The 280,646-nt window shown below is 45.0% G+C and overlaps 16 protein-coding genes, 1 long non-coding RNA gene and 2 other non-coding genes across 38 annotated transcripts; 10 read left to right on the forward strand and 9 right to left on the reverse strand.

The window, feature by feature from the left end:
- The first annotated feature begins 5,042 nt into the window (after positions 1-5,042).
- Mmp19 (matrix metallopeptidase 19) lies at positions 5,043-14,021 on the forward strand. Of its 2 annotated transcripts, none has more exons than XM_041672969.1 (9): positions 5,043-5,180; positions 5,803-5,888; positions 8,991-9,121; positions 9,302-9,517; positions 10,238-10,483; positions 11,041-11,166; positions 12,445-12,609; positions 12,755-12,882; positions 13,035-14,021. In XM_041672969.1, the coding sequence occupies exons 3-9, from the start codon at positions 9,031-9,033 to the stop codon at positions 13,431-13,433; spliced, it is 1,371 nt and encodes a 456-aa protein (XP_041528903.1). In that variant the 5' UTR covers positions 5,043-5,180; positions 5,803-5,888; positions 8,991-9,030; the 3' UTR covers positions 13,434-14,021. The 2 variants fall into 2 exon arrangements, with proteins under 2 accessions (XP_041528903.1, XP_041528893.1); XM_041672959.1 differs by having other exon boundaries at positions 5,125-5,366.
- Positions 14,022-14,957: 936 nt separating this feature from the next.
- LOC121460737 (transmembrane protein 198-like) lies at positions 14,958-19,935 on the reverse strand. 6 transcript variants are annotated; one of them, XM_041671296.1, is made up of 6 exons: positions 19,540-19,935; positions 19,124-19,432; positions 18,836-18,961; positions 17,707-17,960; positions 16,652-17,233; positions 14,958-16,271 (listed from the first exon to the last, which is right to left on the reverse strand). In XM_041671296.1, the coding sequence occupies exons 4-6, from the start codon at positions 17,879-17,881 to the stop codon at positions 16,060-16,062; spliced, it is 969 nt and encodes a 322-aa protein (XP_041527230.1). In that variant the 5' UTR covers positions 17,882-17,960; positions 18,836-18,961; positions 19,124-19,432; positions 19,540-19,935; the 3' UTR covers positions 14,958-16,059. The 6 variants fall into 6 exon arrangements, with proteins under 6 accessions (XP_041527230.1, XP_041527181.1, XP_041527192.1 ...); XM_041671247.1 differs by having other exon boundaries at positions 14,958-16,274; positions 19,540-19,931; XM_041671258.1 differs by having other exon boundaries at positions 14,958-16,274; positions 18,836-18,988; positions 19,540-19,931.
- A 122-nt stretch (positions 19,936-20,057) lies between these two features.
- Positions 20,058-32,101, forward strand: Dnajc14 (DnaJ heat shock protein family (Hsp40) member C14). 3 transcript variants are annotated; one of them, XM_041671214.1, is made up of 7 exons: positions 20,060-20,199; positions 20,669-22,131; positions 26,322-26,428; positions 27,165-27,284; positions 30,328-30,488; positions 30,581-30,683; positions 30,826-32,101. In XM_041671214.1, the coding sequence occupies exons 2-7, from the start codon at positions 20,725-20,727 to the stop codon at positions 31,034-31,036; spliced, it is 2,109 nt and encodes a 702-aa protein (XP_041527148.1). In that variant the 5' UTR covers positions 20,060-20,199; positions 20,669-20,724; the 3' UTR covers positions 31,037-32,101. The 3 variants fall into 3 exon arrangements, with proteins under 3 accessions (XP_041527168.1, XP_041527148.1, XP_041527158.1); XM_041671224.1 differs by having other exon boundaries at positions 20,125-20,229; XM_041671234.1 differs by lacking the exon at positions 30,581-30,683 and having other exon boundaries at positions 20,058-20,199; positions 30,826-31,015.
- A 20-nt stretch (positions 32,102-32,121) lies between these two features.
- On the reverse strand, positions 32,122-35,460 carry Ormdl2 (ORMDL sphingolipid biosynthesis regulator 2). 3 transcript variants are annotated; one of them, XM_041671341.1, is made up of 4 exons: positions 35,380-35,429; positions 34,095-34,394; positions 33,780-33,931; positions 32,122-32,599 (listed from the first exon to the last, which is right to left on the reverse strand). In XM_041671341.1, exons 2-4 carry the CDS (start codon positions 34,266-34,268, stop codon positions 32,464-32,466), a joined length of 462 nt encoding a protein of 153 aa, XP_041527275.1. In that variant the 5' UTR covers positions 34,269-34,394; positions 35,380-35,429; the 3' UTR covers positions 32,122-32,463. The 3 variants fall into 3 exon arrangements, with proteins under 3 accessions (XP_041527275.1, XP_041527258.1, XP_041527268.1); XM_041671324.1 differs by having other exon boundaries at positions 32,126-32,599; positions 34,095-34,348; positions 35,380-35,460; XM_041671334.1 differs by having other exon boundaries at positions 32,127-32,599; positions 34,095-34,269; positions 35,380-35,454.
- Positions 35,461-35,661: 201 nt separating this feature from the next.
- On the forward strand, positions 35,662-93,971 carry LOC121460756 (SAP domain containing ribonucleoprotein). 2 transcript variants are annotated; one of them, XM_041671301.1, is made up of 11 exons: positions 35,664-35,807; positions 44,716-44,815; positions 49,764-49,810; positions 52,255-52,322; positions 60,156-60,207; positions 62,198-62,271; positions 62,736-62,764; positions 66,491-66,516; positions 71,288-71,356; positions 91,256-91,345; positions 93,699-93,971. In XM_041671301.1, the coding sequence occupies exons 1-11, from the start codon at positions 35,709-35,711 to the stop codon at positions 93,738-93,740; spliced, it is 696 nt and encodes a 231-aa protein (XP_041527235.1). In that variant the 5' UTR covers positions 35,664-35,708; the 3' UTR covers positions 93,741-93,971. The 2 variants fall into 2 exon arrangements, with proteins under 2 accessions (XP_041527243.1, XP_041527235.1); XM_041671309.1 differs by lacking the exon at positions 71,288-71,356 and having other exon boundaries at positions 35,662-35,807.
- On the reverse strand, positions 76,505-76,561 carry LOC121465044. The gene has a single exon (XR_005976607.1). It is a non-coding gene; the product is annotated as a U7 small nuclear RNA (small nuclear RNA).
- A 3,812-nt stretch (positions 93,972-97,783) lies between the features above and the next one.
- On the reverse strand, positions 97,784-108,794 carry Gdf11 (growth differentiation factor 11). Of its 3 annotated transcripts, none has more exons than XM_041674212.1 (4): positions 108,302-108,794; positions 103,319-103,380; positions 102,983-103,150; positions 97,784-102,374 (listed from the first exon to the last, which is right to left on the reverse strand). In XM_041674212.1, exons 1-4 carry the CDS (start codon positions 108,747-108,749, stop codon positions 101,994-101,996), a joined length of 1,059 nt encoding a protein of 352 aa, XP_041530146.1. In that variant the 5' UTR covers positions 108,750-108,794; the 3' UTR covers positions 97,784-101,993. The 3 variants fall into 3 exon arrangements, with proteins under 3 accessions (XP_041530146.1, XP_041530137.1, XP_041530133.1); XM_041674203.1 differs by having other exon boundaries at positions 103,304-103,380; XM_041674199.1 differs by having other exon boundaries at positions 102,983-103,380.
- Positions 108,795-111,920: 3,126 nt separating this feature from the next.
- Positions 111,921-118,202, reverse strand: LOC121456116. The gene is made up of 3 exons (XR_005975591.1): positions 118,144-118,202; positions 115,056-115,270; positions 111,921-112,207 (listed from the first exon to the last, which is right to left on the reverse strand). It is a non-coding gene; the product is annotated as an uncharacterized LOC121456116 (long non-coding RNA).
- A 4,700-nt stretch (positions 118,203-122,902) lies between these two features.
- Positions 122,903-126,234, forward strand: Cd63 (CD63 molecule). Of its 2 annotated transcripts, none has more exons than XM_041672163.1 (8): positions 122,903-122,925; positions 123,876-123,952; positions 124,881-125,069; positions 125,226-125,300; positions 125,389-125,484; positions 125,583-125,723; positions 125,896-125,979; positions 126,079-126,234. In XM_041672163.1, exons 2-8 carry the CDS (start codon positions 123,887-123,889, stop codon positions 126,142-126,144), a joined length of 717 nt encoding a protein of 238 aa, XP_041528097.1. In that variant the 5' UTR covers positions 122,903-122,925; positions 123,876-123,886; the 3' UTR covers positions 126,145-126,234. The 2 variants fall into 2 exon arrangements, with proteins under 2 accessions (XP_041528097.1, XP_041528087.1); XM_041672153.1 differs by lacking the exon at positions 122,903-122,925 and adding an exon at positions 123,230-123,327.
- A 990-nt stretch (positions 126,235-127,224) lies between these two features.
- Rdh5 (retinol dehydrogenase 5) lies at positions 127,225-133,270 on the reverse strand. 3 transcript variants are annotated; one of them, XM_041673749.1, is made up of 5 exons: positions 133,175-133,270; positions 132,269-132,608; positions 131,870-132,128; positions 128,085-128,248; positions 127,225-127,874 (listed from the first exon to the last, which is right to left on the reverse strand). In XM_041673749.1, the coding sequence occupies exons 2-5, from the start codon at positions 132,576-132,578 to the stop codon at positions 127,651-127,653; spliced, it is 957 nt and encodes a 318-aa protein (XP_041529683.1). In that variant the 5' UTR covers positions 132,579-132,608; positions 133,175-133,270; the 3' UTR covers positions 127,225-127,650. The 3 variants fall into 3 exon arrangements, with proteins under 3 accessions (XP_041529683.1, XP_041529663.1, XP_041529673.1); XM_041673729.1 differs by having other exon boundaries at positions 127,225-127,880; XM_041673739.1 differs by having other exon boundaries at positions 127,225-127,880; positions 132,269-132,613; positions 133,175-133,217.
- A 654-nt stretch (positions 133,271-133,924) lies between these two features.
- On the reverse strand, positions 133,925-138,123 carry Bloc1s1 (biogenesis of lysosomal organelles complex 1 subunit 1). Its single transcript, XM_041673182.1, has 5 exons — positions 138,006-138,123; positions 137,558-137,777; positions 136,839-136,911; positions 134,786-134,918; positions 133,925-134,145 (listed from the first exon to the last, which is right to left on the reverse strand). The coding sequence occupies exons 2-5, from the start codon at positions 137,616-137,618 to the stop codon at positions 134,035-134,037; spliced, it is 378 nt and encodes a 125-aa protein (XP_041529116.1). The 5' UTR covers positions 137,619-137,777; positions 138,006-138,123; the 3' UTR covers positions 133,925-134,034.
- Positions 138,124-146,196: 8,073 nt separating this feature from the next.
- Itga7 (integrin subunit alpha 7) lies at positions 146,197-166,735 on the forward strand. 4 transcript variants are annotated; one of them, XM_041668019.1, is made up of 26 exons: positions 146,197-146,570; positions 151,011-151,138; positions 151,238-151,317; positions 152,730-152,985; positions 153,486-153,617; positions 153,875-153,994; positions 154,804-155,011; positions 155,118-155,311; positions 155,539-155,627; positions 155,741-155,868; positions 155,995-156,090; positions 156,237-156,298; positions 156,392-156,561; positions 157,507-157,647; positions 158,168-158,283; positions 158,697-158,889; positions 159,624-159,704; positions 159,795-159,874; positions 159,973-160,047; positions 160,180-160,282; positions 160,767-160,943; positions 161,087-161,218; positions 163,509-163,622; positions 163,831-163,929; positions 164,025-164,150; positions 166,039-166,735. In XM_041668019.1, exons 1-26 carry the CDS (start codon positions 146,365-146,367, stop codon positions 166,255-166,257), a joined length of 3,525 nt encoding a protein of 1,174 aa, XP_041523953.1. In that variant the 5' UTR covers positions 146,197-146,364; the 3' UTR covers positions 166,258-166,735. The 4 variants fall into 4 exon arrangements, with proteins under 4 accessions (XP_041523953.1, XP_041523927.1, XP_041523938.1 ...); XM_041667993.1 differs by lacking the exon at positions 153,875-153,994; XM_041668004.1 differs by lacking the exon at positions 153,486-153,617.
- LOC121465008 lies at positions 156,931-157,032 on the forward strand. Its single transcript, XR_005976603.1, has one exon. It is a non-coding gene; the product is annotated as a U6 spliceosomal RNA (small nuclear RNA).
- Positions 166,727-169,344, reverse strand: Mettl7b (methyltransferase like 7B). Its single transcript, XM_041668028.1, has 2 exons — positions 168,780-169,344; positions 166,727-167,321 (listed from the first exon to the last, which is right to left on the reverse strand). The coding sequence occupies exons 1-2, from the start codon at positions 169,275-169,277 to the stop codon at positions 167,085-167,087; spliced, it is 735 nt and encodes a 244-aa protein (XP_041523962.1). The 5' UTR covers positions 169,278-169,344; the 3' UTR covers positions 166,727-167,084.
- A 30,224-nt stretch (positions 169,345-199,568) lies between these two features.
- On the forward strand, positions 199,569-200,507 carry LOC121455722 (olfactory receptor 9). The gene has a single exon (XM_041663361.1). The coding sequence runs from the start codon at positions 199,569-199,571 to the stop codon at positions 200,505-200,507; it is 939 nt and encodes a 312-aa protein (XP_041519295.1).
- A 14,300-nt stretch (positions 200,508-214,807) lies between these two features.
- Positions 214,808-215,743, reverse strand: LOC121463586 (olfactory receptor 6C4-like). Its single transcript, XM_041675842.1, has one exon. The coding sequence runs from the start codon at positions 215,741-215,743 to the stop codon at positions 214,808-214,810; it is 936 nt and encodes a 311-aa protein (XP_041531776.1).
- Positions 215,744-215,789: 46 nt separating this feature from the next.
- On the forward strand, positions 215,790-232,251 carry LOC121463594 (olfactory receptor 6C2-like). The gene is made up of 2 exons (XM_041675850.1): positions 215,790-215,795; positions 231,685-232,251. The coding sequence occupies exons 1-2, from the start codon at positions 215,790-215,792 to the stop codon at positions 232,249-232,251; spliced, it is 573 nt and encodes a 190-aa protein (XP_041531784.1).
- Positions 232,252-244,391: 12,140 nt separating this feature from the next.
- Positions 244,392-245,345, forward strand: LOC121461974 (olfactory receptor 6C2-like). Its single transcript, XM_041673369.1, has one exon. It carries the CDS (start codon positions 244,392-244,394, stop codon positions 245,343-245,345), a length of 954 nt encoding a protein of 317 aa, XP_041529303.1.
- A 10,217-nt stretch (positions 245,346-255,562) lies between these two features.
- Positions 255,563-256,507, forward strand: LOC121461811 (olfactory receptor 6C2-like; the record flags this gene model as incomplete). Its single annotated transcript, XM_041673132.1, has 1 exon — positions 255,563-256,507. A coding segment is annotated over exon 1 (945 nt), but the record flags the coding sequence as incomplete, so codon positions are not given.
- Positions 256,508-280,646: the final 24,139 nt, after the last annotated feature.

Genomic DNA, 280,646 nt, shown 5'->3' on the forward strand with positions numbered 1-280,646 from the left:
CCTGTGGTACTGGGACTCAAACCTGGGTCCTCTGAGAGAATAGTCAATGCTATTAACCACTGAGTCATCTCTACAGTTTCCTTCACTCTTTCTTTCTTTCCTTCCTTCCTTCCTTCCTTCCTCTCTCTCTTTCCTCCTTCACCTCCTTTAGAACAGACAGGGTCTCTCTACATAGCCCTGGCTGGCCTTGAACTTGCTCTGTAGACCAAGAGGCCTCAAACTCAAACAGATCCTCCCACTTCTGCCTCCTTAGTATTGGAATTAAAGGCATGTGCCACCATGTGCCCCCATACCCCAAAGACTGGAATAATTCTTACTTCACAGTAATAAGACATATAGCTTCTAATTATTTATTTAAAAAATTTGAGACACGCCGGGCGGTGAGTTCGAGGCCAGCCTGGTCTACAAGAGCTAGTTCCAGGACAGGAACCAAAAGCTACAGAGAAACCCTGTCTCGAAAATTTAAAAAAAAAAAAAATTGAGACAGGGTTTCATAGCCGAAGCTGGCCTAGAACTTCTTACATAATTAAGGATGGCCTTGACTTTTGATCTTCCTTTAACTCCTCTTCCTGGTGCCTCAGATTATTTCAGGACTCTCTGAGGGCAGCAGGGGGCCATTCTCTGTGCCTTTGTTACCCTCTTCCCGAGTCTAGTTTAATTAAATGCTCAGCATAAGCATCCCCTCACCCCAACCCTGAGAAAAGATTTCTCAGCATAGCCCTGGCCGTCCTGGAAACCTCTCTATAGACCAGGCTGGCCTCTAATTTAGAGATCCACCTGCCTCTACTTCCGGAGTGCTGGGATTAAGCACAAGCACCATCGTTACCTGCAGTAGTTCTTAAACTATATTTCACAACTCCCAGTCACACAAGTGGAAGCACAAGTCATTAAAAACTTAGCAACAGGAGAAAAACACAACACAACAAAACAAAAGAAACAAACAAAACAAAACAAAAGAACGTAGCAACAAAGGTCTCTGAACATACAATAACCCACCAAATCAAGCGTGTGATGGATTCAAAGCGTACTTCACTGCAGCCTTGGCTCTGAACAGACGGCACACACACTTCTGTGTGTTGTTACACCTGCAACGCCCCTGCATGCTGGTAGTAGCACTTGCCTTCTATCCCAGCACTTGGGAGGCAGAGGCAGACGGATCTCTGTGAGTTCGAGGCCAGCCTGGTCTACAGAACGAGTTCCAGAAAGGGTTACAAAGGTACACAGAGAATGTAACATGAGGACCTGCTTGTTGGGGTTTCTGTCCTGCCCAGGTCCCTCTGCCATTTAGCCCCAAAGAATCACACAGAGAGTCTGCATTAGCTGTAAACTGATTGGCCCATTAGCTCAGGCTTCTTATTAACTCTTACAATCCATATTAGCCTATTATCCTAATATATACTAGCCACATGGCTCGGTACCTTTTTCAGCAGGACAGGTCACATCTTGCTTCTTCGGTGTCTGGACAGGACTGTGAAAAGAGCTTCCTTCTTCCCAGAATACTCCTGTTCTCATTACCCCGCCTCTACTTCCTGTCTGGTTACTGGTCAATCAGCGTTTATTTAAAACATAATTGACAGAATACAGAATTGTCCTGCACCATTTCCCCCTCTTTTTTTTTAAACAAAGGAAAATATCCATATCTGTTTTTTGCGAATGTGGGTGTAGTCCCGCACCAAGAGAAACCTTGTCTCAAAAAAAAAACAAAATAAAATGAAGAGTGTTGTTTGTTCTTTCGGAGGACGTGGGGTGTCCCTGGTGGTCTAGTGGCTAGGATTTGGCACTTTCAGAGGACCTGGACACATGCCCCTTAAATCACAGGTGGTTTACAATCCTCCGTAACTCTAGTTCCTAGGAGATCCAGTGCCTTCTGTGGGCATTATATGCACATGGTGCATGACATACAATCAGACCAAACACCCACACACATAAAATAATATTAAAAGATTAAAAAACCCACATGGAAGAAAAATCCATCTATTGAAAAAGACTGAAGGTGCACTTACCAAACATCAGTGAAGACAATTACTTTTGCAAAAACAAATACATCTCTCTTATGAATATGTAAATTTGCTTTCATTCATGGCAGGATGTCATGGTGCATTCTCTTATATGAGGGGTTTATATCAGGTGTCTTCTATATATTTCCACTGTTTAGAGGGAATCGGTAGCCCTAGCTGTCCTGGAACTTGCAACATAGACTAGGCTGGCTTCTCAGAAATCCATGTGCTACTCTGCCTGGCTCACCTTAATTTTAAAAATTATATTTATTATTTAGTGTGTATGTGTGTAGAGGAGATAGTATTCATGCCATTGCACATGTGTGGAGGGGATAGTGTTCATGCCATCAAATGTGTGGAAGGGGATAGTGTTCATGTGTGGAGGGGATAGTGTTCATGCCATCACATGTGTATAGAGGAGATAGTGTTCATGCCATCACATGTGTGGAGGAGATAGTGTTCATGCCATCACATGTGTGGAGGAGATAGTGTTCATGCCATCACATGTGTATAGAGGAGATAGTGTTCATGCCATCACATGTGTGGAGGAGATAGTGTTCATGCCATCACATGTGTATAGAGGAGATAGTGTTCATGCCATCACATGTGTATAGAGGAGATAGTGTTCATGCCATCACATGTGTGGAGGAGATAGTGTTCATGCCATCACATGTGTGGAGGAGATAGTGTTCATGCCATCACATGTGTGGAGGAGATAGTGTTCATGCCATCACATGTGTGGAGGAGATAGTGTTCATGCCATCACATGTGTGGAGGAGATAGTGTTCATGCCATCACATGTGTGGATGAAATGGTGTTCATGCCATCACATGTGTGGAGGAGATAGTGTTCATGCCATCACATGTGTGGAGGAGATAGTGTTCATGCCATCACATGTGTGGAGGAGATAGTGTTCATGCCATCACATGTGTGGAGGAGATAGTGTTCATGCCATCACATGTGTGGAGGAGATAGTGTTCATGCCATCACATGTGTGGATGAAATGGTGTTCATGCCATCACATGTGTGGAGGAGATAGTGTTCATGCCATCACATGTGTGGAGGAGATAGTGTTCATGCCATCACATGTGTGGAGGGGATAGTGTTCATGCCATCACATGTGTGGAGGAGATAGTGTTCATGTGTGAAAGTCAAAGGACAATATCTAAGAATCAGTTTTCTCTCTAGGCCGTGGTGGCTCATGCCTTTAATCCCAGCACTTGGGAGACAGAGGCAGGCAGTTCTCTGTGAGTTCGAGGCCAGCCTGGTCTACAAAAGCTAGTTCCAGGACAGGCTCCAAAGCTACAGAGAAGCCCTGTCTCAAAAAAAAAAATCAGTTTTCTCCTTCCACCATGTGGACCTCAGGAACTGAACTCAGAGCATCAGGCGTGGCAGCAATGTCTTTGCTCACTGAGCCGTCTTGTTAGCTCTGTACCCTACTTTTGTTCTTTAAGGCAGGGTCTCACTAACCTGGAACTCCATATCTCTGTTGAACTGAATGTCCAGTGATCTCCAAGGGTTCATCTACCTCCACTGCCTCCCAGCACTGGGGTTACAGATTTGAACAGTCATGCCTGACTCTGAGGTGGGGACTAGGCTCCTAATTCAAGTTTTCTTTCTTTCTTTCTTTTTTTTTTTTGGTTTTTCGAGACAGAGTTTCTCTGTGGTTTTGGAGCCTGTCCTGGAACTAGCTCTTGTAGACCAGGCTGGTCTCGAACTCACAGAGATCCGCCTGCCTCTGCCTCCCGAGTGCTGGGATTAAAGGCGTGCGCCACCACCGCCCGGCCCTAATTCAAGTTTTCTACTTGTGTAGAAAGCATACCAGCTGAACCATCTTCCCAGTTCTGCTTTTGTCTTTAATAAATAGTAAACATTATATGCACACCAAATAATAAAATAGCTGTTCTAAAATAATAGTATTTATGATTTATTTTCAGTAAATGTTTTAGTTGTATACCTATTTTCAGATTTATTTATTTGGTTTTTTGAGACAGGGTTTCTTCGCATAGCCCTAGCTACCCTGGAACTTGCTCTGTGGACCAGGCTGTCCTTGAACTTACAGAGACTCCCCCTGCCTCCTCGGTGCTGGGGTTAAAGGAACATGACACCATCTCCCAGTTTAAGATTTATTTTTTGAACTGGGTGATGGTGGCTCACGCCTTTAATCCCAGTACTCGGGAGGCAGAGGCAGGGGAATCTCTGAATTTGAGTTAGAGGCCAGCCTGGTTTACAGAGTGAGTTTTGGGAAAGCCAGGCTACACAGGGAAACCCTGTCTTGAAAACAAATCAAAATAAAACAAAACAAAAAAAAAAACCAAAGAAAATTCATGTGTTTGTGCAATGCCATTTGTGTGCAGTCTTGTGGGGGTGGCCTTGGTGGTGGGAGCAGAACTTGGGGTCTCTCTGCAAGAGCAGCAAGCTCTCTTAACTGCTGAGCCAGGTCTTCAGTCCCTGTAATACCTATTTTACAACCAATATATCTGATAAAAGTTTTTTTTTTTATTTAACAAAAAGAGTCACAAATGGAAAATGTTTAAGAAGCTTTGTCATAGAGGTCAAGGTCAGAGGTCAAGGTCAGCCTGGACCACAAAGCTAGCTAGATTCTGGCTTAACTTGATTTTAGTCGCAAAGAAACAGATCTCAAAGTTGGCCAAGGTGGCTCCCTGAGTACCAGGCCAGCCTGGTCTGCATAGGGAGTTCCTGGACAGCCAGGGATAAGTAGAGAGATTGCTGTATTAAACAACAGCAAAACCAAAGAAGCAGATCTCACCTTTGACCCCTTCATCTGGAATTCATGCCACCTCTGTTGTCCCCTGCCTCTTCCTGCTTATTGATTTTTCCTTGCAAAGGGACACGTGAGACTGAGAGATTTGCTGGCTCCAAATCCCTGAGCCGGAATGTCCAACTCTAGGGGGCAGCCCTGGTCCTATCCTAGTCTCTCTAGAGACCTGGCTTTCACCACACCAGGAGACAGACCCAGTGACCAGAGAGGTACTGAAAGTCACGTGGTCTCCAGCAGAGGGCTCTGGGGGAGGCGATGTTAGGGGCTCTTTTGGCTTCTGTCCTTTGGTAGGGCAGGAGTTAAGGGAGTTGCAACATCTTTCTGGGCTGAGTCACCTCCCACTGCTCTCCCCAGTTGAAGGTTTATAAAGAGGACCAGAGGCTGACAGAGAAGACCTGGAGGTAAGAGTCCCCTGCCTAGCCCCCGCTCCTCCAGGCTCCCAGAAGTCTCAGGTCAGAGGGCCCAGGCAGCCTCTGGAGCTCTTGTCTGCTGGCACCATGGACTGGCAACAGTTGTGGCTGAGCTTTCTACTTGCCCTGACAGTCTCAGGCCGGGCTCTGGGGCCAACAGAGAAGGAGGCAGTCTTGGTGAGTCCTCTGGCCATGGGAATGACAGGGATTACCCATCTATAATCTTCTCTAGGTATCCCTCTTGCCCTACAAGTTACCTGCCTCTCCCCATGTGCTCTGTATCCTGATCTATGTTACCCACCTCCTGCTCTTTTCCCTGTTCCATCTGAGGCCCCTCAGCATTCTTTTAGTCCTTCCATATCTGTCCCCTTCTCTCCTGATGGGTCTGTTAGGTCATTTGAATTGTTTGTTTAAGAAAGATTCCACTAAGGAGCCCTGCCTGGACTGGAACTCACTATGTAGACCAGGCTGGCCTTGAACTCACAGACATCTGCTTGCTTCTGCTTCCCAAGTGCTGGCATTTAAGGCATGAGTCACCATGCTCAGCTTCTATTAGGTCACTTGGAAGATTTACCCTGAGACTAACCCTCTTTTAACCTTTATGCCATTATAGGATTATCTGTTGCAGTATGGATATCTACAGAAGCCTCTAGAAGGAGCTGATGACTTCAGTCTAGAAGATATCACAGAGGCCCTAAGGTGAGGCTCTAAGGTCACGAAGTGTGTCAAGTTTTCCCCTCTCCCCAGGCCCGCCTCTGCTGTACTCTAATCCACAGCATGGGTCTGCAGGATGGTAATGTTACACAGGATGGTGGAATGTGAGGTGAGGTGGAGAAGCGGTCAGGTGTGGTGGCACACAGCTCTGTTTTTTTTTTTTTTTTAAATTATTCTTTTTTTAATATTTATTTATTTATTATGTATACAATATTCTGTCTGTGTGTATGCCTGAAGGCCAGAAGAGGGCACCAGACCTCATTACAGATGGTTGTGAGCCACCATGTGGTTGCTGGGAATTGAACTCAGGACCTTTGGAAGAGCAGGCAATGCTCTTAACCTCTGAGCCATCTCTCCAGCCCCCTGGCACACAGCTCTGATCTCAGCCCCGGAGAGGCAAAGCATTAAAAGCTGGAGACTAGTTAGGTGTGATGGGCCATGCCTCTAGCCCCAGAATCCCAGCACTCGAGACAGAGGCAGGCAGATCTCTGCGAGTCTGAGGCTAGCCTGGACTACATAGAGAGTTCTAGGCAAACTAGGGCTACATGGTGAGACACTACCTTAAAAAGGGAGAAGGGAAGATGTCATCCTGGAAGGTGGCTCAGCAGTTAGGAGTGCTTGCTGCTCTTCCAGAGGACCACCACCAACATCAGGAAGCTCAGTCTCCTGTGACTCCAGTTCTAGGAGAGCTGATGCCCTCTCTGGCTTCCTTGGACACCTGAACATATGTAAACAACACTTACTCATATAGAAACATACAAAAGAATGAAATCTTTTTTTTCCTTCCCCCAGAGAGAGGATCCCTCTGGGTAGCCCCAGCTGTCCTGGAAGTGGCTGTATAGATCAGGCTGGCCTCAAACTCATAGAGATCTTCCTGCTTCTGCCTCCCGAGTGCTGGCATTAAAGGTGTGTGCCATCACCACCCAGTTAAGAACAATACATGTATATTTTGTTTTGGTTTGATTTTTGTTTGTTTGTTTGTTTTTTAAGACAGGATTTCTCTGTAGCTTTGGAGCCTGTTCTTAAACTTGCTCTGTAGACCACGCTGGCCTCCAACTCACAGAGATTCACCTGTGTCTGCCTCCCAAGTGCTGGGATTAAAGGCATGTGCCACCACTGCCTGGCCAAGAACAAACATTTTAGCCAAAGACTGGAGGCTAGCCTGGACCACACGATGAGTCTTTGTTTTTGATTTTTATTATTACTTTTTGAGCTGGGTCTCACACTGCAGTTCAGATTGACTTGGAGCTCCTGGTAATCTTGCTGCCTCAGCCTCTGTTATGATACAGTCACTCGTATGAGCTGAGCTAGGCGTCTTGTCCTTACATTTTAAAATGATTTTTGATAATTTCACGTATATATGCATGTATGCGTGCATGCATGTGTGTGTTCGTGTGTTCATGTGTTCATATGTTCACGTGCGCATATGCATGTGTGCATGTGTGTGTGTATTGTTTGTGTGCATTGGGCATTTTCAACCCATTACCCTCTCTCATTTCCCTTCCATTCCTCCTAAGTCTCTTCCTCCAACAAAGTTTCTTTGTAAACCACTGAGTTTAGTTAGGGTTGCTTGATTTAAAGTTTCTTATTGCATTTATTTATTTATTTATGGGTGGGTGTGTGCACATGTCCTATGGGACATATTTGGAGATCAGAAGAGAATTTGGAGTCAGCTCTCTCCTTCACTTGTGGATCCTAGGGATTGAGTTTATGCAGTCAGGCTTGGCGGTAAGCCCTTTACCCACTGAGCTATCACACTGGAACTGGCTCTTGTAGACCAGGCTGGCCTCGAACTCACAGAGATCCATCTGCCTCTGTGTCCCGAGTGCTGGATGTAATTCTTAAAGTTTAGTTATTTTATTTATGCAAGTATGTATGTGTGCTGTGTGCATGCTTGGTGCCCACGCTGGTCAGGAGAGGGTGCCAGACCTCCCCCCGCCACACCACCACCACCTGGAGTTAAGGATGGTTGGGAACCACCATGTTGGTGCTTGGAATTGAACCTGGATGCTCTGAACAAATTCTCTTAACTGCTGAGCCATCTCTCCAGCTCCCGGTTTTGATTTTTTGAGACAGGGTCTCACGTAGCCTAGTGAGGATGACCTTGACCTCCTGATCCTCCTGCTTCATCCTTGACAGTGCTGGGATCACAGGATGAGCCATCTTGCATACCTAGCCAGTCCTTGCCTCAAAAAACAAAGCAAAACAAGGCTGGAGAGATGGCTCAGTGGTTAAGGTCACTGGCTGCTCTCGTGGAGGACCCAGGTTTGGTTCCTAGCACCCACACCGCAGCTCACAACCATCTACTACTCCAAGGGGATCCAATGCTCTTTTCTGACTTCTGTAGGCAGTACACACATGTGGTATACTTACATACATGCAGGAAAAACACTGATGTTTAATTAATTATTTCTATTCTGTGTTTCTTTATATTCTGCTAATTTTTATTATGGTATTCTTTTTCTTTATGGTCCTATGCCAGGTCATAGGTGGATGAGGTTGCCCCGGTGCAGGCTACTGGCTACCCTGACCGGCTGAAGTGGGTAGGACCTCAGATGGCAGCACAGGGTGACTCCCAGAGGGTGGCCAGGGAGTGATCTGCTAGATCAGAGAGCGAGGAAAGAGGGAGGAAGGCTGTACTTCAGGCCAGTCTTCCTCAAAAGATCCTGAAAATGCAGAGAAGTTGGGGTGCCCCATTTCTACAGACTAGAAGACAAAGCCCCAGTTATGAGCACTAGAGACTGGAGTGCCCTTTCAGCTTTAAAGACTTTGTGTTAGTCTTTTCTTTATCACTACTTTGGGAACCAGGAGGCCAAAGATCTATCCCCAATTTCCAGCTATTCCAGATCCACCCACCTGCATGAATCTCTCTCTCTCTCTCTCTCTCTCTCTCTCTCTCTCTCTCTCTCTCTCTTTCTTTTTTTGTTGTTTTGAGACAGGGCTTCTCTGTAGCTTTGGAGCCTGTCCTGGAACTAGCTCTTCTAGACCAGGCTGGCCTCGAGCTCACAGAGATCCGCCTGCCTCTGCCTTCCGAGTGCTGGGATTAAAAGCCTTTGCCACCACCGCCAGCTCTCTCTCTCTTTCTAGAGCTTTCCAAGAAGCATCCGACCTGCCAGTTTCAGGCCGGATGGATGATGGCACAAGGGCCCGTATGAAGCAGCCCCGCTGTGGTCTGGAGGATCCCTTCAACCAGAAGACTCTTAAATACCTGCTTCTGGGTGAGGACTGAGCCTGGGAAGGGAAGGAGAAGGCGCCCTGGCTCTGAGTGTGGGTGGCATCGGGACAGCCTGGAGTGTTCGATACTTACTAAGTAACCTGCTAAGGAGTGCAGCGAGTACCCTCACCCTGAGTGGTTCTCCTGGCTGTGTCTCTAACTTACTTTCTGGTCCCTTAACCAGGTCGCTGGAGAAAGAAGCACTTAACATTCCGCATCTTGAACCTGCCTTCCACACTCTCACCCTCCAGAGCCCGGGCCGCCCTGCATCAAGCCTTTACGTACTGGAGCAACGTGGCCCCCCTGACCTTTAGGGAGGTGAAGGCTGGTTCGGCGGATATCCGCCTCTCCTTCCATGGCCGCCAAAGCCCATACTGCTCCAACACCTTTGATGGGCCTGGTAGGCACTGGTTCTTTTTTTTTTTTTGATTTTTTTAATTTTTTATTTATTAATCATACAATGTACTGCTGGCAAGGAAGGCACCAGGTCTCATTATTGATGGTTGTGAGCCACCATGTGGTTGCTGGGAATTGAACTCGGGACCTCTGGAAGAGCAACTAGTGCTCTTACCCTCTGAGCCATTTCTCCAGCCCCCTAGGCACTGGTTCTTAACTCTTAACAAACCTCACCAGTGAACCATCTCCTTGAGCCAGTGACTCTGAGATCTTAAGGTTCAGGTTATCAGTTCTGCCCAATGATGCCCTGTACTCTGACCACCCCAGAGAAGCTGGTTCTCACCCAGCCGGGCCCTTATTAAGTCTCCTCTTTCAATTTTACACCTGACTTTCATTCCCCTCTGAATCCTCACCCTGAGAGGGGACTGGGTCACTGAGGTGGAAATTTTGTATTGGGTTTCCCTGAGTAACGACTGGGAAATCCGAAAGAAGCACCTAAGCTCGCTATGGCGCTGTGTCCTGCATTTTGTGTAGACCAGATTGACATCAACCCCACTACGTAGCTGAGGCTGATCTTGAGCTTCTGATCCTCCCATGTCCACCTTCCAAGTGCTGTGATTACAGATGCATTGTCACACTTGAAAGTAGCTCAAGTAGATAGCCAGCAAACGGTGCTCTGTTGTCGTGGGCGCTCACATTACTGTCTGCCTTTACCGTTCTCCAGGAAAGGTCCTGGCCCATGCCGACATCCCAGAACTTGGCAGTGTACACTTTGACAAAGATGAATTCTGGACTGAGGGGACCTACCAAGGAGTGAACCTGCGCATCATCGCAGCCCATGAAGTGGGTCATGCCTTGGGTCTTGGGCACTCCCGATACACTCAGGCACTCATGGCTCCCGTCTATGCTGGCTACCAGCCCTACTTCAGGCTGCACCCAGATGATGTGGCAGGGATCCAGGCTCTCTATGGTGAGCATGAGAGTCAGTCTGACTAATGGCTCTCTAGGCTCAGGGAGACAATACTCGCTTTCACGGAGTGAAATGGCTTTATTTCCCTTCTCTTCCTCTGTCCAGTTCTTCAAGCTATTCGTCCTCAAATACTGTCTCTATTTTTGACTCTTTTGTCTGTTTTTCCTTCCTGGCCTTTCTCCCCGTCACATCCTAATTTGTTGCTGTTGTTGTTTGTTGTTTTGAGACAGGGTCTTGATTTTGTAGCTCTGGCTGTCCTGGGACTTGCTGTGTAGTCCAGGCTGGACTCAGACTCATGGAGACCCACCTGCCTCTAGTGCTGGGTTTAAAGGTGTGCGCCACCACCTGGCAACCCTATTCTCGAAGATGTATATTCCAGGGAACTTGCTTCTCTGGGGCTTCTCAAAACTAAGCTGTCTCCTGTATATTGCTGACCACTGAGGGAAACGCCTTAGAATTCCCCTTTCCCTCTCTCTGGGGTCATTGCGCAGAGCTTACGGTAGACTTGGGTGTTTGTTTGGACTTCTTTCCCTATGGTGCCTTACTTCACTTTGCAGGCAAGAAGAGTCCAGAGACAGAGGATGAGAAGGAAGAGATTGAGATTTCCACTGTGTCACCAGTGACCACAAAACCCAGTCCCATGCCAACCCCCTGCAGCACTGAACTGGATGCCACGATGCTGGGTGAGGCCCTTCCCGAACAGACTGTTGACAGGCAATGGGGGCAGTCGACTGACTCCAAGGCTTGGTCAGATGGGGATGACATGGGACCAAAGCAGGAACATTGGGGGTTGGACCCCAGGGAACGGTTGGTGACCAGGGAAGATGTCTAGCATGGAGTGGGAGCACTGGGAGTCAAAAGAGGGCTGGGTAGCTGCAGTGGTGGTCTGTGCCTTTAATCCCAGTACTCAGGAGGCAGGCAGGTGGATCTCGGAGTTTGAGGCCAGCCTGGTCTACAGAGCCAATCCCAGGATAGCCAGGACTACACAGAGAAACCTGTTTTGAACCCCCAAACAACACAAAAAATAAAAACAAACAAAAACATCCCCCTCCACAAAGAGGGCTGGATAAGCATTTACCATGGTTGCCGCCTTATAAAAATACATGTGGAGGTGGGCGGCGGTGGTGCATACCTTTAATCCCAGCACTCAGGAGGTAGAGGCAGGTGGATCTCTGGGAGTTTGAGGCCAGCCTGGTCTACAGAGGGAGTTTCAGGACAGCCAGGACTGTTACACAGAGAAACCCTGTCTCAAAAAACAAAACAAAACCCAAAACCATGTGGAAACATAGCAAGATGGAATCAGCTGCAATGCCTGTCAGAGAGGGCTTTGCACCTAGTGGTAAGATTTTCAGGCAACCTGGAATGGGGTACTAGGTACTAGGAAGAACTGGCTGACTGGAGGGCTGTGGCCAACAAAGGAGAGGCTCAGCACCGTGTCTTCCTTCTCTGCCCTTTTCAAGTTGAGTGAATTTTTGACGAGCCCATCGGGGGCCAGTAAGGAAGCACTGAGATGCTCCTGAGTCGTTCATTGTCTTTTATTTATTTATTTTTTTTTTTTTTTTTTTTTTTTTTTTAAATTTATTTATTTATTAAGGATTTCTGCCTCGTCCCCACAACCGCTTCCCATTTCCCTCCCCCTCCCCCGATCAATTCCCCCTCCCTCATCTGCTCGAAGAGCAATCAGGGTTCCCTGACCTGTGGGAAGCCCAAGGACTGCCCACCTCTATCCAGGTCTCGTAAGGTGAGCATCCAAACTGCCTAGGCTCCCACAAAGCCAGTACGTGCAGTAGGATCAAAAACCCACTGCAATTGTTCTTGAATTCTCAGTATTCCTCATTGTCCGCTATGTTCAGCTAGTCCGGATTTATCCCATGTTTTTTCAGACCTAGGCCAGCTGGCCTTGGTGAGATCCCAATAGAAGTTCATTGTCTTTTAAAGTGTCAAAATGTTTCTGCTCTTAGGACCTCGCGGGAAGACCTATGCTTTCAAGGGGGACTATGTGTGGACTGTAACAGATTCAGGGCCAGGCCCCTTGTTCCGCGTGTCTGCTCTTTGGGAGGGGCTCCCTGGAAACTTAGATGCTGCTGTCTACTCTCCTAGAACAGGATGGATTCATTTCTTCAAGGGTAAGTGGGGCACTTAGGTCTTTACCTGAGGGCCTGGGCGTTACAAAGCTACAAATGGAGGAGGTGTGGAGATGCTTTCGAGAGGGCGGGAGAGGGACCAAAATGACCTGATGACACAGCTTGTTCTTCCTTTGACCGTTCTCAGGAAACAAGGTGTGGCGATATGTGGGCTTCAAGATGTCTCCTGGCTTTCCCATGAAATTCAACAGGGTAGAACCCAACCTGGATGCAGCACTCTATTGGCCTGTTAATCAGAAGGTGTTCCTTTTTAAGGTAAAGTCAGGATAATCTCTTCTGAGGAGGGTCAGGCTACCTCATACTGAGGGGTGAAGTCTTACCCTTAAAGGGGCACCTTCTGAAGTTTGGATCAGCCTCTGGGGTCCCTAAGCTCTCTCATTCTCTTCCTCCCACCCACCCCAAATTAGGGCTCAGGTTACTGGCAATGGGACGAGCTGACCAGAACAGACTTCAGCCGCTACCCCAAACCAATCAAGGAATTGTTTACTGGAGTGCCAGACCAACCCTCGGCAGCGATGAGCTGGCAAGATGGCCAAGTGTACTTCTTCAAGGGCAAACAGTATTGGCGGCTTAACCAGCAGCTTCGTGTGGCAAAGGGTTATCCCAGAAACATCACACACTGGATGCACTGCAATCCTCAGACTCCGGACACGAGCTCGTTAACTGGGGATATTCCTCCCTCAACCACAGACACAATCTTGGATACCACTCCGTCAACCACGGACTCAATCTTGGACATGATTCCCTCAGCTACGGACTCTGTCACGCTTTCATCCCCCACTAACGTCACCCTGCAAGGGGCCTAGGACTAATCAGTATCTGCTCATTAGGACGGTGTGGATGTTACAGCATTGGCCCGGGCTATGGGCCGCATGGCCCAAATGTTCTAATTCTGGATACCACTTTCTTGTGCTCCTAGAGGGTGCCCCTGAATTCTGAGTCAGTCCCCAGTTCCCATTTCTCCTTGTCACATAGCTCTTTCAAATGTGTCATCTATTTTTTATTTTTTTTTATTTTTTGGATTTTTCGAGACAGGGTTTCTCCGTGGCTTTTGGTTCCTGTCCTGGAACTAGCTCTTGTAGACCAGGCTGGCCTCGAACTCACAGAGATCCACCTGCCTCTGCCTCCCGATTGCTGGGATTAAAGGCGTGCACCACCAACGCCCGGCTCTCAACTATTTTTTATTGGAAGGAAATTATCAACCAGGCACTTTTTTTTTTCTTTCGCTGTTGTTTTTGGACAGGGTCTCTCTCTACATAACACTGGCTATGGCTATCCTGAAACACTCTGTGTAGACCAGACTGGCCTTGAACTCACAGAGATTCACCTGCCTCTGCCTCTGGAGTGCTGGGATTAAAGGCATGTGCCACCATGCCTGGCTAGTGTTTTTTGTTTTGTCTTCTTTTAAAATTTGTTTTGTTTTGTGTGCACTGATGTTTTGCCTACATGTATTTCTGTGTGAAGGTGTCAGATCTTCTGGAACTGGGGTTACAGACAGTGGTGAACTGCCATGTGGGTGCGGGGAATTGAACCCCAGTCCTGTGGAAGAGCAGTCAGTGCTCTTAACCACTGAGCCATCTCTCCAGATTTAGGGCATGTGCTGCGATACCTGGCTGTTAGTTGGGTCTTTAGCTGACAGGAGGCAACAGCTGATCTACTGGACACCTGGGTTCCGTTCTGCCAACGTCAAGTGCAAGAAACGGCACAGTCAGTAAACTGAGCAAGGGCTCTGGGGTCCTCGAGCTACCTGTGACTTTCAGCAAGTTAATTAACCTTGGGAGGCTGGGCGGTGGTGGCGCATGTCTTTATTTTTTTATTTTATCTTTTTAAATTTGACCAGGCACACGCCTTTAATCTTAGCAATTGGGAGGTAGAGGCAGGCAGGTCTGTGAGTTCGAGGCCAGCCTGGTCTACAAGAGTTAGTTCCAGGACAGGCTCCAAAGCTACAGAAAAACCTTGTCTCGAAAGAAACAAACAAAAAAAAACCTTGGAAAACCTTGGATTCTCTATTAACAAAATAAGGTCAATCTCAATGTTATAGGGTTGTTATGTTAGATGAAATGTTATATGTGAAATGTTATATGTCATACTGATGGAGTCTGACACATTTGTATTTAATAAAGGCTAACTTCGTGTTCCTGAGAGCTGAGCTGTCTGGGTGCATATGTGTATCATGTGTATACGTACATCGTATACATAGTGTGACAGATGATAAAGGTGCCACAGCAGATCTTTAGGGACATCCTGATCACCTTTGCTTTGCCATGTAAAGAAAGTAAAAAGCTATGGGAGAGGTCCAGCTCCCCAGTTGAATTTTCAAAGCCATTTTATTCCCATGTTCCCTTGTTCTCCCCCCCCCCCATTACAGATTTGCTGCTGGGGGAGGGATGTGTCTTCCTTCATACTGTTTGGGAAACCAGGAAAGACCTTGCTCAGGAGACTCAGAGGAGGGAGCGTTAGGATGGGTAAGTGGAGGCAGAAGGCACTTGACTACCGCGCAGCCCTGAAGCCCAGGTTTCTCTGAGCAAAAAGGCAAGAATTAGGCATGCGAGCCAATGCTCTCTTCTTGGAGAAGGAGCCAGCTCTTGGAGAGGGGAGCTGAGGCAGATTCTGTGGTCTCCCCTCGTTGAAGAGAGAGGAGAAAGCACCATGGAGGATTGCATTCCCCTGAGGTAGAGGGGACTCAAGACTATGGGGTCCACTGAGAAAGGCCAACCAGAAGTCCGGGTACCCCTAAGGAACCCGGGAGCTGGGGGATCTTAGAGTACTTCTGTGCCATTTTCCCTACCAAAAAACTGTGACATGCCTCAGGGGCTCCTCGGTTTTCTACTGGTCCTACAACACAGCCCTGTATTTTACCACAGCAAGGCACACCGGGACGTTTAAATGGATATTTGGGAATGGTTGCAGTTCAGTGGTAGAATGCTCGTCTACTCTGAACAACACTCTAGGTTCTGTCTCAGCACTATAGGAATTTTTTTTTTAAAGCTGTTTTGGGTAAATCTCCTTGGTTTGGAGCCAGTGTCTCTAGGGACCAGGGCACCGTGACCACTGACAGAGGTAGGTGCTGTATTGCTCTCCCCCATCTTTGCAAGAATTCTCTCTGCCCGCTTTTAAAAGGGTTAGTCTGGGGATAGAGACTATCTCCAAGTCCAAGACGTAGGGAACTCTGTGTGGGTCCCGTGGGCACAGGCCTTATCCACGTAGCAATCTCCTGCCCTCACTCGGGTAGCGGCATCACCAGAGGCTTAGGCTCAGGTCTGGGCGGAATGAGAAGATGGACAGAGGACAGTGGGACTGCAGCCAGAACCCAGGTCCAGGACAGTGCGGGGACCCGTGGCCTCACGGAGACTCTGGAGATAACGCTGAGTGGACACAGGCCAGAGAGAGTAGAAGGGGGTTCTGGGTCAGACCCTAAGCTCACGCTGGCCATCACTGTATGCCCTCTGACCCATCTTCCCCAGGGTACCTCACCCTCCCACTCACTGGAGCCAGACTGTCACCAGGGCTCCGGATATTGGGGGAAAGTTGACTTCGATAGCTGCCTTCATACAGTCCCACTCCAGAAGGGTTCCGATGCCACTTAGCCTCTTGCTGATGGATCCGAAGGAGCTGGAGATGCCTTCTCTGGTGGCTCAAGACCACTGCTGGGGAGGAGGCAATACAGATTCAAGGGGGCTTTTTTACCAAGTCCAAACAGAATTACACTCCACAGAGGTCGACTTGGCCTTCCCTTTAGTCACTAAATTTCCTCTACACGTTCCTCCTCCCCTCTCTGGGTTCCTCTACCCTCTCGGAAGAGTCCTAACTTACTCTTCCTGCATCTCTTGGGGAGCTTTCTTCTTATTCTACCCAGACTTCCTTTGGCTGTTTCAACTCTAGCTTTCCTTTAGTGCCTGCCCTGTTTGACATGGGAATCCTCCCCCATCCTCATCTCTCCATCTTCTCCCTTCCCCTCATGTGTCGGAATCAGGGATAGCAGTAGGGGCACGTTGGCTGCTTTTGTACCACAGCACTAACTCACCATTGGTGTGGCTTCCGCGTTCCTCAGCCATGAGTTTCCACTGGGCCAGTGTCCCAAGAGCCCCCAAGATTGGCCAGGTCCCCAGTAAGACCCAGCTATACCAGCAAAGAGGAAGCAATTCTGGAAGCGCCTGCAGGCGTTCGCTCAGCCGAGTGCCCAGTGCCAGCCCTTCCAAGAAGTAGTCAGCACAGGCCACCAGCACAGCAGCGCCTAGGAGGGCGGTACCCAGCACCGTGAACGGGCGTGGCCACCGGAGTGTGAGCAGGGCTCCCAGCAGTGCCAGCCCCATTAGTCCACCGATCGGCACCCAGGCTGAATGTGGCTGGTAGATGGATTCTGTGCCCAACAAGGTTCCAGCACCTAGGGTCAGACCTAGCAGCAGACCAGTCAGAAAGAGCCCGACGCTGCGAACCAGCATGGTGACCAGGCCGCAGAGGAGTCCGATGCCCAGCGCGATGCCTGCGCTCACCTCCAGGCTCAACTGTGTCTCCAACACTCGCTCCTTGTGGCACAGGAGGAAGATCACCAGAGCTCCTGACAGCAGACCCGAGAGAAACATCACGGCCTTGAAGCAGCGGTAGCCTGGGAAGGGAGGCAGGAGGCGTTGAGAGGCAGAAAGGGGGTCCTACAGGGATGGGTCTGCTGTGTTGGGAAAGGAACAGCTAATCAAAGGCGTAGAAGCCAGAAACAGCATGCCATGGGGACCTCCAGGCAAGGGAAAGAGAAGGACAAGCCCAGCATTGAATAAGGACACTCAGAAGCGGAGGGGATAGGTGGAGAAAGCAGGAGGTGGAATGACATTGAGCAGAGAAGAAAGGACAATGTCAAATCACCACAGACTGACTCAGACTTTGAGGAAAGTTGAAATCTCTGGTGGGGAGGACAACTGGGAATGGGATTTTGCGGTAGGAGACAAAAGAAAGGCAGATAACAGAGACCAGAGGCAGTATGGAAAACTCTGACAGAGGAGGTGGAGTGGCCGGAACAGGGAAGAAAGTTGGCATTATTCTGGAGGACAACAGTCTCGGGGGCTGCCCCCCAGGCCCTGCCCTCACCGAAGCAGCAGTAGATGATCCCAAAGCAGCAGCAAAGCGCGCACACAAGAGCAGGCGCCAGTTCAAGGCCGTCCTGGGGTTCCAAGGCACATCTCAGGTCCGGAGGCTCGGGGAGTTGTTGATTGAAGGGTCTTGGGTCAGAAGTTATGGTCAGCGGCAACAAGGCTTTCTCCATGGTACAAGGGAAGATGGTCCCAGAGCGGAAGGTCAGCTTCTCTCATCCATCCATAACTATGGGGCGGGGGATGGAACACCTGGAAGAGAACACAAACCGTGACGTGAGGACTCTGTACCTCCATTTCTTTGGAAATGTGACCTGTCTAACTAAAAAGCAACTCCCCTCATCTGCACTTAGGATGCAATACCAAACCCCTGCTGCATCGGACAGGACAGGGTTACTAAAACAGGGAGAGGAAGGAAGAGGGAGAATGAGTCATCTTAGGGTCCCAGGATTACTACTGCTCACCACCCTCCAGGGCTGAGGAGAGCTGCTTAGACCCCAGCTTCATCCCAGCCCAGAGGTCCTAGACATGGGGTGTCCATTGGCTGCAGGCACCCCCCCCATCCCAGCCACTGTGCTTGTTGCTCCCTAAACTGTAAGTTGGAGCCCAAACCCTGTGATCTAAATGCAACCCTCAAGGAAGCAAGGGGATAGAGTTAAGAGTTTCAGATAAGGAATTAAGAGTCACCCAGTTACCCTGTCAAGATTTTGAAGTCTTGGCTTTAGGCAGAGATGGGGTTGGGGGAAAGCTGAATACAGCCAGTCCAAATCCCATGGCCCTACATGGAATAAGCAGGCGCCTGTCTCACCGACATCGCCCAACCTGGTATCCACTTGCTATTCGCCTCAGACACGCATGGGAATTGTTCCACCCACCCTCTCATCCTGGCATGCCCGGGGTGCCAATGGGATTTGAATTCTGATCCTGAGGGATCACTGAGGAGAGGCTGGCATTGGCAAGCTCCCCGTGGGAGCAGGGTGATGCAGATAAACTTTCCTTTTGCTGTCTTTTGGATACTGAAGTCCCAGGCTAAGGGCTGGACTGGAGAACTCGTGGGGCTCTTCTCAATCGCTTAAGAATATGGGACCCTAAACAAGGAGAGGTTAGGGAGGGGGTTCACTACTCACCACCCTCCAGGGTTGAGGAGAGCAAGGGGTGGGACTGCTTACACCTCCAGCTTCATCCCAGCCCCAGGTCCTAGGCGTAGGGGTGGCTGTTGGCCAGGTCCCCTGTGCTCGGTGCTCCTTAACCGCCTGCAAGTCCGAGCCAAATCCTGTGAGCTAAATGCAAGTAGCTTGGGGGTAGGGGTGTGTGTGGAGGAAGGAGACAGGGTGTGTGTTTTGGGGGGGGGAATGACATCACGGGGCGGGCCCCCTCAATCCTCCCCTGTGTGTGGGGGAACTCAGGCTACCTACCTTCCTAATCCAGGACCAGGGACGCCCCCCTAACCAAGCAACGGAGAGTTTTGGGACTCCCACCAAGACTAAGATAGAAGGTGTCTGAATGCTGAGGAGATTAATCGACAATTTGACGTTTTCAAAGTCCCAATGGAGTCCCATTCCACCCCCAAGTCCAGCTTGGTTTCTCCCACTTTCCAGAGAATTGGAGTATTGTCTTCAGGAGAACCGGGTGGTCGGATCCGGGGAAGGGTTTTTTGCCAGTGCTGGTGGTGGTGGTGGTGGGGGGTGTTCATGGGTAAAAAAAACTTGCGTAGCAAGACGGGCCTGGCAGGGACAATGACAGAACTGTAAGGCTTCAGGAGTGTGTGCAGAGGATCCACAAGGGTCTGCGTAGGGGTGGGGGCGCGTGCGGGCGTCAACCCAAACCTTACTATGTAAATGAGATGCAAAGCAGCATGCAGATGAGCGCGGGGTTCTAAGCCCCGCGGAGCCTCGCTCCGGAGTCCTGGTCCGGCCCGTGCGCCTCGTCCCCAGGGGGTGGATCAGCGGCAGGGGAGCTCGCCGGCCGTGTCCGGGAGAGGAGTGTCGCGTGTAGTCAAGGGGCGAGCCAGTCCGGAACGCACACTTCGCTTCCTCTCTGGCCGGGTCTGGGCTCGCAGAGGGAGCTGACTCCCCTGCGTACTCTGGCTGTCTGCAAGCCACAGACTATGTGTGCACCGGCGGCTGCCCTTCATCTTCCAGTTTCAGCAGGGACAAGGAACACAGCCGCAGGCCTCAGCGGACCTTGGCCGCTCACTCGCCGCCGCGCGACCCGTGTGGCCCGCAAGGCGGTCGAGGGCACTTTAAGAGGCGGGGCCAGGACGCTCTAGCGCCGCCCCCTCGATTGACTCCGCGCCGGCTCGCGCCTCCGCCAACCGCTCTTCTTTCCTTCCCGACTTTTCCCCGGGTGACCCCGGAAGTGGAAGTCGGCGGCCGCGGCGGGGACGGAAGGCGGAAGCGGAGCGGGAGGCGGAGCCGGGGGAGCTGCTCTCGTAGCTCCCCCTGGCCTCAGGCGCAGCTGCTCGAGGGGGAGGAGTTACCGCCGCGGTTCGGTACGTCGCCTTTGCCCCTGGACCCAGTCGGTGGGTTCTCGGGTGGTCTTTTGCTGGGGCACCTCTTAAGCTCCGCCCTGAGCTTTTCCTCCTAATCTGTACTGTCCCCACCCTTTTCTGACAGATTGCGGCCTCTCTCTTTAGGCAGTCTTTTTTCTAAGAGTAATCCCAACCCCCCGACCACACCCTTTGCGGTAACCCCCCACCCACCCCCCACACCCAGTTCCCAGATTGAAGAGTTTAGCTTCTTGAGGGGAAAGAAGAAAAATTAAAATTTCGGGGTAAGGGGGTTCCTGAGGTCGAGGTTTGGTGCAAGCAGGTTTGTGGTCAGCCTAATTCAGGTTTATTGTCAGGATTAGTAATGCCCCCAAAGAATTTGAATTTACGCGGTAGGGGGAGTGGGTACATTGTTTAACTTTGTCTCTTGCCTCTATTCTTGACCATTCCCAACTTGATAACTTTGTTGCAGGCAATAGAACTTTTCATGATGGCTGTGACCTAAAATCCTCAGGAAGCCACGGGGTCATGGCCCAGAAGCACCCCGGAGAAGGAGGGTTGTGTGGAGCCCATCACAGCGGTGGTACCTCCTTCAGGACATCAGGACCCTCTGTGGACCCTGAAATACTTTCATTCTCAGGACTCAGGAACTCAACAGAGACTGCGCCGAATGGTACACGCTGCTTCATAGAGCACTCTGGTCCTAAGTACACACAGCCCCCACACCCAGCCCACTGGTCGGATCCAAGCCATGGTCCTCCGAGGGGTCCAGGACCACCTGGGGAAGGCGGGTACCCCGATGACAGTGAGGCGTCTTCGGAAGAGTCAGGAGTGGACCAGGAGCTCTCAAGAGAGAACGAGACTGGGTACCAGGAGGATGGGAGCCCTTCCTTTCTTTCCATTCCACCTGCTTGTAACTGCCAGGGAAGCCCTGGAGTCCCTGAAGGGACCTTCTCTGAGGAAGGCGATGGCGCTTCTAGCAGCTTCTGCCACCACTGCACCTCTCCAGCCTTGGGGGAAGATGAAGAGTTAGAAGAGGATGACGAGGAGGAACCTCTTAAATTTTCCAGTGACTTTCCACGTGTGTCCAGTGGAAAGAAACCCCCGTCTCGGAAGCAGAGACACCGTCTTTTGACCAAGGAGGATACTCGGGATAGTGGACGCAGAGATCCCAGGTCCCCTGGTCGTCATCGGCTGGGCCGAAAACGAAATCAGGCAGATAAGCGCAGAGGTCTGGGGCTCTGGGGAGTGGAGGAACTATGTCAGCTTGGACAAGCGGGCTTCTGGTGGCTGATTGAACTTCTGGTGTTGGTGGGAGAGTACGTGGAAACTTGTGGCCATCTCATTTACGCCTGCAGACAGCTGAAAGGCAGTGACCTGGACCTTTTTCGAGTTTGGGTGGGAGCCTGGGCAGGGAGATTGAGGGACTGGGCCCAGGTGATGGTCCAGTTTCTAAGCCAGAGCTTTTACTGTGCAGCAGGGCTAGTCACCCGTTTTCTTAGGCTCGTGGGTGCTTTCCTACTCCTGGCTTTTGCCCTCTTTTTGGGTTGTCTACAGTTGGGCTGGCGGTTTTTGGTGGGACTGGGTGACCGGTTAGGCTGGAGGGATAAGACCTCACGGCTGTTCTCTTGGCTGGATTTTCCAGCCTTGCATCGTTGCCTGACTCTGCTGCGAGATAGCAGACTGTGGCAGCGGCTGGTAAGATTAGTTCAGTGGAACTGGCTGGAGTTGCCTTGGGTCAGGCAGAGGACTAACAAGCAAGGTAATGCGCCTGCCGCTAGAGGGCGCTGCTGCCAGCCAGAAGAGGAAGTAGCCAGACTTTTGACCATGGCTGGGGTTCCTGAGGATGAACTAAACCCTTTTCATGTGCTGGGGGTTGAAGCTACAGCGTCAGACATTGAACTAAAGAAGGCCTATAGACAGCTAGCAGTGATGGTGAGTATCCTTTGCTTCTTGTACCTCTTATGTATTTTCTGTTCCAGTTTTACTGAAGCTGAAGGATTGCATTCCTTTGTTTTGTTGTGAGGCCGAGTTTCACTATGTAGACAGACTCACCTAGACTCAAGATTCTCCTGCCTCCATTCTGAGTGCTGTGGTTTACAGGCGCTTGCCTCTACTCCTAGCTAAGTGAAGGGAGACATTCTTAGGAAGGAGTCATGGACGTCTCAAACTAGGGAGCTTACTTTCTTCCCATTTAAAGTCTCTTGTCTTGAGGTTTTTTTGGGGGGTGGGGTGGGGTCATATGACAGACAGAGTTGAACTCACTCACTTTGCAATAGCTAAATGAAATCCTTTACTTAGTATAACGAGGAGGCCCAGATAGGCAGTATCTCAGTTGCTCTCACCTGAACAAAGGAATTTTTGTTTTGTTGAAGTACTGGGATTATAAATGTGCATCACCATGAATGGTAAAGGAGGAAAAGGAGGAATTTAAAGATTTTTTTTTTTTTTTTTTTTTTTTGAGACAGGATTTCTTATGTAGCCTTGGCTGTCCTGGAACTAGCTCTGTAGATCTCAAACTCAGGCTGACTTCAAACACACAGAGATGCACCTGCTTCTGCCTCCTTAGGATTAAAGGCCTGTGCCACCAATACCTGGCAAGAACTTACCTTTTTAGATGTATTTTATGTGTATGAGCATTTGCCTCCATGTATGCACATGTACCATGTGTGAACTGGTACCCGAGGAGATGAAGAGTGTGGATCCCTGGAGCTGGAGTTGGTGATGGTTGTGAACTACCATGTGAGAACTGGGACTGAACCTGGGTCCTCTACAAGAATACCAAGTATTTTAGCCACTGAGCCGACTCTCCAGCCCCAACAGGAGGTTTTTTTTTTTTTTGGTTTTTCGAGACAGGGTTTCCAACAGGAGGTTTTAAACATGGAGAAAACCAGCCTCTCCCAGAGAGGCAGTGTGGACCTCGAGTGAGAGTATTCAGGTCGTGCATGCCAGTGGTTGTGCCAGGACCAGGAAAATGAAAACCGCTTCTTTTCTCTTGTGAGATGGAGGGTGGAGTCCAGGACCTGTGCATGCTGGGCAAGTGCTGTCCCTCTGATGTCCATGGAATTCTAAGACCCAGTGCAGCACGATTAGTAAAAATCCAGAGACAGAAATTGGGGTTTAGCCTGAAGGTCAGAAAAACAAAACAGCCAGCCTCTGACTCTTACCTCTACCTCAGTCCGGAGCGGCGATCCTGCCTCCAGGAATCTCAGAATGAGACTGTGTCTGAAAGCTGTTTCCTCCCATTTTATATTCCTCGCTAGTTCTGGGATTAAAGGTGTGTACCACTACCACTGATTTCTATGGCAAACTAACGTGGCTACTGGGATTAAAGGTGTATGTCACCACTGCCTGGTGTGTAAGGTTGATCAGAGCAGTTGTTTTAGTCTCTGAACTCCAGGCAAACTTTATTTATTAAAATACAAATGAAATATCACTACAACCCAGAATATGAAAGGGAAGAAAAAAAGGAGTATAAATCATAAGAGAGACATGATTGTCACATATGTGCATGAAGATATGTTGCTTTTGTTAACTAGGTAGGCGGGAGTTTTGATGTACTGTATACTTGAGAGAATGAGGTTTTTTTTTTTTTTTGCAGTGCTGGTGGTCAAACCCAGAATCTTGCTCATTCTAGCATGCACTCTGCATCTGAGCTGAAGCTCCGCCCTGCAATTGCTATTTCTTTTTTTTTTTAAATTTATTTATTATGTATACAATAATCTGTCTGCATGTATGTGTGCAGGCCAGAAGAGGGCACCAGACCTCATTACAGATGGTTGTGAGCCACCATGTGGTTGCTGGGAACTGAACTCAGGACCCCTGGAAGGGCAGGCTGAGCCAGCTCAGCAAGCTCTTGCTACTGCTCGAGCACCACGCCTACCCATCTGCTGCCCTTCTCCCTGCTATGATGGTCATGAACTCACTCTCTGAAACTGTAAGCAATCTCCTGTTAAATGTTTTCTTTTATAAGTTGCTTTGATCATGGTGTCTCATTGCAACAATAGAAAATTAACTATTCTTTTTGTTTTTTAAGATTTATTTATTATGTATACAACGTTCTGCCTCAATGTATGCCCGCATGCCAGAGAAGGGCGCCAGATCTCAGTACAGATGGTTGTGAGCCACCATGTGGTTGCTGGGAATTGAACTCAGAACCTCTGGAAGAGCAGCCAGTGCTCTTAACCTCTGAGCCATCTCTCCAGCCCCTGCGATTGCTATTTCTGTACAACTAAAACTATATTATGAATATAAGTAATGTGTGTAAAGCTGCACCTGAGGCTGACTTGACTGAATGGTCAGGGCTAGAATTTCTGTTGACTTGTCGTATATAGCCTAGTCCCCCATATGAATACCTTTAGAAGGCTGTTTTATCAGCTTGAGACTACGAAGTTTAAAAGCATTCTTTTTTTTTTTTTTTTAGCAGTGATGAGACTCATCTCTGTACTTTTGGGTAATGTAGATGGCTGTAGGAAGATAAAGGCTTCTTGTGGAGAAAGGCTGAAAATGTAAAAAACTTCTGAGATCTTAATTTCTGGGGCAGAAAGGCAGAGCAGTAGAAAGTTTTAGATATTAGGGTCTCCTAGTTAATTTTCTATTGTTGCAATGAGACACCATGATCAAAGGAACTTATAAAAGAAAGCATTTAACAGGAGCTTGCTTACAGTTTCAGAGAGTGAGTTCATGACCGTCATGGCAGGGAGAAGGGCAGCAGACGGGTAGGCGTGGTGCTCGAGCAGTAGCTAAGAGCTTGCTGAGAGGGGAGACTGGGCTTAAACTCAGGATCCAACTGCTTGGAGTTTAGCACTGTGCTATCACTTTCAACTTTGGATAAGTTTGTGTGTGTGTGGTTTTCCAGACAGGGTTTTTCTGTAACAGCCCTGGCTGTCCTAGAACTTGCTTTGTAGATCAGGCTAGTCTTGAACTCACAGAGATCTGCCTGTCTCTGCCTTGAGAGAGCTGGGATCAAAGATGTGTGCCACCACACTCTGCCAGATAGGAAAACATGAAATTGAAAAAGATGAGTTTGAAGTTGTAACATATTGGAAACTTTTATATTAAGAGTGCTAATCAAACTAAAATGCAAGGGCTTTAAATGTCAGGTAGGGTATTTCACCTGTCCCTGTTTGTCTGGGACTTTCAGAGCTGAGCTGGGATACTTCCAGACAAACTGGGATGGCAGATCACCCTAGAGCTAGATTCTGTGCCAGATATGGAAATTGTGTTTGTTGTTTGCGAATGAGGTTACATATGTGGGGTGGGGGCCAGGACACAACTTCAGGTATTGGGCCTTGCCTTCTACCTTGTCTAGACAGGGTCTCTTTATTGTTTTTCTACTGCTTATCCTAGACTAGCTGGCTTCTGAGGATTCTCTTGTCTCTGCTTTCCATCTCTTTGTAGGAATGGTAGGATTATAGACACTTGATCTCTGTATGGTCCACTTTTTTTTTTTTTTTTTGGTTTTTCGAGACAGGGTTTCTCTGTGGTTTTGGAGCCTGTCCTGGAACTAGCTCTTGTAGACCAGGCTGGTCTCGAACTCACAGAGATCTGCCTGCCTCTGCCTCCCGAGTGCTGGGATTAAAGGCGTGCGCCACCACCGCCCGGCTTGTATGGTCCACTTTTATGTGGGTTCTGGGGATTTGAACTCAGGTCCTAATGCCCACTGAACCATCTCCCATGTGTCTTCATATATATTCTTACCTAATCCTCTTAAAAATCTATAACAGCGGCCGGGCGATGGTGGCGCACGCCTTTAATCCCAGCACTCGGGAGGCAGAGACAGGCGGATCTCTGTGAGTTCGAGACCAGCCTGGTCTACAGAGCAAGTTCCAGGACAGGCTCCAAAGCCACAGAGAAACCCTGTCTCAAAAAAACCAAAAAAAAAAATAAAAAAATAAAAAAATAAAAAATCTATAACAGATAACAATATTCAAGGCCATACAGCTTGAAAGCCTAGGTGTAAACTCAGATCTCTCCACAAGCTATAGTATTGGACAGAAAATTTATATATAGATATGCTCTTAAACACGCAAACACACACACATACACACGCACACATTCAGGACCTGAAATGGGGGAGGGTTGGGATTGATTTCTGATGAATCAATTCTCTGTGTTTTGGGTAGGTTCATCCTGATAAAAATCATCATCCCAGGGCTGAAGAGGCCTTCAAAGTTTTGCGGGCAGCTTGGGACATTGTCAGCAACCCAGAGAGGCGGAAGGAGTATGAACTGTGAGTTTCAAATGGGAAAATTCAGGGGAAGTGGATGGGAAATTCTCAGTGGAAGACTCTGAACTTGTGGGTGGAGGCTCTGAGGCAGAAAGAACTTAAGTTGTCATTTTAGCTTACCAGCAGCCTCTAGAGCAGTGCAAATTCATTTCTTGGCTGCCCGGACTGAATGATAATCACACAGAAACTATATTAATTACAACACTCTTTGGCCAATAGCTTTGGTGTATTCCTAACTTGCTCTTACATCTTCAATTAACCCATTTCTATTAATCTGTGTATCACCACGAAGCTGTGGCCTACTGGTTAAGGTTCTGGCACCCTCCTCCTTTGACAGTGTGGCATGTGGCATCTCTCTGACTCCTCCTACTCTTTCTCTATATCTCTTCCAACCTGGCTATATTCTGCCCTGCTACAGGCCAAAGCAGCTTCTTTATTAACCAATAGTAATAAAACATATTCATAGCGTACAGAGAGGAATCCCACATCAGCAGTGGCTCTCAGTCTGTGCACTGTGACCCATCTGGGGGTCTGATGACTCTTTAGGTGGGTTGCATATCAGACATTAATCACAGTTACAAAGTAACATCAAAAATAACTATGGCTGGGGGTCTCCACAACATGTGGAATTGTATTAAAGGATCGTAACATCAGGAAGCTTGAGAACCACTGCTGAGGCATCCAGTCTGTCTGTCTTTGTACCTTAATCCGCTGACTTACAAAGCCTTTCTCCTTTTAGGAAACGAATGGCGGAGAATGAGCTGAGCCGGTCAGTGAATGAGTTTCTGTCAAAGCTACAAGATGACCTCAAAGAGGCAATGAATACTATGATGTGTAGCCGATGCCAAGGAAAGCATAGGTATGAAACAGGACGACAGGAGTATGACAGCTGCAGCTTAGTGATTGGGTAGCCAAAGACCTTCCTCTGAGTGTCGTTGATGACAGGAGCACAGAGGATGAGTGAAAGGACCCCAAGTCTGCCACGTTTGCCCTACTACTAAGACCGAGGATTTAGGGCTGGAGAGGTGGCTCATGGCTAAGAGCATTTGCTGTTTCCCAGCGGATCTGGTTTCTGCTACTAGCACCTCCAGCAGATGCTTCACTGCTGTCTGTAACTGCAGCTCTAGCCAGACTCTGGCTCTGAGGGCGTCAGCAGTCATGCACACGTACTTACATGCATACACACATATATTAAAACGTATACAAAAAAAATCTTTTATTTTTTTAATTTTTATTTTTGGAGACAGGGTTTCTCTGTGTAGTCCTGACTGTCCTGGAACTCATTCTGTAGACCTGGCTGGATCTCAAACTCACAGAGATCCACCTGCCTCTGCTTCCCTAGTGCTAGGATAAAGCGTGCATCACCATCGCCAGGCTGAAAACAAATCTTTAAAATAAAAAGATTGAGGATTTCAACCGCTGATGCCAAAATACAGCTCTCATAAAACAGGTGTGATGACACATGCCTAGGATGCCAGCATTCAGGAGGTACAGGTGGGAAGAGCTGAGGTTCACGATCATTCCCAGCGATATATCACAAGGCCAGGCTGGGCTATGTGAGCTCCTATCTCACCAAAAGGGAATAAAAGTTAATTCGGTAGCCACATAGGAATGCCTTGGCCTGGGAACATAGATTCTGGTTATATGCCTAACCTCGTTCAAACATGCTCACAGTTTCAGAAAGTTTTTATTTACTTATTTTTTACAATTTTTTTGTATTTTATGTGAGTTTGCCAGTATGTATGCATACTACCTGTGTGCCTGGTGCTGGGGGAGGTCAGAAGAGGGCACCGAGGGCTGGTGAGATGCGGTTAAGAGCACTAACTATTCTTTTTTTTTTTTTTTAAAGATTTATTTATATATTTATTATATATACAACATTCTGCCTCCATGTATGCCCGCATGCCAGAGGAGGGTACAAGATCTCATTACAGATGGTTGTGAGCCACCATGTGGTTGCTGGGAATTGAACTCAGGAAGAGCAGCCAGTGCTCTTAACCACTGAGCCATCTCTCCAGCCCCCAGCACTAACTATTCTTTCAGAGGACCCAGGTAATTCCCAGTAGCCACATGGTAGGTGGCTCACAACCATCCATAATTCCAGTCCCATAGAATCTGATACCCAGTGCCCTTTACTGACCTCCAAGGGCACCAGACATGCACATGATACACAGACATACACTTTATGCACATAAAAGAAATAAAATTTAAAAATCAAATAAAATATGATACTGATTCCATCCTTTTAAAAAATAGAAAGGTATCACAATCTCTAGACCTGGAGTTATGGATGGTTATGAACCACCACTTGGGTGCTGGGAATTAAACCCAGGTCCTCTGTAAGAGCCATCTCTCCAGCTCCTGAGGTTTTTTTCTTAATCTTTTAAATTACATTTATATATGTATATTTGCTTGCTTACAAGCATGACTGTATACACAGAGGTGTGGAAGTGGAAGTCTGAGACAACTTGATGGAGTTCTCTCCTTCCACCATGTGAACCCTGGTGATGAATAGAGGTCATCAGGCTTGGTGGCACATGCCTTTACCCACTGAGCCATCTTACTAATCATATTTTTATAGATAAAGAGCAAAATTTATAAATTAAGAACTTAAAATTTTTTTCTTTTAGATTTATTTATGTGTGTACAAGTGTTTTGATTGCATGTATATATATGCACCATGTGTGTCTGGTACCTGCAGAAATCAGAAATGGGAGTTGGGTCTTCTGCAACGTTACTGATGGTTGTGGGCCACCATGTAGGTGCTGGAAATTAAACCTGGGTCCTTGGCAAGAGCAACAGCACTCTTAACCCCTGAGCCATCTCTCCAACCTCAAGATACTTTTTAACTCCACTGATGGGAATATCAGGTAGGCCTCACATGTACCCTGCTGAGTTGGAAGTTAGTGGTCTGTTAGTGTACCCAAAGGATTTACCTAATGGTCACAAGGTGGTAAGGTAAAACACAGTGGACAGCGAATGGTGATTAAAAGGGCTAAAGATAGTCCAAGGTAATCTGCTATAGACATGCAAGTCCTACAGTCAGCATTAGTTCTAATCAATCACCTTTGTAAAAGTCTTTAGCATAAGTATGGCTTTTTGGGGTGTATATATATCATATAATCAGTAAAGGGTTCACAAGGCCTTACCTTTCTGAGGATTTATAGGCAGTTAAAAGTTATGGGAAGAATTTTTTTTCTAAATACTGATTTTATGTATATGAGTGACTTTGTGCACACCAGAAGAGGCTATCAGATCCTATTACATATGGTTGTGAGCTACCATATGGGTGCTGGGAATTGAACTCAGGACCTCTGGAAGAGCAGCCAGTGCTCTTAATCATTTAGCTGTTTCTCCAACCCCTGAGAGAAAATATTTTTAAGTTGTATAGCTACTGGTAAGGTGCCCATGCCCTGTAAGCAACCCTAATGAAACTGATTAAGTCACTACACTACCCCCAAACGAACAAAGGCCAGGACATGAGAGCAGATTGTTAGTTGGGAAGAGGAGGGTATCAGTGGGAGTAAGAGAGAGGGTAATAGGAGGTAAAGGACCAAAGTACCACTGTACACATGTGTGAAACAGAATTAAAGCCATCAGTGTCTGTGTTATATGCTAATAAGACATCAAAGAAAGAAAACATAGTTTAAATATAGAAATGTGAAAACAGAGTATGGAATATACTCCTGTAGTACCAGCACTAAGGAGTCTAAGGTAGAAGCATTATATGTTCAAGTCTAGCCTCGGCTACATACCATGACCCTGCCTCAAACTAAAAGAAAGTTGAAGGTAGAATATGGAGAGGCAGATATCATAGCTGAGTAAAGATAACTTATTGTATGGTCGTATTTGACAGTGCTGACCACTTGAAGAGCATTAAGGAATTATGTGTTGGGTTGCAGGAGGTTTGAAATGGATCGGGAACCTAAGAATGCCAGATACTGTGCTGAGTGTAATAGGCTGCATCCTGCTGAGGAGGGAGACTTTTGGGCAGAGTCAAGCATGCTGGGCCTCAAGATCACCTACTTTGCACTGATGGATGGAAAGGTCTATGATATCACAGGTACACACACTTCTGACCTCTAAATACAAGATCATATTTCTTTATCTCATTTGCTATGAATGGATGTTTTGGGTAATTATCTCTGTTTGCAGAGTGGGCTGGATGCCAGCGTGTGGGGATCTCTCCAGATACCCATAGAGTTCCTTACCATATCTCATTTGGTTCTCGGGTACCAGGTACCAGTGGTCGGCAGAGGTTGGTGATGCTTCTCTCATTTAACCACTATTTCATTTGTATGGTTTCAGAAGCCTAGCTCTCTAGGTTTGGGAACTGACCCAGTGTAGTTAATTTTGGTAGCTGTTATGGCTCCTGCCTCATTTTATCTTTTCTCCCTCAGGGCCACTCCAGAGGCCCCTCCTGCTGACCTGCAGGATTTCTTGAGCCGGATCTTTCAAGTACCCCCAGGGCAGATGTCCAATGGGAACTTCTTTGCTGCGCCTCAGCCTGGCCCTGGGGCCACTTCGACCTCCAAGCCCAACAGTACAGTACCCAAGGGAGAAGCCAAACCTAAACGGCGGAAGAAAGTGAGGCGGCCCTTCCAACGTTGACACCCTTCTCTTCCTTCTTCAAATCCATGTCAGGGAGTCAAAAGGGCTGTGTACAGCACAGGATGGAATTTGTTTATTTTTTAAATACTTTAAAAAGGGAAAAATTTAAATTTTTGACCTAGTCTCCCTCTTCTCCAACACCTAGGAACTGAATCTTGTCTTTTGACAATACCAAAGAAATAGGAGGTGGCCAGAGCAAAGAACTTAGGGTCGGACCTAGTCCAGTCAGCGCTGGACCTAGTCCAGTTAGTGCGTTCCTAAGGTGTGGGAACTGGTGACTTCTCTGGGCTCTGTATGCCTTTATTATTTGCTCTCAGAGCAAATGAAACACACCCCTTTTTAAATGAGTGTATCTTATTTCTTAACCCATTTCAGGGGTTCCTCCCCCTTTACTCTGATGTACTAGCTAAGAGAAAAAGCATGTAGTCCTAATTTTGGAGATACAGAATTCAGAGTGGAAACTGAATTTTTCCTCTGACTTTCGCTTTATGGGACACCACCTAACTTCAGGCTTGTTTTTTGCAAGGATGGCCAAAATTAATTAATTTTTAAAAAGCAGACTTATGCCCTGTGCCCTTGGGTGAGGGGGAAGAATGGAGGGGTTCCCAGAGGGCCCCTTGTGAGCCAAGGGTTTGTATTTTTTTAAGTTTGTTCATATTTGTATGTACATATCTATTTAAAGCCAGGGGATTATCTTTCTATAAATAATATAACTGGCAACTTATATCTTCCTTCTTTTCTTTGCTCATGTAGTTGTGAGTTCTTTTCTGTTTTCTTTGGAGACTGAGTCTTACTATGTGTAGACCAGGCTGGCCTCCAGCTTGCAGTGATTCTTCTGTCTCTGCCTCCTGAGGGCTGGGATTATAGGTGCGTGCTACCACACCTAGCTCAGGAGCACTTTTTTCTTATTTGAGAATTCTTTCCTTGTTGTTACCTGAGAGTGAAGGCTACCCTGTATTGGATCAAAGGAGTAGTGATAAAAATTTGCTTAAATCTTTTATAGTAAGTCAGGATTCTACATTTCCTCTCCAGCATTGAGAACATCTCTCTATTCTTCTGGCTTATCAAATTTCAGTCATAACTGAAAAGACTTTATTTTAAGGAAAATATACAGCAAAACAGAACTTGAAGGTGGTAGGTTTGGGAGACATGGAAACAGAATCATCAGACAAGCTGCCCAAGTGTAGATGGCTTCTTGCTGTACAGAGGAGAGTGGTGTGGCCCTTCACCTCATCCACCTTTCCTGATTCAGACAATCTTGACCCTATTAAGGCTGGGCTCAGGAACCCCAGTTTCCAATTTCTTCCTTCTTGGAGTTCAGAAAGGTTTATCTTGTCTCCCAGACTTCCAAGATACAGAAGAGCACCGAGAAGGGAAAGCCATTTTATCTCTTTGTTCCAGTGCCTGCACAACTGTCAACTCATCTTTCAGTATTTGTTGATTCCAAAGAGACGAACCCCATGGAATTGGGGTAGCTTAGGCAGCAGTACGCTGAGCAGCGAGGCAGTGTTGATGAGGAAATGAGCAGCATCATACTTGGTGTAGAAGCTGGCCAGTAGGTAGCTAGGGAGAAAAAAACCAGGGTGACAAACGTTGGCTTTCCATACCCACATTCATGACTTTCTAGTGATCATCTTTTCTGTTTTCAATCACTAGTTTTACTGCATAGTCTTTGTAGTCCAAAACTACTCCAGCTAAATTAACAGTATTTAAATGAGGTTTAGGATAGGATCAGAAGGTATCTGTAACTAGAGACTATACCTCGGTTTGTTTGCTAATTGTTGTCACCCCCCGCCCCCCAAGCTGAGGCCCAAACCCAGGGCCTTGTGCTTGTGCAGCAAGCGCTCTACTACCGAGCAAGACCCCAGCCCATTTGCTGGTTGTTAATGACAAACTGCAAACGACAGCCAAAGCTGTTTTGCCCTGTATTACTTTTGGAGCCTTTTGTTTCCTTTCCCCAAATCAGTTTTACTTTTTAATCAGTTCTGCCTTTATTTGTTTTTTGTTTGTTTGTTTTTTGAGACAAGGTTTCTTTCTCTGTGTAGTAGCCCTGGTTGTCCTGAAACTAGCTCTTGAAGACTAGGTGGCTGGCCTTGAACTCACAGAGATATGCCTGTCTCTGCCTCCCAAGTGCTGGGACTAAAGGTGTGTGCCACCACCGCCCGGCTACTTATTTGCTTCTTTTGGGACTGTAAAATAGTAAAATCACTTGGATTCATATAGGAGTTTGATTTATTTTCAGTCCCTCCTTCTTTTCCTTATTACCATGGAACCAGCAAGGAAAGCTTAACTACTATGTTCTACTTTATAATAATCTCTGTAGGCTTAGGACTAGTGTACTAGTCCTATACACATACAGTAGTGTGTGTGTGTGTGTAAGTGCAGGTACATGTTCATGTGTCGGTGTGCTTGGAGACGAGAGGGCAACATGAATCTTCTTTGATTGCTTTCCACTTTTTTTTTTTTTAAGCTGGGGTCTCTTTGAAGTGCAGTACTTTGGGTAGACTAGCTGGTCAGCAAGCCCTGGGGATCTTCCTGCCTCTAGCTCTTCAGTTCCGGAATTATAGGCACCCATGGTTGTGTGTGGCCATATTTGGCTTTTACATATATGCTGGGGATTGAACTCAAGTCCTTATGCTTGTGTGGGAAGAACCTGACTGACTAAGCCCCACTCTTAGTACACTTATTTTCCTTGGTTTGTAGAGCCACTGATGAGCCAGCATCTCCTCTACCCCAGACTCACAGTACAATGGGAGAGATGCTGAGGAACTTTCGGGAGGAGGTAAACTGTAGTCCATAGTCCATCTGTTCCCAATGTGTCAACAGCCGAGCCTTTCCTTGATCAGGGGTCTCAAAGGGCGTCCCTTTCACTGTGTGCAGGAAGATATACATTGCCTGGGAGGAGGGAAAGGGGCAGTGTGAGGGCTGGAAAGTAGTCGTTGGGGCAGGAGCAATGCCAAGATCCCAAAAGGAAGACATACATTCCCAAACAGTTGGTGACTTTGTTTTGTTTTGGGATAGACCTGGGTTGGGTACAAGGGTGTGGTTTAGTGCTCACCAAGTTATGGATGACGTTGGTCAGGGTCCAGACAACAGGAATGCTGAAGAAAGGGATGCTGAGTAGAACCACATGCAGCAGTCCTACCAAGATGATGTAGGCCAGCCAGATGCCCCGACTATTCATCACTCGAGTGTTGGGGTTCACTTCGCTGTGTGCCACCCCCACATTCATCCTACCACAATGAGGGATCAGGCAGGAGTCCAACTCAATTTCCTCTTAACCCCTGATTGAGCTTGTTCCCCAGTTGTCTCCTGAAAAGCCAAAATCCCCTGAACTCTTGGGAATGAAAGAATTTCCCTATCATGCAAAAACAAAACAAAACAAAAAACAAAGGAAAAACTGAAGACTTTGTTAAAACTTGAGAAGACGGAAGCAGCTGGGTGTGGTGGCTCATGCTTGTCATCCCTCTACTTGGGAGGTTGAGCCATGAGGACTGTCTTGAGTTTGATGCTATCCTGGGCTAGAGTGAGATCATTTCTCCAAAACAAAAGAGCAAGAGGGTCTTTGAAATGGCTAATCTGGAAAAGGCATCTGCCACCAAGTTTAAAGACCTGAGTTGGACCCCAGGATGCACACAGTGGAAGCAGACTCCTACAAGCTGTCCTGACTTCCATACCTGCCATCGTTAGTGTGCACACCCACCCACACAGTGGTTTATTTCGTTCACTTCCATCTCTGCGCTTCTGTGATAGCATGAAGCAGTAAGCTTAGGCTGTGACACTCACTCGAAGCATCAGGGCAGTCGGGAGTATTTTTTAATTTACTTTCTTGAAATCATAGGAGGTCACCCACACCCAGAGTTCTATAAGAAAGCTATACAGTTATGAAAGGACCAATAAGGTACCGAGAGTAAAGCCGCCTCTGGTCCTCATCTTTTTCTAGGGCTTGTCTTGTCTATTCTGTCTCTCACCCTCATGGCAGGTTATCAGCCAGTAGGTTCAGCCCTTCTGTGAATTGTGGGGCGCTGCAAGAACTTACCCAGTTGTTCAATTAATCTAGGAAGGGACCTGAGCTCAGTCCCTCAAGCAATGGAGCCGTCACCCTTCTAGAGGAGCTTTTGGCATTTAAACTTATGCTAACTCTAATGCCTATTTTTTACCTGCTCTTGCCTGTCCCCAAATTCCCCAAATCAGGTACCGAGTCCGCCCAGGCTCCTCCCAGAGTCCCACTTTCGCAAGTCGTTTAAGGCTTTCTTCACGGGAACTCGTATTCGCCGCCGCCCTTCCCAGTACTCCCATCAGCTTCGTTCGGTAACCTTTTCCAAGTTCCGCACAGCCCCTACCTGCGAGCTCCAGAAGCCGGTCCGGCTGGGGCACAGCGAGGGCTCTCACACTTGTGGTCTCCAGGAAGTGGCCGCCTTTCGTCCCGTCTGCGCTTTTCCTATTGGTGGAACAGAATCCGCGCTATCCCCAATCATTGGTTGGTTGTGCAGCGGGGACGTGCAATTGGTCAATTTTTCTATCGTTAGGTTATGCAAATCCCGCCCTTCCCTGGATCCAGCTTTTCAGTGAGTCCTGGAAAGTGGCCAAGAGGCGTGAGAGCGTCGCCGCCGTTGACCAATGGGAAGAACCGTTGGTGTGAGGTCGGAGTAAGAGCGACGGCGATTGGTTGATGGAGCCTAGACCCCTGGAGGCGGGGGCAGCGCTGGGTCTGGAGGAGTTAAGGCGCAGCAAGATGGCGACCGAGACGGTGGAGCTGCACAAGCTGAAGGTACCGTTACGCGGGGAAGGCTGAGGTGGGATTTTCTGGAGCCCGAATCCCGCACGGGATCCTGCGCCGCCTTCTACGTGTTTTTCTTTTATGCGCTTATACTTCTTTCCTGGCTTCCGTTGTAGTTTTGTGCCTCCTTTCTTAGGCCTGCCCTAAGCCCCGTTTCTCCTCAGGATTTTATTGCTGTCTTTACCTGTTGTTTCAGCCCTCTCCTCATTGCTGTATTATCTCCCATCCTTTCTCACCTTTCTCCTTTCTCATTAGATTTGCATTACGTCAGTGTCCTTCCCCCGGGGCCCATGCGGACCCCAAATTAGGTTTTCTTCTCAGATTGATGTGTTCCCCTCTCGTCCCACGGCTGAGATTGCTCAGTTAGCATATATCGGCGTTTTTGCATGTATGCCTGGACTTGTCGCAAACATAACCCAGAAGATGTCTCCATTCTCTTTTAACTAGGTGGGGTTACGCCCCCGTACTCGAATTTTGAAAGCAAGGAGAGGCCTTAAAATGGGTTTACCGGTGGAAGCGTGGGGCAGAGGCCGCTCAAGAGTTTGTAAAATGACGAACACATTAGCCCTTAAAGTTTTTTTTTTTTTTTTGAGTTTTCTCTGGAAAACTGCCCTCTCTTGAGACTGTTTCCCTCCCCCTACAGAGAACGGATAGCTGTAGGATTTTGGAAATATATGAAGTATGTTTGAAAACGTTAGGATTTTACTTTTGCTGTCTGTCATTGGGAAGGACCCCCCGGGTCTCTTGGTGTTATTTTTGTTTGTTCGTTTGTTTAAGATCTATTTTTGTTGTGTACATGTATGCGTCTGTGGGAATGTGTGGTGCATGCCCGGGGAGGTTAGAAGAGGATGTTGGATCCCCGGAGCTGGAGTTCCAGGCAGCTGTAAGCAGTCTGATGTGGGTGCTGGGAACAGAATTTGGTCCTCTACAAGAGCAATAAATGCTCTTAACCGCTGAGCTATCTCTCTGGCACTCCTTGGTGTCACTTCTTGCTGACATTCTGAACCACAGGACCTATTTTGAGTTGTAAATTTTGGTAATCATAGTACTTTTCTTATATGTAGACTTACACTTCTATAATTAATCTTTTTGGGAAGAATTAAGAAACTTTGTTGATTATTGTTTGTTTTCACAAGTATCTTTGCTGTTAAATGTTTTGGTCACCTTATCCTGGGAACCTGGTACAAATCAAACTTAGTAAAAATTAAAAATTTATATTTGTTTATTGAGACAGGATCTCAATATGTGGCTCTAGCTGGCCTGGAACTCACAGAGATCCTCCTACCTCTGTCTCTGATGTGCCATCATGCCTGTTTTTCTATTTTCTTGTTGTTGTTTTATTTGTTGCATTGAGATGATTTTTCAAAAATATTAGTTTATGAGTACGGGTGTTTTGTTTGTATGTATTTCTGTGTGCCTGAAGAATTGCAGCCAGTTGTTAGTCTCCACGTGTGCTGGGAACTGAACCTGACTCCTCTCAAAGAGCAGCCAGTGCTCCTAACTGTCGAGCCATTTCTCCAGCCCTGAAAACTTTCCCTTTTTTCTTAGAGCTTGATAATTGTGTCTGAAGAAATGGTTTAGTGGTTAAGAGCTCTTGCTCTCCTGGAGGACCTGAGTTTGGTTCCAGTCACCTGAACACCAGCTCGAAGGAATCTGATGCTCTCTTCAGGTGTCTTCAGACACCTGCTCCTGTCCCCCCCCAACATTTCTTTTTTTTTTTTTATTTATTATGTGTACAATATTCTGTCTATATGCCTGAAGGCCAGAAGAGGGCACCAGACCTCATTACAGATGGTTGTGAGCCACCATGTGGTTGCTGGGAATTGAACTCAGGACCTTTGGAAGAGCAGGCAATGCTCTTAACCACTGAGCCATCTCTCCAGCTCCCCCCGCAACATTTCTAATCTTGAAAAAGCCTTCATAATTTTTGAGTTTTTTTGTCTTTCTTTAAAAGATGTAAGTGAAGTGTGTGTAGAAAAAGTCCTTATAATTTAGTTTTTCCAGGGAACATCACCTTTTTTGACAGCAAATGTTTCTTAACTATTGGATCTCAACTTCATTAGTGGGTTTTTATGTTATTTTAGTTGCTGGAATGAATTTTCAGTGGTTTCCTAATGATTATCTGAACAAGTAAGAAAAAATGTAGCAACTACCTCATTTTAGTTATCTGTATGAGTTCTGTACTGTTGTACATGTTACAAAGTATACACAGAAAATTAATTTGTAGGTGAAAGAGATTAAAAATTAGTGAGCTATCTTGATATTTTCTTATTTGTACCCTTTTGAAATCCTGGAATAAGTCACTAGTTAGAACTAGTTATGACTTTCCTTTATGGATTTGCACTTGTTTAAGGAGTTCCTCCTTCCATCATATTGATAATTGCATTTGATTGAGTGAATCCCATCTGTGTCTTCCGACCTGATCTCAGTACTATGTAGATAGGAGCACATGAGGCGCTCCTGAGGGCCAGAGCAGGGCTTACTCTTTAATCACGGTTGCTTGTCTTTGCTTTCTCTCTAGAGCACTTCTTAAACTTTTGGAGGTCACAGATATCTTTGAAACTCTGATGAAAGGTATGGACCTTCTCCCCAGAAAAAGGCATGTACAATACTTTGCATGCGATTTAAGGGGCTCCATAAAATTACCTTTTAGCCCTGAGGAGTCCATAGACCTCTGGTTAAGAACCCATATAAATTCTAGCTTTGAAGACAATGTTAGGCTCTAATGTTCATCTTGATTTAATATTCTGACGTTTTGATTTGACTTAGACTTTTTACTTTATTTAATTTATCTTTGAGATAGTGCTTCTCTGTGTTGCTTTTGCTGGCCTGAAACTTGATACATAGACACTAGGCTGGCCTAGAACTCACTGAGATCTGCCTGCCTCCATATCCCAGTGCTGGGTTTAAAGGTAGGTACCATGTTACCCAGCTGATTTAGGGTTTTTTTTTTTTTTTTTTTTTTTGATTTTCGAGACTGGGTTTCTCCGTAGCCTTTGATTCCTGTCCTGGAACTAGCTCTTGTAGACCAGGCTGGCCTCGAGCTCACAGAAATCCACCTGCCTCTGCCTCCCAAGTGCTGGGATTAAAGGCGTGCGCCACCACCGCCCGGCTGATTTAGGGTTTTTAATACCTAAAAAAAAAACCCAAACAAACAACAACAACAACAAAAAAAAAACCCAGTTTCCACTTGGTGGTGGTGGTGCACACCTTTAATCCCAGTTTTTGGGAGGCAGAGACGCGCAGATCTCTGATTTCAAGGCCAGCCCGGTCTATAGAGTGAGTTCCAGGACAACCAGGGCTAAATCCTGTCTTGAAAAACCAGTCAACTAACCAAACCCCGAAAAACCCTCCAAGAACAAAACACAAACAAACAAAAAACCAAAACCAAAAAAACCCAAAACTACATAAGCCCAACTGTTTTTAAGCTGGGCTTAGTGGACCCAGTACTTGGGAAGCAGAGGCAGGTGGATCTCTATGAGTTCCAGGCTAACTTGGTCTACATAGTAAGTTCCAGAACACCCAGGGTGACAGGGAAAGACCCTGTCTCAAAAAGAAAAAGAAAAAAAGGCTCTTTTTATTTTTATAAAGAGAAATTGGTGACTTTAGTTCAGAAGAAAGGAACAAGGTTTAAAGCATGAAGGATAAAAATGTCTGCATTGATACATAGAGTCTATATCAAGTGCAAATTTCTGAAAATTTTGTGACAATATAGGCATTCTGACTCAGTTGGAAAGACTGACTTGTGGTTGAACTATAACAACCAAATTTATAATTAATCATGCTAAAAGGAACTCTACAGTGGAGGGAACCAGAGGTCAATAATAGTGTCTAATGTCATAGTATTTGTGTTATTGAAACTTGTAAATGTTGTTGCTAATGATTTGGAAGGTTAGTGAAGCTGACTATAAAAGTAAATTGGAATGTTGTTGTAGAGGGTGGGGTTCTTGTTATTGTTTTTTTTATCTTATGTGTTCCTTTGTATAAATGCGGACGTGCACATTTGTGAAAGTCAGAGAACAATCTCTAGTGTTATTTTCACCTACCACCTTGTTTGAGACAGGAGCTCTTGTTCCATTTTGCCTATGCCAGGCAGGTTGGCCTTCCAGCTTCTGAGGATTCTTCTGTGTCTGCCTCCTGTCTCAGTGTAGGAGTGCTAGGATTACATGCTACCTTATCTGATTGTATGGGCTCTGGGGATCCCAGCTTGGGTCCTGCTGAGCTGTTTCCAAACCGTCTTTTATTTTAGGTTGAGATGGGGCTTCTCTCTAACCCAGTCTAACCCTAGACTCAAGGTAATCCTTAATTCAGAAAGAGCCTTCTCTCTGTAACAACTCTGGCTGTCCTGGAACTCTGCAGACCAGGCTCACTTCAAACTCAAAAAAATCCGCCTGCCTCTGCCTCTGCCTCTTGAGTGCTGGGTTTAAAGATGTGCTCCACCACTGCCCGGCCTCACATTCTTTTTTTTTTTTAATTACATTTATTTGTGTGTGTGTGTGTGTGTGTGTGTGTGTGTGTGTTAGGGTGAGTTGTGCCATGTCATACATTTGGAGGTTAAAAGAAAACTGTCAGAATTTTCTCTTCTATGTGCCCCAGATCATCAGGTTACTTTGTGTAAACACTTTTAATCTCAGCACTTGGGAAGCAGAGGTAGGTGAATCTCTGAATTCGTTGTGGCCAACCTTCTCTATATAGTGAGAGTTCCAAGATAACGAAGGCATTATATAGAGAGACTCGGTCTCAATAAAAGAGACCATTTTTAAAAAACAAGACTTTTTTTTAAAAAAAATATAAAATAAGAACAGAAAATCAAAAGAAACAAACCAGGGTCAAGCCAGGCAGTGGTGGTTCATACCTTTAATCCTAGCCTTCAGGAGGCAGGAGTTGTAATAGCTATTCCGTTATAGTCAGAGGCAGGTGGAATTTCTATGAGTTCAAGGTCAGCCTGGTCTACAGAGTGAGTTCCAGGAAAGGCAGGGCTACGCAGAGAAACCCTGTCTTGAAAAGACAACAAAATACCAGAGTTGCTATGTAGCCTAGGCTGGATTGGGACTCTGTTGTTTAGGCTGCCTGCCTCTACCTATGAGTGCTAGGATTATAAACATGAGCTACTACACTTGGTTTACTACTTTAGATTTTCATTTTTCATAATTGTTTTATAAAATTGGTTCTGGTATTCCCTTTTTTTTTGTTTTGTTTTGTTTTGTTTTTTTCGAGACAGGGTTTCTTTGTGGTTTTTGGAGCCTGTCCTGGAACTAGCTCTGTAGACCAGGCTGGTCTCGAACTCCCAGAGATCCGCCTGCCTCTGCCTCCCGAGTGCTGGGATTAAAGGCGTGCGCCACCACCGCCCGTCCCATTTTAAAGATAAGAAAACTGAGGCACAGAAACTATAAATTACTTTTCAGTAATACATAGGTGTAGGTGGTAAAGGTAGAATTTAAACCTAGCTTGTTTTTAGTGTGGAGCTCAAGACTGAGCTCCATCTCTCCAACCCTCAACTAGTTTTTATGTTATTGGAGAGTTGATTCTTTTTTTTGTTTGTTTGTTTAGTTTGGTTTGGTTTTTGGTTTTTTGAGATAGGGTTTCTTTGTAATTTTGGAGCTTGTCCTGGAACTTGCTCTGTAGACCAGGCTGGCCACGAACTTACAGAGATTCGCCTGCCTCTGCCTCCCGAGTGCTGGGATTAAAGATGTGCACCACCACTCCCCGGCAAGAGTTGATTCTTAAATAGAAGATTTCACATATATACCTACTTATTTTTATTTTTTGAAATAAGGTCTCATAACTCAGGCTTATCTTAAGCTCATTATCTAGCTGAGGGTGCCTTGGTCTTTTCTGATTCTTCAGCTTCTATCCTCTGAGTCCTGGGGTTACAGACATGTATGTACCATCTCCTCCAGCTCATACATAGCAGGTGGTCACTTCTGCTGAGTTATACTCCTCTTTTTAAATTTAAAATATTTCTTTTAGTTTTTGAGATTTTAATATAATCACATCATTTACCCCCTCCTTTACCTCTTTCCAGACTCTTCCATATACCCCCTTTTTCAAATTCATGGCCTCTTTTTCATTAATTGTTGTTACATGTGTGTGTCTTTCTCTCTACATAAACACACCTAAATACATAAGTACAACCTGCTCAGTCTGTATAATATTCCTTATTTGTGTGTTTTTGGGGTTGTTATGCTCGTCTCTGGGGAAGACTGTTCTCCCACTCTCAGAACTCCTTAGTTGCCAGTAGTTCATTGTGAGCTGTTGAGGTTCCTGGACTTGCCCCTCCCTCCGTGTTAGTGTGTTTGTTGTCAGCTCTTGTTATGCAGTCATGTTGAGACGTTAATAGTGCAGCTCCTGACATTCCTAGGAGACATAACAGCACAACAAACTTTTAAAAATTGTTTTTTAATTAGTGTCTGTGTATGAGCATTGTGCATGTGATTCAGGTGCCCAAAGGGGTCCAAGGAGGAAAGAAGAGGTTGTTAAATTCCCAGTATAGCAGGAGTTACAGACAATTTTGAGACTTCTGATGTGGGTGTCTTCTCTCCTAGTTCTGTCAGTTACCCATCAGTATTCCTTCTGTAGTCTGTAAGGTTGGTAAGTATACATTTTTACTGATTGAAAAAGTGTGTGTCTGGTAGAAATGGAGACAGTTTGTTAAGAAAAAGGGAGACACGTCTGACAATGGAATGGGTGACAGAACTGGGATAGTCCACAGCTCAGAAACCCTGAATCCCCAGTTTGTGGCCCCTTATAAATCACTTATGTAGGAGGTACCTGCTCCTACATTTGTATGCTGTGTGCATTTTTCAGGCGTGCTCTGTTCCTTACAAGATAATCCTGATGAGCTAGGATTTCCAGTTTTTTTGCCATCTGGCATCTTTCATATGTTAATATTTTAAATTTTTTATTAGCATATATTGTTTATAAATGAAAAAATGAGTTTCATATGGTATCTTTATACATGTACATAATGTATTTTGATCATATTTAGGTACCCCCCCACCTTCTCTTGCCCTCTTCTCATTCCCACTAACCTACTTTCTCCTCCCAAGTAATCCCCCTTTTACTTATGTAGTTGGTTTTTTTCCCTATGATCCAGTGAGTTTTCATTATGGCAGGGGCACTTACTGTTGGTTACACCACTGAAGAAATCCCCCATAGGCCATTAACTGTAAACCCTAAGAGAGGATCCCCAGAATGCCCTTGCTTTTGCATGACAAGGAGTTGATGTGGTCTAATTTTGTGCAGCTCTGTCATGGGAAATCATAGCTACTGTGTGATTTAAAATGTGTAATAGGACTGTGGTATATATAGCTCTAGAGGTAGAGTAATTGCTCATCCTGCATAAGGTTCTGGACTTGATGTACAACATAGGAACAGCACAGTAAAAACCTAAATATTATAGACTATGGGAGGGTGTTGAATTTCTTTTTGTGGTGATATATTTAGCTAAAGGAGAGGTCCTTTAGTTAGTTCATTGTTGATATTAAGCCAGCTGAACTTCTAATTCTGAAATGATTATTTTTATACATGCATATATGGTATATGTAATAGCACTTTTGGGATAATAAGTGTTTATTAGTCAATTTTCTACCATTATGGCAAAATACCAGAGGTTGTACTTTCCTTATTTCCCAATCTTGGAAACTGAAAGCCCCAGCAGCATAATGTTGCTCTGGTAACAGCCTTGTAGTAGATGACGGAATGGTCACAGCAGTTTTGAGGAACTGAAAGCCAGAGGTGAGAGTTTAGGGCAGGGTCCCATGTAATGAATCCAAGCTGACCTGGGTTGGTGTTGAACTCCTGGTCTCTCTGCCTCCACATCCTGATTACAGGCCCATACCAGGCCACCTGGGATTACAAGCCCATACCAGGCCACTCTTACTCTTTTATATGAACTCATTGTTTGGAGAATTAGCCTAAAGAACTGTATTAATTCCTTCCTAGGATGAAGTTCCCAGTAAGCTCCACATTTGAGAGGGGGGGGTAGGGTGGATGTTTTTGCTGGCCTTAAAATCTTGATCCTCTTGCTCCCACCTCACAATTGGTAGGATTACTATGGTGTGCCACTTGATCAAGCTGCTCTGCCTTTTTTTGTTTGTTGTTTGGTTTTTTGAAACAGGGTTTCTCTGTAGCTTTGGATCCACCTGGAACTTGCTCTGTAGACCAGGCTGGTCTCAAATTCACAGAGATCCTCCTGTCTCTGCCTCCCAAGTGCTGGGATTAAAGATGTGCACTACTACTGCCTGGCAAAATGTCTTTTCAGTTTAATTTTTTTATATTTATTTTATGTATAATGGTGATCCATCTGCAGCACACCTGCATGCCAGAAGAAGGTATTAAATCCCATTATAAATGACTAGGAGCTGCTATGTGGTTGCTGGGAACTGAGCTCATGACCTCTGGAAGAGCTGCCAATGCTCTTAACTGCTGAACCATCTTTTTAGCTCCTGTTCTACTTTTTAATAGTCCCAGCACGACTACACTCAGGACCAAGCTTCTGACACAGAAACTGTGTTGGGAAGACCCGCTACTACCATACTGTAAAACCATAGCTGGATGGTAGGGAGAATCTGCCATTAGGACACTGGATTTTCTGATTGAAGATTGATTTTTTTTCCCTCCCTCCATGTTGCTGATAGAGTAATCTTTTAGAACTGTCTCCCCTTAATTATTAAAAAAACAATCATTCAAATAGATTACAATTTTATTTTAGTGTGTGTATGTGTGTGTGTTTTCCCAGTGTTGTTGAAGGGAAAGTAAGCTACTTTTGTGGATTTAGAATCTTGGTCAGGGATAGTACTTGCAATTGGGAGCTGACCTTCATCATCATCTTCTTCTCCTTGTGAGAACCATCTCTTTTCATTCATAGGAGTTAAAAAAGTTGTTTTTTTTTTCCCAGCTTGCTGAACTAAAGCAAGAATGTCTTGCTCGTGGTTTAGAGACCAAGGGAATAAAGCAAGATCTTATCAATCGGCTGCAGACGTATCTTGAAGAACATGGTGAGCACTTTGTGGAGGGAACATGATGTGGGTAAAGCAGTAAGTTTCAAGTTCTGACACTGAAAAGATTTCTTCCTTTCTTAGGTCTAAATTAACAACATCAAGAAAACTTTTAGAGCTGGCCATGGTCATGACTGCTCATGCCTCTAATCCTTGCACTTGGGAGGCAGAGGCAGGAAGATCGCCTCAAATTTAAGGCTAATCTGATTTACAAAGTAAAAGTCTATCTCAAAAAAAAAAATCAACAACAAAAAATACTATTGGGCTGATTTGGATGTGATAGTACATGTAATTCAGTACCCACTAGACTGAGGCCTGAAAATTAGGAGTTTGAGGCCAGCGTAGGTCATCTAGAGCTACATAGTGAGACCCTGTCTCAACAAAACAAAACTGTGTGTGTGAATTAAAATATTTTTGTTTTATACTAAAGTGATAAGAACTTGTCATGTTACCTACTTGGCTGTGATTATTTTAGCATGTTATTTAAAAATCAGCCTGTGAAAGGGAATGGAAAGGTGGCTCAGTGATTTAGTGTTCGTTGCTCTTGCAGAGGACTTGGGTTCAATTCCAAGCACCCATATGGTGGCCTTGTAACCATCAGTAACTCCAGTTCCAGGAGAATCTGGTGCACATGATGTATATTCATAACATGCAGGCAAAATACTCATAAAGTAAGTAATATTTTAAAAATTAGCCAGTCCTGTAAGCTAAGCTGCTTGAGAGGCTAAGGCAAGAGAATCAAAGTTTGAGGCACAATTAAACAACTTGGTGAGACCATACCTTAAGAAAACACACACACACACACACACACACACACACACACAAAATGCTATTATTAGTTAAGAGTTTGAAGGCTTTAATTTATTTTGTGCAAAAGTTCAGTAAATATGTTTGCACAGTTACTGTTTACATAGCCAAGTGTTTATCTTTTGCAATATCAAAGACAAGCATCTGGTCCCTTGAAATCCTTAAACTAGGTAATCCCTGGTTCCTCCTAGACCTCATGTCCCCCAATTCTACCTTGAAAATAAATAGCCCCACCTCGTGGAAGGTGCATATCATCATCCCATTTTGTACACATCTTTTATGATTTTTATTTATTCTCTTTTATTTCCAGTCCTCATTTCGCTTCCTTTCAATACTCTTAGACACCCATTCTTATGTATTTGATATAATCAAGATACATTTAGGGGCTGGAAAGATGGCTCAGTAGGTAAGAGCATTTGCTGTGCCAGCATGAGGCCCTGGATTTGAATCCCAACACCCATGTAAAAAGCTAGATTTAGTCTTAACAAGCCTATGGGTGCTGTGGGTAGTGAAGACAGGAGGATTCCTTAGGCTGCTGCACCAGACTAGCTCCAGGTTCAATGAGATCTCCCATCTCAAAGGAATAAGGTGGGAAGTAGTCGAGCAGAACACCTTACAGGGCCTCCACATCTGCTCTTGTACACATGCATCACATACATGCTCATACAAACACATAGACTCAGCATACAAAATAAGATATGTTGCTTAATATAATATTTTAATTTCTATCATTGGTAATGAGCTCATAACCTTTATGTCTCACTTTTTTCTTTGTTTTTATTTTTTTGAGGGTTGTATGTATGGGGGATCTGGGTAGATGATGTAGTGGGTAAGGGCTCTTGCTGGGTAAGCATGTGGACCCGAGTTTGGTTCCCTGATACCCAAGTGGGAGTTGTGTTGTAGTTTAAAAAGTGACATGTGAGAGAAAGATGCAGTGTGACAGAGCTCACCTGAGGGGTTTTCATTAAGGGAAAGGGAATGGAGAAAGGGGGAAGAAGGGGAAGACTCTGGGTGCAGGAGCTGCAGAAGAGAAGAGAGAGGCGAGGCGAGGGGGACAGGTGGGAGAGAGGGAGAGGAAGAGAATAGAGAGAAGTAGGCAGAGTTTCACCTTTTAAAGGGATGGAGTAACTGCCTGTCATGTGTGCAGGGGTGACGCACTCTGCCAGGTTCCCCAAAGTGCAGGGCCAGATGTACCTGGATATTAACATTTCTCCCTTTTTATTTATTAAAAAAAGGTGGGACTGGGTGGTGGCAGTGCACACTTTTAATCCCAGCACTTGGGAGACAGAGTCAGGGATCTCTGTGAGTTCGAGGCCAGCCTGGTCTATAGAGTGAGTTCTAGGACAGGCACCAAAGCTACACAGAGAAACCCTGTCTGGGGGGAGGAGGGACCCACAAATGAAACAAAACAAAAAAACCCAAAAACAAAAGATGAGAAGTTAGGCATGGTAGGTTAGGGAAATGAGGGCCCTGAGTTCTTGAGACTGCTTCCTGCTATTTGTGGGTATTGAAATCTTGGGGAGAAGGGACCTGAGAAAACTGGGAAGCTGGCCATGTCCTGGAGTAGCTGGTTGTCTTGCCACTGTCCAGGCTCCATGGAACTGTCCAGTGCCTTTTAGACTTGGTGAAGTGCTGACAGAAGAGAGGACAAGGTTAAGTGTAGGGAAAACGATTTTCTTAGGTTCTGGTAATTGAGGGGTACACATCTGACCTGTTTGAGGTAAATCCAAGTCAACTTCCTGGAACATACAAGAATTCTTTGGATTTGTGAAAAGGTAAGTTTTAAGCACATTAGAAATGGCAGTATGCGCACACCTGAAATGATTTGGGTTGGAAGCATTGACACTCTTCCTTCTATCCAGAAAACCGTGACATGTTTTTTTTTTTTTTTTTTGGTTTTTCGAGACAGGGTTTCTCTGTGGTTTTGGAGCCTGTCCTGGAACTAGCTCTTGTAGACCAGGCTGGTCTTGAACTCACAGAGATCCGCCTGCCTCTGCCTCCCGAGTGCTGGGATTAAAGGCGTGCGCCACCACCGCCCGGCCCGTGACATGTTTTTAGCACAATGAAAAGCACCTTTTAAGTCTATAGTGTTAGAAAACAGCCAAAGGGAATTTAAAATCCCAATCTTGTAGTTATGATCATATAGTGAGTGATAATATGATGTTTAGTATTTTGCCAGAGCTAGATTAAGCTTATCAGAATTCCATCAGTTAATGGGTTAAGTCTATGAATTTTGGAATCTTAAAATAACAGTAGCACAATGAGAGAAATCTGGCAATTGCTTCATTTTTTAAATGTCTCAAAGCACTTTCTCCTTATCAGTTAAGCTTATCTTTACATAAGTGAACCTTAAAGCACCTGTTCCTTTCCCATCATCATGGCATCACCTTAACACTCGGGAGACACAAGTGGTTGGTTACCGAAGGCAGTTGTGGTACCTCTGAGGTGCTGCTGGTTCTCACCATCCGAACATGTTTGGTAGGTAGTCTGGCGCCTCCAGCTCTGTGGCCAACAAACAGCTGGTAGTCCAGCAGCAACTAGCTCATTGGTTTGGTTAGAGGATTTGATATGTTATTGGGGATATATAGAAAGGGAATTGATGAAGCAAACTAATTAGTGTAAACAGAAGGCAGAGCAGCCTGGTGAGGGGGGAGTCGGGAAGGAAAGCATGTGGGGTTCCCAGTCCAGCATGGATTCTCATTCTTCTGAAATTGGAGACAGGGCACTTAACCACAGTGTCCTCTGAAACTTAAGGGAACAGGGTCTTGTTGGAATTGCCTACCTCTGCCTCCTAAGTGCTGGGATTAAAGGTGTGTGCCACCACCACCTGGCTAATTTGTTGGTCTTAATATACTTAATATACTTTTTTCCATGAAAAAGTTTAAATGTCTCTGTTTAGACTGTCTTTGCTCCTGATTCTGGTCTCCCCCCTCCACACACACAAGTGCTCAAATTACAGGCATGGGGCTACCTTGTTGGTTTTAAACAAATATCTTTGTTATTGATCTTTTATGTTTTTCCCCCTTGGTGTTCTTTAGTAGTGTGTAATTTGAAAATAATTTTTTCACCTATTTTGGTGTGTGTGTGCATGAGAACGCATGCGCATGTCCAAGGAATCCAGTAAAAGGTGTCAGATTCCTTGGTGCTGAGATTGCAGGTAGTGTGAGTTGCCTGATTTAGGTACTGGGATCTAATTAGCAATAAGTACTCTGAACTTCTGAGTCACCTCTCAGTACCACTGTGTTTGCTTGCTTAACTTTTAAAGAACTCCTTCCCCACTAAGTCCCTGGTGTTTTGCTTGTGAGCAACTAATGACCGAGGCATCTTTCAACCTTCTATCACTGTCAGAGATATTTTCTGTATTATTCTGTAACACACTCTTCATTTATGTGCCTGTCCTTCACTCTCCCTCTCACTAACTCACTAGAGGTCAGCCGTGAGAATTGCTGTTAGGAGCCATCCTCCTAGTCATTTTAGTCAGCCTCTGGCTCTGCCTGGCTACCAAGGTCTGGCATTACAAGGATCTACCACCACATGCTTGACATTTTTATGTGGGTTCTGGGACTTGGACTGAGTTATCTTTACATCATGCATACACACATCTTTTCTGTTGCGTATTTGAGACAGGGTGTTATATAACCTCAGTTGGCCTCTGTAACTGAGAATGACTTTGAATTTACTGATTATTTGCCTCTATCTCCCAAATGCTGGGATTCGAGGGCATGCACCACCAAACTCTGTCCAATTAGTTTTTTTTTTTTAATTTTTTTTTTTTTTGGTTTTGTTTTGTTTTTTGAGACAGGGTTTCTCTGTGGTTTTGGAGCCTGTCCTGGAACTAGCTCTTGTAGACCAGGCTGGTCTGTCCAGTTAGTTTTAAAATTAATACTATAGTGTGACTTAATTGCAACCCAATTGCTTTTAGTTATTCAGTTCAGATGGAATGCAATTTTATACTAACTTTAGATAGAGATCTGGTTTTATCTTCTCTAAATGTGACTTATTTTATAAGGATTGGTTTTGCCATCATTATTGAATATAATTTTGGGAAAGCAAAGAGGTTGTAATTTTACTCTTATCACAGTGATCAAGATGGTTTTATAGCAGGGCTTGACCTGAATATTTTAACTTTAATGTTCTTTAGCTGAAGAGGAGGCAAATGAAGAAGATGTACTGGGAGATGAGACTGAGGTGAGTTGATAATGTGACGCTGCTTTGGTTAAATTGTATATTATCAGTCCTTTGAGCTCCTAGGTGCCTAAGAGGAATCAAAGACTAGTTTATTTTGGAGTTCTTATGTTGTCTCTTGATGGATATTCCTTTATTTTTCTAATATTTAATTAATGTTTTTGAGCTAGGGTCTCAGCCCAGGCTGGCCTCAGATTCACTATGTAGCCAAGGATGACCTGAACTTCTGTTCTTTCTTTTTTTTTTTTTTTTTTTTTTTTTGGTTTTTCGAGGCAGGGTTTCTCTGTGGCTTTGGAGCCTGTCCTGGAATAGCTCTATAGACCAGGCTGGTCTCGAACTCACAGAGATCCACCTGCCTCTGCCTCCCGAGTGCTGGGATTAAAGGCGTGCGCCACCATCGCCCGGCTGTTCTTTCTTTTTTTACATTTCTTTTCCTTCCCTCCCCTCTCCTTTCCTCCCTTTCATTTCTTCTTTCCTCCCCTCTTCTCCCCTCCCCTCCTCTCCCCTTCCCTTCCTTCCCTTCTTTTGTATACCAGCCACAGTTTCTGCTTCCTTCTTTCTTCCTGTTCCCTCTGCCCACCTTCCTCCTTCCTTCAGAAAGGGGCAGGTGTCCTGTGGGAGTCAACAAAACATGGCACATCATGTTGAGGCAGGACTAAACTCTTTCCCCTGCATCAAGACTGGACAAGGCATCCCAGCATGGGGAATAGGTTCCAAAAAGCCAGCTCATGCGCCAGAGACAGGTCGTGATCCCACTGTTAGGGGTCTCACAAACAGACCAAGCTATGCAACTGTCACCCACATGTAGAGGGCCCAGGTTGGTTTCTGAGTCCATGAATTCTAGCTCAGGTCAGCTGTCTCTGTGGGTTCCCTTGATTACCTTGCTTTTCAGCTTTTTCTCTCTCTTTTCAACTGGACTCCCGGAGCTCAGCCCAGTGCTTGGCTATGGATCTCTGCATCTTTAATTTTTGTTCGTTCTATTCCTGTGTCTTGAGCACTGCCATGCTCAGTTTATCTTTTTAAAAAGTGAATATTTTTGTTGTTGGGATTTTTTGTTTGTTTGTTTGTTTGTTTCCTTTTTCCGTTTTGAGGGTTTCTCTGTATAGCGTTGGCTGTCCTGGAACTAGCTTTGTATACCAGACTGACCTTGAACTCACAGAGCTCTGCCTCCTGAGTGCTGGGATTAAAGGTGTATGTTACCATTGCCTGACTTAAAGTTATTATTTTTTTTTAAATGATACTTATTTATTTATTTATTATGTATACAATATTCTGTCTGTGTGTATGTCTGCAGGCCAGAAGAGGGCACCAGACCTCATTACAGATGGTTGTGAGCCACCATGTGGTTGCTGGGAATTGAACTCAGGACCTTTGGAAGAGCAGGCAGTGCTCTTAACCACTGAGCCATCTCTCCAGCCCCAAAGTTAATTATTATTATTACTATTTTTGTTGTTTCTTTGAGACAGGGTCTTACTATGTTGCCCTGGCTGTCCAGTAACTCACTACTGTAGCTTGAACTCATAGAGATCCGCCTGCCTCTGCCTCCCAAGTGCTGGGATAAAGGTGTGCACCTCTATGTCCAACTGTTCTTGTTTTTAATTAAAAAACAAATTATGTGTGTAAGCATGTAGAAAGGACAACTTTTCTGGAATTAGTTCTCTCTTCCATCTTGTTTGAGGCAGGATTTTCTCTTACTGCCTTTACTGAGGTGTGTAGGCTAGCTAACCCTTAAGCTCCCAGATACTTCTCTTGTTTCAGCCGTCCATCTTGCTGCAGAATTGATTCCTGGATTGAGGAAGGATTGAACTCAGGATTTCGAGCTGGTACTACCAGAGTCTCACCTGCTGCCCAGCCATCTTGCTGGCCCTAATGGGGACTCTGTTTAAAACTTTTTTTGAAGATTTTATTTTATTTTTATTGTGTGGGTATGTGATGTGCACATGGATGCAGAGGCCTCAGCTCCCCTGGAGCTGGAATCAGAGGCAGTTATGAGCTTCCTGAAATAGGTGCTGGGAATCAAATTCGGGTCCTTTGGAAGAGCAATATACTAATATAATTCTTTTTTTTTTTGAGGCAGGGTTTCTCTGTTTAAAAGCCCCGACTGTCCTGGAAGTCTTTTTGTAGACCAGGATGGCCTCAAACTCCCAGAGATCCACGTGCCTCTGCCTCCCGAGTGTTGGGATTAAAGGCGTGAGCTGCCTCCACCACAGACCTAATATTCTCTCTTAAACACTTAGTCATCTGTCCTTATGGATCTCCCCCCATCCCCGCCCCCTCCAGTAGCTCTGTCTGTCCTGGGATTTTCTGTGTAGACCAGGCTGACTTCAAACTCAGAGATCTGGCTGCCTCTGCCTCCCAAGTGCTGGGATCAAAGGTGTTGCACCATCACCTCCTCACTCTTAGTGGATATTGATTTATGTTAACCATGTTGTTTCATTTGGTTTTAGGAAGAAGAACCAAAGCCCATAGAACTGCCTGTTAAAGAGGAAGAACTTCCGGAAAAAACTGTTGATGTGTAATTATTCCTTTTTAATATCTCTGCCTGCCTTCCTTCCTTCCTTCCTTCCTTCCTTCCTTCCTTTCTTTTCCCAAGAGACAGGGTTTCTCTGTATACCGTTGTCTGTCCTGGAACTAGCATTGTAGACCTGGCTGTTCTGGAACTCACAGAGATCCACCTGCCTCTGCCTCCCAAGTGCCACCACAGCCAGCCAACCCTTTTTAATAATCTAAATAAGAGTGGATAGTTCTATTTTTGTTGTGCTAGTGTATATTATATATATGGAAGATGATGTCAGGTGTCTTCCTTAATTACTCTCCATCTTAGTGTGCCTGGCGCCCCCCCCCCCCCCCCCATAGGGTCTCACTATGTAGCCCTGGCTATCCTGGAGCTCATTATGTAGACCAGGCTGACCTTTGAATTCAGAGATCTTCCTTCCTCTGCCTCCTGAGTTTCAGGGATTAAAGGTGCGTGCCCGACTCCACCTAGTTTTTGAGATCTGGTCTCTTACTGGCGTGGAATACACCCATTTGAGCAGAGCGACTTGCTAGTAAGTCCCAAGGGTCTCTTGTCTCCTCCTTCTGGTGCTGAGCTCTTAGGCACCAGCTCAACACCTGTCTTTTTCACAGGGAGACAGTAACTTGAACTTAGTCCTTCCAGCCTGTATGGCAAGCATTTACCAACTAAACACCTAACCTTCCAGGTACTGCTTTAAAAAATACTGGTTTAAAGTTTCACTCTGTTTCCTTATTATATATTCCCCCTGACCTTTTCGTTTCTGATAAGGTCAGGTATTTTTAGAAAGTTTTGCCTGCTTTAGGTATGTTTCCAGTGAAGAAAATGAGTTTTTCTCTATGCTATGTATTAGGTAATTGAGTTAACTTCAGCGCGGGCACCGTTCAGTTCTCTTAGCCTTTGTTCTTTTGTGAGGCACCATAATAGATTATTTGATTAGAATCAGTGATTCCCTGTGCAGTATAAATTTTTATAAAACCTTTTACCACCAGCCTCTGCCTCCAGAGTGCTGGGATTAAAGGCATGCTCTTCCATGGACAGTCCTGCAAACCCTTATTCATAGAATTTTATACTTTTACAGAAAACTTTTTTTTTTTTTGTTTTTCAAGACAGGGTTTCTCTGTGGCTTTGGAGCCTGTCCTGGAACTAGCTCTTGTAGACCAGGCTGGTCTCGAACTCACAGAGATCCGCCTACCTCTGCCTCCCGAGTGCTGGGATTAAAGGTACAGAAAACTTTTTACTTCTGTAGAAAAGTATGAAACTGTGTATAAGGACTTTTGTAAGAGGGAGAAATTGGCAGAAGCTGTAGCTCATGTAAGTTTACCTCTGATTTATGATTTACAGTAGAGGAATAGAAGACAAAATACTGGAGTAGAAAGTAGGTTTTGATTTGTTTAACTTATCCTACAAGGTTAGTCATAAACATTTATTAGGGCTCCTTTTACAAATTTTTAGCCATTTTGAACTTTGGGACATTAGACATGGGGAGCCCTCCTACCACTTTTGTTCTTCAAAGTGGTGTCATCGGTTTTGAGACTGGACTTCCGTGTAGCTTAGCAGGCTGTAGAGCTCAGTTATCATGCCCTGCCCCCTGCGTGTTGGTGTTACAGGTGTATGCCTATAGTTTTGTTAGGCGCATTGTATGAACGTGGGAATATAGGTCAATGGTGCAGGGCACCTTGATATGTGTAAGACCTTGTGTTTAATAGACCAAAACCTTTAATATATAAAATATACCCATAGAGAGCGGCAGGGAGGAAAGGAGGGTGTTAAATAGATCATAGAAGAGTATAAAGTTGCAAACGAAGGGGCTGGGTATGTGGCTTAGTGGTGAAGCGCCTTGGATTTGATCCCTTAGCATGCACACGCACAAACCAAAGAAAAACTAAAATAGACAAGCGTATGCATCGACAAGGTGGTCAATGGTAAGAGTATGTGCTACTCTTCCAGAAGACCTGGGTGTGGTTCTCGGCACCCACATAGCAGCTCACAGCCTGGGTGAGTCCAGTTCCAGGGGATACAGCGCCCTCTTCTGCTCTTTGCAGGCACTATGTACATGTATATACACATGCAGGCAAAACATTCAAACACATACAATGAATCTTATTTAAGAAAAAGGAAATTGAGCACATTCCATGATACTTTACAAAGGTTTTTAGTAGTTTTTTTGGTGAGTTGTTTAAAATGGAGTGTGTGGGTGTCTGTATGTGAATGTGTGGGTGCATGCTTACATGCTTTGCTCATGTGTTTAACATGGAGTGTGTGGGTGTCTGTATAAGTGTGTGGATGCATGTTTAGGTGCTGTGCACATAGTTTAACATAGAGTGTGTGTCTATATGAATGTGTGGATGCATGTTTAGGTGCTGTGCACATAGTTTAACATAGAGTGTGTGTCTATATGAATGTGTGGATGCATGTTTAGGTGCTGTGCACATAGTTTAACATAGAGTGTGTGTCTATATGAATGTGTGGATTCATGTTTAGGTGCTGTGCACATAGTTTAACATAGAGTGTGTGTCTATATGAATGTGTGGATTCATGTTTAGGTGCTGTGCACATAGTTTAACATAGAGTGTGTGTCTATATGAATGTGTGGATTCATGTTTAGGTGCTGTGCACATAGTTTAACATAGAGTGTGTGTCTATATGAATGTGTGGATTCATGTTTAGGTGCTGTGCACATAGTTTCTTGATTTTTCTTTTCTATCTGGAGATTGTTTTATATTACATTGATAATTTAAATTTTATATGTTAGACATAATTGTAATATATTTTAATCAACCGTATGTTGTTGATTGTTCTAGCAAGTGGAAAGTTGTTTTTTTTTTTTAAGCTTATAGGAAAGTACAAGTAAATAATTTAGAAGTTAAGAGAATAATATAATGGACCCTCTTGTACTTATCATCCAGATATAATGACTATTAACTTTGAAACTTTATCCTTTCTAGTAATTATACCCTTCTCCTCTGGGTCTGATGTAATAGCTCAGGCTGGTGTGGAACTTGGCTATTTAGTCAAGAGTTACTTTGAACATTAAATCCTAAATGCTAGGATTATCTATGTTTGCAACCACATGTGACTACAATTGGTATATTATGTTTATTCTGTTCATTGGAGGAATAGTACTTTGTCAGTTGCCTGTTGATAAACATTTCTTTATTCATAAAAGCAATATGTCCTTATCTAACTATTCTTATAATTATGTAAGTCACATCCAGAAGATAAATTTGTACTGGAAGATTTACTGTTTTACACAGAATGTATACTTATTATTTTGTTAGATTTTTGTCAACTATTTGCAAAGCTATTAATTACTTTCTTAGTCAATGTTCTATTACTGTGAAGAGACGCCATGACCACAGTAACTCTTATAAAAGAAAACATTTAATTGTGGCTTGCTTATGTTCAGAGGTTTAGTTCATTATCATCATGGCAGGAAGCATGGCAGCATAAAGGTAGACTTTCTGCCAAACCTGCACCTGTAGCCTCATGGGGTGTATGTAGCCTAGGGCTGGGTTTACTGATGGTTCTGTACATTATGCAGGCCCCACCCAGAAGTGGACAGCTGCAGCATTACAACTCCTTTGTGGGACAACCCTGAAAGATACTGGCAAAAGGAAATGTTTACATTGGACAGAACTTTGGGCAATATACATGGTATTAGAGTTTGGAAGGAGAAATGGCCAGATGTGTGATTGTTCACTCTAGCCAATGGACTGGCTGAATGGTCAGGGACTTGGAAAGAGCATGATTTGAAAATTGGTAAGGAAAACATCTGGGGAAGAAGTATGGCTAGATCTCTCCAAATGGGCAAAGGATGTGAAGACGCTTGTGTCCCGTGTGAATGCTCATTAAAAGGTGACGTCAGCTGAGGAGGAGTTCAGTAATCACATAGATAGAATGACCCATTCTGTGGACAGTCAGCCTCTCTCTCTCCTCAGCCATTCCTTTATTGCCCAGTGGGCCCATGAACAAAGTGTTCATGGTGGCAGAGATGGGTCTATGCATGGGCTCAACAACATGGATTTCCATTCACCAAGGCTGTCCTGACTGCAGCTGCTGCTGAGTGCCAGATCTGCCAGCAGCAGAGACCAACACTGAGCCTCAGATACAGCACCATTTCCTGGGGAGGCCAGCCAGTGACCTCGTTGCAGGTTGACTGCATTGGACCACTTCCTCTGTAGAAGGGACAGTGCTTTGTCCTTACTGGAGTAGATACTTATTCTGGTTATGGATTTGCTTTTCTTGCACATAATGAAGCCAAAACCACCATCTATGAACTTAAAGAATGCTTTATCCACTGACATGGTATTCAATACAGCATTGCTTCTGACCAGGGAACTCAGTTCACACCAAAGAAGTGCCACAGTGGGCCCATGATCATGGAATCCACTGGTCTTTCCATGTTCCTCACCATCCTGAAGCAGCTGGCCTGACAGAAAGATGGAATGCCTTTTGAAGACGCAGTTATAGCACCAGTTAGGTAGCAGCAGCATGAAGGGCTGGGGCAGGGTTCTTTTGAAGGCAGTATGTGCTTTGAAACAATGTTCAACATATGGTATGGTTTCTCCTGTAGCCAAGAACCATGGGTCAAGGAATCAAGGGATGGAAAAGGGAACATTTCCACTCACTATACCCCTAGTGACCCACTAGGAATGCTTTTACTTTCTGTTCCCTAAATTCTGCTGGTCCATAAGTTTTAGTTTCCACATGGAGACACAACAAACATTCCTTTGAACTGGAAGCTCAGACTTCCTCCTGGTCACTTTGGGCTCTAACGCTCTTAAATCAACAGGCTAAGAAAGGAATAACAGTGTTAGATTATGGGGAAATTGGATTTCCTCTCCATGATGGAGGTAAGAATTATGTTTGGAGTGTAGGCGGTACTTTAGGGCATCTTTTGGTGCTACCATGCCCTTGATTAAAGTTAAAGGGAAGTTACAAAACAGCCTAATCTGGGCAGAATGACAAAGGGCACAGAGCTATCAAGAATGAAGGTGTGGGTCACTCCTACAGGACAAGAGCCAAGACCTGCTGAGGTACTTGCAGAGGGTGGAGGAAATACAGAATGGAGGCCGTGTGACCAGCCACAGAAATGAGGATTATAATGGACACGAGTGCTTCTGTTGTGTTTTGTTAAGAATGCATTTGTACAGATACTTGTGCTTTTAAGTTTGAGATACTAAAAGAATGTCTCTCAAGAGACATTGCCACCTATCCTAAGTTTATAATGCATTTGTGATTGCACATGGGATAGATATGTTTAGATGTTATTTTGACCTGGTTGTTTTCATTTGGGAAATTAATCATGACCATAACTTGACTTAAGGAGAACGATTGTGCGTCAAGTTGACAAGGGGTGGATTGTGATAGCTATTCTTGGTTGTCAACTTGACTATATCTGGAATGAACTATAATCCAGAGATGCAAGGCACACTTGTGATCTAGATCTTGAGGTTGGAAGAGACACACCTTTTAAATCAGATCTTGAGGTGGGAAGGCACACCTTCTGGAACCTTGGAAGAAGGGTTCATTAGTTCTCGCCTGCTTGTCCTCGCCTTGCCAGCACATCCATTCCTTTACTGGCATTGGAGCTACTTCAGAATTCCAGCATACAGAAGATACGCTGAGACACCCAGCCTAGTGGGACTGAGCAACAACTAGATTCTTGGACTTTGTGTTCAGAGCTAGCCACTGTTGGATTAGCTGGACTACAGCCTGTAAGTCATTCCAATAAATTCCTTGTATGTGCGTATAATGATAATGTTATTAATATTATAAAATATATACATATATTTGTATGAGAGAGAAATTTTCATCCCTTAAGTTCTGTAACTCTCGAGAACCCTGACTAACTCCTGAGGGGAATGCTTTTTGTATGTGACTAGATAGAGAAATAAGTCAGTGAAGAATGGAAATATCCCATGAATCCTATGAGAATATGATGTGTATTTATTGCCTGAGTTTAGTTGTGACCAAAGGAATTGGTATATAATATGAGGGTTCCCTTTCTCCTTTTAGGTCTACTGTAATGATTGTTTTTCAAGATGTGTACATGGAGGCTGAGATTGTAATTTAGATGTTAGAGTGTTTGTCTAGTATGTACAGAGCCCTGAACCCAGTCCCCAGCCCCTTGTAAAACTAGATGCAATGTTGGGTGTTTATAATCCCAAAATGAGAGAAGTGGAGGCCTGTGTCATCCTTGGTTACTTGAGATGCTGTCTCAAAAACAATAAAGAACAAAGTAGATGAGAATGTGGCAGTCATTTTCCTGAGGTTGACCTGTCTTCTCCTGCCTCCCAAGCCTTGGGATTTAAAAGGTGTCTGCCACCATACTTGGTTTTTGCTCCTTGTTTCCTTGTCTTAATCAGGAAAAATGTCACAGAAATTTGTTCTTACTTGCATGTCATTAAAAGAACAGTTCTGTTGGGTCTAGTTGCCCATGCCTTTTTTTGTTTGTTTTTTTGAGACAGGGTCTCTCTATGTAGACCTGATTGCCCTGGAATTTGATATATAAACCAATCTGGCCTTGACCTCACAGAGATTCTCTTGCCTCTGCCTCTCAAATGTAGACTTGTCTACAAATGCCGCCTTGTCTGGCTATGGCCATGCTTTTAATTCCAGCGCTCATGAAGCAGAGGGGAGCAGATCAAGGCCAGCCAGGGTTACAAGATGAGACTCTATCTTAGGAGAAAAGTAGGGGAGTGTGTGGTGTACATATGTAATGAGAGGTTGAAGATAGCTTTGGTCTCATGGGAGAAGCCACGTCTCAGACAGCAGCAACGAGAAGATGGTTGGTTGGTGAAATTTCTTAAACAGTCTGAATATTTCTGGGCTGATTTGAATCCCTTGTATATCCAAAAGGAAACCTCTTTACATCATCTTTGGTCTAAAGTTATATGTGAATACAGTTTTATATCTAGTTTTAAGCCCACCCCCAACTCCAGTTAAGGTAGCTAAATATTGTAGGACTTAGTTATGGTCAGTAGGGGGCATCTGTCGCTTGCCTGTTGGTCTGAGGACCTCCAACAAAAGGATGGAGGGCATAGTCAGCTCCTGTTCCAGAATTGCTTCCTCTGAAAATGTCGTTAAACCATTACTACCTTTCAGGACATCAAATGGGAAAAGTGTTTGGGATATTGGAACAAAAGCTGCCCATGTCTCTAAATCAGGGACTTTAATGAGACTGGTTATGACCCACAGTTTTATGGGAGTTGTTTGTTGGAGAGTTAATGCCCTTCCATTTATCCTGAGGACTTCCGAACTTTGTCTCCTGCCCCTGTGGTCCCCTTCTTTTGTTTTCTCTTAAACCTTTTGACCAGTAACTCACCATGTTTTCCTAACTCAACACCCCATCTCCTTAGCCTTTTTTCTTCCCACTTCCTGTGGCATTTTTATTTGTTCTGCTTTGAGTGTTTTAGCTGGGGCTAAAATCCCACGGGAGTAGTAGGGACTTACAAAAGAAGGAAATCAAGGTTTGTACATCACTGGTTAAATATTCTGGGGAAAAGTTGAGAGCTTCTGTTTAATTGAAGGTTGGAGAGAGAATTCTTAGTTCAGAAGTGGCTGTGAAGCTCCTAAAAGCAAATGGAATGATCCCTGACTTCTTGGCTTGATTACATTCTTACACTTCAGTTAAGTAACTTAGTTTTATTTTAATTTTTTCCTCGCAGTAGATGAGAGTTCAAGGAACCAGAGTTTTTATGAATTTGATGTTTCTTTATATTAAGGGGTGGTAGACACATACGGGGCAGAGGACATGACTCAGGTGACTTACCCAGTTCTAAGGTTTTGGTTTAAAATAGCAATTTTCAGGTTTTTAAAAATCTTTTGCAGGGCCTCAGAAAAGAAGGTGGTAAAAATTACATCTGGAATACCTCAGACTGAAGTAAGTATTCTTAGTAGTGATCCCTGTCTCATTCTTTTTTAAAATATTTATTGGGGTGCTGGTGGGGATGTGGATGCATGAATGCCGTGGTACACATGAGCAAGTCAGAAGACAATTCTCCGGAGTCATTTCTTGCAGTACGAGTCTCTCTATGTCTCTTAAAACATTTTTAAAAATTGCCTTTTATTTATCTATCTGTGGTGTGTGTGTGTGTGTGTGTGTGTGTGTGTGTGTGTATACGCATGTGTAGGTCAGAGAATAAGTTGGGGGAATTGGTTCTCTTCTTCTAGCATTGTGGGTTCCAGAGACCAAACTTTGTCATCCAGCTTGGCAGCAAACAACTTTATCCACTGAACTATCTTCCAGGGCTAACTGACCTGCTAACTGATCTGCTTCCAGCAGATCTCCACCATCTTGCAACAGGAGTGCTTGGTTACAGATGTGTACTAGTACATTTGGCTTTGTCCATGGCTCTGTGGTTCTGGGGTGTTCTAGCTCAGGTTATTAGACTTGCACAGCATGCTTTTTTATCTACTGAGTCCCCATTTCGATTGTTTTTGTGTTTTTGAAACATCTTATTCTGTAACCTAGGCTGGCCCCCAACATAATCCTTCTACTTCAGCTATTGTAATAGGTTGCTAGTTCCCAGCTGCTCAGCCCTGAAATAATCACCCAGAAAGCATATTATTTAAATCACTGCTTGGCCCATTAGCTCTAGCTTCTTATATGCTAACTATTGCATCTTAATTTAACCCATCTCCATTAATCTGTGCGTCATCATGAGTTTGTGGCCTACCAGCAAAGTTTCAGCGTGTCTGTCTCTGGAGGTGGCTCCATGGTTTCTCCCTGACTCTGCCTCCTTCCTCTCAGCATTCAGTTTAGTTTTCTCTGCCTACCTAAGTTCTGCCCTATCAACAGGCCAAGGCAGTTTCTTTATTAACCAGTGGTATTCACAACATACAGAGGGGAATCCCAGATCATTCAGCCTCCCAGATGCTGGGTTTCTAGGTACCCTTTCTTCTGTCTGCATCATTTAATAGTTTTCTTTTAGGGCTGCTAAGTTGGCTCTGTAAGTAAAGGTGCTTGGGGCTAAAGCTTGACAACCTGGAGTTTGATCCCCTGGAACCACACGTTAGAAGAGGAGCTGAGCTCTGTATGTTGTAGCATAGATGCATATGTCCATGTATGCACGCAAAATTAAAAATAAATACATGTAAAAAAATTGACTGATATTTTTTTCTCTACCTACTTGGAAAGATATTTGGGCTGGCATAGTGAGCAGTTAAAACTGTCATCTGTTACACATACCAGTGTGGTCTTCATAGGAACGTTACAGGCATGGGATTGAGTTTGAGAGGAAAAGTAGCAGTGGTCGATGTTCCCTGTAAATTGGTAGCTGGTGAGAATGAAATTTCTTTGGATTCTTATTTCAAGATGTATAAGAACAGGTTTCATTTGAAATCTTGTGTTCAGCTTTGTATTTCCAAAGTAGATGTTTTTTGTTTTGGTTTTTTGAGATAATGTTTCTCTGTGTAGCCCTAGCTGACCTGGAACGAAACTTACCCTGTAGACCAGGCTGGCCTTGAACTCAGAGATCCAGTTGCCTCTGCCTCCCAAGTGCCGGGATTAAAGACATGCATCATCACTGCCCTATACAAAGTAGAAATTTATTTAGTTATTTTATAATTCAGTGAAGTAGTGTTTTTTTTAATCTGTACTGGGACCTAGATGTTCTTTTGATCTTTTTCACAGGGCAACTAAATATAACTTTTGTGTTTTGGGGTTTGTATGGAATTATTCTTTTTGTTTTTGAGAATGTGAATGTAATAATAGTTTGTGTGTTTGCTTTCTGAAAATAGTTGTTGTGATAAACCTAAGAATACTACTGATGTAGTCATGTTTTCAGTTAGACCTTAAGAAATGACCCTAACCAACGTTTTCTTAAACAAGAAGTTACAGTTTCTCTTCATTTTCATTTATTATCATATAGAGAATGCAGAAGAGGGCTGAACGATTCAATGTACCTGTAAGCTTGGAGAGTAAGAAGGCTGCGCGGGCAGCTAGGTGAGTGTTTCTAGCCCTTTGGGCACAAGCTAGAGATGTTATAAACATCAGATCAGATGTTGTAAAGGCCAGATCTTTGTTTCTAGATATAATTGTTGGTTTAAGTGGAACAGTGTTCTCATTAAAATTACTGAACACAGTTTGGGCCATAGTCAGAACATTTCTGCTGATTTGAATATAGGAGCTGTGCATTAGGTTTTGTCATCATCGGCTAGGGTTTTTATAATAGGTAAACGTCAGGAACTGACAGCTGCTTCTGAGTCTGAGGACTTCTTTTAGTGTACTCTTGGACTGTTGGTGAGAAGGAGAGTAAACTGACCCTCTTTCATGGGGTTGTTAGAATTAGCTAATGATTGCAAAGTTTGAGATCACAAGGAAGAAGTGTCATGTACCCTTGACACGGACATAGACTACTAAGAGTGTGAACAGCTTCCTAAAATTTAGCTTGTCTTTTCTTCCTACAGGTTTGGAATTTCTTCTGTTCCAACAAAAGGTGAGAATGCAGAGGTTCTTCTGAGAACGTTTACTTTCTTTTCTGACAATAGATTTCTTTCCTCCAAATTAAATTTGTTAGGTCTAGAAGCCCTTAAGAGTTACAACATTTACATCCTTAAGAGCTCAGGAGTATAAGAGAAGGTTCTGAAATTATGAGCGAGATCTTACTATTTGTTTTCCTTTCTTAGAAGATCTGAGGAATTTCTAGTACCTTGTTTACTTTTGTGTCTTATTAGCCTAAAATTATTGTGTACTTTTTCAGACCTCTGAGCTAACCTAAGTACTGAAGTGAAGAAGACTATATTTAACGTCACAGTTTTACTTTGAAGAACGTAAGAAAGAAGTAATCTTTGATAGACTTAGCTGTGAGGCTTATATTGGCATCATATATATTGATTAATAATTGGAAAAATAGTAGACTATGTAGAATATTAAAATGGTATTTTAGGGGCTGAGGAGGTAGCTTAGGGGGTAAAGTGCTTGAGGAGAGTTTGAGCCCTAGAACTCAGATGTTAAAAAACAGGATATGGTGGTGTGTACTTATAATCCTAGGGCTGAGCAGGCAGAGGCAGGGGGACACTTGGGACCTTCTGGTCATCCAACCTGCCTAATTGAGAGACCTGTCTCAATAAAACAAAACAAAGTGAACAGAGCCTGAAGACCCATGCCAGAGACTGTCCTCTGGCCTCCCACATACATACAAAATATAATATTTTAAGATAGGGTGTAGCAGTGTAGTCCTCCAATCCTAGCACTGGGACTGATGCAAGAGAATGCTAGTTGAAATCCAGCCTTAGCTATGTAGTAAAAAACTGTCTTAAGCTGGGTGCAGTAGACCACTTTAATCCCAGGACTTGGGAGGCAGAGGCAGGCGAATCTCTTGAGTTCCAAAATAGCACTATGTAGAGAGACCCTGTCTCAAAATACCATGAAAACAAAGCAATGTAAAAAACAACTTTTCTCCAAGAAAGCTAAAATTAATTTGAAAAGGAAACCTGGTCAATAAAGTAATATATAAGTATCATTTGCAGTGTTATTTTTACATTCTGACATATTAGAACTACAAAATAAGCCAGGCAGTGGTGGTGGACACCTCTAATCCCAGTACTGGAGAGGGAGAGGCAGGCAAATCTCTGTAAATTTAGGCCAACCTGGTCTACAGAGCAAGTTCCATGACAGCCAGGGCTACACAGAGAAACCCTATCTCGAACAACAAACAAACTACAGAATAACTCTTAGAAGAACTTAGAAAATGTAAAAGGAAATACTATTTTTTGAATAAGACATTTAATAGTTCATATATATCTGAATGTCTACAGTGGGAATTAGAGAACCTCTTATGAGATAAAGGTTAGTTAAAATAAATTTTGAAATGTTTTGTTGTGGGGTAACCTGCAGAAAAGACAGCTCAGACATGGAGTTAAGCCAACAGAAAGTCCTTATTGGGCTGGAGAGATGGCTCAGTGGTTAATAGCACTGACTGCTCTTCCAGAGAATTCAGGTTCAATTCCTAGCACCATGTCAGGTTCCAGGGGACCATATACCCTCATACAGACACCAGGCAAAAACACCAGTGCACATAAAATTTAAAAAGTGAATAAATTTAAGAAAGAAAGAAAAAGTCTTTATTAGCTGGCCGTCAACTACACTTGGTATTTAGGATCCTGGTATAGCCTCAAGCCTTTCCCAGGGTGAGCTTTAATGCATAGAAACCGTGTTTTTGTTTGACATACCTAGTTAATAAGAACAGTTAGCCATGAGTAGAACTACGGAAGCCAAAAAGTAAGGTTAGTACATTTAGAGACTATGGAATTTGATGGATTAGACCTTTTTTTAGTTTTGGTGGGTGATGTGGTCTGTGTGGTGAGTTTTATAGCCTGAATGGTACTTCCATCATAGAACCAGTTGTGCTAAGGTCTAGGGCCCTGATGTAGTTTGTAACAAATAATTATCTCTGGGTATAGTGGTACCTACCTGTAATACCAGTTCTTGAGGGTGGAAAAGTGGATGAATGAGAATTTGGGGTTTAAAGTCATCCACTGCTTCATAAATAACATATTAATTCCTTTCCTGTTAATGCAGTAAAATATCATGATGAAAGGCAGCTTCAAGAATAGAATTTACCTTGGCTTATGGTTCCAGAGGATAGGAGTCCATGATGGTAGAGCAGAGGCGTGACAGCAGGCACAGAGGTGAACTACAAATAGGCTAGGCTTTTTTTTTTTCCCCCTCAAAACCCACCCCAGGGATACTTTTCAATAAGGCCACACTTCTGAACTCATTAAACACCACTACCATCTGGGGACCAGTTGTTCAAATGCCAAGTTTTTGGGTAACTTTTCTCGTTTAAATCACCATCTATCCAGGATGTAATTCATTGAGTTTTTTATTTTATTCAGAGGTCTGTGCAGCATTACAGTGAGTCTGATATTTACTACCCACAAAGGAAATTTGAAATATCAGTTATTCTTATTCCTTTTTCTACCTCAGTGCTTAATCAACTGCTAATGTTTATCTTCATTTATAAATTTACCTTCACACAAGTGGAAGCATGTATGATATGTGATCTTTGTAATTAACTTTTTCGCTTAGTATAATACTTTTTTGTTTTGTCTTGTTTTTTGGTTTTTTCGAGACAGAGTTTCTTTGTGTGACAGCCTTGGCTGTCCTGGAACTCACTCTGTACACCAGGCTGGCCTCAAACTCACAGAGATCCACTTGCTTCTGCCTCCTGAGTGCTAGGATTAAAGGCGTTCACCACCACAGTCTGGCTTTTTTATTGTTTTTAGACAATTTCACTTTGTACCCTAGGGTGGCCTTGGGGTTACTGTGTAACTTACTTAGGCTGGTCTCAGAATTATGATCTTTCTCCTTTAGCCTCACAAATGCTAAAATTATAGATATGCACCCCTGGGCCAACTCTGTATATCTGATTTTTGCTTTTCCTTTTGAAAAGTTTTCAAGATAGGATTTCTCTGTGTATCCCTGGCTGTTCTGAACTGTCTCTATAGACTAAAGTGGCCTCAAACCCAGAGATCCGCCTGCCTCTGCCTCCCAAATGCTGGGATTAAAGGTGTGAGCCACCACTGGGGCCTGAATATCTTATCTTGTGTGTATAAATAGTGCTTTGCCACTGAACATCATTCTCAGTCTAACATGTTTCCAAGGTTGATTTTAAAGTATTTTCTGTTCATTTCATTGTTTATAATATATTCCACTATATGGACATGCCCCATTTTATTTAATCAGTTTTAAGTTGATAGTTGCTTATTGTTTTCACTAATTGCTTGATATAATTAATGATGCTCTGAATATTTGGGGGTTTTTTTTGTGTGTGTGTGTGTGTGTATGTATGCTTTTCAATTTTTTGAACCTCTGTCTAGAAAATAACCTACATGGAGTTAGTTCTCTACTTCCACCTTTACTTGGACTCTGGGGATAAACAGCCAGGCTTGTGGAGCAAGCACCTTTACCTGTTGAGCCATTTAACCAACCCCCATGTCAAATTCTCAAAAACACAATAGGATTTGTCAAAGTAACTTATAAATTATGTTTGTAGGTATTGTTCTTTTTTGAATCAATTAATTTTTCGAGACAAGGTCTTATATATGCCTAAAGTATTTATCCTGTGTATTGTTTATGCTTTTAATTTGATTTGAGGATTTAATTTTATGAGTTTTAGCAATATTAGATAATTAATTTTGTTTAAATTTTTTTCCCTTAGGTCTGTCATCTGACACCAAACCTATGGTATGAAATCTTTTTAAATTTCTTACAAGCCAATTTTAATTCTGTGTAGTTTTAAGGATAGAAGTTCTTTGTCAAATTAGAGAAGACTGTCATGAGTTTGGTAACATTTTTCAGTATAGTATGCCTTGAATTTTAAGTGTTTGAAGTCTGGGGAAGATAGAAAAGTTGCCACATCTTCAAGTACCTACAGATAACCTTCTTTCCTACCAACCATCACCTTGTTTTATGGCCCCGAAGTTTTAGGCCTTACAACTTATGGTAATATAATTTTTCTAAAAACATTAATTAATTAATTTGTTGGTTTGTTTATGGTTTTTTTGAGGCAGGGTTTCTTTGTGTAGCCCTGACTGTCCTGGGGCTCACTCTGTAGACCAAACTGGACTTGAAACTCAGAAATCTACTGACTCTGCCTCCCAAGTGTTGGGATTAAAGGTGTGCTTCATCATGCCTGGCTTTTAAAAGAAACCTTTTTTTTTTTAAAAGATTTGTTTTTGGAGAGTGTCGTTCCACAGTGCGTGTGTGGTAATCAGAGGACAGCCTCGTGGAGCCGGTTCTCTCTTGCCTTCACTCAGGCTCTGGGGACAGACTACAGGTTTGTGCAGCAAACACCCTTCACCTGCTGTGCCATCCCATCTGCACCTGATGATTCTTAGTAATTACAAAGAATCCGTGGAAGCAACTTAATAAATTCTATCTATAGATATTGTTCTTTTTAAAATAAATCAATTAATCTAATTTTTTGAAGCAGGGTCTCCTGATTCCTGGGCTAACCTGGGTCTTATTTTCAGCTAAGGATGGCCTTGAACTTCTGATTCTCTTGCCTCTCCAGATTGCTGGGAGTGCATGCATTCCTCACTCTTGTCTGCCCCACTCCATTTGTTACTAGGGGTCACACCCAGGATGCATGCTAAGCCGACACTCCACCAGCTGAGCTACATTTAGCCCCAGCCTTTGGTCTCATAATATTGCTTATAAGTTTAAAAGAAGCCAGGCGTGGTGGCATATGCCTTTAATCCAATAAACACACAGATGTATTTGTGTGTATATAGATATATATGTATATATAACACATATGTATGAGAGTAAAAAATGGAGAATATATATTTATTATACATACATGAGAGTAAAAGTGGAGAATTAGAGTGGTATTTTTTTGGACCATTGTGACTTGTTAGCATGTTTTAAAAATAGAAACATGTTGTGGTAAAATATATTCAACTTTGAAATCTTGCTCCATTTAGTATTATAACTGAGTTGAGATAATTTATTACTGTTATTATTAGTTAACGTGTTCTAAATTATCATACCAAGGCTTCCAAGAAAATAAAGGGAGTTGAGTTGCATCATTTGTCTTCTACAGTTGAGAAATTTGTCTTTGATGGAAGTTACAAAATAGTCCCACACTAGTTTATAATTACATATAATAGAGGGTTATTTATTTAGGGGTGGACTCAACAGATCACAGTCCTAGATCACAGTAGATCACAGTCCTTTGCACTAATGGGGAACAGGAATCTATCTGGCAGCCAGAGTGAGAGAGCGAGCGAGCACACGTTTTACAGCTCCATTTATAGTATAAGAGACCATGCCTACGTGAGCTGGTATCTTAAAGGCTATTGGCTGAAGGAGCTCCCACAGCACCTCCTTTTGTTTAAATAAGAGAGTTCTAAACCCAATATAAAACTATGTACACTAGGAACAGATATCAAGTATAAAGTTAGAATTACAACCAGCATAAACAATATTAAGCAAGGAACATATCTTAATCTTTTAATAAACATTTTATCCTAAGGAGTCTAAGTCTTGTATTAGACATGGCTTCGCTAAATCATAAGAGGACGGTAACTACGACTATCTAATCTTTAACCCTATCGAAGGCCTGAGAAGGGAAATAATATTACTTGAGTAGGAAGTTCAACCAAGCAGTTTCCAAAATGTACAGTAGATGACAGAGACAGCTGTCTAGCTGAGCACTCACTTAAGTCTCATTTGCAATGTTGAAGCAACCAACTTTGGCTAAGGCCTAGAGTAACTGACAGACCATTTTTAGAGGCAGGAATAATTTGGCAAGGTTTAGCAGTCTTTTTTTCTTGTATCCTACTTGTCCAGTCTGGACATTGTGCGCTTTGTTAGTGATCGAGGCTGGGCAGTTCCTTGCCCAAAGGCCAGTTGTGCCAAGAAGAAAACAAACTCCAAGTAGAGTGTCTTTGTGCTCAGCACTCTCTCGGGGATAGATGGTTTTTGCCAGGAGCAATCGTGTCTCACTTCAACAGAATCCTAAATTATTTAAATGTTATGTTCTACAGATCTTTGAAGTGGTTGAAGGTTACCTGTCTATGCAGAATACAGTTTCTATTTATGTAAAGAACCTAATTAGTCTAAAAGTATAACAAACATGACTGATTATTGATTGATATTGATAAGTATATTATTATATACTTAATACCTATATAACTAAAATATTAAGATTTCATATCATAATATTAAGCAATCTTTAAACAACTGCAGTAAAGGAGGACAATGACCTCAAAATGTAATTAATATATAAATATCTTGATCAGAGGTAGAGATATATAATGCAATGTGATAAATATATCTTAAAATTGTATCGATATGCAAAATGTCTTAAACAGAAACATGCATGCATGCAATCTGACAAAATAACTTTATATAGATGTACACATATAAACAGAAATAGGAGCATATTCAATATAACAAATATAATTTGAACTCTATACCAAAAATCTATACCAATGTAAATTGTCCATAAAGAATAACTCACAAGTATTTACTCTATTACTCACTATTATTATTATTATCATTATTATTATTATTATAGTGTAAGTTGACACTAATCTACCTATTATCCCATTCAGTTTTTTCTTTTTTTCTTCTTGTTTTTGAGATCTCTGGGCCTACATAATTTCCATCCCAACCCTATATGAGTAATAATCAACCCCTAAATGGTATCCCTAACTGTGAGGACAAATTTTGTTGGGAGAGGAGATGTTGTCTTATAGTCCAGTGTTATGTTCTAATGTCCTCATTTAGGATTTTAAGGTATGAAACTTGTCCAGTAAAGAAAATGTCTTATCCTTAGACATAGTTTTGATAGTGTGCATATTACCTTCCTGGAGAGATAACTTATCCATTAATCAATCATAACTTTTTTTAAAGATTTATTTATTTATTTATTATGTATACAGTATTTTGCCTGCATGTCAGAAGAGGACACCAGATCTCATGGATGGCTGTGAGCCACCATATGGTTGCTGGGAATTGAACACAGAACCTCTGGAAGAGCAGCCAGTGCTCTTCACCATTGAGCCATCTCTCCAGCCTCTCTATCATAACTTTTTAACAGATTTTGATTGTTAAATTTAACAGCAGAAATTGTTATTGATGATTTTGTCAAATTATTGCTATTCCTCTCTGTCGTATTGATCTTCTCGTCTAGGTGTCCATTATTAGTCTATAAGGACTGTGTTATTTTTAAAAGTGCCTCATGCTTCATTTTTGGCTCTATTACCAAACCATTTTTAATGAGATAATATGAAAAACAAAACTAATTTCTAGAATCAAATAAATGGATGTAGAAAGAAAATCACATAAGCTTTGTAGAATACCATCTGTAGTATAAGCAAAATAATTATTGGAGTTCTGGATAGTTATGTTATCAGTCATTATTGTAGTTTTTTAAAATCTTACCTGTCCTAAAGCAATTATAATGAGTTGGGGTAGGTGTAATTGTTACCGGCCATCAGGTGTTGCAGTTGCAACCAAATGGTTGAGAGATGCTAGCAGCACTGTGCTTACTTAGGTATTGAAAAATATGCTTCGTTTAACAAATTAAGAGCAATTATTAAGGTGATCAAACGATTTTGAGAGTTGGAGCCCAGGATAAAGAGAAAACCCAAAGTCTTTCGTCAGTTGCGCTTGGGGATCACAGGCTGAAGCATTTGCGCCTGTGTAACATGCCAAGCTGCAGCTTATGGGTCGCAAGCTGAGCTATTGGCTAACGGAGCTCCCACAGCGTGTCTTTGTTTGAAGATTCAATTAGGAATCAATTTAGCTTGTGATAGTACATGCTTATAATCTCAGCATTCAGAAAGCTGAGGCAGGAGGACTGTTGCAAGTTTAAAGTCATGCTGGACTATATAGTGAGTTAAAGGCTTTCTTGGGGTTCATAGTGAGAGAGGCTTTCTCAAAAAACTAAAACCAATTAAATTATTTTGGGGGTTTGTGTTGTAGGAATTCATGAATTTGGATTGTGAGTGGTGGTCTTGTTTTTGGATACTTTATATATATTGATAGTTTTTTGGTTTTTTGTTGTTTTTTTTTTTTTTTTCCCTGAGACAGGGCTTTGCTGTAGTTTTAGAGCGTGTCCTGGAATTAGCTCTTCTAGACCAGGCTGGCCTCGAACTCACAGAGATCCGCCCCTCTGCCTCCTGAGTGCTGGGACTAAAGCCATGCACCACCACTGCCTGGCTATATGGTAGTTTTTTCAAGCAGTGTTTGACCTACTTTGGTCTTGAGCCCTCTTATGTCCTTGCCACCACTGATGAATAAAGTGTTAGAATGGAATCCTTCACTTTCACCTCCTTTCAGGAGGGCTTTTTAGTTATCACTGGGATGAGTAGGTGTCACGTGGTCCTGAGTTTGGCACATAGGGTATGTTTGATATCAGTAGCCCTATTTGAACTCAGTCTTGGAACATAGTTTCTGCCTTCTCCTTTTTCTTTTCTTTTTTAATGTATCTCTATTTTTGTAGGTTAACCTGGATAAACTAAAGGAAAGAGCACAAAGATTTGGTTTGAATGTCTCTTCCATCTCTAGAAAGGTAACATATGTTCCTGTAACTGCTGTTTCTAAAACATTAGAACAGCCTGGGAAGCTGTACATATTGGAAATGACTCTCATAAAGTTACTTTGTGAAGCTGCCTCTTTAGCACTTCATTTCTATAAGTCCCTTGAGTATCACCATCTCACTATAGATTATATCGTATGAACTGTTGACAAAATAATTTTGTCCTGTACTTTGTTTCATAGCTTATATCCAGACTACTAAAACACAGCCTGTGGTCTGTAGTAATGTTTTTTGTTTTTTTGTTTTTTTGTTTTTTTTTTGTTTTTTTTTTTTTTGGTTTTTCGAGACAGGGTTTCTCTGTGGCTTTGGAGCCTGTCCTGGAACTAGCTCTGTAGACCAGGCTGGTCTCGAACTCACAGAGATCCGCCTGTCTCTTCCTCCCTAGTGCTGGGATTAAAGGCCCGGCTGGTCTGTAGTAATGTTAAAACATGCTTTAACTATTCTGATACGGGTGTTATGAGAATTAAAGAGAAAACAGGTACCTAGAATAAAATGTGGGATTAATATAGAGCAAAAGTAAGGTATTTCATTTTTTTTTTTTCCTGCTCATCTGCTAACTGATACTGTTTTTTAAGTTGATACCATCTTGGGGTGACCACTTCTCCAAGGTATACTTGTCTTTGGAATTTTTATAGGTAGGTTCAAAAAAATGATAAAGATTCGCCTTTTTTCTTACTATACTTGTTCTTTTAATTTTAGTTTTGTGAGACTGGGAACACTTTCCTTAGTTTAAATGGTAGCAGGCTAGCTCAACCCAGAAAAAAAAAACAAACAACTTTTAGGGCTGGAAAGCTAGCTCTGCTGTTAAGAGCGCATTATTCCTTGCACCCACATCCACTGTCTCAGAACCATCTGTGCTATAGCACCAGAGGATTTAATACTCTGTTCTGACCTCCCTGGGTGTGTGTGTGTGTTATATGCAGGTGCTTACACCTGTGTGCGCATGTGCAGAAGCTAGAGAATGCCATCAGGTTTCCTCTGTTTATGAATCTCCTGAACCTGGAGCTCATATTTTTCATGTTGGCAGCCAGGAAGGCTTGGTAATCTTCCTGTCTCCATGCCCTAAGAGTACTGGATTTGCAGGTTTTGTTTTTCTTTTTCCTTCTGGACTATTGCCAGACTTTCCCACACTTGGAGCTCTACACATGGTTAACTATCCTACTAAGTTTCCTGCTCTCAAGTTTTTAATCTCTTGGGTTTTTTTGTTTTGTTTGTTTTTGTTTTTTGAGACAGGGTTTCTCTGTAGCTTTGGAGCCTGTCCTTGAACTCGCTCTGTAGACCAGGCTGGCCTTGAACTCACAGGGATCTGCCTGCCTCTGCCTCCCAAGTGCTGAGATTATGGGTGTGCACTACCACAGTCTGGTTAGTTTTTATTCTCATTGGTGGATGGTAGTGGGGCTAGTAGTGATCAGATCCAGGGCCTTGTGCACGCTTGTCAAGCATTCTACAGCTGGACTCCACAACTCTACTCTAGGTTTGGATATTCCTGTGTATTTTCATCGATTATTTTTTTATGAGCTTTATATGTGTATGTATATGATATATATATGCTTATTATTGTTAGTGGTGGGTTCCTTTAAAATGAGAAATGTAATAGACTGTTAATTTTGAGATTGTCTCTGAAATATGTTGAGATTCTAAAGAGTCAATTCCACTGAGTTTGTGTTGTCTCATCCTGTGACCCCAGCATTTCTGAAGATATGAGGCAGGAGGATAAGGAGCTCATGTTTACCAGCCTGTGCTACATAATTTGCTGTCTCCAAAATCAGAGAGGCAGTGTAGAGTCCTATATCCATTTTTCCTAATCTCTTCTACCCATTTAAGGCAAAAAATAAAACAATTATTCTCTCCACTGGCCCAGTGGAAAAAACTCTGAGGGAGAGCAAGGTGCTGCTTAAAGTGTGCTTCGTGGAGGGGCGCTCTCTGACTGCTGTCTTCAGACTGCACCTCCTCCCTCTCACTTCCCAGCCTTTCCTTCTCCCTGTTGGGCTTCCAGTGCAGACTGGATTGTTTTCTGCCCATGGTTCTTGAAAAGATAATCTTAATTTTAACTAAGTGGTTTCTTTGCTTCAGTGGTTCTTCTTTTCCCACTCTGCCTTAACCTTAGACACTACACACCTCTTTCTTTTCTTTACTCTTTTTGTTTTGTTTTTTTGTTTTGCTTGTTTAATGTTGTTGTTTTTGTGTTTTGACGTAGGTTTTCTCTGTGTAGCCCTGGCTGTCCAGGAACTTATTCTATAGACCAGGTTGGCTTTGAACTCAAGAGATCCACCTGCCTCTGCCTCCCAATTGCTAGGATTAAGGTATGCACCACTACCATCTGGCTTATAGATACATAGTTTTTTGTTTTGTTTTTGTTTTTCTAGCCAGAGTTTCTCTGTGTAGCAGCAGCTGACTGTCCTGGATAGACACACACTTTTAACTTAGCCATGTTTGAGGGGGATATTAGTTAAAGTATTACACACACCAATGTAAAAGTTATTTAAAAATTTGTTTAAGAGGAAATTGGGGGTGGTGCTTGATTTGAGGTGTGGGGCTATATAGTTTGTGTTAACTGGGGTTTTGTTTGTTTTGTGTGTGTTTGTGTGGTTTAATTTTATGGGATGAGTGGGCAGTATTGGCATTGAATGTAGAGACTCTAGCAACAAGCACTCTACTGTGGAACTACAGCTACAACTCTGTTAGGGGTTTTTTGATACGAAATTTTTCTGATCTATGGACTGTGGAAGCTTAGGAAAGTTTAAGATACTAACTAACACTCAAGAAGCTAATCCAAGTAATATTATCTGGAAGCATTGATAAAGAGGAGTCTACATACATGGGCACCATTAAAATAAAAGTTGTTTACCTGATAGTTTTTTTGTCCCCCACCCCTTGCTTTTTTTTTTTTTTTTTTAAAGCAAAGTTTCATTATGTAGACCTCATTGGCCGAGAGCTTGATACGTAGACCTGGCTGGCTTTGAACTTAAAGGAGATGGTGTCAGATTTCTAGAATGGGAATTATGGGTGATTTTGAGTTACCATGTAAGTATTGGAATCCAACTTGGGTCCTCTGCTGAGGAGGACCCTGTAGGTAGACACAACAGGCAGGGAAGTAAATGGCAAGAGGTGAGAATGAAAACTGTTGAGATTGACTTCATCAACTTGGATCAAGACTTGGAGTCTGATCCCAGGTGAGTTGTTCCCAACAAATTTAAACACAGCATAATTTGGAAAAAAGTTTCCTGCTGTAAAGTTTCCAGTGGGAAACGGAAGCGTAATTACAACAAAACCCAACTCAGAGTACGTGTAATTTCTTCAGTGAAGATGGGGGTCTAGAGATAGGCAGTCTATACTAGCTGAAGGGCCTAAGGAAGGGTCTGACCTGGTCTTGGTCAAGCAGATAGTGTAGAGGTCATTTGGGCTGTTAACCACCTCAGGTCCTGGTTGTGGGAGCTTCTAACTATACAGATAATGTTAGGGCCATTTAGACTATTAGGTATTAGGTCCTGACTGTGGGAGCTTGATACTGTCTAGGTCAACAGATAATGCAGATCATCAAGTTATTAATCACTTCCAGTTCCTGTCTTTCTCATTGGAAGAACATGTGTCTTACGTCTTTCCCACTGGAGAGACATCCGGTATTGCTTCATGTTCTTGGTTTCTCTGGAGATTTGTGGGCACAAGGACCTTCATGCTCTGCTTTCAACACTCTGTAAAAGCAACAGGTGCTCTTAATTTTTGAGTCATATTTCTTTGATATTATTTGAGCCTTACATGCGAGGTTGATATGCATGTCCCATTTAGGACTGAGCATTCTCATCAGCACATTAACCAGTTATGAGTCTGCATAACTGCTAAATACTGCAAAAAAAAAAAGAAGCTTTTCTTATAAGGTTGAGAGTAACAGTAAGCTATAGGTATAAATATAAATATTTAGAAGCTAGTTTGACAATGTGTCTATTTTGCAAATCGACAAATTATAGGTTTCTGTTGACCGTACTTTCTGTCCTACCCAGTCCCACAATCGTAAGAAATACACAGAGGTCTGCATTAATTAAAAACTGATTGGCCTATTAGCTCAGGCTTTTTATTAACTCTTATAGCTTATATTAGCTCATAATACTTGTCTGTGTTAGCCACGTGGCTTGGTGCCTTTTTCGGTGAGGCAGTCACATCTTGCTTGCTCTGTGTCTGGCTTCCTCTGTGGGTGACATCTGCAGACTGAAACTTTCCTCTTCCCAGAATTCTTGTTGCCCTGCCTCTACTTCCTGCCTGGTCACCCCCGCGTCTATTTTCTGCCTGACTACTGACCAATCAGTATTTTATTAAAAATAATACAAGTGACAGGATAAAAGATCATTGTCCCGCAGCAGATTTCCTATCTAGGGATTGTGTTCTCCCTTGCCATGTGCTTTTGATCAGGGTTAAAATACAAGGTACGAATTCCCACATGTAGGAGCAGATCTGAAGATAGTTGGTCATACCATCATTTCATTGGTAGGCATGTCTCGTTGGTATTCAAGCATGCAGGGTTCACTGCTAGAGAAATGTGTTGATGAATTTTACGTCCCATCCCCCTCTGCTCTACATAGTGGTACTGTGAAAACTAAGAGTAGTTTTGTAAATTTTAATTTCGTTATAGCTGAATAAAATTCCATTGTGTGAACCACATTTTCATTATCCGTTCATCCGTTGGTGGACATCTATGGTGACTCCACTCCTCGTCATTGTCAGCAGTGCAACCCTGAACATGGATGGAAAAGCATCTTTGTAGTAGGCAATGGACCACTTTAGGGATATGCCCAGGAGTAGTTTAGCTGGGTCATGTGATGCTCTAAACTTCCTCACTGACTTCTAATAGCTATCCCAGTTTGCAGGAGATAAGGGTTTTTCTTTTCTTCAGATCCTCCACAACGTTTGTTGCCTCTTGACTTTTTTGTTTGTTGTTTTCAAGATAGTGTCTCACTGTGTTCTTTGACTGTCCTGGAACTTACTGTTGTAGACCAGGCTGTCATCTAGCTCACAGAGATATACTTGCCTCTGCCTCCCTAATTGCTGGGATTAAAAGTGTGTGCCACTACACCAGTCCTAGCTCTTTTGTTTTCTTTTGGTGGGGGTGGGGTATGGGGTGGGTGACCAGTGGGATTTCTGACAAAAGTCAGAAAATCTGCTGGACAAACTCTAAAAGAGCTTTTAAGAAAACTACGTTTTGTTTTCTTGATGATGGCCATTCTAATTGGGATGAGATGGACTCTCAAAGATTTAATTTGTATTTTCCTGATAGCTAATGATTTTGAACACTTTTTAAAGTTTTTAAAATATTTATTAATTTTTCATTTGTAGATATCATATGCAGCCAGACCTGGTGGCACATGTCTTTAATCCCAGCACTTGGGATGCATGAGGCTGATGGTTCTCTGTAGGTTCAAGGCCAGCCTATCTACATAGAAAGTTTCAGGACAACTAGGAATACATAGAGCACTACCTTGCTCCATACCTCTCAAAAGGCACTGTGGTGCCCACAGAAGCCAGAAAAGAGCATTAGATCCTCTGGAGTTAGAGTTATAGTAAGTAAAGAGAAGCCTAGTGTGGGTGCTGGGAATTGAACCTGGGTCCTCTGTTGTAATTCTGTGTGTGTGTATGTGCACGTGTGAGTATAGGGGTTGGTGGAAGCCAGAGCCTCAGGTATCCCTGGAACTAGAGCTACAGGCAGTTTGAGCCACATGATGTGGGTGCTAGGAAGTGTACCTGATCCTCTGAAGTAGTATGTGCTCTTTACTGCTCAGCCATCACTACCAGCCTATTTTTTGATTGGTTTATTTCCTTTATGTTTAGCTTTTTAGTTCTTTGTATACTCTAGATACTGATGTTTTGTTGGATTAATTGCTGGCAAAAAGTTCCCATCTGTAGGCACATTCTTCATTTAATTGGCAGTTTCCTTTGCTGCACAGAAGCTTTTTAATTTCAAGAGATCCCATTTGTTAATTATTCCCGAGTGAGTGAAGTCCTGCTCAGAAAGTCCTTCTCTGTGTTTATATTGTTAAGTGTGTTCTTCTTTTTCCTCAAGCAGTGTCCTGTCTCTTTCATTGACACCTGTGGTTCTATTTGAAGTTGATTTTTGTTCCAATGTCATTTGCTAAAGATGCTGTCTTTAGTGTGTGTTTTGAGTACCTTTGTCAAAAGGGAAAAAGGGAAGTGGCTGTAGTTGCCTGGCCTTGTATCTTGATCCTCTTTTCCAGTCATTGATGTGTGAGTCTGGTTTTGGGCTAGTACCATGTTTTTGTCATTACTGTGAGTGTGATGTAACTTGAAGTCAGCATGGGAATACCTGTGGGTAGGGGATGTTTGTCTAGGGTTGCGTTGCCTATCTGGGGTCCTTTTTGCTTCCTATGAATTTTAACTTTATTGTTTCTGTGAAGTGTGTTAGAGGAATGTTTGCTGGAATTACTTGACTATATAGATTGTTTTTGGTAGGATGACCTAAAGTTTTCATTGTTTCTGTGCTTTCTTTTCTTTCTTTTTTTTTTGTATGTCATTTTTTTTTAATATTTATTTATTTATTTATTATGTATACAATATTCTGTTTGTGTGCATGTCTGTAGGCCAGAAGAGGGCACCAGACCTCTTTACAGATGGTTGTGAGCCACCATGTGGTTGCCGGGAATTGAACTCAGGACCTTTGGAAGAGCAGGCAATGCTCTTAACCACTGAGCCATCTCTCCAGCCCCTATGTCATTTTTTTTTAAAGGTTTATTTATTTATTATGTATACAACATTCTGCCTCGATATATGCCTGCACGCCAGATGAGGGCACCAGATCTCATTACAGATGGTTGTGAGCCACCATGTGGTTGCTGGGAATTGAACTCAGGACCTCTGGAAGAGCAGCCAGTGCTCTTAACCTCTGAGCCATCTCTCCAGCCCTGTATGTCATTATTTTATAGGAAGACTACTGAATTTTTTATTATAATTTTTTGAGATTATAATTCCTTTTCTACCCCACCCATGTGTCTTCCCTTTGTTCTTTCTTAAATTCATGGTCTTTTTAGCTTTTAAACTTGCATGATGTTTCTGAATATATAAATGCAACATGTTCAGTGTGTATAATGTCACATATGTGTATTTTTTTTAGGGCTGACTATTTGCTATTAGATAATCAATTGGGGTGCTCTGCTCTGGGAAGACTATTTCTCTTTCTCAGCATTCCTTAGTTGAATGTAGGTTTGTCAGCTGTAGCCTTTATTATGTTGAGGTACAGTTCTTCTCTTCTGTTCCTAGATTCCTCAAACTTATATTATTAAATATTTGCTTATTTTATCTGTGAGTGTTTTTCCTGCATGTATATATGTGTACTACATATATGCAGTGCCCACTGAGGATAAAAGAGAATGTCGGATCCCAGAACTGGGAGTTCCAGACTGTTGTGAACCAAGACCCTCTGCAAGAGTCACGGTTGCTCTTCAGCGACTGAGCCATCTCTGGACAAATTTTGCAAATGTTAAACATGAAGGGATATTGGATTTTGTCAAGAGTCTTTCCAGCCAGGCGGTGGTGGCGCATGCCTTTAATCCCAGCACTCGGGAGGCAGAGGCAGGCGGATCTCTGTGAGTTCGAGACCAGCCTGGTCTACAAGAGCTAGTGCCAGGACAGGCTCCAAAGCTACAGAGAAACCCTGTCTCGAAAAACTAAAAAAAAAAAAAAAAAAAAAAAAAAGAGTCTTTCCATGTCTATCAAGAAGACCATAGGATTTCTATCCTTGAGTCTGTTTTTTTTTGGGGGGGGTGGGGTGGGTCTTATTTACTGGTCTGGAACTTTTCTATGTAGTTCAAGACTGCTCTTGAACTCACACAAATCCTCCAGCATCTGCCTCAATTGCTGGAATTAAAGGCCTGGGTCCCCATGCCTAGCCCATTTATGTAAGATAAAACATTTACTGATTTAAGTATATTGAACCACCTCTGAATCTCTGAAATAAAGGCAACTTGATCATAGTCAATAATCTTTCCATTAGTTTTTTTTTTAAATTATTTAGATTCATTTTATGTGCATTGGTGTGAGGGTGTCAGATCCCCTGGAACTGGAGTGATAGACAGTTGTGAGCTGCCATGTGGGCGCTGGGAATTGAACCCAGGTCCTCCGGAAGAGCAGTCAGTGCTCTTAACCACTGAGCCATCTCTCCAGCCCCTCCATTAGTTTTAAAATTCTGTTTAGAAGTCTCTTGATGAGAACGTTCATTAGGAAAAAGAATTTGGTAATGTACTTTTTCTGTTTTACGGAGTGGTTTGAGAAGCATTGGTGGTGTTCTTTTTGAGAGAGAGAGAGACAGAGACCTTCTCTAGAGGGAGATGAAACTTATAAGCTCTAGGTCAGTCAGGACTACAGTGAGACCCTGTCTCAAAAAAAAAAAAAAAAAAGACAAAAAAAACCCCGAAAACACAGACAAACAAGTTGATGAGTGGAAGATGAAAATGTCTCTGAGCAGTGTCATATCGAGACTCTGGCAGTTAGAGTTATAAATATAGTCTGAGGTGTTCCTGTCAAAATTAGAACATGCTAATTTCCTTCCTCACCTCCATATTCTATGACTTTTGTGTTGTGTTGTGGTGTTTTTTTGTTTTTTTGGTTTTTGTTTTTTGTTTTTTGTTTTTTTTTTCGAGACAGGGTTTCTTGGAGCCTGTCCTGGAACTAGCTCTTGTTGACCAGGCTGGTCTCGATCTCACAGCCTCTGCCTCCCGAGTGCTGGGATTAAAGGCATGCGCCACCATCGCCCGGCTGTGTTGTGTTTTTTGAAGCAAGATTTCTTATAGCTCAGGCTGTCTTTGAACTTGCCATTACTTGAGGTCAACCTCCAGCTGTTTCTGCCTGCTGCCCCATCCAGATGCTAGTTTTCCTGGGTTTTTTTGTGTGGTGTTTTATTTTGTTCATTTCTAATTGGTATTTTATTCAGGTCTTAACCTTTCCAGAGCAGATTCTTAGGACAGAAATAGAAATATCTTTGCAGTGTTCAGCGTTTGAGGTTTATAAAATCTTGAATTTTCAAATCCCTAGCAGTGGAGATGTCTTTTATTTATACCTATTTATTTTTAGTTTCTTATATTTATTTCACAGAAACATATTGAAATTGTTTGAAATGCTTAGTGTGGACTTTAGAGACTATTTTGGTCCAGAATTAGCTAGGATATAACAAAAGCAGTTATAGAATTCTCACTGTCGTGCCATTGTGTAGAAGGGATTGTGTAGAAGAGCAGTTGAAAATAAACTGTTTTGAGAGGCCTAAGACGATTGGCCTCATTAGTGTTCTAGAATAGTATGTGTCTTCAGAGAAATCCATTTCTCTTACTTTATTGACACTCCGTTTCTCTGTTAGTTTAAAAGGATCTTTTCCTGGTTGAATCTAATTATCCTACTCTTGGCCCTGCACAAGTGTGTCCTGATCTTGTTGCCTTTTAAAAAATAGTTTATTAATTAATTTTTAGAGCTATAGTTTGCTATTTTGCTCAGGATGCTCTGTTTCCATATTCAAGCCTTTGATATGTTTTTGTTTGTTGAGTTGTTGAGTTATGCTTGTGAAGGATTCCCACTGCTTCTCTGTTTAAATTCTAGGAATGTAATAGGTATCTATGATTCTGTCCTAGATTTTCTTTTTTAAAAATTTGTTGTTATTGTATGTGTATGGGTATTTTGCCTGCATGTATGTCTTTGTGTGTCTCTGGTGCCCTTGCAGACCAAAGAGGGTATTAGATTCCCTAGAACTGGAGTTAGAAATGGTTGCATCATGTGGTGCTGGCAGTTGAACCTGGGTCATCTGGAGGAGCATCCAGTGCTCTTAACCACTGAGTCATCTCTTTAGCCTCTCAGCTCTTTCTCTTGACTTTTACAAAACTCTCTGAAGCTGAGATCTTTATTTGTAGTATTTGTGGGGAAAATAGAGTCAGGTAAAAAAAAAAAAAAGAAAGAAAATAGAGTCAGGTGACAGCCTTATTTGGATTTGATGAGATGTTTTTGAAATTTTATCAGTACTTTGTTAGATATAATTGAAGTTATTTCTAAGTATGGCTGTGCCTAAGTAAACACCAGGATCTTTTTAAGAAACAATTTCTGACAAGACATGGTAGTTCATGCTTTTCAACCCAGGAAGAAGCTAGTGAATAGCCATGAGTTTAAGGCCAGCCTACTCTACAAAGCAAGTTCCGGAGAGCCAGGTTTACACAGTAAGTCCCTGTCTTAAGAAACAAAGGTGAATATAGCTCCTAGTTCAGCAAGATGGCTCAGTAGATGAGAGTGCCGGCTATGCAAGCGTGGCAGCCTGAATTCAGTCCCAAGTCTGTAGTTGAAAGAGAAAACTGATTCTCAAAAATATTTCTCTGACCTTTAAGTGCATGCCATGAACTGTTCTAGGCACATCACACACAAAAGTCTGTATGTGCGTATATATAGTATTAGTAAATAATAACAACGTAGGCACTACACACGTGTGTGTATACATATACTATTAGTAAGTACATAATAGCAATACAGGTACCTCACACACGCGTGTGTCCATATATACAATAGTAGTAAATAATAGCAAAGAATACCTCCTACATGCACATCACACACACGTGTGTACATATATACAATGTTAGAAATAATAACAATGCAGGCACCTCACATTCACACGTGTGCATACATACAGTATTAATAAATAACAATATAAGCACATCACACACATATGTGTGCATATATACATTAGTAAATAATAACAATACAGCTCTCTAAACCTGTTCTTTTTAGATTATGTTGATATGACAGCAAGAATATGTGTTTTTTTAAGTAGTCCAAGTAAAAAGACCTTTCAACACTTCTGAGTGCTCGGGTATATCCATTTTTGCAGTTATTCTCTGAATAATTTGGCTATGAAAACATTCACTCTCTCTTAAAAGTTTCACTTTCCTTTATTGACTTCTTGACATTTTGACCAAGCTCTGCATCGCTTATCCTTAAAAGCAATCGCTTCCTGGCTTCTAAGGGAAGGAGGTGGGAACTTTTAATAGAAATTGGTTTCCTGGGGTCTCAAGTGTGAAGCCTTCATTTCCTCCACCTGCTTCTCTTTGTCCTATAATCAGCGAGAGCAAGGCTGAGACGACCTCCTCCAGAGAGTGTGTTTATGGTGAGGGGGTGGGGATTCCAGAAAAAGTGATAGGGCTTGTGAGAAGAGTATTTGGTGATGAGCGATGATGACTTTCGCTTAAAAATCCTAGAGATAGAAAACATGGGTCCTTGGTGCTCTCTGATTCTATTTGGCTTCACAGTTCTCACATTCTATTGGCCCTAGAAAAGATTCTAATGTCACAGAGACTGCAGAGTGCAGGAAAGGTAACTTTATTGTGTATGTGTTTAAGGAATGTTACTAGACCTCTTTACCATGGGTGTGCTAAGGTGGCATGCTTTCTGCTAGTGCAGTGTGTTTCACCATTAATTTGCCTAGGTGTGCACATTAGTTTTGGGAACCCCTTTTTGTTTTCTGCCCTGACTGGTGTAAAGACTCAAAAAAAAAAAAAAAAAACCAAGGTCAGATGGGTTTTAGGAACTGAAGCAGGGAGGTGACAGCTGTGTATTCAAGCATTGAAGTGTTTCTGAGAGAACCATCAGTGTTGTATTCAACCTGCAAGTATGAAATGGAAGCCCACTTACCATGGGATGTTTCATAAGGTTTACTTACCTCTGGGAATTCAAGGCCACATCGACATTAATTTCCCATCGTCCCCTAGGCTCTGCTCTTCATCTTGTCAGTCACAATGTGGTAGATTCAGGAAAGTGATCCAAAGGCCCTTTTGCTTTACAACCTTAAATTCACTTAGAAAATCACATTAGCCTGAGAACTGCTGACATCTTAATGCATATTATAATTCATTTACAGAAATCACCAGCTACTTGTTATTTTTGCAAAGTATAACTGGTTTGGGCCTGGGGTTAGAGCGCAGTAGTAGCACATTAACATATTCAACTTATACTGTGTGTGTGTAGAGGACCAAGAAGACAACTGTCGTAGCTCATGTCATACTTCTTTAATCACTCCAGAGGAAAGATTTTCTGAGGGAAAATTAGTTGTAGTGCCTTGGGTTTCTCCTTGTAGAGGTGTCTTGACTAGGTCTCCAGATTGGCATAGGAGAACTGATGGATGAATAATTTTGTTGCACTCACCAGTGAAAGGGTACCCAGCTTTGGTCTCTTAAGATAAAAATGAGGATTTTTCTTATTTGAGTCCAGTGACTACTTCTGTCTTCTTGGGAATTTCTGAGTTCAAAACTTTTAAATGTGCCTGACTACACTTCAGGTCCTCTTTTTTGTGGTCTCTTTGTAGGAGCGAGAGTGGTGCTGCTCAGATTGAAGGTGGTGACTGTTTTGAGTGCTTGAAGTTACTGCTCACAGGACACTCACTGTGTTTTTGGCAAAGTCTGTGAGCAGTACTTGTGTGTTCAAGATAAAATTAGTAAGTTTTGTAAAATGTTCTTTTCAATTTGAATCTTGAAGATAAAAGTTGAGTTTGGAAACCAACAAAAGTTTGAACTCATTTTTGGAGATATTAATGTTGGCATTCTGCTGGGAAAAAAAGAAAATCACTTTTTTAAAACTCTGTTTTTAGTTGCCAATTGCTGTAGCTAATTTTCAACTGTGTTCTTAATTTCTGGCTGCAGTGAAAATGGTTGCCACACAAGCTCTTGAGACAAAATATGTAGTTATAACCTAGGACCTCCTTTTTGCTCCCTTAGAATAGTTGCGATATTTTAAACATTCCTATTACATAGCGTGGAGTAAATTCGTGTTGTTGTTGTTGTTGAGGCAGAGTCTCACTGGGTAGCCCTGGCTGTCCTGGAACTCACTCTGTAGACCAGGCTGGCTTGAACATACAGATCTTGCCTACCTCTGCCTCTTAACTGCTGGGCTATCCCAGACTTGGAGGAAGTCAATTCTTAAGAGCTAGCAGCAGCGCTATAACTGTATCATTTTACTTTCTAAGCGTTTGCCTCTGATACTGATTTGGATCCCTCTGGATTTTGTATTTCTCTCTTCCATTTCAGTACTTCTGGCTCCTTTTTTTCTTTCTTCCTTCTTCTCCTTTCTTCAGTACCATGGATTAATAACATTAATAAGCCCAAGGCCCTGAAGAGGCTAGGCAAGTGTTCTTATCATTGAACAGCATTCCCAGCTCTTTCCAGAACCTGAAGATGCTTGTACTTCAGAAAACCTCAAAGTCCCATCTGGGCAGAATGCAGAGACACAAAAGACAGACAAGTGAACAAATTACAAATGAACTTCCTTGCACTTCTTGCCAAGAGAAAGACCCATTGGAGGAGAAAAAAAGTGCTAATTTAATTGGAAGTAGAAATTGCATTTACTTTTTGTGTTTCCTTAATCATACCCAAGATTATGTTAAAGCAAAATCTTTCTCTCCATTTTACCTCTGCTGTAAAACTGTCCAGTCTAAAGGGTATTTTCTTATATATTAAGTTATATGAAGGCATCCAGCTGGTATATTCTAGTGCATTTATATTTTGGAGAACTGAATAGTATGGATTAATTTAGATTGTGTAAAGCCACAAATATGTATTTTCCACATTATACCTGTATTGAAATGGTTTGTTTTTTTTTTAAATTTAGACTGATGTAAGCTAACAAAAGATAAAGTGACATCAAATTTATATAATAAAGCTTATACTGTATGAAAAAAATAAATAAAAATTTTGTTTTGAGACTGGATTTTATAACAGATTGACTTTAAAAATCATAATTCTCTAACTGCTCAGTAACTGGGAACTGACTCAGTAACTGTTGAACACTGGACTTGATCTGGACCCCTCTTTTCTAGTAATATTTTCAAAATCACTTCTCAAAGATAAAGGACACTCTTGGCTCTAGACTTTGTAGCAGTAGAGAGAAGTATAGTTGCATTGCTGTTCACATTGTATAAAGTTTACTGACAGGTTACTTATGAAAAGCACATTTTGATCTGGGATTAGAAAGAAAAATTGATGTCCCCCTCCCAGCAGCCTGATACGATAGATAATTTAGTAATGTAGAAGAATAACACACATCTTTACAGTAACTCTGAGGTAAACTTATCAGCATCATGAGGTTAATTTTATAAGATCTTTATTTTATTTGTATTTGGATTCCCAGGGCCTCAAGTGGTATTTGACCTAAAGGGATTCTATTGATAATTTGAATAACAAATGAATGAACTAATTTTATGATTGTGGTGCCATTGAAATTGTTGATTTGTGCCTAATATGGAATATATAATCCCAGCACTGAATATTGAAACAAGAGGCTATTGAGTTCATGGCTGTCCTGTGCTACATAGAAAAATCCTGTCAATAGCAAAGTAATTTCACATAAGTCCATGAAAGCATTTCTTCAGGGTCTAGAATTAGAATCTCTGCTCAGTACGAATCTTCACTCCTGTATGTATTTGTTTTTCCAGTTGTTAGTCATTATAGTTGATTAAAGACAGTCCAGTGTATGGTAGCCAAATTTTCAGAGACCTAGTAAGAATGGCAAGTTAATGGTGCTCAGTGGACAAGACTATATGCTGTCCTAAGTATTCTGCCACACCTCATTTGTGTGTGTGGTTTTTCCAGACAGGATTTCTCCATGTAGCAGCCTTGGCTATCCTGGAACTCACGCTGTAGACCAGGCTGGTCTTGAACTCACAGAGATCCACCTGCCTCTGCCTCCTGAGTGCTGGGATTAAAGGCGTGTGGCACCATGCTTGGCTCACCCATAAAATTTTAACTCTACATCTGATCACCTGTTCAGCTATCTGGAGTTTCCTTGGTAACTGATTCGTGCCACTCTGTTGTGATCCTGACTTGTGTGAAGAATGACTAGCATAGTAAGCTTCAAAAATTGTTGGTAGTCTCAGACTTCAAGGTACCAGAAGGAATGTGCTAATAAAAATACCTGAGGGTAGGGAGATGACTCACTGGATAAAGAAAGCACTAGCTGTTCAAGTTTGAGGTCCAGAGTTCAGATGCCTAGATCCCATTTAAAAGCAGTGGTAGCCATCCTGTAATATCAGCATATGGGAGGCAGAGGCAGCAAATTCCCGAAGCAAGCCAGTTATCCCAAACATGATCTGAGTTTGACAATTATCAGATACCCTGCTTAAATATATTAGGTGAAGAATGATTAATGACACCCACATTAACCTTAGGTCTACACACACACGTACCTGCACACATACAACTCGCATACCCCCCCCACACACACACACCTGAATTCTGTATGGTATATGTCTGTAATCCCAGAACATGGGAAGCTGAGGTGAGACAATTCAAGGGTTCAAGGGTAGCCTGGATTACCTGATTAAAACAAAACAGCAATAACAATAATCCATTATAATACCACCTTTATTTACCTTATATGATAGTTCCTATATGGTAAACACTTTTTTGTTTATGTGACTTTTATCTTAGAGCATTCTTTTTTAAAAAATATTTATTTATTTATTTATTATCTATGCAATATTCTGTCTGTGTGTATGCCTGCAGGCCAGCAGAGGGCACCAGACCCCATTACAGATGGTTGTGAGCCATCATGTGGTTGCTGGGAATTGAAGTCAGGACCTTTGGAAGAGCAGGCAATGCTCTTAACCTCTGAGCCATCTCTTTAGCCCCTCTTAGAGCATTTTTGAATGTCTTAGTAGTTCTTTCATTGCGTCTTTTTCTTAATATTCCTTGAGGACTTGGCATATATATAAAAGAACAAGGAGAGAAGCCAGTTTGGAAAAAATAAGAGTACCTTCTGAAGGGCCCAGTTTGCACTGCCTTTATAGCGGGAAGCACACTGATGGGTCTGCAGAGCACATAGCTTCTGTGGTAGAGCACCTGAGTTGGTTTCCAAACCCATGTGGGCAGCTCCAGGGAATTTGACACCCTCTTCTGGCCTTCTCAGGCATGTACACATACTCACATTTAAAAATAAAAATAAACCTTTAAATGAAAAATGTTTAGCAGGCTGACAGTGGTGGCATACACCCTTAATCACAGCACTCCGGAGGCAGAGGCAGGTGGGTCTCTGAGTTTGAGGCCACCCTGTCTATGGAGCTAGTTCCAGGACAGCCAGAGCTACACAGAGAAACCCTGTTTCAAAAACCAAAAATAACAAATAAATGTTAAATGAAAGCTTATTAAATGTAGATTATGCTTTCTGTCCTGCACACTTCCTCTTTTTTTTTTTTCTTTTTCTCCTTGTCCTTTTTTTAGATGGGGAGTGGATCTCTTTCTGGATCTCGGGCTGATCTTAAACTTGTAATGACCTCATTGTACTGAGTGCTTGGGTTATAGGCATGAGCTACCACATCCAGCCTATTCTGTTAATTTTTCTTTAATTTCTTTTTTCTCTTTCGTTTTTTGAGATAGTTTCTCAGTATAGCCCTGGCTGTTCTGGAACTCTCTTTGTAGACCAGGCTAATTTTGAACTTAAGACACCCTCCTATCTTTGCCTCCTGAGTGCTGGGAGAATGCTGAGATTAAAGACTTGTGGCCAGGTGGTGGTGGCGCACGCCTTTAATCCCAGCACTCGGGAGGCAGAGGCAGGCGGATCTCTGAGTTGGAGACCAGCTTGGTCTACAAGAGCTAGTTCCAGGACAGGCTCCAAAACCACAGAGAAACCCTGTCTCGAAAAACCAAAAAAAAAAAAAAAAAAAAAAAAAAAAGGACTTGTGTCAGCACCACCAGGCAATGTTTATTTTATTTTCTTTTCTTTTTTTTTTTAAAGATTTATTTATTTATTATGTATTTAGTGTTCTGAATGCATGTGTCCCTGCAGGCCAGAAGAGGGCACCAGACCCCATTACAGATGGTTGTAAGCCACCATGTGGTTGCTGGGAATTGAACTCAGGACCTTTGGAAGAGCAGGCAAAGCTCTTAACCACTGAGCCATCTCTCCAGCCCCCAGTGTTTATTTTTCTTGTGTGTGTTATTCTTCTCCCTCTACTAAGTGGGCACCAGAGATAAACTTGGGGCATCAGGCTTGACAAGTAATGGTCTTTACCTGCTGAGTTATCTTGCCATTCCCTGGTTTTTTTTGTTCTTATATGGGTGTCAATTCTTACTTTATAAATGAGATTTTTGTTTGTTTGTTTTGCTTGTATTTGGGACAAAGTCTCTAATATTTAGTCCTAGATATAAGTTATATGTTTTGAATTTACATTTGCTGGAGGGAAATAAAGCATTTCAGATAGAAACATTTCTTTTCTTGAACAGGAGTATTCATGAGGAGAAAAAGTGTGTTTGGTGTTGAAAGGTTGAGGGAATCATGGTGAAGGGAAAGGTTGACAAGGACAAACTACACTAGGTCTCTCTGCTCCTTGGGCGCATGAGCCTATTTCTGTACTTGAGCATGGCTTTGGGGAATATTGGCCCGGTAAATGGAGAGAGAGAGGGAAATGTTTTTTGATTGTGGTAATTTCCCTCCAGTGGGTCTTCCTAACCAACGAATCAAAATCTGTCAGTCAGGATGGTGTGACATTGTATGTTTGTTTCTGTGAGATAGTGTCAGTGCTGTAGGGTCAGGTTGGGAGAGCATAAGAACTGTGTTGATTAACTGGCACTGTTCATTGCTTTTCCCTCAAGGGCAAGGAGGAAGTGTGTGATGTTTTACTCTGTTGTCTTTTTGAGGTGCTCACCGTGCAGCTCCCAAATAAATCATGCATGGTGGCTTAGTTTTATGAGTGTCCGGCCTTAGCTTGGCTTGTTTCTTGCCAGCTTTTCTTAAATTATCCAGTCTATCTTTTTGTCTCTGGGTTTCTATCTTTATTTCTGTATTTCTTACTTTCAGTCTTCCTCCGTGACTAGTTGAACCCTAAGGTCCTCCTCTCCTCTTCTCGCTTTTCTTCTTCTGTTTATACTCTCTGCCTGCCAGCTCCGCCTGTGCTTGCTCCTGGCTTGCTGTTGGCTGTTCAGTGCTTTATTAGACCATCAGGTGTTTTAGACAGCCAAAAAAAAATCACAGCTTCACAGAGTTAAACAAATATAGCATAAACAAAAACAACACACCTTAAAAAAAATATTTCCAAACAGGAAGAGCTTCTAGAAAGGAGCTGAGGGTACTGGGTTGGGGAGGGAAAGGCTGGCAAGGTGTTTGTTGGACTGAGGAAGATATATTTGGAACAGAGGTTTTACCTAAACCTCTAAGTCCCCTGGTCTGAATAAAAGAGAAGCTCGTCTGGAGTCAGTGGTAATTAATCAAGAGCTTTTCTTGGCTCATTCTTCCCTCACCTTTCAGCTCAAAAGGTGAATTCAGACTCTCCATCAGAATTAAAACGAGCAAATAGACTGCCCCCTGACCCCTCCACACACAGTTAAGGCAGGGTGGCACATACCTGTTATAGAAGCACATGGGAGAAGGTCATCCTAAGGAATTTAGGGAGTTTAAGGCCAGCTTAGGCTATATAAGACCTTCTCAAAAATCCCATGGAACTGGAGAGAGGGTTCAGTGGGTAAAGGCACTTGGTGTGCAAACCTCATGATCTGAGTTCTACTCCCAGAACCCATGAAAAAAAATGGAAGAGAAAGGTTGTGGAGAAAAGGGAACACTTCTGCATTGCTGGTGGGAATGCAAGCTCGTACAGCCCCTTTGGATGTCAGTGTGGTGATTTCTCAGAAAATTAGGAAACAACCTTCCTCAAGACCCAGTAATACCATTTTGGGGTATATATAAAGGATGCTCAATTGTGCCACAAGGACATGAGCTCAACTATGTTCATTGCAGCTTTGTTTTGTCATAGCCAGAACCTGGAAACAACCTAAATGTCCCTTTACCAAAGAATGGATAAAAAAAATGTGGTACATTTGCACAATGAAGTACTACACGGCAGAAAAAAATAACGACAGCTTGAATTTTGCAGGAAAATGGATGGAGCTAGAAAACATTATTTTGAGTGACGTAATCCAGACACAGAAAAACAATTATCACATGTACTCACTCATAGGTGGTTTTTAAACATAAAGCAAAGAAAGCCATTCTACAAACCACAATCCCAGAGAACTTAGACAACAGTGAAGATACTAAGAGAGACTTACATAGATCTAATCTACATGAGAAATAGAAAGCAGAAAAAGACAGGATCTCCTGAGTAAATTGGGAGCATGGAGACCTTGGGGGAGGGCTGAAGGGGGAAGGGGAGCAGAGAAAAACGTAGAGCTCAATAAATATTAATTAAAAAATGGAAGAGAAATGACTTTACAGGGGTAACCTCTGACCTCAGGTGCCCTCCATCATATACACATAATAATAATATAATAATTAAAATACACAAAAAATGCTGGCTCACCATATTCCTGATAAGCATGCATTTTGTAGTAGGATTTGTAAGGTAAATGGCCTTCAGGTTTGTTTGTGCTTCCAGTGATGGCTGTTTCAGCTGTAGTGTATTGTTTCTGTTGCGCTTACTTGGGTGCTCTCTTAGTGTAGAACTGAAATTTTTTTATTCATTTATTTTATTTATTTATTTTCATTCGGGACAGGGTTTCTCTGTGTAGCCCTGGCTGTCCTGAAGCTCAGTCTGTAGACCCGATTTGTTAGAGTGATTTGTTTTCACAAGAATCCACTCAGGCTTCCACAAGAACTGTCTTAGTCCTTTCTGAACAAATACTGCTCACAGCCTAGAAAAGGTCTCCCCACTTCCCAGTGTTGTCACACTAGGTATTCCCCAAACTTACATGAATCCTTGGGGCCAAAGTGCAGCTAAATCACAGTAGCAGGGTGTTTATTTTATTTGTGTGATCCTTGGTTCTTGATATATAAGGTTGGCTTGCATGTTGTAACTAATAAATTAGTTTTATTCCTATAAACTTTGTAAATAGAGAATAACTTGTTTCAACTGTTGCCTTTATCCTTTGACAGTCTGAGGATGATGAGAAGCTGAAAAAAAGGAAGGAGAGATTTGGGATTGTGACAAGTTCAGCTGGAACTGGAACCACAGAGGATACAGAGGTGAATTAAATTTAGAATGCTTCATAGAGTTCGTCATACAATCAGACAAAACCCCACCAATGTCAAGGCTTTCTGTGTGGGGGTCAGAGGACAACTCTGGGAGTTTCGTTTCTGTGATTGTGAGCTTATTCAGGTGGGCTGGCTTGTGGGCATTCTGGAGACTTGTCAGTTGTCAGGCTTGCTTGACTGACACTTCCACTTATTTCCTCGTCCTTCTAGGACTAGTGTATGTGGGGGGATTTCTCTGTGTCACCCTGGCTGTCCTGGCACTTTCTCTCTAGACCAGGCAGGTCTCAGAATCACAGAGATCTGCCAGTCTCTGCCTCCTTGGGATTAAAGGTGTGCACCACTAACACCCACCTTTCCTTTATGTTTGTTTGTTTGTTTTCATTTTTGGAGACAGGGTTTCTCTGTAGCTTTGGCGCGTGTCTTGGTATTATTTGTAGACCAGGCTGACCTCAAACTCACAGAGATCCACCTGTCTCTGCCTCCAGAGTACTGGGATTAAAGGCGTGCGCCACCACCGCCTGTCCCCCCTCTCTGTTTTTTGAGACGGCCTCTCACACTGAACCTGGATGTCACTAATGGGTTAGGCTGCCTGGTCAGTGAGCTCCAGGAATCTACCTATCTTCCCCTATCCAGTGATAGCTTTACAGGCACAGTCCTCATGGTTATTTGTACAGTAAGCATTTTACCAACTGGACAATCTTACTAATCCTTAAAGTTTCTTTATAAATAAGTATATATGCCATGAAAATTATAAATCAAGAGCTGGAGAGATGGCTTAGCAGTTAAGACCACTTGTTGCTCTTGCAGAGGACCTATGTGATCCCCAGCATGTACTTCGTGCACATAAATGTATGTAGGCAAAACAGTCATGCACGTAAAAGAAATCTAAAAAAATTATAGTCAAATCAATTTTTGCTCTTTACTAGGGAAAAAAACTAAAGGAATCTGTAGACTTTGCTGTACTGAAATAAAACACTTTATATTAAGTTTATTGATTTAATGAGATGAGCTTGCTTCAGTTCTGCTTAGAATTATTTCTTATGTGGAAGCTGTCAATAAGCCAGGTATTTCACTGAGTAGGTACATTGGCTTCTCCAGGTTAAAGAGGGTGGTAGGAACAGTGGCTTTGGTTGGAAGTCATTGTCTGTCTGTAAGGGAGTAATAGTTCTGAGGCACTTGCAGTTTACATGGGCCAGAGGAGTTTTGTCTCATTTGAAGGAATTATGTCATTAGTTCAAGTGTAATGGGCTTGTAGTATATTCTGCTTTTAAAAAAGCTGTATCAAACCTGCAGTGTGAGTTAACTACAGAAAACATCCCTCTGTTCTGGGGCATAGTTGAAATGAACATAAAGAACACAGAACTTTTTCTATGTCACTCATGGCTCATTTTGTGCCCTCTTCCCTATACTGCCTTCTTTAAGAGTTGCATAATATACATAACTTCTGAGCCCCATTTGTAGTCCCCATATGACACTGGTAGTTAAGTAGATATCTATCTGAAAGTAACTAGGCTACCAGTTATGTTATGCTAGGTTATGCTTAGAGGCATCACAGTACCACTTTACAAGATGAAATCTGCTACAGAATATTCAGACATGAGGGGAAAGACTCCATTGAAAAAAAAAAGCAAACCGGTTGTAGTGGAGCATGCTGGTAGGATTTGCTGTTGGAGGCAGAGGCAAGAGGAACACGTGTTTGAGGCTACTGGTAGTGGTGGTGTGCACCTTTAATCCTAGCACTAAGAAGGCAGAGGAAGGAGGATCTCTTGAGTTCAAGACCAGCTGTCTACAAAGCTAGTTCTTGGAAAACCAAATTGGGCGGGGGTGGGGGGAGATCCATAATAAGGACTTTCTTGCAAACGTCCTTCCTTCTCCAACTTACTCTTTCTGCATTGAAGAGTCAACTTCTCTGTGAGCTAGAGGCCTAAGACATAGCTACTGCCTCATTGTAGCTGCTCTGTGGATAGTATTGCTCACCGTTGTCCACTGAAATCTTGCATTTTCTGCCACTCTTTCCTTCTCCATTTCCCCTTGGTTGTTTTCCCACCTCACACCCTATTTATTTAACCTTTATTTTTATGTTATATTTTGTTTGTTCAACCTTTGTTTTTATGTTATGTGTATGGGTGTGTTTTGTCTTCATTTCTCAACCTTTGTTTTTCACGAAACCTCCCTATTTCTGACTGGATAGCTGGAGGGATTCAGGAATAAAGTCTCTGGCTTGAAGTCAGTGGTTCTCTTCTTGGGCCTTTTGACAGTTAATGTGGGTTTGGGTTAAAGCTGACAGAAGCTTAATCTTGCTATTGTCTTGCAATCTAATTTTTTTCTTGCTTTTTCATTACAGGCCAAGAAAAGGAAAAGAGCAGAGCGTTTTGGGATTGCATAATGAAAAGTCCATGCTTTCTGCCCCACAGTGGTTTCCATTTCTCAAACTCTTGTTGGTTTTTATACACACAACCTACACACAGTCATGTGCCTCACAGTGAGGAAGTGTGTGCCTTAGATAGGTACATCCTTAAATTCCAGCAGCAGTTTAATTTAACTGCTACTCTGCATTAAGGTTGTTATATTTTTGTTTTTAATTATTTTGATTATTAATAAAAAGAGAAAGAAAAGAGAACATGTGTTTTATTAGGTGCTCCTTTAAATTCCTAGAGCCAGATTAGACCACACAGGGCATGTCAGTGGCAAATATTAGGGGGAATTAACTGCAATGCCTTTATGCCCTAGGAAAGAAGATAAGAAGATGGAGCCTACCTTTTAAGCTTCTTTCTTCTCTTCTTCATACTCAGAGATATGCTTTTATTTATTTTTCACGATGAGGCCAAGTCCCCCAAAGCTTGAAATAGCCAGATGTTAGTGGCACCTGCTTCTAATCCCAGCACTCAGGAGGCATAAGCAGGTGGATTTCGGAATTCAAGGCCAGCCTGGTCTACAAAGTGAGCTCCAGAACATAGAGCTACCTAGAGGGCTACATAGAGAAACTCTGTCTTGAAAGAGCAAATAAATAAATAAGTAGAGGTTGACATAACCCATTGAGATGATATGGAGGAAGTGCGAGAGATTTTAGGGAATGTAAGAGTGACTGATAGTCTTCTGCTTTAAGTTAAGCTTGGCTGAATAAAATAGGATCTAAATGGTCTGACATGGTACTCTCTGGTTAGAGCAGAAGTCAGTGTATGGGAGCTTGGTGGTTATAGCTCAAGAAGGCAAATGGGCTGGCCAGTCCTTAGGTAGGAGAATGGAAATCCAAAGCCTGACTGTATGTCAGAGATATTACGTATTGATACCTAGGTCATTGGGCCATATGTAGAACAAGATGCCTGGTTTTTGTTTGCATCCCCTATCCCAGTACGGGGGATCAAACTTGGCCTTGTACCTGCTGGGTAAGCACTTTACAATGTCCCAGCCATGCCTGCACTTTCTAGTGGGGCTTGTGGGTTAGTTTGTCCTCTTCTGTTGCGGAATGCTATTGCAGCCACAGCAGTGATGCCTTAGATATCACTAAAGTTTACTTTCCTTTCTGGAAATCATTTGGTTGTCTAAGCAGACTGCTTGTTTCTCTAAGTTATATGCAGATCTGACACTTGCTACTTAGCCTTTTTGATAAGTTAATAGAAGTCCCCTCCCTACATCCTTTTTTTTTCCCTCCTGGCCTGAGACACGCTGCTGTGTCGACCAGGAGGCCTTGAGTCAGCCTTAGAACTGTGATTACAATCAGGCACCACCACACCTGCATGGGTTTCTCGTTTCAGTCTCTATGTTTCCAGATCAATAAATGCTTGGTTTTGGAGATTTCTTTGGGAAGATCATGAAAGTTACCTTACTTGAAAACTTTGCTGACATAATTAAACCTTATGTTGCTGTGATGTAAATCCTCATCCTCATTTCTACCAAAACCCGGCTGGTTTTGTGATTAATCGAGAGTTCACCCTGCTAACATTACAGTCTTGTGCCATGGAGCACTGCAGATTGAAGGCCAGCTGGCCCCTGCATCAGTCTGCCTCCTAAGAAAGGTGGGAACCTAAGTTTAGACACTTGAGGAAAATTTCAGTGGCGCCATGGTGAACAGAGAAAAAGGTTACCCATTTATTGTATAATTTGTCACCTCAGCCAAATGATGTAATTGGATGAGGTTCTCTTCCCATCATTCTCTTCTGCCGGCCCCACCCCCTTTTTTACACAAGACTGTAACCTCCAGTTAATTTTTTCCTCTCCACAGTGTCTTCATCTGAAAACCAGAAAATTGCTGTTTTGTATTAAGAGTATAGGTTCATTAGGATTTATATCTCAGAATGATTATAAATAAATAAATATTGAAGAAATAAAGTTGATGTAAATAATATAATGTAGCAATATAGGTCTTTTAATTTGGGGGGTTGGTTATTGTTTTTTTATTTTGAAGACAGGGTTTCTCTGTGTAACAGCCCTAGCTGTTCTGGAACCTGCTCTGTAGGCCAAACTCACAGAGACCTGCCTGCCTCTGCCTCCTGAGTGCTGGTATTAAAGTTGTGCACCACCACCGCCCAGCTTTATTTATTTATTTTTGGGACAGGTTGTCTCTGTGAGGTACCTCTGGCTGTCCTGTAAGTCCCTACTTGGACAAGGCTGGCCTCTAAAACACAGAAATATACCTGCCCCTATATCCTCAATGTTGCTATTAAAGTCACTCCTGGTATCTGTGTTTTTGCTGTTGTTTTTGTTTGCTTGCTTGCTTTTTTTTTTTTTTTAATTTTTTTTTCCAATATAGGGTTTCTCTGTGTTGACCTGACTGCCCTGGAACTCGCTCTGTAGACCAGGCCGGCCTTGAACTCAGAGATTTGCTACCCTCTATGCTCTGGGATCAAAGGTGTACACCACCACAGCCCTGCTCTGATCTTAATCTGTTTATCCGCCATAACCTTGCAGAGACACACTCAATTTAACCTCAGATTCTCTCTGATCTCTCCTACCCCTCATTTTTGAGGTGGTATCTCACTTTGTAGCCCAGGCTAGTTCTAAATTCACAGCATTCTTCAGCTTCAGCCTCCTGAGTGCTAGGATTATTTGTAGTGGTGGAATTTCTACCATGCCTGGCTAAGATTCTTTTATGGTTTTACTTTTATGTGCATGTGACATATATAGGTGTTCATATGGGTAGGTATGTGTGCCTGTTGAAGCTAGTAGTCCAATCAGGTTTCTTCCTCGATCACCATTAATTTATTGAGACAGGACCCCTTACTGAATCTGTAGCTCATTGATTTAGCTACACTGGCTGGCCAATAATTTCCAATGGTCCACCTGTCTCTAACCTCCAGTTCTGGAGTTACAGACAATACTACTAGACCTGGCCGGGCGATGGTGGCGCACGCCTTTAATCCCAGCACTCGGGAGGCAGAGGTAGGCGGATCTCTGAGAGCTAGTTCCAGGACAGGCTCCAAAGCCACAGAGAAACCCTGTCTCGAAAAACCAAAAAAAAAAACCAAAAAAAAAACTAGACCTGTTTTTTTTTTTTTTTTTTTTTTTAATGTGGGAACTAGGAGTCCAAACTCAGGGTCTTTATACTTGAGCAGCAGGCATTTGCTTACTAATCCCAGGTCCTCTTCTTTTAAGGTATAATCATTGTCTTTACTTAGTTTGCTTTACCCAAATCTTAAACCAAAACCCAGAGTCTGATTTTGTACCCCTGACCTGCCTCAAACTCACAGAGGTCCATCCGCCTCAATGAAAGGTGTGCACCACCACTCTTGGCTTTTCCCAAGTCTTTTATGGTGCTTCCCAAATGTGTAGTGGTTTTTTTTTTCCTTTTAATTAACCCTTTTTGTTCCACTTCTCCAGCTGTGCCTACATTGGCCAGAGGATTCTCTTAACTTCTGAGCATCCTGTTGTGCCCTTTAGTCATTCTGCACAGTGAGCATGAATAGATCACAATGCCTATGTTTTTACTCATTAGAGCCTAAGTCCGTCTGTTTGACTAGACAGTCCTCTAGGTTTGGGGCCCAAGTACTGCTCTTCATCCCCCAGTTGATGCAGCATCAACATTCCCCTGGAGTTCTTAAGGGTTTTGGTCATTGCTATAGCCACAGTGAGGACTGGAGCCCTTAGCTGTGATGTTGTACCTTTTTATGGTTCTGTCCGCCCTGAGAATGGCTGAAAGCAAAAAGGCTGGAAGCTTTGGGGTGAAGACTTTAGGAAGAAGGAAGGTATGAAAGCAGAATTTCTTAGTCTTTGAGACTTGTTAGTTGGCATGAGAAACGGAGGAAATCCAGATAGTTGAGATAGGATGGCTTTTTTTTTTTTTTTTTTTTTTTTTTTTGAGACAGGATTTGTGTAGCCTTGACTGTCCTGTCTTGAAACTCACTCTGTAGACCAGACTGGCCAGGAACTCAGAGATCTACCTGCCTCTACCTCCTAAGTGCTGGGACCATTCCAGCTAGGATAAGTTTTTCTTTTCCTCTTTTTTTCTTTCTTTCTGAAAGGGGGCGGGGTTAGACAGGGTTTCTTTGTGTAGTCTTTGCTATCCTAGACTTAGCTCTGTAGACCAGGCTGGTCCCAAACTCACGGATAAGTTTTTCTTAACTGCTCTCTTGTACAAGGCCTCCGACAGGGGCACTTATTTTCTGTTTATTAATCCCTCCAAAATCTAACCTCCCTTCTTGAGGCAAAGTCTCTTATATCTTATAGCCCAGGGTGACTTCAAATGAGCTATGAAGCAAGCTGAGGGTGGCCTTGAATTTCAGGATCTTTCTGCTTCTCCCTCCCAAGGGCTTGGATTACAGGCTTATGCCAGCACGCCTGGTTTTGTGTGGTGCTGGGCAGGAACTCCATGCACACTAGGCACACACTGTCAGCTATGCACATTCCCATCCGTAAGCTGAAAGACACTGGAAAAGGTTCCACGCTCAGCCAGCCCTTTGGACCCAAGGTGTTTCTCAGCTTTCTCACTTCTGTTGTCCCTGAATTCGGTTTTCCACCTTAATTTAACTACAGATTAAATAGATTAAAACATGTTATTGCATGTTAACTACCCGGCTTTTATTCCTTGTTCTACCTTACTACTTCTGGATCCTGATTTGGCAAGTTACTTAATTGCTCTGTGACTGTTTCCAAACTATTGTGAGGGCTGCAGTGAGAATTCAGTGATGTTAGCGTGTACTCAGCACACATTCCTGATGGAGTTTACATAGTGTTAGCCCTGAAGTCTACCAAAGTAAAATTGAGATCTAAGATAAATGGGGACATCTCCCCCCCCACACACACACACACCTGGACAAGCAGGTTCCAGCTAGAGAGTGGGGGTTGGGTGGTGAGTGGCGTAATCTGGGCCTTCGTGTATATAAATGCAGTCTGGCTCCTTTAGGGGGCACATATATGTGAGACCAAGAGACCCCCTTAGTCTAGCTCATTGGCAGAAAAGCCTTAATGGAACTAATGGGACAGAGAAAGCCAGGTGGCACATTGAATCCTGTGACTCAAGCAAGATTAATGTCTTAGGAATTATGCTGTGGGCATGTGGGAGTTTTTATAGTGGATTCAATGTTTGGAACACAGAACTACAGTGGGGAGCTGCCAGCTTGATTTTGGGAATACTCTTAAGGCAGCCAGGATTGGAGGACTCTGTCAGATTATTTTAGAGCCTAGACTTTTCATTCTGTGCAAGAAGGTGTTTTGTGATCTTTGGGACTGTTTTATGTCCAGCTCTCTGAAGAACTCGTAAGTCATCTCCCTTTCCCAGTGTCTGTCCATCTTGTCATCCCCCAGTGCCCTCAGTGAACTCATCTGAGTCCCTTGTTCTCTCAAAGCCTCTCTAGTTCTTAGTCTCGCGGGTGCAAACGTGACGCTCAGTTAGGGAGAAGAGCTCACCACTGAATTCTAAACTCTTTGACTGCTTTTATTTTTCTTTTTTCAGGTTCAAGTGCTGGATTGTGTCATGTGACCGTTCCAAAACTCAGAGCACCCTATGGCCATCTTTGCCCTCTGTCACATAACTTGAAAACTGCCTGATGGCCTTTTGCAATGGTTCCTTCCTAAACCTTGATGTCAGTGAAGAAGTCCTTTCCTGGCATTCCAGTGCCCCTGTCAGCCCATACTCCTCAAACACCCTTAACAAACAAAGGCAATCACACACATGATGTAACAGATACACAAAGTTAAGAATTACACTAATAATGAATGACACTTTCAGAGGGGCACTGGCTAGTCCACACAGGTAAGGTGTGGGAAGTACCAGCTCCCTCTGAATTGCTAGGCCATGTCCTCAAGCCTCTTAGGGGATAGAAAAGACCAGGAAACTGAGGCTTAACTCAGGTTTGTATTCATAAGAGAACCTTTTCCCCCTGGAAAGGTATTTACTTGGTGGTGATAAAGAGGCAGTATTTGAAGTTTAATGCCCCAGCTCTCTAAACTATAGTAGAGAAGTTTACCTGATAACCTAATGATCCGGCCCTTACCTTTCCCAAGATCAACAGACATTTGACCTTGGAGGAAAGCATCTTCTCACTGCCTTCTATTGCTCTCCTCCACCAAGAAGTGTGGTTGGCGGTGATGGTCAAATGCGTCTTGTTCTTTAAGATGGGGTAGAAAAAGAGATGAAGAACAGGACCAGAGAGAGGCTTGGGACTAACAGCTACTACATGGGAAGTGAGTTGAAAGACTTGACAGCCTTGTCCATTCCTTGTAGGAGACACCTCCTTTTCTCTGTGAGATAGGAGTTAGGTACCAAGGATAGTCACACACCTTTTTCCTTCCTATGGTCTGGCCCAAGTGAGAGAAGCATGATCTCAGGAAGCACAGACCTCGGTTCAGTACTTTTCTACGTCATGTCTGGCTCTACTCATGATCATGTTGCTGTAATCTCCCCCTCTTCCCCCATCCTCTCAAGATCTTGTCTGGAGCCAAAAGGCCACAGGTGAGGTATGGTTAGGGTGTGGAGATTTCAACTCCTTGGCTTCAGGCATTGTCCAGCTGGGAGGCAGAGGGTACTTGTGCTCTGAAGCCTGACTCCTTTGAGCCTCACGTCTCGTCACCACCATTGTGGTGCCCTGGTTATCTAGTCCCACAGCGAGAGGTATTTTATGTCCATAAAGTGCCCGTGGTAAGTGCTCAGAATTCATCTCTTGGCTGTGGCGGGTGCTGCTGTTTCTCATTCCATCAAGGGGAAGAAACTGAGGCACAGTGAGTCCAGAGGAGGGTGGGTTGGATTGTGGGAGGAATGAATGGGCCCAGGTAGTGACTTGAAGTGGCAGCTAATCGCTTGCCTGCTTCCTAAGCCTTCCAAACCAAGAATTCTCCATCCTCCCATCCTCTGCTGTAACTGGCCTTGTCACATGCCTGTACTGTCCCATCCCTGCTGTCAGATACTGCTATATTCCAAAAATAAAAGATAAAATTATAGACACTCTTCTCCCTTGTTCTCCCTTCTTCCACCCTGAGCTTTGGGGTTGGGGACTAAAATGTCCCCTTCAGAATCCCATCCACTTGGTCTGCTGGCTGTACTCCCTAGCCTAGAGCAGTGATTTGGATTCAAATGCCCTATAACCTTCAGCCTCGTTACTATTTTTTTGACCCTTAACCCTTCCCAGACCTGGGGGGACTCTGGGATCTCTAATTTTTATTGACCTGAAGATAGAGGCTGAGAGCAGGGGCATTCCACAGGCTCTTTGGTCTCTTGGCTGAGGGGCATTGGGGATAAGCAGGCTGTGCCCTCTGGCTAATAGTACCACAACTAAGGTAGGCCTGAGGGGTAGCTTAGTAGCTCTCATAGATCTGGATGTTGAGGTTCCCCTCCCCCCAGCTTTTAAGTCTGAACTTTTTTCTGTTTCCATGACCACTCAGCTCAACCCGTTTGGCTCAAGAAGGTTGGTTAGGGTGATTATGGGTTTGAAGCTTCCATGTGTCCACCCTCTTGCCCTTTACTCCCATTCCCAACCCTGGAGGCTTAATACAAGTGCTTAAGGAGGTTGGTGTTGGGGAGAGCAGGGTTTGGGGAGTAAGGGACCAATGGGGCACAGTGGGCAGGGTCCCTCCTATTCCAGTAAAGCCAAATACCAAAAAAAAAAAAAAAAAAAAAAAAAAAAAAAAGTCAATAAATAAATAAATAAAAAAATTCCCAGGTCCTTCCTTTGCCCCATCCTTATTTCACTTCTGGCTACTGTTGGAAGGAGAGAGGGAAGAAGCTAAGAATGGACTTGATTTACTCCTACTGAGTTGTCAGGGGAACTCCCCAGTCTCTATCAAGCCTCACCTTGCTGGTAGAAGAAAGGAGGCTTGGGGCAGGGCTTTCATTTTACTCCCATTTCAGTCTCTTTCTCCTTGTCTGTCTTTAGCCTCTATTCCTTTGCCTTCTCAGTGTTGCTCTGTTTGCTCCTCTGTCTCTATCCTTCCATCTTCTTCCTCTGTCTCTACATCTCGTCTTCTTGCCAAGCCTTCTCACCTGCAAATCTCAGGTACATTCCACCCTGACTGCCCTTCCTTTCTCCCAGCCCTTAACCCTCCATCCCCACCTGCCTCCCTCTGTTGTATTGCACACTGCTTGGTCAGGGAACAAGGTGTGATGTTCATGGGAAGAGGTGGAGGGCACTCTAGGGCTTGGGGGAATGGGGACCAGGGCTGGGGTCTTGGGGAAGGGTCTCTGAGGGAGGCATCCACTGTAGCCCACACCTTAGGAGCAGCCACAGCGATCCACCACCATGCCAGGGATCTTGCCGTAGATAATCTGCTGCTTGTCATTGAAGTAGAGCATGTTGATTGGGGACATCTTGGTAGGGGTGCAGCAGGGCCCAGCGGAGCCTCTTGGATTGGCCTGTTGCACCAAGTGGGTGTGTGGATACTTTTGCATGAACATGTACTCGCACTGGCCGGAGCAGTAGTTGGCCTTGTAGCGTTTAGGTGCGATGATCCAGTCCCAGCCAAAAGCCTCAAAGTCCACGGTGAGAGGGTATCGGCAGCAGCGGGACTCACCCGAGTGCTCATCGCAGTCCAGGCCCAGGTTCCGCCGGGACCTTTTTGTGTTCTCTAGGACTCGAAGCTCCATGAAAGGATGCTGAGGGTCAGGGAGAGGGGAAAGAGATGTGACATAGCCCTGAACAGTTTCTCTTATTTTCCTACCTGCATCTCAACAGGGGCATCAGATCAAAAACCACTGACATCTTGACTTGTTCATTGTTCCCACCGACAGACCTACCCACTTCTCTTGCCATCTAGCTATCTCTTCTGCTCATCTTCCTTTCCTGGCAGTGTGACCTCATCAGATCCTCATCATCAATGGCCAGGTTCTTTAGTTTTGATTCGAGGTGGAATCTTACATAGCTCAGGCTGGCCTCAAATTTTCTATGTAGCAGAAAATGGTCTAGAACTCCTGATCCTCCTGTCTGGCCTCCCTACTGACAGGATTAGACAACACCACGCCCAGACAAGGGTCAGTTTTGTGTTCCCACGGGTCTCCCACTAACTGACACCCTCACCCCAAATCCAGTTTCAGTTTTCAGCTGTTACCTGGCTTAAATCCCTGAAAAGTGATAGTTTGCCACTCCACCTCCTCTGGAATTAGTTCCAGGCCCCAACCCCCACATTCCTGATCTACTTTTTCTAACCCCCATCTCCTGGGGACAGGTTACACATATCCACCACCACTTCAGGCCCCCTGCTCACCAGCCCCTCAGCTCCTGGCCCAAGGGAAGTGACAGCCAGGTCTGTGCCACTGGGATCAAAGGCGTTGATCTCGATGCCCCAGTTGCTCTGTGGCTGGCGAAACCAGCTGTGTAGCACTTGCTTGAAGTCGATGCTCTGCCAGTGGCCGGACCGTGAATGGAGCTCAATCTTTAGTGAACGGATACGGATATGACGCCGGCCTCCACCCCCTCCCCCTGCGGTCCCTTCCCCAGTTAGGGGTTTCAGTCGCAAGATCTGCAGGTAGACTGTGGCTGGGCGGGGCACAGGCCGAAGGTACACCCACAGCTGGGCCTTCAGTACCTTTGTGAACATCACCTTGGGGCTGAAGTGGAAATGGCAACAGAGAGGGCTGCCATCTGTCTGCACTGCAGGGTCCGCTGATAAGAGAGAAGGGGGTACAGCATCAGCAAAGGGTGTTTGTGGAGGGGTTTAGCAGCTGTGGTGGCTTTAGCAGATTCTTCTCAGCCTGTCTTCCATGCTTCTTTACCCTTCTCCTGTTCCTATCTTGTTAGCTAGTATGTCTCTGGTGCCTAAAATCATCTCATCTATAGGATAATAAATTTGTTAGGCCCTACCGATCTATACCCATCCTCTCTACCATTTCTCCTAACACAGAGGATCTATCTACCAAATGACCCACTAAGGTGCTTACTCAGTCTCCCTCCATCTGAAGGCTTCTTGGCCTCTGTGCTTCCCAGTTAGTCTCTAGCTCTTTCTGAGTCTTTACTGTTCTTCATAGAAGCTACCTCTGTCTACAAGTTACCTTGCCCTGGTTTGTCTCGTCAGCAGGTGGAACCTGGCAGCCCCCCTCACCCCCCAAAAAAGCAAAAAGAGGCATCAGAGGAAATAACCCAGCGTTCAGAGAGATGGAGTGTGGGCTAAATTTATAAAGTAAACCAGAATTCAGATCTAGGCTCCCTATTTGCAGTAGCACACCTTCCAGAATGGAACGACCAGGCATTCCTCTCTCCACTGCTGCTTCCTCATCTCAGCTGCTGAAGGGAGGAAACTGCGGAGTGTCCTGCTCGTTCAGAGCACCAGAAATAATACTTAACACACCAAGGCAACTATAAGCAGTCATCTTTCTACCCTTGAGCTCCCTCTGGTTACTCAGTCCAGTGCCTCTAAGTCTTTACGAAGGCTCCTTGTCCCAACTTTACTTCTCACGGATGGTTCTCAATTCATCCCTTTGCTTCTGTTCCAGCTCCCTCCTCAGTTTTCCTTAAACTCTTTCAGTCTTTGTTGTTTTGAGGCAGTTTTGCCAAGTATCCATGGCTGTTCTGGAACTCACTAGCCTCAGCTCACAGCAGTCCTCCAATCTCATCTTTCCAAGTGCTGAGATTACAGTATGTACCGTGATGCCGAGCTCTCCCTAACCACCTAAGTGTGTTAGAGATTACAGTATGTACCGTGATGCCGAGCTCTCCCTAACCACCTAAGTGTGTTAGAGATTACAGTATGTACCTTGATGCCAAGCTCTCCCTAACTACCTAAGTGTGTTAGAGATGACAGTATGTACTTTGATGCCGAGCTCTTCCTAACCACATAAGTGTGTTAGAGATTACAGTATGTACCGTGATGCCGAGCTCTCCCTAACCACCTAAGTGTGTTAGAGATTACAGTATGTACCTTGATGCCGAGCTCTCCCTAACTACCTAAGTGTGTCAGAGATGCCCTAAGTTATGTGTCCTTTGGCCAGGCATACCCATTCTCACTGTAGATAGGAAGAATGCAGTGAGGGTTTTCCAGGGCCATGTAAGTTTGGTGCTGTCTAGGCCCTTACCTGTCACACCCAAGAATTACCACCTGTACAGTCATGGAGAACGTAACATCTGTTGTCTCGGGTTAGCTCCCCATCACCCCAGGAAGAGGATTCTCCAAATGTGGTGAGGGAGAAAGTACTTAATGACTAAAATACTCAGAACACGACACACCATGTCCTTCTGCAGCGTCTTTCCCCTTTGTTCTTCCAGTATCTGCTCCCATCAGGTAGAGTAGGGAAGAGGAGTGGACGTTCAGAGGTTAGGAGGGCAGTCAGAGTGACAAGCATCCAAATGCATATCCCATCTAATTGCAGTGTGGAGATTTGTGTGTGCATGTGTATGTGTTACTGGGGAACAAACCTAGGGCCTCACACCTGCAGGCAAGCACTCCACCACTAGGCTACATTCCCTGTCTCTATTTTGAGACAGAGTTGCCCAGGCTGGCTTTGAGCTCTATACTTGGGCTTTGAACTTCAGAAATTCCTGACTCAGTCTCCTGAGTAGCTGGGATTCCATGCAGGCACCACCAGGTCCAGGTAGAATTATCTGTTTCTTGCCATCAGAGACTTATTCCTCTGAGGGTCTATACTTGTCCTGAGCCTGTTTTACCATCACTGTAGTTCCTGTGCCTGCCATCGTGCCATATGCTGAATGTGAGGTTTTTCCTAGACTCTTCCCTGGCAGCAACCAAAGTCAGTTTAACCATTGCCTGGCTTGCCGCCCCGTATTTAACTCCCCAGTGCGATACAGATAATTCTGTGCATTAAATAAAGAATGTGACAAATAATAATAGCTTCTCCATAGATGTTCACTTCATAAACCAAGCAGCCCACTTAAAGCTGGGACAGGGTGATGTGATATCCCTCTCAAGTCTGGTTCCTTTGGACAAGGGTTCCTCTAGCTCTCCACATATATGTCTCTGTGCACATGCAGACAGTCAATGTTTCTAAGGGACAAGATGTAGGGAAGGGAGAGGTTGGAGATAGTAAGATAAGAGTGAAGAGATTGAAGGCAGGCTAGAGGGCTGCAGTAAGGAGAGGAAATGTTTGGGAGATGGAGAATACTGGGTGGGCTTGACTGGAGTGGCAGGGGTTAAGAGGGCAAAGGTAGGAGAGAGTCAAACCTCAAAGGGTAGAGATGATAAGGTGCAGAAGGAACAAAGAAGCAGGTAAAGCTACAGAGGGAAAGGACTTGAGAGTCCCCAACACCCATTTAGGCCCAGCTCTGGTGGGGAGGGGAAGGGGCCACATCTGTGTTGGATTGATTTGGTTGGTGGCAGGCAGCAGGTCAGGTTTAGTAGGCGGTGCTGATGGGGGAGAGAGGTCATTGCACTATTTTCAGCAAAAGCCCAGCCCCCTCTCTGCTTACAGCCTCCACCCCACCACTCACTCTCTCCCAACTCAGGCTGGATGGCCCAGGGGCAGGAGGTTGGGCGAGAGGGCAGGGGCCTCTGAGCGAGCTCAGGAGAGACAAACTGAGGGGCTGGGCTTGGCTCCCAGAAGAGCAGGGGGCTGGGTTCCCGGGGATGAAGACAGGGGTGGGAGAGTGAGAGGGTAGAGGGAACTAGGGCAGGCAGAACCGCCTCAGAAAGGTGGGGGCTGGGGTCCGGGGTTGGCTGGGGGAGGGGAGGAGGGGGAGGGGAGCAGAGGCCATCTCTGCTGACAAACACCTCCCCCGATTAGCAGAGCACAAGTCTCTTATTAAAGCGGGTCCCTGGGGATTAGACTATAAAAGTCTCTTTTTCCTTTTCCCTCTCTCTCTCCCTCCCCTCCCCTCTACTCCCCCTCCCTCTCTTAAGGTCGCAGCTACACTCTTAAAGGGGAAGTACAATACCTGGTTTGAAACCCAGTTCCTGGATTACCTAAAGTCCTGGAGTGGCATTAAAATGGAAGTTAGGGTGAGACCCCAGCCTCATCTGCTGGTGCACTCCCGCCCCCAGGCTAACCTCTACTGCCCAGTTTAGGTATTGAGTCCCTTCACTTGCTGCTGCTCCCCACTACCAGAGTTAATTCTGGGCTCAAGCCTTTTGGTTAAGGGGTGCTAGGAAGAGTGAAGGGCAACAGGAAGCCCACAGCTAGGCCACTCACCCTGGAAACACACACTTTACATCACACAGACCAGAATAGGAAAATTTTAGGTCATTCATAATTTCTCTACAACTGTTTTCTAGATAGAATCCTTTCCCCACCCCTGCCCTATTCAATCTCAGACTGACCCTGGTTTCCAAAAGTAGAAGCATTAAGAACATGGGAGACTGAGAACCCAAGATCAGATCTCCATGCCCTCCTCTCTCTCTCTCTCTCTCTCTCTCTCTCTCTCTCTCTCTCTCACACACACACACACACACACACACACACACACACACACACACACACACTTCCTGGTTCTTTGAGTTTTCTTTACAAGCCTGACCAAGTTGGAGTTGAATTCTGCAGAAACTGGGAGGCAATGCCAGGCACTCAACCTTCCAGATGTACACCTGGGTACCTCTACCATGGGGGTGGACCACTAGGATTTCCCGCAGCCCCCAGCTTTTTATGACCCATCTGCCAATAAACCAGTCTCCCCCACCCCTTCTGTTCAGAGCCATAAAACCAAAGGAGGGGGGCTTGCCAAACCACTAGGGAATAGAGAAAGCCTGGTTCCCTGAAGTTGGGGGGGGGGGGGACGACAATCGGTGGGGGAGGGGAACAGGGAGTCACCTGACCCTAGGGAGAGCAGGCAGTGGGGGCGGTAGTATTGGCCTGGATTTTCCAGGCCATAAAATTTCAAAGCAGCTCATGTCTATTAGAGTGTTCATCCTCCGTTTGGCCAGAGGCTCGGATGCCTGGGTTCTCCCATCCCCCTCATCTAGTTCTTTCTCCCTGGGTCTTCTCTGGCTCCAGCTGTGGGTAGGACGGGGAATAAGGGACAGAATACTAAGGTGAGAGTAACCAAACGATACTCATTAAGTCGCAAGCGCAGTGGAGTGGAGTTGTTCGAACTCTTTCTGTACCAGGAAGGAACAGCTCTTCAAGCTCCTAGGGGCTACCCAGCGCCAGATCAGGTGCAGAAAGAAAAGATGTCAATCAGAGGGACACCAGGTTTGGGTCCTATGCCTGTGGGGGTTAGAGGAACCTCAGTTCTCCGCAGCCTGGTGGGCGCCTTACAGAGCACCAGGCAGGGAGCTGGTGCCGGTGCCAGAGCAATAGGAAGATGGCACTGCGGCCCAGCTGGGACTGCACTGGTCACGGAATCTACCCACCTAGCGCTTCAAGGAGAATCACTGTTGGGTGCCAGTTTCTGGGACAACTTCAACTTGACTCTTTTTTCCGCACAAGGGTGGGAAGCAATATCTCACAACCTGCCCAGTTTGGCCAACCCCCCAACCCCCCACCCCCAACGGGGCGTGCACTCAACTCCGCTGTCCATCTTCACTGTTCGAAAAAGTTGTGTGGAGTGGCCCGGCTCCCCAATCCGTCAAGTTTTTGCAGAAAGGGCTTCCGGGTCCTTCCCGAGATTGGAACGCACCGCGCGCACCCCGTAGCCCACTTACTCTCCTGGGCCATGCTTATGACCGTCTCCGTGGTAGCGTGGTACTCGTCCTCTTCCAAGAAGTCCTCGGGTTGCAGCGCGTCGCCTTGGAAGTCGTGCAGATCCAGGATCTGCTGCAGCGGCGGCGCCTTAGGCAGCAGCTGCTTCACCACCTCCCGGCTGATGTTGGGCGCCTCCTTGAGCCGCAGTTTGCTCAGGATCTGCGACTTGATGCTCTCCAGGCGCAGCTCGCGGCTGTGCTGCCGCCACACGCAGACGGGGCAGCCGTCCGGCTCCGGCGAAGCGGACGGGGCCGGCCGGCTCGAGCGCTCCCCCCCGACCCCGGCCGCCGCCGCCGCCGCCGCCGCTGCCGCCGCCGCCGCCGCGGGGCCCTCGGCCGCCTCCCCCCGGGGCCGCAGCTCCAGGGCGAGGAGCAGGAAGCCCAGCAGCAGCGGGGCCGCGAGCACCATGCTGCAGGGGAGGGGAGGAGGACTGGGGGGCGGGGACGCCGGAGTCCCGCGGGGAGGGGGCGGAGGGAAGAGGGAGGAGGAGGGGGTCCGGGCGGCGCGGGATTGGGGGCTGCCCGGCCGAGGGGGGGCCGGGGGCCGGGGGCGGCGGGCGCACGGGCGGGGCGGGCGGGCGGCCGGGGCGGGCGGCTGGGGGGGCCCAAGCCCGGGCCGGGCCCTTTATAGCCCCGGCCCCCGTGTCGTCAGCGGCCGCGATTGGCTGCGGAGCCAACAAAAGAGGTAGCGCTGTCATCCGAGGCGAGAGAGGGAGCCGGAGAGAGCCAAGGAAAAGAGAGAGAGAGAGGGAGGGAGCGAGGGAGAGCACGGGCCCAGAGAAAGATGAAGAGACCGAGCGAGAGATGAGGGGGAGGGGGGAGGCCGGGAGGGACCGAGTCAGAGAGACCGGGGACAGACGGAGCGAGGAGTAGGGGTTGGGGGTGGGGGAAGAGGCAGATCCAAAGAGACCCAGATAGGAAGGGAAGAGGGAGAGACAAAAGAGAAAAGAAGTCACAGAGGGGAGAGATTTAGAGAGCCAGAGCAAAGACGGAAAACCATCAGGGAAACTAGTGGGACAGTTAGAGTAGAGAGAGTCGGAGACAAAGGTGGACCGCGAAGAGGGGCGGTTGCCTAACCGAATTCTACAAACTCAAGCAGGACAGGGCAGGAGAGGTGGGCAAGGGGACTGACAGAGATTCACTACCGTGGGGGGAGAAGTAGAGACTGGGAGATAGCTTGAGGGGAGCCCTCGCAGGTGCAGAGAGAAAGAGGAAGAGAGACAAGTCCGTCGTGGTGGGAGCGAAGAGAGAGACACCAAGGGGAGGAGGTGGAGATGGGAACAGCCTCAGCTACTTGAGGTAGCCCAGGATGGTTAGGGGAGCCATAAAGTGAAACATCAGGTTGCCTTAGCACAGCGAACCCGATCGAGGAAATTAGGAGAGGAAAAGGTCATGGACAAACGGAGAAGTTGGGGAGGTGATGGCAAGTCCTGAGATAGGAAGAAAACTAACGGGGAGAGCCGTGAGCGTGAAAGTGGGGTTTAATGGAACAAAGGGAGTGACCGGGCTGGACCGGGTGAGAGCCAAGGGGGAAAGAGATGAGACAGGACTTGAAAGTGGTGCTTGAAATCTGGACCCCTGCGTTCCCAGTCATGCCTTTGTTTTACATGTATGAAAAAGAGCTTGAAGTTAAAGGCATCAGGGTGGGAGAGGTCTATATGCAGCAGATGCGTGAGTGGAGCCAGCGAGCTGCAAGGGACCAGCCTTAGTCTTCAGGTGTGACCCCAAGCATAGCCAGACAGCAGGACAGAAGAAGGAAGGATGCCAAGTGATAAAAGGGCTTCAAGGTGGTCACTAGTGCTGGGTAACTTTCCCCAGACCTCAGTTTCTCTTTCTCTCCCTCTCCCCTAAACTCCTCTCACTCCGTTTCCCGTTTCCCCATCCTCGTTTTCTTCTTTGAGGCAGCGTCTCAAATGTATCCCAGGCTGGCCTCAAACTCGGCTATCCTCCTGCCTCAGCCCTGAGAGAGCTCTTTGCTTAGACACGCCTTGCCCTGTGTCTCTGGAGATCCCTTGGCAAACTGAAAGTGTTTGGGGCTTGGGGCTTGCTCCTCTGCCATGTCATGTATGGCTCACTAATAAAAAAATGAATAAACTCTGGTAGGAAGGCCCATCACAAAAAACTTAAATAAATATAAAAAGTATAAAACTCACTATTGGGATTCTTAGGCCAAGAAGAAAGCTTTTGGTTTCCTTTCCAGAATCAAAACCCAATAAAATATCATAAACTGGGCATGGTGAGTCATGCCTTTAATCCTAGCACTTGGGAGACAGAGACAGGCAGATCTCTGTGAGTTTGAGGTCAGCCTGGTCTACAGAGTGAGTTCCAGGACAGCCAAGGTGACAGAGAGAGACCCCGTGTCTGAAAAAAAAAAAAAAAAAAAACAAACACCCCCGCAAACACTTTGACAGCAGAAATGGTGCCACCTCTTTCTGTTTCTTTAGCGAACACACCTCTCACTTCCCCATCAAACGCGCATCTAGTGGGAGATGCAAAGACAAGTGAGATGCTAAGATTTAGCCCCTTTCTCCAAGCAGCAGACATTAGGTACACAGGTACACGATACCAGCTATCGCTCCAGTCCGGAGAACCTGAGACACCTCGGCTACATGGGTGTAGCATTCCAGTCCTATCATCTGAGCTGTCTCCACAGAACAACTTCTCAGCTGGAACTCAGGAGCTCAGCATGGCGTGTGAGCACTTAGCCTGTCAAGGCTTGGTCCCTAGCACACAGGGACCAAATCTCTTGGCCAGATTTACTCTTTTCTTAGGTCTCAGTACGGACGAGAATTTTGAGAAATCGGTCAGCAGGCCTTTCCTTCAAACAGCTTCTACTAGAGCTAGGCTGCCTGTGTCTACGCAACCTCCCTTTCTGGCTGTGTGAACTTGTGTGTGTGCGTGCGTGCGTGCGTGCATGTGTGTGTGTGTGTGTGTGAGTGAGACTCGAGCGCACATAGTAGCAACATGAGTCACAATAACTTTCTGGAGTAAGTTCTCTCTTTCCACCATGTGGGTCCCTGGGATCAAAGTCAGTTCTTCAGGCTTGGTGGCAAACTCCTTTACCTGCCCAGTCATCTTGCCAGCCCAAGTTATTAAACCCCTTTACACCTTAGAGTTCTTTTTTTTTTTTTAATTTTTTCAATCTTAGAGTTCTTTGTAAGATGGGAATAACACTACAACAGCTGTTTTGAAACACTATGAGGATTGAAGGTCTGACACACCATTCTAATAGAGTTGGTCATCATCCCTTCCTCTGCTTGTAACCCTCGCTTGGTGACACCGAACAGAGCAGGGCCCTTTTCACTAATGTATTCCTTAGCTGCTTTGACTAAAAGGTTTGAATGAACCTTAGTGAGGGAACCTGGTGAGAGCTGGGCAGGGGGTGGTGGTGTGTGAAGAAACTGTGTATTTGTGTCCACAAGGGGTTGTTGTGGCCAAATAACCCGGGAGGCTGAAACCAGGCAGATTTCGGCGCCGTCGCTAGACTGCAGGTCATTCATTAAGTGGACAATCCTGCCCTCTGGTGGAATAATACGAAATGACAATCCAGCGTGGGTTTTTTTTTTGTTTGTTTGTTTTTGTTTTTTGTTTGTTTGTTTTTTGATATTTTGCCCTTTGGATTTGAAGTCCCAAAGTACGTTCCCCAACCCCGAACCCAGGTCGGCAACCGCTGGACCGGTGAACAGCACCGTCAGTCGAAGTTCTGAAATACCGTAAGCCTTGTCCGTTCTCCAACGCCTCCTAGATTCACTCTTTCTTTGACTTCTCTCAGGCCTGGTCCCTTGGGATGATTCTTCTAAGGTTTCTTTTCGGAGCTTCAGCACTCCAGCTGCCCCCAGACCCAGTCACAAGGAGGGGCGCTGGTTGCTACGTAGGAAAGGAGTTAGAAGAAAGCGGAACATTAAGACTTTGGCTTGCTGGCGTAAAAGCTCAGGCCTGTCTAGAACAGTCTAGAGGCTGAGGCAGGGCGGTCGCTACAAGTCAAGGTCAGCCCAGTCTACTTAGAGAGACCTTTTCATCAAACAACCAAGCAACCAAGCAAGCAACCAACCACCCTTTGCTTATCCCAGTAAGTGCCAACCCTGGCTCGGGTCCCAGCCCACTGTCCTGGTCTCCCTGGTAACTGCCTTCCTACTACAGGGCGCCCACTCTCCTAGCCCAATCCTGGCATCCTTCAGGTCCACCTCCTTCAAGTTTCTGACTAGTTCATAGCAAATGTGGGTGGGGGCTTGAGGCTGGTGTTGAAGTTTGAAGACTGTGAGCTGGTGGTGAGAAGAAGGGACCGCAGCTTCGCTGAACCAAGGGGCAGGACCTGACAGAGGGACCCAAGTGCTTTCTAGGGTATGCGGTCTGCTAACAACCTTAAAAACAAGGATTCTGTCGCCAGTGGCCAGTGTTCGAGGCCGAGGCTGTGCTCCGAGGTGCTGCCACGAAGACGGGGACTGTAATGTTTCCCAGCCATGCAGCCCCCTCCCCGGGGACCCACCTCACAGAGAATTTCCCCAAGGTCCTACCCTGTTTAGCTTCTGAGGTTAGGCAGGGTCAGGTCACGGTGGTAGACGGGGTTCCCTGCTCCAATCTCCTCTCACTTTTTGGTCCCAAGGCCTCACCTTCGGGGTTAACGACTTTATTCCTTGGCTTTTTTGGGGTGGGTGAGGAGGGATGGGATGATTGAATTGTAGTTCAGGGGAGAGGGCGTCCCTAACTGTCGACTCTCTTTCGGGCTCTTTGTGGCTGGGGTAGTTTGCTACAGGAGTGGACCCTTCCAAAGCCGCTGGCCACAACCCTGCAGTCCCCAAGAGGACCTTACTGTGTAATTATTGACCCTGCCCATATCATGTTCCCCAAACCCTGTACTTATCTTGCCTGCGTCCCTTGGCAGCCCCGCTAACTTTAGTTTCTCTAAGAGAAGCTGGGGGCTGGGAGAAGGGATCCAAAGAGTTTGTGCTAGGGGCTGTAGCGGTGGCCGGTATAGCACATATAGGCATAGCACACTTTGGAGAATGTAAGAATCACTAGGGGTGATGGTTTCCTTTGCCTCCAGCCCCTCAGAGAAGAACCGTCTCCGAATTCCAACCAATCTTCTCTAACCTTAGGGAATGTCAGCCCTCCAATTGTGCCCTTTGCTTTTCACTCTTGGTTTTTCCAGGCCTCCCCACCTTTTTTTTTTTTTTCCTGTGTATTTCTTTCGGGGTGGTTCCCTCTTCAGGGCCTTGAAATCCTAACTTCGGGGCCAGAAGGGGCCTTCCAGCAGGGGGCGCCATGTTCCCGGTCTAAGAAAAGGAGGGGTTCTGCGCTCAATGTTTACCCTTCCAGGGACGTGGAAAAGCTGGCAGATGGGCTGAGACAGGCACCAGGCACCGACAAAGCGCAACCTGAGCTGTCAGATGAGGGAAGCTGGCGAGAGGGTGGCAGGAAGAGAATTCCAAGGAAATCCTATCTCAGAGGGAAGTCAAGAGAGTCCATGGGTGCAAAGATCAACGTGGTTGCCCAGAAGAGGATGGCGCGTGTGTGTGTGTGTGTGTGTGAGTGTGTGTGTGTGGCGTGTGTGTGTGTGGCGTGTGTGTGTGTGGCGTGTGTGTGTGGCGTGTGAGTGTGTGTGTGTGTGGTGTGTGTGTGTGGTGTGTGGCGTGTGAGTGTGGCGTGTGTGTGTGTGGTGTGTGTGGTGTGTGTGTGTGTGGTGTGTGTGTGTGGTGTGTGTGTGTGGTGTGTGTGGTGTGTGTGTGTGGTGTGTGTGGCGTGTGGGTGTGTGTGGTGTGAGTGTGTGTGGTGTGTGTGTGTGGTATGTGTGGTGTGTGTGGCGTGTGTGTGTGGCGTGTGTGTGTGGTGTGTGTGTGTGGCGTGTGTGTGTGGTGTGTGTGTGTGGTGTGTGTGTGTGTGGCATGTGTGGCGTGTGAGTGTGTGTATGTGTGTGTGCGTGTGTGTGTGGTGTGTGTGTGTGTGTGTGTGTGGCGTGTGTGTGTGTGGCATGTGAGTGTGTGTGGTGTGTGTGGTGTGTGTGTGTGGCGTGTGAGTGTGTGTGTGTGTGTGTGGCATGTGTGGCGTGTGTGTGTGGTGTGTGTGTGTGTGGTGTGTGTGGCGTGTGTGTGTGTGGTGTGTGTGGCGTGTGTGTGTGTGGTGTGTGTGTGTGGTGTGTGTGTGGTGTGTGTGTGTGGCGTGTGTGTGGCGTGTGTGTGTGTGGTGTGTGTGTGGCGTGTGTGTGCGTGTGTGTGTGGCGTGTGTGTGTGGCGTGTGTGTGGTGTGTGTGTGTGTGGTGTGTGGTGTGCGTGTGTGTGTGGCGTGTGTGGTGTGTGTGTGTGTGTGGTGTGTGGTGTGTGTGTGTGTGGTGTGTGTGTGTGTGGTGTGTGGTGTGTGTGTGTGTGTGTGTGTGTGTGTTGAGGGTGTGAGGAGGATCAGAGAATCGGCTTGGGCATTGCTAGCATTCTTTACCCATTCTAATCCGGATACTTCTCTTCGTTGTTGGCCGGCTTGTTGCAGTACTGCCCCCTGTAAGAGGCGTGACTGGGTGGAGAGCAGCACCCAGTGGGCCCTTTACGAAGCCCTCGGTTTTTTGGCATACACCTTCAGTTGGTTTGTTTTTGAAACAGGCTCTCATTAGGTAGCTCTGGCTGTCCTGGGCCTTGCACACAGACATCTCTTTACCTCTGTCCCCTGGTATGTGCCACCCACCACCCCCTAGCCTATCTTAGGTACCTTGCTACTCTCCTGCACCCACCGTGCTGTGCTGGGCAGCTCCCAGGATCCGGGGCCTCTCGGCGTTGTAGACATCCGGGGCCTCTCGGCGTTGTAGACATCCGGGGCCTCTCGGCGTTGTAGACATCCGGGGCCTCTCGGCGTTGTAGACATCCGGGGCCTCTCGGCGTTGTAGACATCCGGGGCCTCTCGGCGTTGTAGACATCACCACACTGTAGTTTTATCTGTGTCAGCGGGCTGTAACCATATTTAGTTTTTCTTTTTTTTAAAGATTTTTAAAAATTATTTCTTTATTATGTATACAATGTTCTGTGTGCATGTATGCCTGCCTACCAGAAGAGGGCACCAGGTCTCATAGATGGTTGTGAGTCACCATGTGGTTGCTGGGAATTGAACTCAGGACCTCTGGAAGAGCAGCCAGTGCTCTTAACCTCTGAGCCATCTCCCCAGGCCCCCCTCCTTTTTTTTTTTTTTAAAGATTTGTTTGTATTTTGTGTGTATAAGTATCTTTCCTGAATGTATGTTTGTGCGCTGCATGTGTGCCTTGTGCCAGGGAGGCCAGAAGAGGGCGCCAGATCCCTTAGAGCTAGAGTTAACAGTCCTAAGCTACCATGTGGGTGCTAGGAACTGAACTCTGGTCCTTTAGAAGAGCAGCCAGTGCTCTTAACAGTCAAGCTACCTCCCCAGTTCTGCCTGTAGTGTCTTCAAGGTAGGACCGGGTCCTACTCATTTCCATACAGTTCTAAGACTAGAGTCATTTAGTTTTGTTTTTGTTTTCCAAGACAGGGTTTCTCTGTGTAACAGCGCTTGCTGTCCTGGAACTTGCTCTGTAGGTCTGGGTGGCCTCGAACTCACAGAGATCCCCCAGCCTCTTCCTCCTGAGTGCTGGGATTAAAGGCGCCACCGCTCAGCTATAACTTAGTTTTTAATACTTGGAATGAGCGAGTGAATGAGTTTTTCCTCGGCCCCTGCCTAGGGTTTTGGCTTTCGGTCCCAAGGATTCGACTCATGAGGTAACCAGCAACCCCCTAGCTTTGCTTCTGTCTTAATATTTCATGCTCACCTCTGCCCTGTCTCAGGAGAAACATGAAGATGCCCACAGAAGTCAGAAAAAGGTGTCAGATCCCCGATATGAGTGCTGTGGGCTGAACACAGGTTCTCTGGGAGAGCCACTGAGTCACCTCTCTAGTCCATCAAAGCTAAGTTATCTTTTAATATTATTATTGTTGTTATTATCATCATTACTTTGGTTTTTTGAGACAGGGTTTCTCTGTGTAGCCTTGACTGCCCTGGAACTACCTTTGTAGGACAGACTGACCTCGAACTCACAGAGATCTGCCTGCCTTAGCCTCCTGGAGTGCTGGGCACCACCACCTGGCAGGTAGACAAAGTTATTTTAATTCCCATAAGTCCAAAGATAATATGCCAGGCATAGTGGTACACATCTTTAAATCCTAGCACTTGGAAGGCAGGGACAGTCAGACTTCTATGAGTTGGAGGCCAGCCTGGTCTACATAGTGAGTTTCAGGATAGCCTGAGCTACAGAGTGAGACCCTGTCTCAAAACAAACAAACAAACAAACAAAACCCAATGATAATAATAATAATAATAAAAATAATAATACAAAGCCTTTATTTTCTTTTTGAGGCAGAGTCTCAAGTTGCCCAGACTGGTCAGAGAGTCTCCTTGTAGATGAGGAGGACCTCTAAATTCTGGTCCCCTTGCCTCCATCTCCTGAATTCCAGGATTACAGCCTTGTGCCACGCCACCGTGTCTAGTTTGTGCCGGGCTGTGGGTTGAACTTAGGCCTTCACGCATGACTGGCAAGCACTCTACCAGCCAAGCCACATCCCTGCCCCTTAGCTTCTTCTCATTAGTGCTGGAGATTGAACCTTGGGCCTCAGGCATGCAAGATAAGCACTTTCCTGCTGGACTGAACTGGAGCCCTAGCCTTGCTGTCTTAAGGAAGAAAGTCAGCCCTCTGCATTCCTTCTGTGAGCCTCAGAACTGCCTCGGGAGCTGAGAGGGTGAGTTGCTCTCCTTCTGCTAGACTGGAGTTGACAGAACAGGGTGTCAGGGGCGTCTACCTCGGGGAGCATCCTGCTGGGGACAGGCACGACACCCCTACTTTTACCAGCAGGTTGATTCTGAGCGACTAGCTCACAGTGAGGACACAGGGGATTGGGCAATGTGTCCTCTTGGGTAACACAGCCATCTATAGCCTGTGAAACAATGGGAACAGGCACAGTTGGCCACCAGAGTTCCCTCCAAGTCCCCAGACTCAACCAACCCACAGAGCAGAGCGGCGGACCCTCTGTGGGGTATGCTCCCCTCAGGGATGCATTCAGCACTGGCACAAGAGCGGTTCTGTGTCGGACTGGAGAGCTGTGCAGGGAATGGCCTGGGATTCTGTGTGCCTGAGTGTGTGTGTTTGTGCTGTGTGTATAGAGCCCGGGGAGTTGAGAAGAGGTATTGGATCCTCTGGGACTGGGGTTACAGACAATTGTGAGCTTCTCTCTAGGTGCTGGGAAGCAAACGTGGGCTCACTGTAAGGGCAGCCAGTGAGCTTAACCGCTGAGCCATCTCTCCAGAGTTTTCATCTTCCTTCACTGAACATCCGTAAACACACTTCCTCTTCCCTCATACCCAGCACCCCACTGTACTATCACATTGACCCCGAAGAGGCTCTGATGACTACCGGGTTCCCACCTCCCCCACCCAGTTCCTGGGTCATCTCTGGGTCTTCCTAGCTTTCTCCTGTTTCCCCAACTGTGTATTTGCTACAGTTTGCCCTAGCCCTTCCCGTGGCATCCCCCTGGGTGGTGGTAGGTGATTCTCTTCATCCTCATGCCAGATCTCCCCTGCTCATCCATCTGTGCCCAGTTCTTCCTCTTGCTCCCGGGTCCCAGAAGTATCCCTGAGGCAGTTCAGGACACCGCACCGCCTAATGGCCACCTCTTGCTGCTCACCTAAGTTGACCTCTCTCCCCGCACTGTCTGGCACTCGTGGCTCCCGCGGTTCTGTGAGCTTCCTCCTGCTCTCTCTCCTCTCTTGTTGTCTCCTGTGAGAGGGGGGGAAAAGCACAGGCTTTAGAGTTCCACAGCTCTCACCTTTGTGGGGTTCATCTACGGTGTGACAGGCTGGAGCGTTCTGCCTGGGTGCCGTCTCCTTTCCTGGGCAATGCTCCCATTCTCTCTTTTGTGATCTGGGTTCAAATTCCAAGATAGGTGGTGTGTGTGGCAATCACCTTTAGTCCCTGCACTCAAGAGGCAGGGTGTATCTCTGTGAATTTGAGGCCGGTATGGTCTACATACTGAGTTCCAGGACAGCCGGAGACCCTGTCTTTAAAAAGGAAAGAAAGGAAGGAAGAAAGAAAAGGAAAGAAAAAGAAAAAAAAGAAAGGAAGAAAGAGATAAATAGATGAAACAAAAAAGCAAACGAAAAATTCGAAGACTGTCCTAACTGACTCTGGGAATGTTAGTTTATGTGGTCACGCCAGTTTCCTTATCTCTAAGACAGAAAAGAGCCGGAAGACCACGGGATGGAAGGAGAAATGACTCCTGTAAGTCGTCCTCTGACCTCCACACACACACTATAAATAACTGTAAGACAGGAAAGACAATATTGACCTAAAGGGCTGTTGCGATGATTAATTCTTAGTGAGCTGGGGAAGGTTCTTGGCACGAAGTTTGGCATAGTGAAGAGACCCAACCTCTCGCTTTTAGTCCTTTTACTGGCTACTTCGACCAGTTTCTGTTTCCTCTGTGTGTGTGCATGGGTGTGGAGGTGTTGCACAGGTGTGGAGGTGTTGCATGGATGTAGAGGTGTGTGCAAGGGTGTGGAGGTATTGAATGGGTGTGGAGGTGTTGCACGGGTGTGGAGGTGTTGCACGGGTGTGGAGGTGTTGCACAGGTGTGGAGGCGTGTGCACAGGTGTGGAGGCGTGTGCACAGGTGTGGAGGCGTGTGGGGAGGATCAGCAAGCACTTTATTGAGTAAGCTATCTCCCCGGTCCACACCCATGTGTTTTTTAAGCGTAAAGCCTTCCAGAGGCTCTCTTTCTTCCTTCTTGCCCACCCATTTGTAGATGAACTAATCTTTAGGAAACGGTTCTTGATATGTTATCCAGGCTGTCTCTGAGCTGCTGCACTCAGGAGATTCTGGAGTGGCTCGGACGCATTGGCTTTTGTTTCTAGACTGTCCCTTGTCTCCTGAGCTTCACATCCAACCTCTGGTAGGATGTGGCCACCCGGATACCAGTCTGGAGCTTCTTAAGTTAGGTGAGGTCTCCTTTCCTGACTGCTGCCCTGTGGATGGTGGCTATCACCCCAGTGTTGTAAGCCCAATCTCTAGGCTCATGCTACCTTTTCAAGGGCTTCCCATTACCCTCCGTCCCATTGTGTTTGCCTTTGGGACATACCTGAAGTGGCCTTGGGTGAGGGGACTAGTGATAACTAGTAATAGAACTCACCATCCTGTTACTCTTCATCTTTCAGCTTCGTTTATTGTCTCCCAGTATTCCAAACACAGTTCAGGCGTGATGTGGCACCCTTCCATATTCTAGCATGCACCTTCAAAGAGTTAGACGAATTTTCCTGCATTATCATATCACTATCAAAGCTAGAAAATTTTATTTTAATTTTTTTTGCATTGATAGAGATGGAACCCAGGGCCCTGAACATGATAAACACGTGGTCACCACTGAGAGCCCCCCCTCTGCCTCGCTCCAAGCCTGATGAACTGCTGATGGCTAATTCTCACTCCCCATCCCCGAAGCTGAGAGTCTCCCTTTTATTCAACAAGTTTACCTTGGAGAATCCTACTCACCTTGGAGTCCACTCTCCCCCAGAGCTCTTGTGGCTCACCAGGAGTTTCTACCCTCCTTCAGTGTGCATAGAACATGGCAGAGGACAGACCAGCTCTCTTTCTGTCCTTGCTGCCCTGTGCCCGGTACAGGCCTGGCTTCTGGTAGAAGCACAATAAGAAAACCCATGAATACTCTTTTCTAAGGCATCTTGACTTCTCCTCCATATCCTGCGGTGATGAGGGAGAGCCAGGTCTCTAATGTGCTTGGTGTACTCTTCTGGGAGGACGTAATTCTGGCCACTGCTTCTCGGCCCAGCCCAGCCCAGCCTTATCTTTGCATTTTCCTTTCCAGTGGGCTTACATTGTGTGGGAAGTGAAGTGAGCCCTGAGTCAATGTGTCAGGGCAGATGAAGTCCCGAGGAATGTGACCACAGCTGTATTAAAGACTCCAGTGCCACAGACCCAGAGGAATCAGCAAAGCTTCTCCCGGTCTTCTCCGGGAATCCGCGAAGCCCTCCTCGGATTCCTATGTGGATGCTGACTGAGTTCACAGAAAGCATCAGACAGAAGCTTCCTCCTACCTGTTGTTTACAGCCCGAGGCCGCTCCCTACAGAAGGCTCCCACCCCTTCTCATGTCACTGTTCAGCAAACACAGTAAATGTGTGGAGTGCTTCTCCTTCAGAAAACACACATGCTCCACCCGGTGCCGGCTTCTCTGTCCATGTGTCTGTACTTTCTTCATCCCTCACCAGCCCAGTCAGCTCTCCAGGGCACGCTCTGTGCTGGATGAGGCAGCATTCTCAGGGGCTTCATTATGACACTTCTCTCTTCTCTCTCTCTCTCTCTCTCTCTCTCTCTCTCTCTCTCTTGAGACAGGGTTTCTCTGAGTAGTTCTGGCTGTCTTGGAACTCACTCTGTAGGCAAGGCTGGCGTCGAACTCTCAGAGATCCGTCTATCTCTGCCTGCCAAGTGTGGGTCCACTGCCCCTGCCTGGCTTTATGACATTCCCATACAGGACTATTTATCCCTGCTATTCCCTCTCTTTTATTCTTAATTTTATTGATGTTTTTGCCTGTATATATGTCTATGTGAGGGTGGGAGCTCCTGGAGTTACAGACAGTTGTGAGCTGTCATGTGGGTGCTGAGAATTGAACCTGGGTCTTCTGGAAGCGCAGTCCGTGCTCTTAGACACCAAACCATCTCTCTGGCCCCGTTATTCCCTCTTAGTCATCCTCTGTTTTCTTTTCCCTTCCACACCCCTAACAATAATCCTGCATTTACTACCATCTTCTCTTATGATGCCTGTCTTTGAGAGACCTCCAGGTCTGTCTGTTTTCATGCATGTTACCTTTCTCTGTATGTGCAGCGTATGTCTATGTACGGTGCGATGTGAGGTCAGGAAAGGACGCCTTATTTTAAGGTGTGTTACATTTGTTTATGCTGTGGAAAGATGTGTTGTACTCTTTTATGATTGTATTTGTTTCACTCTGTGAAGCTGTGTTACTTTGCCTGCCTAAAACATCTGATTGATTTAATAAAGAGCTGAATGGCCAAAAGCAAGGCAGGAGAAAGTTAGGTGGAGCTGGCAAGGAAAGAGAATGAATAGGGGAAATCCGGGAAGATGGAAGATTGAGGAGCGGGAACAGGGAGCAGGGAGGGAGGACTCCAGGGGCCAGCCACCCAGCTACACAGCAAGCCTTGGAGTAAGAAGAAAAGAAAGGTATACAGGATAAAGATAAAAGTCCGAAAACAAAAGATAGATGGAAACCAGGCGGTGGTGACACACACCTTTAATCCCAGCACTTGGGAGGCAGAGGCAGGTGGATCTCTGTGAGTTCGAGGCCAACCTGGTCTACAAGAGCTAATGCCAGGACAGGAACCAAAAAGCTACGGAGAAACCCTGTCTCGAAAATCCAAAAAAAAAAAAAAAAAGATAGATGGAATAATTTAAGAAATTCAAAATCATCCTGAACAATTTAGTGACACACACACACACACACACACACACACACACACACACACACGAGCTAGAAACAAGTCAAGCTAAGGCCAGGCATTCATAAGAAAGAATAATGAGCCGGGCGTTGGTGGCGCACACCTTTAATCCCAGCACTCGGGAGGCAGAGGCAGGTGAATCTCTGTGAGTTCGAGACCAGCCTGGTCTACAGAGCTAGTTACAGGACAGGCTCCAAAGCCACAGAGAAACCCTGTCTCGAAAAACCAAAAAAAAAAAAAAAAAAAAAAAAGAAAGAATAATGAGTCGTTGTATATTTATTTGGAGTTGAGTTGTGGGTCTCCAAAGTGCAAAATATAAAGAATTAAAAAAACCAAAAAACTACATTTTGGTGCCCAACGTGGGGCCTGAGAAAGCCTTGAGTTCTAATTCTTTCTTTCTCCCTTCCCCCTCCCTACCTCTCTTTCTCCCTCCCTTCCTTCTTTGTTTTTCAAGATAAGGTTTCTCAGTAGCTTTGGAGCCTGTTTTGTTTTTGTTTTTTTTTTTCGAGACAGGGTTTTTCTTTTTTCTTTTCCTTTTTTTTTTTTTTTTTTTTTTTTTTTGATTTTCCGAGACGGGGTTTCTCTGTAGCTTTTGGTTCCTGTCCTGGAACTAGCTCTTGTAGACCAGGCTGGCCTCGAACTCACAGAGATCCGCCTGCCTCTGCCTCCCGAGTGCTGGGGATAAGGGCGTGATTAAAGCTTTCCCATTTTCTGATGAGAAGAGGAACAAAGGGGGAAGTTTATTCGACAACCGCCTTGCTAGCCTTGGTGCCCTTTCTCACATCACCACTGGCTGACTCAGGAGCTAGGGAGAGCAGACTTTATTAATCTTTTCCCAGAAGGAGGGCTCAGGCTCTGACGTGTTGTAATTGATTTGTGGACCGGCTCAAGGCAAGGGCTTCCTCCGGTTTCCTCAGCCCAGGAGTCCCAGAAAATGGAGAAGTTGGGACCAGAACACCCTAGTCTAGAATGCTGGGAGACTGCTGGGACGGGAAGCCAGGGGCTTTCTGGAAGTGTTTAGCCCCACCCAATGCACCGCTCTCCGCGGGCTCGGGGATGGGGGCGGGGGCTCGAACCGGGACGGAGCGGGAGGTGCGTGGCTCTCGTGACACTCACGGTGGGGGTTGCAGTCGGCCGAAGGCCATTTTGACACTTGGCCGCGTCTCTGCCTCTGGGCAACTCTGGGCGGCCCCTCCGTCCTCTGGGGGCCCCCGGGAAGCCTGGGGTCCGGCGCCCGGTTCGGGTTTTCCCGGTAGGGGCCACGTGGCCCTGCCCGGGCGGGGGGCTCGCCTCCCCCTCGCCCGCCAGCCCCGGTGACTCAGGCCGCAGCTGTTCCCGCGTCACGAGGGAGGCTGGCGGCCACCCCGCGGGGGAGGGGGCTGGCTGGAGCCGGGGCGGGGCCGCGCGGCAGGCGGGGCGCGAGCGGGGGGCGCAGGCGGGGAGACAGCGGCTGACCCGCGGCCGGAGAGCAGCGTGCGACGTCGGGGAGCGCAGGTGAGGCCGGGGCCGCGGGTGCCGAAGGCCCCCGGGGACGCCCCGGGGGGACGCGCGCCCAGCCGCCCGCGAGCAGCCGGCTGCTCGCCCGGGCCCTCGAGCAACTTTGCCTCGAAGTTGGCGACGCCCGCGGGGCGCCAGGCGCGCCACCCCCCGGGGAGGGGAGGCCCTGGCGGCTCCGGGGTCGCGGCCTGCCGATCGCAGGCTTCGGCGCTGGGCGGCGGCCGGCGGGGGTCGCAGTCCGGATCCGGCGCAGGAAGGACCGGCTGCGGTGCGGCGGGCGGCCGCCGGGGTCGAGGTCTGCACGGTGCCCGGCCGCGCCCTCCGTGCGTCCTGGGATCCCGAGGTCCCGCTCGCTGAGGGCCCCCCCCCCCCCCCCGTGCGGCCGCCGCGCGGAGGGGACAGGGAGACGTGGATCTGAGCGCGGGTTTCCGGGTGGGAAGGGCCGCGGTGGGGGCCGCGCAGGGAAGGCTGCGAGGGCCGGTGGGGAGCTGCCGAGCCGGTGCCCACTCGGCCTGATCCGATCCCTGTGCTTTCTGCGGCCCCAGGCCCAGCAGCCATGGCGGTGGAAGGAGGAATGAAGTGTGTCAAGTTCTTGCTCTACGTTCTTCTGCTGGCCTTCTGCGTGAGTAGTGGGGGCAGAGGGACGGGGTGCGGGGAGTCTTGGAGCCGGAGCCATGAGGGGTGAGGGACCCAGGAACGGAGGCAGCTGGAGGCCAGATGTGGAAGGAAAGGCCGAAGAAATGGCCCAGGGCAGAACGCACCCCTTTCCCGCTGGCTTTCCGGGACCTCGGAGGAGAGTTTGGACAGAGAATGGCCACCCTAGATGGGCAGCACCCCCGCTCAACCCCCTCCTGGCCCTTCCTGTCTGGTGACCCAACCATTTGTGATATGGGGTAGTGGGGCAACCTGCCAACGGTCTGATGGTATCGCCACGGGGCTACCCCAATCCCCACCCTGTGTATTCATCTCTCTTCTCTACCCTCTCATGGAGGTGGGGGGAAGGAAAGGCTCAGCCCACTTTCTTTTGCTCCTGGCTTGAGAAGCTAGTGTTTGTTCTGAGTGGGGCCACTCTTACCCCCCTCTTTCTGCCTGGCCTAGCTGGCCCTAGGACCTTAGTCACTGGAGTGAGGGGGCAGTTCTGGAGAGAGTCTACCTGAGAGTCCTCCCGTGTGAAGAGCCATTTACAGGAAGGCGTGACACCTGATCCCCCTTCCCCGAGTGTCTTGAACAACTTCCCAGCCTTCCCTGTGGGGCACAGATGGGCAGACTGCCTTCTTTACAGTCAGGGCTCCCTTCACAGTCTGCTTTCTGGGACAGGCGGTGGTGGTGCACGCCTTTAATCCCAGCACTGGGGACGCAGAGGCAGGTGGATCTCTGTGATTTCGAGGCCAGCCTGGTCCACAGAGCGAGTTCCAGGACTGAACAGAACTGTTACACAAAGAAACCCTATTTCTAAACAAAACAAAACAAAACAAACAAACAAACAAAAAAACTGGGTGGAGATCAGGTGTGAGGGCGAGGATCTGACCAAACCCACCTTTTCCCCCCAGGCCTGTGCCGTGGGATTGATCGCCGTTGGTGTGGCAGCTCAGGTTTTCTTGAATCAGACCATCAGCCAGGAGACCACGCCAGCCTCCCTGCTGCCTGTGGTCATCATTGCAGTGGGCGCCTTCCTCTTCCTGGTGGCCTTTGTGGGCTGCTGTGGGGCCTGCAAGGAGAATTCCTGTCTTATGATTACAGTGAGTGACGGGGGGACAGCGTGACTCCTGTGACGGCCGCAGGGCATTTTTGTGGTGAGGTGGGTGGGTGGGTGAGGAGCACCAGGAATTGACTGGGTCAGAACAAGCCTCTTAGATCCAGACGCCAAACCCGACACCTGCCCTGTGCTTCTGCAGTTCGCCGTCTTCCTGTCTCTCATCGTGCTTGTGGAGGTGGCCGTGGCCATTGCTGGATACGTGTTCAGAGACAAGGTAAGCCGGGAACAGGGGAGCCCTGGCTCGGGTCACCCTGGGACTCCAGGGCCTGAATTCTCTCTCCGACATGCTTTCCTCCTCGTAGGTGGAGTCAGAGTTCAGTAGGAGCTTCCAGAAGCAGATGCAGAATTACCTGAAAGACAACAGAACAGCCTCGGTTCTGGACGGGTGGCAGCAGCGAGTGAGTGGGAAGGCCGGGGAGAGGGACAGTGGGGATGGAAGGTTCTCATCTCTGGCTTGATTGAGCAGCTTTCCTCCCTCCCTTCCCCATTCTCCTAGTTTAACTGCTGTGGGGCTAATAACTACACAGACTGGGAGACTGTCCCTGGGATGGCCAAGGACCGAGTCCCCGATTCCTGCTGCGTCAACGTCACTGTGGGCTGTGGGACTGACTTCAAGTTATCCACGATCCATACTCAGGTAGGGAGAAGACATTAGACCTGGGAAACTTGGGAAATGTTCAAGGAGGCAGGAGAGAGGCTTACGGGATCAGGGCTGGGGCTGAGCTCCAGGGAGAAGAGGGCTGGGAGATGGAATAGGAGGGAGGTAGGACGTCTCTTTCTCTTGGTATTCATGCTTGCTTTTCCCTCAGGGCTGCGTCCCGAGCATGGGGGCTGAACTGAGGAAGAATATATTGCTGGTGGCTGCGGCAGCCCTGGGTATTGCTTTTGTGGAGGTGAGGAACACGTGCAGGGCATCTGGGGAGCCTGGGCAGAGTGGCCCTTGGATGGGTTTGGGGAAGCTCCCCAAACTTCATCTCCATCTTTCCTTTTAGGTCCTGGGAATCATCTTCTCCTGCTGTCTGGTGAAAAGTATCCGAAGTGGCTATGAAGTAATGTAGGGGGGGGTCTGATCTCTTCTGTCTTTTCATCTAAGGGAGTGGATTCTCCAGGTTTTTCAATTAAACGGATTATTTTTTCAGACCTGAAAAGGAGATGTTCTCAGTTTATCTTAGAATGAAGGATGGTCCCTTCCTTTTCCTTCTCCCAGTTCCTGCCCAGGGAATAGGCAGGCATATTTAGGGGGTTTTGGGAAAGGAGTCTTTTGTTAGTGTTGGCTGGTTTGGCCATGGGAGAAGTGGGGGCCAGAGGAGGAGGTGCCAGTGTCCCCTCTCTGAGCCCTGTTTTGTGTTGTCTGCTGGTCTTCAGTGTTCCTAGAGCATTAACGAGGCCCTATCCTGCATAAGACCAAGGGATTTTTCCACACAGGGCCTACATGGTAAAGTCTGGCCCATGTCTATTTTGGACACCTCTTGGCCTTCTGATGCTTTGAGGACGAGCAGACTCCTCCTTCTCAGTTCTTGAGGAGGCCTGGCTCCTTTTTCGAATGGTTAAGTTGCTTGAGACCTATGCAGCCAGTGTCTTGATTCTTTTGCATTAGATAATAGGAGAATTTAAGTATTTCCTTCTTCCATGGAAGCCATCCAATCCGGCTCTGAGCATTTTCATCACCTGTCCTTCTGTCCTGCAAACATTAGATAATGCCCTGCCAGGTGCAAATAAATGCTCGCTACTCCACGCAGAAAAATCGGACAAAAGTGCCCTCTTGTGGCCATCTCTCCAAGTGCAGCTCCAAAAAGCCTAAGTGGAAGGTAGTTCCTTACACCCCTCCAGTGGACAACAGAAGTTTTGCAGGCAGAAAGAGTACCCGCTCTAGGCAGTTTAGGGATTTTAGACACTAAATCTTGCCAGGCTCCCACGAGTACCTTCACTTCTGTCCACCTACTTTTTCTTTTAAAACAATACATATTTATTGAGAGCCAACTTTGTGCCAGGAACCAGGCAGCCCCAGAGTGGAGACAGAAATACATGTTTTTGTAAACCTGCCCAGCGGGTCAGTTATTCCAGGGTCCCGAAGAGGCACTATCTGAAAAAGACATGGGCGGGAAAGAGGAACGAGGCCAAGCAAAATTCTCTTGTCAAAGCCTCACTTTATTAGTGAAATGGTTGTGGCTTATATAGCCCTTGAATGAGGAATTTGGCTTGGGATGGGGGCAGGGGCATGGCAAGGACAGGAAGGGATCTTGCCGGGGCAGCAATGGGGCAGCAATGGTCACGACTCACACTTGGTCACCAGTGTTCTCTATGCAAGCGGAATCGTTCCTTTTGTGATTCCAACCACAAACAATTCTCTCGATAATTGGAATGTGGGGCGGGTTCTGCTAACAGATGTCTCTCAAGATAGTTGGGTGTGGGGTGGGCTCCGCCAACAAACAGTTCTCAATACAGTTGGGGTGTGGAGCTCTCTGCAAACATCCCCAGGACAATGGTCCCTACTATACTTTTTGGGAAAATGGCTCCTGACATGTTTTGCCCTTCACAGTCAGCCCTTTGCTGGAAAGTTGGAATCAGGAGATTGACTGGGCAGGCCGGGGAAGGACCCGGTTGAGCACAGCGTCCACCAGGCTGGCTGGGAGGTAGGAGGCAGGCAGCCAGAGCAGCTTGGCATCCCAGCCTGGGCTGTAGCGGGTTCGGGGGTGACGAGCAGTCAGGGCATGCTCCAGGCAGCTGGTCACCTTCGCCAGGTCTGGGTCACAGATCAGGTTCATGACGCGGCGCTGCACTTGGAGATCTGTATCTTGGAAGATGCCCCTAGTTAGTGTGTGCGTGCTCCCTCCCTTCCCGCCATCCCTCTTAGGCTGTCTTATAGATCTCCTGGGCTGGCTGCCCAGTTTGGGAAGCGACACCACCTCCCTCTGCCTGTCATTTTCCTCCCTACGAGGCCTGACCTTCCTGGCCCTCTTTTTCTCATCTTGCATTCAATATGGGCCCAGCTACTCACAAGAAGTGAGGAAGGTTTCCCCGTAGTGAGCCCGTGTTGCCGGTGGTAGCTGGGCCCAGCAAGCCTTTAGTGTGTTTTCCAGACTCTCCAGGCTGGTCACAGGGGTTCGGAAGAAGCCAGGTTCCACGATGGAGACTTGTACTCCAAATGGAGCCACGTCACGCCTGGAGGGTGGGCAGAGGGGTCCCACGAGTGAGGGGTCTGAGATGTGACAGTGTAGGGACGCGCGCATCCTGACGGGAAAGGCTGTTGCTGGTGGGTCTGGGATGGGGAGCTTCTTGTTTTTCTCCTTGGCACTGAGGATAAACCTCGGGCCTGTGTATGGTGGACCAGAAACTGCTCCTCACCATCCAGCCCAGGGCTGGTATCTTTCACTTTTTCCTTATAGTCTCTTTCTAAAGCTTATTGAATATTTATGTGCGTTGCATGAGTTCATGGGTATGCAGGAGCCTTCACTGGTCAGAAGGTGTCAGGTCCCTTGCAGCTGGAGTTACAGGCTGTCGTGAGCCATCTTGTGGGTGCTGGGGGAGTTACAGGCTGCTGTGAACCACCCACCATGTTGGTGCTGGGGACCAGTCTGGTCTTCTGCAAGAGCAGATTTTAATCCCTCTTATCCTCCGAGTCATCTCCCTGACCCCTTGTTTTTGTGTTTTGAGACAGAGTCTCACGTAGCCCAGGCTAGCATTGAACTGGTAACTTCTGTCTCTGCCTTCCATGGATTGGGATTACAGGTGTGAGCTGTTATGTAGGCTGGATATTTCTCTCTCATTTTTTAAAATTTATTTTATGAGACAGGGTCTCACTGTGTAGTCTGGGCTAATCTTCTTGTGTATGTGTGTATGCCACTGTCCATGTCTGTGAGGCACCATGTGGTTGCTGGGAATTGAACTCAGGACCTTTGGAAGAGCAGGCAATGCTCTTAACCTCTGAGCCACCTCTCCAGCCCCCTACTGTCCATGTCTGGATGCCACAGGACAGCTTGGTTTCTTCTACCACGGATGTCCACTACACTCAGGATGTCCGGCTTGTAAGGAAGTGCTCAGCCATTTTGCTGGCTTGAAAGAAAAAAAAATTTTTTTGAGATCAGTTTTCATGTAGCTTGAGTTTGATACATAGTAGAAGTTGGCCTGGAAAATGCTAGGATTACAGGCCTGTATCACTGTGCGGGGGCAGGGGGGATTGTTTTGTGGCCCAGGCTGTCCTCAGTCCCTTGCCTCAGCTTCCCTAGTCTTGGAATTATGGGTGGGTATCATGAAGCACACCTTTATTATGTATTTTCTTCTATTAACTAGATTAATGGTTAGCAAGCTGTATTTTTTTTACTTTCGTGGTGGTAGGTGCTTGGGATCAAGCCTAAAGTCTCAGGCTGCTAATATAGTCCAGATTAACTCTGAATTCAGGATCCTTCTGTTCCTGTCTTCAAAGATTCACGTAAATGTGTGCGTGTGTGCACATGTGTGAGTGTATATGTACATATATATGAGGGTCAGGAGAGGGCATCATGTTACGTGGGTGTGGGTCCTCATGATCACCCAGCGATCATAACTGGGGAGCCTCTCCCCACCCCATTCCCCCATCCCTTACTTTTTCTTGATAGTAAATTTTGACATACTACAGGCCAGACAAAATTAGTGTTTTTATTTATTTTGCTACAGGGTTTTACCATGTAGCTCTGGCTGGACCGGAACTCATTATGTAGACCAGGTTGGTCTCAAACTCGGATACTCTTGCCTCTGCCCTGAGTGCTGGGATTAAAAGGTGTGTGCCACAATATCTGGCAAAATTAATGTACTTATATAACCATTTACAATATAACTATTTAAATATATAAAACCATTATTAGCCTGAAGGCAGCTGAGCCCATGTGGTTGATAACTGCAGGCTGTCAGTTCTTGATCTAGAGCCTTGTAAGATTGAGTCCTGAGTACTGGGTGTGAGGACTCTAGACTGGTATTAGCTGGCAGGTGACTTGATAGTTCAGGTAGGGGTGCATCCTGCCTCCCTGTTCTGGCCTGGGCTGAGACTCAAGTGATGCTGACTGGAAGAACAGGCCAGGGGACAGAGCAATGAAATTATCTGTCAGGAACGGTGATGAAGGCAGCCTTCCTGACTCGGACTCTCCTGCTCCCATGGTCGTCTTTGCTCCTTACGGTCCCACTGACTTTGAACATTGTTGTTCAGATGTTATGGGAGGCCCGAAGTGAAGGCTGTGTCTGTGAGCCCAGCACTTGCAGAGTGAGGCCAGTCTAGGCTACAAAGTGATACCCTATCTCAAGAATAAAAGGAAAAGGAACAGGAGAACTGGCTCAGCGGTTAAGAGCATTAGCTGCTCTTCCAGAGGACCCAGGTTCAAGTCCCAGCACCCACATGGCAGCACACCACTGTCTGTAACTCCAGTTCCAGGGGATCTGACACCTTCATATAAGACATACATGCAGGCCAAACACCAATACACATTAAAAAAAAAAAAGACCTCGTGGTCTATAGTAGACCCTGTCTCAAAACTGAAGGGCAGACCTGGCCTAGGGGCATGTCTCAACACTCCTACTGTAGCCCACAGTAATAGCTATTTCATACAGAATGGGAGAGAGGATGGAAAGAAAAAACCCGAGTTTTTCTGTTAATAGTGATATGAGGAGCCAGGTGACGGTGGCACCTTTAATCCTAGCACCCCCCCCCCCCCCCCGGGAGGCAGAGGCAGGAGGATATCTGTGAGTTTGAGGCCAGCCTGGTCTGCAGAGCGAGTTCCAGGACAGGCTCCAGAGGTACACAGAGAAACCCGGTCTCAAAAAAACAAAACAAACCAACAACAAAAATAGTGATGTGAGGGCTGGTGGGATGACTCACCAAGGAGGAAGGGCTCCTGCCTCGCCACCTCAGAGAGAACAGATTCCCATGGATTTACTTTGAAATGCAAGTCATGACACCTGTACATTCATGTGTACATACGTACACACAATATGTATGTGTGTCTGTTTTCTGTGTGTGAATATATATATATGTATATATATATATATATATATATATATATATGTAAGTAAATGCCATTTAAAAATAAATGACAAAAGGTTTCCCCAACATCTAAGGCACTGATGGGTTCTAGTACTTACCCCACTTTGCTCTGAACCCCCACGAGGCAAGTCTCACTCTGACTTAACAGATTTGGAAGAAAAAAAACCAAACATAAAGAAATAACCTCGTTAGGTGTGTGGCGGCTCACATCTGTAATGCCAGTGCTCAAGAGGCTGAGAAGGAAGATTGCTAAGAATTTGGGGCCAGCCAGGCCTACAGAGTGCAACCCTGACTCAAGAAACAAGTAGGTCGGGCGGTGGTGGCGCACACCTTTAATTCCAGCACTCGGGAGGCAGAGGCAGGCGGATCTCTGTGAGTTTGGGGCCAGCCTGGTCTACAAAGCGAATTCCAGGACAACCAGGGCTGTACAGACAAACCCTGTCTCGAAAAACTGCAGGAAAAAAAAAAAAAAGAAACCAAAAGTCCCTGCTTGGTGTGGTGTGCTCACACACCGTTAAGCTCAGCACTAGGAGGCAGAGGGGCAGAGGCAGGCTGATTTCTGTGAGTCCCAGCTCAGTCAGGATGGCACAGTCTCAAATAACACACACAAGTGTAAGCTATTTAAGGACATAGCCTGTAGGTGATAAAGCCTGGGGTTTCAGCTTTCTATAACCCTGTCTCCTCTTCCTGTTCTGGCCTGTCCCCGCATCCAGTGTACCTGTTAGTAAGATCCCCGTCCCTCTCCAGGCTGGGCTGGAGCTCTGCACCCTCACCTCAGGCTGTCTGAGAAGGCCTCCAGGCCAAACTTGGAAACACAGTAGCCCCCGCCATTGGCTGCTAGTCGACCCAGGACGCTGGTGATGTTGACCACCCGGCCCCGGGCCTGCTGTAGCAGAGGCAGCAGGGCAAGGGTGACCCCGATGGGACCCAGTGTGTTCACATTCAGCACACGCTGGAAGTCATCCCTTGTCAGCCATGGTGTAGGCCCGATGATACCAGCCACACCAGCGTTATTCACCAGACCAAAAAGCCCTGTGGGGAAATGACAGACACAGGCTGGGATTCTGGGAAGGTTTTCTTCCTGGGAGGATTTGAACCCCATTGCTCCCCACAGCCCCAGTGACTCCTGGGATTACTGTAGAGACCAGGTTCCCGGGGGCTCCACTACTCACCAGTTTCTCCGACATGTGTCTTTACCCACTTGGCAACCTGCTGGACGTTCTGGGGATCGGTGACGTCCAGCAGTGTTGTGTGGAGGCGGGAGGAGGCCATCTGCTGTAGGTCTTCTGCCCCAGAGGGGGTCAGGCAGCTGGCCAGGACTTGGAAGCCTTTCTGGTCAAGTTGCAGTGCCAGAAGGCGCCCAAAGCCTGAGTCACAGCCAGTGATGAAGATGAAAGCATCGCTGGCAGGCAGTCTCTGCCGGTCTCTGAGCAACCACAGCACTGCCCACAGCAAGGCACTCAGGAGCAGAGGCAGCCACATGGTTAGATGCGGTGCCCTGCAGATGGCAGCCTAGACTGGGCAGGAAAGCTTGTCATTCCCACTGCCCCTTCAGCCCTGGCCCCTACCGTCTACTACGCTGGAAATGTCTGGTCTGAGCAGACCAACCAAGAAACCATCCGCTTGGCAGATGATTGGCAGGTTATGGCTTATTGTGCCAAACAGATGTGGGCACACACTAGCAAACAAGCTGACGTTTGTAGCTAATGAAATCAACCTGAGCTGGCCCTGTGTACAAACGTGTTGTGTGGGAGCAGAGGGACCTGGGGTACCACTGTACCTTCCACTAATCCAGGAACACCAAGACCCTCTGGGTGCATCCTTGCCTTATTTCTGGAGTCGAGAGCCCTGCATTTCAGCCCTGGTGGCCTCAAAGTGAAGCTGGACACCTTCACTGTCTTGGAACCTGTTTTCTCATTTAGCAAACTGCGCTGCGATACCCACCAGGGCCATCTCAGCATCGTGGGAGGGCTGCTGTGTGAGGACAGCGCGTGAAGCTGGAGGCCTGAATGACCAACACATGCCGTCCCTAGCAAGTCTTTTCAGAGCACCCGGCCCGTTCCCACCGCGCCACTCACCTCTGGGCAAAGCAGGCAGGCAAGCAGGCACACAACGTGTGAAGCTTTTTCGTCCAGACTTTGCTCCCAGCCTTCCCAGCTCCCACACTCGCTACAGCTAAGGCCAAAGTCTGGAGGGATGGACTCTTGCTGCGGAGCAGGGGTGTTAAGTCTCTCTGTGTTTGGGGGGTGGTGAGGGCAGCGATGAGGAGGAGGAGCTAAGAGGCTGAAGCTAGGTTTTGGCAGAGGGCAGCTCTGCCCAGGCCCCCCTTAGGCTGTCTTTCTCAGCCTGGCCTCTGGACCGGCTATGCTACTGTCTCCTAGGAGGTAGGAACTACCAAGGATGGTAGCTGCCCCTCTCTGTGGGTGGCCCTAGACCTGTTATTTTTTTTTTCCCTTCTCAGCCCTAAAGTGCCCCCAGGAATTAATCTCCCATCTGGCCCAGACTCATGACACTGCTTAGCGGCAGCCTGGAAGAGCATGTGAGCATGTGGTGGGTGGAGAGCCAGAGCCGAGGACTAGGTCTGCTCCCTGCCTTAATTCCCTGCAGGAAACTCCAGTCTGGAAGTAGAAAGTTTCGAGCAGAGGCCTCCTCTGGGCAGGCATGAGGAAACTTCCGGCTCAGCCAGAAGGCACCTGCACCAGGCTCAAGGAAGAGCAGGTGCAGTGAGAGGAATATTGTCACCCTCCACAAAAGGCACTGGTCCATAGGAAAACGACCTGGAAACCCCACTACCATGCAGGAGTAGTGACTCCGTCAAACACCACACAGAATGGAACCTTGTGTTTTATTTGTGGCCTTCCAGTCTCCCTCCTGTTCGGGAGGGTAAGAAGAGGGTTTGGGGAGAGGCGAGAGGCTAGGATGGGGGAGAGGCGAGAGGCTAGGATGGCGCAGACTGCAGCTGCCCTTTGTAGACGTATTCCAGTGCGGTGGCAATGGTGCGCATGTCCAGCTCGATGCTCCGAGCCCAGTTCTCCACATCCCCAATTTCCTGGGAAGGGGAGAGGAGATTGGAGGCTAGGAATCAGGGTGGATAGATTACGCCTCCCAGGATGAGGTCGCTCACTCAGATACACCAGCTGCTTTTCTGTCTGTCTGTCTGCCTTTCTTTGAGGCAGATTACTGCAACATTACTCAGGTTGGCTTCCACTCTTGGCTCAAGCTATCCTCCTGCCTCAGGCTCCAGAGTACCTGGCACGACTGGACTTTGTACCATACTGAGGGTTTTCTGTGGAGCCCAGGGCCCTAAACAACATGTCACTGAGTCACATCCCCAAATCCTGCCTTCAGCCGGGCGGTGGTGGCGCACGCCTTTAATCCCAGCACTCGGGAGGCAGAGGCAGGCGGATCTCTGTGAGTTCGAGACCAGCCTGGTCTACAAGAGCTAGTTCCAGGACAGGCTCCAAAACCACAGAGAAACCCTGTCTCGGAAAAAAAAAAAAAAAAAAAAAAGAAAGAAAAAGAAAAAAAAAAGAAAAACCCAAATCCTGCCTTCTGACTTTTCTGACACCAGAAGGAATATCTGGGACCACTCCCACTTCCTCATTAACCCTAGGTCTGAGACAGTTATGAGACTGAAGCTAGCCAATGGGGGCTCAAATAAAGACAACGAAGTGTTGAGTGTGGCCCACCTTAAGTGCCTGGTTGAAGTTCTCCACCATTCCAATCCACTGGCCTGTCTGCTTGGCAAACTGGGCGGCTTGGACCTGTAGGGTCTTCACCTCATGGTCCAGCTTTCTCTGGTTCATGTAGGCCTGGGCCACACTAAGGATCGGAGGAGGAGGATGTCAGCTCATTCGGTTCATAGGGGGTGGTCTTCAGGGCCTATGACTGTGCTGGGAGGATCAGCCAGGAGGTAGGGCTGGGGAAGCCTTGGGATTCTGGCCTTTTCTGGGTATGACCCTAAGGAAGCAGGCTCCTTACAACTCTAGGGTTCCCAAGAAAGCCAATCTGGGAGCTGGGAGAAACATACCGTTCCTTATCCTCTCAAGGCGTTTCTGTAGCTGAGATGGGGCAGGGAGGGTTAACCTGGGGGATATCCCCAAGGAAGAAGCTGGAAGGGAAAAGGGGGCGTGGGAAAATTTAGCAGCAGGGACACATCTGGCAGTGATTTGAAGGCCCGTGTTCTCAGTGAGAAGCTGGGAAAGAAACCAGGCCCCTCCCTGAATCTGGGATGAGATGGGAGAGTAAGCCCCCTCCTTAGGAACCCTGGGTCAAATAAGCCTATCCCAAGAGATTTTCTTGGCCTTCTCATACCCACTGCCTTTGAGAGGGGGTCTTATGTGGCCCAGGAGGACCTCAAATTTGCTATAGGGATGAAGCTGGCCTTGACCCAATCCTCCTGCCTCTACTGTCCAAGTGCTGGGATTACAGGTGTATAGGCACTTGCCGTCACACCTAACTCTCCCACCCATACTCCTTTCACCCATAAAGACGAGTGAACACACACACACACACACACACACGACATACTCCTGTCCTTATGCTGAGGGCAACACTTCTTTTCTGGTCAATCAAGGTTCTGGCTGTGGTTGCCATGACTACCAAGGGGTTGGTGCTCTGATTTTTTTGCTTCTTTTTTATGTAACTGCCGTTTTCTCTCTTACTAGCAGCTGACCTTTCCATTCCCAATCCCAGTGCTCTAGGTCAGAAAGGAGACTCCACATCCGGTGCCGCCACCCACTGGAATGTGTGTGTGGGGGTCCGGGAAAGCGGTCAGGGCACCTGACAAGGGCTGAGACAGACCAAGCCTTTGTTTCATTTTCTGGAGAACAGGAGCTGTGGGTAGCAACACAAAACCCTTTCTAATCTGGATTTGGCTTAGCTGCCCTCGAAACTTGAATGCAGGGTGGCATCTAACAGCCTCACAAATGGTAGCAAAGGTGCCAATGGGGGGGAGCATTGAGAGAGGACAGCTGTCTGGAGACCAAGGAGACCAGAGGCTCCAACCACAGCCATTTCCCACCTACTCTCTCAGATGAGTAATGGAGATGACCCCCAAGCCCTGCACGTCTCCCTTGGGTGACTCAGTCTCTGGATTTACAACTGAGCCGTTCTGCTTGCCCTGAGTGGAAGGCATAGTGTGAGCCTCCTTTCTTCCCCTAGGCCGACGATCAAGGCACCATCTCTGCGTTCCTCTGAGTCACACAGCTCCAGGAAGTCTTTTCAAGTCTTTGGCTATCATTGGCCTCCTCACTCAGGGTAGAGGCTGGGGGCAGAGTCCCTGGAGACCCAGAAGGAAGGGAAGAGACAGCCTGGTTTTGTCATAGCTCTTGGCATAGGCTCTTCCTCAGTTCTACCAGCTGGGCCCTCTTGTTCCTGCCAGTTGTTTCCCAGGCTTGCCAGAGAGTAGGAGGGAAGGAAGGAAAGCGGGATGTGGTGAGACAGGTTGTCCTTCCCTCCCACCCAAGTGACAGCTGGATTTAAAAGGGTGAATCTCGAGTTCGCCAGGTGGCATCAAGCTGTGCCAGGGAGGTTGGTATGGGGAGGGGGAATTCTGGCAACTTTCCCGACCACTGCAGCTGCTTAGGGGTCAAAGCTGACTCAGGTCTCCGTGAAGTTACATTAGGGGGAGGGAGGGAGGTCAGGGGAGTAACTGAAGCACCTGGATCCTTTAGGAGGATGGCCCAGACTTTGTCTAACCAGGGTGGATGGAGGAAACGAGCTGAGGGACGAGGTTCATACCCCACATTGAGGTGATCCACCAAAGCTTCGGTCAGGCAGGTCGCGGCAGTGATGGCCTCTCGCCTCCTCTTCTCTGGGGAAGGGGAAAGGGATTGGAGCAGACTTCGTATTTAAGAGGTGGTGCCAAGGGGTTCCCTACGCACTTCTTACTATTCTGGAAACTTACTATTCTGGTCAACTAACGTCAGACCTTTAAAAAAGAACCTCACAAACATAAAACCAAACCCCTTTATTTTGGAGGTGAGGAAACTGGCACCCTGCGAGGGGAAGGGACTCTCTCCCTCAAGCACGCCCAGGCCTCTTCCCAGACACCCTTTCTCCATTACTTTGGGCAATAGATTGGCAACTCCAGGATTCCCAGTCTGGGCCTTAAGATCCGCGCTTCACAGCCTTAGCTGCGGTGGCAGACCGGCTGGAACCCACTGGGCTGCCCCTAACTCCCTCCCACTTCCGGTGAGAGGCTGCCTGGGCCAATGGGCACCGCGTGTCAAGAGCCAGGGGCGGGGCTCAGACGTCGCCTCGGCGGGATCGGGGAGTTGCCGAAGGGACCCGAGCGGGTTGGCAAGGGAACGGAATTTGCAGAAGTGCCCCAGTTCCCTGCCCTGCACTTGGGTCGCCCGCTAGCCGGCGTCCTCCTCTTAATTTGGGAAGTTGCCCGGGCCCCAGGCTTCCGGCAGAAGCCAGGCCGCGGCCGGGAGGGCCGAAGGGACTGCGCTCACCCTGCAGCTCCTTGCGTTCATTCTGCTTGGCTTGATGTTCTTTGAGCAGGCGGGACAGCATGGTCGTATCTAGCTGGGTTTGGGCGCAACGGGCCCCTCCCTCGGGCTGCGGGAGCTGGGTCGCGCCTCGGCTCGCCAGGGCGGGGGTCACGTGGCCGCGGCGTCACGTGACGCTGGAGCCGCCCTCCGCGTTTGGCGTTGGGTAATTGGTTGTGCGTCCCTAAAGGAGGGAAGAGAAAGGTTGGCTGGTGGGTGAGCTGATCTTTAATGGGGCTCATTTTTCAGAGTTGGAAGCGCTTTCCCGTTTGGTCAATCTGAAGCGTCGGTTTTCACGTGCCCTGGCCGTCAGGCCCCGAGAGGGTTGGAGGCCTCATGCTGTCCGTCCCAGTTCTGTTACTGGGAAAGCAGAAGCTCTCCAAACTCATTGAAATTCTTTTCCTTCCCTCACCTTCCTTCCTGGCAGCGCTGGCCGGTTCTCGGTGCGTTCCCAGGGCCTCTCCCTAGAAGAGGACGCTTTCTCTTCCTTCCCAGCTCTCTCGTCATCTCGCCACTCCACCCAAGGTTCCCTCAGCTCTGGGTGATCACGGTAGTGAAGCATTTTAAGGCACCTCTAGCGGCCTTCTATGGAGCTTTGCTAAAGCTGCGGGCTGTGAGTGGTGAGCGTGCAAGTTCATCCCTGTCCTTTTGTGGTCAGGGAATGCGAACCCTTTTTAGCCGTGGCAGAAGTCTTAAGTGCTGCAGCCAAAGTGCAAGGTAAATTATACAGGGCCTCTCTGACGAAGGAGGAATGCTTCCAGGATTAATTCCAGCAAGAAAAATTATAAACATCATCAATTTATTGCTGTTGTTCCAGTCTGTCTCTGTCCCTTGCTCTGCCTCTCTGCTTGCCTACCTGTCCTGTCTGTCTTTCTGTCTGTGCCGTCTCCCTGTGCTTTTCTGGATGGCCCGGAATTCAGGAACCTTCTGATTCAGACCCGTAAGCAACTGGGGCTGTGGGGTGCATTACAAGTGTGCAGACAAGTGTGCACCGGGCGGTGGTGGCGCACGCCTTTAATCCCAACACTTGGGAGGCAGACGCAGGCAGATCTCTGTGAGTTCGAGGCCAGCCTGGTCTGCAAGAGCCAGTTCTATGACAGGCTCCAAAGCTACAGAGAAATACTGTCTCCAAAAACAAAAACAACGCCCCCCCAAAACAAGTAGTTAAAGGCATACCTCATTGAGGTGGCAGGAGGCTTTGATTCTAGCACTCCCAAGGCAGAAGCTGGGGGATCTCTGTAGATTCAAAGACAGCCTGGTCTACATATATAGCAAACTCCAGGGCCGTCAGGATTACATAGAGAGATCCTGTCTCAAAGAAGAGCAAGCAAGCAAACCAACCAACCAACTTAAAAAAAAAAAAAGTGAAGACATGCTGGGAAAAATTTGGTCAATTTGCTTACCCACTCAATAATGTTTTATTGTTACTGAAATAAGGTGATTAGATTAATATTTAGTAGATGTAAACCTGTCAGGAGGCTGAGGTGGAAGAACGGAGAGTTCTAGATCAGCTTGGGCTGCATAGTAATACCCATAGCAATACTCCCAATTAAAAAAAAAAACCAACCAAGCCAAAAAAAATTCCAGCAGTGTATGCACATGCCTCTAATCCCAGCACTCTGGAGGCAGAGGCAGGTGGATCTCTGTGAGTTGGAGGCCAGCCTGGTCTACAGAGTGAGTTTCAGGAGAGCTAGAGCTATACAGAGAAACCCTGTTTCGAAAAACAAAACAAAAACCCAAACCAAACCCAACTCTTGGCCCCAAATTTTTAAATTTATTACCCTTCTCTGAAGGGTAGATTCCAGGATACACACCCACCCACCCACGCCCACACACACGTGTACGATTCAGGTGATTCTAAAATGCACCCAGAGTTGAGAAACATAGGAACAGTCCGTGCCCATGTCCTGTCTACGACTTTGTCATTTATTCATTTTCTGACCTATGGCACAGGTGAAGTTGATTGCTTGCATTTACTAGCAGAGGGGGGACAAATGGGTGCAGATCAAATCAGAATATTCTTGAAGTTCCTTCCTTCCTTCCTTCCTTCTCTTTCTTCTCTCTCTCTTTCTTTTTTTTTTCTGTCTTTTCGAGACAGGGTTTTCTCTGTGTAGCTCTGACTGTCCTGGAACTTGCTCTGTAGACCAGGCTGTCTTCAAACTCAGAGATCTGCCTGCCTCTGCCTCCTGAGTGCTGGGACTAAAAGTGTGTGCCACCACTGCCTGACTCAGTTCTCTCTTTTAACGTATGGGCCCTGAGGATGAAATTCAGAGCTTGCTTGCCCTCATTCAACTATTTGAAGGATGGTATCCTATATCCTGGGAGGTGTAGGACCATCAAAAATGAGTGGGGGAGAAACATGAAATTTTTAAAAGACAGAGTTAAGCAGAATTTCATTAACTGTCAAAATAACATTAGGAACTTTCATTTTCTATTATTATTATTGTTATTATTATTATTATTATTATTGTGTGTGCCCACAGTGTCAGAAGAGGGCACCTGATCCTCTGGAGCTAGAATTCAAGGTGGGGGCTGGAGAGATGGCTCAGAGGTTAAGAGCATTGCCTGCTCTTCCAAAGGTCCTGAGTTCAATTCCCAGCAACCACATGGTGGCTCACAACCATCTGTAACAGGGTCTGGTGCCCTCTTCTGACCTGCAGGCATCCACACAGACAGAATATTGCATACATAATAAATAAATAAATATTTAAAAAAAATAGAATTCAAGGCGGTTATAAGTCACCTGTTGGGGTGGTGTGAGCTGAACTCAGGTCCTCTGGAAGAGAGGTGTACTGGGTGGTTTTGTGTGTCAACTTGACACAGCTAGAGTCATCAGAGGAAGTAGCCTCCTTGAGATCCAACTGTAAGGCATTTTCTCAATTAGTGGTCATTGGGAGAAGGCCCAGCCCATGGTGGATGGTACCATCCCTGGGCTGCTGGTCCTGGGTTCTATAAGAAGGTGGGCTGAGCAAGCCAGGGGGAAACAAGCCAGTAAGTAGTTCCTCTCCATGGCCTCTGTATCAGCTTCTGGGATCCTGCCTTGTGTGTGAGTTCCTGTCCTGAAGTCTTTCAGTGATGAACAACAATGTTGAAGTGTAAGCCAAATAAACCCTTTCCTCCCCAACTTGCTCTTTGGTGATGGTGTTTGGTCGCAGCACTAGACACCCTGACTAAGACAGTAGCAAGAGGTTTTAACTGCTAAGCCACCTCTCCAAGTACCCACAATAAACTTTTTAAGTAGGAACTGGATTGGGTGTAGCTCAGTGGTGGAGTGCTTGCATAGCATGTTTAAGACTCTGAGTTTAATCCCTAGCACTATACACAAGAGCTAAATAAAATGTTGGATAATATCTATGTATCTGTGTCTATTATAAACACTTCCTGGGCATTCATAATAGGCCAAGCGCTTTGTGTGTTCATTTGATTCCTAGGACAGTGCTGTGTAATATTGCTGTCATCTCTATTACGCAGATGAGGAGTCCGAGGTAGAGCTCAGTTAAGAGATCCGAATAGGCAGAGTTAGGATGCACATTCAGGCTGATTCTAGAGCCCGAGACTGCATTGCATAAACCATGGGAGAGACCTCAGAAAGGGGAGACCCTAAACTCTTTTCAGGGAATCCTGGAAGGGGAGGAGCGTTTGGGAAGAGGCTCTGTTCTATATACCGGTTGATGGGAAAGAGTGAGAGCATCACAGGGCGGCATGGCCCAGGCTCCTCCCCCTCCTGCTCTGGTCCCTGCTTCTAACAGCAGTGAGCAAGCAAAAAAGAGGCAGGATGGAAGATGCCTGGTGCTTCATTCCCAAAGCTTTGGGGCTTGAGAGAGAAGGGTTAGGGTTGGCTGGGTACCAGAAAAGAGAGACATAATTAAGAGAGACACAGAAGGTGGGCTAATGAGAGGGATTGGTACTGGGAATTTCAGGAGTGACTCAGAGAAAAGATTAGAGTCATCTTGTATTCCCCTGACCTACCTTGGCACAACATCCTGACGTTTTTCACACTAGAGACTGCCAGGGCTACAGACACCAGTCTCTGCCCTTCTTTCCCACATACTGGCTGTTCCTCTGCCCGAGAGCTGGGAAGTGGACACAGGGTGCCTATATCTGGGAACTCCAACTGATCTCTACAGGGTTATCTTTAGTCTGGTTTCCCCTTATTTACTGTGTGACTCTGGTTTCCGCTGTAGTTGAAGCTCATTAGCTTTTGCTGACTTTGGCAAAAGTGGGACACAAGTCTCCAGAGGATGGCTCCTCTATTGAAAATTCCCCCTCCCCCTTCCCTTCCCCTTTCCCCATCCCTCCTCCTCCACTCTTCCTCCCTCCCCTCTCTCTGTAGCATGCTTTTGTATATGTTTATTTGTATTGCTTGGGTCTGAGTGTGTGTGAGGCACACATGCGTGTGTGCATGGAGCCTGGAAGTTGATCCTGAGTGCCTTCCTCAATGGTTCTTCACTTAGTTTATTGAGGCAGGGTCTTCTGCTGAACCTATGTTCACCAGTTCTGGCTAAACAAAGCAAACACATGGAAACCCACAACAACCAACCAAACAAAACCCCAAATCCCCCAAGTAAACAAAGTAAAAAAAAATGAATTTGAAATCGCATTCTGCTCACTTCTCTGTGTGATTTTGCACCTGGCTTCTTTTCCCTTGGAATGAATGCGTGTAGCTTCACGCTCCCATTTTCATGTTTCCTTGTTTCTTTGAGGTCTCTCTCAGAGTTAGCTTTATTGAACAAACTCCAAATTGAGCGTCTAGGCCAAACCTTAGTGCTGGGAACTGCTGAGTTGTTAGGGGTTGGGCGACGACTGAGGGAGGACATGGAGGGAGTGGAGAAGGCTTCACATACTAGGAAGTTTGGCTGGGCTTCAAGAGAGGGGGCTCTTGGCAGTGTGGCCAAATTCCAAATGTTGGTCTAAAGCCAGGGCTCAAAGAAAAGGGCCCTAAGATGGTCTAAATGGCTCCCTGTGGGAAGTGACCCCTCGGTCCTCTTTCCAACATACAAGAGTTTCTTTTGGGTCCTCGAGAAGCAGAGTGGTCAAGCCATCTCCCTCCGGACTTCACATTTAGATTCTTTCTTTCCCAGCCACTCCCAGCATGAGCTTTGGCTACAGGCAGAATTCAGAGGCCTGCAAAGGCTTCCAGTGCTTCAGAGGTGGGTGGGGTGAGTGAGAAAGTCCTCAAGCTGTGTGTCTTGGGGAGAGAGAGCCTGACCCTTGACACACACTCCAAGCCTTTGTTGCCAGAGGGGGTGGAGGGTGAAGTGAATCGTGGAGTGTATCCTCTACAAGTGCTTGCTTATATGTTAGAGACAACAGCTGGGAAAAGTATGTATTGGGGAGCTGGCAAATAGGGGTTCCATATACAAGTGAAGAAGGTATTTAGGGAATCAGGAAGGGACGGGAGAAAAGGCCACTGTCTTTCTTGGGTATGGACATTTCTCAACTAAAATATTTCTGGAAAGAATTTTAGACTGATAGAAAATTGCAAAAGTAGTGTGCAAAGGCCTGAGGACCTCCTGCTCGGTTTCCTGAACATGCAATTGCACTATGACATCAAAACCCTGAAGCTGACATCGGAACAATGCCATTAACAATCCGCAAGCCTTATTAATTTTTAAATAAGTCTTTAAAAAACCCCAAACTCGTCATGTACGTATGTATTCATTTGTGCTCGAGGACTGTGCAATTTTACCCCCGTATAGATTTCTCCTCCACCACAGTACAGAGCCTACAACTGGGAAGGAGCTGCCCTGAGCTGCCCCTTGATACTTGGACTCACCCCCCGGCAGACACTCATGTGATCTTTATCTGCGTAGTCTTGTCATTTTGAGAATGTTATATCAATGTTATAATGCAGTATTTTTGTGTACGCGGTGTTGGGAATCATAATCATGTATGCTAGGCAGGGGCTCCTCCACTGAGCTGTGCCCCTGCCCTGAGCTCGGCTGGATTTTAGGTTGGCCTCACACTAAAGATCTTGCCTATGAGGGCTTGGATTGAAGGAGTGCAGTACCGTGTCCAGCTTTGAGCATTGCTTATTAATTTTACTAATTTCTAAACTCTTTTTTTTTTCGAGACAGGGTTTCTCTGTAGCTTTGGGGCTTGTCCTAGAACTAGCTCTTGTAGACCAGGCTGGCCTCGAACTCACAGAGATCCTCCTGCCTCTGCCTCCCGAGTGTTGGGACTAAAGGCATGCGTCTAAACTCTTGACTCAAAGACAAGACGTTTTCTGGCAGGATGTTTAGTGTCAACCTTCCCTCCCTCTCTGGGTTTCTCCGGTTTATGTCTGTTCACCTACAGTGTAGCTTAGCACTGCAACATTCTGCTCAGGATTATCCCTGGGGAAATATATTTGTCTTCATTACTAAGCTAGTCCAGTAGTCTTGTGTGTTTTTTCCCTCCCTTGCCCCACTATTTATAGCCAGGCTAATTTTGGGTGACCAATCTCTCTTATTTTCTGCTTCTTCCTCCTGTGGCGGGTGAGGTGACTTCTCAAATATTTGGGCAGAGGAGGTCAGAAGCAGATTCTTGGCATCTGATTTCAGCCTCCGATTTATGGGAAGCTGGTGGAGCGCAGGGGAGTGCAGACCAGACAGAGGCAAGCGAAGCTGCAGGTGCAGAAAGGAAGGCAGCTGGGGCTCTAATGAGGCTTTGACCTGAGTCAGAGAGAGGCCTGGGGAGGAGTCATCAGCACTGGGTTCCATCCCAGTTTTGCTCCTCTGTGTGTTCATAGCATCTCTTTTCTGCTGCCTGGGGCTCTGAGACACAACACGCTGGAGAGGAAATGCCCAGGGACACTGAAGGGAGAACCCTGGTAGAGCCAGCCTTGTATATGTGTCTGTTCATAGCAGCTGTTTAGAAGGGTGCTGCAGCCCTGCAGAACATAAAGAAAATGCCCAAACTAGCATCTGCATTTAACTCACCTGGCAACAAACACTGTCCTGTGGTCAGAGCAAGAGCCCACAGTTCCTTTTTCTCTGCTGAAGAAGTATAACCTGAACACAGGAGAGAGATGTGAGGACATAGGAAAGGGAAGAAGAGAGTTCGCAAGAATATGAGGTATTCTAAGGGCAGAGACAATAGTGACAAAGAGAAATGGTCTTGAGAAAGGTCTCAAGAGTGACGTGCCCAAGAAGGGGTGGGGTGGTAAAAATAGGCCTTCAAAGTAAGCGTCAGAGTGCCATACACAAGACCAATGCCTGGTAAGAAAGAGAAACCAGCGGGCAAAGTGGAAGGCTGTGAGGCTACCATTTTGGCAAATTATTTCCCATCTAGTCCCTGGCACTATTTCTTGATTAGAGTTATAAATAGCAGAGAGATGGGAAAAAAGTCCCCTCCCTTTGTGTCTATCCCAGAGTGGGGGAAGGGAAAGAAAGCTGGGTAGGCCTTTGGGTCTCTGTGAAGAATTCTTCTTGTTTTTGAGACAGGGTCTTTTGTGGCCATCTCTTTTCTGATGCCCAACTCCTGCCTGAACCAGCCCAAAACCCTGTGCCCCCTTTTGATTTATTTATTGACACACCATCTCACTTTGCAGCCCTGGCTATGTAGACCAGGCTGGCTTCCTTGGGTCTATTCTGTGCTGAGGTTACTTACAGGTGTGGGCCACAAAGCCTGCCTTCCATTTCCCCTCTTTGTTTTGAGACAGGGTGTCACTCTGTAGCTCTGCCTGGAATGCTCCAGATAGACCAAGCTGGCCCCGAAGAGACAGGGATCTGCTTGCCTCTGCCTGCTGAATGCTGGGATTCATAGACGTGCCCCACCCTGCTCAGGTTGCCATCCCTTCTCGTTATGCGGGAAATATCCAGTCCCTGGAAAGATCTGATAGCAGAACACTCCCTTTCTATGACTTTGTCTTTCATCTTTATCCCCTTTTGACTCCCTCTTCCCTCTCCACAGTTGAATCTGCATTTCTTATTTTACTCATTTTTTCTTCCTTCCCTGCAGACTTTGAGCTAACTCTTTGCCTTCCTCTTGCGTTCCTTTCTTTTCTTTTTTTCTTTCTTTCCATTCGTTCCAGTCTTCACACCTGGTGAGTGTCTTTCTCTCTGAGCCTTTGCTTCTCTCTGGTCCCTAGCTGTTTGTGGGCTCTGGGGCACAGGGAGCGGTTTGATTCCTAGAGCCTAAGCGGTGTGCTTTGCTAGTCTGGGGAGTCTGTAGAGGACCATGCCGGATCGAGGCGCAGGGACCCTCTGCTTTCCTTTCCTTTGTTTCTAATCTGTGCATTTGTCTTCTCAGGTAGTCAACCCTTCAGCCTCCTCTCAGTTCTCTATGACCCTTCTTTCTTTTCAGCCTTCTCTCCTGCTGCAGTTCTCTCAGCATGCTTGACCTCAACCTCCACTTTTTTGGGGGGGAAGGGTGAGGAAAGGGAGGAGTACACCGTGCAAGGGTGGGGCGGCAGGGTGCTAGGTAGGGGTACGGCGGGTGGCAGACCAGTTTCCACCGGAGCTGAAGTTCTGGGCATCCCGGGTAGTGCACGGATTCTCCACCAGCTGCAGAGGCAGGGGGCGGGGCAGGGGCGGCGCCTGGGCGGCATCCTGGAGAGGAGGCGGAGCCGTAGCGCACGCCGGCGCTCCCACTGCTGTAGTTGTAGTTAGCAGGTCCTGGGGCAGCGGAGAGGAGGTCTCAAGAGGGGTGCCGAGGTGATTAGAAGATTGGAAGACTCTTGAAAGACCAGATAGATTTCGGAAACCAGAAACACTCCCGGGGAAAACCGGGGGCTCTAGGCGCGCGACGATTTCTTCGCACTATCAGGGAGCGCTTGCAGGGTTGGTTCCATGGGCAGGATTCCGAGCTGCGATTCCCTCCGGCCCCCTGGGATTTGTTACCTTCTTAGTTCCTTGTTCGCCGGTATGCTCTTACCACGGACTGTCGCCTTCAATCTGGATGTAATGAACGCCCTGCGCAAGGAAGGCGAACCTGGCAGCCTCTTCGGCTTCTCGGTAGCCCTGCACCGACAATTACAACCCCAACCCCGGAGCTGGTGAGTCTCCATATCAGCCCAGAGTCCTCAGGCTCAAGACTTGGGCTACCCTTCTCCCAACTCCCTATCTACCTGTCTCTCAGACTTTCAATAGTGCTCTGCCCACAGGTATCTCACACTCTAACCTGAAAGCTTGCCTGATCTTGTCCAGATCCCCAGACCCAGGATCTTGCCTTGGGGATGAGTTGGAGAGCAATGGTCTTGCCAGAGACTCCCTTTCCTCTGCCTTTCCCTTAAGGGTGCATCCTCGCTCCAGTCCTGCATCTCTGGTTCCTCTTCTTCCTCAGAGCGGCGAGCTGCACAGGGCGAAAGGAACGGGCAGGACAGAGAGGATGAGGGTGCTGTGGGAGGAAAAGAGGAGAGAACAGCTAGGTACTGCCAGAGCATCCCCTTGAGATGGAGTGAGGGCTGCCTGGCCCTGGGAGGCCAGGACTGATGCGGCTCAACACAGCAGGGAGGCTTCAGGAAGACCGAGGGGGGCCTGGCAATCTGCAGTGATGGTTTGGTCAGAAACAGTGGCAGGAAAACAGAGACTCCGAGTAGTAGCAAGGGATGGTGGCAGCTGTCACCACTGCTGCGAGAAACAGCAGCAGCAGCAGCAGCAGCAGCAGCAACAGAAGCAGCAGCAGCAGCAGCAGCAAGATCCAGTAAAGATGCCAAGTTGCTTCTTGTCCTCCTCAGGGAATGTCCAGCTCCAGAAACCTCAGTAGTGGGAAAAGACAAGCAGGAGTGTAATGAAGAGGACAGTTGTCATCTTTTCAGGACTCCTGGTAGACAGATACATTTGCAGCTGATTGCGTTTCCATACCCTTGGTCTTACCACACAGGAAAAGCGGCAAGAACAGGAGAAAGCTTTCCACCCCCTCCTGCCAAGGGGCATTTCCCCGCCCCCATAGCCAATGTATAAGCCACATTTAAGTGTCCATTACCGGGATCAATGCTGTCCCCAGGGACTGTCTTCTCCCCTTACTATTGGTCTGGGGGCAGAAGGCAGGGACAACACTTTATTTCTCCACACCCACTGGAGGCGCGGGGGGGGGGGGGAGCCTTAATCTTTCTCCTTCCATTATTCCCGTCATCTGGGAGAAGGCTGTGCTCTTTAAACCTTTGGGAAAGATAGGAACCAACCGATGTCTCAAGCCATCAACAAGCCTTACCGTCACCCATCCCTCTCTCCTTCCTTCCCTCCCTCTCTCCTTCCTTCTGCCATCTGCTAGAGTTCCAGGCCCGGAGGCCTTTTTAGGACATGCTGAACTCTCTGAGTTATTTCCAGGCAAATTCTCGGTTATTTTTAATAGCTCAGTCTCTTGTCATTTTCCCCTTGTCTGAAGGTGGCCCCTGATTCTGTCTCTAGAGCCAAGTTGGGGGTATTCCCAGAGGGGCCTGACCATTTGGCTCCATTTCGCTCCAGCAGGGGGCATTCCTCTGACTAGGGGCATGGAGAAGCTGCGGCTTTGCTCAGTCCCTCTTTAGACCTTGTTTGTTTTCAGTCTAACCTAGAGATGAGACTCTGAGGCCTAACCTTGCTTTGCTTTGTTTTTATCGCTTCATTTATTCCCATCAACTGAGAAACGGAGGCAGCAGCATCACTATCCTATGGGGTTGGGGGAGGGGATTAAAAGTTCTTAATATACACAGAATATTTAGACTAGCACAAGACCTGAGGTGAGTGTTTGGAAGTGTTTGTTGGGCTAGAGCTCTTGTGCTGGATTCAGAGAGCCTGAGAGCAGCAACATCACAGCCGCCTGGATCCAGAGAGGCTTGACCGAAGGGTCCCAGGCTGAGCTAACCTTCCTGGCCGAGCAGCTTCCCCAGGGGGCCACTCAGACTGCGCTGGGCCAGGGAGGGGCGGGCCAGGGCCGAAGCTCTGGTAGGATGCTCTATAAGGCTACTTATTGGGCCCCCAGGCTCACTCTGTACCCAGCAGCCAGCACCGCCCCCACCCTCGGAGTAGCTGCGCACTAGCCCTGGCTACTGTTCTGTCTGAAGGCCTGGGGCGGTTGGATTTCTGGGATGAAGTTTGAGAGGAGAGTGTGGCTGGAGTGGGGTGATGGGCGCTCTTATTCCAGGAATGGGACTGGGCACTTAGCAATGGTCCATTTTTCCCTCCTTCCGGCCCTCGACCTCCAGGGCAGGTGTGAACACTGAACACTCACACTTATACTTCTTTGACTGTGCAGTTGCACACTAAGCAGCGGGAGGCCCTGGGTGTCTCTGTGTCCACCACAGGTGTGCACCCAGTAATGAGTCCCAACACTTCCTATGGGGCGAGCCCAAAGACTGTAACAGATGACACCCGCTGTTTGCAGGCTGGTACACTGCGGACCCATGTGAAAGCTGGAGTTTGTTTTCCTTGGGCACCATCACCTAGAGTTCCTAGGGTGTCATTTCCCCCTCCTCCTCCCCTGCTGGAGTGGTCTCAACCTTCTGAAAACAGGCCAGGCCACGAGTGCACTGAGCCGGCAATTAGGCAGATGAGGATCTAGAGGTGGGCAGGCTGCGCCAAGCATTTGAATGCGTTTGCTCACCTGTAAGATAAGGATTCTTATCTTACAGGACTGTGAGATCAAGTGGGATGATGCCTGTGGCTCTTCTCCTAGGAATCCAAGTGGAGAGTGGTAAAGGTTAATTCCTTCATCCTCTGTCCAGCCTGGGGCCTGGCCTATAGTAGGTGCTATGTTGTCTTACCAATCACTGCCTGACCCAGGGCTTGGTGTATAACGAGGTGTCAGTAAACGGTGGTGAAATGAATGAGAATATATGTCCTCTTTCTTCCCGCTTCCCCCATTTTAAGAGATTTTTTTTGTTTTATATATATACATATATATGTATATATATATATACATACACACATATATGTATATGCACACACACACATATATATTTGCCTGTGTGTATGCACTGCTTGCATGGCTGGTGTTTCTGAAGGCCGGAAGAGGATGCCAGATCCTCTGAGCTGGATTAGGTATGATTGTGAGCTACCTTGTGGGTGCTGAGAACAAAACCCAGGTCCTCTGCAGGAGCAACAAGTGCTCTTGACTGTCAGGCTATCCTTCCTACCTCTTCAAAGATTTATTTTTAATTTTTTTTATTTATGTGTTTGTGTGTGTTCCCTGTACCCATATAAATTTATGTGAGGCACGTGAGGATGGGTGCCCACATAGAGGTCACTGGATCCTTGAGAATGGGACTTACAGGCAGCTGTGAACCACCTGGTGTGGGTACTGGGTACAGAACCCAGGTCCTCAGCAAGAACAGCAAGTAATATTGACGGCTGGGCTATCTGTCCAGCTGCGTGTTTCCCCGACCCTGCTTGACACTGGCTCTGACACGAGGTGACAGCTGCTAAGTTAAGGAACAGCAGGGGCTGTGGGAACCTCTCCCCCACCCTACAATGTTTGGCTCAGTGCCCCACAGATGCCTGTCTGTAATAGTGTCCGACAGTTGCGGGATTTGCCCCCAGGATGGGAAGAGTGTGGGAGAGAGGACTTGGGACTTGTCCTGCTGCCTACTACTCTTGAGCCTTTCCTGAAGAGAAGGTCTCGGTTACCGCACCTCACTTCCCAGTCACTCCTGGCTTCGGGGTCCAGTCCTGAGGGACCCAGGCAGCCTCCATTCCCAGCACAGTCCCCCTCTGGGGAAGACGCTTTGGCTGTAATCATGGAAAATTGTTCTGCCAAGAAAGTTGTAACTAAGAAAGAGGCCGAGGGGGCAGTGGGAGAGAAGGATAGGGGTGGAGGGAGAGGAAAAGAGAAATTTGTGGATGTGGGAGGCGAAGGTAGGACAGGAAAGGGGATTCTGGACATGGGAAGGAAATGGGATGGTGTTAGTGGCCACCAGAAACATTTCCCCACTTTCCTGCTAGTGGGCATGACTGAGTTTGGGGCTTGCAGAGCTACCCAGTGGGTAGGGTTTTTTGCTGGGCACATGGTGCAGGGGAAACAGGCCCATTTCTAGCCTCTTGCCTGGCTTCTGAAAGTCCCTGAGCCACTGCGGTACCAGTCTGTGTGCCTGGCGCTCTTGCTCCGGGCATTCTTGCTATCTCTGGCAGGATTTCAACTGGACCAGGGTTAGGGAGGAGGGTAGTGTCTGAGGCTGGGGCCAAGCAGGGGGTGGAGAAGCTTGTCGGGAACAGGTGCTAGGGACGGGCAGTTCTCTTAGGCTGGCGATGCTGGCAGGCTGCTCTGGCTGGCATGCGTGTCGACATGTGTATGTCCACTCTTTCTGTTGGTCCTTTATGCAGAGAGGGAGCACACATGTGACATGACCATGCGCCCAGGTCTTTTAACATACCCTTGCCAGAATTTGAGAAAAATGGCTTTTATTTTTTCTCTTTAGTACCTGAACACTCCGCTTGGCACTGAGGAGTTGGGGTCAGGGAAGCTCTGGAGTGGCTGGAGTACTCTGGCCTCTGAATCTAGCCCTTGTCCCACCCTGCAGGCTGCTGGTGGGTGCTCCCCAGGCCCTGGCTTTTCCTGGGCAGCAAGCAAATCGCACTGGAGGCCTCTTTGCTTGTCCCCTGAGCCTAGACGAGAGGAACTGCTACAGAGTGGACATTGACAGAGGAGGTGTGGCCTTGGCACGGTGGAGTGGGAGCAGCGTGTGAAGAGGGGAGGGCAGGACTTGGTCCCTTGTTCCTTCCTCTGAAACCCAGTGTCTTGCTTCAGCTGATGTGCAAAAGGAAAGCAAGGAGAACCAGTGGCTGGGAGTCAGTGTTCGGAGCCAGGGACCCGGGGGCAAGATTGTCGTGAGTACTGCTTCCTGTGACAATGTAGAGGCTCTGACGGTGTGTGTGTGTGTGTGTGTGTGTGTATGTGTGTGTGTGTGTGTATGTGTGTGTGTGTGTGTATGTGTGTGTGTGTGTGTGTGTATGTGTGTGTGTTTGCATACAGGCGCACCTACAGAACACAAACTGGATGCCGGGGCGATTCCTAGAGCCATTGGTTGATACACGAAATTGTAAGAGACAGTCCCTTTCCTTATCTGTTTTAAAACACCATCTCTTCATCCGAGCTCTTGTCAGATTCCTACTGCGAACATTGCTTAGTTTCAGACATTATGCTAACCTCTGAGAGAGGACACGTGAAGACAGTGGAGGCCTGGGCGCTGCCAAATAGTTCTGGAAACGCTTGCTTTGTTAAGACAGAATCTCACTATGTAGACCTGGCTGTCCTGGGACTCAAAGAGATCCTCCTGCCTCTGCCTCCTGAGTGCTGACTTAAGTCGTGTGGCATCATGCCTTTTAGTTATGACAACTCTTTTTCTCCTCTGGTTCTCTCACTGACGTACACAGGAGTCGCCATGAGGCTGAATGTCCCTAGTGCTCACTAAGTGGTCTAGTTTCTAGTCTGTAAGTCCGAAGGAAGAGTAGAGAGAAAGGGCCGCTGCCAGCATGGCGCGCTAAGCCATGCTTTTGGGAAGAGGGAATACTCAGAGGACAGATAGTAGGATGTCTTCTTTCGGGAGATGATGACAGTTACGAAGGTCTAGGGACAGATGACTCAGTAGCTTTGTAAGCATGCGCGTCTGAGTCGGATTCCGAGAATCAACAACAACAAAGCAACATTGTTGGATTCCGAGAACCAACATTAGTAAAGCAACATTTGGAGGTTGTGCTTCTCACCCTCGCATTAGGGAGCGGAGACAGGAGGACCCCTGGGACTTACTGGCCAGCCAGTCTAGCCCCATTGGAAGGGCCCTGATCCTCGGGAGAGACTCTGTCTCAAAAAACAAGGAGAATAGCTCTTGAAGAATGACACCCAAGGTTGTCTTCTAAGTTTCACACGCACCTGACACACGTGTATGCACACTGATGTTGCGTGTATGTTCCCCTGCACACATCTGCATGAACACACACACAACAGCATGTTTCGAGATTGTTACACGATCAGGGAAGCCCGTGTTCTATGTTCTGTCATGTGTCTGTGAGTACCTAGGTAGAAGGTAGGACAAAGCTATTTTTCTTCAAGTGGCTACAGATGGGATACTGAAAAAAGACCTCACACTGGCTAGGTGATGGTATTCAAGTGATGCTGGCTCAGGGTTGTCTGTGTGTGCATGGGCATGTGTGTGTGTCTGCCAAAAGTCTACATGCATGTGAGCCGCTTGTAGGTCCCTGGTAAACGCAGGGGAATGACCTGACCTCCTGTTCTCTCACAGACCTGTGCACACCGCTATGAGTCTCGACAGAGAGTGGATCAGATCCTGGAGACTCGGGATGTGATTGGCCGCTGCTTTGTGCTAAGCCAGGACCTGGCCATCCGTGACGAGCTAGACGGTGGGGAATGGAAGTTCTGTGAGGGGCGCCCCCAGGGCCATGAACAGTTTGGGTTCTGCCAGCAGGGCACAGCTGCCACCTTCTCCCCCGACAGCCACTACCTCGTCTTTGGGGCTCCAGGAACCTATAACTGGAAGGGTAAGTCATTCATTGGGGAGGGTGAAGGAGGGGCCCAAGGCCTCCTCTTACCTCAGAGATGGGATTGCTGGCAGCACACGGCCAAGCATGGCCACGAGTTCATTGGCGTATTGACCCGGGGCACTGCCATGCCTTCCACTCCCATCTTGCTAGCACATAAATAAATGGGGTACCTACTCTCCATCGCATGGCCGTGTGCTTATCTCCACGTCGGCATGAGTTCCCACATGCACGGCGGGGCCGGGGCCTGCATGCTCCAGCACAGCAGCCCGCACCTCATCACTGCCATTCCTGTCTCTGCACGCTGCCACTGGCTGAGCTGCCACTGGGTGAGTGTGATGCCATGTTCTGGGGGACCCTAGAAGCTTGGGCTCCGGAGTTGGTGGAGGTGGGGGCTGAAGAGGAGGGGCGGGGCTTCCCTGTGTGCCCATCCAATGGTGTCTGGTCTGAGGGGGTAAGCCTCTCTCCTGCCTTGAGTACTAACAGGACTGTCCTTGCAGGCACCGCCAGGGTGGAGCTCTGTGCCCAGGGCTCGACCGACCTGGCAGACCTGGACGACGGGCCCTACGAGGCAGGGGGAGAGAAGGACCAAGACCCCAGCCTCATTCCGGTCCCTGCCAACAGCTACTTTGGTAGGGACCCCTCCCTGGTCCAGAACCGCTCTAACCCTCTGCTCCTTTCTCTTTTCCTCTTTCTCCACACTCCCATCCTCCTGTCTCTGTCTTTCTGTTGTTTTGCTCCTGGCTTCTTGGTTTCTCTCACTTTCTTCCTCCTCTTCTTCCCCTTTCACCTCCTTCTGGCCTTTCTACCTGTCTCTGTCTCCTCACTCTGTGCCCTCTTCATTTGCTGGCCTTTCCCTGGTGTCTCTTCCCGACCTGCCCCCCCACAGGGTTGCTTTTTGTGACCAACATTGATAGCTCAGACCCTGACCAGCTGGTGTATAAAACTTTGGATCCTGCTGACCGGCTCACAGGACCAGCCGGAGATTTGACCTTGAATAGCTATTTAGGTTTGTAAGCTTTTGCATCCTGGGTCCTGGGGTTTGGCCCTGGCTTTCCTGCTTCCCTCTTAGGGAGTATTCTTTCCTTCCTTGCCCTCTCCTAACATATGCCCAGGGAAATACCTATTGGGCCCAAACTGCAGAGGAGAATTAGGTATATTGGCAGGCCTGAGGGCTGTGAGCCAAGCAAGGGTCTTCATGGAGGAAGACACAGGTGGAACGAGAGGGCAAGGGTTACCCTGGTTGGAAGGACAATCTTGAGCTCTGGGGAACTTCCTTTGGGGGTGAATGTGGGCTTATGATTGGAGGAGCTCCAGCCTCGTGGGTCATACCATCATCCAGGATGGAATGAGGTCCAGGAAACATTTGGGTGAAGCAAGCTCTGCTTTGTTCCCTTGTCTTCCTCCCATATCTGTAAAGACTTCCTCCTCTGCAGGGTTGGCGGGGGGTAAAGAAGGTGCCTTGGATGCCAGTGGACCTCCTGGGTGTGCAAAATGGGAGGGGCATCCTCTTCTCCAGTTCCCCAGGTTGGGCATGAATGGTGGTGGCTCTGGTCCAACTCCCATTGCGGTGCCAGCCCCTCTTACCAAGTCACCAAGCTTCTCTGTTACTTTCTCTCTGCTCGATGACACCTCCCTATCACATCCTGTGTCTCTGACCAGGAGGGCTGTAGGAATTTCTAGGCCCTGGCGGCGGCGGAGAAATAGCCCAGAGATAGTGGTAGTGACTGGGGAGCAACTCTCCCTTGTGGCGCCAGGGGAATTCCCTGGCTTCCGACTCTCCGAGAATCACTCATAGTAAGGGATTTCCTCACCTAGGTTTCTCCGTCGACTCCGGGAAGGGTCTCTTGCGTGCGGAAGAGCTGAGTTTTGTGGCAGGGGCTCCCCGTGCCAACCACAAGGGGGCTGTGGTCATTCTGCGCAAGGATAGTGCCAGCCGGCTGATACCCGAGGTCGTGCTGTCTGGGGAGCAGCTGACCTCTGGCTTTGGCTACTCTCTGGCTGTGGCTGATCTCAACAATGACGGGTGAGAGGGGACTAAAGGAGTGCGCCCCGGGGTCCAGGAGTGGCTTCTACACTTTGTCCGGACTCCCTTGGTCTAGAGAGCCCCATGCTGTCTCTCTCTTCCACAGCTGGCCGGACCTGATTGTGGGGGCCCCTTACTTCTTTGAGCGCCAAGAAGAGCTGGGAGGTGCCGTGTATGTGTACCTGAACCAGGGTGGCCACTGGGCACATGTCTCCCCTCTGCGGATCTGTGGCTCCCCCGACTCTATGTTTGGAATCAGCTTGGCTGTCTTGGGGGACCTCAACCAAGATGGCTTCCCAGGTGTGACTGGATTGGGGAAAGCAAAGCTCAGTGTGGGGAGGAGCTGAGTCGTGAGTCGAATCGAGATCAGCGGATTCTATAACTCAGCCAAGCTGAGCTAGCAACGTCTGGAGGGAATGGCCGGGAGGATTTAGAATGATGTGTGGAGCTCCTCAATGAATTAGAATTGGGTATGGACCTTGTCTACCGTCCTCCGCAGCCTCACAATGCTTCTCTTATGCCCCCAGATATTGCCGTGGGAGCTCCCTTTGATGGAGATGGGAAAGTCTTTATCTACCATGGGAGCAGCCTGGGGGTGGTTGTCAAGCCCTCACAGGTGAGAGGATTGATGTGGAGGAATGGTTCCTGGTGGAGTAAGGACTGCAGAGGTCAGGGTAGGGAGGACTGGGGAAAGTGGGGCTCAAGGAGGGGGTGACCGCTGCTCTCCAGGTGCTGGAGGGCGAAGCCGTGGGCATCAAGAGCTTTGGTTACTCCCTGTCTGGGGGCCTGGATGTGGATGAAAACTACTACCCAGACCTGCTCGTGGGCTCCCTGGCTGATATTGCTGCGCTGTTCAGGTGAGCCTCCAGCCTCTCAGAGCCTCCCTGCGGGTCTGACCTCTTTCCAGTCCCACGCCTCGTCCTGCAGAGTGTTCCTAACCCCACATTCTCGTCTTCCCTACCCAATGAACTCTCCACACCCAGGGCTAGACCTGTTCTTCATGTCTCCCAAGAGATCTTCATTGCTCCGAGAGCCATCGACCTAGAACAACCCAACTGTGCTGATGGACTCTTGGTTTGGTAAGGCGCGGCCAGAGGGTCTGTGCCAAGGAGGAGGCCAGTGCTGGCTTCCCTTCCCCTGCCCCTCTTCCCTAGCTTGGGTCTGGGTTGTGGCAGAAGTAGGGTTTGGGGTCTTGTTTGCTCAAGAGCCTCCCTTTGCCCCACAGTGTGGACATAAGGATCTGCTTCAGCTACGTTGCTGTGCCCAGTAGCTACAACCCTACTGTGGGTAAGTGGAATCCTCACCCGCTGCTCTCTCTGATGGCACCCCAGAACAGGGTCCTCAGCTCACTGGGTTCCCTCTTCTCCCTCCACGCCACAGCCCTGGATTACACCTTAGATGGGGACACGGACCGTAGGCTCCGGGGCCAGGTTCCACGAGTGACTTTCCTGAGCAGAGGCCCGGATGACCTGAAGCACCAGTCCTCGGGCACTGTGTGGTTGAAGCACCAACAAGACCGAGTGTGTGGGGACACTGTGTTCCAGCTGCAGGTGACACCGCCTTCTGGTCTCCGAGTGACTTTGTTATTGCATATCTCTTCTCTGTCTCTTCTCTAGAAAGACAAGCTTCGGGCCACCGTGGTCGCACTTTGTTGTGAGCTCTGGGCCCCAAGGGACTAGAAAGATGCTCAACAGCCAAGAGATTGTCTTGCTTTTATAGGTGACTCAGGTTTGGGTCCCAGTGCCCACCTTGGGTGTCCAGTAGTGCCCTGCAACTCCAGTTCCAGGAGACCTGGCACTCTCTGGATTCTTTGGATACCTGCATTCATGTGCTTATACTCATGTACAGACACCACGCACACACACACACACACACACACATACACACACACACACAATTAAAAAAAATAAGAAAAGCCTTTGTACTTGGCAGCATATATACTAAAATTGGAATGACAGAGAAGGCTAGCATGGCTTCTGTTTAAAGATGACACATAAATTTATTTATTTATTTATATATTTATTTATTTATTTTTTAAAAGATCTAGGCACTGAGCAGTCCCCGGTTTGAGCTCATTTCTACACACTTTTGCCTCTCTGCCTGATTTTTTTTTTTTAAATGAGATGGAGTGTCTGTATGTAGCTCAGGCTGGCCTGGAACTTTTTATATAGGCCAGGCTGGTCTAATTGTGAGATCCCACTTCCTTAGCCTTTTGGGTGCTAGGGTTGCAGGTATGACCCACCACATCCAGCTAGTACTCCTTGCTGTCTTCACACATCTGTGAAATCTGGAAGTTCACAGAGGTGGTGTCTGCTCCTTGCTCGAAGGGAAAGCCTTTTCTGCTGTGGTCTCTCTCATCCTCACTGCTTGCCCACTTGTATGTCTATCTCCCTCAATTTCTTTCTAAGCTTGAGAGTCTTCAGCGTACTGGTGAGGGCCTTGATCAGGGCTGGGACTGGGGGTGGTTCCAGTGAGTAACAATACTTCCCTTTCAGGAAAATGTCAAAGACAAGCTTCGGGCTATTGTGGTGACCCTGGAATATAGTCTCAACAGCCCTCAGCAAGCTCCTGACCAGGGGCTCCCCCCTGTGGCTCCCATCCTCAATGCTCACCAGCCTAGCACCCAAAGGACAGAGGTGAGCATACAGGAAATGGAGCTGGGAGGGACAATGATCCCCTTGCCTCTACAGTGACACCTGCTTGCAGCTTGCAGAAAAAGCTCTTCTGCACACGTAGCCCCAGTACAAGCCTTATATGTAGGCAGGGTAATACCTCAGAGGGGAAATGGCTCAGATGACCATGTGTTCCTTCGTAGTCTAAGAGGACAGTGCTCCTGCTCCCTCACTCCCTGGAGTTGCTCATGGTTCTGGGGTAATCAAGGCCTGGTGTCTTCTGAGATGGACATCAAGGCTCTTAAATCTCCTTGCTCCCATTCGGCCGGAATGGACAGCGTGCAGCTCACTGTGTGGTTCACTTGGCAGCCCAGTGGTACCCGTCACGGCTTTTTACAGTCTGTGCAGTCTGGGTGGGGCACTGTGGTCTGTTTATGGACCAACCTGGAGTCTCTCATCCCGTGTTTCACGAATGCGCCGTATGCCTCGGTGACACATTTGATCTCCACCTTAGACGTGATCTTCTCCTGAACACTCTCCTCAGATCCACTTCCTGAAGCAAGGCTGTGGTGACGATAAGATCTGTCAGAGCAACCTGCAGCTGGTGCAGGCCCGGTTCTGTTCCCGGATCAGCGACACCGAGTTCCAACCTCTGCCCATGTGAGATGGGTGGAGAGAACACGCGTCGGGGAGGAGAGGGCTAGGCCTCAGCCAATGGATGAAGCTTCTTCAGAGGGGTCAGACAGGGCTCTGATTCAGAGGACCGAGCAAGGGCAGGGTCCTGACCAGAGAACAATGCTCCTAGTCTGTATTTTATGGACATGTCATCACAGCGTGACCCCTCTGTGGCTCCACATTGTGAAAGAGAGCAACCTCTCTGGGTTGCTGTTTAGACCAGGTCAGAAAGTGGTGGAGTTAGCATAAGAATGGAGGTCCCCTGACTCAAGAGCTGGCTTGTGTGTGGTGTGGGGGACTGGAGTGAGAGGAGAGGCAGTGAACACTTGTTTGGGGGCTGGAAGTAGACAGGAGGTAGGAGGCTCAGATCCTACAGTGAGTTGGGTTCCATCCTCCAGGGCTATGGATGGGACAACGGCCCTGTTTGCGCTGAGTGGGCAGCCGTTCATAGGCCTGGAACTCACCGTCACCAACCTGCCCTCGGACCCGGCCCAGCCTCAGGCAGATGGGGATGACGCCCATGAAGCCCAGCTCCTGGTCACCCTACCGGCCTCCTTACGCTACTCAGGCGTTCGAGCCCTGGATTCTGTGGTAAGAACCTGGGACAGGACCTAGTGTGTTCCTTTCATTTTTATTTTCTTTTTGTGACTTTTTTTAAAAAGTAGTTATAGGTCTTATGATGTTTTCAAACCTGCATGTCACTGTATTTAGCTCATCAAAGTCACCCCCAATATTCTCCCTCCCTGTCATAGTCAGGGTTTCCATTGCTGTGCAGAGACACCATGGCCACGGTAACTCTTATAAAGGAAACACTTAATCAGGGTGGCTTACAGCTCAGAGGTTTAGTCTGTTATCATCATGATGGCATGCTGGGATTAAAGGCGTGCACCATTCATCACCACCGCCCAGCTCCCCCTTCCACTTTTATGACATATCTCTATTAAAGCTATATTTCTTCTCTTTATTTATTTTTTTTCGAGACAGGATTACTCTGTATAACAGTTTTGGTTGTTCTGGCACTCACTCTGTAGACCAGGTTGGTCTTGAACTCACAGAGATCCGCCTGTCTCTGCCTCCTGAGTGCTGGGATTAAAGGTGTGCACCATCCAGCTAGATTTCTTACATGAGAGAAAGCGAGATGTTTGTCTTTCTGAGTCGGGCTTGTTTTACTTAATGTGGGGACCTCAGGTCCATCTGTTTTCCTGCATATGATGTAGTTTTCTTCTTCTTTATGACTGAGTAAAACTCCATTGTGTATTCACAAGAGATGAGATCTTGAGGGCTTCGGGAACCCACACTGACCTATCCTTCCCTCCCTGATCCAGGAGAAGCCGCTCTGCCTGTCTAATGAGAATGCCTCTCATGTTGAGTGTGAGCTGGGGAACCCTATGAAGAGAGGTGCCCAGGTTGGCATGTCTAGCCTTTTCTCTGTCTTGAGTGGCCCATTCTTAAGACCCAGCTCCCGTCTGACTCACCTGCCATTCCACACCTGGCAGGTCACTTTCTACCTCATCCTTAGCACCTCTGGAATCACTATTGAGACCACGGAGCTGGAGGTGGAGTTGCTATTGGCCACGTAAGACTGGGAACAGGTCGGGTGACTTAGAAAGGCTTCAAGTGCCCCGTGGAGGTTCCTGTGCCAGCGGCTCACACGTCCCCATGTTTGTATGCCAGGATCAGTGAGCAGGAGCTGCACCCAGCCGTTGTTCGAGCTCAAGTCTTCATTGAGTTGCCGCTGTCCATTTCAGGGTAGGTGTTGCTTGCGTGGGTCCCTCTGCCGCCCCCAGAGCTTGGGCTCGGCCTTACCCGACCTTACCCTCTTGGTTCCATTTGCCGCACCCCAGACCTCCTCAGCTCCTCTTCTCATCTCCCCACAACCAGGGTGGCCACTCCCCAGCAACTCTTCTTCTCTGGCGAGGTGAAGGGAGAGAGCGCCATGCGATCTGAGAGGGATGTGGGCAGCAAGGTCAAGTATGAGGTCACGGTAAGCATCCTGTCGTGCGGGCCCCAGAGAAGAGGCTTTAGAGATTTCTCAATGTTTTGGGCTCTTCCCCGCATGGCAGCGTGGTGGCCCTGGGGTTCCAGGCCTCTGCGTCGGGCAGACATGGCTCTAAGCACACGTTGGTGCTGGGGTTTCAGGGAGTCATCCGGACAGGCCGTCTCTCCAGCAGATCTAAGAGGTGTTGGGAACTCAGAGGGACGGTTCTGCTGTGTGGCTTTAGCTGGAATGGGTTCTTGGGAGAATCTATAACTTTCATCAATACTTTGCCCTGGCTCGTCCTAGATCCCCTCACACTTGGCCAGCTTTTCCTGGAGAATGAGCAGAGAACAACGCCCAGTCTGGTCTAGATTGTGCAGCTCTGCTCTGCCTCCCGAGGTCCTCCACAACAGCCTTGCCTCTCTCCCTGTGATGTAGGGACCACTCAGAATCCAGAGTTTCATTTCTTCACACTGCTTTGGGCCCACAGGTCTCCAATCAAGGACAGTCGCTCAACACTCTGGGTTCGGCCTTCCTCAACATCATGTGGCCCCACGAGATTGCCAACGGGAAGTGGCTGCTGTACCCCATGCGGGTGGAGCTGGAGGGAGGACAGGGGCCTGGGAAGAAAGGGATCTGCTCTCCAAGACCCAACATCCTCCGCCTGGTGAGGCTTAGGCAGGGCAGGCCGGGTGGGTGGAGCGTGGGAGGGATGTCGCGCAGCGGGGGGCGGGGTATGTGGGATGTTACAGCGGAGATGCCATCTCGGGGGTTTGCAGTATTTGAAGGAACTCTCACTGCGCCTTCCAGGATGTGGACAGCAGGGATAGGAGGCGGCGAGAGCTGGAACCACTGAGGCCAGAGGAGCCTCCAGAGAAGCTGGAGCCCAGCACATCCTGGTGGCCAGTATCCTCTGCCGAGAGAAAGAGAAACATCACCCTGGTGAGGGCAACACGGCTACGGCATGACCACAGTGAGGGTCAGGGAGCTGGGCATCCACGGAGTCACCTGGCAAGGCGTGTGGTGCTCAGACGCCAGGGACAGGTGGAGGGAGACAGTACCCGTGAGGTCCTGACACCTCAGACCCTGCAACTCCCAGTGTGCACTCCAGGGCCAGCTAGGTAGCGAAGCAGCGACCCTGCTCATTTATCTAAAACACTGCGTTTTGTAAGGAGCTGGGGTGAACTCATCCTCTTGCCTCCAGTTTCTAAGAGCTGGGATTACAGGCATGGGATTGCAGTGTTTCGTGTTCTCATAATTAAGATTCTAGTATAAACACAAGATTGGCTAAGTTTTCTGTCTATTCCCTTTGAACAGCTTGGCTTCCCACTCTCCCACATAGTTTTGGTATTTAGCTGGATTTGTTGAGCGCTCTGTGTTCCTCCTAGGTTGGTTCAGACAGTGAGAGTGTGGTACAGATGTCAATTAGGGACACTGGGGCGTTGAGCTAAGCCTAGGCGTGGAGCATGCTAAGTATGGAGGTCCTTGGCCAGTCGCCGTAAGCGGATGGTGAACTCTGTCACGTCTTGTCTGCCTCCCCATGCCCCTTTGATACCTAAGCCGAGGCTAAAGAACGCAGGCAGCTGTGCGGCATCTGGAACTCGCTGCTGCTGTGGGAGACATCTAGTCCCGCCTCCTCCACAGGATTGACAGCTCCGAGAGACTCCCTGTTTAACAAGAACCTTGAAATAGTTTTTTTATTTAATATTTCTTTATTTAGAAACAGAGTTTTTTTCTTCTTCTTTATATTTGGAGACAGGGTCTCTCTGGTTGACCCAGAACTTGCTATGTAGACCAGGCTGGCTTCAAACTCACAGAGACCCGCCTGCCTCTGCCTCCCAAGTGCTGGGGTTAAAGGTGTGTGCCACCATGCCCAGTCTAGAAACGGTCTTGAACTCACGGCAATCCTACCTCAGCCTTCACAGTGCTAGGATTAGAAGTATGTCTCACCATGTCTAGTTATTTATTAATTGTGTTTATTTGTATTTCAGAATCAAGCAGCGCATCATTCTATAAAAAACAGGGTGTTCCCTCCCAGCAGGGTTGGAGACCAAACTAGGGCCTTTCTATGCCAGGCAAACACTCTACTGCTGAACTGTGGCCCAGCTCTTCATTCTTTTGAGAGGGGAAGGGCTGCTGTGCTATGCAGCCCGGGCGTCCCTCCAAACTGAAATCCTTTTATTTCTTCTCAGATGCTGGAATTACAGGCATATTGCCCCCGGGCCTGCACTTATTTATTATTTACTTTTTTTTCCTGACTTTATTTTTTTAAAAATGATTTTATTATTTTAAATTTTCATGTGCATGCGTGTTTTGCCTGCATGTAGGTGTGAAAACCACATGTACATGTCTTCTTTCAGAGGTCACATCTGGGTGACCATGTGGTATTTTTTCACCTGTACCCAGCTTGTTTCACCTGTGTAATATCTCAGATGTTTTAAAATGGTTTTTTAAGACAGGGTTTCTCTATGTAGCTCTGGCTGTCCCAGAACTCACTCTGTAGACCAGGCTGGTCTTGAACTCACAGAGATCCGCCTGCCTCGGCCTCCTGAGTGCTGGGATTAAAGGTGTGTGCCACCATGTCTGACACCATTGGACACGTTTGCTAGCTCTATGACCTGAAGTAGGCTGGTGGCCTTCCTCAAGACTCAGCTTCTTCTTGTGAAAAACAGTGGGCCACACCAGAGCAGCCTCGGCACTTAGAGGCCCAGGTGGCCACACCAGAGCAGCCTCAGCACTTAGAGGCCCAGGTGGCCACACCAGAGCAGCCTCAGCACTTAGAGGCCCAGGTGGCCACACCAGAGCAGCCTCAGCACTTAGAGGCCCAGGTGGCCACACCAGAGCAGCCTCAGCACTTAGAGGCCCAGGTGGAAGGATAAAGTTTACGCTAACTTGGGCTGTACAGTGAGACTCTGTCTCAAAAAGAAAGCACCTTGCAGGAGATTTGGAGCTTAAATGAGCTAAGTGCCTGGTAGGTTCTGGGTGCTTAATTATTGAGACAATAAGCAGAGTAGATATCAACTCAGGAAGTCACTCTGCCTGTTGGTTGGGAGGGAAAGACCCCTTCTGATGTGTTTCAAGGCCCAGGTTTGAGGTAGGCAGCTATTTTGGGCCAGAGGGTTAGCCTAGGCAGACTTCCTGGAGGAGAGAAATTTGAGGTCCATTGAGGAACATGGGAAAGATGGCTACCCATGGGCCTGTCGGCTCAGCGTCTTCCTATCCTTCTCCACAGGACTGTGCCCAGGGCACGGCCAAGTGTGTGGTGTTTAGCTGCCCGCTCTACAGTTTTGATCGAGCGGCCGTGCTACACGTCTGGGGCCGTCTCTGGAACAGCACCTTTCTGGAGGTGAGGGCACCACGGGGTTCCAGGCTGGACGGCTTCTGCAAACCCCGCCCCCTGGAGTTTGCTTCATCTCTTCCCCGTCCTAAGCCAAGCCAGGCAGAAACGCCTGCCCTCTGCGTCAGTGGCACCATTTCATCTGTGGTGTCAGTGGCTGGAGAGGATTGGGAAGAACACGGGCATTTAGCAGTCTCCTTCCTTCCCTATCCCTTAGGAGTACATAGCCGTGAAGTCCCTGGAAGTCATTGTCCGAGCCAACATCACAGTGAAGTCCTCTATCAAGAACTTGTTGCTCAGAGATGCATCCACAATGGTGAGCTGCCTGCCAGGCTGGAGGACGGGCCGGTGGGGGACTTTCCTGCTTCCCACTCACTCCAGCTTTTGCCCTGTTGACTCCTTGTTTCTCAGATCCCGGTGATGGTGTACTTGGACCCTGTGGCTGTGGTCGCAGAAGGAGTCCCTTGGTGGGTTATCCTCTTGGCAGTGCTGGCTGGGCTGCTGGTGCTGGCCCTGCTGGTGCTGCTGTTGTGGAAGGTGAGGCCCGGGAAGGGATGGAACCAGTGGGAACTGGGATTAGAGGAAGGTGGCTGGCCGCTCACTCACACAGGTTCATCCAGCAGCTCCTACCGCGAGCACTTACCCTGCATGCCCCGGGAACTCCTTCTGCTCAGGATGTTTCGGAGTTGGCTCCTGTGCAGACCTCAAGGCTTGTGTAGTCCAGTGGGAGTGCGGGAGCCTTGTAGTTAAGGATGGGGCAGAAGTGTCGAGTTGAGATGGTGGGAACTCAGAAGAAGGAAGGCTTTGAGGTCCCAAGAGCTGGGCCTTAGACGGTGAAGTGGCAGGAGTGATGTGGGGAGATGGGGCAGTGTCATGTGAGGCTTCCAGAAGAACCAAGGATGGTTGGAGTCTCAGGAGTAGGAAAGTGTGGTCCGATTTAGCCACAGTGTGGCAGCAAAGGTTGGGAAGGAAGCTGTGACCAAGACCTGTAGCGTGGAGCACTGGCTCCAGGGAACTGCTTGGAGCTCAATGGGAGCTGCCTCGTATGGGACCGTTCATGTTCTGACAGAGCTATAACATAACACTGGCTCAACATAAAACCACACGCATGCACATGTCAGTACAGGGGCTCTCATGCTCCACCAGGGCCCATCCCTGAGCCACATGCCACGTAGGAGGCTTGTGCAGAACCGAGCACATCCCTAGGCTCTGTAGCTGCCCTGTCCGCTGCTGTTGGACAAGGGTGTGTCATCAGCGGGCCAGCTCTGGAGTGCCATCAATGCTGTTGAGAACTTGCCCGGTCTTAGGAACAACAGATGCCTTCTGATCGGGATGCCTGTCCCATGCACTACTCCCATAGAAGGGAGACAGGCAGATACAAAGTCCCCCTCCCTCCTCAGCCTTCCCATCGTCTGCCTCTTTCCCCTTCTCCCTCAACATCCCAGTGTGGCTTCTTCCATCGCAACAGTCCGAGCTCATCACTTCCAACCAGCTATCACCGAGCCCATCTGGCCGTGCAGCCCTCGGCCATGGAAGTTGGGGGTCCAGGGACTGTGGGGTAACTGCTGTGTGTGTGCACGTGTGTATGAACATGTGTGTGTATCTATGTGTGTGTGTGTGTGTGTCTAAGTACAGATCCGGCATTGGGAGGGACTCAGTAAAGAGAGGGGTGTGTACAGAGGGAGATGAGGGTCCGAATATTTGAGGTAAGGAGCAATACAAAGGTGAAGTTTTCAGTGTGAGCACACAGCCCAGCATGCACAGGGAGCGAGTAGGCTGGGAGTGCCAGCATGTGGGCACGTGGGGTTCCATGCATGTCTTTTCTGTGGGAACCAGTGTGCAGAGATGATTGCACAAGGAGATCCTGTACTGTCTGAGCATGCAGGAGTCTTGGCTGTTCTGAATTTCAGTGTGCAAGGGGCCCGGCACCACCTTTGTAGGTGAGGGGTTAAGCTACTGTATTCATGGATGGGCCCTGGCCTAAGGGGCTGCAATTCAGTGTGCAAGCACACAGGTGTATGTATGGCTATGAATCATCATTCAGGGTTTTTGGGGGGGTGTCTAGGATGCTATTTTATCCCTTGGATCTTGTGTTCTAGGAGACATTACTGAGGTTTTTTAAGAAACCTGGATGGGAGAGGAAAGCATGGGAGGCCCTGGTGTTCAGTTTTAAGCCTCTCTTTCAGGGACCAAGGGTGATTTCCTTGGTTTTACACCTTGGGCTTCCTTCTGGTCTTCCTCTGGCTGTGAATGAGAACCTTGGACCCTGGTACTGATGGTAGCAAGCTGGGGACTTGCCACTGTGTTGGAATTTGGCCAGCCTACCTCACTTTCGTTTCAGCTTTCTGGCTCGGGAAGGTGAGGGGCTCTAAGGGCTGTCAGCCCTGCAGGCTTCTTCTCATGGTCCGTCTTGCTGTCCTCACAGCTGGGATTCTTCAAGCGCGTAAAGCACCCGGAGGCCACTGTGCCCCAGTACCACGCAGTGAAGATCCTTCGGGAAGACCGACAGCAGTTCAAGGAAGAGAAGACAGGCACCATCCAGAGGAGTAACTGGGGCGGCTCCCAGTGGGAGGGTTCTGACGCCCGCCCCATCCTGGATGCCGATGTGGCTCCTGATGGAACTCCGGTGCCAGCCTCTGCTTAACTTCCCTTATTCCAGGCCTGGCCTTTGAATCCCTTCCACCCTTTCCCAAGATGGGCTTCTTGGGATGGAAATAGTGGGGTGGGTTGTTGGCGTCACATCGAGATACGGCAGACTCTACTTCCTCAGGGTCACAGACCTCTCCCACCGTGAGAACCACCCCTCCAACTTCCCCTTAGAATGCTGTGAGACAAGGGGGCGGGGCGTATCAGGGATGGGCTGTGGGCGTGGCTGGAAGGATGGGAATGCAGGATGGGGAGTAGGGGTCCCGATCTCCTTCTCTCATCCACCCTGGATAGCATGTCTTCCCCAAAGTGCCTTAGACAGAGGGTCAGGGAAGAGAGCGTGTCGCTGTCTCTTGTTGCTGTCTCAGGGGCTCTTCCTTCCCTAATCCTCCCTGTCCCCTGACCTTAGTGTGCTGTACCAGCCTAGTGGTTTTTGTCTATTTATTAAAAAGAATTTGACAATAATAAAAAAAAAAAAAACGCTGGTTGCTTTATTGAGTGCTTTTCTTTTATCTTGAGGGTTTAGCTTCCCTCTGCCCCCTGAAGCTCGGCGCAAAGTGGGTGATAGGGAGGGAGGCTGAGGTGGCCTGGTGGGGAACACACGCATCAACATGTGACCAGTTCCGAGGGGCACATGGGTGTAGTGTCGGAAGGATGGCAGTGAGAACTTTACCACGTGTCTAAGGGAAAGGGAGAGTAGAGGTCCTAGAAGGTGGCTGGGCAAAATTTGGCGTGGCGGTGGCGCCGAGGAGGTTTTCTCCTTCTTTGACTGGGGTGGCTTCTGACTACAGGCAGGGAGGGAGCAGAGGGACTCCTTTTGGAGGGTTATTTCACAGCCTTTCCCATGATGTGGGGCCCCACAGGTAACCACCAGAAGGGAGGGGCCTGCCATTCCATTTCGATATTGGAGAACCGTGCCTGCTCAAGGTCCTTCCAGGTCTCTCTGGTGAGGCAGCAACCATCCCCGATGTGTTTCCAGGTCGGCTCAAAAACTTGCTGCCACATCAAGGCCCAGCTTCCCCGAGGCTCGGCGACGTGCTCCCAGAAGAAGAGTAGTCCTCCCTGGGAGGAGGTGAAGGTCACTTATCCAGTCCATCTTGTACTGTAGGCCCTCATGCCCCCTTCCTTCCTTCAGACCCATCTCTCCGGAGTAAGAGCTTCTGGCCTGAGACTTTGTTGGGGGGGGGGGGCAAACTGTTCCTGACATTGTATGTCTAGCTCCTGCCCTCCTCACAGGACACGAAAGGAGCCTCTGGTAACTGGGCGGCCATGACTGGTAAGAGATCTTTATAGAGTCACTAAAGTGACCTGTACAGTAGGGGAGCAAGAGCAATTGAGGGTTCTTTCGTATGTGTAACCTTCTGTTATTGGGACATGACACCTGTTGTCTATCGTGTTCACACTCAAGAACTTTGTGATTAAGTTGTAAAAAGTCACCCAAAAAGTCTCATTGTAGGGCTGGAGAGATGGCTCAGAGGTTAAGAGCACTGACTCTTCTTCCAGAGGTTCTGAGTTCAATTCCCAGCAACCACATGATGGCTCACAACCATCTGTAATGAGGTCTGGCGCCCTCTTCTGGCCTGCAGGGACACATGCAAGTAGAATGCTGTATACATAATTAATAAATCCTTAAAAAATTAAAAAAAGTCTCATTGTATTTTAAATGTTTACAGTTTTGGGTTGGGCCACTTTCATAGTTAACCGGGGCCTGTGGGTTAGACATACCTGCCAGCTAGAGATGTGATCCCAGCCTCTGCTGAGACTCTGGTGTCTAGCGCAACCGAGACACCCCAGGGTTCTGACTACAGCAGGGCTCCTTCAAGCTCTCTCTCCCAGTGTCCTCTTCCCAGAGGAGTCACTCATTCCCATACTGAATTCCCACTAGACGGTCATACTGTCCATAGCTCTTTCTCCAGGCCACATCTTGTCCTGACTTCCAGACCTGAACTTCTAATGACCTGCGTGTCTTCTCTGCATGGATGTCTCAGCAAATCCCGAGACCCAACGCGTTCAGAACAGAGCTTTCCATGCCCGCTAGTGGCTATGTATTTCATCCGCTTTCCCTTCAGTTGTGCAAGCCAGAAACTTTGGAAATTATCCCAAATTCCTTTCTTTCACACCCAGCTCAAACTCTCAGAGACTCCGCTGCCCCCTAACTTTTCCACTTGAAGTCTTTGTCCCCCCCACTTCCTCCACTAGAACACTTTGATTCCCCCACCTCCTCTACACCGGAAGTCTCCAGATACCAATTGAGACCTCACTGTGTCGTGCCAGCTCTCCTCACCACTGTACTTAAGAGCACCCCCTGTGTTTCTGGAGCTTCCATTGCACCCCCACAGATCTCCTATCCACAAGAAGATGCCTGGTGTTATCGACCATGGACCATGACATTCTGATGGCGTTTTTTTTTTTCTGCCAGAGGGTAGGTTACATCAACTTCCTCATCCGGGGTCCTCAACTCTGGAGTTGCCAATGCTATGCTCACCTGCCCTGGGCCCATACCCTTCTCCCTTTGCTCACCGGCTTCAGGACTCTCTGGATTTCCCGGAGGACTTTTTTTGGGCTCTTTACAGAACACAGCACCAGGGTGCAGACCACCACATCCATGGAGCTATCAGCGAGCTGTTTCATGTCCTCTCCATAGGCCACGATAAAGCGCTCGTACTGCAGGTGCCTGTTCTCAGCCATGCTCTTCGTCAGGAACTTCTCAAAGTTGGGGTTCGGGTCCACACAGGTGACCTTGCAGTCAGGTGGGTAGAACTGGAAGTTGGCACCAGTGCCACAGCCCAGCTCCAGCAGGGTCACTTTCCCGTTGGTCTCCTTCAGATCTTTTATCGGGCTAAAGAGTTTCCGTTTCTCGCCTTCCATCTTTTTGTTGGCATTTTCTGTTAACTTGGCCATGAGGTAGGGGAAATAGGTTTTGCATACAGGCTGCCAGTAGCCCAGCAGAGCCAGCAGGTGCAGGGGAAGTGTCAGGATCAGCACCAGTAGCTGCAGAAATGGGACCAGGATGTCCATGATAGCAGCTCCAGGTGGTGTGTGTCCCGGGACTCTGGTGTTTGCCACTGCCCGGTCTGGTAGATATAAATCTCCCCTCCTCCTGTGACAGGACTTTGCTCCTTGTCTCCTGCCTGGTAATTCTCTTTACTGGGTGGAGCCTGTGTATGAAATTCCTCCAGTAGCATGGGTCACACAGCCTCACAGGCCCTTCAAAAGTTGTATGTGGGTGAAGGATCATGGCAGTGCCTATGTTATTGTGTTATGAACAGACAGATATGGTTGAGTATGCTATCTTACCTCAGAGGAGAGTAGGAAGGGGTTGGGGGACAAGTTTCAGATCACAGCCTCACAAAGATCCAAGGTTGCGGGCAGAGTCAACTCACTCTTTTCAGGTCTGGCCAGGTTGTGCAAACCAGAAAGTCTCCCACACCCCCTGGGATTTTATACTCAGCAGCATGACTTTGCCCTGCATATATAAAGCTGCTTTGTATAAGCCGCTTTAGGTACTTGAGTGAGTGGCCAGGCCCCTCCCCGGAGGACTTCCAACTGCCAGGCCCTGCTAACAAGGCTGGCCCCAGCCAAGCTCTGGATTTGAAAACCTATCAATCCCTGAACGTGAAATTCCATCATTCCCTGGGCTCACCCCAACCTCAAGACTTGACATCCCACCAATCCCCACTCTGGAAAGTTCCACCCTGGAAAGCTCTGCCCCCAAGAAACTCTGTATAAACCCCATCTTCTGCCCAGTCCTCTGCTGCTTCTTGCTTGAGCAGAGGCAGCTACCCTCCTGGACTCTTCTCTCAACACATCTCTTGTGTGACTGCGGTGCTCCTTGGCTCCTGACTGCCAGGATACCTTTCTCTTCAGAGCCATAACCCTTGGGGGAAGAAACATCCTCCCCACCCCAGCAGGAGTAGAACTGTAACCCTTGGGGGAAGAAACATCCTCCCCACCCCAGCAGGAGTAGAACTGTAACCCTTTGGGGGCAGCCTTCCCCCTGGAGCAGAGCTGTAATTTTTCCATTGTGGAAGCTCTTTTCTTCAGAATGTACACAATGTACACGGTGAGACCTGATTGGTCATGAGAAGGAGGGAGGTTACTGGTCAGAAGAAAGGCTCTGGGATTGGAACCATGGCTCAGCAGTAGAGGGCTGGTCTGCTGTGCTCGAGGCCCTGCCCTGAAAGAAGACACTTAAATAAACTTTAAATATTATATTTAAAAATGTATGTATATATATGCTTCCATGTATGTATGTACATATGTATGTATATATGTAGTATACGTATGCATATCTGTATGATTTTGAGTGTGTGTGCTATGATACAGTTGTAGAGGTCAGATAACAGCTTGAGGGAGTTTTCTCTTTTCAGTATTTGAGTCCCAGGGATTGTCAGCAAATGCCTTTACCTGCTGATTCATCTCAACAGACTCTGATTTTCTTTTTAATGTTGTGAGTGTGTATGTATGCGTGTGTATATGCATGTATGTGTGTGTATATGCATGTATGTGTGCATGTGTATATATGTGTGTGTACGTGTGTATGTATGTGCATGCGTGTGTGTATGTGTGTATGTGCATGCGTCTGTGTGTATGTGTGTATGTGCATGCGTCTGTGTGTATGTGTGTGAGTGTATATGCATGTATGTGTGTGTATATGCATGTATGTGTGCATGTGTACGTATGTGCATGTTTGTGTATATGTGTGTATGTGCATGCGTCTGTGTGTATGTGTGTATGTGCATGCGTCTGTGTGTATGTGTATGCGTCTGTGTGTATGTGTGTGTATATGCATGTATGTGTGCATGTGTGTGTATGTGCATGTGTATGTGTGTGTATATGTGTGTATGTGTGCATGTGTATATATGTGTGTGTACGTGTGTACGTATGTGCATGTGTGTGTGTATATGTGTGTATGTGCATGCGTCTGTGTGTGTGTGTGTGTGTGTGTGTGTGTGTGTGAGTGAGCATATGTACCACTGGGAGGATGTGGAAGTCAGAGGACAACTCTGTGGAGCTGAGTTTTTTCCTTGGACCTTTACATGGGCTTTGGAAATCAAACTTAGGTCCTTAGACATACCCAGAGGGCCTTTTCACAAGTTGAACCATTTCACTGGTCCTAAGAAAACACTCTTTTGAACTGACTACACTGACTACAGCTATCAAATTCAAGGCTTCAAGACCCAGAAATAGAAGAAAAAGAGGAGACAAGAAAGGAAGGAAGAAAGGAAGGAAGGAAGGCAGGAAGGAAGGAAGACAGGCAGGCACAGAAGAGCCTGGAGACCTGAGGCGTAGCCCTGGTTTGCTTGTGAGTTCTGAGATCTGTTGGAAATGGTCTTTTCTTTATGGGCCTCAAATTGTCATGCATCAAACAAGGAGAGAGAAGAAGCTGGAGTGCTTTGCTCTGCTCTCGTGTTTGTGTGGTCTATGGAGGGTAGGCTCAGAAGCAGGAGGCTGCCCTAAGAGTCCTTGGAAACCTGGACGATTCAATCCAGCAGGGCTTCAGGACTGGGTCAGGACTGACAATAATGCAGCAGAGTCTCAGAGGCTGGACTTTCAGACCAAGGCATCTTAGTACAAAACCCGGGTTGTTAAAGTACTGACTTATTTTTCCTTTTTCCTGCAGCCTTCCTTAGTGATTTTTTTTTTAAATATTAACTTTATTTATTTATTATGTATACAATGTTCTGCCTGTGTGTATCCCTGCAAGCCAGGAGAGGGCACCAGACCTCATTACAGATGGTTGTGAGCCACCATGTGGTTGCTGGAAATTGAACTCAGGACCTTTGGAAGAGCAGGCAATGCTCTTAACCGCTGAGCCATCTCTCCAGCCCTCCCTTAGTGATTTTGAACTTGGTGACTCCTTATGGACAGTCTCAAGGGCTGCACAGCAAACGCACCATGGCCAATTTCTTTCTTTCCTTATCTTCTGTTGTTGTTGTTGTTGTTCTGTTGGACTTGGTGGGGGTTGCGAGGCAAGTGCCCCACCACTGAGTTATTCCCTCAGTCCCAAAGAAAGCGGTTTAAAATATGTTCATATAAATATTGGAGGTGAGTGGGTGGGGCTCAGTGGATAGAGGCCTTACTTGGCATGTGGGAGGCTCCATTCCTAGAACTGAAGAAACCAGGTTTTTATGCCAATACCAGGATGTTTTCAGTACTGTATCTCTGTAGTAGAGTTTGAAGTCAGGGATTGTGATGCTTCCAGAAGTTCTTTTATTGTACAGAATTGTTTTGGCTATCCTGAGTTTTTTTGCTTTTCCATATGAAATTGAGTATTTTTCTTTTGAGGTCTGTGAAGAATTTTGCTGGGCATTTCATTGAATCTGTAGATTGCTTTTGGTAAGATTGCCATTTTTACTATGTAAATTATACCTACCCAAGAGCATGGGAGAGTTTTCTTTTTTGTGTGTGTCTTTTTCAATTTCTTTCTTTCTTCAAAGATTTAAATTTCTTGTCACATAGGTATTCCACTTGTTTGTTTAGATATTTTATGCTATTCGTGGCTATTGTAAAGGGTGACGTTTCTCTAATTTCTTTCTCAGCCCATTTATCATCTGTGTAAAGGAGGGCTAGTGATTTTTTTTGAGTTAATCTTTTATCTTGTTACATTAATGAAGGTGTTTATAAGTTGTAGAAGTTTCTTCGTAGAATTTTTTGGGTCACTTATGTAAGCTATCATATCATCAGCAGAAAGTGAGAGTCTGACTTCTTCTTTTTAGATTTGTATTCCCTTGATCTCCTTTTGTTGTCTTATTGCTCTAGCTAGGACCTCAAGGACTATATTGAGAAGATATAGAGAGAGTGGATAACCTTGTCTTGTTCCTGATTTCAGTGGAATCTCTTTGAGTTTCTCTCCATTTAGTCTGATGTTGCTGTATATTGCCTTTATTATGTTTAGGTATGTTCCTTGTAACCCTGATCTCTCCAAGACCTTTATCATGAAGGAATGTTGAATTTTGTCAAATGCTTTTTCAACATCTAATGAGATGATCATGTGGTTTTTATTTTTCACTTTGCTTATATGGTGGATTATGTTGACAGATTTTCATATGTTGAACTATCCCTGCATCCCTGGGATGAAGCTGACTTGATCATGGTGGATGATTTTTCTGATGTGTTCTTGGGTTCAGTTTGCCAGTATTTTATTAAGTGTTTTTGCATCAATGTTCATGAATGAGATTGGTCTGTAATTCTCTTCTTAATAGTGTCTTTGTGTGGTTGGGTATCAGGGTAATTGTAACCTTTTACAAAGAGTTTGGCAATGTTCCTTCTGTTCCTATTGTGTGGAATAATTTGAGGAGTATTGGTATTAGTTCTTTGAAAATCTTGTAGAATTTTGTGCTGAAACCATCTGGTCCTGGGCTTTTTTTGGTTGGGAGATTTTTGATGACTGTTTCTATATCTTTAGCAGTTATAGGTCTATTTAATTTGTTTATCTGGTCTTGATTTTGGTAGGTGATATTTATACAGAAAATTATCCATTTCCTTTAAATTTTCCCATTTTTGGAGTATAAGCTTTTGAACTAGGACCTGATGATTCTCTGGATTTCCTCCATGTCTGTTGCTATGTCTCCCCTTTCATTTCTGATTTTGTTAATTTGTATATTTTCTCTCTGCCTTTTTGTTAGTTTGGATAAAGCTTTGTCTATTTTGTTGATTTTCTCAATGAACCAATTCTTTGTCTCATTGGTTCTTTGTATTGTATTCTTGTTTTTATCTTGTTGATTTCATCTCTCAATTTGATTATTTCCTGCTGTCTCATCCTCCTGGGTGTGTTTGCTTCCTTTTACTCTAGAGTTTTCAGGTGTTCTGTTAACTCACTAGTGTGGGATTTTTCCAGCTTCTTTATAAAGGCATTTAGTGCTATGAACTTTCCCCTTAACACTGTTTTTTTTATTGTGTCCCATAAATTTGGGTAAGTTATGTGGGCATTTTCATTAAATTCTAGGAAGTCTTTAATTTCTTTCTTTATTTCTTCCTTGACCCATTAGTGACTCTGGTGAGCATTGTTTGGTTTCTATGTGTTTGTAGGCTTTCTGAAATTAGTGTTGCTGTTGAATTCTAATTTTAAGCCATGGTGATCCGATAAGATACATGGGATTATTTCATTGTTTGTATTTGTTTAGGTTTGTTTTGTTACCTAGTATGTGGTCAATTTTTGAGAATGTTCCATAAGGTACTGAGAAGAAGGTATATTCTTTTATGTTCGGATGGAATGTTCTATAGAGGTCTGTTAAGTACATTTAGTCATAACATCTGTTAGTTCCTTATTTCTCTGTTAAGTTTCTGTCTGGCAGACCTGTCCAGTGATGAGAGTGGAGGGTTGAAGTCTCCCACTATTAGTGTGTATGGTTTAATGTATGATTTAAGCTTTAGTAGTGTTTCTTTTACATATGAGGGTACCCTTGTATTTGGGGCATAAATGTTCAGAATTGAGATTTGCTCTTAATGAATTTTTCCTGTGACTAATATGCAGTATTGGTCTGAGGAGGTAGCTCAGTTGTGGTGTTTGCTAACCACAAACACCCTGTGTTTCAACCCTATTCCTGCTTAAATTGTGTATAGTATAGACCACGATTATGACCTAATACTCAGGAAGCGGGGACAGGACTCATATTTTCTTTCCCCCCCAGTTCCACATGTGTTAGCGGCCCCTAAGCCCTGTCCGCTCTCTTTCCTGATTTGGTAATGTCACACACTTATTTTATCTCTGCTGGCATGACCTTACCAGTGTTATGACCAAATCATGGAGTCCCCCCCAAAACCAACTAGGAGACTGAGTCCTGTATGTAAAAGCCTTTATTCAAGCTTGAGCTTGGACTCTCTGTCTGTCCAACACAGCAATTGAGAGCAGAAAGTGCCAAGCCCAGTTGAGGTGTTTTTTTTTTTTTATATCACAGTAGAGGTTGGGGTGAGGGGATTTTTGGGGTTCAGGAACTTGATTGACTAGCATCTTTCTAGGGGTTTTGGCAAAAGGTGTCTACGTGAGTCCTGAACTCAGGGACATCTGGTGATCTTATCTAAAGTTTGGGATGTCAGGTACTTCCTCTTCAGTGCTGGCTGTCCCTGCGTGGTGTCAGCTGATGGCTTTTTCTAGAACCCGGTGCTGCCTACAATGGAAGCTGTGCAGCCTGGGCCCCGTGTGTGGCCAGACATTATGTGTGGTCAGGCTGCCCTGGGCCCCACAACGGACCATGACCCTCTCTTGACTGGCATTGCCTCATGACTGACTTCTTCGCTTCCACCCTTTCTTCTGGTCACTGTCTAGTGAACTTCCACTGTCTTTAACACACACCTGATTTCCTCGCTGCTGCTCATAGAGCCATGCAGGTGATGGCCTCTGCCCATGTCTCCTGTTACTGCCCCTCAGTGCCTCACACTTTCCTTTTAGCTTTGGGATTCAAGTTAAATCTAGCCGAGATTAGGCAGGCTAGGATCTGCAGAAGCTGGATCTCCTAGACGGAATGGTAGGAGAGGCCCGGTCAGTGAGCAAAGGTCAGGCCAGAAATCTCATAAGGCAGATGTGGATTTGGGCAGGGACTGGGGCTGGGCTCTCAACTTGGAGGGTCAGGGATCAGTGAGAACCAGGAATGGGGCAAGGTTTAGGACCAGGGTAAAGGTCAGACAGGGTCTGCAAACAGCTAGAGCAAATATCATTCTTGTAATCCAAGGCAATACTTGCGTATTTCAAAAGGGTGGATGCTAAACTGCCCTGCATTAGCTTGTAAGTTTCCTCCCAGGGAGCACGGGGAAGAGAGTGAAGAGATCATGGCTCTCATACTCTTCATGCGTCTCGTGTTAGATACTTGTGTGCTCAGTGTGTGACTCCTGCCTGCTGATCTTTTGTGTTTTAAGATGATGTTTTGTTATTCCCCACAAAAATAATCGAAGTCACCAGATATGATGCATGTGTGTTAAAATATGCTATAACCCATTTTTTTTTGAGAGAGAGAGAGAGAAAGAGAGAGAGAGAGAGAGAGAGAGAGAGAGAGAGAATGGATTGGAGTTTGCGAGTTTGCACTTATGGCCTGGAAGCCCCTGAGAGACCAAAGAGTCCTCAATGCAATGACATTAGAGTTAGTATCCTGCAAGGATTAGGATACTCTTTAACATTAACAATGATACAGGATTTCTAGAACGGGGCTGTGGTGGCTCATGCCTGTAATTCCAGCAGTCAGGAGGCAGAGGCAGGTGGATCTCTGAGGCCAGCTTGATTTCAAAGTGAGATCAAGGGTAGCCAAGGCTACACAGAGAAACTCTGTCTTGAGAAACAAAAACAAAAAAGGGGATGATCCATGCCTTCTTAATATAAAACTAAGTGTTATTGACTTGGATGAAAAATTAATCCATGCTATGATGTAGTATGTTTGCTTCTTAGGTGGATTGGCCGCAACACACGTCTGTCTGCGTCAAATGTGGAACTGGAGGTAGCTCCGCCCCCGTTAGGATCGGATGAAATCCAGACAGAGAAAGTTCTGGTATGATTTGGCCGAAATCTGGAACTTGAACATGGATTGAGAGAAAGAAAAGGTCTATGTGGAACTCCCTTCTTTTGAAACACCCAGATGTGCCAGGGTTCCTTGGCTGGTGTCATGCAGAGAATGAATTATGTAGAGAAGGGTGCGACTGTGTATGTGTTTTAAGATTTATTTATTTGTTATGGATACAGTATCCTGCCTGCATGTATGCATGAAGGCCATCATGAAGGCCAGAAGAGGACCCCAGATTTCATCACGGATGGTAGTGAGCCACCATGTGATAGTTGGGACTTGAACTCAGGACCTCTGGAAGAGAAGCCAGTGCTCTGAACCTCTGAGCCATCTCTTCAGCCCCAAAGAGTATAACTTCTGGTCTCATTTTAAAGTACTTTGTAATCGTTCCGTGGGCCAGATAGGAAAGGAGTAGTGTAAGAGGAAGATTCGTTCCAGGCCTGGAATTGGAAGCAGGACTCCAATAGGGGGCACCACACAGACAGGGTTGTGGGAGAGTAAGGACCCACTTCCCCACTCCCCACAAGTGTGCTAGGAGGATCCAGCCTTGAACCGTTGATCTGAAACTATCCTGGCAGGAAAGAATGAGGCTAATTTACCTGAATTCTGTTTCCTCCTTATGGGGGAGCAAAGAACTCCCCAGCGAGGAAGGGAGGTCATCTTAACAGGAGGGACAGAAAGGACACCAGGGCCTGTGCTCACGAAGGGCCTCAGGTAGCTCTGCTAATGTTAATAAAGACACATTAGCCTGGAATTTCATAATAATTACTTCTCTCATTGTGACAAAATGTCCATCACAAACAGCTTAAGGAAGGATTGGCTCTGGCTCACGGTCTAAGAAAGAAAGAATTCAGTATACGAGGGGGAAGGCAGTTGGTCACATGGTGTCCACAGTCAGGAAGCAGAGACAAATACTGGTGTTCAGCGTCCTTTTTCTCCTTTTTATTCAGTCAGGGCCCCCACCCATAGGATGATGTCACCCACACTCAGGGTCCCAGTCCATGGTGTGATGTCACCCACACTCAGGGTCCCAGTCCATGGTGTGATGTCACCCACACTCAGGGTCCCAGTCCATGGTGTGATGTCACCCACACTCAGGGTCCCAGTTCATGGTGTGATGTCACCCACACTCAGGGTCCCAGTTCATGGTGTGATGTCACCCACACTCAGGGTCCCAGTTCATGGTGTGATGTCACCCACACTCAGGGTCCCAGTCCATGGTGTGATATCACCCACACTCAGGGACCCCAGTCCACGGGATAATGTCACCCACACTCAGGGTGGATCTTCCTTCTTTAGTTAAACTTTTCTGGAACATTTCCCATAGACAAGTTAGAGATGTGTTTCAATAGATCTTAAATTCAATAAAGTTGATAATAAAGATTAACCACCACGTATTTATTGGTTGTATTAAAAATTTTGGCTGCAGAGGCCAACCTCGTCTACATAGAGAGTTCTAGGCCAGTCAGAGCTAAAGAATGAGACCTCATCTCAAAAATCAAACAAAACAAATTTTGGTTGGGTAACTGGAGAGATGGCTCAGCAGAGGACTCCAGTTTGGTTCCCAGCATGCACACAGGGCGGCCCAAAGCCATCTGTAACCCCACGGGATTCGACACTTTCTTCTGGCATCTGTGGGCATCTGCACACATGTGTTTACCCCCGTGCACGTACACACATGACACACATACGTGCACACAGAAATTCACACACAAAATAAAATTTAAGAGGCAGAGGTGGAGCTCTGTGAGTTTGAGGCTAGCCTGGTTTACATAGCTAATACCAGGCCAGCCAGGATTACATAGTGAGACCCTGTTTAAAAACATTTTTTTTAAACAAAAATATTTGTTTTTGGTTGGTTGGAAATAAACATCAAAAGTACAACATTACTGAGTGACTCCTTGCTGTCATTTCTTCATTTTAAATATATCTGCAGAATGAAAAAGGAAGACATTTAGTTCTCTGTCTCCCCAGAGTCTGATTGGCCTGCGTGGGACACGCAGTTTATAGATGGACTTGACATCAGCTTTGGCAGTTGCAAATGTGGCTCATGACTCTGCATGTCCTGAAATGGAAAACTGTGTTCCTCTTTTCAAGATAGATCTGGGCTGCATTGGAACCAGTGAGCGACAAACTCAGGTACAGTTTACCAACAGTAGAAGAGATTTTCACCTCACTCAGTTCGCGGCCCATTTTCACCTCGCTCTGTTCCCGAGCAGCTCCGTTCTAGCCTGGCTCTGGCTCTGAGCCCCCCTTCCTCCCTCCCGAGCTGACTCTGGCCTTGAGATGTGAGAGCTGCACTCTCTTCCCTGGACACCCTGGCTCTGGGGACACAGGGTCAGTCGAAGGCTTCTTAGCTTGGGGTCTGATGGGGGTGACAGCCCTTCCCTGCCCTGGGCAGGGAGCATAGTGAGGAAATACTGGACCAAAGCAATACTGAAAGCCAACTGGGCAAATTCCAAACTCTGCATCTTCGTATCTGATGTCAGAACACTTTCCACATCTCCAACTCTGTTCTACTTTGTTGACTAAAACACCTCTTCCCTTTGGGTTGGTTCCACTCCCTGTTAGCAGCTCTCCTCAGCAGGTACCCCAGGACTCTGGCATCTCCAACATCTTAAGTTCTCCAAGGCAATCCAGGCTTCACCTTCACAGCCTCATGCAATGGCCTCTCTAGGCCTCCATTCAGGGACACCCCTGACACATGCCTGGCCTCAGCAGCTTTCCTTAGGCATGGAAATTCCATAGCTCTGTCTTTCAGTGCCTAAAACTTGCTCTGTAGACCAGGCTGGCCTCGAACTCACAGAGATCCGCCTGCTTCTGCCTCCCCAGTGCTGAGATTAAAGGTGTGCGCCACTACATCTGGCTCTAAGATTTTTTTTTTTTTAGTTCCTTTTCACAAGTTGGAAGCTTAGCTGGGTGGAATCTTTCACCGTGGTCACCACTCCCTGTATTCCATTTCTTGATCGTTCATCTCCTTGAACACGGGATTTAGCTCCGCTCCACTTCCTGATGCTCTTTTTTCTCCTCAAAATTTACCTTTTGCAGTTTACCCTGCTCAGCTCATGCCTTCTCATTAGCCATTGTCATTAGAGTTACCACTAACATCCACACAGCAGAGTCTGTACTAGGTTGAGATTTTTTTTTTTCTGCCAATGGAATTAATCCAAGACTCTTTACTTTAGCCTCAGGTAGACTCTTCAGGCAAGGGCAAAAGGCAGCCACTTTCTTCACCAAAATATCACAAGAACAATCTTTAGGCAGAATAATAACATTCTTCTGCTCTGAAACCTCTCGAGTGAGTCCCCGACAGTTCAGCTGCTATCACTTCTGTCTTCCACGCTTCTACTAGGATGGCACATTGAGCAGTGTTTAAAGCATTCCACTGCTTTCATAACCCAAAGAACCAAAGTCCAAATACCTCCAAACAAGTTCATGGGCAGGCCTACTACAGCAATACCCCAGACCTGTGTACCGGCTTCTGTCTTAGTTAGGGTTTTTATGGCTGGGAAGAGACAGTATGACCATGGCGACTCTCAAAGAGAAAACGTTTAATTTGGGTGAATTGCTTATAGTTTCAGAGGTTCAGTCCATATCATTATGAGGGGGAGCATGGCTGTGTGCAGGCAGACGTGGTGCTGGAGCTGGGAGTGCTGCAGTGTCAGGATACTGGGTGATATCCTGAGCACAGGAAACCTCAAAGCCCGCACCCTCAGTGGCACTTTTCCTCCAACCAAATCACACCTCCTAATAGTGTCACTCTCTATAAGAGTATGGGGGCCAGTTACATTCAAACTACCATATTTGATTTATGTAGCAAGCTCTAGGTCGGGTAGGGCTACACTGAAGACCCTGTTTCTACAAACAAGCAAGCAAGCAAACAAACAAGACCCCAGATGTTTTCGGGTGTGTGTTTCTGCAGATGATTGTTCTAAGGACAGGTTGGTACTGGATATTGTCCTCTATCACCTGCTCCCCTGTTATTCTGTGAGACAGTGTCTCTCACTGTTGGGATGGATATTGATCCCAGGGATTTGCCTGTTCTCTCCCTCTCCTGTGACGAGTTACAGATGCACACACCCAGCTTTTGCATGGGTGCTGGGGACCCAAGTTCAGGCTTTCAGCTGAGGCAGTAGGCAGCTTACTGGTTGAGTCATTTCCCCAGTCCTTGTAGCCACAGTTTCATTCTCTAACTCTGTGGGAAAAGTTTTTGATTCCACACAGAAGTGAGGCTGTGTGACATTTTTTTTTTTTTTTGATAGGGTCTCTCTACATAGCTCTGGCTGTCCTGGAACTCACCATGGAGACGAGGCTGGTCTCAGACTCACAGAGATCTGCCTACCTCTACCTCCCAAGTGTTGGGATTAAATGTGTGCACCACCACCACCATGCCCAGCTAGTACTTTTATCTTTATGTAACAGAGACTTGCATGATGTCTTCTGATCTTATCCATGTTGTGTTCCGTGGGGGTAAGTAACATCTTATTGTAATATTGTATATCTGTATTGCAGTTTCTTTATCCGTTGGCTGGTTAATGGACATTTTTCTTTTCTTTCTTTTTTTTTTTTTTAAAGATTTATTTATTTATTATGTATACAACATTCCTTCCATGTATGCTTGCATGCCAGAAGAGGGCACCAGATCTCATTATAGATGGCTGTGAGCCACCATGTGGTTGCTGGGAATTGAACTCAGGACCTCTAGAAGAGCAGTCAGTGCTCTTAACCTCTGAGCCATCTCTCCAGCTCCTGGACAATTGTTTTCATTCCACGAAAAGTTCTGCCATCAAGTGTCTTTATGTGGAACCACCTCCTTCCCTGCAGTTATCACCCAGAAGTTAGATGGGTCCTTTTGCAGTTTACTTTTTAATTTCTTTAGGTGATGTCATTCTATTTCTGCAGTGGCTGCTCCAATATGCATTCTAGCGTTGGGTTATTTTTCTCCCAAAGTCCTAGGGGTCTATAAAAAAATGTGATGAAAACATCAGAGCAGGAGGAAGCACTTCCTGGATGGTGGAGTCAAGCCAGGAGTCATTAGCAAAAACGGTCAAAATAAAAGTTTCTCAGAACCCTAGAAGTGAGCCTAAGATACATCCATCACAAGTGATCCCCCTGCTCGTCTCCTAGAGAAATGGCTGAGTGTTTGTGAGAGCAGCCAGTGTGGTGGAAGGAGTAGCTGAAGGAGTCTCATCTTCACCCTTTCCCACTTCCAGCCTTGAACAACCTCAGGCCCAATGTAAAACCAGCAGTTCCTGCAGGTGGTCAGCAGGCTTCGCGCCTCCTAAAGTCTCTGTTTGCAAACTGCCAGAACAGCCTCATTCACAGGGCTGTCGGTGGTAATTTTAAAGTTCCATTTCCTTGGTGGTGCTACTCACTGAAGCAGACGACGGCCTGGCCAGACTTTATGATGAAATTCTAGGGATGTCCAGAGGGGCCTTTTTAGCAGCTCTTACTCAGTCCGGGGATCTCGTGGCAGCATCCGTGCACAGTTGAGAGTCTCTCACCTCTTGGCTCACCATAACGCGCTGCTCAAACAGGAAGTGAATTCTATGTTAGAGGTCTAGCCTGCTAGTGTAGGGAAGGCAACATGTATAGCACCCTCAGCGAAGGGTGGGGCACCTCCCAGGAAGGCAGAGAGAGCCAAGGAAGTCTCTGGTTTCTTATTTGTCTGTGAAGCCAGCCAGAAACTTTCGTGGTCATAACATGGGTAAGGATAGAGACTTCCAAATCGGCTGAGGGAAGACACAGACAACAGCAGCAGCCGCCGCCACAAAAACAAAGAGCGGCGACAAAATCTGGTTTCTAGAACTGTCAGGTACACTATTTAACACGCCCAGTTTCCAATGAGAAATTTAAAGAGATACAAAGAAGCAGAATAGCGTAGATCCTACAGGAGGCATGGGAAAAGTATGCTTCCCTGCAGAAAACCAGGTGGCAGAGCCACTTGGAAGATATCATTACCTCAAAATTCTCATTTTTGTAAGGTTAGTAAAATCTTACCTGATTTTAGTAATCCGACTCTTCCTCGTTCTTATTTATTTATTTAGTTTTGATCAGTTTATCTACAACTTAGTTAATTTTGCTGATCTTTTCGAAGAAGCACTTTTCGTTTTATTGATTTTCTGTTTTTATTTTTTCTTTATTTAAGTTTTTTTATTTTTATTTATTTTTTCTTTTTTTCTTTTTTCTTTTTTTTTATTGAGAAAAAAAAATTTCCGCCTCCTCCCAGCCTCCCACTCCTCCCCCCCTCCCCCCACTCCTCTCCCCATCCCCCCACTCCTCTCCCCCTCCCTCTCAAGTCTGAAGAGCAGTCAGGGTTCCCTGCCCTGTGGAAAGTCCAAAGTCCTCCCCGCTCCGTCCTGGTCTAGGAAGGTGAACATCCAAACTGGCTAGGCTCCGACAAAGCCAGAACATGTAGTAGGATCAAAACCCAGTGCCATTGTCCTTGGCTTCTCAGCAGCCCTCATTGTCCACCATATTCAGAGAGTCCGGTTTTTCCCCCTGCTTTTTCAGTCACAGTCCAGCTGGCCTTGGTGAGCTTTATTTAAGTTTTAATCTTTATTTTTTTCTTTCAGAATAGACTAACCCTCTACCTCTTATCATTTAAAGTTTTCTTTTTTTTATTAATAATTTTTTAATTCAATCTTTTCTCATTTTACATAGCTATCCCATTCCCACTCCCTCCCCCCACCCTTCCCTCTGCTCACCCCATCCACTCCTCAGAAAGGGTAAGGCTTTCCACGGGTGGTCAACAGAGTCTAATACTCCACTTCTAGGCAAGACCAAGGCTCTCCCCGCAATATCTAGGTTGAGCAAGGTATCCCTTCAAAGAGAATGTGCTCCATGGTACCAGTCTAAGCAGCAGGGATAAATCCTGGTCCCACTGCCAGTGGCTCCACAGTCTCACAACTGTCCCCCACATTCAGTGGTGCTTGTTTGATCCTATGCAGATTCCCTCACTATCAGTCCAGAGTCAGTGAGCTCTCACTAGCTCAGGTCAGCTGTCTCTGTGGGTATCCCCATCATGGTCTTGACCCCTTTGCTCATATTATCACTCCTCCCTCTCTTGGACTCTCGGGTAGCTCAGCCCGGTGTTTAACTGTGGATCTCTGTATCTGTTTCCATCAGGTGTTGGATGAAGGTTCTGTGATGACAATTTAGTCATCAGTCTGATTGCAGGGCAAGGCCAGTTGCTTCGGGGCTTAGCTGGGGTCATCCTTGAGGATTCCTAGGAATTTCCCTAGTGCCAGGTTTCTTGCTAGCCCCATAATGGCTCCCTCAATCAAAATATCTCTTTCCTTGTTCTCCCTCTCTGTCCTTTCTTCTGCTTGAGCAACCCCCTACTCCATGTCTCCTCCTCCTTCCCCTACACCTCTCTCCATCCCCTTCCACCCTCCTTTCTCTCCCTCCCCCACACCTAATTTTCTCAGGAGATCTTGTCTGTTTCCTCTTTCCAGGGGGGTCCATGTATGTCTCTCTTAGGATTCTCCTTGTTACCTAGCTTCTCTGGAATCATGGACTGGTTATCCTTTGCTTCACATCTAATATCCACTTATGAGTGAGTACATAACGTGTTTGTCTTTCTGAGTCTGGGTTACCTCACTCAGGAAGTATTTATTTATTTAATATTTATTTATTTTAAAATATTTATTTATTATGTATACAATATTCTGTCTGTGTGTATGCCTGCTGGCCAGAATGATGGTTGTGAGCCACTATGTGGTTGCTGGGAATTGAACTCAGGACCTTTGGAAGAGCAGGCAATGCTCTTAACCTCTGGGCCATCTCTCCAGCCCCGAAGTTTTTTTTCCTAGTTCCACCCATTTGCATGCAAATTTCAAGATATCATTGTGTTTTTTTTTTTTTTTTTTTTTTTACTGCTGAGTAGTACTCCATTGTGTAAATGTACATTTTCTTTGTCCGTTCATCAGTTGAGGGAGATCTAGGTTGTTTCCAGGTTCTGACTAAAATAATAACGCTGCTGTGAACACAGTTGAGCGAATGTCCTTACGGTATGAATGTGCATCCTTTGGGTCTATGCCCGAGAGTTGCTGTGGGATATTTTGTTTGTGCTTTAACAAATAAAGCTTTCCTGAAGAGCAGAGTGTGGTGCTAACCACTTTAGTTAGCCGTGGAGGTCAGGCGGTGGTGGCGCACACCTTTAATCCCAGCACTCGGGAGACAGAGGCAGGTGGATCTCTGTGAGTTCTAGGCCACCCTGGGCTACACGAGATGGAATCAGCCTAAAAGTTTCAAGCACTGATGGCACACACCTTTAATCCACCACCACTAGGGAGGTGGAGACGGGAATTGATATGGCTGGTTGGAGAGAGGAATATAAGGCGGGAGGAGACAGGGGCTCAGGATTCAGTCTGAGAAGTTTCATGGAGAGACGCTCAGTCTGAGGACTTATAGAGACAGGATACCCCATTCGGTCTGAGGATTTTGTAGGGGTAAGAACTAGTAGCTGGTTGCTCTGCTTCTCTTGTCTTTCAGTTTTTACCCCTAACATCTGACTCTAGGTTTTTATTATTAAGAACAATTGGAATTCAAGCTACAAGTTGCCACGGCCATGATGTCTCTTCCCAGTGAGAGAACATGGACTAAGAGAGAAGTACTTAGTGATTGATGACAGAGGGTCCAGCCCATGGTGGGTGGTGTCGTCTCTGGGCTGGTGGTCCTGGGTTCTATGTAGAAGCGGACTGATCAAGCCATGGGGAGCAAGCCAGTAAGCAGCACCCCCTCCATGGCCTGTGCATCAGATCTTTCGCTCAGGATTCTGTCCTGGGTGAGTTCCTGTCCTGACTTCCTTTGATGATGGCCTCCTTGTATTCACTTGCATGTACCCCGTCACTAAAAAAGAATAAAAATAAGTTAAAAAAAACAAAACTGAGGAGAGGGTTGTGCGGATGTTTCTCCAGGGAAGATGCAAAAATAGCCTTAGGCACACAGAAGCCGATCAAGATCATCCACATCGGAAACGAAGACAAGAACTGCGACGAGACGAGAGGTAAGAGGATTAAAGAGAACGACAGTTATTATGAGGACACAGACTCTGCCTGTAAGATGGCACAGCCATTCTGGAAACGGTCTGATGGTTTCTTCAGACACAGCCTAGAGTTACTGCATGGCTCAACAAATTTATTCTTAGGCATGCATCCAAGAAATTTGAAAACCATGGTTTGCACAAAAGCTTTTACATGGAAGTTCACAGTAATTGTTCATAATACATGTATAATCAATTCAAATACCCATGAACTAATGAATACATAAATAAGTATAATGTATCCATATAGTGGAATATTATTTGGTAGATAGAAAGGTAAAAGCCCAAAGGCAAAGGTTGACAGGATAATTTAATTTAAGAAAAGCTGACTAGAAACAAGCCAAGCTAAGGCCAGGCATTCATAAGAAATCGTAAGTCTCTATGTGTTTATTTGGGAGCTGGGTAGCCGACCCCCAAAGATCAAAGAGTAAAGAATAAAAAACAAACAAACAAACAAACAAACAAAAACTACATTTTGGAGCCCAGGGTAGGACTCCTTGAATATCTCTAGGGCCCCCGAGAATAAAAAGAAAAAGGGATACGGCCCCTCTAAGAAACTCTGCCTTACAGCAGAGAGCTTAAACAACCTTTTCCACGCTAAAAAGAAACAGAAAACTAAGTAAAGACGCGTGTCACAGCGCAGGGCACTGGCATTCCAGAGCTGGGAGGTTGAATGAAGTCCAGGTCAAACACCTCCCACAGGCCTGGGAGCGGGGTGGTTTAGGTTTGGCTTTCACAACCCGAGAAGTGGGAGGAGCCAGTTCCTAGAGCCACACGGAGGATCCCGCTGTAGTTTTACAGTTTAAAGTTTGCTCATAGGGTCCAAAAGAGACTAGAGATACACAGTAAAGACAGATCCAGACGGAAAAAATTACCTCTAAACAGGTTCCAGGTGTGTTTAACAATGGCGTAGGCTTAAGAAAAGAAAATGGGTATAGGCAGTCACAGAAAGAAATAAACAGCCTAAAAATAATGAAGTCTTTAAATAGAGAAGTAAAGTCATATAAAAAGAGTAAACCACATAACGTACAGGATCTGACCTGAAAGCCTGCTTCCTGTGGTTGCACGAACTCCATGGTACCGGAAAATACTACGTGATCTGCCAAGGGAGGGAAGCAATTAATGGTGCTACCCAGCTGCAACACCTATGAACCACAGCAGTGACTGGCGTAGCAAGACATTCCCGAAGATGCAGTAAGGGGCACTCATATGTTGCTTCTCGCTGGGCTTCAGGCCCACCCCGGAGGAGGGAGACCATGCACTATACTAGCAACCTAGCCTCATGCACGGTACTAGCAACCTAGCCAGTTTTCCCGGCAAGCGAGACCACGAAACGGAGAAAAGGATTTACCACTGCAGCTTGACTAGACGGGCGCAATTCCTTTCTGCACCCTAAATCTCATTCTTAAACCCACAGTAAAAGGATGTATCCTTTCGATGACTTACCACCCTTCATCAAAAACCTCTCTACAGCAAACGGAGACCGCCACAAACCCCCGCAACCGACCAGTGCAGATATCACCAGACTGTGGCGACTTCAGGCCCGAAAGATACATTTACATCACAGTTGCTGCGCCTGTGGTATAGGAAACACGGTGACATTGTGGAAAGGGGGAATACCAGGAAGTCTATGGTGAAAAGTCTGTCCTAGAAATGGCTACGTGAACAAGACGTACGCAGTGGTGATATCAGTGGATATGTTAACCCGGAAAGCAGATTTTTTGAGGCGCCACCCCGACACAAAGAACTGAAGGCGACTAGTGACTGGTCGAGAGGGAGAATTAGCGCCTCGAAAAACGGACTCAGCAGGTTGTAGTTATAAAATTGTGCATACATACATACATATATGTGTATATATATTTAACTCTAATAAAGAGAAAGAGACTATCAATTTGAGAGGGGGTCATGGGAGGGTTTGGGAGGGAGAAAAGGGAAGGACAAATCGATGTATTTGTATCTTCATTAAAAGTGAATAAAATGTAAAAATTTTAAAATTTAAGAATAATTATTTTATGTATATGAATATTTTTCCTGCATGTATGTCAGCACCACTTGCGTGACTGATGGCTGTGGAGGCCAGAACAGGGCATTGGGGTCTCTGGAATTGGGGTTATGAATGGTCATGTGGGTGCTGGGAGTTGAACCCAGGTCCCCTGGAAGATCGGTCACTGCTCTTGCCTGCCTAGTCAACTCTCCAGCCTCACACCCCAAATCATAATGATTCTTTTATGTAAAGTTTCCAGAATATATTAATCTATAGAGAGATACCAGTGTTAGTGGTTGCCAGCCGAGGCACAGGGAAAGGGGAAGGGCTGCTATGGTTACACAATTTCCTTTTGGCATCATGAAAAAGTCCCCAAGTTGGTTAGTGGTGATGGTCATATTAACCCTGTGAATCATCTAAAAGCCACCGAGTTGAATATGCTAAAGGAGTGGACTTTATGGCCTTAGGCTTCAATAAAACAGTAAAGAAAACAATAAAAATAAAAGTAAGAGTTCTTCTGTCACCTCTCTCCATTAAGAAAGAAAAAGAAAGAAAGAAAGAAAGAAAGAAAAAAAGAAAGAGAAAAAAAGAGAGGAGCAGCAGTTTTTATTCTGGGTCTCCCCAGGAGGCACTTGGCAGCATCTCCAGCTTGGTATCACAATTGGTGGGAAGGTTGCTACTGACATCTAGTGGAGAGAGGACAAAGATTCTAAAATGCGTGGAACAACCCTCAGTCTCCAAACGTTAATGGTGCTAGGGTTGAGAAATCCTGCCTTCAGGAAGGGGCAGAGCATAGGGTGCATTTGGTGCCTCCCACAGCCACCGAGGCCTTTCAGTGTGGTGACATCCACCCTGCCAAGGGCCCAGAAAGCTCACGGTCAAGGCTGAACCACACCGTCTTTCTAGGACTCCTTGGGAGAAATTTCCATCTGTTCTTAGTTCCAAGGACAGCTGTTTGCTGTTCTCTCTATCGCCTGGAACTGTCCTTTTGGAGTTAAACAATTTTGAGACAAACTTGGGGGCCCGCCCATACAAAGGGCATAGGTCTTTGGGCGTTATTTAGCTTTCTACTGACTCCATTTTTTTTTTTTTTATCACCGCTCTTAAAAAGTAATCTTTCTCTTTTGTCCCCTGCCTTAAATCTTTGTTATAGTGCTGCATTTAATTGGTCTGATAAGCTACTTGGGTCGCACATAGGATCATAGCTGCAGGATGGAGGTGGGAGGAGTCTGGTGGAGCTCTGGGTGATGAGCCGGGGCACTGAGGACCACGCCTGGATCAATAACCTCTCCACAGGCTGCCTTCTCTCCAGCTCCGGGAGCCTGACTGCTGGCTGCAAGGCAGGGATGAGAGAGTAAGTGAGGTGTCTAGGACTGTGTAGGACAGCGTCTCCTGGTGCTGGAAGGATCTGGGTGCTCCAGAGAACAGGCAGCAAACGTGGGCCTAGATCTAGTCAGGAAGAGAAGAGGCTGACTGGGAGCTGAGATTTCGACTCTCGGTTCCATCTATATCGGCCACGTGACTTTGCAGTCATTTGGCTCTTAGCTTTCCTGTCACCGAAACAAGGCAGCAATAAACACCTTCGAGGCCCAACACGCCAGGGCGGACGGGAGGACAAAACCGGATATTACTCAAATGCTATGTTCATTGCTGAACAGCAAGTTTTTTCCCTTTTCTTAAGTGCCGAGGGACAAAAATAATTATGAAGTTACCGGGGCGGTAATTACTGCTGTGCTGTGTGCAGAAGCCCTCATTTATAGCAGGTAATTACAGCTGTGGAGTCCCTGGGGCCCGAAAGAGACAGGAAACTGAGGGTGACCTGAGGGGACTAATTAAAACTTAACAGCTTTAGGGAGAAAGTATTTGCTAATCATTCAGTTGCATCTGGGTGGAGGCTTGTTAGGAGAAACTATGACCTGCGGTGGTGTGGGGGGTGGACAGGCTGGTGCTTGGCCTGAGTTCTCTCAGGAGCTCTCTCTTGTTGTCTGTGAGGGCCTCACTCACCACTTTTTTTTTTTTTTTTTTTTTTTTTTTTTTTTTTTTTTTTTTTTTTTTTTTTGCTTTTTCGAGATAGGGTTTCTCTGTGGTTTTGGAGCCTGTCCTGGAACTAGCTCTTGTAGACCAGGCTGGTCTCGAACTCACAGAGATCTGCCTGCCTCTACCTCCCAAGTGCTGGGATTAAAGGCGTGCGCCACCACCGCCTGGCCACTCACCACTTTTTAAAAAAACAAACAAACAAACAAACCGGGAAAAGCCTTTGGCCCTGGGTCCCGTCTTGCCTTGCCCTGGCTGAGATTTGTTGTTTGTTTGTTTGTTTCGAGACAGGGTTTCTCTGTGGTTTTGGAGACCAGGCTGATCTCGAACTCACAGAGATACGTTTTACGATCTCTTGGGAAAAGTCCAGCACGATAGCACAATGTTAGACTCTTGAGGACAGTTTCAGTTTTTGAATCATGTTTACTGAAGTATGAGATTACGTGCCGTAAAAGCTTGACAGATGCGCAGTCACGCCACCGTAATCAGTATGTAGTCTCTGCAGCTCCTCACCACCCTTAGCAGCCAACCCTTCCCTGATCTGTTAAAGTCTCTGATCTGCTTTCTTTCCAAAGGGTCACAGCCAGTCACTAAATGGTCTCTCACTGGACAATGTGAATGCATATAAAATAACTGCAAAGCAAGCTGTAGACGTGAGAAACTTTAAAATAAATTTTCCTTAGTATGCCAATGAAATGAAGCCTGCTTTAAATTTTATAGATGCCTCAATGGCAATATATAAACCGTGTTGTAAAGGAATATATAGACCTACATGCATGCATGCATGCATGCACACATACATACATACATACACTCCTCTAGAATAGCACTTCTCAACCTTTGGGTCGCGACCCCTCTCACAAACCTGTCTCCAAAAGTATTTGCATTGCATTTTATAAAAGTGGAAAAATGTCAGTTATGATGTAGCAATGAAATAATTTTATGGTTGGGGTCACCACGACATGAGGAACCGTATTAAAGGGTCACTGCACTAGGAAGATTGAGAACCATTGCTCTAGAATAACAAGAGAACGGAATCTTAAACGAGTTTTGTAAATTGAAGCAGCTTACTCATAAAGTTGTCTTTTTTTTTTTTTTTTTGGTTTTTCAAGACAGGGTTTCTCTGTGGTTTTGGAGCCTATCCTGCAACTAGCTCTTGTAGACCAGGCTGGTCTCGAACTCACAGAGATCTGCCTGCCTCTGCCTCCCGAGTGCTGGGATTAAAGGCGTGCGCCACCACCGCCCGGCAGTTGTCTTAAGACAGATGCAAAATAGCTAGTTGAGGGGCTGGAGAGACGGCTCAGGGGTTAAGAGCACTGACTGCTCTTCGGGAAGACCGGGGTTCACTTCCTGGCACCCACATAGCAGCTAACAACTGCCTATAACTCCAAGATCTGACTCCCTCACACAGATATACATGCAGGCAAAACACCAATGTACATGAAATAAAAAGATAATTAGCTAGTTTAGGTAGGGTGATTTGTTCCAAAACTGACCTTGAACTAAATCTTGGTCACTTTTGTAGAGTATATGAGGCAAGAAAGAAGGTCTTTGGTGTTAATACTAAGGCTAGTTTCGGGCTAGGGCTGACCCACAGAAAACTTTAAATACTGGAACTGAACTCTATAAAAAATGAGTCTGAATTCTACAGAACTTCTCTAAGGGACCAACTCAGCTACAAGGCAGAGGCACAGGATGCTTATAGATGTTCCTAGATATGCAACTGGGGCTGCATTAAAATCCACCCTGCTCCTGCCGTGGAAAGGATAAGGAGCATTCAAGCCATGATTCTGCGTGCACTTACACACCTCTGTTTTCTCCAAAGTGGCACCAGGAGTTTTTAGGCACCAACCTTATGTTCACCAGCATCTTAGACACAGCCCTACTGCACGGGGATGAGCTGTGGCTGACACCACACACAGCCCCACGGCACCGGGAAGTGAGCTGTTACTGACACTACGCTCATTCCCAACTTCTGTGGTGTTGACTAATAGCTGCTGGTCCCTTCTGTTGCTCTTCAGTTCCCTCTCCATGACTCCTGCCTGCCCCTCCGCAGGTGCATATCTCCAAGGCTGCGTCAGCCACCTACAGGATATGTGTGTGGAAACATCACCCTCGAGGAGGTGACAGTGCCGATCCTCTGAGTGAGCAAGCATTTCCAAGCACCCGGGGCCTTGTCCCGGGCTTCCTCATACCTTGTCCTTCACTCTTCCTTGCTCAGGGACTCTGCCTTGGGGACATCAGCGGTTGCTGCCTAACTGGTTATACTGCCGTTGTTCTAGCTGGAGCGAAGGTATTTGAAGAAGAGACTTGTGTTCCTCCTTCAGGCTATTAGATCATTAAAACAACCATTCCCCATAAACTGTCATTTTCCAGGAATTGTCAGATGAAAGATGGAAAAAGCAGAGGCCCAGTGCTGGGGGGGCGGGGGTTGGCTCCCAGAATTTCAGAGCAGCTCTGACACCTCATAGGCCACCTTGTGAGAGAGGCTGGAGCTGTGGCAATAATGATGGAGGGATCACACCTTGACCAGGACTGTAGAGCTGTGCAAACCTCTTTTTGTGCTAATATTTTATGTACTGTTTTCACTACTGTATGCACAATGCATTATATATATATAATAAAGAATTATTTGTTTATGTATTTTATGTATATGAGAGCTCTATCTGCATGTAGATCTACAAAAGAGGGCATCGGATCTCATTACAGATGGTTGTGAGCCACCACAAGCTTGCTGGGAATTGAACTCAGGACCTCTGGAGCAGCAGCCAGTGCTCATAATTCCCGAGTCACAAAAGACCAACAAAAACCTACGTAATCCTTCAAATTCACCCATTCATTCTCGTTAATACTCTGGTATGTCTGTATCTCTCTACCAGAAGAAATTTTGTATTGAAAACTTACTGTTTTTTTTCCTTTTTCTTTTTCTCTTTCTTTCTTTTTTTTTTCTTTTTTTTTTTTTTTTTTTTTTTTGGTTTTTCGAGACAGGGTTTCTCTGTAGCTTTGGAGCCTGTCCTGGAACTCCCTTTGTAGACCAGGCTGGCCTCGAACTCACAGAGATCTGCCTGCCTCTGCCTCCCGAGTGCTGGGATTAAAGGCGTGCGCCACCACTGCCTGGCTGTTTTTTTTTTTTCTTTTAGCAATGTATTCCAAGCTTCTTCTCATGTCAGCAAACAAACTTTTAAGCCTTGCGACTTGACTATAATGTCAGCATTCCAGATGCTTAGGCAGGAGAATCATGAGTTAGAGCCCAGCCTGGGCTACTAGCAAAAAACAAAATACTCCCCAAATGTTCTCTCTTATTGAGAAAAACTCAAACAAAAAAATCCTTAACAAAGTGTGTGTGTGCGTGTGTGTGTGCGTGTGTGTGTGCGTGTGTGGTCTTCATGCAAGCATTTGGATTTCAGAAGTCAGCATTGGCTGCTTTTCTCAGTTGTATTTGTTTTTTTTTGAAACAGGTTCTCTCGCTGAACCTGGAGCACGTGATTTTGCTCTACTGATTGGTCAGCAGGCTCCCGGAATTCACCTCTCTCTCTCCTCAGTGCAGGAATTATGGGTGGACCGTGTCTTTTTTCTTTTCTCTTCCCTGTTTATACGGACGCCGAGGATCTGAATGCAGTTTGTAAAGCAAATGCTGAGCTTACCTCCAAATCCTCCCCGTCATTCCTCACAGTGCCTCTATCCCCCCAGAAACCTTTCAAAGAGTAACATTTCAATTTAGAATAGATTTTAATTAAAAGAAGTTAATTGCCAACAGCATCTAGAATTCCCATTTACTAAACCCTTTGTTTATTAATAACACTTGAAATTAATATGGCATTTTTTTCTTTTTCTTTTCTTTCTTTTTTATAATCGATATTTATTGAGCTCTACATTTTCTCTGCATTCCCCCCCCCTCCAATCCTCCCCCTAGGTCCCCATGCTTCCAATTTACTCAGGAGATCTTGTCTTTTTCTACTTTCTACTTCCCATGTAGATTAGATCCATGTAAGTCTCTCTTAGTGACCTCATTGTTGTCTAAGTTCTCTGGGATTGTGGTTTGTAGGCTGGTTTTCTTTGCTTTATGTTTAAAAACCACCTATGAGTTTTTTTAAAAAAAAACACATGTGAGAGTTGTCTTTCTGTGTCTGGGTTACCTCACTCAATAATGTTTTCTAGTTCCATTCATTTTCCTGCAAAATTCAAGATGTCATTATTTTTTTCTGCTGTGTAGTACTCCATTGTGTAAATGTACCACATTTTCTTTATCCATTCTTCAGTTGAGGGGCATTTAGGTTGTCTGGCTATGACAAACAAAGCTGCTATGAACATAGTTGAGAACATGTCCTTGTGGCTCGATTGAGCATCCTTTTATATATATACCCAAAAGTGGTATTATTGGGTCTTGAGGAAGGTAGTTTCCTAATTTTCTGAGAAATCGCCACACTGACATCCAAAGGGGGCTATACCAGCTTGCACTCCCACCAGCAATGCAGGAGTGTTCCCATTTCCCCACAACCTCTCCAGCTTAAGCTGTCATCAGTGTTTTTTACCTTGGCCTTTCTTTCAGGTGTAAGATGGAATCTCAGAGTTGTTTTGATTTGTATTTCTCTGATGACTAAGGATGTTGAACATTTCCTTAGGTGTCTTTCAGTCATTTTAGATTCTTCTGTTGAGAGTTCTCTGTTTAGGTCTGTGCTTCATTTTTTAAAATTGGATTATGTGATCTTTTGGTGTCCAATTTCTTGAGTTCTTTGTATATTTTGGAGATCAGACCTCTGTCTGATGTGGGTTAGTGAAGATCTTTTCCCATTCTGTAGGCTGTCATTTTGTCTTGTTGACCATGTCCTTTGCTTTACAGAAGCTATTCAGTTTCAGGAGGTTCTGTTTATTAATTGTTTCTCTCAGTGTCTATGCTGCTGGGGTTATATTTAAGAGGTGGTTCCCTGTGTCAATGCATTCAAGTGTACTTCCCACTTTCTCTTCTATAAGGTCCAGTGTGGCTGATTTATGTTGATATCTTTGATCAATTTGGACTAGAGTTTGTGCATGGTGATAGATATGGGTCTATTTTCATTTTTCTACATGTTGATATCCAGTTATGCCAGCATCACTTGTTAAATATGTTTGTTTTTTCCACTTGATATTTTTTGCTTCTTTGGACTGTTTTTTTATGTACATAAGTTTAGGTTTGTTTTTAAACCTTAACTTTTAAATTTTTTTTTTAAAAAAATTCCTATCAAGATAGATAATAAAGTGATTGATTCTTTCTTTGTAACCAGTTTGCGGTCTGCCAACAAAAAAGGTGGCTGAGGAAAAAAAATGTTCCTTGCTTGCTCATGATCTAGTAATCTGTGACAGGAAACTTCGATGTATGTGGGCTGTCAGAATGACTCTATTTTTTTTCCCTTTGGATTTGTTTTTTTTTTTTTAGTTTTCTTTTTTTTATTTTTTAATTTATTTATTTATTAAGGATTTCTGCCTCGTCCCCACAACCGCTTCCCATTTCCCTCCCCCTCCCCCGATCAAGTCCCCCTCCCTCATCTGCTCGAAGAGCAATCAGGGTTCCCTGACCTGTGGGAAGCCCAAGGACTGCCCACCTCTATCCAGGTCTCATAAGGTGAGCATCCAAACTGCCTAGGCTCCCACAAAGCCAGTACGTGCAGTAGGATCAAAAACCCACTGTGATTGTTCTTGAATTCTCAGTATTCCTCATTGTCCGCTATGTTCAGCTAGTCCGGATTTATCCCATGCTTTTTCAGACCTAGGCCAGCTGGCCTTGGTGAGTTCTCAATAGAACATCCCCATTGTCTCAGTGTGTGGGTGCACCCCTCGTGGTCCCGAGTTCCTTGCTCGTGCTCCGTCTCCTTCTGCTCCTGATTTGGACCTTGAGATTTCTGTCCGGTGCTCCCATGTGGGTCTCTGTCTCTGTCTCCTTTCATCACCTGATGAAGGTTAATATTCATGAGGATGCCTATGTGTTTGTCTTTGGATTCACCTTCTTATTTAGCTTCTCTAGGGACATGAATTATAAGCTCAATGTCCTTTATTTATGGCTAGAAACCAAATATGAGTGAGTACATCCCATGTTCCTCTTTTTGGGTCTGGCTTACCTCACTCAGGATAGTGTTTTCTATTTCCATCCATTTGTATGCAAAATTCAAGAAGTCCTTGTTTTTTACTGCTGAGTAATACTCTAATAAATGACTCTATTTTTAATCACGTAAGGGAGATAAAAACGTGTTTTTATCTATAATCATTCACTTGAAAGAGGAATATAACCACTTTGTGACTCCTATATTGCCTAAAAGACTTTGTTGGGCGTAAAAGCTGTGGAAAAACATGAGAGGGGAGAAATGGAAAATAGAACGGAGAATAAAGAGGGAAGCCATCAGGAGAGTGTGTGAGTGCCTTTCCCCTAACGCCTTAGATAAAAAAGCCCCCAGGTGGCAATACTTGGTCCCTCTCTCTGTCTCTCTGTCTCTCTCTCTCTCTCTCTCTCTCTCTCTCTCTCTCTGTCTCTCTCTCTCTCTCTCTGTCTCTCTCTGTCTGTCTCTCTCTCTCTCTCTGTCTGTCTGTCTCTCTCTCTCTCTCTCTCTCTCTCTCTCTCTGTCTCTCTCTCTCTCTCTCTGTATGTATGTATGTGTGTGTGCTTGTCTGTGGAGGCCAGAAGAGGGCACTAGGTCCCCTGGACCTGACATAACAGGTGACTGAGAGCTGCTGGCATGGGTGATAGGAACAACTGAACTTGAGTCCTTTGCAGGAGCAAGTGCTCGTATCCACTGAGATATTGCTCCAATTTCGAACACACTAAAGGCTCTTTTCAGCACACACCTTTAACCCAATCCAAGCATTTGGAAGGTAGAGGTAGGCAGATCTCTGTGAATTCAAGGCCTATTTAGGCTACCTATTGAATTCTTGGCCAATTAAAACAGCATAGTGAGAGACTGTCTAAAAAAATAAAGCTGAAAAAAGTCAATTTCTTTCTTTTCATTTTTAGTTATGTGTCTGCCTTTGTGGGGGTATGTGTGTGTGTGTGTGAGTTCAGGTACTCTTGGAGGCCAGACATGGAGCTTATGTATGTTGTCAAAATGTAGCATTGTAACATACGCTGACCCCTGTGACGTCACAGGGAGCACTGTGTGGTCACACGATGACCAGACCATGAAGCATAGTGATGACATGTGATGTCATGATGTAGCGCTGTGATGTCACAGTGCAGCATTGGGGTAATACAATTATTGAAGTAATAAGGGCAGCGGCGGGGCTGCGTCCCCAACACCCCAGCCGCCTGCCCGGCTAGTTTATGCCCCGAAATAATTACACGGACACTGTATTCTTTTAAACACTGCTTGGCTCATTATCTTCCAGGCTAATTCTCACATATTAATTTAGCCCATTTTAATCATCTGTGTATGGCACCTCAAGGTGCGCTTACCAGGAAGATTCTAGCCTATGTCCATCCTGGGTCAGACCTTCATCGCATGTGTCTACCAGGGAGCAGGGCATGGCGTCTCTGCTGAGGCGTCTGCTCCGGAGAGCAGAGCTGTGGAGTCTCTGAGCTCACTTCCTCTTCCTCCCAGCATTTTGTTCTGTTTACTCCTCCCACCTATCCTCTAACCAATAAAATGGGCCAGGGCAGTGCCTTTATTAGCCAATGACCTTCCTCCATCAAATTATGATACCACAATCCAGGTGTCATGCCAAGATGTGCTTGAGAAGCCCCAACTGAATGGTATCATGTAAAAGAAGTATTTTTAGATTTATTTTTAATTATGTGACAGTGTGTAGGTATTGGGAATTGGACTTGGGTTCTCTGGAAGAGTAGTCATTGCTCTTAACTGCTGAGTCGTCCCTCCAGCATGAGTTAGAAGCCAGAAGAGGGCATTGGATCCCCTGGAGCTAGCATTAGGGTGGTTGTGAGCCATGCCGTGGGTGGCAGGAATCTAATGGGTCCTTTGGAAGAGCACTGTACGCTATTAATTGCTGGTGCACCTTTCTAGTTCCCACACTTTAAAAACATTTAATTATTTAATTTTTAACTTTATCGTGTGTGTGTGTGTGTGCACGCGCACATTTGGGCAAGTGTGTGTACACGCGTGCAATCTATAGTGTGCTTATGAAGACTCATTTGGAATTCCTTTTAAGAAATCTTTATTTTATGTGTATGTGCATTTTTCTGCATGTTTGTCTGTATATAATATGTGTGCAATATCTGAGGAGGTGAAGAGGGTGTGTTGGATACCCTGGGACAGACTGGCCATGAGCTGCCATGTGGGTGCTGGGAACTGAACTCCAGACCCCTGGAGAAGTAGCAAGCACTTTCAGTGCACAGCCATCTCCCGAGACCCCCACGTGGACTCTTTCTAACACCTGCACACCAGACAGGGCCAAGCAGACAATGGGCTTCTCTGAATTGGAAGAACTTTCTGGATTATCCAACTGGGTTCCAAGCCACAGCCATGAAAAACATCCTTTCTTACTTAAGTGACATAATTGGAAGGACCTGTGTCTTGTCTTTATTCATTGGACCCCCTCTCAGGTCGCCTCTGTCATCTGCCCTTGTGAATGCTGTCTTTCCAGCTGAGATCTGAAGCGCATTTCCTGTTTCCGACACTGTGAGAAGGTTTCTGCTTCCCTCTGCAGCTGGAGGGAGAGTCAAAGCCCTGTGCTGCGCCGGGAGTTCTTCCAGAATCGGTCTGATGTTATTTCAGTAGTTATTTTCTTTGCGGATTAACACTATTTTACAAAAAGGCTTACAAATGCTTGTCAGGCCTGGGAGTGTTGGGAGTACAGTCCAGTGAAGAAGTCGGCCAATGTCCACAAGGCCCTGTGTCCCATCTCCAGCACTGGGAGAAAAGGTGTTTTCCAGGAATGGGCAGAACGCTAAGGAATAATTCTGTGAGTGGGAAGGGCTTCTGTGGCCCTTGGGGCCAAGGCTGGCAATCCCACCTAGAGAAGCCGGTCAAAGTCACTTTGTGCTTAGCACAAGGACCCTGTACACACCATTCCCCTCCACATGCGGTTTCTCTGCTGTGTCTGAGTGTGAGGAGGAGGACCCACCAGACCCAGACAGCAGGGAGCTCAGGGTTAGGTGCCAATGAAGAGGAAGAAGCCACTTCCTCCCTGCTTCTCCTTGTTTTCCATCTCCTCTACTTTCCCTCCTCTGCTGAGAATTAGTTCTCCAGGGGACTGAACTGCTGTGATGTGCTCTGGGGGGGGGGCACACTCTGAGGGCCTTGGGGATCCATCCGCAGGTAAAAGCTCCACAGCCTTTGTGGTCCTCGGTTCTGCGTTCCTGTCTCCTGCTCTTGCCTCTCCCCACTCATTTTCTGCATCTGGGCAGGCCCACTTTTCTTCTGCCAGATTATCTGCCTTTTGTTGGCTCACCCACTCTTATGTCCAACAGCTGCCAAAATTCTAAGCCTTCACCTCAGCCTTCACCTTAATATTTTCCTCAACATCCTCCTCAACATCCTTCTCTTCATCTTACTCAGGATCCTCCTCAGAATCCTCCTCAACACATCCTCCTCAGCATCCTCCTCAGCATCCTTCTCTTCATCCTACACAGCATCCTCCTCAGCATTCTCCTAGGCATCCTCCTCAGCATCCTTCACTTCATCCCACTCAGGATCCTCCTCAACATCCTCCTCAGCATCCTCTCCAGCAAGCTGGGCTGCTCTCATGGACGACTCTTCATCCTCACTGCTGCAGCCTTTCTTTCTGGCTGACTGCACCCTCTCTAGCTCCTCTTTTCCTAGTCTGGCTTTGGGGAAATGGGAGGTGATAATGGTACGGAAGTAACAGAGTTCATTTTATTGGGATTCTCAGGTTTTGTCTTTCTCCAGGGCCATCTGTTTTGGGGTGTACTGTGTATCTATGTGGTTACCTTGCTGGGCAACTCTCTGATCGTCCTGCTCACGCTGGCCGACTCAGCGCTCCACTCCCCCATGTACTTCTTCCTGCGTCACTTCTCTCTGGTGGAGATCCTCTACACCTCTACCATCGTGCCGAGGATGCTGGCTGACCTGCGCTCTTCCCGCCCCACCATCCCCCGTGGCAGCTGCTTCACGCAGTTGTACTTCTTTGCCCTTTTCGGCATTACCGAATGCTGTTTGCTCACCGCCATGGCTTATGACCGATACGCTGCAATCTGCTGTCCACTGCATTATACCACCCTGATGAACCAGGGAACGTGTGCCAGCATGGTGGGGGTCTCTTACCTTGCGGGCATCATCACTGGCACCACTCACTCTGTCTTCATCTTCACTCTGCCTTTCCGTGGCGCCAACACCATTCATCACTTCCTGTGTGACATCCTGCCTGTGCTGAGACTGGCTACTGCGAACACTTTCTGGGGCGAAGTAGGGAATCTCTTTGTCACAGTCGCTTTTATCTTCACGCCCTTCTCGTTGATTGTGGCCTCTTATGCCTGTATTCTTGCCGCTATCCTTGGCGTTGCCACGCCCCAGGGGCGTCAGAAGATCTTTTCCACCTGCTCCTCGCACTTGTTTGTGGTCATACTCTTTTTTGGGACTGGGACTGTTGCCTATATGAGGCCTCAGGCAGGTTCTCTTGGGGACACAGACCAGATTCTTTCCTTCTTCTACACAGTTGTTACCCCCATGTGCAACCCTTTTGTCTACTCTCTGAGGAATAAGGAGGTCACGGGGGCCATGAGGCGGCTCATGAAGAGATACCTTTGGGGTCCTTGACCATACTCCACTTCCTCCCTCCCAAGATCTTGGAGGTAAGGGCCCGACCCCTGGACATTCTCAAGGAAAAGGAAAAGCTGAGGCGTCAGGGTGCAGTCTGCTGTGCATGGTCTGTCTCACTCAGCGTGAACATCCAAGACAATGGTATATTGTGCATATTCAGGTATATTCAGAGCTCTGTTTCCCGGACCTGGCTTTAAGATCTTGACTGGGCTTCATTATAAGAGCAGAGCTGAAGACTGGAATGGAGGTCAAGGGGAAGGCAGCTGAGAGAAGCTTGTATGATGATGTCATTCCTGGTTGTGGCTGAGTGACTTCCTGGGGTTGTTCTCTTGAGACATCCATCTTCCTGCTTCTCCCAGTAAGTTCTTATTGTAGGCCTTTCTCCCTGACATCATTCCCATGTCTGGGAAGGGATAGGGGCAGGGAGTAGCTGTTTGGTTTGCAAGTTCATCTCCCAAGTCTTGCTTGGTGGTGTTGTGGGCTTGGTCTGTCCAATTACTTGTCTCCTGACTGATCCCTGTCTCTTTGGATCCTCCCGAGATGCTGGTGTTCTCTACTTAACTTCCTCCCCACCTGTGTTGATAGAAATGCTTTTTATCCCCTCCTTTGGTCTCAGGTCGAGCACACACCTCCCCTTTGTACCCATCTGAAGTCTGATGTGGCCTTCGAGTCTTGAAATGACACTTTTTTCTTGCAACAAACTATTTACTGTTTTCACCTGGTATGCACTTTCGTTATTGTTTGGAGGATTCTTGGAAAGCCCATTCTTGATTGCTCACGAACCCTCCCTCTGCTGTCAGTCACAGGTGGGAGAGGCAGAGGCAGAGTTGGAGAAAACAAACCCAAAGGAGAAAGGAAGGCTTGGAAACAGCATTAAGTTTCTTTCCCAGTTTGCAAACGGCAGCTCTGTTAGTGGTAAGAAATTTGCATACAGAAGAAAATATATCTATCAACAAAATGCTAATAATGTCTTTGGGGAATTACTACTGCCTGCTTTGGTTCTGCGTTTGTATACATGCAAGTTCATAAAAATTAAAAAAGATTATATTGTCTGAACTGTGTTTTAACAGTTTCTGCTCGGTTGAAGACATTTGAGCACCGCGCCATGACTCCCAGAGAATGCCTTCAGTGTCTCTGTGTTATCGCACAGTGTGGTTGTCCGGTAACCTTAAGAAATGTCCTGTCTTCGCAATTAACTTTTGTTATGAACATTGCGGTAAATGTGCTCACACGTTTCTGTATATTTACCTACCCTTTCTCTAGTACAACTCCCTGAACCAAGATGGCTGAGTAGAAATGGTTTTAAAATACTTGCCCAGTTACCCTCCACAAGAATTTTTATTACGTTTTATAGCCAAATTGAGTGCTTTTTCCTATACATTTCAGGGCAGGGACGTATAAGGGTCAGGAAGCAGTTGAGGTTAGACAGCCCAGAGAGAGGAAGGGTGAAGAAAGTATAGGCAGCTATTTTGAAAGTTTCTTGAGGAGGAACGAGTAAGATAAACGGGTCCTTGTTCCTTGGAGTGAGACCCGGGGGCTGGAATCATACCCTGAGGCATCCAAATGTATGCCAAGAAACCACTTCAGATAGCCAGGGTCTGAACCTAAGGACACAAACTTAAGGTGAGGCTTTCAGACGGTGGAGGTGGTGAGCCCTGGATTTCCTGAGGTGGTGGTGACTGTCAGCTTCTGTTCCCTTGTTCATATACAGATTTCTTCCCATTATCAGTTGCTGTGTCCTATTCAAATATCTAAGCTGACCACACAGAGATCCATGCATGCGTATTCTAGACTTCCCAGCCTCTGTTATTCTGAAATACTTGGTACTAAGAAGGTAAAATTAGATATGAAACAGTTCTCATCATTAGTTCATGAATTTTCAACTTTACCAATTTTTGTTGTTGTTTTGAGACAGGGTCTCACTATGTAACCTTGGCTGGCCTGAGACTTTCTATGGAGAAGTCTTGCTGGCCACGAATTCACAGGGATTCACCTGCCTCTGCCTCTCAAGTGCTAGGAGTAAGGTGTGCCTTACATGTCTGGACAGTTAGCCATTTTTCAGGCAAAAAACCTAATGTGAAAATTATGTTCACAGATGCAAGCAGTGTTTGGGAACTATTACATAAACCAGTATTTAAACACCTCTCTAGTGGCTTATACTTTGTTTTCCTTTTAATTTTGTAGTTAAAAAAATCAATGACATTTTTTATGTGCATCATTTTCCATATTTCCCCAAATTCTCCATGTTCTACCTGAGTGTACAATCCAAATGTTACCCGTAGTATGAGAAAGTATGAGAAAGGCTGGAGGCCCTGCTTCGAGCTGCTTCTCCCAGGGAACATTCCAGGAACACCCTACACTCATCCACCATCAACTCTGAACACACAGTTCACATCCTTATACTTACCGACATTCTGTTTTTCTGTCAGTTTGTTTCTTCCTCCTTCCATTCCTCTGCTTTGCCCTGCACTGAATCCCAAGAGCACAGGGACCTTACTAGTTACTTTCTGATACCAGAAGCTTAAGCAAACCCAGCCCCTGACCCCATGAGGAAGAGAGGTGTTATCTGAAGTAGCCTAGACGTTCCCCTTAATCTTTGATGCCCTGTAGTTGGGCATCATAATATAGTTGGATGCTTGCTGTGTCCACTCTTTTTTCCCTGATGGTCTTGCTGCGTGGCTATGTGGCCTAGGGTGGTCTTGAACTTGTGTTGATCCTCCTGCTTTAGCCTCCCAAGTGCTAGAGTTAAAGTTGGAGTAATGCATCAGGTGGCCTCTTTCTTACCTCCAGTTTTCTCCATTTGTTCCCATCATTCCACAGTTATTAATATCACCATGTTGTGAAACACAACGCTCAATTTTCAGTCTCCATTTTACTCAACATTACTGACATATCTGATCCCTTGTCCATTCTGGAAACTTTCTTTAGTGTCTGTGACTTCTAAACACACAACTTTGGCCTTGACTTTTCCTTGTATATTTGGCGATTTCCCTTTAGATTCTGTAGCGCACTTTCCACCTTATTGTGACTAATGGCTCTTGTTTCTCTCCCAGGTTTCCCCGGCCAGTAAGTGACCAGTCATCATTCAGTTATTCAGAGAAAAGTTTAGTAGCTCATTTAAATTAATTTCTTTTTCCAAAAGATTAATTAATTAATTATGTATACAATGTTCTGTCTTCATGTATCCCTTCAGGCTCTCAGAAGAGGGTGCCAGATCTCATTACAGATGGTTGTGAGTCATCTTGTGGCTGCTGGGAACCGAACTCAGGACCTCTGGCAGAGTAGTCAGTGCTCTCAACCACGAAGCCATCTCTCCAGCCCCATTAGATTCATTTCTTTCCTCAACACATATTCTGTCTCAAATGTTTAATGATCAGGGCCTGGATGGGTTGCTCAGTGGTTTAAAGCACTTGAGGTTCTTGCAGAGGTCCAAAGTTCAGTTCCTTGGACCACATCAGGCATCTCACACCCACCTATATCTCCAGTTCTAGGGGGTATGACAGACACTCTTCTGGCTTCTATGGGCACCCACATGCACACGCAAATGCATAAGATGTATATATATAAAATAAAAATGAAATGAATCTTAAAGGAATTTAATTTCCAACACGTTTCTGTAAACTGAAGTTTCTAGAAAAAAGTTGAAGATTCTCCAAGGGTGATTGATCGAAACTTTGTCACCGTGGGTGGTTACAGACCCAGAGTCACATTGTCCTTGGTTCCTTTAATAACCATTCATGCCCACCTCTGTATCTGCCCTAACACCCTTGTGACTGTCAGGCAAAACCTTTGGAAAATATACTTGGTCGGGCATTGACTTTACCAGTTGAAAGCTGAGTCTCATCAGACAGCATCTGAAACCACAGCAGAGTCATTCCCCTGCACCATGTTTGACTTTAAGTTGTTCACTGGTTGTCATTACTAGTGTATTTGGTAAATGCCGTGATTTATGGCTTTGTTTTCTTCTGTTACTAACAAAAGCTTATGTAACCACTTTCATGGACCAAACTGAATCCATGTTTCTGGGCCATGGTCACTCATATTTGGCTGCAAATAAATTGTCTCTTACTCCTTGGATGTGCCTTTTGCTATATCTTTAGCCGACTTAATAATCCTGGCTCAGGTACCATAATGCCTTGGACCTCAGAGTCTGAGGAAATAATGTAAAGTATCAAATATTGAACATGGAGCCTATATAGCCTGCTTACCCCAGCTGGGCCATTTCTTCCATAAAACACTAGATGGATGGTTTTTAAGGCAACTTGATACAGGCTAGACTCATGGGAGCGGAGAGAACCTCAATTGAGAAAACTCCCCATCATCCTGACCTCTGGGCAGACCTGTGCGGCATTTTCTTAATTACTGATTGATGTGGGAGGGCCCAGCCCATTGTGGGTGTTGTCATGCCTGGGCTGGTGGTCTTGGGTTCTATAAGAAAGCAGACTGAGAAAGCCATGAAGAGCAAGCCAGTAACTGCACCCTCCATGGCCTCTGCATCAGCTTCTGCCTCGGGGTTTCTGCCATGTTTACGTTCCTGCCCTGGCTTTCCTCAGTGATGGACTGTGTTGTGGAACTGTGAGCAGAAATAAACCCTCTCCTCCACAAGTTGCCTTTGCCAGAGTGTTGATCACAGCAGCAGAAACCCTAACTGAGACAAACACTTTCCAAGGTTTATCTCTTGTTCCCTGTCTATAGATAGTCTATGATGTTTTGCCTAGCTCAGCATGGTGTGGCATGGCTCCCTTCCTGGGCACCAAGTAGCAGACTGTCTTTAGACAAGCGACTCCTGATCCAGTGCTTTTACATTTGTATAATGACACCTACATTTAGAACACTGTGCTATGTCTTTCTAATCCACTGCACTTTTTTGTACTTAGGTGTTTAGGGTTTTTGCATCTATTGCTCATTACCTGCAAGTTGCCTTTTTATGGATTAAGATAAACTTTAATTTTTCTAAAAAAATTATCTATTTTTAAATTAGCAAACAAAAGAGAATGGATTTCACTACCACTTCCTGTCAGCTAGAGGCTGACTCAGCCTCCTGACCACAGGTGAATTTTATTTAATCAAAACCTTTGTTATACTCCATTCTGGGCTCCTTAACATGCCAAAACACACCTTTGCATCATTAAACAAATGATCCAGAGCATAAACAAAAGTGACACACCTTAAATTAATATTCTACAACACCTGTCTTTACAGAACATACCCTCTAGTAGAGGAGATGTGAACTAGATTCCCACTCCAACAGCCACTAGCTGACAGGATATAATTTTTATATACATGTCATTGTACTTTGCTCATATTATCCACATTCACACTTCAAACCACAGGCGGCACAAATGGCGGTGCCGTGAACAGTCCAGAGCCGCTCTGGTTTCCTGCCTTGGTGCTGGTTAAACACTGAGAAATATGCTTTGTTTGACAAATTAAAAGCAATTAAATCAATTCTGTACACCGAACAAGGAGCCCAGAACTCAGGAGCATGGAGCACAAACCAGAAGCTGTGCTAATAGCTCTGTGTCTGGTAAGGAGGCAGTGGGGGTGTGTGTGCGCAAGCTTGGGAAATTTCCAAGTCGCCAGGTGCACTTAACTCTGTTGTGGTGGGGGTTTTGCAAAAACCCGTGTAGTAGGTGAAAGCAAACCAAGCAGGTGGGGATGGGAGACTTTCTGGGCTGTGGGTGGTTTAGGACTTTTAAGCCAGTTGACCCAGTAGGTGTCAGTTTGGATCCACATGGGTGCCAGATGAAGACAGACACTAAAAAGAAATCCCATACTGGCTCAGAATTGAGTATAATAAAGGGTTATTTATTTAGGGGAAGACACACAGATCACAGTCTTCTGCTTCAACAGGGAACAGCAACTGAATCCTGCAGCTGGAAGAGAGAATGACCTTGTGCTTTACATGGGCATTTATAATATAAGAGGCCACACCAAAGTGGGCAGGCAATTAATGGCTGTAGGAATTCCTATAGCGCCCACCCACCCAACCACCCATGCGAAGCCATGGTTGAGCATGGTAATTCAGAATCCACCATTCAGATGTCACAATGGAGCAGTGATTCTATAATGCATCATTGTGATGATTTAATGGGACATTGTTATCTAAAAATGGGGCATTCTGATAACACAGTTGAGCATTGTGAAGAGAAAGCAAGGATTGTGATATTATGGTTAAGTTGTGTTATTACCATACATTTTTGTAACAGCAAACTGAGCACTATTACATAACAAAAACAGAGCATTGTGATGGCAGAAAAGAGCATTATCAAGTCTAATTAGTGAATTGTGATGTCACCAGAGAGCATTGTAACATCACATTGAATCTCTGAATTTGGAATGAACCATTGAGGCAATGAAAAATTGTGATGACACAATGGAGCACTGTGATGACACAATGGAGCACTATGATGACATAATGGATCACTGTGATGACACAATGGAGCACTGTGATGACACAATGGAGCACTATGATGACACAATGGAGCACTGTGATGACATAATGGAGCACTGTGATGACACAATGGAGCACTATGATGACATAATGGATCACTGTGATGACACAATGGAGCACTGTTATGACACAATGGAGCACTATGATGACACAATGGAGCACTATGATGACACAATGGAGCACTGTGATGACACAATGGAGCACTGTGATGACACAATGGAGCACTATGATGACATAATGGATCACTGTGATGACACAATGGAGCACTGTGATGACACAATGTAGCACTATGATGACACAATGGAGCACTGTGATGACATAATGGAGCACTGTGATGACACAATGGAGCACTATGATGACATAATGGATCACTGTGATGACACAATGGAGCACTGTTATGACACAATGGAGCACTATGATGACACAATGGAGCACTATGATGACACAATGGAGCACTGTGATGACACAATGGAGCACTGTGATGACACAATGGAGCACTATGATGACATAATGGATCACTGTGATGACACAATGGATCACTGTGATGACACAATGGAGCACTGTGATGACACAATGGAGCACTATGATGACACAATGGAGCACTGTGATGACACAATGGAGCACTGTGATGACACAATGGAGCTCTGTGATGACACAATGGAGCACTGTGATGACACAATGGAGCACTGTGATGACATAATGGAGCACTATGATGAGACAATGGAGCACTATGATGACACAATGGAACACTATGATGAGACAATGGAGCTCTGTGATGACACAATGGAGCACTGTGATGACACAATGGAGCATTGTGATGACACAATGGAGCACTGTGATGACACAATGGAGCACTATGATGACACAATGGAGCACTGTGATGACACAATGGAGCATCTTTTGACACTGTTGTGCACGGTATTGATAAATGTGAACATGGTGATACTATATTTTAACTTTGATATTAACATGTACTTTAATGGCATAATTATTGTTATATAAAATGGAATATTTTTATATATCAACTTTAGTTTTATTTATGTGTACATGTTTGTATGTGTGTGTGTGTGCTAGGGTATGTACCTAGGAGTGCAGTGGCTTGAAGAGGTCTCTTGGAGTGGGAGTTACAGAGAGCTGTAAGGCACTTGATGTAGTTACTGGGAACCTAACTCAGTGCCGTGACATTGCGATTGAGCATTGTGACGTCACCGCATATCATAATGTTGTTACAGTTGAGTTGTGATGTCAGAATACACCACTGTGGTGGCCAGTGAGTCATTGCTATACACAAACGGGAGCATTTTCGATGGCAGAATGGAGTATTGTGATGAAGTACAAGCTGAGCTACCTTAATGGTCCTTATTTTATAGTTTCAACATTAACTTACATGCAGTCCTACATCCTTAGGGTACCATATGCCGTCTCAGAACATGCTGAAGGATCACATTGGCGTAACTGGCACTTTATAACCTCAAACATTTATCATTTATTTCTTAGGAGTCTGTTGCTGACTCCATGTCCCTACTCACCACAGTTTTTTTCTAGACTTACAATTTTGTCCCAAATCAGTCTTGATGGATAATACATTTCTTCTAGGTCATTCAAGTAGCTGATGTATAATGTTTCAAGAAGGTCTTCCAATAGTTCACATTTCTGTAGTTTACTTATAATATCATATTTACCTGTCACTTATGATCTTGTTTGAGTCTTTTACTTGTTATTCTAGTTTAAAATGATCAGCTTTGTTAATTTTTGTTACTTTGTTAATCTTTGTGTATCTTAGCATGCCTTCCCTGCCGTGACAGACTGTGGTGTCTTGAATTGTAAGCTGAGCTAGACCTGCCTTCTTTGCCTTGCTGTTTGTTGGTTCCCATGTTGATTCCCACAGTGTCTGCATGAGCTTACATTCTCACCTGTGACATAAGGATCCTTCCTTCCTGACGACTTTGACAGAATCTGTCATCATTTGTTTTCTTGATGATAACCATTCTGACTAGGGTGACGTGGAATTTCAAAACAACTTAAATTTGTATTTCCTTGATGGCTAAGGATGTTGAACATTTTCCAAGTAGCCCTCGGACTTTTGTATTTCTTTTGAGAACTGTCTACTTCACTAGTCCATTTATTGACTGGATAGTCTTTTTTCTGGTATTTGAATTTTAAAGTTATTTCTATATCTTATATATTAATATTTTATGTGATATATATTTAGCAATTAAAAGATGGTGATTATTTCCTTTGTTGTGTGGAATTACTTTAATCCATTGCCATCTATGAAATTTTGCACTTATTTCCTGTGCTATCAGAGCTCTCTTTAGAGTACATGCCCATGCTTATATATTGAAGTGTTTCCCTATGTTTCCCTAGCAGTTTCAAAGTTTAAGTTTGTACATGAAAGTATCTGAATCCCCCCCCCCCCCTAAAGAAAGTATCTGAATCCCTTTAGACTGATTTTTTTTTTTGTGCCCGGCAAGAGATATGGTTGTGTTTGACATTTTCTAAAAAATAGAAGTTTGAATTTGAAGACCGTTCTTGTTTAGATCATTTCTCAAGCAGTGATTCAATCACAAGAAAAGTTGAAGTTGTTTTACTTTCTTTCTTAAAATATTTTATAGTTATTATTTTAAAAATCTGTATAACAAGGTGTATGTAATCATGCAAGAATACTGTGTGCCACTAGAGGGAGCCAATCACCCATTACTTGTATCTAGACTATTGATGCCCCGCCTTGAGAATCCAGACTCTTACAGATCTGTGTTTTAAGTCTTCAACCCCTGACCCTAGTAGTTCCTATCTGGACTTTGCACTGGAATTGCTGTTACATTATAAGAGTTTTGGAATGGAAAGTGGAATGAATTTGCTAGTTGCTAGCTGCTCATGCTGTCTGTGTCCAAACTGAGACTACCTTGGGGCACAAACAGCACTTGTTGAACCTGGCTCACCAATCGTGTTGCTGGGTTTGGGGAAAGGAAAACATGTTGAAAAGAGAGTGAGAACGAGAGGCAGATGTAGAGCTACAGAGAGGGAGGGAGACAGGAGCAGACTGTGCTCCTGTGGAGAACTTTCTTCATTTTAGGTTTTTTTTTTTTTTTTTTTTTTTTTTTTTTTTTTTTTTTTTTTTTTTTTTTTTTATACAGAAAAAATGGAGATTGAAAAATGGAATAAAGGGAGTTCCCTCAGGACAAGATCCCACACTGCTTTATTTCCAACTTGTGAAAAGGGATTAGAGATGGACGTGGTGGCGCACACCTCTCATCACAGCACTCCAGAGGCAGAGGCTGGTGGATCTCTGAGTTGGACGCCAGCCTGATCTACAGAGCAAGTTCCAAGAAAGTGAAGGGAGCTATCAAAAATAGAAAGCAGGTGAAGAGATAATCGGAAGATCTGTGAGTTCGAGGCCAGCTTGTCTACAGATCCAGTTTCAGGCCAGCCAAGCTTAGGCAGTGAAGGAAATGATTGAAAACAGAGTGTTGGTGAAGTTGTAATTGAACAAGGGGGCCATGTAAGCCACAGAGTTTGGCAGCTTTGGTCATGTGGTTCTGACTTTAAGAAAAGGGTTATGAAATTGCCTCCTCAGCCAAGGAAAGCTGCTGAGACCAGGCATGTGTCAGACATCCCTGTATGGAAGCCCAGCGAGGCCATTGTGTGAAGGTGTGCAGCTGAACCCTCAATTGCCTTGGAGACCCCAAGATGCTGGAGATGCCAGAGGTGTGGGATACCTGCTGAGAAGAGTAGCTAACAAGCAGTGGAAACAGCCCAAGAGAGAGAAGTGTGTTGCAGTCAACAAAGTTGAAAAGAATTGGGGATCTGAAGGTTTATTATTATTTTTTTATGACATCAAACATGGAGATGAAGAATTTGAAGTTTTCCCAGTTGATTTTCAGTCTTATTTTACTCCAGTATTTCCTCACTATGCTCACTTCCCCATGTTTTGGAATAGTAATGTATATGCTGTGTGATTGTATGTTGGAAGTATGTGATCTGTGTTTTGATTTAGATTTTATGGTGATTACAGTTAAAAGACTCTCAGAAAAGACTTTGATCTTTGGACTTTTAGACATTGTTGAGACTATGATAGACTCTGGGGACTGTCTTAGTTTGGATTTTATTGTTGTTAAAAGACACCATGATCACAGGATCTCTTTTTTTAAAATTAATTTATTTAAAAATATCTTTTCTCATTTTACATACCAATCCCAGTTCCCACTCTCTTCCCTCCCCCACCTCCCTTTACCTTCCCTTCCCACCCCCTTCTATTTCTCAGAGAAAATAAGGCTTCACATGGAAAGTCACCAAAGTCTGGCACATTGCTTTGAGGCAGGAACACGGCTCTCTCCACTATATCTAGGCTGAGCAAGGTATCTCTCCAAAGAGAATGGGTTCCAAAAAGCCAGTACAAGCAGTAGCGATAAATCCTGGTCTCACTGCCAGTGGTCCTGTAGTCTGTCCCAACCATAAAACTGTCACCCATATTCAGAAAGCCTAGTTTGATCCTATGCTGGTTTCCCTGCTGGCAGATCAGAGTTGGCGAGCTTCCATAGGCTCAGGTAAGCTGTTTCAGTGGGAATTCTTTGCTCATATTCTTGCTCCTCCCTCTCTTTGACTGGACTTTGGGAGCTCAGACCAGTGCTCCAGACCACAGCAACTCTTATAAAGGAAAACATTTAATTAGGGGGCTCACTTACAGTTTCAGAGGGTGAGACAATTGTCATCGTGACAGGCAGTGTGATGGCGTGCAGGCAGACATGGCGCTGGAGTTGAGAGTATTACATCTTACAGGCAACAGGAAGTCTATTGACAGTCACACTGAGGGAAGTTTGAACAAATGAGACCTCAAAGCCCACGCCCACAGTGACACACTTCCTCTAATAAGGCCACACTTCCAAATAGTGCCACTTTGGGGCCATTTCCTTTCATACTACCACAGGGACTTTTTGAAGATGAACTGAGTACATTTTTGTATTATGATATGACTTCAAACCTTTGGGGGCCAGGGAGTGGAATGTAGTGGTTTGAAAGAAAATGACTACCAAAGGGAATGGCACTCTTAGGAGGTGTGGCTTTGTTGGAGTGGGTGTAGCCTTTTCGGAGGAAGTATGTCACTGTGGAGGCGGGAATTGAGGTTTCATATATGCTCAAGCCACACCCAATGTCTCAGATCACTTCCTGTTGCCTGTGGAAGATGTAGAACCCTCAACTCTCTCTACAGCACCTTGTCTGTATGCATTTTGCTATACTCCCAGCTGCCATGTTCCCTGCTAAGATGATAATAGACTAAATCTCTGAAACTGTAAGCTACCATCTCTATTAAATGTTTTCTTTTATAAGAGATGCCATGGTCATAGTGTCTCTTCACGGCCATAGAAATCCTAAGCCAATATGGGTGCATGAATATGATTATATTTTTATGATGAAGTCTATTGGCATATAAAGTGAATATATTAAAACAGGATTTTGATATATTACTTCCTCAGAATGAACAAGAGGGAATTCCTGGGGTGGTACAGTATTTGGTCAATAACATAGAAACTATGGTTTTGGGTCACCTGTTTAGAGCAGCTCTGATATGCAGGCTTTTTCTATGTATAATGTTTTGCTGTGAGGCACCATAGAGATTCCCCAGTCCAGAGCCCTCAGTGCTCAAGTCTCTGACAACCTCCTACCTCTAGGGGAGCAGAGAGTTCAAAGCCTTTAACAACCTATATATTTTCAAGAAAAGGGCCCAGACTTGCAGTGAATGGGGAGGCAATTCTGCAGGATCTGCAGAAATTAATATTAAGATAGTATTCCCATGTGAGTTTGTGTTTGAGGCACCCTTCATTTCTTTCTGGCCTCCTCCATCTTGCTGTCACTTCAAGAGCAATCATTTTAAAACCAGTTATCAATGAACGAAATGTCTCTGTATATGTGGGATTGCTATATTAGGGTCAATACCCTGATGGTCTAGGTTGAGACATACAGACTTTAGTCAAGGAGGAATGAAGCTACACACTGAAAGAATTTTAGTTGCTGGATGATTTATACCAGCAGGAGCCAGAGGTATGCTCTTGGGATTAGGTTTTTATTAGGAGTCCACCATAGAAGACTAGCTAGGCTAGAATTTACTTGAGACTTTTCTTCACAATATGAGTCTAACACTTGAATAAGGATTGAGGTTGCTCTTAGAACTTAGAAAAAGTGATGTCCAATATTTAGTGATACGGAAATACCTCAACTTCATTTAAAGATGATAGAGGAATGAACAGGGAGGTCAAATAACGTAAGGGTGTATGAGGGCTATACAAGAGCAGGGGAGACACTAAACTACTGAGCCCTTATGAGCATCCACCCAGGATATGAGGCTGAGGCTTCTGAGAAGGCGTCAGAACCACCAAGGTTCAGGGTGGCTTTTATTCGCAAAGGATAATAGTAGGAGGAGTGGTCATGAGGAAAATGGGACCTGAAGTATTAGATGCCAGATGGCTCTGCTTGTCCAGGAACTCAGGCTGCAGTGAGTACAATGACTGACAAAGTCAAAGAAGCATCCAGGGGTCCGTGAGTACTGGAAAATGTGGAAATAATAGAATACGGCAAATCATCCTATATATTCATCCCAGAAATGATTCTCCAGAAATCATCTTTAAATGTACCCTTTAAATCTCAGTCACACCCTTGCTTCTCTCTGTCTCTTAACAGATATCTATTAATGCCAAGATTGCTAAGATTTTCCTTTTTCTGAGTCTTCCTTTAGAAAGAGTCCAGATGATTTCATCAGGACAATTTTCAGTTTGTTCTCAGAAAACAGTTAGAAATGTTCACGGGAGCACACAAGGAACCCAATCTTGGAAAATAGGAGATGGCTTTCCAAGATATCTGTGTCTCTGTGTGTGTGTTGTCTGTGGTGTGCATGTATGTGTGAGGGTGTGTGTTTTATGTGTCTCTGTCGTGTGTGTGTGTCTGTGTGCACTTGCTTTTCTATGAGAATGTGGCAGTCAGATGTTGACATCTGGAGTCTTTCCTCAATTGCTTGCCACCTTACCATTTGACACAGGATTTCTCACTGAACCTGTGGCTTACCTTTTACATTCTAGAGAGTGAATATCTAGAATCAGCTCATCTTTGACCCCGTCTTGTATGTTATGGTTACTGGTACAAGTCAACATGCCCAGCTACTACATCAGTGCTGGGAATCTGCATCCAGGTCCTCATGTTTTTAAAGCAAGCACTTTATCTGTTGAGTCATCTCCTCAGGCAGAGAGGCAATCTGAAGAATTATCAGAGTAAGAAACTCGAGAAATGAAATTGTCCAAAGCCCAAAGAAAAGTGATCCAGAAAGGAATCTTCAAGTTGGGCGGCGGTGGTGCACACCTCTAATCCCAGCACTTGAAAGGCAGAGGCAGGTGGATCTCTGTGAGTTTGATGCCAACCTGGAGTACAAGAGCTACTTACAGGAGAGGCTCCAAAGCTACACAGAGAAACCCTGTCTTGAAGAAAAAAGAATTTTGTATATGATATAGTAATGCCTTCTGAGAAAGAGGTAGGAATTTCTGACACAGTGTATTTACACTTTTGATAATTATTGATTGAAGAGTTAAGAGAAGATAATGGGAATAATATAGGTGCAGTCATTAGACTGCTCCCCCAATTTATGACAAGCAAAAGAGTTTAACTAGCTGTATTCTGTATACAGTCTACCAATATAATTTTCTGCCTCTTTCATCAAAGGTAGATATCAGAAAGGTCTTGAACTAGTTTGAAACAGACTGCGGACACCAGCCATACCCAGCTTACCTGAGAAGTCACTTCAGAGGAGAGGAGAAAGATCCTGAACATCACCCCCACATTTTCATTCTTTATCAGGCCACTAAAGGGAGTGAAGATGCAGTACTTTTCTGACAGCATCACTGAAGGCTTGTTTTACTTGCTTATTCCTTAGAGTGTAAATGAATGGGTTAAGTAAAGGGGCAACTGAGTTATTGAGCACAGCCACACCCTTATTGAAGGCAACTCCTTCTGTTGCTGAAGGCTTTATGTACATGAAGATGCAGCTCCCGTAAGAAAGGGAGATGACAACCATGTGGGAAGAACATGTGGAAAAGGCCTTCTTTCTCTGCTGTGCAGAAGGGATCTTCAGAATGGTCCTGATGATGTGGGTGTACGAGAGAATAACAAGCACCAGGGTGACTATCAAGGTCACGACCGCTAAGACAAAGTCAAAGAGCTCCAGCAGCCTTGTGTCTGAACAAGCGATTTCTATGAGGGGCCCATAGTCACAGTAATAATGATTGAGCACATTGGATGCGCAGAAATCCAGCTGACTGGTCAAGATGATTGGGAATAAGATGATCAGGAAGCCACTCAGCCAAGAGCAGAGGACCAACAGGGAGCAGACCCTGTTGTTCATGATGGTGGTGTAGTGCAGGGGTTTGCAGATGGCCACATAGCGGTCATAGGACATGGCCGTCAGAAGGTAAAACTCAGTGGCTCCAAAGAAGATAGCAAAGAAGTACTGCGTGAAGCAGCCAGCAAAGCTGATGGTCTTGATTCCTGTAGAGATGCTGAAGAGTATCCGGGGAGTAAACGTGGATGTGAAGGAGATCTCCAGGAAGGAGAAGTTCCTGAGAAAGAAGTACATGGGTGTCTGGAGGTGGGAATCCAGCAGTGTGAGGAGGATAATGGTGAGATTCCCCACAATGCTGAGGATGTACGTGAGCAGGAGAAACAGGAAAACACAGACCTGAAGCTCTGGGGCGTCTGTGAGTCCCAGCAGAATGAATTCGGTCAGAGTCTGATTTTTCATCACCGACTTTTGTGCCTCATAAAGCTGAAAAAGAGAGAAACGGGCGATGATGGTGAGCAGAGCCCAGCGCTGCAGTCAGGAGGTCTCAGAGTTCCGTTGAAAATCTGTCTTTAGGGAATCCATCTGTTCTGAGTCATCCAGACACAATGGCTGCTGGCTTCAAACTTGCCCTTCACTAAATGTACATCCTGTGACATTGTTGCAAGCAGTGCCATGATCAACTGGGCTTTCCTGGGTGCAGCTTTTCAATTTTAATTTTTATGCCTTATTTTTTCTTTAAACCTCAGAGAATGTAGTAGCATGTGCCATCTTCCCCAGCCTCACTGTCTCGATGATCCACTCTATTGTTACCATCTCAACACATTCACCACCTGCTTTATTCTGTTTCTCCATTTGCTAACACCCACAGTGCAGTGCAGGATTGGTTCCCCTCCTTTTAGGTTTTGTGCCTAGGACTGAGCTCAAAAAAGCCTTCAAATACTGAATTCTGTATATCTATATATCTATACCTCTCTCTCTATATATATATCTGTAATGGGATTGTTATTTCATAATGTCAATATTTTCAGGAAGGGGAAGGGGCTCCTGAGCTCCCCCAGATTCTCTTTCAGTGTTTACTAACTAAGTCTGTTAGAGGAAACTTTGAAGAGGTTTTCTTGTCTAGCTGGGTTTCTGGAACACTTTCTGCCCACTAACATTCAGCTTCTGGAGATTTCACTGCTTTGTCTTCCAAATTTATGTTCATATCCAACACAACACAAGCACCCATGGATCATTGTGCAAATATTTTCATTTCATCATTGCAATAATAAAACATTGGAAACAATAAAATTACGTGAGTATGCATGTAATTATAATTATATAATTATAAAATAAATTATAATTATTTCTATTGTGGAATAATATGGAGAATTTATATTTTATGACTTAGATATGACTAAAATATATGCTGGTGCTCTGCTTTCCAACAGTGTGATTTTATCTGTGTGTGCACATTCTAGCATTTGGAAGAATTCCAGTTACCAGGGATGTTTTTTCTGTGTAAAGGATGGAAGATCTTTCTTTATCCTTTATGTTAAAAATGTCCAAAACAAGCCAAAGTGTGGTTTTTAATATCAAAAGTTGCAGAAAGCGTAGTAGACAGCCCTATTCACATGGCCACAGCCCTGATGGAGGGAGGACATACTCACGTTTTGACACAGGGAAGGAGCTGAGGGATGGATTTGCCTCTGGACGTTAGGTGGGGAGAGTCAGATGGAGAGTTTGGACGAGAATGGAAGCTGGGACATAACTGACACTAAGACAGATTTTAATGCTAACCTGAACCCTGGCTGCTCACAAAGCGCAGATGCAGGCTTGTGGATTCTAGGTGTTGTGAGTCGGAGTGGAGAGGTAGATATGGATGGAACCTGACTCAGTGGATCATTCCTATCTGGATCCTCCCACAGGCCCCCTTTTCTCACAAAGCACAGGCTTCTGTGGAGGTTGTCTGAACGTTTCTAGTTCTCCTCATCCTTTACCAGTCACTTACTGCCCCCTTCATGGGCCCACATAGACTCAACCTGTAATTCCTGAGGATGTTGCCTTACTCAAAGCAACTGGATATAGGAACAGTCAGCTGAAAGCCCTACTGCTTGTATATGGTCTAAAGTGTGGTCTTGGGCCCTTTTCCAACTTTATATAAGGTTCAGGGAAAGACTATTTTGTTTAATTGACTCATCAGAGACCATTGGAGTATAAGTGATTGCCTTGAGACTCAGGTTCAGGACATGTTAATTAGTCTCTCTCAAAAAGAGTACTGGGGATTAAATTTAACAGGTAGCTAGGGATGATGCTCCAAACAGACCCATGAGAAAGCTCCCTCCATGTAGGAGTTGGAATAATAGCCTTGTGGGAACTGAAGCGATAACCATGGCAGGAGGAAGGAAGTGAAGTGTTTACTCAGGGTTCTCTAAAGGGACAGAACTGATAGTGGTGTGTGTGTGTATGGTTCACATGCATACATACACACATATATAATGGGTTTATTTTAATGGCTTAAGGGCTGTGGTTTGACTGGTCCAACAGTGACTGTTTCCTAATAGAAAGGCCAAGATTCCAGTAGTTGTTCAGTTCATGATGCTTAATGTCTCTTGGAATCTTGAAGAAGTAGGGTTCTTTTTTTTTTTTTTACAGTTTTCCTCTTTATTAAACATATATTCTTTTATCATTTTCTCAAATCATGTAATCTGAATACAGTTTCCTCCCTACTTTCCCAATACCCTCTCCTCAATACACTCCACACTCAAGCTCTCTCTGAATGGCATATTCTGTTACTCACTGTGGTCTCATCCGACCCGCCAATGTCCCAACTCCTGCTGTATCTTAACAATGGTGCCAAAAACTTGGCAAACTCCTCCTTGCAGCTCAGGAATGCTGGGGATCCTGGAACCCTTCTATCTAGTCATTTTTCCAGCCCAGGATTGCTGAAATTCTACATTAAACACCAGCAATATTGGCAGTAATTGTATGCCCCTTTACTCCCCCACCTCTGGTCATGCTTCCACAAGTGAGGATTCATCTCGGCTGTGGTTCCTCTCTTGAAAAGTCCCAGTATAATTACCCCCATCTCGACAATTGGAAGCTTCAAGTCAATCCCCCACTCTATCACTTCTATACCCCTGCAACCTCAGTGGAACTCTGAAACACAGCCTGCTACTACACAGAGAGAACTGAGAGGTGACCGGCCAGAAACCCAGCAGGGCACCTACTGTCTAGGCCTTCATACTGGGGCAAAATCCAGAACCCCTTCCTCACCTGCTAGTCAGCCAGCAGGTGACTTTCCTGCAGGTAGCCTGCTCCAAAACCCTTGAGACACAGACAGTGACAGTACAGAGCAGACCAAGAACATTTCCCAAAGATGCAGACAGCCACTGAAAGGATTGGACCAAGACACAAAGACACTGCTGGCATCAATGACAGAAGAGATGTGTAGGCACCAAGCAAGAATTCATCCAACAACCTAAAAAGCAACATGGTAACACTGTGATCCTACAGCAGGAAAGCTTGAACAACCTAACCCAGAAGAAGCAGAAGAAAACAATTTTAAATGTAACTTTATGAGGTGATGAAGACCTTTAAAGAGGAAATGAAAAATTCCCTTAAAGAAATGGAGGAAAAGACAAACAAAAAAATTGGAAGAAATTACTAAATCCCTTAAAGAAACCCAAGGCCCAAAAGAAAAAAAAAAACAATCAAACAGGTTAAGTAAACACTTCAAGACTTGAAGACTGAAATAGAGGCAATAAAGAAAACACAAATCGAAGGAATTCTGGGTATGGGAAATCTGAGTAAATGAATGGGAACTACAGAGGCAAGCATAAACAACAGAATACAAGAGACGGAAGAGAAAACTCAGGTATTGAAGATACTATAGAGGAAATTGATTCATTGGTCAAAGAAAACACTAAATCTAACAAATTCTTAACCCAAAACATCTAGGATGTCTGGGGCACCATGAGAAGATCAAACTTAACAATAACAAAGATAGAAGAAGGAGAAGAACTCCAACGCAAAGGCACAGAAAATATATTCAACAAGATCATAGAAGAAAAATTTCCCAACCTAACAAAGGGTTTTCCTATGAAGGTACAAGAAAATTACAGAACACCAAATAGACAGGACCAAAAAAAAAAGTCCCCTCACTATATAATAATCAAAACACAAAACATACAGAATAACGAAAGAATACTAAGAGTTGCAAAGGAAAAAGGTCCAGTAACATATAAAGGTAAATCTATCAGAATTAGACCTGACTTCTCAATGGAAACCATGAAATCTAGAAGGTCCTGGACAGATGTGCGGCAAATATTAAGAGACCATGGATGCAAGCCCAGACTACTATACCCAGCAAAACTTTCAATCACCATTGATGGAGAAAACAAGATATTCCGTGACAAAACCAGAAATAAACAATACCTATTCACAAATCTAGCCCTACAGAAAGTACTGGAAGGAAAACTCCAACCCAAGAAAGCTAACTGCACCCACAAAAACACAGGCAACAGATAACTTCCCATCAGCAAATTCCAAAGAAGGGAAACACTCAAATACTACCACCGAAAAATAACAGGATTTAGTAATAATAATCCGTTTTAATATCAATGGACTCAATTCACCTATAGAAAGACACAAGCTAAGATAATGAATATGAAAACAGGTTCCAGCCTTCCACTGTATACAAGAAAGACACGTCAACCTCAAAGACAGACATTACCTTAGAGTAAAGGATTGGGTAAAGATTTCCAATCAAATAGACCTAAGAAACAAGCGGGTGTAGCTATCCCAATATCTAGCAAAATAGAGTTCAAACTAAAATCAATCAGAAGTAATGGAGAAGGACACTTTATACTCATCAGAGGGACAGTTTTATCAAGATGAAGTCTCAATCCTGAACATCTATGTCCCAAATACAAGAGCATCCACATATGTAAAAGAAACATTACTAAAGCTTAAATCACACATCAAAGTCCACACATTAATAGTTGGAGACTTCTGTACTCCACTATCACCAGAGAGCAGGTCAATCAGACAGAAACTTAACAGAGAAATATGAGAACTAACAGATGTCATGACTCAAATGGACTAAACAGATATCTACAGAACATTTCACCCAACACAAAAGAATGTACCTTCTCTTTAAAATCTCATGGAACCTTCTCTAAAATGGACCATATATTTGGTAGCAAAGCAAACCTCAACAGATACCAAAATATTGTAGCAAGTCCCTGTATCTTCTTGGATCACCATGGCTTAAAGTTAGAGTTTAACAACAATAATAATTTCAGAAAGCCTACAAACTCATGGAAATTGAACAGTTTTCAACTTAGCCACTCATGGATCAAGAAAGAAATACAAAAAGAAATTAAAGACTTCCTAGAATTCAACAAAAATGAAGGCACAACATACTCAAACCTATGGGACACTATGAAAGCAGTGCTAAGAGGAAAGTTCATAGCACTAAGTGCCTACCTAAAGAATGGAGAAAGCTCACACTAGTGATTTAAGAACACACCTGAAAGCTCTAGAACAAAAAGAAGCAGACTCACCTGACCCTCCCAGCAGGTCCTAAGTTACTCCAGGGTCTTGAAGAGGCACTCTCTGAAAGGCATGGGGGGGCAGAGAGAAACGGACGCCAAGCAGTATTTTTTGTCAAGGCATCTCTTTATTGAAGCAAGTTTCATGTCTTAAATACTCCTCAGTAAGGAGCTTGGGCAGGGGGAACTGAGGAAAGGGGGAAGGGGGAAGGGGGAAGGGGGAAAGTGGAAGGGAAGAAGAGGCTTGGTAGCTAGGCAACTAAGCAGAGCAGTTTGGCAGCTGAGCAGGGCAGTTGCAAGGTCAGTGGCTAGAACACCTGCTGTTAGTGATAAGCAGAAAGCAATGAAGACACTCTGTGGTGCTTTCCAGAGCTTGAGTCTCCACGGTTAGCACGTAATGTTTTGGCTAACTTTAAGTTTTCTGTCTCAAGATTTTTACTTCAAGGCCCTGTGAGATGTGAGAAAGGAGAAGCCTGAAATGGCTCCTGACACTCACCCAGAAGGAGTAGACAACAGGAAATAATCAAATAGAGGGTTTAAACCAATAAAATAGAAACAAAGAAAACAATACAAAAAATCAATGAAACAACGTACTGGTTCTTTGAGAAAATCAATAAGATACACAAACCCTTATCTAAACGAATCAGAGAGATAATATCCAAATTAACAAAATCAGAAATGAGAAGGGTGACTTAACAACAGAGAATCATTGGGTCATATTGGAAAGACCTGTACTCCACAAAATTGAAAAATGTAAAAGAATTGGACAATTTCTGGATAGATACCAGATACCAAAAATAATTCAAGACCAGGCAAACAATTTAAATAGCTCTATAACCTGCAAGGAAGTAGAAGTAGTTATCAAAAGTCTCCCAACCAAACACAGCTCAGGGCTGGGTGGTTTCATTACAGAATTGTAAGAAGAGCTAATGCCTATACTTCTCAAAGTGTTCCACATAATAGAAATAGAAGGAAAATTATCAAACTCTTTTTATGAGGTTACAGTTACCCTGATACCAAAACCACACAAAGACTCAACCAAGAAAGAGAATTACAGATCAATACTACTCATGAAAATAGCTGCAAAAATATTTAATAGCATACTGGCCAACAGAATCCAACAACACATCAAAAACATCATCCACCTACAAATCAGAAAAGAAGGCATCAAAGTCTCACTATTTGCTGATGTTATGATACTTCATATAAGTGATTCTAAAAATTCTACCAAGGAACTTCTACAACTCATAAACAACTTCGGTAATGTAGCAGGGTAAAAGATTAATTGAAAATAATTATTAGCTCTCCTTTACACAGATGATACTGGGCTGATAAAGAAATCAGAGAATCATCACCCTCACAATAGCCACAAATAAGAGGAAATATCTTGGAGTAACTCTAACCAAACAAGTGGAAGATGTGTATGACAAGAACTTTAAATCTTTGAAGAAAGAAATTAAAGAAGATACCAGAAAATGGAAAGATCTCCCATGCTCTTGGGTAGATAGAATTTACATAATAAAATGGCAATCTTATCCAAAGCAATCTACAGATTCAGTGCAATTCCCATCAATATCTCAGCAAAATTCTTCACAGACCTCGAAAGGACAATACTCAACTTCATATGAAAAAGCAAAAAACCCAGGATAGCCAAAACAATCCTGTCCAATAAAGGAACTTCTGGAGGCATTACAATCCCTGACTTCAAACTCTACTACAGAGCTGCAGTACTGGAAACAGCCTGGTATTGACATAAAAGCAGACAGGAGGACCAATGTAACTAAATCAAAAACCCAGATATCAATTCACACATCTAAGGGTACCTGATTTTACAAAAAGGCAAAAAATAAAAAAACGAAAAAAGATTATTCAACAAATGATGCTGGCATAACTAGATACCAACATGTAGAAGAATGAAAATAGATCCATGTGTATTACCATGTACAAAACTCAAGTCCAAATGGATCAAAGACCTCAACCTAAAACCAACCATACTGAACCTCATAGAAGAGAAAGTGGGAAGTACACTTGAACTTACTGGCACAGGAGACCACTTCCTAAATATAAGTACAGCAGCACAGACAATGAGAGAAACAATAAATAAATGGGACCCCCTGAAATGGAGAAGCTTCTGTAAAGCAAAGGATATGGTCAACAAGACAAAACGGCAGCCTATAGGATGTGGAAAGATCTTCACCAACCCCACGTCAGACAGAGCTGATCTCCAAAATACACGAAGAACTCAAGAAATTGGTCTACAAAAGATAAGTAATCCAATAAAAAATGGATTATGGATCTAAACAGAGAACTCTCAACAGAGGAATCTAAAATGGCTGGAAGACACTTAAGGAAATGCTCAACATCCTTAGTCATCAGGGAAATGCAAATCAAAACAACTCTGAGATTCCATCTTATACCTGTAAGAATGGCCAAGATCAAAAACACTCATGACATCTTATCCTGAAGAGGATGTGGGGTAAAGGAAACACTCCTCTATTGCTGGTGGGAGGGCAAACTGGTACAGCCGCTTTGGATTTTAGTATGGCAGTTTCTCTGAAAATTGGGAAACGACCTATCTCAAGACCTAGCAATACCACTTTTGGGTATATACCCAAAGGATGCTCAATAATACCACAAGGACATGTGCTCAATTATGTTCATAGCAGCTTTGTTTGTCATAGTCAGAACCTGGAAACAACCTAAATGCCCCTTGACCAAAGAATGGACAAGGAAAATGTGGTACATTTACACAATGGAGTACTACACAGCAGAAAAAAATGTCATCTTAAAAATTTGTGGGCAAGTTAATGTATCTAGAAAACATCATTTTGAGTGAGGTAACCCAGTTCCAGAAAGACAAATATCATATGTACTCACTCATAAGTAGCTTTTAGACATAAAGCAAAGAAAACCAACCTACAAATCACAATCCCAGAGAACCTAGACAACAATGAGGACCCTAAGAGAGACTTACATGGATCTAATCTACATAGGAAATAGAAAGTAGAAAAGACAAGATCTCCTGAGTAAATTTGGAGCATAGGGACCATGAGAGAGGACAGGAGGGGAGGGGAAAGGAGTAGAGAAAAATATATAGCTCAATAAAAACTATTAAAAAAATTTACATTTAAAATTTTTTCTGTTTTTTTTTCTAGGTTAGAATGATCAAGTCTTCCTGTCATATGGCCACTGGGTTCTGTTGTTACCAAACTGCATTTAAGTTGTTGGATGAATTGTTGCATTGGCACCTACCCATCTCTTCCTCCAATTGGTGCCGGTAGTGTCTTTGCCTCTTGATCCAATTCTTTCAGTGGTTGTCTGTGCTTTTGGGAACTGTTCTTGGTCTGGTCTGTATTGTTGCTATTTGTGTCTCAGGGAGCCACTGAGGTCTGTCTCTCTTGGCCCACTCTGTTGACCTGCCATCTTGGTTTTCTGTCTTTGTTTGCTCTCTTTGTCCGCTCTGTTCAGTCACAGCTTGTGCTTCAGAGTTCCTCTCTTGGACTTCTCTCTTGGCCCTGTCTCTTGATCCTCTCTGTGTATTTGCAGCCTGTGTTTTAGAGTTTCTCGCAAGTTATGGGGGATCAGGTTTGTATTTTACTCAGGTACAAATAAAGAGTAGGAGAGTGATTGTGGGTGACTTCAATACCCTATTTTCAGCAATAGGCAGGTCTACTCGACAAAAAGTTAATAGCAACATTGGGCTTAATTGTCCTTATAATTTAATGTATCTAACAGATATCTACAAACATTCTACCCACTATAGAATACAAACAAGCAGCCTATTGTACTTTCTCAAAATTTCCTCAAATATTAGTATAGAAAGTAATCTCAACAAATATGAAAGAATTCCACCTACCCAATATTCTGTCTGACCACAGTAAACTAAAGGGGGATATCAATAGCATTAGAAAGTGCACAGACTCGTGGAGAAACAAGAACACAATGAAGATGTGATGGACACTTGAAGGCAGTCCTAAGACATGACGGACACTTGAAGGCAGTCCTAAGATGTGATGGACACATGAAGGCAGTCCTAAGATATGATGGACACATGAAGGCAGTCCTAAGATATGATGGATATAATGAAGGCAGCCTTTTTTTTTGTGGTGTGTACACATTGGTTTTATTGTAACAAAGCAATTTGTACACTTCAACATTTAAAATGAGCATCTTTTCCTTCAAGTGAAAACCAAAAAACTAAAAATTAAAAAAAAATTAAAAATAAAGTTACAGCAGAGAATGTGAACTCCAGATAAACCCCTACAGGTTCTGCTGATTCTCCCATTGAGTGATAGGGCTCGAGTCATCGTTAGGAGAGAATTTTATTTTAAAAGTGTCATCTTAAACTGCAAGGATGTCTGTTAAACATCACAATTAAACATGCCAAAGGAGAAGCCATGTTGTCACAATGCCCACTTACCCCCATACACCGTAAACACACCCTGGCTGACCTAATGAAGGCAGTCTTAAGGGGGAACAGTTACAGTAATACAGTAATAAGTGCTCCAAATTTCAAGTAATTTCAAACAGATAAATGATACATATTATGGTTTTGGAAAACAAGATCAAACACACTGAAATAGACAAAAAACCAGGGCAGAAATTAATGTACCAGAAATGACAATGGCATACTATGATGACACAATCGAGCACTGTGATGTCACAATGGAGCACTGTGATGACACAATGGAGCACTGTGATGTCACAATGGAGCACTGTGATGACACAATGGAGCACTGTGATGAGACAATGGAGGACTGTGATGACACAATGGAGCACTGTGATGACACAATCGAGAACTGTGATGTCACAATGGAGCACTGTGATGACACAATCGAGCACTGTGATGTCACAATGGAGCACTGTGATGACACAATCGAGCACTGTGATGTCACAATCGAGCACTGTGATGATACAATCGAGCACTGTGATGATACAATCGAGAACTGTGATGACACAATGGAGCACTGTGATGACACAATGGAGCACTATGATGACACAATCGAGCACTGTGATGACACAATGGAGCACTGTGATGACACAATGGAGAATTGTGATGACACAATGGAGCACTGTGATGTCACAATGGAGCACTGTGATGACACAATGGAGCACTGTGATGACACAATGGAGCACTGTGATGACACAATAAAGCATTGTGATGACACAATGGAGCACTGTGATGACACAATGGAGCACTGTGATGTCACAATGGAGCACTGTGATGACACAATGGAGCACTGTGATGACACAATAAAGCATTGTGATGACACAATGGAGCACTGTGATGACATAATGGAGCACTGTGATGATACAATGGAGCACTGTGATGACACAATCGAGCACTGTGATGTCACAATGGAGCACTGTGATGACACAATCGAGCACTGTGATGTCACAATGGAGCACTGTGATGACACAATCGAGCACTGTGATGTCACAATGGAGCACTGTGATGATACAATGGAGCACTGTGATGACACAATGAAGCACTGTGATGACACAATGGAGCACTCTGATGACACAATCGAGCACTGTGATGACACAATGGAGCACTGTGATGACACAATCGAGCACTGTGATGACACAATGGAGCACTGTGATGACACAACGGAGCTCTGTGATGACACAACGGAGCACTGTGATGACACAATGGAGCACTGTGATGATACAAAGGAGCACTGTGATGACACAATGGAGCACTGTGATGATACAATGGAGCACTGTGATGACACAATGGAGCACTGTGATGTCACAATGGAACACTGTGATGACACAATCGAGCACGGTGATGACACAATGGAGCACTATGATGACACATGGAGCACTGTGATGTCACAATGGAGCACTGTGATGTCACAATGGAGCACTGTGATGACACAATGGAGCACTGTGATGACACAATGGAGCACTGTGATGTCACAATGGAGCATTGTGATGACACAATGGAGCACTGTGATGACACAATGGAGCACTGTGATGACACAATGGAGCATTGTGATGACACAATGGAGCACTGTGATGACACAATGGAGCACTGTGATGACACAATGGAGCACTGTGATGTCACAATGGAGCACTCTGATGACACAATGGAGCACTATGATGACACAATAGAGCACTGTGATGTCACAATGGAGCACTCTGATGACACAATGGAGCACTGTGATGACACAATCGAGCACTGTGATGTCACAATGGAGCACTGTGATGACATAATGGAGCACTGTGATGTCACAATGGAGCACTGTGATGACACAATGGAGCACTATGATGACACAATGGAGCACTGTGATGACACAATGGAGCACTGTGATGACACAATCGAGCACTGTGATGTCACAATGGAGCACTGTGATGACACAATGGAGCACTGTGATGTCACAATGGAGCACTGTGATGACACAATGGAGCACTGTGATGTCACAATGGAGCACTGTGATGACACAATGGAGCACTGTGATGACACAATCGAGCACTGTGATGTCACAATGGAGCACTGTGATGACATAATCGAGCACTGTGATGTCACAATGGAGCACTGTGATGACACAATCGAGCACTGTGATGTCACAATGGAACACTGTGATGATACAATGGAGCACTGTGATGACACAATGAAGCACTGTGATGACACAATGGAGCACTCTGATGACACAATCGAGCACTGTGATGACACAATGAAGCACTGTGATGACACAATGAAGCACTGTGATGACACAATGGAGCACTGTGATGACACAATCGAGCACTGTGATGTCACAATGGAGCACTGTGATGACACAATGGAGCACTGTGATGTCACAATGGAGCACTGTGATGACACAATGGAGCACTGTGATGACACAATGGAGCACTGTGATGACACAATCGAGCACTGTGATGTCACAATGGAGCACTGTGATGACACAATGGAGCACTGTGATGTCACAATGGAGCACTGTGATGTCACAATGGAGCACTGTGATGACACAATCGAGCACTGTGATGACACAATGGAGCACTGTGATGACACAATCGAGCACTGTGATGACACAATGGAGCACTGTGATGACACAATGGAGCACTGTGATGACACAATGGAGCTCTGTGATGACACAATGGAGCACTGTGATGACACAATGGAGCACTGTGATGTTACAATGGAGCACTGTGATGACACAATGGAGCACTGTGATGACACAATGGAGCACTGTGATGTCACAATGGAGCACTGTGATGACACAATCGAGCACTGTGATGACACAATGGAGCACTGTGATGACACAATGGAGCACTGTGATGACACAATGGAGCACTGTGATGACACAATGGAGCACTGTGATGTCACAATGGAGCACTGTGATGACACAATGGAGCACTGTGATGTCACAATGGAGCACTGTGATGACACAATGGAGCACTGTGAGGACACAGTGGATCACTGTGATGACATAATGGAGCACTGTGATGACTCAGTTGAGCACTGTGATGATAAAAGTGAACATGGTGATACTATAGTTGAGCTGTGATATTAAAATGTACCTCTAATGGCATGATTAATAATTGTTATATATAATGGAATATTTTTAGATATTGATTTTAGTTTTAATTATGTGTGAGTATGTTTGTGCTAGGGTATGTGCCTAGGAGTGCAGTTGCCTGACGAGGGTCACTTGGAGTTGGAGTTACAGAGAGCTGTAAGTCACTTGATGTGGGTCATGGGATCTAAACTCAGTGCTGTGCTATCAGAATTGAACATTGTGATGTCATTGCATATCATAGTGTTGTTACACTATGTTATTGAGTTGTGATGTCAGAATACACCACTGTGGTGGCCAGTGAGTCATTGCTATACACAAACGGGAGCATTTTCGATGGCAGAATGGAGCATTGTGATGAAGTACAAGCTGAGCTACCTTAATGGCCCTTATTTTATAGTTTCAGCATTAACTTACATGCAGTCCTACATCCTTAGGGTACCATATGCCGTCTCAGAACATGCTGAAGGATCACATTGGGGTAACTGGCACTTTATAACCTCAAACATTTATCATTTATTTCTTAGGAATCTGTTGCCGACTCCATGTCCCTACTCACCACAGTTTTTTTTCTAGACTTACAATTTTGTCCCAAATCAGTCTTGATGGATAATACATTTCTTCTAGGTCATTCAAGTAGCTGATGTATAATGTTTACAAGAAGGTCTTCCAATAGTTCACATTTCTGTAGTTTACTTATAATATCATATTTACCTGTCACTTATGATCTTGTTTGAGTCTTTTACTTGTTATTCTAGTTTAAAATGATCAGCTTTGTTAATGTTTGTTACTTTGTTAATCTTTGTGTATCTTAGCATGCCTTCCCTGATGTGACACACTGTGGTGTCTTGAACTGTAAGCTGAGCTAAACTTTACCTTCTTTGCCTTGCTGTTTGCTGGTCCCCATGTTGATTCCCACAGTGTCTGCATGAGCTTACATTCTCACCTGTGACATAAGGATCCTTCCTTCCTGACGACTTTGACAGAATCTGTCATCATTTGTTTTCTTGTTGATAACCATTCTGACTAGGGTGATGTGGAATTTCAAAACAATTTAAATTTGTATTTCCTTGACGGCTAAGGATGTTGAACATTTTCCAAGTAGCCTTTGGCCATTTGTAATTTCTTTTGAGAACTGTCTACTTCACTGGTCCATTTATTGACTAGATAGTTTTTTTCTGATATATGAATTTTTTAGTTGTTTATATATATTGGATATTAATCTTTTGTGTGATAAATAGTTAGCAATTAATAGATGGTGATTATTTCCTTTGTTGTGTGGAATTACATTAATCCATTGCCATCAGTGAAATTCTGGGCTCATTTCCTGTGCTATCAGAGCTCTCTTTAGAGTACATGCCCATGCTTATATATTGAAGTGTTTACCTATGTTTCCCTAGCAGTTTCAAAGTTTAAGTTTGTACAGGAAAGTATCTGAATCCCCTTTAGACTGATTTTTTTTTTTTTGTGCAGGGCAAGAGATATGGCAGTGTCTGACATTTTCTCAAAAATAAAAGTCTGAATTTAAAGACAATGCTTGTTTACATCATTCCTCAAGCAGTGATTCAATCACAAGAGAACTCTGAGTTGTTTTACCTCCTTATTTAAAATATTTCATAATTATTATTTAAAAAAATTGTATAACAAGGTGTATGTAATTATGCAAGAATGCTGTGTCCCACTAGAGGGAGCCACTCACTGTCTTACTTGTTTCTAGACTATTGAAGCCAGACCTTGTGAATGCAGACTCTTACATAACATGCGTTCTAAGTATTCAACCCCTGGCCCTCCTCTGTAGTTCCTATTTGGACTTTGCACTGGAATTGCTGTAACATTATAAGAGTTTTGGAATGGAAAGTGGAATGAATTTGCTAGCTCCTAGTGCTGTCCTGTTAGAGGAGTTTGCTTCTTGGTTCCTGGTTCCTTGTCTAGCTAAGACCCAAAAGAATTACACAGAAATATTTTTTTTTAAACCACTGCTTGTCCTATTAGCTGATAACTTCTTATCAGCTAATCACTACATCTTATTTTATTTTTTTATATATTTATTTATTTATTACTTTATAAATAATACCATTCAAAATTTCCACTTTCTTTCCCCCTCCCACTTCCCTCCTGCTTCCCCACTTACCCTTCCCACAAACCCCCTCCAGTCCTAAGAGAGGGCAGGGTACCCTGCCCTTTGGGAAATCTAAGACCCTCCAACCTCCATCCAGGGTTAGGAAGGTGTGCATCCAAATGGACTAGGATCCTAAAAATCCAGTACATGTAGTAGAGACAAATCCCAGTGCCATTATCATTGGCTTCTCAGTCAGCCCCCATTGTCATCCACATTCAGAGAGTCCAGTTTGATTCCATGCTTGTTCAGTCTCAGTCCAGCTGGATTTGGTGAGCTCCCATTAGATCAGGCACATTGTCTCAGTGGGTGGACCAACTCCTCATGGTCCTGACTTTCTTGCTCATATTCTCCCTCCTTCCGCTCTTCAACTGGACCTTGGGAGCTCAGTCCAGTGCTCCAGTGTGGGTCTCTGTCTCTATCTCCATCCATCGCTTGAAAAGGTTCTATGGTGTTATTCATGATAGTCATCAGTCTGACTACGGGACAAGGCCAGTTCAGGTCAGGTACCCTCTCCTCCACTGCCCAGGGTCCCAGCTGGGGTCATCCCTCTGGACTCCTGTTCACCTGGCCTTGATTTAATTTTGGTATATGGTTTTATCTAAAAAAATGTCCATTTCTTTTACATTTTCCAATTTTGTGGCACACAAATTCTCTGACCCAATGATTCTCTGAATTTCCTCAGTGTCTGTTGTTATGTCTCCCTTTTCATTTCTGATCTTGTTAATTTGCCTTTTGATTAGTTTGGATGGGGGTTTGTCAATCTTCTTGATTTTCTCAAAGAACCAGTTCTTTGCTTCATTGATTCTTTGGATTGTTTTCTGTGTTTCTATTTTGTTGATTTCAGCCCTCAGTATGATTATTTCTGGTCTTCTACTCCTCCTGGGTGAGTCTGCTTTTCTAAAGTGTTCAGGTGTGTTGTTAAGTCTCTAATGTGAGCTTTCTCTGTTTTTTAATGTGGGCACTTAGTGCTATGAATTTTCCTCTTAGCACTGCTTTCATAGTGTTCCATAGGTTTGGGTATGTTGTTTCTTTATTTTCGATGAATTCAAGGAAGACTTTAATTTCTTTACTTCTTCCCTGACCCAGGGGTGGTTCAGTAGTTGACTGTTCAGTTTCCATGAGTTTGTAGGTTTTCTGGGGGTAGAATTGTTGTTAAATTCTAACTTTATTCCATGGTGATTCGATAAGACACAGGTGGTTACTAAAATTTTTTTGCATCTGTGGAAGTTTGCAGGCAGCTGCTATGTGACTATCATGAACCCCACAGTCTGCAGGAGTCTTGTATTTTGTTCTTGGGTAGCTGGCTTATTTATTTTAATTCCCCCACTTAGCTTCGGACTAAAGCTGGAGTTCTGTGATTCTAATATCATTGATCATTTCATCTGTGACGCTTTCCCTCTCCTCAAAATCGCGTGTTCAGGCACGTGGTCCATGGAGCAGACAGTCCTCATCTGTGCTGTGTTGACTCTCATCGTAACACTGGTGTGTGTTGTTCTCTTCTCCGTTTATATTATCAAGACAGTTCTTAGATTCCCTTCTGCCCAGCAAAAGAGGAAAGCCTTCTCTACCTGCTCTTCCCACATGATTGTGGTTTCCATCACCTACGGCAGCTGCATCTTCATCTACATCAAGCCTTCGGCTAAGGAGGAGGTGGCCATCAACAAGGGTGTAACAGTTCTCACTACTTCCATTGCCCCTATGTTGAACCCTTTCATCTACACACTTCGGAACAAGCAAGTCAAGCAAGCCTTCTGGGACTCCATAAAAAGAATTGTAATAGTTCCCAAGAAATAAGACGGTGAAACCTAGCAAACATGGGTGGTAAACTTCCCAAACTTCTGGGTCAGGTTAATGTTTTCTGGACACTTTTGCTCATTGTGGTCACCTGCCATTCCAACCCACATGAACCTCTTTTAAGATCACATCCTTCCAGGTGTGCTAAAAGCTTTCAGAATTCATTACCCCTCTTCCACTTGAAAACCCAAAAGAATACCCAAAAATAACAAAATAATGCAAAACAATAGAAAAGCAATTGCCAAGAGAGTTTTACATCTTCAGCAAAAAGATGTTTCTTCTAATCCATAACTTTCAATTGGTTTATTCACTAATTCATTTAATGGATATCAGATCAATATGTACTTTAAAGCAGGCACTGTTTGGGCCCTGAAAACAGAAGAAGACACGAACCAAACAAAAAAGATATCTACCCCACCCCATATGTACTCTCAGTGATAGAACAGAGAGTGGGAACAGGCTGATGAGTGGCTAACCAAAATGTTGTGCGTGCACAGCAGGAAATGCTTTTGATCACAAAATAGGATGAAATTCTATCATTTGTGATAGAGGTGGGATAGAACAATTGTGCTGAAGTAAATCAGGCACAGACAGGCAAGTATTTCCCTCATATGTGGGTTATAGAAGGGCTGACCTCAGAGAAGTGGGGAACCAGAAGGTGTTTATCAGGAGCAGGGAGGAAGAGAATGCTGGGGAAACTTTTAACTAAATTGCGGATGGGTAGAAGTCAGATGCTACAGTTACTGCATACACGATTGCTGCAGGGATAATGGCACCATACAATATCATTCAAAAGCCTGAAAATAAATTCTGAATGTTTTTATCATACAGAAATTATTAATGTTTGAAGAAACTAAATTTGTATCCTGTGTGTTCTTGTATCAAGACATCATGTGATACTTCATAAATATGCATACTTGTTATGTTTTAAAGCGTGTCTAAGAATTAATATGTAATAACTTTAAAAAGAAAAAGGCTTATTCTGAAATAAATGATTGCCATGAATGAGAATGATGTCTTTTAATCTCATTAAATCTATCAAAAATGCTCATATATAAAAAAATTATTATTATCTGGGCATAGTGGCACACACCTTTAACTCCAGTCCTTGGGAGGCATTGTCATCCTGGTCTAGAGAGCAGGTTCTAGGGCAGTTATGGCTACACAGAAAAACTCAAAGAAAACTAATATTATTAACTATAGTGTTTGGTGGGGGAGGGTAGGACAGAACATTTATTCATGTTTTTTCTGCAACCATATTTCTTCCTTTCTTTTTAAAAATATTTTCCCTTTATTGAAAAGACTCTTTTCTCACACACTATTTTGTGATTATAGTTTCCCTCCCTCTGCTACTCCCAGTTCTTCCCCTCCAGATCTACTCCCTTTCGGTTTTTCATTAGAAAAGGACAGATGTCTAAGAGATAACAGCTAAAAGTGACAAAATAAAGTATAATAAAAATGAAGCAAAACCCATCATATCAAAGATGGACAAGACAACCCCAAAGAAGGAAAAGAGATCCCAAGAGCAGGCCCAAGAATGAATCAGAATCCCTCATTCTCACACTCAGGAGTGCCACAAAAATACTAAGCTAAAAGTTATAATACAGATGCAAAGGACCTGGTTCTGACCCATATTGGCCCCGTGTTTGCTTCTTCAGTCTCTGAGTTCATATGAGCTTTTCTCAGTTGATTTAGAGGGTCTTGTTTTCTCTCTGCTTAATATCTGGCTGTGAGTCTCTCTATCTTGTTCCCATCTGCTGCGGAGGGAAGCTTCTCTGATGATGGCTGAATAAAGTACTAAATGATGAGCAAGAAAGAATGTCATTAGAAAGCATTTATTCTTACTTGTCCTGTTTTTTTTTTTTGATCAGAAGTATTTGGTTTTACTCTAGGACTCTGGACTATCTAGTCTCTAGTTCTTGGTCATCCAAGAAATGCCAGGTATGGGTTCCATCTCATGAAGAGGGTCTTAAGTCAAATCAGACATTGGCTGGTCACTCCCCCCACCTTTGGGCTACCATTACACTACCATATATAGCAGACAGGACAGATTATAGCTCAAAGGTTTTGTGGCTGGGTTGATGTTTGCATTTCTCTTTTGGTAGCCTGCAGAGTACCTTCCAACACCAAAGAAATTAGAATGTAGAGGCAAAAGCTACATGTAGGTACCAGCTCAACCTCTCCGTGTTCATTGAGTTGTGTGGGTGTTGTCCTCTGCATTATCCCCCCCCCCCCACCGCATCTCCACACAACCCACTGTCAGTTTGTGGAGTGCAACCATTGTCTTAGAACAACTTGGGTGGTTTGGGGATTTCCATGAGACTCACTTGGCCAACAACCCAATTGAGTGCAACCCAGGTCTGCTACTGGAAGCTTCATTTGGTAACAAGAGATGGTTAGTTGAGACTCCATATCCCCAGTTTTAGGAGGCCTTGTTAGGATCACCTTCATATATTTTAGAAAGTTTCTGCTGCACTATGTGTCCATATCATCCCTCAAATGCTTCTCAATTTTAGTTGTCTTTCCCAGAATTCCCTCCCTCAACCCCATCTCCCTTACCGACTTGATCTTTCTGTTCCCATCTTCACCCACTCCCAATAAACACATAAAATTTTTGGTTCCCCTTCCCAGAAAGATCCATGTGTACTTTCCAGATCCTTTCTTTATATCTAACCTCTCTGTGTCTATGGACTGTTGCTTGGTTATCATTAACTTAACGGCTAACATCCATATATAAGCAAATACATACCATATTGTCTTTCTGGGTCTGGGTTACGTCACTCAGGATGATTTTTTTCTAGTTCCTTCTGTTGCAGGAGGTCCTCCCACTCCTCCAGCCTATCACCGCTGAGATACCAGCCCATTGGGGCATGGTCTCATCCCTTTAAAAAAGCGGCCACTTCCCTCTCCTCTCTCTCTTCACTTCCTGCTCCGCCGGTGACTAGACTCCTTTCCGCGTAAGTCACAAACAATGCCACACCAATTTGGGGTTATGATTATTAGGGTGGTATTTATTTAAAGGGGAAAAAACTTACAGATCACTGTCCCAGGCAACAGCCCTCTACGCAACCAGGAAAGCGGAGCAGGAAGTGAAGAGAGAGAGGAGAGGGAAGTGGCCGCTTTTTTAAAGGGATGAGACCACGCCCCAATGGGCTGGTATCTCAGCGGTGATAGGCTGGAGGAGTGGGAGGACCTCCTGCATCATCCTTCCATTTGCCTACAAATTTCACATTATTATTTCTTAACGGCTGAGTAATACTCCATTGTGTAAATATATCAAAATTTTCTTTATCCATTCTTCTGTTGGGGACATCTAGGTTGTTTCCAGTTTCTGGCTATTATGAATAGTGCAATAGTGAACATGGCTGAGCAAGGGGGTAGGATGGAGCTTCCTTTGGGTATATACCCAGGAATGGTATGGGGGATCTTGAGGTAAACCAATTCCCAGCTTTCTGAGGAATTACCATGTTGATTTCTATAGTGACTGTACAAGTTTATACTCCCACCAGCAATGGACAAGCTGGGTGTGGTGGTATACAGCTGTAATTCCAGCACTCGGGAAGGCAGGATAGGAGGATCAGAAGTTCAGGGTTTTCTTCTTCTGCATATCCAGTTGATGCACAAACTGAGACACGAGACCGTCTTAAAAAATAAGCAGTCATAAATACAAAATCAAGTGACAAGCTAATCAAAAGGTGTCATAGCACAGGGGATTACTAAACGGCTATTCCCATTTTCTGGATATTATGAATAAAGCAACAATTAACATGAATGAGCAGCTATCTCTATCATAGAATGTATTTAGGTGATATGTGCTGAAGGGCGGATAACTGTGCCATATGGTGGATTTATTTCTACCTCTTGATGAAGAGCCACACTGATTTCCATAATGGGAGCGCAAATCTGCATTTCTACCATCAGTGTATAAGAGTTCCATTTTCACCACATTTGCATCAGAATTTCAGTGAGCCACCCAGTCCCAGAAAGATAAACTACATGTTTACTTCCATATAATGTGGATGTTAGCCTTGAATCTTCAGATATGCATTTCTCTTTGGAATGCCCTAGAGATCAGAATATTAGTAAGGGTGATATCAAGAGAGAGGAGACATAATAAAGTGGTACAAAGGACTAAAGGGTCTTAATGGTACAGGATGGGTTTAATGGAGAAGGGAGTAAGGGGAGGGTAGTAAGGGAGAGTAGGGAAGGATAATTAATGCTAAGTCATTCAGAGAAAGGAATATGGAAACATACTGCTGTAGAACCTTATTAAAAATATTCACACACATATGTGTATATATATTTAATGTGTAATTACCCTACAATGGGACAAAAAAGTGTAGTGACAAGAATGTGTTGCCCCTTTGGGGGTTGTTGACAAGTGAGACTCCACAGAACCCCAAATATTACAGGCTATTGCTCATATTCTTGGTTACTTTCAAAATATGATGGTTAGACCTTGTTGCTATAAACACAACACATTTGACTTATAACATAGAGAAATCAATTTGGTATACATGTGGAAGCTTCATCTCTGCTGGTTAGATTTCATAGCACTGGAATGAGCTGTGCACTCTACTGGAGGAGAAATAAAATCACTAGTCTTAGCAGGCTGTGAACTTAACAAGCTACAGCGAAAGCCACCCTGTCAACACAAGCCCACTGGTACAACTGTGGTACAAATGTCAAGGTAGTAAACAACCTTCTGATTGTGTTTAAGGCCCACGAGTCAAACCTATACCTGGCCCTGTAATTAGGACAAAAAAATTGTGGGTAGATAGGCCATAGGGCATAGAGGCTAATCTAATGCTATTATTCTATTAGATTGTTTCTCTAGTTGTAACTCTATCATGGCATGTTATTTTTTTAGTGTAGATAAGTACAGAAAAATATATTTGGTATTGAAGTATAAAGTCCAGTGTGAAGCTTTACAGCTTCAGAATGGCTAATCTGACTGCATAGATGTTCGTTGAGATGTACAGTCTCTAGGTCTGGTTAATTTTCATGCATGACTTTCTTATTTGAAGGTTCTTTTTAATAAAGTTGGAATTATATAAGTAAAAGAACACAGTATTATACTAACTCTTAATGACTTGCCGTTATATTCATGGATTAGTGCATCAGTCACTGCTCACTGCAAATGGATGGAAATTCACACAGAGACCCATGACTGACCCATGTGTGCACAATAAGAGGCTATGGAGTGTGCATCTCCAAGGGATCATTTTGAAAATAGGGATGGAAAGATTCTAAGAGCCTTAGATGGTGGACGACTACAAGGAAATGGTGTTTCCTGGATTCGCTGTGACAGTTACATGTATGAATTCAGCATCTGACACTACACAAGACTTACGCAGGCTCAGGCAGATAGAATTCCAGCATGGAAAGTTAGTTTTCTTTATGGGTTCAGTCTTTAGTGAGTTTACTGTCCCCCAGTGAAAACCACACATCCAAGAGTGTATGGACAGCCCAAATTGTACATTGTGAGTTTCAAAAAAGAGACACAAAGTTGGGTGGGTATAGAAGGGGGAGGGTAAGGGATAAATCTGATTAAAATACATTTTATAAAATTCTTAAAGAACCTTCTTTATCCATTGTTCTATTGAGGGACACCTAGGTTGTTTCCAGGTTCTGGATATTACAAATAGTGCTGCTATGAACATAGTTGAACAAATGCTTTTGTAGTATGATTGGGCATCTCTTGGGTTTATTCCCAAGAATGGAATTGCTGGGTTCTGAGGCAGGTTGATGACCTGCCCAGCAGGTCCTAAGTTACTCCAGGGTCTTGAAGAGGCACTCTCTGAAAGGCATGGGGGGGCAGAGAGAAACGGACTCCAAGCAGTATTTTTTGTCAAGGCATCTCTTTATTGAAGCAAGTTTCATGTCTTAAATACTCCTCAGTAAGGAGCTTGGGCAGGGGGAACTGAGGAAAGGGGGAAGGGGGAAGGGGGAAGGGGGAAAGTGGAAGGGAAGAAGAGGCTTGGTAGCTAGGCAACTAAGCAGAGCAGTTTGGCAGCTGAGCAGGGCAGTTGCAAGGTCAGTGGCTAGAACACCTGCTGTTAGTGATAAGCAGAAAGCAATGAAGACACTCTGTGGTGCTTTCCAGAGCTTGAGTCTCCACGGTTAGCACGTAATGTTTTGGCTAACTTTAAGTTTTCTGTCTCAAGATTTTTACTTCAAGGCCCTGTGAGATGTGAGAAAGGAGAAGCCTGAAATGGCTCCTGACAGGTTGATTCCCAGTTTCCTGAGAAACCGCTACACTGATTTCCAAAGTGGTTGCACAAGTTCTCATTCCCACTAACAATGGATGAGTGTTCCCCTTACTCCACATTCTCTCCAGCATAGGTGTTTTTGATTTTAGCCATTCTGACAGGTGTAAGATGGTATCTCAGAGTTGTTTTGATTTGCATTTCCCTGATCACTAAGGAGGTTGAGTATGACCTTAAGTGTTTTTTGCACATTTGAACTTCTTCTGTTGAGAATTCTCTGTTCAGTTCAGTACCCCATTTTTTAAATTGGGTTAATTAGAGTTTTAATGTCTAGTTTCTTGAGTTCTTTATATATTTTGGAGATCAGACCTTTGTCTGATGTGGGGTTGGTGAAGATCTTCTCCCAGTCAGTAGGTTGCCTTTTTGTGTTAATGACAATGTCCTTTGCTTAAGAAGGTGTGGCACACATACACTTTAGAGTTCTACTCAGTGGTAAAAAACAATGACATCTTGAATTTGCATGCAAATGGATGGAAATAGAAGACACTTAAATGAGTGAGGTAACCCAGACCCCAAAAGAGGAATATGTTATGTACTCACTCATAAGTGGATTCTAGCCATAAATAAAGGACATTGAGCCTATAACCCGTTATCCTAGAGAAGCTAAATAAGAAAGTGAACCCAAATAAAAACATGTAGTTATCCTCCTGGATATTGGAAGTGAACAAGATTGCCGGGCAGGGGTTGGGATCTCGGGGGTGGGTGGGGTGGGAATAAGGGGAGATGGGGAGAGAAAAGGCAGAAGGGGAGGACGGGGAGAGCTTGAGGAAATGGGATGGTTGGGATGGAGAAGGGTTGGATATGGGAGCAGGGTAGTAGATATCTTAATTAAGGGAGCCATTTTAGGGTTGGCAAGAGACTTGACTCTAGAGGGGTTCCCAGGTATCCAAGGAGATGTCCCCAGATTGTTCCTTGGGCAGCAGAGGAGAGGGTGCCTGAACTGGTCTTGTCCTATAGCCACACTGATGAATATCTTGCATATCATCATAGAACCTTCATGTGGCAATGGATGGAGATAGAGACAGAGACCCACATTGGAGCACTGGACTGAGTTCCCAAGGTCCAAATGAGGAGCGGAAGGAGGGAAAACAGGAGCAAAGAAGTCAGGACGACGATGGGTGCACCCACCCACTGAGGCAGTGGGGCTGATCTAATGGGAGTTCACCAAGGCCAGCTGGACTGGGACTGATGGAGCATGTGATCAGACTTGGATTCTCTGAATGTGGCTGACAATGAGGGTTGACTGAGAAGCCAAGGACAATGGCACTGGGTTTTGATCCAACTACATGTACTGGCTTTCTGGGAGCCTTGTCTGTTTGGATGTTCACCTTCCTGGACCTGGGGGGAGCGGGAGGACCTTGGACTTCTCATAGGGTAGGGAACCCTGACTGCTCTTTGGCCTGGTTAGGGTGGGAGAGGAGAAGTTGGGGGAGGGGAGGGGAGTGGGAGGAGGTGGAAATTTTTAATAAAAAACATATATATATATAAATTCTTAAAGAACTAATAAAAAGAGACAAACTAAGAGTGGTTTAAAATATAAATGGGTGTTGAAAAGCATATAGTGTGCATTATAATACATCTCCTTGGTCAATATTTTTTATAACAACTTATGCAATTAAGTGAAAAAGGAAGTTATAACTGTAAATAACAGATATCATATTTCTACATTTTTAAATTTTCACAGCCATTTACATCAAAATACTAAAAGGAAATTTGCTTCAAGTTTGTCAATGTTTTTGTGTTATCAACTTAATACCCGAGGAAAAATAGAAGTTGTGATAGCTTTAGTCTTTTGACTTTTGTTCATGGTGAGTGGAAAACACAGGAGATGCAAGCTGGCTCTTGACCATCTGAATTTTTCCTCTCATGTGACGGTCCATTCCTGTTGCTATGGCTGCATCTTTTGGTCTCTAAGGACACTGCCCCCACTGCAGCATCTTTCAGGACTTTTAGCTCAAGTCCATTACAGAGACTAATTAGTGATGTCTGAACACAGGTCAGTGAGGACTCAGACATTTATTTACTTAGTTTTAGGTTTAAGAAATAAATCAAATGCAAATTGTAACAGAATACCCAAAGAAATCGTCATGTCAATGGTTTGAAAAAAACAAGAGGACAACATTTGTGGCTACATTTTATTTTCAACCAAAGAAATCGAGAATGTGTGCCTAGGATAAAAGAGAACAAAATTCCAGGGTGTTGGAGATGAAAGAATCTTGAGGGACTCTAGGGCTTGACCTTCCCACAGTACAAGAGAGAAAGTGGGCATGGGTGCAGTGAAACTAGAAAGTTCTACATGAGCCTTTGCTGGTAGGGTCTCTGCATCCAAATAGACTCCGGGACACTTGCTGAAGAATCCGCTGAAGCTGCTGTTGGCTCTCAACAGAGTAAGTACGGTGGCTACTTCATTCAGCCTCATATTTGGTGATGATTTTCTCTGGTAAACATATTCAACCTGGCATCAATCAACTACAAATCGACCAAAATCAACTGTAAATATTTATATAAATTGTTACATAAAAATGCACAGATAGTTCTGGGTTGTGTTTTCGGATGCTGCTTTTCATCAAAACCTGAATATAATGTGAATTTACAGATGGTCAGTGCTGTGATTCATAACCTCACTCTCCTGTTTTAAGGGGAAAGGTGTATGCATTAAAAAAAAATCACCCAGCATGATAATTTATCCTGATGTGAACAAAGTTGGTTCTCTGGAAATTTTTAATAAAAAATATCTTTGGAAAATGCAATGTTTTTAAAACTTTGCATCTTGAAAGCTAGGATTACGTCTGTAATAGAATAAATCAAGGTTGTTTTGTAGCCAGGGCTCTCACACAGCAGTAGAGGAATAAACGAGTTACCACAAACTAACTCCAGGAGTAGACACTAGGAGATCTGAGTTGGCAGCTGAGGAAGGCTGAAAAAATGCATTCCGTTGACCAACATCATCCAGTCTCTATAGTTCCCAGGAAGGTCACAGATCTTCAAAAGCCACTGCTGGCTCTAGGTCTGAATGCTGGTGACAGTAAACTTGCCATATAATTAAGAGGAGATGTAGCCCTCATTTCCTGATGCAGAGACTGGTTTAAAGCCAAAACAGCAACTGTTCACATAGCATGCTATTTCATTAGGAAAATGGAAACAAAATTGCTTTCTTTTCAAGAGTAACTCAAACACTGCAGATGGTCATTCAAACGTCAAAATACACTTCGTTAAATGTGCTGCTAATACAAAGTGTCACCTGAGACAAACAATAGCTCATCTGTTACTTTAAATCAAAATTTAGGGAGTATGTAACTCTTATTTTCATACATCATTGAAATATCCACTAAAGAAACATAAACAGAAAAATGTAAGGGAAGAAATAGTAGTGAAATCCTTAAATGGAAACTAAAATGCTAACTGTTCCACGACATAATTTCCTGAATGAAAACCTGATAGGCCAGAACCTATTTCAAAGAAAACCACCAAAAAATCTTAAAGAGGAAAACAAAACAGACATGGTATTATATACCATTAACCCCAGAACAAGGGAGACAGAAGCCAGCAGTTCTCTGTGAGCTTGGGGCCAGTCCAGCCTACATATATAGTGAGTTCCAGTCCAGTCAGACATTCATAATGAGATTGTTTAAAAAATGAATCTTGAAAAAAGGTATATTAAACACATTTACTGTGGTGATCTGAGCACTATTCTGTGAGAAGGCCACACTGAAGGGTCAAGAAAACATTATGTAAAGTTCATTGGAAGACAAAATCCTGGTACACAAAGGCACTATATAAATAAAGCTTTTGTTCATAAAGGTTACATTTCTAAGAATTAGGAAACGGTGCAAAAATGTAAATAGACTTTGCAGACATTTTAACAGTCATAGAAAATAAAGAGATAAGTAACAGCTTATAGGAAGTTGTTTTAAAGGCTGGCAAACATTCATGTTGTTTTTAGTACAGGTGAAACTTTGAAATGCTAACAGTTTATAAAACTAGAGAGAGTTCTTAACTTTTAACACAAATGTAGAGTGTGGTAAGTTAAATGCACTTAAGTGCATTTATGAAGATGTAAAAATATTTGCTCCATATCACTATGTAAATAGCATGTGAGAATTATGTATTAAGGTATGTGAATTCCTTGACTTCTGATTTGAATATATTACTGGCAGATGGCTCAAGAAAACTAATAACTTGCCAGTAACAAAGTTATAATGACGGCTTAGGTAGGGAGGAGAGGCTACGTGGCACTTTGAACAGCATGGGAAGCAGCAGTGAGTTTATTCACTAGTAACTAAGTCTCTTGGTTCAAACGCAAAAGAAAAATAACAAAATCAAATATAGAAAAATACAAAATTTTAAAAGTGCACTCCATGACAGGGGCTGAGTTAATGGCTCTGTCAGTGAGGACCCACGTGCAGATTCCCATCAACTACATAAGTAGCTGGTGCTGTGGTATGTGCCTGCAATCCTTCGGAAGACCCCTGGAGTTCACTGGCCAGCTAGCTCTGCCAAATCAGCAAGCCCCAGTTCTGTGAAAGACCTTGTCTCGGAAAATAAGATGGAGAGCAATAGAGGAGGTACCTGGTGTGGACCTGTGGCCTCCAGATGCATGTGCATTCAGATAAACACCTGAACACCTGCAAATACACACATGTGCATTCAGATAAACACCTGAACACCTGCAAATACACACATGTGCACAGATAAACACATGAACACCTGCAAATACACACATGTGCACACACCAAACACACAAAGAAAAGTTTAAGTCAGTCACCAACCAGTTTGACGATGAAGCCCAGAAAGAGGATAATGCCCCTTTCAGTGTGCAAGTCCATGGTATAATGTATATGCTCCTAAACTATTTCTTACACCTTGATTACTACCTAGAACTGTGTTAGTTGCCATCCTGGTTTAAAAAAGTAAAACTATTCCTGATCTCAGTATGCTTGCTTTCTCAGAGAGTGCGAAGTAGACACAAGAGACAAATGAGCAATGCAAACGACGGACCTTTAGGCTGCTCTTAGTAAAGCGACATTCAAACTAAACGTCAAAAGTAAGTAGTTATTCAGAGTCAGCACATAGAAAGCCTTGTAGATTTTTAAACTTCATTTTGAACTCGATGGTAATGATAAGTTTTTAAAGTATTTTCCATACTCAATACACTGAAAGCACAAAGGATATATGTTTTTTTCTCAGCTTGGAAGAAATATTTTTTATATATAGTCAATTGTGTATTCCAGTAAACAATGAGTATCAACTCCACACTAATTAAGAAATATAAAAATAATCAGAGACATTATAGACCAATGTAGAAATTTCAACTTAAAACAGAAAACATACATCACAAATGCATGCTTAATCATCACGGCAAAATATAAAATACAAGTTACAGATAAAGCAACACAGCCTGTTTGTGGAATCCAGATGAGTTGTTATATGTTTACATTTTATGGAGGATCAAATATTCTAGGAAAGGTATGATTGCATTTGATTGGGAACCTTTCAAATGCAGAAGAAATAGACATACGACGACAATGCTTTCATTGAGTCAGAACACATTGTGATTCAAATAGAACACCATACAGAGGAAGATCCAGTTAGATACAGACTACAAGCATAAAATGAAGAATATTAATGTTGCAACAGTTATTTATTTTTCTTTAAAAATGTATCACAAACTGCCAAACCAATTGACTAAAGTAAGTTGTTGAATAACTAAGCTCACAGGAATATTGACAGTATCAGCTACTACTTACAGAAGAAAGTACACATGAATAAGTTTATTAGAACACTCTCTGCTCACTGCTTTCTGGCTTTGCTACTTTTCAAGTGAGACATCTCTAAATTTTTCATGAAGACTGAATAATTCAGTAATCAGTGATGAAAAACAACACAGTAACCACCTTCATTCTGTTGGGACTAACAGATGACCCTCAGCTTCAGGTTCCAATTTTTGTGCTTCTATTTTTTGCCTACATGTTGAGTGTAACTGGGAATCTGACAATCATATCCCTCACTATATTAGATTCCCACCTTAAAACACCCATGTACTTTTTTCTACAAAATTTCTCCATATTAGAAATTTCATTTACATCTGCCTGTATCCCTAGATATTTGTACAACATAGCAACAGGAGACAGGTCCATCACTTATAATATTTGTATCATTCAAGTGTTTTTTACTGATGTTTTTGGAGTAACTGAATTTTTTCTTCTGGCCATTATGTCCTATGATCGCTATGTGGCCATCTGCAAACCCCTGCATTATGTAACCATCATGAGCAGCAAGGTGTGTCAGAAGCTTGTCCTCTGCTGCTGGCTGGCTGGCGTGCTGATCATACTCCCACCACTGACCCTGTTCCTAAATTTGAGATTCTGTGACTCAAATGTTATTGATTATTTTTTCTGTGATGCATCTCCTATCTTGAAGATCTCATGCTCAAACACTTGGCTCCTAGAGCAGCTGGTGATTGTCTGTGCAGTGCTGACCTTCATTCTGACCCTCGTGTGTGTTGTTGTGTCCTACGGACACATCATCAAGACCATTCTGAGATTCCCCTCTGCCCAGCAAAGGAAAAAGGCCTTTTCCACCTGTTCTTCTCACATGATTGTAGTTTCAATCTCTTATGGAAGCTGTATTTTCATTTACATCAACCCTTCAGCAAAGGAATCTGTGGCTATCAATAAAGGTGTCACAGTTTTAATGACATCAATTGCTCCCATGTTGAACCCTTTTATTTATACTCTGAGAAATAAGCAAGTGAGACAAGCCTTCAGTGATTCCTTCAAAAAAATTGCTATTATATCAGTGAAGAAAAAGAAAGTTCAAATATAGAAATAAAATATTAATTAAGAATAAACTGTTAAGCCGGGCGATGGTGGCGCACGCCTTTAATCCCAGCACTCGGGAGGCAGAGGTAGGCGGATCTCTGTGAGTTCGAGACCAGCCTGGTCTAGAGAGCTAGTTCCAGGACAGGCTCCAAAGCCACAGAGAAACCCTGTCTCGAAAAACCAAAAAAAAAAAAAAAAAAAAAAAAGAATAAACTGTTAAAGCCCATACATGTTTGTCTCTTCTTGATTGGATCTGCATTTGGATGAACTTTCTCAAGAATTTTTGAGAACAGTAGAACAGATGTGATATAAAAACAGAAGTGATGAAGCTGGAGAGATGGCTCAGAGGTTAAGAACACTGGCTTGCTCTTCCAGAGGTCCTAAGTTCAATTCCCAGCAACCACATGGTGGCTCACAACCATGAGATTGTAATGAGATCTGGTGCCTTCTTCTGGCATGCAGGCATACATGCAGACAGAATACTGTATTCATAATGGATAGATAAATAGATAGATAGACAGATAGATAAGATTTATAATGAGAGTCAAAAAAAAAAGAAAATAGAGGTTATCAGTAGTATGATGGATGCTTAAGTGAGAATCGGGACTGGGGCTAGAGGAGAGGAGATCATGAGAGGAGGGTTAATAACAATGATGTGTAAAAAGCATTATGGAAACCACTACTTAGTAAGCTAGTTAAAAAATATTTTTACAGGAGTTAGAACACATGTAATCTAAATGGCAGGGGTGGGAGTTATACTATTCCCAGAAGCTACAAGATATGAAATGAAAATTCCAATGCCAGACATGGGGTACCTCCCTATGTCTTTTTTTATTAGGAAAACTCCAAAAACCTCCAAAACAGTACAGGATATTGCCCCTGCTCTTGGCTGACAAAGATAACTAGATGATATAACCTTATTGTTGAAGACACCACATGGTTTGGTTATACGACATATGATAAATCAGCCAGGAACTGTACTGGAAGCTTCCTCCCTGCTGGCTAGCTTTCCTTGTACCAGAAGATGCCATGCAGGGTGCTAGGGGGAAAGAAATTGATATAACCACCAGTGAGCCTTCTATGCTAAAATAATATGGATATCCGTGCAAGATATACTGACTGGTGCTATAAAGTCACATAGGCTACAGGAGTAACCAATTATTTTCCAATTGAATTTGAGATGCTCCCTACTGGCAAAAATTTATGCCTGGTAATGCAAATGTGGTATGATTATAAAGAGATCGCAGACCCTAAGTGGGGAAGCTGCTCCTGTCGTTTTGCTAAATGAGCAGGTCTAGTAGACCTCTAAATATATGTGTTTATCCCCATAAAATAGTGCTCTCTTCAAAACTGGTCAGAACAACTTCTTTTTGAAGAGTCAAAGACTCATAACTGGTAAAGTGTTGAGACTAAGTTGAGTGATCGACCCTAATGAAGACAGTTATCACTCAAGGAGATCATAGGGAACAAAAGCAAGGCTAGAATGCAGACGAGAGCTGTGCAGTGCGGTCTTCGGGACATGGCAGAATGGTAGTGCTCGTGGACTCACACAGCTGTGATGTGCACAGAACAGAGACCATCAGTACTCCAGCAAGGATGTGGGAGGAGCAAATGAGGAGCCACCCCTTTAATTTTACTTTTTTATTTCACTTTACATTCCATCCACAGTTCCCCCCACCCCTCCTCCCACCCACCCCTCTCTATACCCCATCCTACCCCATCCACTCCTCTCAATGGGTAAAGGCTCCCATGGGAAGTCAACAAAGTCTGGCATCTTAAGTTGGGGCAGGACCAAGCCCCTCCCCCATGCATTAAGGCTGAGCATGGCATCCCACCGTAATGGACTCCAACAAGCTAGCTCATGTACCAGGGATAGATGCTCCTACTGCCAGGTACCTCAAAGATAATCCAAGCTTCACCATTGTCTCCAACACATGAAAGGCCTAGTTTGGTCTCACGAAGGCTCCACAGCTATTTGTCTCGAGTTCCTGAGTTTCCACGAGCTTGGTTCAGCTGTCCATGTAGATTTCTCCTCATTACCTTGACCTCCCTTGTTCATATATTCCCTCCTCCCTCTCTTCAATTTCATTCTCAGTGCTTGGTTGTGGATCTCTGCATCTGGTTCCATCAGTTGCTGAATGAAGGTTGTATGATGTCAGTTGGGGTACTCACCAATCTGATTACAGGGGAAGGCTCATTAGTGCTCCCTCTTCACTATTGCTACGAGCCTTAGCTGGGGCCATCCTTGTGTATTCTTGGGAAATTACCTAGCACCAGGTTTCTCCTTAATCCCATAGTGACTCTGTCTGTCAAGATCTCTCTTTCATCACACTCCCACTTCGTCACTCCCCTTCCATGACCATCACGTTCCCTCAAGTTCTCATCTCCCATTCTGTCCTCTCTATTTTCCCTTTCACCCCCAGTTTACCCAGGAGATCTCATCTAATTCCCCTTCCCTAGGTGATCCATGTGTTCCTCTTAGGGTCTTCCATGTTACCTAGCTTCTCTGGAGCTGTGGATTGTAGTCTAGTTTTCCTTTGCTTTACATCTAATATCCACTTATGAGTGAGAACATACTGTGTTTGTCTTTCTGAGTCTGGGTTACTTTGCTTCACTCAGGATAGGAACCACCTCTTATTATTGAAGAGTTCTTGACCCTTGCTGGCTATTGTGGAAGGTGGATCATTTTTCCTCAGGGGTTAAGCCACAGATAAATTATCCATTACCCAGAAAACAGTCCCACACCAGTGCACATGGAAGATGCCCTGACTAAAGTCAGTGAGTTATGAAGAATTAGAAGGAGGAGAAAGAGGAAGAAGAAAAAGGGGAAAGAAAAGAAAGGGAGAAAGACTTGAAAGAAGGATTGTAACATGTTGGGAAGAAGTGATCCATTGGAGAGGAGGACAGAAGTGAACTGGAAGGTTGCTCATTGGTAAAGTCCTTGCTGTATGAGCATGAGTGTCAGAGTTTAGACCCCAGAACCCCAGAAATGCAGGGTGGGAATGGTAGCTCATTTGTAATTGCAGCTCACTAGGTGAAGACGTGGGATCCCCATGACAAGTTGTTATGGAGACTGTCATATAGGCGAGAGTCTGACTTTGACTGACATACCTAGACTCAATGAATAAGGTAGAAGAACGCACATACACATACACAAATACACACACACACACACATTCTAAAAAGAAAAGAGACTTCAAAGTGAATATGACCAAAATACATTATATACATACATAAACTTGTCAATAAAGTTTTATTTTTTAAACAGATCCATGTGTACTCCCCAGGCCCTTTCTTTATATCTAACCACTCTGCGTCTATGGACTGTTGCTTGGTTATCATTAACTTAATGGCTAACATCCACATATATGCAAATACATACCATATTGTCTTTCTGGGTCTGGGTTACCTCACTCAGGATGATTTTTTTCTAGTTCCACCCATTTGCCTACAAATTTCACAAATTTTTATCATTTCTTAATAGCTGAGTAATACTCCATTGTGTAAATATATCAAAATTTTCTTTATCCATTCTTCTATTGGGGGACATCTAGGTTGTTTCCAGTTTCTGGTTGTTATGAATAGTGCAATAATGAACATGGCTGAGCAAGGGGTAGGATGGAGCTTCCTTTGGGTATATACCCAGGAATGGTATGGGGGATCTTGAGGTAAACCAATTCCCGGCTTTCTGAGGAATCACCATGTTGATTTCTATAGTGACTGTACAAGTTTATACTCCCACCAGCAATGGACAAGCTGGGTGTGGTGGTATACAGCTGTAATTCCAACACTCAGGAAGCTAGGATAGGAGGATCAGAAGTTCAGGGCTCTCTTCTTCTGCATTTCCAGTTGATGCACAAACTGAGACACGAGACCGTCTTAAAAAGTAAAGTCATAAACACAAAATCCTGTGGCCAGCTAATCAAAAGGTGTCATAGCACAGGCGATTACTAAATGACTGTTCCCATTTTCTGGATATTATGAATAAAGCAACAATTAACATGAATGAGCAGCTATCTCTATCATAGAATGTATTAGGTGGTATGTGCTGAAGAGCAGATAACTGTGCCATATGGTGGATTTATTTCTACCTCTTGATGAAGAGCCACACTGATTTCCATAATGGGAGCGCAAATCTGCATTCCCACCATCAGTGAATAAGTGTTCCATTTTCACCACATTTGAGTCAGAATTTCATGGAGCAACCCAGTCCCAGAAAGATAAACTATATGTTTACTTCCATATAATGTGGATGTTAGCCTTGAATCTTCCGATATGCATTTCTCTTTGGAATACACCAAAGATCAGAATATTAGTAAGGGTGATATCAAGAGAGAGGAGACATAATAAAGTGGTATAAAGGACTAAAGGGTCTTAATGGTACAGGATGGGTTTAGTAGAGAAGGGAGTAAGGGGAGGGTAGATAAGGGAGTATAGGGAAGGATAACTAATGCTAAGTCATTCAGAGAAAGGCATATGAAAACATACTGCTGTAGAATCTTCTTAAAAATACAAACACACATATGTGTATATACCCTACAATCGTGTAATTACCCTACAATGGGACAAAAAAGTGTAGTGACAAGAATGTGTTGCCCCTTTGGGGGTTGTTGACAAGTGAGACTCCACAGAACCCCAAATATTACAGGCTATTGCTCATATTCTTGGTTACTTTCAAAATATGATGGTTAGACCCTGTTGCTGAAAACACAACACATTTGACTTTTAACATAGAGAAATCAAGTTGGTATACATGTGGAAGCTTCATCTCTGCTGGTTAGATTTCATAGCACTGGAATGAGCTGTGCACTCTACTGGAGGAGAAATGGAATCACCAGTCTTGGCAGGCTGTGAACTTAACAAGCTACAGCGAAAACCACCCTGTCAACACAAGCCCACCGGTACAACTGTGGTACAAATGTCAAGGTAGTAAACAACTGTTTTCTGATTGTATTTAAGGCCCACAAGTCCAACCTATACCTGGAATTTTCATTAGGACAAAAAAATTGTGAGTAGATAGGCCATAGGGTATAGAGGTCAATCTAATGATATTATTCTATTAAGTTGTTTTTCTAGTTGCTTGTTGTTTTTTTTAGTGGTAGCTAAGTACAGAAAAATATATTTGGTATTGAAGTATAAAGTCCAGTGTGAAGCTTTACAGCTTCAGAATGGCTAATCTGACTGCATAGATGTTCGTTGAGATGTACAGTCTTTAGGTCTGGTTAATTTTCATGCATGACTTTCTTATTTGAAAGCTCTTTTTTGTAAAGTTGAAATAAATACGTAAATATAATACTATGTTATTCTGTATTATACTGACTCTTAATGACTTGCTGTTATGTTCACGGATTAGTGCATCAGTCACTGCTCACTGCAAATGGATGGAAATTAGCACAGAGACCCACGACTGACCCAAGTGTACATGATAAGAGGCTATGGAGTCTGCAGCCCCAGGGGATCATTTTGAAAATAGGGATGGAAAGATTTTAAGATGGTGGACGACTACAAGGAAATGGTGTTTCCTGGATTCGCTGTGACAGTTACATGTATGAATTCAGCATCTGACACTACACAAGACTTATGCAGGCTCAGGCAGATAGAATTCCAGCATGGAAAGTTAGTTTCCTTTATGGGTTCAATCTTTAGTGAGTTTACCGCCCTTCAGTGTAAACCACATATCCAAGAGGGAAAGGACAGCCCAAATTGTACATTGTGAGTATCAAAAAAGAGACACAAAGTTGGGTGGGTATAGAAGGGGGAGGATAAGGGGGTAAATCTGATTAAATCCATTGTATAAAATTCTTAAAGAACTAGTAAAATGACACAAAATAGGAGTGGTATAAAATATAAGTGGATGTTGGAAAGCATATAGTGTGCATTATAATACATCTTGGTCAATAATTTTTATAACAGCTTATGCAATTAAATGAAAAAGGAAGTTATAGCTGTAAATAATAGACATCATATTTCTACATTTTTATATTTTTACAGCCATTTACATCAAAATACTAAAAGGAAACTTGCTTCAAGTTTGTCAATTTTTTGTGTTATAAACTTAATACTGAGGAAAAATGGAAGTTGTGATAGCTTTAGTCTTTCGCCTTTCATTCATGGTGAGGGGGAAACACAGGAGATGCAAGTTGGTTCTTGGTCATCTGAATGTTTCCTCTCATGTCTTGGCCTGTTCCTGTTGCTATGGCTGCATCTTTGGGTCTCTAAGGACACTGCCCCCACTGCAGCATCTTTCAGGACTTTTAGCTCAAGTTCATTACAGAGACTAATTAGTGATGTGTGAACACAGGTCACTGAGGACTCAGACATTTATTTATTTAGTTTCAGGTTTAAGAAATAAATCAAATGCAAATTGTAACAGAATACCCAAAGAAATCATCATGTCAATGGTTTGAAAAAAACAAGAGAACAGTATTTTATTTTCAAACAAAGAAATTGAGAATGTATGCCTAGGATAAAAGGGAGCCAAATTCCTGATTAGAAAATCCATCCAGTGTGTTAGAGATGTAAAAAATCTTGAGGGATTCTAGGGCTTGACCTTCCCACAGTACAAGAGAGAAAGTGGGCATGGGTGCACTGAAACGAGAAAGTTCTACATGAGCCTTTGCTGGTAGGGTCTCTGCATCAAAATAGACGCCGGGACACTTGCTGAAGAATCTGCTGAAGCTGCTGTTAGCTCTCAACAGAGTAAGTATGGTGGCTACTTCCTTCAGCTTCATATTTGGTGATGATTTTCTCTGGTAAACATATTCAACCTGGCATAAATCAACTGCAAATTAATCAAAATCAACTGTAAATATTTATATAAATTGTTACATAAAAATGCACAGATAGTTCTGGGTTGCGTTTTTGGGGTGCTGCTTTTCATCAAAACCTAAATAAAATGTAAATTTACAGAGGGACAGTACTGTGATTCATAACCTCAGTCTACTGTTTTAAGGGGAAAGGTGTATGCATTAAAAAATCATCCAGCATGATAATTTATCCTGATGTGAACAAAATTGGTTCTCCAGAAATTTTTAATAAAAATATATTTGGAAAATGCAATTATTTTTCTAAAACATTGCATCTTGAAAGCTAGAATTATGGCTGTAATAGAATAAATCAAGGTCGTTATGTAGCCAGGGCTCTCACATAGCAGTTGAGGAATAAGCGAGTTACCACAAACTAACTCCATGAGTAGACACCAGGAGATCTGAGTTGGCAGCCGAAGGGAGGCTGAAAAGAATGCATTTCCTTGACCAAAATCATTCAGTCTCTATAGTTCCCAGGAATGTCATGGGTCTTCAAATGCCACTGCTGGCTCTTGGTCCCATTGTTGGTGACAGTAAACCTGCCATGTAATTAAGAGGAGATGTAGCCTTCATTTCTTGATGCAGAGACTGGTTTAAAGCCAAAACAGCAACTGTGCACATAGCATGCAATTTCGTTAGGAAAATGGAAAAAAAAATGCTTTCTTTTCAAGAGTAACTCAAACACTGCAGATGGTCATTCAAACATCAACATACACTTCGTTAAATGTGCTGATGATACAAAGTGTCTCCTGAGAAAAACAATAGTGCAGCTGTTACTTCAAATCAAAAATTAGGGAGTATGTAACTCTTATTTTCATACATAATTGAAATATCTAGTAAAGAAACATAAATAGAAAAATATGATGTGGAAAATGGTAGTGAAGTCCTTAATAGAAACTGAAATGCTGAATATTCCACAATGTAATTTTCTGAATGGAAACCTGATAGACCAGACCTATATCAATGAAAACCACCAATAACTTAAGGAAAAAAACCAAAACGGACATGGTGGTATACACCATTCATCCTAGTATGCTGGAGACAGTAACAGGTAGATCTCTGTGAGTGTGAGGACAGCCCAGCATATATATATATATATATATATATATATATATATATATATATATATATATATATAGTAAGTTTCAGGCTAATCAGGCATTCATAATGAGATTGTGCTAAAAATGAATCTTGTAAAAATGGTATATTAAATATATCGTACTATGGTGATTCGAGCAATATTCTGTGACAGGGTCACACTGAAGGGTCAAGAAAAAGTTACATAAAGTTCACTCAAAGACAACATCCTGGTACATAAAGGTTCTAAAGAAATGAAGCTTTTGTTCATAAAGGTTACATTTCTAAGAATTAGGAAACGGTGCAAAAATGTAAATAGACTTTGCAGACATTTTAACAGTCTTAGAAAATAAAGAGCTATCTAACAGCATATAGGAAGTTGTTTTAAAGGCTGGCAAACATTCATGTTGTTTTTAATACAGGTGAAACTTTGAAATGTTAACAGTTTATAAAACTAGAGAGTTCTTAACTTTTAACACAAATGTAGTGTGGTGAGTTAAGTGGACTTCAGTGCATTTATGGAGATGTAAAAATATTTGCTCCATATAACTATGTAAATAGCATGTGAGAATTATGTATTAAGGTATGTGAATTCCTTGATTGAATACATTACTGGCAGATGGCTCAAGAAAAGTAAAAAATTGCCAGTAACAAAGTTATAATGACGGCTTAGGTAGGGAGGAGAGGCTACGTGGCACTTTGAACAGCATGGGAAGCAGCAGTGAGTTTATTCACTAGTAACTAAGTCTCTTGCTTCAAACGCAAAAGAAAAATAACAAAATCAAATATAGAAAAATACAAAATTTTAAAAGTGTAATCCAGTCCATAACAGGGGCTGAGTTAATGGCTCTGTCAGTGAGGACCCACGTGCAGATTCCCATCAACTACATAAGTAGCTGGTGCTGTGGTATGTGCCTGCAATCCTTCGGAAGACCCCTGGAGTTCACTGGCCAGCTAGCTCTGCCAAATCAGCAAGCCCCAGTTCTGTGAAAGACCTTGTCTCGGAAAATAAGATGGAGAGCAATAGAGGAGGTACCTGGTGTGGACCTGTGGCCTCCAGATGCATGTGCATTCAGATAAACACCTGAACACCTGCAAATACACACATGTACACAGATAAACACATGAACACCTGCAAATACACACATGTGCACAGATAAACACCTGAACACTTGCAAATACACACATGTGCACACACCAAACACACAAAGAAAAGTTTAAGTCAGTCACCAACCAGTTTGACGATGAAGCCCAGAAAGAGGATAATGCCCCTTTCAGTGTGCAAGTCCATGGTATAATGTATATGCTCCTAAACTATTTCTTACACCTTGATTACTACCTAGAACTGTGTTGGTTGCCATCCTGGTTTAAAAAAGTAAAACTATTCCTGATCTCAGTATGCTTGCTTTCTCAGAGAGTGCGAAGTAGACACAAGAGACAAATGAGCAATGCAACCGACGGACCTTTAGGCTGCTCTTAGTAAAGCGACATTCAAACTAAATGTCAAAAGTAAGTAGTTATTCAGAGTCAGCACATAGAAAGCCTTGTAGATTTTTAAACTTCATTTTGAACTCGATGGTAATGATAAGCTTTTAAAGTATTTTCCATACTCAATACACTGAAAGCACAAAGGATATATGTTTTTTTTTTCAGCTTGGAAGAAATATTTTTTATATATAGTCAATTGTGTATTCCAGTAAACAATGAGTATCAACTCCACACTAATGAAGAAATATAAAAATAATCAGAGACATTATAGACCAATGTAGGAATTCCAATTTAAAACAGAAAACATACATCACAAATGCATGCTTAATCATCACGGCAAAATATAAAATACACGTTACAGTTAAAGCAACACAGCCTGTTTGTGGAATCCAGATGAGTTGTTATATGTTCACATTTTATGGAGGATCAAGTATTCTAGGAAAGGTATGATTGCATTTGATTGGGAACCTTTCAAATGCAGAAGAAATAGACATACGACGACAATGCTTTCATTGAATCAGAACACATTGTGATTCAAATAGAACACCATACAGAGGAAGATCCAGTTAGATACAGACTACAAACATAAAAATGAAGAATATTAATGTTGCAACAGTTATTTATTTTTCTTTAAAAATGTATCACAAACTGCCAAACCAATTGACTAAAGTAAGTTGTTGAATAACTAAGCTCACAGGAATATTGACAGTATCAGCTACTACTTACAGAAGAAAGTACACATGAATAAGTTTATTAGAACACTCTCTGCTCACTGCTTTCTGGCTTTGCTACTTTTCAAGTGAGACATCTCTAAATTTTTCATGAAGACTGAATAATTCAGTAATCAGTGATGAAAAACAACACAGTAACCACCTTCATTCTGTTGGGACTAACAGATGACCCTCAGCTTCAGGTTCCAATTTTTGTGCTTCTATTTTTTGCCTACATGTTGAGTGTAACTGGGAATCTGACAATCATATCCCTCACTATATTAGATTCCCACCTTAAAACACCCATGTACTTTTTTCTACAAAATTTCTCCATATTAGAAATTTCATTTACATCTGCCTGTATCCCTAGATATTTGTACAACATAGCAACAGGAGACAGGTCCATCACTTATAATATTTGTGTCATTCAAGTGTTTTTTACTGATGTTTTTGGAGTAACTGAATTTTTTCTTCTGGCCATTATGTCCTATGATCGCTATGTGGCCATCTGCAAACCCCTGCATTATGTAACCATCATGAGCAGCAAGGTGTGTCAGAAGCTTGTCCTCTGCTGCTGGCTGGCTGGCGTGCTGATCATACTCCCACCACTGACCCTGTTCCTAAATTTGAGATTCTGTGACTCAAATGTTATTGATTATTTTTTCTGTGATGCATCTCCTATCTTGAAGATCTCATGCTCAAATACTTGGCTCCTAGAGCAGCTGGTGATTGTCTGTGCAGTGCTGACCTTCATTCTGACCCTCGTGTGTGTTGTTGTGTCCTACGGACACATCATCAAGACCATTCTGAGATTCCCCTCTGCCCAGCAAAGGAAAAAGGCCTTTTCCACCTGTTCTTCTCACATGATTGTTGTTTCAATCACCTATGGAAGCTGTATTTTCATTTACATCAACCCTTCAGCAAAGGAATCTGTGGCTATCAATAAAGGTGTGGCAGTTTTAATGACATCAATTGCTCCCATGTTGAACCCTTTCATTTATACTCTGAGAAATAAGCAAGTGAGACAAGCCTTCAGTGATTCCTTCAAAAAATTTGCCATGATCTCAATGAAGAAAAAGAAAGACCAAATATTGGAATAAAAAATTAATAAGAAATCTTTAAAGCCCATACATGTTTGTCTCTTCTTGATTGGATCTGTATTTGGATGAATTTTCTCATGATTTTTGAGAAACAGTAGAATACAAGTGATATAAAAATAGAGATGATAAAGCTGGAGAGATGGCTCAGAGGTTAAGAGCAGTTGTTGCTCTTCCAGAGGTCCTGAGTTCAATTCCCAGCAACCACATGGTGGCTCACAACCATGAGATTGTCATGAGATCTGGTGCCTTCTTCTGGCATGCAGGCATACATGCAGACAGAATACTGTATTTATAATAGATAGATAGACAGACAGACAGATAGATAGATAGATAGATTGATAGATAAGATTTATAGTGGGAGTCAAGAAAAGAAAATAGAGGTGATCAGTAGTATAATGGATGCTTAAGTTAGAATAGGGACTGGGGCTAGGGGAGAGGAAATCATTAGAGGAAGGTACCCTGTAGTCAGACTAATGATTATCTTAAACATCACCATAGAACCTTCATCCAATAACAGATGGGAACAGAGGCAATGACCCACATTGGAGCTCTAGACTGAGCTCCCTAGATCCAGTTGAAGAGTGAAAGGATTAAGAGTATGAGTAAAGAATTCAAGACCATGAAGTGTTCATCCACTGAGACAGTTTGCCTGAGCTAATGGCAGCTCACCAACTCCAACAGCACTGGGAGTTAATGAGCATGGGAACAACCAAGCCCCTCTGAAGGGGCAGACTGAGGGGCCACTAATAGTGACATTTGGATTCATCTCTACTGCACATACCAGCGTCTTGGGATCCTATTCCCTATAGATGTAAACCTTGCTCAACCTAGATGTAGTAGGGAGGGCCTTGGACCTTCCACAGGGTGGAGTGCATGGCACTTCCTTAGGTTTGAAGGGATGGGGTGGAAGGGTCTGTGGAGGGGACTGGGAGGAGGGGAAGGAGTAAGAATTTGGATTGGTACATTTTTAAGTAATAAAAAAATTAATGGTGTGTGAAAATCATCATGGAAACCACTACTTAGTAAGCTAATTAAAAAATATTTTAAAGGCGTTTGAACACATATACTCTAACTTGGCACAAGTTAGAGTATATGTTGTGTGTGTTATACTGTTCCCAGAAGACACAAGATTTGAAATGAAAATTCCAGTGCCAAGTATGGGGTACCTCCCTATGCCTTTTTTATTAGTAAAACTCCAAAGACCTCCAAAACAGTACAGGATATTGAGTGAGCTGAGGGGCTGGCTTAAGGACATGCCATCCCAGGCACGGGCTTAGCACAGGAGACAAGCCAAATTGAATGCCAGTGAAGGGAACAACGGAGGCCCTGAAAGCCAGCGGTTGGAGGTCCCCCCATCCCTAAAAACCGTGAAGGGTTGCCGGGAGCTCAATGGTCAATCCCTTGGGTTAAAAGAAATGGTTAAGCTGGCCGAGATGGGGACACTCACAATTAGTTGATTTGTTGTTTGGGGGAGCTGCATCCAGGCAGATGGAACACGTGGGTCGTCGTAGAGAAGGTACCCAGGTCCTGATTCTGCCCCAGGAGGGAGCTCAGAGTCCTGGACGGTGCCTAAAGCCAGAACTCTGGCCCTGGGTAGAGTCCGGGGCGCATGAATCATTCGAGTCACGGCACCATTTGTTATTCTTTTTTTATTGAGAAAAGGAAAAAAAAGTATCCGCCTCCTCCCAGCCTCCCATTTCCCTCCCCCTCCTCCCACCCTTCTCCCCCCCCACTCCTCTCCCCCTCCCTCTTCAGTCCAAATAGCAGTCAGGGATCCCTGCCCTGTGGAAAGTCCAGGGTCCGCCCCCCTCCATCCATGTCTAGGAAGGTGAACATCCAATCTGGCTAGGCTCCCACAAAGCCAGAACAGGAAGTAGGATCAAAACCCCATGCCATTGTCCTTGGCGTCTCATCAGCAATCATTGTTCGCCATGTTCAGAGAGTCCGGTTTTATCCCCTGCTTTTTCAGTCATAGTCCAGCTGACCTTGGTGAGCTCCCAATAGATCAGCCCCACTGTCTCAGTGGGTGGGTGCACCCCTCGTGGTCCTGACTTCCTTGCTCATCTTCTCCCTCCTTCCACTCCTCATTGGGACCTTGGGAGCTCAGTCCAGTGCTCCAGTGTGGGTCTCTGTCTCTATCTCCATCCATCACCAGATGAAGGTTCTATGGTGATATGCAAGATATTCGTCAGTATTGCTCTAGGATAGGGTCATTTCATGTTCCCTATCCTCAGCTGCCCAAGGGCTATCTGGGGACATCACCTTGGGCTCCTGGGAGCCACTCTAGGTTCAAGTCTCTTGCCAACCCTAAGGTGGCTCTCTTAACTAAGAATTGTGCTTCCGTGCTCCCCCATCCAACCTTCCTTTATCCCAATCCTCCTGTTTCCCCACGTTCGCCCCATCCTCCCCTTCTCACTTTTCTCTCCTCATCTCCCCTTACCCACATCCCACCCCACCCCCAAGATCCCAATTTTCTCCCCGGCACTTTTGTCTACTTCCCTTAGCCAAGAGGATAACTATGTTTTTCCTTGGGTTCCCCTTCTTACTTAGCTTCTTTAGATTCACCTATTGTAGACTCCGTGACCCTTATTTATGGCTAGAAACCAATTATGAGTGAGTACATCCCATGTTCATCTTTTTGGATCTGGGATACCTCACTCAGGATAGTGTTTTCTATTTCCATCCATTTGCATGCAAAATTCGAGAAGTCATTGTTTTTTACCGCTGAGTAGTACTCTAATGTGTATATATTGCACACTTTCTTCATCCATTCTTCCATTGAAGGGCATCTAGGTTGTTTCCAGGTTCTGGCTATTACAAATAATACTGCTATGAACATAGTTGAACAAATGCTTTTGTCATATGATAGGGCATTTCTTGGGTATATTCCCAAGAGTAGTATTGCTGGGTCCAGGGGTAGGTTGATCCCGAATGTCCCGAGAAACCGAAACACTGATTTCCACAGTGGTTGCACAAGTTTGCATTCCCACCAGCAATGGATGAGGGTACCCCTTCCTCCACAGCCTCTCCAGCAAAGGTTATCCTTGGTGTTTTTGACTTTAGCCATTCTGACAGGTGTAAGATGATATCTCAAAGTTGTTTTGATTTGCATTTCCCTGATTGCTAAGGAGGTTGAGCATGACCTTAAGTGTCTTTTGGCCATTTGAACTTCTTCTGTTGAGAATTCTCTGTTCAGATCAGTGCCCCATTTTTTAATTGGGTTAATTAGCATTTTAAAGTCGAGTTTCTTGAGTTCTCTCTATATTTTGGAGATCAGACCTTTGTCTGTTGCGGGGTTGGTGAAGATCTTCACCCAGTCAGTAGGTTGCCTTTTTGTCTTAGTGACAGTGTCCTTTGCTTTGCAGAAGCTTCTCAGTTTTAGTAGGTCCCATTTATTCAATGTTGCCCTTAATGTCTGTGCTGCTGGGGTTATACATAGGAAGCGATCTCCTGTGCCCATCTGTTGTAGGGTACTTCCCACTTTATCTTCTATCAGGTTCAGTGTGTTTGGGCTGATATTGAGTTCTTTAATCCATTTGGACGTAAGTTTTGTGCATGGTGATAGATATGGATCTATTTTCATTCTTCTACAGGTTGACATCCAGTTGTGCCAGCACCCTTTGTTGAAGATGCTTTCTTTCTTCCATTGTATACTTTTAGCTCCTTTATCGAAAATGAGTTGATCATAGGTTTGTGGGTTAAAATTCGGGTCTTCTATAAGATTCCATTGGTCGACGTCTCTGTTTTTATGCCAGTACCACACTGTTTTCATTACTGTAGCTCTGTAATAGAGTTAGAAGTCAGGGATGGTAATGCCTTCAGAAGATCCTTTATTGTATAGGATTGTTTTGGCTATCCTGGGTTTTTTGTTTTTCCATATAAAGTTGATTATTGTCCTCTCCAGATCTGTGAAGAATTTTGATGGGATCTTGATGGGGATTGCATTGAATCTATAAATTGCCTTCGGTAGAATTGCCATTTTTACTATGTTGATCCTCCCAATCCAAGAGCAAGGGAGGTCCATCCATTTTTTGGTATCCTCTTCAATTTCTTTCTTCAATGCCTTAAAGTTCTTGTCAAATAGATCTTTCACTTCCTTGGTTAGATTTACCCCAAGATATTTAATGCTGTTTGTGGCTATTGTGAATGGTGAAGCTTCTCTGATTTCCCTCTCTGCTTCCATATCCTTTGTGTATAAGAGGGCGACTGATTTTTTGGAGTTGATCTTGTATCCTGCCACATTACTAAAGCTGTTTATCAGCTGTAAAAGTTCTTTGGTGGAGTTTTGGGGGTCTCTTATGTACACTATCATATCATCTGCAAATAACGAAAGTTTAATTTTTTCCTTTCCAATTCGAATCCGCTTGATCCCATTATGTTGTCTTATTGCTATTGCTAGAACTTCAAGCACTATTTTGAAGAGGTATGGCGAGAGTGGACAGCCTTGTCGTGTTCCTGATTTTAGTGGGATGGCTTTGAGTTTCTCTCCATTTAATTTGTTGTTAGCTGTCGGCTTGCTGTATATAGCTTTTATTATATTTAGGTATGACCATTGTATCCCTAATCTCTCCAATACTTTTATTATAAAGGGATGTTGAATTTTGTCAAATGCTTTTTCAGCATCTAATGACATGATCATATGGTTTTTTTCTTTCAGTTTATTTATATACTCAATTACATTGATAGATTTTCGTATGTTGAACCAGCCCTGCATCTCTGGGATGAAGCCTACTTGATCATAATGGATAATTTTTCTTTTTTTTTTTATTGAGAAAAGGAGAAAAAAAAACAAGTTTCCACCTCCTCCCAGCCTCCCATTTCCCTCCCCCTCCTCCCCCCCTACGCCCCCTCCTCCCACCCTTCTCCCCCTCCCCCCACTCCTTTCCCCCTCCCTCTCCAGTCCAAAGAGCAGTCAGGGTGTTCTGCCCTGTGGTAAGACCTAGGACCTCCCACCTCCGTCCATATCTAGGAAGATGAACATCCAAACTGGTTGGGCTCCCACAAAGCCATCACATTACGTAGGATCAAACCCCCATGCCATTGTCCTTTGCGTCTCATCAGCCCTCATAGTTCGCCATGTTCAGAGAGTCCAGTTTTATCCCATGCTTTTTCAGTCACAGTCCAGCTGGTCTTGGTGAGCTCTCAATAGATCAGCTCCACTGTCTCAGTTGGTGGGTGCATCCCTCGTGGTCCCGACTTCTTTGCTCATGCTCTCCCTCCTTCTGCTCCTCATTGGGACTTTGGGAGCTCAGTCCAGTGCTCCAGTGTGGGTCTCTGTCTCTATCTCCATCCATCACCAGATGAAGGTTCTATGATGATATGCAAGATATTCGTCAGTATTGCTCTAGGATAGGGTCATTTCAGGTTCCCTATCCTCAGCTGCCCAAGGAACTAACTGGGAACCTCAGCTTGGGCACCTGGGAGCCCCTCTAGGGTCAAGTCTCTTGCCCACCCTAAAGTGGCTCCCTTAACTAAGAATTGTGGTTCCGTGCTCCCCTATCCACCTTTCCTTTATCCCAATCCTCCTATTTCCCCAAGTCCCCCCCTCCTGCCCTTCTACTTTATCTCTCCCATCTCCCCTTACCCACATCCCACCCCACCCCCAAGATCCCAATTTTCTCCCCGGCAATTTTGTCTACTTCCCCTAGCCAAGAGGATAACTATATGTTTTTCCTTCTTACTTAGCTTCTATAGGTTCACCTATTGTAGACTCCGTTACCCTTATTTATGGCTAGAAACCAATTATGAGTGAGTACATCCCATGATCATCTTTTTGGGTCTGGGACACCTCACTCAGTATAGTGTTTTCTATTTCCATCCATTTGCATGCAAAATTCGAGAAGTCATTGTTTTTTACCGCAGCGTAGTACTCTAGTTTGTATATATTCCATACTTTCTTCATCCATTCTTCCATTGAAGGGCATCTAGGTTGTTTCCAGGTTCTGGCTATTACAAATAATACTGCTATGAACATAGTTGAACAAATGCTTTTGTCATATGATAGAGCATCTCTTGGGTATATTCCCAGGAGTGGTATTGCTGGGTCCAGGGGTAGGTTGATCCCGAATTTCCTGAGAAACCGAAACACTGACTTCCACAGTGGTTGCACAAGATTGCATTCCCACCAGCAATGGATGAGGGTACCCCTTCCTCCACAGCCTCTCCAGCAAAGGCTATCCTTGGTGTTTTTCATTTTAGCCATTCTGACAGGTGTAAGATGATATCTCAAAGTTGTTTTGATTTGCATTTCCCTGATTGCTAAGGAGGTTGAGCACGACCTTAAGTGTCTTTTGGCCATTTGAACTTCTTCTGTTGAGAATTCTCTGTTAAATTCAGTGCCCCATTTTTTAATTGGGTTAATTAGCATTTTACAGTCTAGTTTCTTGAGTTCTCTCTATATTTTGGAGATCAGACCTTTGTCTGTTGCGGGGTTGGTGAAGATCTTCTCCCAGTCAGTAGGTTGCCTTTGTGTCTTAGTGACAGTGTCCTTTGCTTTGCAGAAGCTTCTCAGTTTTAGTAGGTCCCATTTATTCAATGTTGCTCTTAATGTCTGTGCTGCTGGGGTTATACATAGGAAGCGATCTCCTGTGCCCATCTGTTGTAGGGTATTTCCCACTTTCTCCTCTATCCTTTTCAGTGTGTTCGGGCTGATATTGAGGTCTTTAATCCATTTGGACTTGAGTTTTGTGCACGGTGAAAGATGTGGGTCTATTTTCATTCTTCTACAGGTTGACATCCAGTTGTGCCAGCACCATTTGTTGAAGATGCTTTCTTTCTTCCATTGTATACTTTTAGCTCCTTTATCAAAAATCAGGTGTTCATAGGTTTGTGGGTTAAAATCCAGGTCTTCTATACGATTCCATTGGTCGACTTCTCTGTTTTTATGCCAGTACCACACTGTTTTCATTACTGTAGCTCTGTAATAGAGTTTGAAGTCAGGAATGGTAATGCCTCCAGAAGATCCTTTATTGTATAGGATTGTTTTGGCTATCCTGGGTTTTTTGTTTTTCCATATAAAGTTGATTATTGTCCTCTCCAGATCTGTGAAGAATTTTGATGGGATCTTGATGGGGATTGCATTGAATCTATAAATTGCCTTCGGTAGAATTGCCATTTTTACTATGTTGATCCTCCCAATCCAAGAGCAAGGGAGGCCCTTCTGTTTTCTGGTATCCTCTTCAATTTCTTTCTTCAATGCCTTAAAGTTCTTGTCAAATAGATCTTTCACTTTCTTGGTTAGATTTACCCCAAGATATTTAATGCTGTTTGTGGCTATTGTGAATGGTGAAGCTTCTCTGATTTCCCTCTCTGCTTCCCTATCTTTTGTGTATAAGAGGGCGACTGATTTTTTGGAGTTGGTCTTGTATCATGCCACATTACTAAAGCTGTTTATCAGCTGTAAAAGTTCTTTGGTGGAGTTTTGGGGGTCGCTTATGTACACTATCATATCATCTGCAAATAACGAAAGTTTAACTTCTTCCTTTCCAATTCGAATCCCCTTGATTCCATTATGTTGTCTTATTGCTATTGCTAGAACTTCAAGTACTATATTGAAGAGGTATGGAGAGAGTGGACATCCTTGTCGTGTTCCTGAGTTAAGCGGGATGGCTTTGAGTTTCTCTCCGTTTAATTTGATGTTAGCTGTCGGCTTGCTGTATATAGCTTTTATTATATTTAGGTATGACCCTTGTATCCCTAATCTCTCCAAGACTTTTAAGATAAATGGATGTTGAATTTTGTCGAATGCTTTTTCAGCATCTAATGAGATGATCATATGGTTATTTTCCTTCAGTTTATTTATATGCTGGATTACATTGATAGATTTTCGTATGTTGAACCAGCCCTGCATCTCAGGAATAAAGCCTACTTGATCATAATGGATAATTTTCCTAATGTGTTCTTGGATTCGGTTTGCCAGTATTTTGTTGAAGATTTTTGCGTCGATGTTCATGAGTGAGATTGGCCTGTAATTCTCTTTCCTGGTTGAGTCTTTGTGTGGTTTTGGTATCAGAGTAACTGTAGGTTCATAAAAGGAATTAGGTAATGACCCTTCTGTTTCTATATTGTGGAATACATTAAGGAGTATGGGTATTAGCTCTTCTTGGAAGTTCTGGTAGAATTCCGCATTGAAACCATCTGGTCCTGGGCTTTTTTTGGTAGGGAGGTTTTTGATAACAGCTTCTAATTCTTCGCGACCAACAGGTCTGTTTAGATTGTTCACCTGGTCCTGGTGTAACTTTGGTATATGGTATTTATCTAAAAAAGTGTCCATTTCTTTTACATTTTCCAGTTTTGTGTTATACAGGCTTTTGTAATATGATCTGATGATTCTCTGAATTTCCTCTGTGTCTGTGGTTATGTCCCCCTTTTCATTTCTGATCTTATTAATTTGCGTATTCTCTCTCTGCCGTTTGATTAGTTTGGATAGGGGTTTATCAATCTTGTTGATTTTCTCCAGGAACCAGCTTTTTGTTTCATTGATTCTTTGGATTGTTTTCTGTGTTTCTATTTTGTTGATTTCAGCCCTCAGTTTGATTATTTCCAATCTTCTACTCCTCCTAGGTGAGTCTGCTTCTTTTTTTTCTAGAGCTTTCAGGTGGGCTGTTAAGTCTTCACTATGTGCTTTCTCTGTTTTCTTTTTTTTTTTTTTTTAAAATAATTTTTTTATTAAGAAAAGAAGAAAAAAAAACATAAACAAAAAACAAGTTTCCACCTCCTCCCAGCCTCCCATTTCCCTCCCCCTCCTCCCACCCTTCTCCCCCTCCTCCCACCCTTCTACCCCTCCCCCCACTCCTCTCCCCCTCCCTCTCCAGTCCACAGAGCAGTCCAGGTTCCCTGCCCTGTGGTAAGTCCTAGGTCCTCCCCCCTCCGTCCATATCTAGGAAGGTGAACATCCAAACTGGCTAGGCTTCCACAAAGCCAGCACATTAAGTAGGATCAAAACCCCGTGCCATTGTCCTTGGCGTCTCATCAGCCCTCATTGTTCGCCATGTTCAGAGAGTCCGGTTTTATCCCATGCTTTTTCGGTCACAGTCCAGCTGGCCTTGGTGAGCTCCCAGTAGATCAGCTCCACTGTCTCAGTGGGTGGGTGCACGCCTCGTGGTCCCGACTTCTTTGCTCATGTTCTCCCTCCTTCTGCTCCTCATTGGGACCTTGGGAGCTCAGTCCAGTGCTCCAGTGTGGGTCTCTGTCTCTGTCTCCATCCATCACCAGATGAAGGTTCTATGATGATATGCAAGATATTCGTCAGTATTGCTCTCGGATAGGGTCATTTCAGGTTCCCAATCCTCAGCTACCCAAGGAACTAACTGGGAACCTCATGTTGGGCACTTGGGAGCCCCTCTAGGGTCAAATCTCTTGCTCACCCTAAAGTGGTTCCCTTAACTAAGAATTGTGGTTCCGTGCTCCCCTATCCACCTTTCCTTTATCCCAATTCTCCTGATTCCCCAAATCCCCCCTCCTTCCCTTCTACCTTTTCTCTCCCCATCTCCCCTTACCCCCATCCCACCCCACCCCCAAGATCCTAATTTTCTCCCCGGCAATTGGGTCTACTTCCCTTAGCCAAGAGGATAACTATATGTTTTTCCTTGGGTTCACCTTCTTACTTAGCTTCTTTAGGTTCACCTATTGTAGACTCCGTGGCGCTAATTTATGGCTAGAAACCAATTATGAGCGAGTACATCCCATGTTCATCTTTTTGGGTCTGGGACACCTCACTCAGGATAGTGTTTTCTATTTCCATCCATTTGCCTGCAAAATTCGAGAAGTCATTGTTTTTTACCGCAGCGTAGTACTCTAGCGTGTATATATTCCATACTTTCTTCATCCATTCTTCCATTGAAGGGCATCTAGGTTGTTTCCAGGTTCTGGCTATTACAAATAATACAGCTATGAACATAGTTGAACAAATGCTTTTGTCATATGATAGAGCATCTCTTGGGTATATTCCCAGGAGTGGTATTGCTGGGTCCAGGGGTAAGTTGATCCCGAATTTCCTGAGAAACCGAAACACTGACTTCCACAGTGGTTGCACAAGATGGCATTCCCACCAGCAATGGATGAGGGTACCCGTTCCTCCACAGCCTCTCCAGCAAAGGTTATCCTTGGTGTTTTTGACTTTAGCCATTCTGACAGGTGTAAGATGATATCTCAAAGTTGTTTTGATTTGCATTTCCCTGATTGCTAAGGAAGTTGAGCACGACTTTAAGTGTCTTTTGGCCACTTGAACTTCCTCTGCTGAGAATTCTCTGTTCAGTTCAGTGCCCCATTTTTTAATTGGGTTAATTAGCATTTTAAAGTCTAGTTTCTTGAGTTCTCTATATATTTTGGAGATCAGACCTTTGTCTGTTGTGGGGTTGGTGAAGATCTTCTCCCAATCAGTAGGTTGCCTTTGTGTCTTATTGACTATGTCCTTTGCTTTACAGAAGCTTCTCAGTTTAAGTAGGTCCCATTTATTCAATGTTGCCCTTAATGTCTGTGCTTCTGGGGTTATACATAGGAAGCGATCTCCTGTGCCCAGCTCCTGTAGGGTACTTCCCACTTTCTCTTCTATCAGGTTCAGTGTGTTCGGGCTGATATTGAGGTCTTTAATCCATTTGGACTTGAGTTTTGTGCACGGTGATAGATAAGGGTCTATTTTCATTCTTCTACAAGATGACATCCAGTTGTGCCAGCACCATTTGTTGAAGATGCTTTCTTTCTTCCATTTTATACTTTTAGCTCCTTTATCGAAAATCAGGTGTTCATAGGTTTGTGGGATAAAATCCGGGTCTTCTATACGATTCCATTGGTCGACTTCTCTGTTTTTATGCCAGTACCACACTGTTTTCATTACTGTAGCTCTGTAATAGAGTTTGAAGTCAGGGATGGTAATGCCTCCAGAAGATCCTTTATTGTATAGGATTGTTTTGGCTATCCTGGGTTTTTTGTTTTTCCATATAAAGTTGATTATTGTCCTCTCCAGATCTGTGAAGAATTTTGATGGGATCTTGATGGGGATTGCATTGAATCTATAAATAGCCTTTGGTAGAATTGCCATTTTTACTATGTTGATCCTCCCAATCCAAGAGCAAGGGAGGTCCATCCATTTTTTGGTATCCTCTTCAATTTCTTTCTTCAATGCCTTAAAGTTCTTGTCAAATAGATCTTTCACTTCCTTGGTTAGATGTACCCCAAGATATTTTATGCTGTTTGTGGCTATTGTGAATGGTGAAGCTTCTCTGATTTCCCTCTCTGCTTCCATATCCTTTGTGTATAAGAGGGCGACTGATTTTTTGGAGTTGATCTTGTATCCTGCCACATTACTAAAGCTGTTTATCAGCTGTAGGAGTTCTTTGGTGGAGTTTTTGGGGTCGCTTATGTACACTATCATATCATCTGCAAATAACGAAAGTTTAACTTCTTCCTTTCCAATTCGAATCCCCTTGATTCCATTATGTTGTCTTATTGCTATTGCTAGAACTTCAAGCACTATATTGAAGAAGTATGGGGAGAGTGGACAGCCTTGTCGTGTTCCTGAGTTAAGTGGGATGGCTTTGAGTTTCTCTCCGTTTAATTTGATGTTAGCTGTCGGCTTGCTGTATATAGCTTTTATTATATTTAGGTATGACCCTTGTATCCCTAATCTCTCCAAGACTTTTAACATAAATGGATGTTGAATTTTGTCAAATGCTTTTTCAGCATCTAATGAAATGATCATATGGTTTTTTTTCTTTCAGTTTATTTATATGCTGGATTACATTGATAGATTTTCGTATGTTGAACCAGCCCTGCATCTCAGGAATGAAGCCTACTTGATCATAATGGATAATTTTTCGGATGTGTTCTTGGATTCGATTTGCCAGTATTTTGTTGAGGATTTTTGCGTCGATATTCATGAGTGAGATTGGCCTGTAGTTCTCTTTCCTGGTTGAGTCTTTGAGTGGTTTTGGTATCAGAGTAATTGTGGCTTCATAAAAGGAGTTTGGTAATGACCCTTCTGTTTCTATCTTGTGGAATACATTAAGGAGTATAGGTATTAGATCTTCTTGGAAGATCTGGTAGAATTCCGCATTGAAACCATCTGGTCCTGGGCTTTTTTTGGTAGGGAGGTTTTTGATAACCTCTTCTAATTCTTCGCGACTAACAGGTCTATTTAGATTGTTCACCAGGTCCTGATTTAACTTTGGTATATGATATTTATCTAAAAAAGTATCCATTTCCTTTACATTTTCCAATTTTGTGGCATATAGGCTTTTGTAGTAAGATCTAATGATTCTCTGAATTTCCTCTGTGTCTGTGGTTATGTCCCCCTTTTCATTTCTGATCTTATTAATTTGCAAATTCTCTCTCTGCCGTTTGATTAGCTTGGATAGTGGTTTGTCAATCTTGTTGATTTTCTCCAGGAACCAGCTTTTTGTTTCATTGATTTTTTGTATTGTTTTCTGTGTTTCTATTTTGTTGATTTCAGCCCTCATTTTGATTATTTCCAGTCTTCTACTCCTCCTAGGTGAGTCTGCTTCTTTTTTTTCTAGAGCTTTCAGGTGGGCTGTTAAGTCTCCAATGTGAGCTTTCTCTGTTTTCTTTAAGTGGGCACTTAGTGCTATGAACTTTCCTCTTAGGACTGCTTTCATAGTGTCCCATAAGTTTGAGTATGTTGTTTCTTTATTTTCATTGAATTCCAGGAAGACTTTAATTTCTTTCTTTATTTCTTCCTTAATCCAGCTATGGTTCAATAGTTGACTGTTCAGTTTCCATGACTTTGTATGCTTTCTGGGGGTAGCATTATTGTTGAATTCTAACTTTAATCCATGGTGATCTGATAAGACACAGGTGGTTACTAATATTTTTTTGTAACTGTGGATGTTTGCTTTGTTACCGACTATGTGGTCGATTTTCGAGAAGGTTCCATGAGCTGCAGAGAAGAAGGTATATTCTTTCCTATTTGGATGGAATGTTCTATAGATGTCTGTTAAGTCCATTTGATTCATTACCTCCACTAATTCTCTTATTTCTCTGTTAGGTTCCTGTCTGATTGACCTGTCCATTGGTGAGAGAGGAGTGTTGAAGTCTCCTACTATTAGTGTGTGCGGTTTGATGGCTGCCTTGAATTTTAGCAATGTTTCTTTTATGTACGTGGGTGCTTTTATATTAGGGGCATAGATGTTCAGGATTGAGACTTCATCCTGATGAAGTGTTCCTGTTATGAGTATAAAATGCCCCTCTCCATCTCTTCTGATTGATTTAAGTTTAAAGTCAACTTTGTTAGAGATTAGTATGGCCACACCTGCCTGTTTCTTAGGTCCATTTGCTTGATAGGCCTTTTCCCAGCCCTTTACTCTGAGTAGGTGCCTGTCTTTGTGGTTGAGGTGTGTTTCTTGTAAACAGCAGAATGTTGGATCCTGTTTTCTTATCCAATCTCTTAGCCTGTGCCTTTTTATAGGTGAGTTGAGTCCATTGACATTAAGTGATATTAATGACCAGTGGTTGTTAACTCCGGTCATTTTTTTTTAGTCGTAGAGTTTGTGTGTTTCCCTTCTTTGTTTTGTGTTGGTGAAGGGTCTCTAGATGTCTGAGTTATTGTGGTCATTGTTGGACTCCTTGGTTAGTGATTTTCCTTCAATTACTTTCTGTAAGGCTGGATTTGTGGCTGCGTATTGTTTAAATTTGTTTTTATCCTGGAAAATTTTATTTTCTCCATTTATAGTGAATGAAAGCTTGGCTGGGTATAGTAATCTGGGCTTGCACCCATGGTCTCTCAGTTTCTGCAGTACATCTATCCAGGACCTTCTGGCTTTCATGGTTTCCATGGAGAAGTCAGGTGTAAGTCTGATAGGTTTACCTTTATAAGTAATTTGGCCTTTTTCCTTTGCAGCTCTTAATATTCTTTCCTTATTCTGTATGCTTTGTGTTTTGATAATTATATGGCGAGGGGATGTTTTTTTTTGATCCAGCCTATTCGGTGTTCTGTATGCTTCTTGCACCTTCATAGGAAAATCTTTCCTTAGGTTGGGAAAGTTTTCTTCTATAATTTTATTAAATAGATTTTCTGGACCATTGAGCTGCCCTTCTTCTCCTTCTTCTACTCCTATTATTCTTAGGTTTGGTCTCTTTATTGTGTCCCATATTTCCTGAATGTTTTGTGATGAGAGTTTGTTGGACTTGCTGTTTTCTTTGATCAGTGTGTTTATTTTCTCTATGGTATCTTCAGAATCCGAGAGTCTTTCTTCTATCTCTTGTATTCTGCTGGTTATGCTTGTTTCTGTAGTCTCTATTCGTTTACCTAGATTTTCCATATCCAGACGGCCCTCTGTTTGTGTTTTCTTCTTTGCCTCCATTTCAGTTTTCAGGTCTTGAACTGTTTCCATTATCTGTTTGATTGTTTTTCCTTGGTTTTCTAGGGTATCATTCACTGATTTATTCAATTCTTCAAACTTTCTGTTATATTTCTCATCCATTTCTATAAGGGCGTTTTTTACATGCTGTTTAAGGGTGTCAATCACTTTCATGAAGTCAATCTTTTCTCCTTCCTCTTGATTAAGGGGTTCTTGTCCTCCCGTTGTGGGGTCGCTTGTTTCTGGAAGATTCATGTTGCTTTTCAGCTTGTTGGGCGAATTCTTGCCTTGACGTCGGCCCATCTCTTCTTCCAAATGCTCCCTATGGATCTTCTTTTACCGGATTAGGTCTCCTTACCTACCAAACGCTGTCTCTCCCCAATGTTGGCTCTCCCAATGCTGGGTCTCCCCAATGCTGGGTCTCCTGGCGCCGAAAGATCAGGCCTCCGTGCTGGTTGGGCAGCTCGCAGACAAAGCGCCTACCCCGCTTGGTGCAGGCAGGCCACAGGAACAAAGGAACTGCTGCCCGCCCGGTAGCCCCGGGTACTCGGACCCAGCGCCCAGATAGGCTGCGCTGGGCGATGCCACGCGCCAAAAGAGGGTAGTGGGGGCGAAGTGGGGAGGGCTCTGGACGGAAGCTGGGTGGGCCAGGAAGAAAGAGGCAGCACCCGGGGAGTAGAGGCCCTGCAGAGAGCCCAAGCAGGACAGGGGGCCAAGAAACCCCCGAGCTCCCCGTCCCAGGCTGGCGCCGTGGGCCAGAAACTCACCCCAATGCTGGGTCTCCTGGCGCCGAAAGATCAGGCCTCCGTGCTGGTTGGGCAGCTCGCAGACAAAGCGCCTACCCCGCTTGGTGCAGGCAGGCCACAGAAACAAAGGAACTGCTGCCCGCCCGGGAGCCCCGGGTACTCGGACCCAGCGCCCAGATAGGCTGCGCTGGGCGATGCCACGCGCCAAAAGAGGGTAGTGGGGGCGGAGTGGGGAGGGCTCTGGACGGAAGCTGGGTGGGCCAGGAAGAAAGAGGCAGCACCCGGGGAGTAGAGGCCCTGCAGAGAGCCCAAGCAGGACAGGGGGCCAAGAAACCCCCGAGCTCCCCGTCCCAGGCTGGCGCCGTGGGCCAGAAACTCACCCCAATGCTGGGTCTCCTGGCGCCGAAAGATCAGGCCTCCGTGCTGGTTGGGCAGCTCGCAGACAAAGCGCCTACCCCGCTTGGTGCAGGCAGGCCACAGAAACAAAGGAACTGCTGCCCGCCCGGGAGCCCCGGGTACTCGGACCCAGCGCCCAGATAGGCTGCGCTGGGCGATGCCACGCGCCAAAAGAGGGTAGTGGGGGCGGAGTGGGGAGGGCTCTGGACGGAAGCTGGGTGGGCCAGGAAGAAAGAGGCAGCACCCGGGGAGTAGAGGCCCTGCAGTGAGCCCAAGCAGGACAGGGGGCCAAGAAACCCCCGAGCTCCCCGTCCCAGGCTGGCGCCGTGGGCCAGAAACTCACCCCAATGCTGGGTCTCCTGGCGCCGAAAGATCAGGCCTCCGTGCTGGTTGGGCAGCTCGCAGACAAAGCGCCTACCCCGCTTGGTGCAGGCAGGCCACAGAAACAAAGGAACTGCTGCCCGCCCGGGAGCCCCGGGTACTCGGACCCAGCGCCCAGATAGGCTGCGCTGGGCGATGCCACGCGCCAAAAGAGGGTAGTGGGGGTGAAGTGGGGAGGGCTCTGGACGGAAGCTGGGTGGGCCAGGAAGAAAGAGGCAGCACCCGGGGAGTAGAGGCCCTGCAGAGAGCCCAAGCAGGACAGGGGGCCAAGAAACCCCCGAGCTCCCCGTCCCAGGCTGGCGCCGTGGGCCAGAAACTCACCCCAATGCTGGGTCTCCTGGCGCCGAAAAAGCTCTCTGTTTTCTTTAATTGGGCACTTAGTGCGATGAACTTTCCTCTTAGCACTGCTTTCATAGTGTCCCATAAGTTCGAGTATGTTGTTTCTTTATTTTCATTGAATTCAAGGAAGACTTTAATTTCTTTCTTTATTTCTTCCTTAATCCAGGTATGGTTCAGAAGTTGACTGTTCAGTTTCCATGAGTTTGTAGGCTTTCTGGGGGTAGCATTGTTGTTGAATTCTAACTTTAATCCATGGTGATCTGATAAGACACATGTGGTTACTAATATTTTTTTGTAACTGTGTAAGTTAGCTTTGTTACCGAGTATGTGGTCAATTTTCGAGAAGGTTCCATGAGCTGCAGAGAAGAAGGTATATTCTTTCCTCTTCGGGTGGAATAATAGATAGATGTCTGTTAAGTCCATTTGCTTCATTACCTCCATTAATTCTCTAATTTCTCTGTTAGGTTTCTGTTTGATTGACCTGTCCATTGGTGAGAGAGGAGTGTTGAAGTCTCCTACTATTAGTGTGTGTGGTTTGATGTCTGCCTTGAGTTTTAGTAATGTTTCTTTTACATACGTGGGCCCTTTTATATTCGGGGCATAGATATTCAGGATTGAGACTTCATCCTGATGAAGTGTTCCTGTTATGAGTATAAAATGTCCCTCTCCATCTCTTCTGATTGATTTAAGTTTGAAGTCAACCTTGTTAGAAATTAGTATGGCCACACCTGCTTGTTTCTTAGGACCATTTGCTTGATAAGCCTTTTCCCAGCCCTTTACTCTGAGTAGGTGCCTGTCTTTGTGGTTGAGGTGTGTTTCTTGTAGACAGCAGAACGTTGGATCCTGTTTTCTTATCCAATCCCTTAGCCTGTGCCTTTTTATAGGTGAGTTGAGCCCATTGACATTAAGTGATATTAATGACCAGTGGTTGTTAACTCCGGTCACTTTTTTAGTAGTAGGGTTTGTGTGTTTCCCTTCTTTGAGTTGCGCTGGTGAAAGGTCTCTAGATGACTGAGTTATTGTGGGCATTGTTGGACTCCTTGGTTAGTGATTTTCCTTCTATAATTTTCTGTAAGGCTGGATTTGTGGCTACGTATTGTTTGAATTTGTTTTTATCCTGGAAAATTTTGTTTTCTCCATTTATAGTGAACGAAAGCTTGGCTGGATATAGTAGTCTGGGCTTGCATCCATGATCTCTTAGTTTTTGCAGTACATCTATCCAGGACCTTCTGGCTTTCATGGTTTCCATAGAGAAGTCAGGTGTAAGTCTGATAGGTTTACCTTTATAAGTAACTTGGCCTTTTTCCTTTGCGGCTCTTAATATTCTTTCTTTATTCTGTGTATTTTGTGTTTTGACTATTATATGGCGAGGGGATGTTTTTTTTTGATCCAGCCTATTTGGTGTTCTGTATGCTTCTTGAACCTTCATAGGTACCTCTTTCTTCAGGTTGGGAAAGTTTTCTTCTATAATTTTATTAAGTATATTTTCTGTACCGTTGAGCTGCACTTCTCCTTCTTCTACTCCAATTATTCTTAGGTTTGGTCTTTTTATTGTGTCCCAAATTTCCTGAATGTTTTGTGATGAGAATTTGTTGGTTTTGCTGTTTTCTTTGATCAGTGTGTTTATTTTTTCTATGGTATCTTCAGTGTCTGATATTCTCTCTTCTATCTCTTGTAATCTGTTGTTAGTACTTGTTTCTGTCATTCCTGTTCGTTTACCCAGATTTTCCATCTCCATTCTTCCCTCGGTTTGTGCTTTCTTCATTGCTTCCATTTCATTCTTCATGTCTTGAACCGCTTCCCTAACCTGTTTGATTGCTTTTTCTTGTTTCTCTTGGTTTTCTTGCGTGTCTTTGAGCGATTTATTCATTTCCTCTACCTTTTTGTTTGTAATCTCTAATTGTTTATGGCAGTTTTTCACCTCCTGTTTAAGGTCCTCTATTATTTTCATATAGTTCACTTTTGAGTCGATTTCTTCTATTTCTTCAGGGGTAGGGTGTACAATTCTTCTTATTTTGGGATCCCTGGTTTCTGGTGGTGTCATGTTGCCTTTCAGATTGTTGGAGGAATTCTTGTATTGGCGCCTTCCCATCTCTTCCTTCAAATGGAGCCAGGAGAGGCCTGGTTTCTTGGTCCAGACTTTGCTGTGATTGACTCTCAGGGTATATCTCTTCAGTGTAGAAGCAGGAACCGTTCCCGTCCAGATGGGATTCCTCCGCAACCGTCCTGATGGGATTCCTCAGCAACTAAACAGGGCCGCCGGTAGCCCAATGATCCAGGGCCAACAGGATGAATGGAGCGGGGGGGGGGGGGGGATGGTGGTATCCAGGAGCAGGCAGGAAGCCTGGCGCTGGAGCTGAACGTGCCCGGCTCCCTTACAGGGGACCCTGAGGCCTGCCCGGCTGGCAGGCACTCACCGCTCTGGGTGGGTCGCCTTAGTTTAGGAGCTTAAGACTGTAGTTGAGCACTGGTCCTAGCATACAGCAGGGCAGGGTTGGGGAGGGGTGCTGCATGGATAAATTTTCTAATGTGTTCTTGGATTCGGTTTGCCAGTATTTTGTTGAGGATTTTTGTGTTGATGTTCATGAGTGAGATTGGCCTGTAAATCTCTTTCCTGGTTGAGTCTTTGTGTGGTTTTGGTATCAGCGTAACTGTAGCTTCATAAAAGGAATTTGGTAATGACTCTTCTGTTTCTATATTGTGAAATACATTAAGGAGTATAGGTATTAGCTCTTCTTGGAAGTTCTGGTAGAATTCTGCATTGAAACCATCTGGTCCTGGGCTTTTTTTGGTAGGGAGGTTTTTGATAACAGTTTCTAATTCTTCGCAACTAACAGGTCTATTTAGATTGTTCACCTGGTCCTGGTGTAACTTTGGTATATGGTATTTATCTAAAAAAGTGTCCATTTCTTTTACATTTTCCAGTTTGTGGCATACAGGCTTTTGTAGTAAGATCTAATGATTCTCTGTATTTCCTCTGTGTCTGTGGTTATGTCCCCCTTTTCATTTCTGATCTTATTAATTTGCATATTCTCTCTCTGCCGTTTGATTAGTTTGGATAGGGGTTCATCAATCTTGTTGATTTTCTCCAGGAACCAGCTTTTTGTTTCATTGATTCTTTGGATTGTTTTCTGTGTTTCTATTTTGTTGATTTTAGCCCTCAGTTTGATTATTTCCAGTCTTCTACTCCTCCTAGGTGAGTCTGCTTCTTTTTTTTCTAGAGCTTTCAGGTGGGCTGTTAAGTCTCCAATAAGTGCTTTCTCTGTTTTCTTTAAGTGGGCACTTAGTGCGATGAGCTTTCCTCTCAGGACTGCTTTCATAGTGTCCCATAAGTTCGAGTATGTTGTTTCTTTATTTTCATTGAATTCAAGGAAGACTTTAATTTCTTTCTTTATTTCTTCCTTAATCCAGGTATGGTTCAGTAGTTGAATGTTAAGTTTCCATGAGTTTGTAGGCTTTCTGGGGGTAGCATTGTTGTTGAATTCTAACTTTAATCCATGGTGATCTGATAAGACACAGGTGGTTACTAATATTTTTTTTGTAACTATGTAAGTTAGCTTTGTTACCGAGTATGTGGTTAATTTTCGAGAAGGTTCCATGAGCTGCAGAGAAGAAGGTATATTCTTTCCTCTTCGGGTGGAATAATCTATAGATGTCTGTTAAGTCCATTTGCTTCATTACCTCCATTAATTCTCTAATTTCTCTGTTAGGTTTCTGTCTGATTGACCTGTCCATTGGTGAGAGAGGAGTGTTGAAGTCTCCTACTATTAGTGTGTGCAGTTTGATGTCTGCCTTGAGTTTTAGTAATGTTTCTTTTACATACGTGGGTGCTTTTATATTAGGGGCATAGATATTCAGGATTGAGACTTCATCCTGATGAAGTGTTCCTGTTATGTGTATAAAATGTCCCTCTCTATCTCTTCTGAGTGATTTTAAGTTTGAAGTCAACTTTGTTAGAAATTAGTATTGCCACACTTGCTTGTTTCTTAGGACCATTTGCTTGATAAGCCTCTTCCCAGCCTTTTACTCTGAGTAGGTGCCTGTCTTTGTGGTTGAGGTGTGTTTCTTGTAAACAGCAGAATGTTGGATCCTGTTTTTGTATCCAATCTCTCAGCCTCTGCCTTTTTATAGGTGAGTTGAGCCCATTGACATTAAGTGATATTAATGACCAGTGGTTGTTAACTCCGGTCACTTTTTTAGTAGTAGAGTTTGTGTGTTTCCCTTCTTTGAGTTGTGTTGGTGAAGGGTCTCTAGATGTCTGAATTATTGTGGTCATTGTTGGACTCCTTGGTTAGTGATTTTCCTTCTATTACTTTCTGCAAGCCTAGATTTGTGGCTACGTATTTTTTAAATTTGTTTTGATCCTAGAAAATTTTGTTTTTTCCATTTATAGTGAATGAAAGCTTGGCTGGGTATAGTAGTTTGGGCTTGCATCCGTGGTCTCTTAGTTTTTGCAGTACATCTATCCAGGACCTTCTGGCTTTCATGGTTTCCATAGAGAAGTCAGGTGTAAGTCTGATAGGTTTACCTTTATAAGTAACTTGGCCTTTTTCCTTTGCGGCTCTTAATATTCTTTCTTTATTCTGTATGCTTTGTGTTTTGATTATTATACGGCGAGGTGATGTTTTTTTTTTTTTTGATCCAGCCTACTTGGTGTTCTGTATGCTTCTTGAGCCTTCATAGGTACATCTTTCTTTAGGTTGGGAAAGTTTTCTTCTATAATTTTATTAAGTATATTTTCTGTACCGTTGAGCTGCACTTCTTCTCCTTCTTCTACTCCAATTATTCTTAGGTTTGGTCTTTTTATTGTGTCCCATATTTCCTGAATGTTTTGTGATGAGAGTTTGTTGGACTTGCTGTTTTCTTTGATCAGTGCGTTTATTTTCTCTATGTTATCTTCACAATCTAAGATTCTTTCTTCTATCTCTTATCTTCTGCTGGTTATGCTTGTTTCTGTAGTCTCTATTCATTTACCTAGATTTTCCATGTCCAGCCAACCCTCTGTTTGTGTTTTCTTCTTTGCCTCCATTTCAGTTTTCAAGTCTTGAACTGTTTCCATTATTTGCTTGATTATTTTTCCTTGGTTTCCTAGGGTATCATTCACTGATTTCCTCAATTCCTCAAACTTTCTTTTATACTTCTCATCCATTTCTATAAGGGCGTTTTTTACATGCTTTTTAAGGGCCTCTATCACTTTCATAAAGTCAGTTTTTTCTACTTCTTCTTGATTAAGGTGTTCATGTTCTCCTGTTGTGAAGTCGCAGGGTTCTGGTGGTTTCCTGTTATTTTTCAGATTGTTGGGTGAATTCTTGCATTGGCACCTGCCCATCTCTTCCTCCGAATGCTCCCCTATGGATCTTCTTTTCCAGGATCAGGTCTTCTTGCCCACTGATGTGCCTCCCAGTGATGTCACTCCCCAGTGATGGCTCTCCTGGTGCCCAGATCGGAACTCCGTGCTGCTTGGGTAGCTCGTAAACAAAGGGCCTACCTTGCTTGCTGCAGGCAGGGTATGGAGACAAAGGAACTACCGCCCTCCCGTTTGCCCTCCCGATTCGGATTCGGTCCCATCGCCTGGGCAGGCTGCGCTCCACCATTTGTTATTCTTCAAAACGATCCCTGTGAGGGCTGGCGGAGCCTACCATGACAAAAGCGGCTACAGCTTCCCACCAGCAGGAGGGCAAGCGCAGCGCGGGCGGTAGCTGCACGTAACAGACACATAAACGCAGGAAATAGCCATAAGCATTTATTAAGGAAGAGGGAGAGAAAAAGAGGGAGAGAGGGGGAGAGAGAGAGAGAGAGAGAGAGAGAGAAAGGAGGAGAGAGGCAAAGCTCCGTGTGTACACTGGGAGAGAAACTGAGAGAGAGATCGATGGCGGGCGGAGGTCAGAGGTTAAAAAGGAGTGGGCATGGCTAGGGCAGGGACCGAAAAAATAACACTCTTGGCTGACAAACATAACTTATAACCTTATTGTTGAAGACACCACAAGGTTTGGTTATATCACATAGGATAAATCAGCCTGGAACTGCGCTGCAACCTTCCTGCACCAGGAATAGATTCTGTTTCTACTGCCAGGTACCTCAAGATAACCCAAGCTTCACCACTGTCTCCTACACATCGAAGGCCTAGTTTGGTCTCATGAAGGCTCCACAGCTATTGGTCTAGAGTTCCTGAGTTTCCGCAAGCTTGGTTCAGCTGTCCATGTAGATTTCTACTCATGACCTTGACCTCCCTTGCTCCTATATTCTCTCCTCCCTCTCTTCAATTTTATTCCTGGTGTTGGTTGTGGATCTCTGACGTGGTAGAGTCTTTTGTTTTATGTTGATTTCATTGGTTAAATAAAGAGACTGCCTTGGCCCTTTAATAGGACAGAAAATTAGGTAGGTGGAGTAGACAGAACAGGATGCTGGGAAAAAGAAGCTGAGTCAGGCAGTCGCCATGATTCTCCGACCCCAGACGGATATAGGCTAGATTCCTTCCTGGTAAGACATTATCTCATGGTGCTACACAGATTATTAGAAATGGGTTAATAGAGATGTGAAAATTAGCCAATAAGAGGCTACAGATAACGGGCCAGGCAGTGTTTAAAAAAATACAGTTTCTGCATAATTATTTCGGGTAAAGCTAGCTGGTGGTCAGGAGCTGGGTGGCAGAACGCAGCCTACCACAGCTCCTACTACAGATCTCTGCATCTGGTTCCATCTGTTGCTGAATGAAGGTTGTATAATGTCAGTTGGGGTACTCACCAATCTGATTACAGGGGAAGGCCCATTAGTGCTCCCTCTTCACTATTGCTACGAGTCTTAGCTGGGGCCAGCCTTGTGTATTCTTGGGAAATTACCTAGCACCAGGTTTCTCCTTAATCCCATAGTGACTCTGTCTGTCAAGATCTCCCCACTTCGTCATTCTCTCCCCTCGACCACCACCCTCCCTCAAGTTCTCATCTTCCATTCTGTCCTCTTTATTTCCCCCTCACCCTCAGTTTACCCAGGAGATCTCATCTACTTCCCCTTCCCAGGTGATCCATGTGTTCCTCTTAGGGTCTTCCATGTTACCTAGCTTCTCTGGAGCTGTGGATTGTAGTCTGGTTTTCCTTTGCTTTACATCTAATATCCACTTATGAGTGAGAACATACTGTGTTTGTCTTTCTGAGTCTGGGTTACTTTGCTTCACTCAGGATAGGAACCACCCCTTATTATTGAAGAGTTCTTGACCCTTGCTGGCTATTGTGGAAGGTGGATCATTTTTCCTCAGGGGTTAAGCCACAGATAAATTATCCATTACCCAGAAAACAGTCCCACACCAGTGCACATGGAAGATGCCCTGACTAATGCCAGTGAGTTGTGAAGAATTAGAAGGAGGAGAAAGAGGAAGAGGAAAAAGGGGAAAGAAAAGAAAGGGAGAAAGACTTGAAAGAAGGATTGTAACATGTTGGGAAGAAAAAGTCATCCATTGGAGAAAAGGGCAGAAGTGAACTGGAAGGTTGCTCATTGGTAAAGTCCTTGCTGTATGAGCATGAGTGTCAGAGTTTAGACCCCAGAAATGCAGGGTAGGCATGGTGGCTCATTTGTAATTGTAGCTCATTAGGTGAAGATGTGGGATCCCCATGACAGGTTGCTGTGGAGATTATAATATCAACAAGCATTTGACTTTGACTGAGAGACCTAGACTCAATGAATATGGTAGAGGAACACACACACACACACACACACACACACGCACACACACACACACAAAAGAGACTTCAAAGTTAATGACCAAAATACATTATATACATACATAAACCTGTCAATAAATTAAAATTTTATTTTTTAAAAAGTGTTTTCTGCCCAAACACACTCTATCACATTAATTTGTTCTTTTAGTCTCCCTGCAAATAAACATCTTTCAGAATAAGTTCTCATTTATAGCAAATCATATTTTTTAAGTTAATGCAATTCTGATTTTATTGA

The sequence above is a fragment of the Microtus oregoni genome, unplaced genomic scaffold, assembly GCF_018167655.1.
Source record: "Microtus oregoni isolate MIOR12 unplaced genomic scaffold, Mior012 000001F_ref0000356, whole genome shotgun sequence".
Lineage (NCBI taxonomy): Eukaryota > Metazoa > Chordata > Mammalia > Rodentia > Cricetidae > Microtus > Microtus oregoni.

Excerpts from the sequence above, each read along its gene's own strand:
- Mmp19 (XM_041672959.1), top strand. The coding sequence starts at position 5,277 with ATGGACTGGCAACAGTTGTGGCTGAGCTTTCTACTTGCCCTGACAGTC. Across the intron at positions 9,122-9,301 it reads TCTTAAATACCTGCTTCTGG|GTCGCTGGAGAAAGAAGCAC; the intron begins GTGAGGACTGAG and ends TCCCTTAACCAG. Across the intron at positions 12,883-13,034 it reads AGAAGGTGTTCCTTTTTAAG|GGCTCAGGTTACTGGCAATG; the intron begins GTAAAGTCAGGA and ends ACCCCAAATTAG.
- Itga7 (XM_041668019.1), top strand. The coding sequence starts at position 146,365 with ATGGGCAGGATTCCGAGCTGCGATTCCCTCCGGCCCCCTGGGATTTGT. Across the intron at positions 156,299-156,391 it reads TAGCTACAACCCTACTGTGG|CCCTGGATTACACCTTAGAT; the intron begins GTAAGTGGAATC and ends TCCACGCCACAG. Across the intron at positions 161,219-163,508 it reads GAAAGAGAAACATCACCCTG|GACTGTGCCCAGGGCACGGC; the intron begins GTGAGGGCAACA and ends CCTTCTCCACAG.
- Gdf11 (XM_041674199.1), bottom strand. The coding sequence starts at position 108,749 with ATGGTGCTCGCGGCCCCGCTGCTGCTGGGCTTCCTGCTCCTCGCCCTG. Across the intron at positions 103,381-108,301 it reads CATAAGCATGGCCCAGGAGA|CGGACCCTGCAGTGCAGACA; the intron begins GTAAGTGGGCTA and ends CTCTCTTATCAG. Across the intron at positions 102,375-102,982 it reads GGCCAGGAGCTGAGGGGCTG|CATCCTTTCATGGAGCTTCG; the intron begins GTGAGCAGGGGG and ends CCTGACCCTCAG.
- Bloc1s1 (XM_041673182.1), bottom strand. The coding sequence starts at position 137,618 with ATGCTGTCCCGCCTGCTCAAAGAACATCAAGCCAAGCAGAATGAACGC. Across the intron at positions 136,912-137,557 it reads TGAACGCAAGGAGCTGCAGG|AGAAGAGGAGGCGAGAGGCC; the intron begins GTGAGCGCAGTC and ends CCCCTTCCCCAG. Across the intron at positions 134,146-134,785 it reads ACTTCAACCAGGCACTTAAG|GAAATTGGGGATGTGGAGAA; the intron begins GTGGGCCACACT and ends TCCCCTTCCCAG.
- LOC121463586 (XM_041675842.1), bottom strand. The coding sequence starts at position 215,743 with ATGAAAAATCAGACTCTGACCGAATTCATTCTGCTGGGACTCACAGAC.
- Dnajc14 (XM_041671214.1), top strand. The coding sequence starts at position 20,725 with ATGGCCCAGAAGCACCCCGGAGAAGGAGGGTTGTGTGGAGCCCATCAC. Across the intron at positions 22,132-26,321 it reads ATAGACAGCTAGCAGTGATG|GTTCATCCTGATAAAAATCA; the intron begins GTGAGTATCCTT and ends TGTTTTGGGTAG. Across the intron at positions 30,684-30,825 it reads GGTACCAGTGGTCGGCAGAG|GGCCACTCCAGAGGCCCCTC; the intron begins GTTGGTGATGCT and ends TTTCTCCCTCAG.
- LOC121460737 (XM_041671288.1), bottom strand. The coding sequence starts at position 17,881 with ATGGAGAAAGCCTTGTTGCCGCTGACCATAACTTCTGACCCAAGACCC. Across the intron at positions 17,234-17,706 it reads GATCATCTACTGCTGCTTCG|GCTACCGCTGCTTCAAGGCC; the intron begins GTGAGGGCAGGG and ends CTCCCTTCCCAG. Across the intron at positions 16,275-16,651 it reads ACGCGGAAGCCACACCAATG|CAGTGGTCTTGAGCCACCAG; the intron begins GTGAGTTAGTGC and ends CCTCCTCCCCAG.
- LOC121460756 (XM_041671301.1), top strand. The coding sequence starts at position 35,709 with ATGGAGCCTAGACCCCTGGAGGCGGGGGCAGCGCTGGGTCTGGAGGAG. Across the intron at positions 44,816-49,763 it reads GACGTATCTTGAAGAACATG|CTGAAGAGGAGGCAAATGAA; the intron begins GTGAGCACTTTG and ends AATGTTCTTTAG. Across the intron at positions 91,346-93,698 it reads GAACCACAGAGGATACAGAG|GCCAAGAAAAGGAAAAGAGC; the intron begins GTGAATTAAATT and ends TTTTCATTACAG.
- LOC121461974 (XM_041673369.1), top strand. The coding sequence starts at position 244,392 with ATGAAAAACAACACAGTAACCACCTTCATTCTGTTGGGACTAACAGAT.
- Ormdl2 (XM_041671341.1), bottom strand. The coding sequence starts at position 34,268 with ATGAATGTGGGGGTGGCACACAGCGAAGTGAACCCCAACACTCGAGTG. Across the intron at positions 33,932-34,094 it reads CCAACGTCATCCATAACTTG|GCAATGTATATCTTCCTGCA; the intron begins GTGAGCACTAAA and ends CCCTCCTCCCAG. Across the intron at positions 32,600-33,779 it reads AGCATCTCTCCCATTGTACT|CTACCTACTGGCCAGCTTCT; the intron begins GTGAGTCTGGGG and ends TTTTCTCCCTAG.
- Cd63 (XM_041672163.1), top strand. The coding sequence starts at position 123,887 with ATGGCGGTGGAAGGAGGAATGAAGTGTGTCAAGTTCTTGCTCTACGTT. Across the intron at positions 125,070-125,225 it reads ATTCCTGTCTTATGATTACA|TTCGCCGTCTTCCTGTCTCT; the intron begins GTGAGTGACGGG and ends GTGCTTCTGCAG. Across the intron at positions 125,485-125,582 it reads TGGACGGGTGGCAGCAGCGA|TTTAACTGCTGTGGGGCTAA; the intron begins GTGAGTGGGAAG and ends CCATTCTCCTAG.
- LOC121455722 (XM_041663361.1), top strand. The coding sequence starts at position 199,569 with ATGGGAGGTGATAATGGTACGGAAGTAACAGAGTTCATTTTATTGGGA.
- Rdh5 (XM_041673729.1), bottom strand. The coding sequence starts at position 132,578 with ATGTGGCTGCCTCTGCTCCTGAGTGCCTTGCTGTGGGCAGTGCTGTGG. Across the intron at positions 128,249-131,869 it reads GCCTTCTCAGACAGCCTGAG|GCGTGACGTGGCTCCATTTG; the intron begins GTGAGGGTGCAG and ends CCCACCCTCCAG. Across the intron at positions 127,881-128,084 it reads GGAAACCTTCCTCACTTCTT|ATACAGATCTCCAAGTGCAG; the intron begins GTGAGTAGCTGG and ends GCATCTTCCAAG.
- Mettl7b (XM_041668028.1), bottom strand. The coding sequence starts at position 169,277 with ATGGACATCCTGGTCCCATTTCTGCAGCTACTGGTGCTGATCCTGACA. Across the intron at positions 167,322-168,779 it reads TCCAGAGAGTCCTGAAGCCG|GGAGGACTACTCTTCTTCTG; the intron begins GTGAGCAAAGGG and ends ACCTCCTCCCAG.